Source organism: Somniosus microcephalus, chromosome 28 (genome assembly GCF_052327205.1).
Source record: "Somniosus microcephalus isolate GS21.2 chromosome 28, FLI_Smic_1.0, whole genome shotgun sequence".
Lineage (NCBI taxonomy): Eukaryota > Metazoa > Chordata > Chondrichthyes > Squaliformes > Somniosidae > Somniosus > Somniosus microcephalus.
The window spans coordinates 10,389,584-10,643,639 of NC_141014.1; the positions used below are offsets into that span (position 1 = coordinate 10,389,584).

Here is a 254,056-nt window from a genome sequence, read left to right on the forward strand (position 1 = left end):
GATGAACATAAGTATTGCCAGTATCGAGGGGGATTAGTAATAAGGAGAACACAGGATGAGGTGTATTTTAGTGTAGCACATAGAGTTACTAAGCTTGCCATTAATATGAGTACTTTTGAGATACAAAACAAACCTGGAACTCCCTGTGGGTAAAACAATTAGAGGATCCACAAAAAAAAAAATCTATCTTACAAAGATGTAAGAAACGGGGAGTATTGGTGTTAAGTCTGTGTGTTATAATGAGAATTATTACACAGACCACAAGAGTAAATTTTAACAGGTCTTTACTAGTCGAAGGTCAGGGCGGAACTGCCCAATAAATCCTTACACAGCACTTATATACCGGTGTGGTCACCGCCGGTATTACAGTATACAGCAGCCAAGATAAAGTAGTGCCACTCTTAAAATTGTTCTCTTAAAGGTGGAACGGTTACATACACTACAATCCTCCCTTTTTAGCTTAACAGTATATATTTCCCATTAAACATAACACCATAACATATATACACAACTTCATGTAAAAACAGTTCACAGATTCAGTCTCTGAGGAGGCCTCCTGACTCGGTCCGGATAACGCCTCGGTGGTGTAGTAGTTTTCGGTGGTGTAGTAGGTTCTCGTTGCTGGGGTGACTCATCTAATAGTCCTTCACTGGACTTAACCGCTTGAACTTTCGTAACTTCAGAACCAGCATTGCTGACTTCTAAAGGCTCGAGTACCTTGGGAAGTTTTTCTACTTCCAGACTGATTTGGCTCAGTTCGGAGGGACCACGTGCGTGACCTGGTAGGGGTGATAATGGTTCAGATGAGTCATCATCTTCTGCTTCCTCTCTATTGTCTTCTATTTCCTCCATCACTTCAGCTTTTGCCTCTGCCACCAATTCCTTGAGTGGCTTATTACTGCTGACACTGCTCACAAAAGGGTGCTCTTTCTTCTTAGCTTTCAACTGATCGATGAATTTGACATATTCCCTTTCTTGCTCAGCTTTGATTCGTTTGGCCTCATCGCGCAGACGGTTTGTGTGTTCCTGTTCCATTTTCTCAATCAGCTGCTTCTGCTGTCTTTCCAGATTCTCCCACTCTGTGTCAAAGAACTTTTTCTTTGCATTCATCTCTTGCTCAAAACGGCGAATCATTTGTTCTAATTGCTGTTGTAGTTTGAAATTGAGTTGAGTTTGAGCCCGGTGTTCCTCAGAAATGTGCATGTCTGTAGACTGGACAGACTCAGAATTCTCTGTCAAACGATGTTGTTGTTGTTCAGTGGAATTCTGTTCTGATACTTTGTTCTCTTCTGAAGCATTTATGCACTCCTTTGTTTTTCCATCATTAGTCTGCAAGTCCATTTTAGACTTGTCTTTTGCACATGGGCTGGTCTTACCATCATCAGTTCCAGAGTCTGAGCTGATTGTCTTCACCGAGTTCTCACTCTCTGCTTTGTCACTGTCACTGCTGCATATGCCCTCATCCAATATTCTGGACAATCGTGCAGGTTTGACATCTTTGTTTTTTCCGGAATCTACCGTTATTGCTTTTAGGGAGTGCCAGTCCATATTTATTTTCCTGATCCACTCTCGTCCCAGAAGTGGTGGACCTCCCTCAGGTAGTACATATATGTCCATTCCTTGGTGTTCTTTGCCCTTGTGTACCACCTTGACTTTTATCTTTCCGATGGGGTATACTCTTTGCCCCGTGTATGTCTTTAATACTATCTCCGTATCCCGTAGGGGAATATGTGTGAATAACCTTTTGTAATCTTGCTTATTCATGACCGTCAACGCCGATCCGGTGTCCAATTCCATCTTCACTTGGACTCCTGCTATCTGCAGTGTGACCCAGATAGTTTGTCGGCCAGCTTCCTTACTCACATTGTGAATTCTCAGACTACCCAGTTCCTTGCTGTTGGAGTCTGAATCCGAATTCTGTTCATCCGAACTCTTCTCAGCCACCTTATGTACCTTTCTGTACTTTTCCTGCGGTGACTTTTTGTTGCTGATCTTCTTTCCTGACCGGCATACTTTAGCTATGTGACCAAGCTTGCCACATTTTCTACATCCCTGGTTTTTAAACCAGCATTGGTTCTGATCGTGTGTTGTCTTTCCACAACGATAACATTTCGTTGTACCCAAAGCCATTTGATCTACGCTGAGTACCGCTGCCTTCAGCTGCATTTCCGCAGTGCCCCTCGCTGCGGCTTCGTGCGATGCTGCAATAGTGACAGCCTTATCAAGTGTAAGATCATTCTCTTCAAGCAACCGCTTTTGTGTTCCTTCTTTCGACAAACCACACACGAATTTGTCTCTCAGTGCCTCTGTCAGTCTTTCCCCAAACTGACAGTATTTCGCTAGCTTACGCAGTTCAATTAAATACTCCGCGTTGCTTTCCTCTTTCAGTTGCGTTCTCGCATAAAATTTAAATCGTTCCGCTAACATCAGTGGTGTGGGGTTCAAATGATTCTTCAGGACAGCAACAATATTAGCGAAAGTCTGATCCGCCGGTTTAGCTGGCGATAGAAGATGCTTCAATAGCCCGTATGTCTTCGCACCCATTGAGTTTAGTAAGGTTAGTGCTTTATCTTGATTTGATATTTTATTTGCCTTACGATAGATCTCTATGCGTTCTACATACGTGGCCCAATCTTCAACATCGGGATCGAAATCGTTGATGTTACCACGCTTAGGCATCCTCGCAATCTTCTTGAGAAACAAAAATAATTTTTTTTTTCTTTTACAAAATGGCGGTTTCCCGCGCTTGTCTTCTTCCCTGCTGGCTGTAATGGCGATTGCCGTATTGCTGCGTTCGCCCTCCCCAGCGGTTCTCGAATCGTGCCTCCCAGCCCCTCTTGCAGTCCGGTCCTCCCCCCCCGCCGGCTGCGGCTGAGTTCTCCGCGGTTTTTTAAATTTTCTCCCGCGCCTTACGCTGTCCCGGTCGCTGCGCCTCACGGCCTCGGTAGCTGCCCGGCCTTTTTCACCGGTCGCGGTCGAGCTCTCTCTCGACGCTGTTGCGTCTCCCAGCCCGCTATTTTCTCCCGCGCCTTACGCTGTCCCGGTCGCTGCGCCTCGCGGCCTCGGTAGCTGCCCGGCCTTTTTCACCGGTCGCGGTCGAGCTCTCTCTCGACGCTGTTGCGTCTCCCAGCCCGCTTGCAGCCCGGTCTTTCGCACCGGCTGCGTTTGCATTCACCGCGGCTCCCGTGCCTTACGCTGCCCCAGTCTCAGCGCCTCTGGCCCCGACTTCTGTCCGGCTCTTTTCCCCGGCCGTGGTCGAGTTCTCCGCCCTTATATCCTCCGTTTTTCCCTCCCCTACTTCACAGCCAACGTGGCCAACTTGCTGCTCGTCGCTGATCGGCTTACCCACCACCGTGATAGAAGGGATGATCACTGCCTGTTGCTGATGGAAGGCTTCGTGTCAGAATTCTTCCTTTGCTCTGCAGACCCGAGTCTTTTCTCAGCAGAATGATGAGGGCGGATGCCTCTTCTCGACGCCCGTTAAACTGCCTTGGATGTATCTCTGCCGCAGGGTAAGATCGTACTCGTCGCCACTGTTAAGTCTGTGTGTTATAATGAGAATTATTACACAGACCACAAGAGTAAATTTTAACAGGTCTTTACTAGTCGAAGGTCAGGGCGGAACTGCCCAATAAATCCTTACACAGCACTTATATACCGGTGTGGTCACCGCCGGTATTACAGTATACAGCAGCCAAGATAAAGTAGTGCCACTCTTAAAATAGTTCTCTTAAAGGTGGAACGGTTACATACACTACAATTGGAAATGACCGGAGCAGGGTATGCGGCCGGGTTAGCAACAGTTAATAGCTTGGACATAGAAGGAGTAAACGAAGGAGTAGAAGAATTACAAGCAAAAATAGAGAAGTTACTAAAACAAGCTACTGGAAATAGCCGGCAATTGACACTGGCAGGGAAACCAAACAATAATGCAATTGTCGGGGGTGGAAGAGATAGTAGCCCCCCATGCAGAAACAATCAATACAATTATTGATAGACTTAATAATGCTTCTCACCAAACCGATAAGGAACTAATATGTGCCACGTAGGGCTCATGGCTATTGTCGAATGCTCAGCATAACATGAGGCAAATAAATAATGAACAGATCCCTGATTGGATTACTAATAAGGATCTGGAACCTTGGATTGACACAAATAAAAGCCTATGCAAAGGATGTAAAATGGGTCAAGTATACCGGGCAGGCGATTGTCTGATCCCATGGACTAAGATGATTGGCTTTGTACTGGCCATCCCACAATTCCCAGAAGGGGGACAACCCCTATACGATGTGATTAATATAGGAGACGTACAAAGGGAAAGTGGGTTGAATATCATGATGTCCCTACCAAGGCGCTTTGGGAAAGGGATGAAGATAATAAACAGAAGAATGAAACCTAAAGGGGGGTGGTAATGGACGGGTGCCACCACAAGGGAAGGACATGGGTGTGCACTCACCCCCCCCCACCGAGGGAGACACATCCGAGTGCGGATTTGCGAAAATTACCAATTGCACCCTCGAGGTACACCCAAGGGGGGTACACCGGCCATGGGTAGCACCAAGGAACAATGGGACATGTTGTGTCACCACAATTGAACAGAAATATGAATATCAAGATATGGCTTGTACCATTCCCCAACCAAACCGTTGTTTTGGTCTAAAGATACCTATACAGATAGGAAAACCTGGTCATTTGATAATATGAGACTTACTAAAAAGGGTTGAAACTTATGTCATACCAGAGCCCAAGGCAATTCCTAAGTTAGAGGAAGCTTGCCAGAAGTTACGGCAGGAAACGAAGGAAATTTTAAAGTATTATCATAAAATAGAAGAAGACTTAAAGAAGACAACAGAAAGACATTAGTACAACATTAGAGGAAACTCACCCACTTCCTCATATTTTGATAATTGGGGATCAGGATGGTCGGGGACTTTGGGCGCCTCAGTGATACAAGGCATAATGATATTCCTCATGATTGTTATTACGATATATTGTGTATTTTTACTGCTCCAGTGCCTCTGTACCAGAATGAGTAAGGCCGATATTGGTGCAGTGAAAGAAGTCGAGCCTGAGGAGGGGCAGGTAGCGAAGTTAAGAATGGACAACTCCCCCGCCTCTCCAAGGCAAATGGTGTATGACGTGATAGGAAGCCCTGAAATTATGTGGGATTAATTGGGCATGGTAATTAAAGACCGGGCCGGCCAACCGTAAGATGGAGGTGGCAGAAGGAAGGTGGCAGAAGGAGGGTGGTGAATGAGGATTGGTGTGTGGTGACAGTCTCGAATTGGCACGTCACACATCCAACGTGGGAATGAGGGACAGGCTTGAGCAGGAAGCCTCAACCATTAGTGTAGGGTCTAAGGGGCCCCGGGAATGGTTACACCGGAAGGAGTGCATAAGGGAAAGACCACCCTAAAGGAAAGCCCACCGTAAAGGAAAGACCACCATACCACAGGGGGGGGGGGGGAAGTCAGCTTCCAAATTGATAGGATATATACATGTATAACCTAGACTGGTAGAAGGCCAGGGAGTGCACGCTTTGGCCGACACCAGGCAGTGGAAATACATGTTGACCTGTTTTGGCACCATTGTCCAAAAGGTCAAAAGGGGGGACTGAAGTAAGATTAAAAAATGAGCGTAACAGGACACGTTTAGTAGAACGCAATTGCGGCAGCAAAATGTGTAAAGATGAGATGTACTAATTATTCTATGTTTAATTGCAGAAATGACCATACCAGTTTAGAAAGATGAAACTTACAATAAAGAGACACTGACCTAACCCTTTTTCTGGAAAACGAAACTTAGTAGTGGCCAGGAGAAGAATGACTCATTTCTCAGAAATCACATGTCCTGGATGACTCATTTCCAAGAAATCAGAGGGTCTACAGGCCCCTTCAGTGAAAAGTGAAACTTATGTTATAGGCTACTTTGTATAAGTTAGACACACCTAGTTAGTGATTAATGTATAGACTTTTAAATCGATTGGAACTCTGGAGTAGGAGGTCTTGGAAAATGTGTATAACTGTGTGAATCTCAAGAGGTTCGGTGGAGTTGGAGCCTTGTGTTGGGACGCAAGAGCCATATCTCCCCAAGCCTGAATAAACCGTTTTGACTTCAATTATTGGGTCTGTCTTTCTTACAACAAGCCGGTGTCGTCGACCTTGTATATCACTTGGTCCGCACTTTGGGGGCTTACATCAGAGGAAAGAGAGGTAGCGAGGCGGAGAGGTTGAGGCAAGGAATTCAAGAACTTAGGGCCTAGGCAACAGAAGGCCCGGCCACCAAACAACAAAGTACATTTTAAAGTGTGGTCACTGTTGTAATGTGGGAAACGCGACAGCCAATTTGCGCACAGCAAGTTCCCACAAACAGCAATGCGACAATCTGTTCTTTTTTTTAAGTGATGCTGGTTGAGGGATGAATATTGGCCGGGACACCAGGGAGAACTCCCCTGTTCTTTTCGAAATAGTGGCCGTGGGATCTTTCACGTCCACCCGAGAGGATGGTTTAAGTGGGAACCTTCTGACTCAGTGGCTGGAAGCTCATTTGAATGTTACTGGAACGAGTGCGCACTGGTGTGTTCACTGTCTTCCCGGGAGGAATACACACAAAGTCAACTTATGGAGCTGAATGATAAAACCTACAGCAGGCCATTCGTCCCATCGTGCCTGCTGCTAGCTCTTCAACGGGAGCTAACTACTTTCCCCGGATTCCATAGGGTCCTAGTGCTGACTTTGTGAGGTGCCTCCGGCAGCGTTGAGCCTCATCGGGGCTGGGTGATTGGGCGGACACAAGCCGACAGCGTCCAATCCTGGGGCAAGGAAATCCGCAGCGAGAGGTCAGCGCAGGTCTGAGTTTGATACTATCATGGCCCAGTAATTTCGTTCCAAACGCATGAGTACGGTCGGGGTACTCACGCGTCTGGCCGGAGGAAATGCCGGTTTTCAGCATGCACAGCGCATGCGGGGAAAACCGGCATTTCCTGTCCTCTGAACGAAGGGGTTCAGAGGCACAGCGCGTGCGACTGCACAGGCAGCGCGTGCGCAGTGAACTTCGTCGATTTCATTCATGGATTCAGTGAGGTTAAGCCCTTACAACTTACACATGAAAAAAGCATGAGTAAAGTTGCTCCAGAGGCTGCGGAGGAAGATATATTTTATCGTGGAGCTTCTGAAAGGCAATATTTTTGTTTGGGAAAGGGAGGAAAGTTATTTTAAGAAATGATGAGGTAAGTTTTAAAGTTTAATTTTTTTTTTTAAACGGGTTTTCAGTACTGTAGGTAGAAGGAGCAATTGTGGCTGTGTGAATTGAATTTGCTGTGTTTATTCAATGTGAAAATGACTGTTCTAAAATGAATAATGTAACACTTCCAACATTTTTAAGAAAGAAACTTTTCATCAGTAAGTAATTATATATGTATGTCCGTATATATTCCTTTACGTATATGTATGTATGTATATATTCCTTTACTTATGTGTATGAATGTATGTATTTAATTATGACTTTGAGAGAAAGTAACTTATTGGAAAATCATCTCGGGCTGTGAAATTGATCAGGCGGGTATGATGTATTACCAAGACGATAACGCGTTTCTCCTGCCATAGGCCAGGGTGATTTTCTAGCCAGTCACTTCATTAAAATTACTTTAACAACTCTTTCCATTTCTTCCTTGCAAGGACGTCTGTGTAAGCAGGAGGCCTGTGAGCGAGAAAAATGCCTGGGAACTGCTAGTAGCCAACACCTTCACGAGCTAGTGGCGCCTTGTTCCTCCCCCTCCCCCCGCAAGGCAAAGAACGGAGCAGACACAATTTAAAGTGAAGCAGTGAACTTTTATTGCATCATAAAACAGTTTTCAGGGTCAGTTTTGATGTAGATAGTTTATAACTTTAAAATGTTAACTAGCTATTTCCTGCTTTTCAAACATTTGTAAACATGAATAGTTCAGAAAAAAATGTGTTAACATTTTAAAGTGACTTTTTCTGTTTTCTTAGTGCAATAAAGACATTCAAGGTGGAAACTAGCTATGTTCTAATTTTCAAACAGTTGTTGTAAAAATACTTTGGCTCCAATAAAAGTTGCTAATTTTTTTCAAACTGACTACAGGCTACACTGTTTAAAGGAAAAGGTTACATATCCTTTCAGTCACAAATAAACATTTCAATGAAAACAGCAAACACAACATTTTACATGTCAATAAAATGAAAAATTTAACAATTGCACGATTTGCCCCCTCGCATCTGCGACTGAGGGTCCAAGGAGGTGCATTGCGCAAGAGGTCATCGTCGTACGTATCCTCACACTGTTCCCTTTCGGGAACTGTATGAAGTGGTGGAAGGATTTCTGGCCACGTTAACGCTCCTTCCGTGACCATAACCATCTTCATACCAGCCATTAGGGTAGTTAGTCCTATGGCGCGAGGGTTTTACGGGCTCCCACAACCCATCTGAGGGGGGGGGCCACCCACACCCGCGGACGCAAGTATCCCGCTGGATGTCCACCCAGAATTTATAGTTGGAGCTCCGACTCCACTTGCCGGGACTGTCTGGAGCGGGGTTCGAAACCCTACTCCTTCTTGCCCAGCGGCGGGGATGCTTACCGCTACGCAAAAGGCCCACTCCGCGCAAAAGGTGACACCCATACGTTTCCTGCGCCTTTTCCCTCCCCGTGACTGGAGCCCTATGCTGCCACTTGAAAGACCAAGCTATCATCTGTCCTTTTTGCGGCGCCTTTGACTTCTCATTACCAATGATGAGCAGGCGCTGCGCCTCCACCTCGTTGAGGAGATTGCTGAGGTCATCATCAGTTCAATTGTGAGTTCTTTTAATGCCGTGAATTGTGCTCATTCCAACCATTTCACGTTGCTAATCGGAATGGGCCTTTGGCGTAGCGGTAGGATCCCCGCCGATGGGCCAGACAGGGTAGGGTTTCAAACCCCGCTCCAGACAGTCCTGGCAAGTGGAGTCGGAGCTCCGGCTCTAAATTCTGGGTTGACATCCAGTGGGATACTTGCGTCCATGGGTGTGGGTGGCCCCCCCCCCTCGTAAAGGTTGTGGGAGCCCGTAAAACCCTCCCGCCATAGGACTAACCACCCTAATGGCTGGTACAAAGATGGTTACGGTCACAGAACGAGCGTTAATCACGGCCATAAATCCTTCCACCACTTCATACAGTTCCCCAAAGGGAACAGTGTGAAGACACGTACGACGACGACGTTGCTAATTAAATAAATGGAATGAAAAAAATGCTTTCAGGGTTTTTAAAATTCTTTAAATTGCTTTAACTCTGTTTAAAACTACTTCAGATTCTTCAAAATAATGTAAACGTTTTTAAAAGTTTATAAAAGTTACCAAAAGCTTCATAAAAATACCAAAAACCTATTTAAAATGCTGCTCTACATGTAAAAATGCTTTGCAGCTTGTGAGAAACATTGGGGGCGTGTCCTATTAAACTGAGACCTCAAGGGGCGTGTCTCAGTTGCACAGCGCGCTCCAGGCTTCGCGTTGGCTGCACTCCTGGGCGGCGTGACGTCATACGCTGCCCGGGATTCTTCTCTTTCAAAAAGGAATTCCAGGCGTCCCTGGAGGTGAACGGCAGGCACGTCGGGTAAGTGCAGATCGGGGGCTTGCACGTGCGGCAAGCCCCCGATCCGAATTTCTGCCCCATTTATGGCAATCAAGCCCCACACCCAATGTCACGTCCTCCAGCGAGTGCCACGCCCAGCACTCACTCACCTGTACAAAACCTGCCTTATGTAGCTAAGGGCCGAAAATACAAAGACTTTGCTCCCGGGGCCGAGTCTCGCTTGACGGGAGCACAGATCGGCGAATCAGGCACTGAGGGGACCAGCGCACCTGACCTGTGGTGCTCCCGGCTATCTGGCCATTAAAATCAGGAGCACCGGGAATCCGCTGCAATGACCTCCGTCAGCAGGCGAGACGCAGATGTCACCAGGTGAGCCGCAATGTCACCAGGCGAGACGCAGATGTCACCAGGCGAGACGCAGAGCCAGGTTGGAGAGAGTCCCGATATCATGGCTCGCAACACACACGGGAACTCCGAGCGACGATGTCGTTTAGTTTTGGCTCGTTTCTTTAGCCGGTGTCATGGTAGATGCCGAAAGACACAATTCGGCCACTGATGCAGTCAGACTGACACCCAAATGAACGATGCTAACATAAAATGATTGATAATAATAGTTGATGATCAGGAAAACACACAGTCAGCTTATCTATAAAGGGTGTTTGTAATGTATGTACCTTTAAGGGGAGAACTACTGTTTACAGCTCCTGTATACTGTAGTACCGGCAGTGACCACACCTGTATATAAACCCTGAGTAGTGATCTGTACAGTTAGTTCTAGAGTAACTCTCATTCAGTAAACACCTGTTGAATCGTTCCTGCAGTCTGTTGTCTGATTATTGAAGGACACAACATTAAGCTACACGGATCTAACAGTGTTGGCGGAAAGTTAGATTGCAGTATAAAAACTGAGAAAAGCAGAAATTTGGCAAGGGAAGGCTTGCAGCCACTTTGGATACCCATTGAGAATAAACATATCAGATCTCCCCACACAGCCCACCAGCTCCTTGCAGATGTACATTAGGTTTTGAAGTACACGTGGTTCTTTGTGGACACGGCTTTCTGCTTCACCAAACTGAGGATAAGGAAGAATTCACTGAGACAGGTGGGTGAACATGTTGGTGGTTCAACAAACTGCTCCAAGGAGTGGTGGGCGGTGGGTTTGTGCCCACAGTGAGCCCTCACAATGTCCTCTGGGCTGTCGGGGGAGGGAGGGGATCAGGCAGGAGATAGAGCCCTCCCCACAGGGAGTGAAATGGGAGGGTGAGACAGCGCCAGGGTCACTGTAGAAAGGCCCTGCCCCAGACCAGGGAGCAGGTTTTGTCCACATATTCATCTCGGTTGGGGAATGGGATGGATTGTGCGCACGGATCTAAAGGGAAAAACACAAAGTAAGGAAGGAAAGGAAACTTAAAAGGGTTTCCTTAATGAACAAACCCTATTTGTAAAAGGGTTCTTCCAATAAAATCTTTTTATTCAAAAATTAATTTTCCATTAAGTGAGATTGGAGCTTGTTGCTGAGGATAATTCCGGCAGAAATTTCTCAAACAGAGAATTAGTTTACAAAATAGGGTAAAAAAAAACCATGACTCTCCGTTTGGGGTATTCGTGTCGTCTGTAGAACAGCTCCGGTTGTTTCCATGGTGATGGTTTACTCCTTCTGGCCGCTTTTGATCTGCCAATTCTTCTACTTCAGACTCGTTTGCAAACACAATACAAACAAATCCCTGACAATAATTTTATTCTGATGGTCCCTAATACATGTATTGCGCCAACAGCACACCCAGCCAAGCCCTCCTCACTAACATCTGGGGACTGGTGCCAACACTGGGAGTGCTGTCCTGGTACATGGGGAGAATGGTTGGAATTAAGTTGGGGAGCTCCTGCTCCATTTTGTCATGGGGTATGACGTAATAAAACTCACTACACACTTGGTTTGAGTATAAAGCAAGGCTTTAATCAACTTGTTTCAGAACATGGAGGTCTAGTTGTATTTCACTAGCTCCTTGTCTTACAAAATGTCCCTGGCAAGCTGGGGCCAACGCCCGAGTATTTATACTCCTTGGATGGCGCCACCAGCTGGCCGTCCAGTGTTATTTCATAGGTAGTTTCTCGATGATGAGATTTATGACAGGGTAATAAGTGGATTATCTGGTCTACTGTTTCCATTACTGCTGTGCTCAGCTTGGGCTCTTTCATGGGCAGCCATGAATTGAAAAGTAGATCGTTAGCCACAGAAATCTCATAGAAGAATATATTCTCCTTCAGTCTAGATTTCAGGGTTCCCCTCTGTGTTTGTCAGGTATTCTAGAATGCTCTCACTAAAAAGACCCAAGGCAACACAGAGAGCCCACTTCGTTGCCCCATCATTTAATTTACGAAGCATGGTTTTCAAGACAGGCTTTATTTAGCAGAAGTACCGTGCAATGTCCGTTTGCTCCACATAGCTTCGCCAGTGTCCATGGTTGGCACACTGACTGTATCTGCTTGAAAATGTCAATGGGAAACCTGGCACCCAGACTGACCAGGAGGCTATTTGTCACTTCCTGATGTTGAACCGTCACATGCTGCGATTTGGTCATGTCCGTCAAAGCCAAGTTGGTCAGTTTTTTAGCCAGCGGTTGGCATAAGTGTTCAATATTGTCCTTTATTATCAACTAGCTGAGGGGAGGGGAGGGGGGGAAAGGGGAGGGGAGGGGAGGGGGGAAAGGGGAGGGGAGGGGGAGAGGGAGGGGAGGGGGGGAAGGGGAGGGGAGAGGGAGGGGGGAAAGGGGGGGGAAGGGGAGGGGGGAAAGAGGAGGGGGGAAAGGGGAGGGGAGAGGGAGGGGAGGGGGAGAGGGAGGGGGGAGGGGGAGAGGGAGGGGCAGACCCTCTCCCTTCTGCCGGCGATGGCTCCGCTGAGCTCCGTGCCGTCCCACGCACTGACATGCCGAGCGCAGCGCCCCGGTCAGCCCGAGGCCGGGCCTGAGGCGGCTTGAGACGGCCGATTGCGGCTGGCCGGGCCCGGTTGCCTTGGTAACCCTCCTCCCCTCTCCGCCTCCCAATCTCCGGGACCGGGCCTGAGCGGCTTGAGACGGCCGATTGCGGTTGGCGAGCCCGGTTGCCGGGGTAACCCTCTCCGCTCCCCCTCCCCTCCCGAGCCCCGTCCCCCACCCCCCCCCCCGCTAACCTGCTCGCTTCCCTCTGGCCGCGCTCTGTGTGGAGGTGCGCGTGCGCCGTGCAGCGCGAGCGTGAATTTAGCGCGAGGAGGTTGCAGTGAGCCCAGCCAGCCTTTACCAAGATGGCTGGCCGCTGGTTCGGAATCGGGCCCAGCGGGGGGGGGGGGGTGAGGGGTGGGAGGAGCTTGCCACAAAACAATTGCCTAGGGTCCAGCATGGCTGGCAACAGATGCCCAGGCTTTGAGGCCTACCTGCAAAAACGGGGAAAGGTAGGAAAATTAATGAGATTAGATAAAAGATTTAGAAAGTAATTAACTTTTTTAAAAAACAATATGTGTTTTAAAAGCAACTTTTTTTTTAAAGACGCAGAAAGCGGGAAAAAGAAATGAAAAGTTTGGAATCAAGATGGCGGCGACTCACCTCGGTTCAGAATGATAAGGCCCGCCCACACACGCACCGATTGGTCAACCATCAAGTCACTGAGCTGCAGGATTGGTCAATCATCACGTCACTCAACTGTAGGATGGCCCGCCCGCACACACAATGAACCTGCCCCCACTCGATGCAAATGAGCGGATAATGAGAGGAATTTTGAAGGTTTTTTGGATACTGTCAGCACAATTTTTGTCCGACCGTCGGCACAATTTTTGTCCGAGCAAAAAGTAAATACGCGTACAAGAGTCCCCTAATGATGAGCTTTCTTTTGATATAACATATGTGTAGGTACGCTCTATAACTTTTGATTGTATAGCCGGCCAGAGAGACAGACAGAGAGACAGACAGAGAGACAGACAGACAGACATATCCTTTTATATATATAGATGTCATAGCCGTTAGTAAGGCAGAGCGTTGTACCGCCAGCAAGTTAGGAGTGTGATGGAATACTCTCCACTGGCCTGGGTGAGTGCAGCTCCAACACTCAAGAAGCTCGACACCATCCAGGACAAAGCAGCCCTCTTGATCGACACCCCATCCACCACCTTAAACATTCATTCCCTCCACCACCGGCATACTGTGGCTGTAGTGTGTACCATCTACAAGATGCACTGCAGCAACTCGCCAAGGCTTCTTCGGCAGCACCTCCCAAACCCGCGACCTCTACCACCTAGAAGGACAAGTGTTAAGCAACTAGTGGAAATTCTTGGAGCACATTTTTCACCAAAACCTCTGGTTATTGCTGAGAGATTTAGATTTCATAAACGGAATCAAGAGGAGGGGGAATCAGTGACGATGTTTATTGCTGCTTTAAAAAGGTTGTCGGAACACTGCCAGTTCAAGGAGGTGCTGAATGACACCATTAGAGACAGACTTGTGTGTGGTCTGCAAAATGCAGCCACACAGAAGCGCCTTCTTACTAAGGACAACCTTACTCTTGAAAAGGCCATTGAAGTTAGTGTCTCCATGGAGATGGCGGAAAAGGAGGCTCACCAGTTGAGTTCAACAGGGAGAGTTCACAAGGTGTCGTCTGAGCCTAAAGGTGCGCGGAACGGCACATGTTACCGTTGTGGGAAAACGGGCCATCACGCTAATGACTGCTGGTGTATGGAGCTGGAATGCCGAAATTGTGGCAAAAAGGGTCACATTGAACGCGCCTGTAGAGGTAAAAAAAGAACAGACAGAGCTGGGAAGCATGGAAGCAAAATGTCTGTATTTGGACAAGAGAGGAAAAAGAGTGTTCATTCAGTGCAGTATGATGGAACAAGCAAAACAGAGGGGAGCGACACCTCTGAGGAGGAAGAGGTGCACATACTGACGGTTGCAGGTGATTTAAATGGCTACTGGGTGTCACCACTGGTGGAGGGACAATCAGTGCGGATGGAGGTGCACACAGGCGCGGCTGTGTCCCTTGTTTCAGACACTGTCTACAACAAAATGCTAAAGCATCTTACCCTTCAGCCAACAAACATTGTGCTAAAGACGAATACCGGCGAACCTGTGGCCATGAGAGGCGTCATTGAGGTGACAGTTAAATTGAATGGACAGACTGCAAAACTGCCACTATATGTGGTAAAGGGAAATTACCCATCGCTACTGGGACGTGCGTGGCTAGAGAAAATCACGCTGGACTGGCCTGCAGTCCGCATGATGTCAAAAGGGGAGTCAGGTCTGACTGCAGTGTTAAACAAATATGCAGAACTCTTCAATGGGGAACTTGGGAGCATGAAAAAGATCAGCGTGAGACTGGACATTAAACCTGACAGCAAGCCGAAGTTTCACAAAGCCCGACCTGTACCCTATGCAATTAGGCCAAAAGTTGAGGCTAACTTGGGGGCCTTAGTCGAGAATGGAGTCCTGGAGCCTGTGAGCGTGAGCAAATGGGCCACACCCATTGTTCCTGTCCTGAAAAAGGATGGATCTGTTCGAATCTGCGGGGATTTTAAAGTGACTATTAACCCGGTGCTGTCTGCGGAACAGTACCCTCTTCCCCTCATTGATGATCTTTTTACGGGCCTGGCCGGAGGGCAAAAGTTCAGCAAATTAGACTTATGCCAGGCTTATCTACAAATGCATGTCGATGACAAATCAAAGGAGCTGCTGACAATTGTGACACACAAGGGGCTATACAGGTACTGCCGCCTTCCGTTTGGAATTACGTCGGCCCCTGCTCTATTCCAAAGGGCAATGGATCAGATTTTGAGTGGACTGCCAGGAGTCCAGTGCGACCTGGACGACATCCTTGTCACTGGGACAAATGAGGAGGATCATCTTCTGAACTTGGATGCGACACTACAACGACTGAAAGAGTACGGACTCAGAGTTCGTAAAGACAAATGTGAATTCTTTCAGTCTTCAGTTGAGTACCTGGGGCATGTGATTGACGCTACTGGCCTGCATAAGGCGCCGTCAAAGGTCAAGGCGATCGTGGAGGCCCCAGCACCCCAGAATGTGAGCCAGTTCCGTTCATTTCTGGGGCTACTTAACTACTATGAGAAGTTTATTCCAGACTTAGCAACATTGCTGAAGCCGTTACATCAGTTGCTATGTCAAGGCAAAATATGGAAATGGACTGAACTGTGCAACGAAGCTTTCGCCCAAGCAAAGAAAGCATTGCTGAAATCGGAGGTCCTGACACACTTCGACCCAAAGCTACCCGTGCAGCTAGCATGTGATGCATCACCATATGGTGTGGGAGCAGTCATATCCCACATCGTGCCTTCGGGTGAAGAGAAACCTATCACCTTCGCATCACGCACCTTGAACAAGGCCGAGAGTAACTATGCGCAGATCGAGCGCGAGGCCTTGGGAATCGTTTTTGGAATTCGGAAATTTCATCAGTACCTGTTTGGGAGAAGGTTCACACTCCTGATGGACCACCGTCCATTGACTTCAATCTTCGGGCCCCACACCGGAATTCCGTCTCTCGCTGCAAGCAGGATGCAAAGGTGGGCTGTACTGTTGTCAGGACACACATACGACATCAAATGTCGCAAAGCAAACTTGCACGGCAACGCAGACGGTCTCTCTCAAGGCTACCCTTGCCTGTTACTCCCCCAGAGCCTCATCAGATAGACATCTTCTACTTTAGACAAGTGGAGGGAGCACCTGTCACTGCAGTTCAGGTGCGAAGGTACACCCACAACGATCCAGTCCTGTCTGAGGTAATGGACGATGTCATTCGATAGAGAGCTATAGGAGATTCTCCTAGTTTGAAACCTTACGTTTCAAAAAGAAATGAGCCCTCCGTCCAGGCAGGTTGTCTTCTTTGGGGACGCCGTGTCATCATTCCGCCACCTCTGAGGGAACCTATACTGCAACAACTTCATACAGGCCACAGTGGGATGGTTCGGATGAAGGAAATGGCAAGAAGCTACTTCTGGTGGCCAGGTCTCGATGGGAATATTGAGGAGAAAGCCAAAACATGTTCCCCATGTCAAAGGGTCCGGAATGTTCCACAGCTGGCAACCCTACACCCCTGGGATTGGCCTGCAGAAGTGTGGCAGCGAGTACATGTGGACTTCGCCGGTCCTTTCGAAGAGAAGATGTTTATAGTGGTTGTGGACGCTCGTAGCAAGTGGCCGGAGGTCGCTGTGATGAGGTCTACCACGGCAGAGAAAACAATTGAGAAACTTGGTGAGATGTTCAGCCGTTATGGCTCACCGGAACAACTCGTAAGTGACAACGGTCCACAATTTGTATCACAGGAGTTTGCAACCTTCCTGCATGTGAATGGTGTCCAACACATCAGGTCTGCGCCCTATCATCCCTCTACTAACGGCCAGGCAGAAAGGTTTGTGCAAACTTTGAAGCACGCCTTGAAGGCATCGCAAGGTCAGGGCTCAATCCACCAACGTCTGAACAGCTTCCTGTTGTCCTACAGGAACGAGCCGCATGCCACAACCAAAACTTCCCCCGCTTCGCTCATGATGAAGAGGCAGTTGCGGACAAGTTTTGACTTACTCAAACCTCCAAGGGCAGAACAGGTTGTCCATCATCAACAACAAGCTCAAGTTGAACAGAGAGAGAAAAGAGCCAAGGAGAGACGGTTTCACCCTGGAGAGCACGTCCTAGCTCGAAACTACAACACTGGACCAAAATGGGTTCCTGCTACGGTGATTGCGCAGACGGGCCCTGTGTCTTACACGGTTGAGACTGCTGAGGACGTCGTCTGGAGAAGACACACAGATCAACTGTTGCTAGGAGCAGAGACAGCCACAGAGGCTCCAACGGCTGGTTGGCCTGAACTGTTTCCGGATGATACCGCAAACCAGCATCCTTTGCCACAGTGCTCTTCTCCAACACAGGAAGTCAAAGAGACTGTTCCACCTGTGCAAACTCCTGACTTTTGACTGACACAGGCACCGTCTCCATCTAGGCCTGTGTCAATGCCTACTGCTGTGGAAGCCAGCGATGACCGCCGGTATCCTGTCAGAGAGTGGCGGCCTCCAAGACGCTTGGATCTGTAGGCTTAGTGACTTACCCACAAGACTGGGGCAGAATAAACCCCAGGGTAAAGTCAGGGTTTGAGGCAGTCTACCTCTACCCTAGGTTCATTGAGTGCATTGAAAGTAACTTACCTGTTGAGGAGTAATGTGGACCTTCCATTTAAGAGGGGAGGAAATGTTATGTATTGTGTGTTCTCCTCCCACCTGTGGTGGCGCTGTCACAGGAGATAAATGGTTGGGTGTTCTCTGTTACGTTTAGCTCTCTTTGTTCGGAACTTGCCAGAACTTCCTTTCCTTCCAATAAAGCACTTCATGTTTGAATCTCTGAGTTCTGAGTCCTAAGTTGTGTCTAGGTAGACAGGTACCGACACAACAACAAGGACAGCAGGCGCATGGGAACTCCACCACCTCCAAGTTCCCCTCCAAGTCACACACCATCCTGACTTAGAAGTATATCGCCAATCTTTCATCGTCAATGGGTCAAAATCCTGGAACTCCCTCCCTAACAGCACTGTGGGACTACCTTCACCACACGGACTGCAGCAGTTCAAGAAGGCGGCTCACCACCACCTTCTCAAGGGCAATTAGGGATGGGCAATAAATGCTGGTCTTGCCAGCGACGCCCACATCCCATAAGTGAATTTACAAAAGAATAGTTTTTGGTAAGATACCTACGACAGGACGTAAGTACGATTCTGTGATTGATACTTCCTAGATTTTGCAGTGACTCGGATAATCTCATTTTAACAAATTTATCTTCAACAAAAAGCAAGTTCCTAATCATCCCCGTCGAACGATCCATTGTGCTAGTCACCATTTTACTGCAATTCAAACACTTCTCTTGTCCTCTGAGACAAAATGTGTTTATCAGAGTCTTCGGCTGCTTACGGGTAGATTTTTACTTGCGGTCTTGCTATCGGTTTATTTTCTCTATTTCTTCTCCCTCCTTACCAAAGTAATCTCCAAAAGTAGCCATTTAATTATCACTTCCTTTTGGAAATACAGAGTAGACTTGTTCTCGAATTCTTTATAAATTCAGCTCAGTGCGAATAAAATCTGTTTGAAACCAGTTGTTTCAGACAATGTGCCCTAGTGATAAACACACTGTGTGTTACAACATAGAGCTCTCTGCTTTCACTCACAGAGAATCACGAGTATTGCTGGTGTTATATTGTCGATTTATTCGAGGTTTATTTGTCTCCACCCTAACGCAGGCTCTTTCTCTCCTGTGAATGGAAGTTCTCACACACACAGCTGTCCATCCTACGCAGACTTTTCTTCGTGGATTCCTACTTTGATGGTCTTGAACTAGTTTAATGTTTTAAAGAGTTTGGTCCATTGTTTTGAAAAGGTTTCTTTTGAAAACTCGTTCCCTCATTCTCCTCGCAGTCAAACACAAAGCTTAACTGCTGGATGACAAGCAGCCAACAACTTTATTTGAAAAAGGCGATGTGTCATTATTTCCTGCTTTTGTGAAGTCCCGAACTTCATTGTGACGCCTTGTGGCTCGAGCTGTCACATGACCTGCCAGGTGATGACCTCACTGGTGAGGGTGACCTCACACTTGATCGAGTCCTGCATTTATGGGCTGATTGTTAAATTGCATTGAAAATAATTTCTCAGAAAGCTAATGATAAATAATACAGGTTTAAGGATCGATTCTATGAATTTGTGTTCCTGACCGGGTGCCCTGACCCTCTCATTATGAACACCCAATAGGCGAAGCTCAGCAATGGGAACCTGAGCTCGTAATATCTTCCCTTATACAGCATCATTACTGGGGTTCAGGTCCACTAATTAATCGTGGCCAGGTGTATCAGTTATACCAGGGCCTCATTTCTTTCTCGGAGTGACTATTACATCAGATATACGGCACAGAAACAGGCCATTCGGCCCAACCAGTCCATGCCGGCGTTTATGCTCCACTCGAGCCTCCTCCCGTCTTTCCTCATCTAACTCTATCAGCGTAACCCTCTATTCCCTTCTCCCTCATATGTTTATCTAGCCTCCCCTTAAATGTATCTATACTATTTGCTTCAACCACTCCCTGTGGTAGCGAGTTCCACATTCTCACCATTCTCTGGGTAAAGAAGTTTCTCCTGAATTCCCTATTGGATTTCTTGGTGACTATCTTATATTGATGGCCTCTAGTTATGCTCTTCCCACAAGTGGAAACATTCTCTCTGTATCCACTCTATCAAAACCTTTCATAATTTTAAAGACCTCTATTAGGTCACCCCTCTGCCTTCTTTTTTCAAGAGAAAAGAGACCCAGCCTGTTCATCCTTTCCTGATAGGTATACCCTCGCATTTCTGGTATCATCCTTGTAAATCTCTGCACCCTCTCCAGTGCCTCTATACCCTTTTTATAATATGGCCACCAGAACTGTACACAGTACTGTAAGTGTGGTCTAACCAAGGTTCGATACAGGTTTAGCATAACTTCCCTACTTTTCAATTCTATCCCTCTAGAAATAAACCCTAGTGCTTGGTTTGCTTTTTTTTATGGCCTTGCTAACCTGTGGGGCAACTTTTAGTGATTTGTGTATTTGTACTCCGAGATCCCTTTGTTCCTCTACCCCACCCAGACTCGCACCCTCCAAGTAATAAGTGACCTCCCTATTCTTCCTACCAAAATGTAATACCTCACTATAGGCAACATGGCCAAACTGCATCATCGGTGACGTCACAGTGATCATCGGTGACATTACAGTGATCATCGGTGACGTCACAGTGATCATCGGTGACATCACAGTGATCATCGGTGACGTCACAGTGATCATCGGTGACGTCACAATGAGCTCCGATGACGTCACAATGAGCTCCGATGACGCCACAATGAGCTCCGATGACGTCACAATGAGCCCCGATGACGCCACAATGAGCTTCAATGATGTCACAATGAGCGCCGATGATGTCATAATGACTATTGATAACGCAGCCAGTTCTGCAATGCGCTATTGACACCGCACCATTTGGGGTTAGGGTTAAGGGTTGGGGATAGTGTCAGATTTCTCCATTTCTTTTCTGAAGGCACTGGTCTCCTTGCTGGGAATTTGGTCATCCTCTGACACCAGGCCATTATTCAGATGTGAGATTTTGACAGTGACTGGCACTGGGCTATTTGACCATGGTGGCCGTCTCAGACAAGCCTGTTCCTGCACATATACCCCCAGCTGGAGTTGCAGGGCAGCTGCCAGGAGCAGAAACCCTGCCCGATCTCCTCCTCCCTAACCCAGAGAGGCTCTGTGGCCAATTGTAGCACCCAATAACGTCCCTGACACGTGAGCCATATCAGCAGAGGCCAGGGATCAAAGCTGGGGTGGTCCTATTCCTGGATGGCTCAGGGTCTCACTGGACAGATACAGCGAGTCATGGATGGAGCTGGTATCAGTATCATTTTGTATTAAGCTTGATTTGAAAAAACGAAATTCAGTGTAGTTGTTCAGAACAGTGGATCTCAGATTGGAGTAATGGGATTGAGAATGAAATGAGAGGGGTTACTTGTGATACCATCAGAAATAGAAACATAGACATAGAAACATAGAAGATAGGAGCAGGAGTAGGCCATTCAGCCCCTCGAGCCTGCTCCGCCATTCAATGCGATCATGGCTGATCATCCAAATTCAGTACCAGGTCCCTGCTTTCTCCCCATACCCCTTGATCCCTTTAGCCTTAAGAAATATATCCAACTCCTTCTTGAATATATTTAATGAATTGGCCTCAACTGCCTTCTGTGGTAGAGAATTCCACAGGTTCACCACTCTCTGGGTGAAGAAATTCCTCCTCATCTCTGTCCTAAATGGCTTACCCCTTATCCTTAGACTGTGACCCCTGGTTCTGGACTCCCCGACCATTGGGAACATCCTTCCTGCATCTAGTCTGTCCAGTCCTGTCAGAATTTTATAAGTTTCAATGAGATCCCCTCTCATTCTTCTAAACTCCAGCGAGTACAAGCCCAATCGACCCAATCTCTCCTCATACGTCATTCCTGCCATCCCAGGTATCAGCCTGGTGAATCTTCGCTGAACTCCTTCCATGGCAAGAACATCCTTCCTCAGATAAGGCGACCAAAACTGCACACAATACTCAAGATGTGGTCTCACCCAGGCCCTGTACAACTGCAGCAAGACATCCTTGTTCCTGTACTCAAACCCTCTCGCTATGAAGGCCAACATACCATTTGCCTTCTTAACCGCCTGCTGCACCTGCATGCTTACCTTCAGCGACTGGTGCACAAGGACACCCAGGTCTCGTTGCACTTCCCCTTCTCCCAATCTATTGCCATTCAGATAATAACCTGCCTTCCTGTTTTTGCCACCAAAGTGGATAACCTCACATTTATCCACGTTATATTGCATCTGCCATGCTTCTGCCCAATCACCCAACCTGTCCAAATCATCCTGCAGTTTCTCGGCATCCTCCTCACAACTGGTTGTGACACCATCGGAATGTACCAATAATCCAAGGCAGAGGTTCCCAAACTTTACTTATTGCGTACATCCCCCCTTCCAGACCCACCAGCTGCCCGTGTACCCCTCCAGTCCAAGTAAAGCCCATTTCGATGTACTTTTCCTCATATTTACGTCTCTTTGATATAGATCCTGTTTTGTACCCGGTGTCAACATTTCGCTTCATGGGCTGAGGTTCGCACGTTAAGTCAGTAGTCGTCGTCTGACCAGCGACTTCAAGTGCTGGCAAGACACACTTCATCACTTCACTTCCCATCACCGATACTTTGCTCTTCTCAACACTCCCTGTCTTTAGCTAGCCGTCCATTTTTCACTGTTACGTCCCGGCAAATATAGTGATAGTGCGACGTATACAACCGGAAAAAAAAACCCGTCTTAGTTCTGAGCTCAGTCAGGCTGGACAGTTGCTGGGCAACTGAAACCGCGTTGCAGCGTACGGTGATTGGAGGCGAGGGCTCTGTACGTCATTGGCTCTGTGTATCTGTGTTCTCATCGGTACATCTTGAAATAAATTAACTGCTTTTTTTTAACAAACGCCCGCAGAGCTTTAAGGCTTCGTCTGAGTAGCCTATGATAAAAATTCAATAAATAAATAAAATAATTAATAAATAAAATCCACCATTAGGCAATTTCTCCCGTGTACAGGAAACTCTCTTTTTACCGACACCTAAATAACCGGAAATCTCTCTTTACCGGCAAAATTCAGGAGTAGGTTCAGGTAAGTTTTACTATATATTAGTGGCCGTGTAACCGGGGTTCCTGGATCTGTGGCCGTGTAATGGGTTTCTGCACCTGTTGCCATGCAACAGGGACTCCTGGATCTGTGGCCGTGTAACCGGGGTTTCTGCACCTGTTGCCATGCAACAGGGACTCCTGGATCTGTGGCCGTGTAACCGGGGTTTCTGCACCTGTTGCCATGCAACAGGGACGCCTGGATCTGTGGCCGTGTAACGGGGTTTCTGCACCTGTTGCCATGCAACAGGGACTCCTGGATCTGTGGCCGTGTAACCGGGGTTTCTGCACCTGTTGCCATGCAACAGGGACGCCTGGATCTGTGGCCGTGTAACGGGGTTTCTGCACCTGTTGCCATGCAACAGGGACGCCTGGATCTGTGGCCGTGTATGGGGCTCTCGTACCTCGGTAAGTATACCTCTCTGTAATCCGGACTTTTTGATGAACCGGCACCACGCCGGTCCCGTCGGTGCCGGATAAAAAAGAGTTTCCTGTACTCCCCAGAGATGTCTCGCGTACCTCTGCGCACCACATCTTGGGAAGCCCTTGTCTAAGGGGGAGCTCCAGGGCTGCCAGAGCAATGTTTTTTAGCTGTGGCATAACTTCTGGTCTATAGTAAACACCCAGCAGCATAACCGCTCCTGTTCTGTTCCTTAACTCTACCCAAACAGATTCTGCCTTTGAACCCTCAAGCACATCATCCCTCACCAGGGCTGTAACAGTATCTTTGATCAATACTGCCCTCCCGCTCCTATTTTTCCTTCCCTATTTCTCCTGAATACATTGTAGCCTGGAATGTTAAGTTCCCATTCCTCCCTTTCTTTGAGCCAGGTCTCCGTAATTGCCGCTATATCATAGTCCCATGTGGCGACTTGTGCCTACAGCTCACCAACCTTATTGATCGCTCTCCGTGTAGTTACACTCACGCACTCCGCACCCATCTTAGTCTGCCTCGCATTTGCCCCCTGTCTGATCCCTTCTACTTCTGAACTATTCTTTACTCTAGGGCTATTTGCCTCTCCGTGTTCTCTGTGCGCCTGGTTTCTCCTCTCTAATGTTTCATCCTGGTTCCCCTCTACCTGCCAAATTAGTTTAAACCCTCTCCCACAGCACTAGTTAACCTCCCCGCGAGGACATTGGTCCCAGCTCTGTTGAGGTGCAACCCGTTCACCTTGAACAGGTCCCTCCTGCCCCAGAACTGTGCCTTCAGGCAAGGAACAACATTAGGATTGTACTGCCAGTATCCGTAAAATCAACACTATTTCCAGGCAATAGCAGGAAATGTGGTAGGAGTAAGTCAGTATGCAGTTTCCCACCACATAACCAAGATAGCCCATTTTGGCATGTATGGGGCTACATTGAATTCAGCACCAGGAAACAGTAGGAGACAAACATGCAGGGTTTTTAGAAAGATAATAATGGCATTCCCAGGGCACAGGATTACATTGACTATACCCAAACTGCCAATCAATGACCTTTGCAGTGTCCCATGGTGTTCATCAGTGAAAAAGGGACAATACTCTATGAACATACAAATGGTGCGAAACCACTGCCAAAGAAATTTACATATCAATGATGGTTTCAAGGGAATGCACACAACATAGGGGAATTGTGGGTTCCTCACTCATCCCATGATAAGCACAGTTTAAACCGTTGGCTCTGCAGAGATCCAGGCTACCCATTGAAACCTAACTCATGACACTGCTACACATCCGCATACCCTTCTGCAAAGAATCTACATTAAAGCATGCATGAGAGTCAAGAGCTTCATCAAGTAGATATTTGATATGCCGAAGGGCTGGTTTTGATGTCTGGCTGGCACTGGCACTGCTGTACAATATGCCCTGTAGAGAGTCAACACGATGGTAGTAGTGTTGCATGCTGTAAAGGGTGGTTCTCCTCCTTTGGCCTCACATCTGCACATCTTTATCTGTAAATTAGAGTTTCTGTCATCTGTGTTGTCCCTCCGCTTCTCCCAGAAATTATGCACTCCACAGCTATATTGGCCCATAGAGAAATATTCAAAAGGGTTCCAGTGGCTGTTTAACTAGCTACGCAGTTTTATAAAGGTGTTTTTGGATTTGACCACTCAGTTATTTGTTACTTTTAATGTACCGCAATGTACCTGAACTTCCAGATGGCACACAGAGTAAAGCTGCTCGTTCCTCTGTTTAAAAAAAGGTGGAAAATGTAGTTCCCATTTAATGCATTGTATGTACACTAAGAGGAATTTCACCGTGTGGAGTGTGTGTTTTTACATGGAGCAGCATTCTGAACAAAGAACCATTTGGCTGGTACTAATTTCTGAGCATGGTACAAATTTAGCTAATTATTAGTGATGGGCTGACAGAAATCTCTCTCTGTCACTTTCTCTCCCCATCCTTCTCTCCCCATCCTTCTCTCCCCACCATTCACAACAAATATAGGATGGAACTTTTGGAGGTCCCATGCCACTTGACATTAACAGGCAAAAAAAAAATCACAGGCAATGTTCCCAGGATTTTCCAATGAGCCGCCCACTGTGTGCAAGCGCCCGGTGGTTGCACAAGGCTTTAGAATGCTCCATCCATATTCCTAACAACTGTTATCAAAGAGTTTACTTTGAAACTAGATGTATTGAGAAAGAAAACTATATAATATAAGGAAAGATGATGTACAAAACAAAAACTTAGACAGATCTCCCGCCACTGAAGCTTACCTTTCGAGGTAAGGATATCCCGCTGAACAGAAGAAAGGAAACGTATAACTGTGATGGGTGGGGCGGGGGTTAGAGTACTTGGTCTTACTTTTTGGAAATACACCACTTGTACATTTAAAGAATTTGTGATCTGGACACATTGACAAACATGCTAGATTTAAAATTCTTACAGGGCTTGACAGAGTAGATGCAGGGAGGATGTTTCCCCTGGCTGGGGAGTCTAGAACCAGGGGTCACAGTCTCAGAATAAGGGGTCGGCCATTTAGGACTGAGATGAGGAGAAATTTCTTCACTCAGAGGGTGGTGAATCTTTGGAATTCTCTGTGGAGGCTCAGTCGTTGAGTATATTCAAGACAGAGATCGATAGATTTTTTAAGGGAATCAAGGGATATGGGGATAGTGCAGGAAAGTGGAGATGAGGTAGAAGATCAGCCATGATCTTATTGAATGGCGGAGCAGGCTCGAAGGGCCAAATGGCCTACTCCTGCTCCTATTTCTTATGTCCTTAACTGGTCCCAATGCCCCAGGAATCTGAAGCCCTCCCTCCTGCACCATTTCTCCAGCCATGCATTAACCTGTCTTATCCTACCATTCCTGTACTCAGTAGCGCGTGGCACTGGGAGTAATCCAGAGATTATTATCTTTGAGATCCTGCTCTATAGACTCCGCCCGAACTCTTGAAACTCTGACTGCAGAACCTCAACCCTTTTCCTTCCTATGTCATTGGTTCCCACATGGACCACGACTTCTGGCTGTTCCCCTTCCCCCGCAGAATGTTCTGCACCCTCTCAGTGATGTCCTCTACCCTGGCACCAGGGAGGCAGCACACCATGCGGGACTCACGTTGGCGGTTACAGAAACGACTGTCTATCCCCCTGACTATCGAAGCCCCTAGGACCACGGCATTTCTACACTTCGCCGTGTTCCTCTGTGCAGTCATTTGTCCCACGGTGCCATGGATTTGTTCTGGACCGCACTCCCAGCGCTGCCAACAGTCACTATTGCGGCCCTATATGAGTAATGGCTGCGGGCGAGATCCGAAGGCCCTGTGGGAAAGGTCCCAGCGACAAACCACTGGGAGGCGGGCGGAAAAATGGTCAAAAAATGGGACTTTCATGTCATTTGTGTTGATATATCTCACTGAAAATGAAACACATGCTTACGGGGTTGAAATTTGTCTAGCGCAAAATGGGCGGTTACGCATGGGCGGCGAGTTATACGCCCCGCCCGACATTCAGTTCCATTGAAGTCAGTAACAGGCGACCAATGCGCCACCGCCCAAGGTGAACTTCGACCCCTACATTTTTTTATACCGCGCCTTTCATGTCCTTGGGTTGTCTGGAAACACTTTACAGCCAATGGCATAGCTTTGAAGTGCAGTCACTGTAGCAATGTAGGCAAATGCAGCCGGCGATCTTGCGCACAGCAAGATCCCACAAACAGCAATGAGCAAAGGACCGGTTATTCTGTTTCCGGTGGTGTTGGTTGAGGGCTGACCATTGGTCAGAACATTAGAGGCCTCTCTGTTCTTTCAATGCTAGCACAGATCAGCCATGATTTAATTGGATGGCAGAACAGGCTCGAGGGACTGAGTGGCCTCCTCCTGTTCCTATGTCCACCTGAACAGGCAGATGGGGCTTCGGTTTAGTGTCTCATTCAAAAGACAGCATCTGAAACAATGCAGCACTCCTTCAGTACTACACTCATTTTCTCATCACAGCCCATCCCTTGAGTACTTCCTTTTTCCCATTGGAGCCCATTCTTCTAGAACCCTAAGTCTCCCATCGAAGCCCATCCCTCCAGTACCCTAACTCTCCCATCGAAGCCCATCTCTCTAGTACCCTAACTCTCCCATCGAAGCCCATCTCTCTAGTAGCCTAACTCTCCCATCGAAGCCCATCTCTCTAGTACACTAACTCTCCCATCGAAGCCCATCTCTCCAGTACCCTAACTCTCCCATCGAAGCCCATCCCTCTAGTACCCTAACTCTCCCATCGAAGCCCATCCCTCCAGTACCCTAACTCTCCCATCGAAGCCCATCCCTCTAGTACCCTAACTCTCCCATCGAAGCCCATCCCTCCAGTACCCTAACTCTCCCATCGAAGCCCATCCCTCCAGTACCCTAACTCTCCCATCGAAGCCCATCCCTCTAGTACCCTAACTCTCCCATCGAAGCCCATCCCTCCAGTACCCTAACTCTCCCATCGAAGCCCATCCCTCCAGTACCCTAACTCTCCCATCGAAGCCCATCCCTCTAGTACCCTAACTCTCCCATCGAAGCCCATCCCTCTAGTACACTAACTCTCCCATCGAAGCCCATCTCTCTAGTACCCTAACTCTCCCATCGAAGCCCATCCCTCTAGTACCCTAACTCTCCCATCGAAGCCCATCCCTCTAGTACACTAACTCTCCCATCGAAGCCCATCTCTCTAATACCCTAACTCTCCCATCGAAGCCCATCCCTCTAGTACACTAACTCTCCCATCGAAGCCCATCTCTCTAGTACCCTAACTCTCCCATCGAAGCCCATCCCTCCCGTACCCTAACTCTCCCATCAAAGCCCATCCCTCCAGTACCCTAACTCTCCCATCGAAGCCCATCCCTCCAGTACCCTATCTCTCCCATCGAAGCCCATCCCTCCAGTGCCCTAACTCTCCCATCGAAGCCCATCCCTCTAGTACCCTAAGTCTCCCATCGAAGCCCATCCCTCCAGTACCCTAAGTCTCCCATTGAAGCCCATCCCTCCAGTACCCTAACTCTCCCATCGAAGCCCATCTCTCCAGTACCCTAACTCTCCCAGCGAAGCCCATCCCTCCAGTACCCTAACTCTCCCATTGAAGCCCATTCCTGCAGTACCCTAACTCTCCCACCGAAGCCCATCTCTCCAGTACCCTAACTCTACAATCGAAGCCCATCCCTCCAGTACCCTAACTCTCCCATCGAAGCCCATCCCTCCAGTACCCTAACTCTCCCATCGAAGCCCATCCCTCCAGTGCGTTAACTCTCCCATCGAAGCCCATCCCTCTAATACCCTAACTCTCCCATTGAAACCCACCCCTCCAGTACCCTAACTCTCCCATCGAAGCCCATCCCTCCAGTACCCTAACTCTCCTATTGAAGCCCATCCCTCCAGTACCCTAATTCTCCCATTGAAGCCCATTCCTGCAGTACCCTAACTCTCCCATCAAAGCCCATCCCTCTAATACCCTAACTCTCCCATCGAAGCCCATCCCTCCAGTACCCTAACTCTCCCATTGAAGCCCATCCCTCCAGTACCCTAACTCTCCCATTGAAGCCCATTCCTGCAGTACCCTAACTCTCCCATCGAAGCCCATCCCTCCAGTACCCTAACTCTCTCACTGAAGCCAGACCTAGTATTATAGATCCCTCCCCCCACCCCTCCACCGAGACTAATATTATAAACCCTCTCCCCCTAGGCACCAGCTGTACCTTCTCTTCAATGGGACATCAGGTGCCGACGGACTCCACTGATGGCCGAGCGGGTAAAGGCACCCGTGACTCTCGGCACCTCGGCCCAAGTGGCCATTGCACTTTTGCCGTGAACGGCATCACATCCGAGGTCAATCCTGATATCCACCCACACACAATGTTCAAGACTTTGTTCAGGAGCAGGAAACCTGGCGGATTACTCCCCAACCGCCTCCCTACCCCACCCCCCCCCTCTTTCTATAGTCCAGTGGCACTGGGACCAGTTGTCACCCCATTACAGCACTGACTGAGACCAGCACAGACCAGGGATCAGGCGTGGGAGTCTGGGGTCTGTGCGGCTCGCTCCTGGGTTTACCCACTCAGTTCCTGGGATCTGACACTCTCATGTTTTTCCACCCATTCTTACAACTGTTAAAAGAAGTACAACAACACAGAACCTGAAATCAGTATAGATTTTAATACAAATGCATTAGTTTGGATTGCAATGGTTGGAAAACAATTTGTACAAATATATATATATACACACAGAGCAACAAAAATAGAAAGAACTTGCATTTATATAGCGCCTTTCAGGACCTCGGGACGTCCCAAAGTGCTTTACAGCCAATGAAATACTTTTGAAGTGCAGTCACTGTTGTAATGTAGGGAAATTTGCAGCCAATTTGTGCACAGCAAGCTCCCACATACAGCAATGTGATAATGACCAGATCATCTGGTTTTTTTTTAGTTAAAGAGCAGAAGAAGATAAGTTGACAAAAGTTTCATATACCTGATGTAAACAGTGGAATTCCAGCACTGGCGTTCTCAACTTGTAATTTATACAGCGCCTTTAACCTAGTAAGACGTCCCGAGGCGCTTCACAGGAGCAATTATCAGACAAAATGTGAGACCGGGCCTCATGAGACATTAGTGCAGGTGACCAAAAGCTTGGCCAAAGAGGTAGGTTTTAAGGAGCATCTGAAAAGGAGGAGAGGGGCGGAGGGGTTTCGGGAGGAAATTCCAGAGCTTAGTGCCCAGGTAGCTGAAGGCACGGCCGCCAATGGTGGAGCGATGAAAGTGGGGGATCTAACTCACTGCAGTACTGTAACATCGAATGCCCAGAATTTCGGGTCTCCACGGGTGAGTACGCACAGGGTACTCACCCGTAGGCCCAATGGAAGTGCCGGTTTTCTGCATGCACTGCGCATGTGCAGGAAACCGGCACTTCCGTTCCCCTGAAAGAAGGGGTTCAGAGTCCAAACGCGTGCGCGGGAGAGGTTGCGCGTGCGCATCGAACTTACGTTTTTTTTTTGCAGGTTTTCCCGGGAGGTTAAGTCTCCAGAGGTTAGACATGTAAAAAGCAGGCGTAAGGCCTGCTTTTTACAAGGTAAGTGGTGAATTAATTAAAATTAAAACATTTTTTCCACAGGTTTATTATTTTTAAATACTTTAAAGCAAGGTAAGTTTATTTTTAGCCCTGTTAGAAAATAAAATTATTTTTTCAAAAATTTAAATTATTGTTTAAAATAGTTATTTCATGTAATTAATAGTTTATTTTAAAAATGTGATTAAAAAAAAATTTTATTTGAAGGTTTAGTGATGTTTTGGGGCCGTAGTATTTATAAGTTTTGACAGCCCTTCCTGTCAAACTTATGAATGAAGCATTCCCTGCTCCGATTGGCTCGCCGTGGCCCACATGATCCCAGGGGACGCTTCGAACTAACTGCGCCCCTGGGATACGCAAGCACTGCGCGCCGGCAGTTGGAGCAGGCCCAGGATCGGAATTCCACGGGGGCCCCACAGCTCAATGGCCGGCGCGCAAGGTAAGTGCAGGTCGGGGGCTTAAACCTGCGGGAAGCCCCCGACCCGAATTTCTGGGCCAATAATTGAGATCGATAGATTTGTTAGGTAAGAGCAGTAAGGGATATGGAGCAATGGCAGGTAAATGGGGTTGAGGTACAGATCAGCCATGATCTGATTGAATGGTGGAACCGGCTCCAGGGGCTGAATGGCCTCCTCCTGTTCCTATGTTCCCTTCCCTGAGTTATTTTATCCAGTACCTGATACGCAGCACGGAGGTGAGACCAGTGTCACATCCTATGGCCAAAAACAGCGAGTGACAGCCCCCTGGACAGGAGCTGAGTGAGGGGCCACAATGCCACTAACCCCCCCCCCCCCCCACCAACGTTTGTCTTTCCCGTTTGTCCTGTTGTAAATCTGGCTGCTGGAGGCAGAGGGGACTTGAGCAGCTGGAGACTGGCCCTCTCCCCAGACCTGGAGCACGTTTCCCGCCCGGGATCGCTCAGGAACAGCCCACGTTGTGTGGGACCGAGCAGATCCCAGGGACGACAGGCAACTTTAAAGAAAAAAAAAAGACAGACTTGCATTTCTACAGCGCCTCTCGTTGGCCTCAGGACGTCTCAAAGCGCTTCACAGCCAATGAAGTGCAGCCGCCGTAGGAAACACGGCAGCCAATTTGCACACAGCAAGATCCCACAAAGCAGCAACATGATAATGGCCAGACAATCTGCTTTAGTGGTATTGGTTGAGGGATAGATATTGGCTGGGACACTGGGGAGAACTCCCCTGCTCTGCTTCGAAATAGTGCCGTGGGATCTTTTAAATTCTCCTGCGAGGGTAGACAGGGTACCGGTTAACATCTCATACGAACAACAGCACCAACGACAGTGCAGCACTCTCTCAGTACGGGACTGGATTATAGGCTCAAGGGAGACTTGAACCCACGACCTTCTGACTCAGAGGCGAGAATGCTGCCCACTGAGCCACAGCTGATATCTGATGAAATTTGGTTAGTGCTGCAGATGCAGAAATGTAGGCGAAGTGGTTGGGTTGCGACCCTGCGCTTGTCTCATTGTTCCGCATTCTCACAACAGATACCATCCAATAGCACAGAACGCTGCTGCTAAACCGAGGAGGAGAGCGAATCGCAGGGCTGGACTGGACGTCAGCGAATCATGGGGCTGCTTTGGCAGGTACTGATTGGTTCCTGCAGGTATTGATTGTCCTGTGAAGTAAACAGATAACTGTCATTGGTTGATCGGGGCCGGCCAATAGTTGTGACTGATCCATCTGCTGGTCGGTGTGTTTGTAGCGAGGCTCCGAGTGCCTCCTGTACATCCACACACTTATTCCTACGTTTGTCTAGCCACACTATCTAGTAACGCCCGCCCAGTCATGCCCTCCCAGTCACACTGTCCAGTCACACCGTCTAGTCACGCCCTCCCAATCACACTGTCTAGCCACACCGTCTAGTAAAGCCCGCCCAGTCATGCCCTTCCAGTCACACTGTCTAGTCATGCCCTCCCAGTCACGCCATCCCAATCACACCGTCTAGTCACACCGTCTAGTCATACTGTCTAGTCATACCATCTAGTCACACTGTCTAGTCACACCGTCTAGTAACGCCCTCCCAGTCATACTGTCTAGTCACACCATCTAGTCATGCCCTCGCAGTCACAGTGTCTAGTTACACTGTCTAGTAACGCCCTCCCAGTCACACCCTCCCAAGTCACACCGTCTAGTGTCAGCTGTGGCTCAGCGGGCAGCACACTCGCCCCTCAGTCAGAAGGTTGTGGGTTCAAATCTCACTCTAGAGATTTGAGCACATAAAGCTAGACTGACGCTCCAGTGCAGTACTGAGGGAATGCTGCACTGTCAGAGGTGCCGTCTTTCGGATGAGACGTTAAACCGAGGTCCTATCTGCTCTCTCAGGTGGATGTAAAAGATCCCATGGCACTATTTCGAAGGAGAGCAGGGGAGTTCTCCCCGGTGTCCTGGGGCCAATGTTTATTCCTCAATCAGCATCACTAAAAACAGATGATCTGCTCATTATCGCATTGCTGTTTGTGGGAGCTTGCTGCGCGCAAATTGGCTGCCACATTACAGCAGTGACTACACTTCAAAAGTATTTCATTGGCTGTAAAGCACTTTGGGACGTCTGGTGGCCATGAAAGGTACTATATAAATGCAAGTCTGTCTAGTCACACTGTCCAGTCACACCGTCTAGTCATGCCCTCCCAGTCACACTGTCTAGTCATGCCCGTCTAGTCACGCCCTCCCAGTCACACCTCCCTTACCCTGAACGATGGTGCGTTTTCGGGTCTCGGTGCCGCTCCCGTGCACCGCACCGTTTTCCTCCGGTCCTGATCCCAACTCTTGGAGTTCATTGAAAAGCTGCAGCGAGGAATGAAGAGAGAGTCTTTTATTCCGGAAAGTTCACTGTAACTGTGACCAGAGAGTGGGAGACAGCGAGTCGCCGAGTCAGTGGCTCCCTGTCCGTCAGTGTGAAACCGGGACACCCACAGTCCAAGAAGGCCCGGCCCGGATCCTCAGACCGTGCTGGGTTAGCCGGTCCCAGATCGGCAGCAGTGAAGGGGCTACCATTGGTCCCAGTGCCCCTGGGCTTGGGAGGGAAATATTCCCGCTCCTCAATGCTGGGAGGCCTGTTTGGGCTAGAAACAGAATCGGGCTTGGCCCTGTACCCCTTCCACAGTCGAATAGTCTGGGCTCATACACGGCCCACTTGGGCAAGGCACTGGTGGATACACTGATCTGCACCCCATCTCGAGGCAGTGTCAGCAGGAAAAGAGAGGAGATTGCGGGGGCGGCGGGGGTGAATCTAGAGCTATGGCTCAGGATTCCAGGCTAACGTCCAGGGGGATCGTGTGTCTGACGGATGCCATCCCCCCCACCCTCGTTGTATGGGTTGTGGGACCCCATAAAACCCTCCCGCTGTATGAGACTAACCGCCACCCCTGCCCCCCCCCCACCCGCTGTCGGCTGGGAGAGAGATGGTTCCAGCCATGGCAGGAGCCTGCATGTCATGGCCTGTTAATCAGCCCGCGAACCTTTCCCCTGCTTCCCACTGTTCTCCGACGGAAGAGCAAGGCAATACCAAAACAACAAGAACGCCACCCTGTCAGACAGTTAATCAGCCCGCAAATCTTTGGGTCGCCTCGCGCTGAGGAGGAGGGCGGACAGGGTAGCGACAGTAACCGTGGTTACTGGTTGTGCGCCAATCAGTGCCTCGCTCTTACCTCCACGTTGAGTTGGAAGGCCCGGTTCGCCTCTCGCAGGATCCTTCGCTGTGTCTCTCTATCGGCCTCCAGCGTGTTCATTCGCGAGCGGTACAACTGCTTGAACTTGGTGGCGTTGGTGACCCGGTCAAAGGTGAAGAATGCGACCCCTTCGCCCGTGCTCGGCAGCTGCAAGGCTTTCTGGGCCACCTTCTTCAGCACCTGCCCCCCCGACAGGTCGCCCAGGTACCTGATGTAGGCGTGGGCCACCAGAAGCTCGGGCTCCCTCTGCCCCACCTGCTGGATCCGTGACACGTATTCCCCCGTGGCCTTCGGACACTCGATGCGGTCCCTCCAGCCCGGCCCGTGGAAGTATTCCAGGTCCCTCTCCAAGGCTTCCTTCCGGTGGAGCTCCGAGGGGAAGTAGATGGGGGCGAAGGCCGGGTGGTCCTTGTTCCTCTCGATCTCCTCTTCCAGGGCCGTGTAGATGAAGTACAGAGAGTCCAGTAACAGCTGGAGGAGGGAGGAAAGGCAAGAGGACCGTGAGACAGGCCTGGCTCAGCTCACTCCCAGAATATATAACTGTCTTTCATTCTGCCAGCGCAATTTACACTCCATTTAGAGCCATCCTTTGTTTCTTAACCTGTCCCATTACCATCTCCTTTTGCCTTGAATATCTCTTAATGTCCCTTAACCTCTCCTGCCTTCTATCCTATCACAGACGTTCCCTTTTGTTCTTTCATTCCCTTCCCCCCTTTCCCAGCCCCTACACTTACTTAAAAATCTGTTCCATTTCCTGCTTTTTTCCAGTTCTGACGAAAGGTCATCGACCTGAACCGTTAACTCTGTTTCTCTCTTCACAGATGCCGCCTGACCTGCTGAGTGTCTCCAGCATTTCCTGTTTTTATTTTATATTATACTAGCTGGGGGAGCCCGGCGTTGCCAGGGCAGTTTAGAGGGCCGCGCGGATGACGGCCGGCCGCTGCCGCTCCCCCGCTCTGTGTCTCGGGCCGCGCGGTTGCCGGCCGGCCGCTGCCGCTCCCCCGCTCTGTGTCTCGGGCCGAGCGGGTGTGAGGCCCGGCCCGAGTGACCCCAACTCACCTCCCGCTCCGGTGAGCCGATGCAGCTGCCCCACTTGCTGTTGAGGAAAAGCAGGGGAAAAAATGGCGGCTACATTTCGGGAGGCTGCAGGATTAGGTCCTGCCCGTGATGCACCGATTGGTCAACCATCAGGTCACTGAACTGTAGGATTGGTCAACCATCACGTCACTCAACACTAATGAGCGGTAGGATTGGTCAACCACTAATGAGCGGATTTTTGAACGTTTTTTGTATATTGTCCGAACAATGTTTGACTGACCAAAAAGTAAATACACCTATGACACTCCCCTGATCATCAGCTTTCTTTTGATACAACATATGTGTAGGTACGCTCTATAACTTTTGAGTGTATAGCGGACAGACAGACAGACATACATACAGACAGACGGACAGACGGACAGACAGACAGACACCACTATCCTTTTATATATATAATAATAATAGAAGATAACTGACAGAACCAGTCCCCTCCGCTTTACCTTAAACTGAACTCGCGTGACCTGACCCTTCTGGAAGTTTCTCATGAACTCGGAGTTTTCGGCCAGTTCGTGCGAGTCCTTCGTGGCTAGCTTCAGAGCTTCTGATAGGTCGGCGGGCATGCTGGGACGGAGAGGTCAAAGGTCAGGGTTAGTTTGGCTCGATCGAGCCGCAGTGCAGCAGCCACTTACTCAAACAGCCCCTCCCTCCCAAAAAAACCACACGGAGACCCCCCTCCCTCAACGACCCAATCCGCCGAGCAAGAGTCTCGACAGTGAGTGCTGGCTCTTTGACTGTGGAGGGCGTCACACCGAGCCCGGTCCTGATGTTCACAGTGTCCAGGCGGAGCAGCCCAGGGCACTGAAGCCAATTAAAACCCCCCCTCACCTCCCCCCCACCCCAATCCATGTCTTTATGGCTCAGCCACAGGCTGCCTTTACCGCCTTGCCACCGTGAGGGGGAAGGGGAGGCGCGTGAGCATCTTAAAGGGGCCGTGCACATTCTAATCTCAGAGGGTCGCCGGTGCAGCTGACATTAATCTGACACCAACATTCTGCAGCCACGCTCTGCGGACTATCTCTGTGCCTTCGGACAGCGCGATCGGTGCAGCCTTTCTCCCGCGGGTTTCCCATAAGCTGCTCCTGTGTCCCTCCTAGTGACTGATTTGGAACCAGTGTGGAGGAGGATTCCCCCGCTCCTCCCCGCCCCCCCTGCCACCCACGCACATTTCCTCAGTGCAGTCGGGTTGTTGGCCTCACACTCCCATAGGGAAGGTCCCAGGGAGCGTCCAGTGCGGGCACTACGGCCAGTCCTGACTGCCCCATCCTCTCCCGAAGGCGCTGACTCTCAACGGGACGCAACAACAACAACAACTTGTATGTATATAGCGCCTTTAACGGAGTAAAACATCCCAAGGCGCCGCACAGGAGTATTTTAAGACAACAAATTTGACACTGATCCACATAAGGATAAATTAGGGCAGGTGACCAAAAGCTTGGTCAAAGAGGTAGGTTTTAAGGAGCGTCTTAAAGGAGGAAAGAGGCGGAGAGGTTTAAGCAGGGAATTCCAGAGCTTAGGACCCAGGCAACAGAAGGCACGGCCACCAAAGGTTGAGCGATTATAATCAGGGGTGCTCAAGAGGGCAGAATTAGAAGAGCGACCATATCTCGGGGGGGGGGGGGTGGGGGGTTGTGGTGCTGGAGGAGATTACAGAGGTGGGAAGGGGCGAGGACATGGAGGGATTTGAAAACAAGGATGAGAATTTTGAAATCGGGACGCAGTTCCATAGGGTCGCGCCGCCCTCCAGTATCCTGCTCAGATACTTACTAGCTCAGAGAGTAAATCCTCCCCCAGTGCCCCTGTGTTACTGACTGTATTGCTACAGCTGTTAATCCAGCTCGCTCACACTGTCACTCAGTAACCCCTCCCCAGTGCCCCTGTGTTACTGACTCTCTCCCCATCTGTGCACGTTCCAGCAGGGCAGGGAGGGTTTCTGAAGCTGGGGCTGAGGCACATTATTGGACAGTGTAGAGGGAGCTTTACTCGGCATCTAATCTGCCATGGATGCGCCTGTGGTACAAAGCTGCAGGCCTCGCAAGTATAGATTTCAAACCCTGACACCAAATTCCTACCTGTCACTCATGAGGTCACCGTTCCTCTGACTCTGAGCTCCCAGCTGCTGCAGCTCTTCAAAGACCTGCAGTGGAAATAAAACCATAAGCAGTTTGAGGACTAACGAAGAAGGAAGAAACCAGCTTTAGGACCAAGACTGGCCGAGCCGCAGGAGCAGGGCCGAAGCAGTCCTAGCAACAAGGCCGAAGAAGCCACAGGTGCAAGGCCAAAGCTTCCCTAGCAACAAGGCCGAAGAAGCCTCAGGACCAGGGCCAAAGCATCCCTAGCAACAAGGCTGAAGAAGCCTCAGGACCAGGGATAAGGCTACATTAGGACCAAGGCTGAAACAATCTCAGCAGCAAGGCCTTAGTACCCAGGCTGAGGGAGCATCAGAAACAAAGCCTTGTGAGATCTCATAATACAAAAACAATCAACACAAAATTGGACGAGCATCTTTCTCTTACCACCATGTTGAGCTGGAAGGCCCGGTTCGCCTCTCGCAGGATCCTTCGCTGTGTCTCTCTATCGGCGTCCAGCGTGTTCATTCGCGAGCGGTACAACTGCTTGAACTTGGTGGCGTTGGTGACCCGGTCAAAGGTGAAGAATGCGACCCCTTCGCCCGTGCTCGGCAGCTGCAAGGCTTTCTGGGCCACCTTCTTTAGCACCTGCCCCCCCGACAGGTCGCCCAGGTACCTGATGTAGGCGTGGGCCACCAGAAGCTCGGGCTCCCTCTGCCCCACCTGCTGGATCCGGGACACGTATTCCCCCGTGGCTTTCGGACACTCGATGCGGTCCCTCCAGCCTGGCCCGTGGAAGTATTCCAGGTCCCTCTCCAAGGCTTCCTTCCGGTGGAGCTCCGAGGGGAAGTAGATGGGGGTGAAGGCCGGGTGGTCCTTGTTCCTCTCGATCTCCTCTTCCAGGGCCGTGTAGATGAAGTACAAAGAGTCCAGTAACAGCTGGAGGAGGGAGGAAAGGCAAGAGGACCGTGAGACAGGCCTGGCTCAGCGCACCCCCAGAATATATAACTGTCTTTCATTCTGCCAGCGCAATTTACACTCCATCTAGAGCCATCCTTTGTTTCTTAACCTGTCCCATTACCATCTCCTTTTGCCTTGAATATCTCGTAATGTCCCTTACCCTGGCCTGCCTTCTATCCTATCACAGACGTTCCCTTTTGTTCTTTCATTCCCTTCCCCCCTTTCCCAGCCCCTACACTTGCGGAAAATCTGTTCCATTTCCTGCTTTTTTCCAGTTCTGATGAAAGGTCATCGACCTGAACCGTTAACTCTGTTTCTCTCTTCACAGATGCCGCCTGACCTGCTGAGTGTCTCCAGCATTTTCTGTTTTTATTTTATATTATACTAGCTTGGGGTGCCCTGCGGTGCCGAGGCTTTTTCGAGGGCATGTTGTTGTTGGAAGAGAGAGAGAGAGCGACTGGGGGGGGGGGGAAGAGAGAGAGCGACTGGGGAGAGGGGGGGAAAGAGAGAGAGCGACTGGGGGGGTAAGGGAGAGAGCGACTGGGGGGGGAAGAGAGAGAGCGACTGGGGGGGAAGAGAGAGAGCGACTGGGGGGAGAAGAGAGAGAGCGACTGGGGGGAAGAGAGAGAGCGACTGGGGGGGAAGAGAGAGAGCGACTGGGGGGGGAAGAGAGAGCGCGAGTGGGGGGGAGAGAGAGCGCGAGTGGGGGGGAAGAGAGAGAGGGAGTGGGGGGAAGAGAAAGAGGGAGTGGGGGGGAAGAGAGAGAGGGAGTGGGGGGGAAGAGAGAGAGGGAGTGGGGGGGAAGAGACAGACACTTGTCTTATGCAAAGCGAAACATTTTTCTCTGTACAGACAGCACCCCTGGGGGGGGGAAGAGAGCGCGACTGGGGGGGGAAGAGAGAGAGCGACGGGGGGGGGGAAGAGAGAGAGCGACTGGGGGGAAGAGAGAGAGTGACTGGGGGGAAGAGAGGGAGGGGAGGGGAGGTGGAGGGGGGAGGGGAGGGGGGAGGGGAGGGGGAGGGGAGGGGGGTGAGGGGAGGGGGGGAGGGGAGGGGGAGGGGGAGGGGGAGGGGAGGGCGAGGGGGGAGGGGGAGGGGAGGGTGGGGAAGGGAGGGCGGGGAAGGGAGGGGAGGGGGAGGGCGGGGGGGGAAGGGAGGGCGGGGGGAAGGGAGGGTGGGGGGGGAAGGGAGGGCGGGGGGAAGGGAGGGGGGAAGGGAGGGCGGGGGGACGGGAGGGGGGGAAAGGGGGGGAAGGGAGGGCGGGGGGGAGGGGGGGGCGGGGGGGAAGGGAGGACGGGGCGGGGGGGGAGGGAGGGCGGGGGCCCCCCCGAGGGTCGCGGCCCCCCCCCGAGGGTCGCAGCCCCCCGAGGGTTGCGCCCCCCCCCGAGGGTCGCGGCCCCCCCGAGGGTCGCGGCCCCCCCCGAGGGTTGCGCCCCCCCCGAGGTGAAGAGCGCCGATTGCGCGCGCAGCAGGAGCTGAGACGCGGCGTCTCTCTCTGGCTCGGCCGGCGGGCCCGGTTGCCAGGGTAACCGTGACGCTGACCAAGCCCCGCCCCCCGGCCGAGCCAGAGAGAGAGACGCCGCGTCTCAGCTGCTCCTGCTGCACGCGCGGCCCCCCCCGAGGGTCGCGGCCCCTCCCGAGGGTCGCGGCCCCCCCGAGGGTCGCGGCCCCCCCCCCGAGGTGAAGACCGCCGATTGCGGCTGTGCGAGACGGCCGGCGGGCCCGGTTGCCAGGGTAACGCTGGACGCTCAGCAAGCCCCGCCCCCCGGCCGAGCCAGAGAGAGACGCCGCGTCTCAGCTCCTGCTGCGCGCGCACCCTAGCGGCGCTGGGCTGAGGCTCGGCCCTCCAGCCTTCGAGTGGGGCCGGGAGGTGCCTAGCTCGGGCGTGGGTGCAGAGGAGACGCCGAGGCTTCTAGGCCTACCTGGAAAAACGGGGAAAGGTAGGAAAATTAATGAGATTAGATAAGTTAATTACTTTCTAAATCATTTTTTTTTAAAACAATATGGCCTAGAAATTGAGTTTTGGCTTAGCCAGGGCTTTAGCGCCGGAAGTTAGTGCCGGCGCTAAGTCCCCCTGCGCGCGCCAAAAATTCAGCAGGGCCGCGCCCAAACGGCTGCCGGCGCTACTGAAGGGTCTTTGCGGCGGTAAATCGGCGCTAACTGCCGTTTCGCGCCGCAATTCCGGCGCTGCGGCACCCGATGCGGTGCGGCAGGCTCGGGAAGTGCAGGCCTCCTCCTTCCCTTAAGGAGGAGCTGCCTGCACCCGATCGCGGCCCGCGAAAATCTTTTAAAAAATGAGCCCGGCACCTCGGACAAGTGCCGGGCTTGCTTCTGTTCCGGGGGGGGGGGGGGGGGGAAGTCCGGGGAGGGAGCTGCGGCCAGGCGGCCGGCGGGAAAGCGGCCGGCCGCCGCGGGGCCTTTAATGCGCCGGCGCAAAGACTCGTAAGACTCTGTTGCCAGAGTCTTAGTTGCGGCTGTCACGGGCGAGGCGGCCGCAACTGAATTTCGGCGCTGGGGCCCGTCGGCATGGCAACCGGGACGCTGCGCACACCGATGACGTCATCGGTGCCGGCGCAGCGCTACCGGTCTACCGCGGCGTAAGGGCCCCAGGCAATTTCGGCGCCGGCGCCAAATGCAGCGCTAGGCCCTCTAGCGCCGCAAAATCGGCGCTAAGGGCACTCAATTTCTAGGCCTATGTGTTTTAAAAGCAACGTTTTTTTTTTAAGACGCAGAAAGCGAGAAAAAGAAAGGAAAAGTTTGGAATCAAGGTGGCGGCGACTCACCTCGGTTCAGAAGGATAAGGCCCGGCCACACACGCACTGATTGGCCCGGCGGCACACGCCAGCAACCCGGCGTACGATTGGTCAAGCTCGAGGTCACTCTGTCACTAATGAGTGGATAATGAGATGCTAATGAGTGGAATGTTAAGGTTTTTGGGATACCGCGGGCGCGATTTTAGCCCGGCCGAAACGTAAATACACTTAAAACCGTTTCGGAAGCGTAAGCTTTCTTTGGAGGTAACGCACGCGTAGGTACGCCCTGTAACTTTCGAGCGCATACCCGACAGACGCACACGCGATGACAGACAGACAGAATGACAGACAGACAGACAGAAGTACCGATTTATATATATAGAGATAACGGACAGAACCGGTCCCCTCCGCTTTACCTTAAACTGAGCCCGCGTGACCTGACCCTTCTGGAAGTTTCTCATGAACTCGGAGTTTTCGGCCAGTTCGTGCGAGTCCTTCGTGGCCAGCTTCAGAGCTTCTGATAGGTCGGCGGGCATGCTGGGACGGAGAGGTCAAAGGTCAGAGTTAGTTTGGCTCGATCGAGCAGCAGTGCAGCAGCCACTTACTCAAACAGCCCCTCACCCCCCCCAAAAAACACACGGAGACCCCCCCCCTCAACGACCCAATCCGCCATGCAAGAGTCTTGACAGTGAGTGCCGGCAGGCTCTTTGACTGTGGAGGGCGTCACACCGAGCCCGGTCCTGATGTTCACAGTGTCCAGGAGGAGCAGCCCAGGGCACTGAAGCCAATTAAAACCCCCCCTCACCTCCCCCCCCCCACCCCAATCCATGTTTTTATGGCTCAGCCACAGGCTGTCTTTACCGCCTCGCCACCGTGAGGGGGAGGGGGAGGCGCGTGAGCGTCTTAAAGGGGCGGCGCACATTCTAACCTCAGGGGGTCGCCGGTGCAGCTGACGTCAGTCTGACACCACATTCTGCAGCCACGCTCTGCGGACTATCTCTGCGCCTTCGGACAGCGCGATCGGAGCAGCCTTTCTCCCGCGGGTTTCCCATAAGCTGCTCCTGTGTCCCTCCTAGTGACTGATTTGGAACCAGTGTTGAGGAGGTTTCCCCCACTCCTCCCCCCGCCCCTCCGCCCACGCACATTTCCTCAGTGCAGTCGGGTTGTTGGCCTCACACTCCCATAGGGAAGGTCCCAGGGAGCGTCCAGTGCGGGCACTACGGTCAGTCCTGACTGCCCCGTCCTCTCCCGAAGGCGCTGACTCTCAACGGGATGCAACAACAACAACTTTTATGTATATAGCGCCTTTAACGTAGTAAAACGTCCCAAGGCACCGCACAGGAGTATTTTAAGACAACAAATTTGACACCGAGCCACATAAGGATAAATTAGGGCAGGTGGCCAAAAGCTTGGTCAAAGAGGTAGATTTTAAGGAGCGTCTTAAAGGAGGAAAGAGAGGTAGCGAGGTGGACAGGTTTAGGGAGGGAATTCCAGAGCTTAGGGCTCAGACAACAAAGGCACGGCCACTAATGGTTGAGCGATTATAATCAGGGACGCTCAAGAGGGCAGAATTAGAGGAGCGCAGATATCTCGGGGTGGGGGGGGGGGGTGGTTGTGGGGCTGGAGGAAATTACAGAGGAAGGGGCGAGGACATGGAGGGATTTGAAAACAAGGATGAGAATTTTGAAATCGGGACACAGTTCCATAGGAGTGCGCCGCCCTCCAGTATCCTGCTCAGATACTTACTAGCTCAGAGAGTAAAGCCTTCCCCAGTGCCGCTCTGTTACTGACTGTATTGCTACTGCTGTCAATCCAGCTCGCTCGCACTGTCACTCAGTAACCCCTCCCCTGTGTTACTGACTCTCTCCCCATCTGTGCACTTTCCAGCAGGGCAGGGAGGGTTTCTGAAGCTGGGGCTGAGGCACATTATTGGACAGTGTAGAGGGAGCTTTACTTGACATCTAATCTACCATGGATGCGCCTGTGGTACAAAGCTGCAGGCCTGGCAAGTATAGATTTCAAACCCTGACACCAAATTCCTACCTGTCACTCATGAGGTCACCATTCCTCTGACTCGGAGCTCCCAGCTGCTGCAGCTCTTCAAAGACCTGCAGTGGAAATAAAACCATAAGCAGTTTGAGGACCAACGAAGAAGGAAGAAACCAGCTTTAGGACCAAGACTGGCCGAGCCGCAGGAGCAAGGCCGAAGCAGCCCTAGCAACAAGGCCGAAGAAGCCTCAGGCACAAGGCCAAAGCATCCCTAGCAACAAGGCCGAAGAAGCCTCAGGACCAGGGCCAAAATTTCCCTAGCAACAAGGCCGAAGAAGCCTCAGGACCAGGGCCAAAGCATCCCTAGCAACAAGGCCGAAGAAGCCTCAGGACCAGGGCCAAGGCATCCCTAGCAACAAGGCCGAAGAAGCCTCAGGACCAGGGCCAAAGCTTCCCTAGCAACAAGGCCGAAGAAGCCTCAGGACCAGGTCCAAAGCATCCTTAGCAACAAGGCTGAAGAAGCCTCAGGACCAGGGATAAGGCTACATTAGGACCAAGGCTGAAACAATCTCAGCAGCAAGGCCTCAGGATGAAGGCTGAGGCAGCCTTAGTACCCAGGCTGAGGGAGCATCAGAAACAAAGCCTTGTGAGATCTCATATAACAAAAACAAAAACAATCAACACAAAATTGGACGAGCATCTTTCTCTTACCGCCACGTTGAGCTGGAAGGCCCGGTTCGCCTCTCGCAGGATCCTTCGCTGTGTCTCTCTATCGGCATCCAGTGTGTTCATTCGCGAGCGGTACAACTGCTTGAACTTGGTGGCGTTGGTGACCCGGTCAAAGGTGAAGAATGCGACCCCTTCACCCGTGCTCGGCAGCTGCAAGGCTTTCTGGGCCACCTTCTTCAGCACCTGCCCCCCCGACAGGTCGCCCAGGTACCTGATGTAGGCGTGGGCCACCAGAAGCTCGGGCTCCCTCTGCCCCACCTGCTGGATCCGGGACACGTATTCCCCCGTGGCCTTCGGACACTCGATGCGGTCCCTCCAACCCGGCCCGTGGAAGTATTCCAGGTCCCTCTCCAAGGCTTCCTTCCGGTGGAGTTCCGAGGGGAAGTAGATGGGGGCGAAGGCCGGGTGGTCCTTGTTTCTCTCGATCTCCTCTTCCAGGGCCGTGTAGATGAAGTACAGAGAGTCCAATAACAACTGGAGGAGGGAGGAAAGGCAAGAGGACCGTGAGACAGGCCTGGCTCAGCTCACCGCCAGAGCGACAATACATTGAGGGCGAGGGCACTGCGCGTATGCCAGGTGATAGGTCCCACCTGCTCTCCAAACAGTACTGAGGGAGTGCTGCACTGTCGGAGGTGCCGTCGTTCAGATGAGATGTTAAACCGAAGCCCTATTTGCTCTCTCGGGTGGACATAAAAGCCCCCATGGCACTATTCGAAAAAGAACAGGGGAGTTCTTCCCGTTGTCCTGGTCAATATTTACTCCTCAGCAACATTACTGGTAGGAAGAAAAAAGTGTCTAAATGGGTAGAGGAGCAGGGGGATCTGGGGGTGGGGTACAGATACACCAATGGCTCAAAGTAGCGATGCCGGTTAATAAGGCCATAAAAAAAGCAAACAAAGCCCTGGGGGTTCATCTCTTGGGGATAGAATTGAAAAGCAGAGAAGTTATGTTAAACCTGTATAAACCCTGGGTTCGACCACACAAAGTACTTTGCGAAGTGTAGTCACTGTTGTAATGTAGGAAACACGGCAGCCAATTTGCGCACAGCAAGCTCCCACAACCAGCAATGTGATAATGACCAGACAATCCGTTTTAAGTGATGTTGATTGAGGGATAAATATTGGCCCCAGGACACCGGGGAGAACTCCAGGGGAGTAAATTCAAAACTGCTCCTCGGAAATATTTCAGTGAGCGAGTGGAACAGGCTCCCTAGGGAGACGGTGGAAGCATTTAGTATTGATTCATTCAAATTAGATAGATTTCTTTCCGAAAATAACATTCTGGGATATGAGTATCTGAGTAATTTGCGACGTGACGTGTGGTGAGTGCTCGGGAGGAACAGGTGACTTTGAACCTGTGGTTCCCAAAGCTCTCCACCACTGGGGGGTTTCCTCACTTCGTGCCTGGGTCTGTTGTAGACTAATCGAGAGAGATTGATTGCTGTGATTAGTCAACAACTCCATTATCGTTGTATCATGTGACGACCATAGAAGGCGGACTAGATGGACCCGGGTCCTTTATTGCCTCCCAGTTCCGATGTGATGGAAAGCAGTGTCTGTTAAACGGAGAAGCTGGGCTTGTTCTCCTGAGAGCAGAGAAGGTTAAGGGGAGATTTAATAGAGGCGTTCAAAATTATAGGAGGTTTGATCGAGAAACAGTTTCCAGTGGCAGGAGGTTCAGTAACCACAGGACACAGATTTAAGATAATTGGCAAAAGAACCAGAGGGAAGACAAGGAGACATTCTTTACTCAGCGAGTTGTTATGATCGGGAATGCGTTGCTTGAAAGGGCGGTGGAAGCAGATTCAATATTAAATTTGGATAAATATTTGAAGAGGAGAAAATTTGCAGGGCTATGGGGAAAGAGCAGGGAAGTGGGATTGATTGGAGAGCTCCACCAAAGAGCCGGCACAGACACGATGGGCCGAATGGCCTCCTTCAGTGCGGTATGATTCAATGATTGTATTACTGAGAGATCTTCTGACATACGAATACAAGATAGAAAGGTAGATATATAGGTAGATTTTAGGAGGTCCCCCGCCTTAGATCCCTCCTGCTCAAACCCTGCGTTTGTTCCACATGTATTTGGTTGGATAAAGTGCCAGAGGTGGAGCCTTACCTTAAACTGAGCCCGTGTGACCTGACCCTTCTGGAAGTTTCTCATGAACTCGGAGTTTTCGGCCAGTTCGTGCGAGTCCTTCGTGGCCAGCTTCAGAGCTTCTGATAGGTCGGCAGGCATGCTGGAACAGAGAGGTCAAAGGGCAGGGTTAGTTTGACTCGATCGAGCCGCCATGCAACAGCCATGGGCCGGGTCCCTTATTCAAACAGACTGCCGCCCACCCCCCACAAACACACATGGAGCTTCCGCCAGATACCCCCCTCAACGGCCCAATCCGACAGTGAGTGTTGTCAGGCTCTTCCATTGTGGAGGGCATCACACCGAGACAAACATAGGTCAGCCAGCCGGGGCTCTGGGAAATGTAGGGTGCAATTAGTTGCGGTGGAACCTGTGTAGACTGGCCACTTCCAGCCAACCTTTACTGGGGTACGGTTCCACAGGCACTCACTACGATCTCACCCATGTGGCCATTATTTCAGTGCGAGCCCAGACACTCAACTGTGGCGAGCATCACGATGGAGTCCAATCATCCCCTCAGCCCATGTCCACACAAAGCAAAGGGCAGCGATCAGGGCGGAGAACACTCGTCCATTTATGTCTACCGAACTCACGGGGTCATAGGCATCTCATGGGTTCATGGGCATCTCACGGGATCATGGGCATCTCACGGGATCATGGGCATCTCACGGGGTCATGGGCATCACACGGGGTCATGGGCATCTCACGGGATCATGGGCATCTCACGGGGTCATGGACATCTCACGGGATCATGGGCATCTCACGGGGTCATGGGCATCTCACGGGGTCATGGGCATCTCACGGGGTCAGGGGCATCTCACGGGGTCAGGGGCATCTCACGGGGTCAGGGGCATCTCACGGATTCATGGGCATCTCATGGGATCATGGGCATCTCACGGGGTCATGGGCAACTCACGGGGTCATGGGCAACTCACGGGGTCATGGGCATCTCACGGATTCATGGGCATCTCATGGATTCATGGGCATCTCACGGGATCATGGGCATCTCACGGATTCATGGGCATCTCACGGGGTCATGGGCATCTCACGGGGTCATGGGCATCTCACGGATTCATGGGCATCTCACGGGATCATGGGCATCTCACGGATTCATGGGCATCTCACGGGGTCATGGGCATCTCACGGGATCATGGGCATCTCACGGATTCATGGGCATCTCACGGATTCATGGGCATCTCACGGGATCATGGGCATCTCAAGGATTCATGGGCATCTCAAGGGATCATGGGCATCTCATGGATTCATGGGCATCTCATGGGGTCATGGGCATTTCACGGATTCATGGGCATCCCACGGGGTCATGGGCATCCTACGGGGTCATGGGCATCTCACGGATTCATGGGCATCCCACGGGATCATGGGCATCTCATGGGGTCATGGGCACCTCACGGATTCATGGGCATCCCACGGGATCATGGGCATCTCACGGGGTCATGGGCATCTCACGGGGTCATGGGCATCTCACGGGGGGATCAGAGACCGGTCTAACTCCAGGATCAGAGACCGGTCTAACTCCAGGATCAAGAGACCGGTCCAACTCCAGGATCAGAGACTGCACTAACTCCAGGGTCAGAGACCGGTCTAACTCCGGGATCAGAGACCGGTCTAACTCTGGGATCAGAGACCGGTCTAACTCTGGGATCAGAGACCGGTCTAACTCTGGGATCAGAGACCGGTCTAACTCGGGGATCAGAGACCGGTCTAACTCCGGGATCAGAGACCGGTCTAACTCGGGGATCAGAGGCCGGACTAACTCCAGGATCAGAGACCGGTCTAACTCCAGGATCAGAGACCGGACTAACTCCAGGATCAGAGACCGGCCTAACTCCAGGATCAGAGACTGGACTAACCGCTGTCCGCCCTTACCTGTCTGAATCCGTGTGGCTGATTGTTTCTGTTGTGGAATCCATGCTGTTTCAGTTTCCCCACTCCCGATTCTCCGACCGATTCCTAGCTGCTCGTTCACTCCTCTGATGGAAGTGGAGGATTCCGGACTCTTTTATTGCCCCTTCCTGAGAGCTGTCACGTGACGGTGCAACTCAGCCCTCTTGTTGGAGGACGTCAGTCCCTCCCAGCCGTGTAAAATCCTCTCGCATGATGTCTCAGCCAACAAAGAGCCCGCACAGAAAGGATGTTGACTTCATTTCCTCAGCATCTGCCAGCTGAATGAAAAAGAGGCCCCGGGCAACCTTTGACCTGCTCCGCCAGTGAGTGCCTGTTCTGGTTGTGCAACCGGCTTCTGCAGCAAGAGCTTAACCCCTCGGCTGCTGGCTCCAGAGATTCAGAACAGAGGGTGGGAGAAATCTCTTGGCTCAGGGAGTTGTGAGTCTGTGGCATTCACTTCCAGAAAGAAAGAACTTGCATTTCTGTCGTGCCTTTCACCACCTCAGGACGTCCCAAAGCACTTTACAGCCAATGAAGTACTTATTGATGTGTCGTTGTAATGTAGGAAACGCAGCAGTCAATTTGCGCACAGCAAGCTCCCACAAACAGCAATGAAATAAATGGCCAGATAATCTATTTTTTAGTGATGTTGATTGAGGGATATATGTAGGCCAGGACACCCTGCTCTTCTTCGAAATAGTGGCCGTGGGATCTTTTACGTCCACCCGAGAGGGCAGAGGGGGCCTCGGTTTAACGTCTCAATTGAAAGACGGCACCTCCGACAGTGCGGCACTCCCTCAGCACTGCACTGGGAGTGTCAGCCTGGATTATGGGCTCAAGTCCCTGGAGTGGGACTCGAACCCACAACCTTCTGACGCGTTGGAGAGAGAGAGAGAGAGAGAGCTACCCACAGAGCCACAGCTGATGACTGAAGCAGTAACTATATTGACGCACAAAATTAGATTGGGTGGGTGAATGAAGGGGAAGGGGTTGAAGGGAGCGACGAGAGCAGGTAAATCTGATGTTGGACTACAGTATTTGCTGTGTAAAGGGCAAACACCGACACGGACTGTTGGGCCGAATGGCCTGTTTCTGTGCTATAACTTCCACATTCTATTACACTGGGCAAGGAGCCGCACTCCGGGTTTTATTTATTTCCCGAACCTTTCCCCCTCCTCCCCTGAAGGTATTTGTACAGGGGCACAGTTCCACGGGCACTGGAACCTTCCGGCCCCTTGGGGTGAATTCCTGCACCCAAACAGGCCAGAGATTTGGGGTTACAATTTCATGACCCCCATCTCCGACCCCAGAGCCTTTGAGTGGGGGGTCAGGATCAGTGAATTTACCCTCCATATCCATATCCATATATATCTCCAGTGATTCCCGTCAGAAGGTACGTGGGAGTGGTGGTGGGGGAGAGTTGCCATGCCAACTGTTGGGCCTCACACAAGGGTTTCCGTTTGGGCAAGGGACCAGTAATGGGAAACAGTGTTTGTGGGGCTGTACCCCAGCAAGGACGGGCGCCTTCGGGAGGGGCGGAGCGGCTAATTCTGAGTTGTTGCAGCTCTTGTCGAAAGGTAGTCCGGAAAGTTCCAGAGAAGGCAGGAGAGTTCGATGGTCCCAACTCGTGCTGGTCACGGCTTCACTGACCGAAAGCAACCAGTAAAGGGAACCTCTCAGAACAGTGCTGACTCAGCACTGCCTCAGAGCAGGAGCATTTAACCCCTCCTTCTCCTTTCTCCCACCCTCCACCTCCCTCCCTTCCCTCCCATCCCTCTCCCTCCCCTCCCTCTCCCTCCCCTCCCTCCATTCCCACCCTCCACCTCCCTCCCTTCCCTCCCGTCCCTCTCCCTCCTCCCCCTCCCTCCATTCCCACCCTCCACCCCTCCCCATCTCTCTCCCATCCTCCCCTTCCCTCCCCCTCCCCCACTCGCCTACCTCCCCTCCCCCACCCTCCCTTCCCCCCACTCCCCCTCCCCGCACCTCCCATCACCTCTCCCTCCCCTTCCCCACCCTCCCCTCCACTTACTTCCCTACCATCCTCTCCTCTCCCCTCCCTTCCTCCACCAGCCCTTCCGCTCCCCTCCCCCAAACTCCTCTCCCCCTCCACCCGCCCCTCCGCTCCCCTCCCCCAGCCTCCACTCAGCCCACATTGCCACAGGGCAACATGAGGTAGCAGAGTCCTCAACCCCTCACCTCCCCCTCACCCCCTCACTCACCCCCTCACCTCCCCATAACCCTTATGAAACACGAGTTCGGCCACAGCTTCAGTGTTGTGTCCAATTCTGGGCCCCACACTTTAGGAAGCACATGAAGGCGTTGGAGAGGGTACAGAAGAGATTCACTAGAATGGTTCCAGGGATGAGGGATTACAGTTACGTGGATAGACTGGAGAAGCTGGGGTTGTTCTCCTTGGAGCAGAGAAGGCTAAGAGGAGAATTGATAGAGGTGTTTAAATCATGAAGGGTTTAGATCGAGTAAATAAAGAGAAACTATTTCCAATGGCTGAAGGGTCGATAACGAGAGGGCCCATATTGAAGGTGATTGACAAAAGAACCAGAGGCGACATGAGGAAAACCGTTTTTACGCAACGAGTGGCGAGGATTTGGAATGCACTGCCTGATTGGGCGGTGGATACAGGTTCAATCGTAGCCATCAAAAGGGAATTGGATAAATACTTGGAGAAAAAAAATTGCGGGTTACGGGGAAAGAGCGAGGGAGTGGGACTAACTGGATTGCTCTTCGAAAGAGCCGGCCCAGACTTGATGGGCTGAATGGCCTCCTTCTGTGCTGTACTGTGCTACGATTCTATGATTTCCCGACATGTACCCTGGTGATGTCGGCCCCACTCCAGGAGCTCACGGGAAGCTTGCCCCTCCCCCCGTATCCCAGCGAACCCCCCGCACCTTCAGGAGACGGAAACATTGGCAGAAAGAACAAAGCAAGGAAACCAGATCCCCGCCTTCCGTCTCCAGCCTGTTCATTCAGTCTCTTCTGCTCCATTGAAGGCCGAGGCCTCGGGTTACCCTCTGTTCAGTGTCTCGCTGGCCTTCTGTTCCTCACTGACCGAACCTTCAGTAGAGGCTGTTGTACAAGTCGCAGGTCCTTTGAAGCCCAGGCTGATTGGCGGTTCCTTCACTGGGCTCCGCTGGGCGGTGCTGTGTTGCTTCAAGGGGCGCAGTGGGCTGGCATCACTGACCTTTCACCTCTCGGGCCTAGCTTTGATGCAGCCCACACTGAGGGGATAAAAGCGCCCTGCCCCTGCTCCCCGCCCCCGGCCGGTGTCCTCCTGTTGACTGTAAGACTCCTGTACAAAATATGTTTGAGGCTGTCGGGGGAGGGGAGAGGCTCTCCTGGCACCATTTTAAATCGGAGAATTTGCCCATTTTCTGTGTAACGGGAGCAACTGGAAACCAAGATGGCGGGCGGGCATTGGTCACCCGCGGGGAGCTCCTGTGGGACGAATTTGTTCTCACACCGCCAGGGAGATAAAGGTAGGAACAGGAGGAGGCCGTTCAGCCCCTCGAAACTGTTCCACCATTCAGTTAGATCGTGGCTGACCTGTATCCTGACTCCATCTACCCGCTTGGGTTCCGTAAACCTTAATACCCGTACCCAACAAAAATCTATTAATCTCAATTTTGAATTTTTCAATTGACCTCCAGCCTCAACAGCTTTTTGGGGGAGAGAGTTCCAGATTTCCACCACCCTTTGTGTGAAGAAGTGCTTCCTGACATCACCCCTGAACGGCCTGGCTCTAATTTTAAGGTTCTGCCCCCTTGTTCTGGACTCTCCCCACCAGAGGAAATAGTTTCGCTCTATCTACCCTGTCAAATCCTTTCATCATCTTAAACACCCGTTAATCTTCTGAACTCAAGGGAGTCTGTGCAAACTGTCCTCATAATTTAACCCTTTAAACCCCTGCATTATTCTGGTGAATCTGCGCTGCACCCTCTCCAAGGCCAATCTATCCTTCCCGAGGTGCGGGGCCCAGAACTGAACACAGTGCTCCCGATGGGATCTGACCACTGCAGCATGTAAAAGCCTGGTGCAGCTGTGGAGGCCGAATCAGTGTCGTCAGGTCATCACAAGGCCCGTTTCAGCCTCCGGGCAGGTGTTGTCGGATGAGGTCATGCTCACCAGCGATTCCTTGTCTGGACAGCGAGGAACCAAGGACCAGGCCCACAGGCAGCCGACGGGAACTCCCACCCACTCCACCATCCAGAACCCAGAAAGGGATCCACAAAAGCTTGTATTTATCCGACCCCTTTAATGTAGTAATACGTCCCAAGGCACATCACAGGAGCGATTATCAAACAAAATTTGACACCGAGCCACATAAGGAGACATTAGAACAGGTGGCCAAAAGCTTGTTCAAAGAGGTAGGTTTTAAGAAAAAAAGACTTGCATTTCTATAGCGCCTTTCACAACTTCAGGATGTCCCAAAGCACTTTACAGCCAATGAAATGTTGTAATGTAGGAAACACAGCAGCCAATTTGCACACAGCAAGCTCCCACAAACAGCAATGTGATAATGACCAGATAACCTGTTTTTAGTGACGTTGGTTGAGGGATAAATATTGACCAGGACACCGGGGAGAACTCCCCTTTTCTTCTTCGAAATAGTGGCCATGTGATCTTTTACGTCCACCTGAGAGGACAGACGGGGCCTCGTTTTAACATCTCATCCGAAAGACAGCACCTCCGACAGTGCAGCACTCGCTCAGTACTGCAGTGGAGTGTCAGCCTAGATTTTTGTGCTCAAGTCCCTGAAGTGGGACTTGAACCCACAACCTTCTGGCTCCGAAGTGGGGGCGCTGCCCACTGAGCCACAGCTGACACTTGCATGTATGTGTATCTGTGTGTGTCTGTGCCTGCAGGTGTGTGTACGTGTATGTGCACACACGAACACACAAATGCACTCACACCCACACACGTACACAGGGGAGGGGAGAAAGCGGGACTACCATGAGGGGGGAGGGGAAAACAATCACTGTTGCCACTGACGACTATCCAGGGATTCCTGCTGGTTAGGATGTGTGTGGGTGGATGTCGGGTAAGGAAAGGATCAGGCATGGCTACGACGCCTTCTGCGGTTGAATAACCCAAGCTGCCAGTCGGGTCCTCACTGGACTGCTGAGAGCGTGGCCAGTGCCCATGGAACCGGCGAGAGGGAGGGACTGGTTTAAATAGTTCCAGCGTGTGCCCGGGGCATCTACGGAGGAGCCCGGTCCAATACGGCGGGTGCCGCACTTCCGGCACGTTACGAGCCTGCGCGCCCTGTCCGCCATATTGGATGCTTGGGTACCTGTTTTGTGCCTGAAAAACGGGCACGGCGCCATCAAATTTCTGGGCCAGCAACTCATCAGTTATCGCATTGATCTTTTTTGGGATCCTGCTGTGCACAAATTGTATGCCGAGTTTCCCTGCATGACACCAGCGGCCACGCTACCAAATCAGCTGTGAGCTGCTCCCGGACGACCCGAGGTCGCTGGGCTAGCAATCTCTGTAATGAGCGAGTCGACACTTTCTTGACCAAACCTGCTTCCAGTCCTCTTCTTCCCGCAATCACTTCTTGAAAGTGCTTGTTTCGGTTGTTGGTGTTGTTCCTCACCGACTCATCAAACCCTGGCTCAGTTCCCCTTCTGTTGGCGTCCAACAATTCCATTTCTACCCCCCCCCCCCACCCCCCGCCGTATATTTCAAGCTGGTTTTCTGTTTTTGATAAATGGTCACCTTTGATTTTACTAAAAACAGATTATCAGGTCATTTATCTCATTGCTGTTTGTGGGAGCTTGCTGTGCGCTATTTGGCTGCCACCTTTCCCACAATACCACAGTGACTACACTTCAAAAAAGTGCTTCATTGGCAGTAAAGCGCTTTGAGACGTCCTGAAGTTGTGAAAGGCGCTATAGAAATGCGAGCCTTTCTTCCTTTTCTTTCTTTATTTCACACACACATAAACTATCGGTGCTTGAGCCGGAGTGAGTGGCTGGAGCCGACAACTCTTGTCAGCTGAAGTCAGGCTCAAACTGTCCAAAGCTCTGGTCAGCCCACACCATGAGCACGGTGTCCATTCCTGGTCACCGAGACACAAGGAGACATACGAGCGCTGTGAGGAGCCTCGAGGGCCATCCCAGGGTCGATATCAGGAAAGACCGGAGGGATTTGGGCTTTTCAGCCGTGAAAGGAGGCGTCTGAGAGTGTGACCTTATAGATGTCTTCTCAAGGGCGATTAGGGATGGGCAATAAATGCTGTCTTTACCAGCGACTCCCACATCCCATAAATGAATAAAAAAAAATGTGGTGTGAGACTGTAAAAGTGGATTTGATGTAATAAAACTCACTACACACTTGGTTTGAGTATAAAGCAAGGCTTTAATCAACTTGTTTCAGAACATGGAGGTCTAGTTGTACTTCACTAGTTCCTTGTCTTACAAAATGTCCCTGGGCAAGCTGGGCCCACGCCCGAGTATTTATACTCCTTGGATGGCGCCACCAGCTGGCCGTCCAGCGTTATTTCATGAGTAGTTTCTTGATGAATGATGAGATTTATAACAGGATTGAAATCTGGAATGGTTTTAAATTAAAGCGTGGAACAAGGGGACCGAGATTCAAAGTAGTAAAAGGCACATTTAGGTCTAATTTCAGGAAATGTTTCTTTACCGTGTCAGCCGTGGCTCACTGGGTGGCACCCTCGCCTCTGAATCAGGGACGTGAGCACAAAAATCTAGGCCGACACTCCAGTGCAGTGCTGAGGGAGTGCTGCACTGTCGGAGGTGCCGTCTTTCAGATGAGGTGTTAAACCGAGGCCCCGCCTGCTCTCTCAGGCAGACGTAAAAGATCCTGTGACACTATTTCGAAGAAGAGCAGGGGGAGTTCTCCCCTGGGGCCAATATTTATCCCTCAACCAACATCACTAAAACAGATGATCTGGTTGTTATCACATTGCTGTTTGTGGGATCTTGCTGTGCACAAATTGGCTGCCGCATTTCCTACATTACAACATTAGAGCGCTTTGGGATGCCCTGAGATCGTGAAAGGCACGATTTGAGTACAAGCCTCTCTCACTCAAAAAGTGAGCGCCACATGGAATGGAGGTGTAGAAAGCCAGAAGTGTGGAATCATGGAAGAGACAACCGGATGGAGCAATGAGGGAGGGGAGGGAGTGGGGCGGGCTACGGTCGTACTGGATGGACGGCCTACGATGGTCTCCCTCATCTGGTGCCGAGTCCCTCGGACTGACGGCGCCGTCACCCGACCAGCTCTTTCAGGTGAACATTGCACCGGGCCAGTAGTGGCGAAGATTTGTTGACAGCGCAGGTTCGGTGATGGTGCCAGGTAGTACGTGAGCCGCAGGGCAAAGGGCTGGCTCAATCGATCGATTGATCAACGGTGTGTGGTGCTGAGAGGCACGTCAGCCAGCCTGAAGTCAACAAGGCAGATCAAGCTGGGCGAGAGGCCAAGAACAAATCCACCACGGCAGGAATATTTATTCACCTTTGAGCCTCGGAGTCAATAAAAGCCGCTCTCCTAATACAACAACGTCAGGCAGACACGGATTGTTGAAAGTGCTCACTATTAATTGAATATCAATTCTTATCCTTGTGTTCAAATCATTCCATGGACTCGCCCCTTCCCATCTCTGTAACCTCCTCCAGCCCTGCAAGTTAACCTGCCGAGATCTCTGTGCTCCTCCAATTCTGGTTCTTGCGCATCCCCGATTTTAATCACTCCACCATTGGCGGCCGTGCCTTCAGCTGCCAAGGCCCTAAGCTCTGGAATTCCCCCACTAAGCCTTTCCGCCTCTCTACCTCTCGCTCCTCCTTTAAGATGCTCCTTAAAACTTATCTCTTTAACCAAGCATTTAGTCACCACATCAGTGTCAAATTTTGTCTGATAATTCTCCTGTGAAGCGCCGTGGGACGTTTTACCACATTAAAGGTGTGGTATAAACACGGGTTGTGTTGTAGTGCAGTGGTGACAGGGTTAAGGGAGAGTTAGTGCTGCAACATGACCCAACAGGAACCTCTGTCGAAACTGGCCATTGGCCAGAAACAGCAGCAATAAAATCAGCCGAAACAGTGACTCAGCGCAAAGTCCAAGCCAAGGGTTAGTCAGCAGTTTCCTGTTGATGTGACCTTGGTCTACCGTGACTCAGCAAAGTTTGCACCACCATCATTGACTCAGCAAATGATCCAAACTGAGGTGAGGTCCAACAAAAAGTGAATCAGCAAAAAAGTCAAGCTGAGCAAAGGGCTTTACTCTGTCCGAGTAATCACTGCACATTGTGTCTGTGTGTGAGTGTGAGTGAGTGTGAGAGTGAGTGTGTCTGTGTGAGAGTGTGTGTGTGTGTGTGAGTGAGTGAGTGAGTGTGAGAGTGAGTGTGTCTGTGTGAGAGTGTATGTGTAAGTGAGTGAGTGAGAGTGAGTGTGTGTGTGTGTGTGAGAGTGAGTGTGTGTGTGAATGTGTGAGTGTGTGTGAGTGTGAGCGTGTGTGTGAGTGAGTGTGTGAATGTGTGTGAGTGTGTGTGAGACTGAGTGTGTGTCTGCCTGTGTCTATTTCTGTGTGTGTGCATGTCTGTGTTTTTCCAAGTACGTATGTGTGTCTGTGATTGTGGTTTCATGAGTATTTGTGTGTGGCTTTGTGTGTGAATGTGTGTGAGTGTGAGAGTGAGTGTGTGTGTGTGAGTGTGTGTGTGTGTGTGTGTGTGAGTGTGTGTGTGAGTGTGTGTGTGTGTGTGTGAGTGTGTGTGTGTGAGTGTGAGTGAGTGTGTGTGAGTGAATGTGAGTGAATGTGTGAGTGTGTGTGTGAGTGTGTATGTGAGTGTGCATGTGTGAGTGTGAGTGAGTGTGTGTGAGTAAGTGTGAGACTGAGTGTGTCTGTGTGTGAGAGTGAGTGTGTGTGTGAGTGAGTGTGAGAGTATGTGACTGTGTGAATGTCTGTGTCTATTTCTGTGTGTGTGCATGTCTGTGAGTGTGTCTGTGTTTCTCCAAGTATGTATGTGTGTCTGTGATTGTGGTTTCATGAGTGTTTGTCTGTGAGTGTGTGGCTTTGTGCGTGTGAGTGTGAACGTGTGTGAGAGTGTGTTTGTGTGTGTGTGTGAGTGTGTGTGTGAGAGTGTGTGTGTGTGAGAGTGAGAGTGAGCGTGTGTGAGAGTGTGAATGTGAGAGTGAGTGTGTGAGTGAGTGAGAGTGTGTGAGTGAGTGTGTGTGTGTAAGAGTGTGTGTGTGTGTGTGTGTCTGTGTGTGAGTGTGTGTGTGTGAGAGTGAGCGTGTGTGAGAGTGTGAGTGTGAGAGTGAGTGTGTGAGTGTGTGAATGTGTGAGTGAGTGTGTGAGTGAGTGTGTGTAAGAGTGAGTGTGTGTGTGTGTGAGTGAGTGTGAGAGTGTGTCTGTGTGTGAGTGAGTGAGTGTGTGAGTGAGTGTGAGAGTGTGTGTGTGACTGTGTGAATGTCTGTGTCTATTTCTGTGTGTGCATGTCTGTGAGTGTGTCGTTTTTCCAAGTATGTATGTGTGTCTGTGATTGTGGTTTCATGAGTGTTTGTCTGTGAGTGTGTGGCTTTGTGCATGTGTCTGTGTGTGAGTGTGAAAGTATGTGAGAGTGTGTGTGTGTGTGTGTGAGTGGGTGTGTGAGTGAGTGTGTGTGAGTGTGAGTGAGTGTGAGAGTGAGTTTGTCTGTGAGAGTGAGTGTGTGTGTGAGTGTGAGTGTGAATGTGTGAGTGTGAGTGTATGAGTGTGGGTGAGTGTGTGAGTGTGTGAATGTGAGAGTGAGCGTGTGTGTGAGAGTGAGTGTGTGTGAGTGTGAGTGAGTGTGTGAGTGTGTGTGAGTGTGTGTAAGAGTGAGTGTGAGTGAGTGTGTGTGTGTGTGAGTGAGTGTGAGAGTTAGTGTGTCCATGTGTGAGTGAGTGTGTGTGTGAGTGTGTGAGTGAGTGTGAGAGTGAGTGTGTTTGTGTGTGTGTGAGTGAGTGTGTGAGTGAGTGTGAGAGTGTGTGTGTGATTGTGTGTGACTGTGTGAATGTCTGTGTCTATTTCTGTGTGTGTGCATGTCTGTGAGTGTGTCTGTGTTTTTCCAAGTATGTATGTGTGTCTGTGATTGTGGTTTCATGAGTGTTTGTCTGTGAGTGTGTGGCTTTGTGCATGTGTTTGTGTGTGAAAGTGTGTGGGAGTGTGTGTGTGTATGTTTGAGTGTGTGTGTGTGTATGTGAGTGAGTGTGTGAGTGTGAGAGTAAGTGTGTGAGAGTGTGAGTGTGAATGTGTGAGTGTCTGAGTGAGTGTGTGTGAGAGTGAGAGTGAGAGTGTGAGTGTCAGTGAGTGTGTGAGAGTGAGTTTGTCTGTGAGAGTGAGTGTGTCTGTGTGTGAGTGAGTGTAAGTGTGAGAGTGAGTGTGTGTGAGTGAGTATGAGTGAGTGTGTGTGTGAGTGACTGTGAGAGTGTGTGTATGTGTGAGTGTGAGTGTGAGTGAGTGTGTGTTTGTGTGTGAGAGTGAGAGTGTGTGTCTGTGTGTGAGTGTGAGTGTGAATGTGTGTGAGTGTATGAGTGGGTGAGTGGGTGTTTTTGTGTGAGAGTGAGTGTGTGAGAGTGTGAGTGTGAATGTGTGTGAGTGTATGAGTGTGGGTGAGTGTGTGAGTAAGTGTGTGAGAGTGAGTGTCTGTGTGTGAGAGTGTGTGTGAGTGAGTGTGAGAGTGAGTGTGTGTGAGAGTGAGTGTGAGTGAGAGTGAGTGTGTGTGAGTGTGTGAGAGTGAGAGTGTGTGTCTGTGTGTGAGTGTGAGTGTGAATGTGTGTGAGTGTATGAGTGTGGGTGAGTGTGTGAGTAAGTGTGTGAGAGTGAGTGTCTGTGTGTGAGTGTGAGAGTGAGTGTGAGTCTGTGTGTGAGAGTGAGAGTGAGTGTGAGTGTGAGAGTGAGAGTGTGTGTGTGTGAGAGTGAGTGTGTGTGAGTGTGTGAGAGTGTGAGTGTGTGTGTGAGTGAGTGTGTTTGCCTGTGTGTGAGTGAGAGTGTGTGTGTGTGAGTGTGAGAGTGTGTGAGTGTGAGTGTGAGAGTGAGAGTGAGTGTGTGTGAGTGTGTGAGTGTGAGAGTGAGTGCTTCTTCCAAGTGGTGTTGAACACGGAGGAGCACTGATTCATCAGCTGAGGGAGGACGGTAGGTGGTAATCAGCAGGAGGTTTCCTTGCCCACGCTTGACCTGAAGCCATGAGACTTCATGGGGTCCAGAGTCAATGTTGAGGACTCCCAGGGCCACTCCTTCCCGACTCTATACCACTGTGCCACCACCCCTGGTGGGTCGGTCCTGCCGGTGGGACAGGACATACCCAGGAATAGTGATGGAGGAGTTTGGGACATTGTCTGAAAGGTATGATTCTGTGAGTATGACTATGTCAGACTGTTGCTTGACGAGTCTGTGGGACAGCGCTCCCAATTTTGGCACGAGTCCCAAGTGTGTGAGTGATTGAGTGTGCGTGAGTGTGTGTCTGTCTGTGTCTATTTCTCTGTGTGTGTGTCTGTGAGTGCGAGGCTTTGTGTGTGTCTGTGTGTGTGTGAGAGTGTATGTGTGAGTGAGTGTGTGTCTGTGAGTGTGTGTGTTTCTCCACGTATGTGTGTGTGTGTGTGTGTGTGTGTGTGTCAGGGTGGGGATGCAGGAAGCCTGTGACTGGGAGCAGTGGGGGATTCCTGAGGTCTGGGATAACTTGGGAGGGAGGTCCCAGGTCCAAGAGCATTGGGGAGGGGATCTTGGGGCTTGGAAGCATTAGTCAAGGTCTAGAGATGGATGCGTCCACACTGGGATGTGGTTCCTGGGTCTGATAGCAGTGGGGAGGGGAGGGGAGGGGAACTGTGCTGTGGTAGCAAATGGACAGGCTGTGATCCTGGGCTTTGGCAGTATTAGGTTGGGGTCCTGGAGGTGGATAGGAGTTGATAATAGTTTAAACCTATAATCCTCTCCATTACAAAGACCACCTACTTCCACCTCCATAACATCGCCCGCCCCTGCCTCAACCCATCTATACATAGAAATACAGAGAATTATAACACAGAAACAGGCCAATCTGCCCAACCAGTCCATGTCAGTGTTTCCCCTCCGCACGAGCAGATAGTTCTAATCACATACCACCCGCCCTGTTCCCATATCAGTGTCAGTGCTCTCACCTCACGAGTCAGAAGGTTGTGGGTTCAAATCCCACTCCAGAGACTTGAGCACAAAAATCTAGGCTGACACTCCAGTGCAGTGCTGAGGGAGTGCTGCACCGTCGGAGGTGCTGTCTTTCAGATGAGACGTTAAACCGAGGTCCCGTCTGCTCCCTCAGGTGGACGTAAAAGATCCCACGGCACTATTTTGAAGAAGAGCAGGAGAGTTATCCCCGGTGTCCTGGCCAATATTTATCTTTCACTCAACATAACAAAAACAGATGATCTGTTCATTATCACATTGCTGTTTGTGGGAGCTTGCTGTGCGCAGATTGGCTGTGGCGTTTCCTACATTACAGCAGTGACTCCACTTCAAAAAGTGCTTAATTGGCTGTAAACCGTTTTGGGATGCTCGGTGCTCGTGGAAGGCGCTGGAGAAATGCAAGTCTTTTTATTTCTTCAAACCCTTTTCCTCCGCCCATTCGGAGGTAATTCTGACTTTAGGGGCTATCGGATCAGCCCGTTATACATCTCTCCCGACGTTCAGTTTCTCATTGAAGTCACTTGACCCGTTTTAAATTATCGGCCAAAGTCAAAATCAACCCCCATCCAATCTAATCTTCAATGTTGCCACAGTTCCTGCCTCAACCACTAACCCTGGAAGTGAATTGCACAGCCTCACGGCTCGCTGTGTGAAGAAGTTTCTCCTCCCCTCTGATCTTAATAGAAACATAGAAAAATAGGAGCAGGAGTAGGCCATTCGGCCCGTCGAGCCTGCTCCGCCATTCAATATGATCATGGCTGATCCTCTATCTCAATACCATATTCCCACTCTCTCCCCATACCCCTTGATGCCTTTTGTGTCTAGAAATCTATCTATCTCCTTCTTAAATATATTCAGTGACTTGGCCTCCACAGCCATCTGTGGTAGCGAATTCCACAGGTTCACCACCCTCTGAGTGAAGAAATTTCTCCTCATCTCAGTCATAGAAATATAGAAACATAGAAACATAGAAGATAGGAGCAGGAGTAGGCCATTCGGCCCATCGAGCCTGTTCCGCCATTTAATGAGATCATGGCTGATCATCCAAATTCAGTACTCTGTCCCTGTTTTCTCCCCATGTCCCTTGATCCCTTTAGCCTTAAGAAATATATCTAACTCCTTCTTGAATATATTTAATAAGTTGGTCTCAACTGCCTTCTGTGGTAGAGAATTCCTCAGTCCTAAATGTCCTACCCCGTATCCTGAGACTGTGACCCCTCGTTCTAGACCCCCCAGCCAGGGGAAACATCCTCCCTGCACCCAGTCTGTCTAGCCCTGTCAGAATTTTATACGTTTCAATGAGATCCCCTCTCATTCTTCTAAACTCTAGTGAATACAGGCCTAGTCGACCCAGTCTCTTACATTTAATCTTGTATCTATAACCCCTCGTTCTAAACCCCTCAACTACTGGAAACAGTCTGCTTCTATCAACCCTCTCTCAACCTTTCACCATTTTAAACATTTCAATATAACGCCCTATAATCTGCATCGTTCAAACGGGAACGTTTTCAAGTCTTCCTTTGTACAGGTATTTGTATTTCCTCATAGCGGGCAGCATCCTCGCGAATCTGTTTTACCTTCTGTAAAGCCTCAATTTCCTTCCTATAATGTGGAGCCCAATATTGCACGCAGTACACTAACTGAGGTCTTATTGAGGTTCATCGTTACCTCTTGGCTTTTATATTCTGTACAAAGCTGATAAATCCCCCAGGGCCTGATAATCTGTATCTCAGAGTACTAAAAGAGGTAGCCATGGAAGTAATGGATGCATTGGTTGTCATCTTCCAAAATTCTATAGATTATGGAACAGTTCCTGCAGATTGGAGGGTGGCAAATGTAACCCCACTATTTAAAAAAGGGAGAGAGAAAACAGGGAACTACAGTTAGTCTAACATCAGTAGTAGGGAAAATGCTAGAGTCTATTATAAAGGATGTGATAACAGGACACTTAGAAAATATCAACGGGATTAGACAAAGTCAACATGGATTTACGAAGGGAAATCGTGTTTGACAAACCTACTGGAGTTTTTTGAGGATGTAACTGGTAGAATAGATAAGGGAGAAGCAGTGGATGTGGTGTATTTGGATTTTCAGAAGACCTTTGATAAAGTCCCACATAAAAGGCTAGTGTGCAAAATTAAAGCACATGGGATTGGGGATAATATACTGACATGGATTGAAAATTGGTTAAGAGACAGGAAACAGAGAGTAGGAATAAATTAGTCTTTTTCGGGGTGGCAGGCGGTGACTAGTGGGGTTCTGCAGGGATCAGTGCTTGGGCCCCAGCTATTCACAATATATATCAATAATTTGGATGAGGGAACCAAATGTAATATTTCCAAGTTTGCTGACGACACGAAACTAGGTGTTATTGTGAGTTGTGAGGAGGTTATACAGGGCCTTGGTGAGACTACACCTGGAGTACTGTGTGCAGTTTTGGTCTCCTTACCTAAGAAAGGATATACTTGCCATAGAGGGAGTGCAGCGAAGGTTAACCAGACTGATTCCTGGGATGGCAGGACTGTCGTATGAGGAGAGATTGGGTCGACTAGGCCTGTATTCACTAGAGTTTAGAAGAATGAGAGGGAATCTCATTGAAACGTATAAAATTCTGACAGGGTTAGACAGACTGGATGCAGGGAGGATCTTTCCCCTGGCTGGGGGGGTCTAGAACGAGGTGTCACAGCCTCAGGATACGGGGTAGGACATTTAGGACTGAGATGAGGAGAAATTTCTTCACTCAGAGGGTGGTGAACCTGTGGAATTCTCTACCACAGAAGGCTGCGGAGGCCAAGTCACTGAATATATTTAAGAAGGAGATAGATAGATTTCTAGACACAAAAGGCATCAAGGGGTATGGGGAGAGAGCGGGGATATGGTATTGAGGTAGAGGATCAGCCATGATCATATTGAATGCAGAGCAGGCTTGAAGGGCCGAATGGCCGACTCCTGCTCCTATTTTTCTATGTTTCTATGTTTTTGAAATATAACTGGCTGCTGAAACCCTCATCCATGCCTTTATCACCACCACAATCGCCTATCCCAACGCTCTGCCGGCTGGCTTACCATTAGAAGAATGAGAGGGGATCTCATCGAAACTTATAAAATTCTAACAGGACTAGACAGACTAGATGCTGGAAGGATGTTCCCGATGGTCGGGGAGTCCAGAACCAGGGGTCACAGTCTAAGGATAAGGGGTAAGCCATTTAGGACTGAGATGAGGAGGAATTTCTTCACCCAGAGAGTGGTGAACCTGTGGAATTCTCTACCACACAAGGCAGTTGAGGCCAATTCATTAAATATATTCAAGAAGGAGTTAGATATATTTCTTAAGGCTAAGGGGATCAAGGGATATGGGGAGAAAGCAGGGACAGGGTACTGAGTTTGGATGATCAGCCATGATCTCGTTGAATGGCGGAGCAGGCTCGAGGGGCCGAATGGCCTACTCCTGCTCCTATCTTCTATGTTTCTATGTTTCTATCCTCCACCCATCGCAAACTTCAGCTCAACCAAAACTCTGCTGCCTGTATCCTATCCCACACCAGGGTCCTGTTCACCCACCACCCCAGTGCTCGCTGACCTAGATTGGCTCCCAGTCTCCCCACGCCTCCATTTTAAAATTCTCAACCTTGAGTTCACGTCCCTCCATGGCCTGGCCCCCCTCTCCCTATCTCTGTGACCTCCTCCAGCCCTACAACACTCCGAAATCTCTGTGCTCCTCCAATTCTGGCCTGGTGCACCTCCCCAATTTTCATAACCATTGGCATCTGTGCTTTCACAGTGTCAGCTGTGGCTCAGTTGGTAGCACTGCCTCTGAGTCAGAAGGTTGTGGGTGCAAGTCCCACTCCAGGGACTTGAGCAGATAAAGCTAGGCTGACGCTCCAGTTTAGTGCTCAGGGAGCGCTGCACTGTCGGAGGTGCCGTCTTTTGGATGAGACGTTAAACCGAGGCCCCGTCTGCTCTCGCAGGTGGACGTAAAAGATCCCATGGCACTATTTCGAAGAAGAGCAGGGGAGTTCTCCCCAGTGTCCTGGGGCCAATATTTATCCCTCAACCAACATCACTAAAAACAGATTGTCTGGTCTTTATCACATTGCCGTTTGTGGGAGTTTGCTGTGCGTAAGTTGGCTGCTGGGTTTCCCAGATTACACCAGTGACTACACTTCAAATAGTACTTCATTGGCTGTAAAGCGCTTTGAGATGTCTGGTGGTCGTGAAAGGCGCTATAGAAATGCAAGTCTTTCTTTCAGCTGCCTAGACCGTAAGCTCTGGAATTCTCTCCCTAAACATCTCTGCCTCTCTCTCCTCCTTTAAATTGCTCCTTAAAACCTACCTCTTTGACCAAGTATTTGGTTACCTGTCCTAATATTTCTTCCTGTGGCTCGGTCTTGTAGTGTATGTACCTTTAAGGGGAGAACTACTTTTTACAGCTCCTGTATACTGTAGTACCGGCAGTGACCACACCTGTATATAACCCTGAGTAGGGATCTGTACAATTAGTTTTAGAGTAACCCTCATCCAGTAAACACCTGTTGATTGTTCTCTGCTGTCTCTTGTCTAGTTATTGAAGGACACACAACATCAAGATACACGGATTTAACATTGGCGACGAGCAGATTCGAACCTACCTGCAACTCTGCAGAAGAAGGCCGATTCCAGAAGCACGGGCGTCAACCATCCAACGGAGACTCCAGCGAAACGGGCTGGCAACAGGTACGGCGCAGACCCTTCCCGCACAGCGGCGGCTAGAGCCGACCGACGGCACAGGAAAAGGCCGAGCAGCATCAGCGGGGAAGAGAGAGGGTAGAGTGCACGGGGCGCAGCTGGTGTTCAGGACCGAGCGGCGTCGACGGGAAAAGAGAGAGGGTAGAGCGCACAGGGCGCAGCCGCTGTTCAGGACCGAGCGGCGTCGACGCGAGAAGAGAGAGGGTAGAGCGCACAGGGCGCAGCCGCTGATCAGGACTGAGCGGCATCAACGAGAGAGAGAGGCGGTGTTCAGAGAGAGGCGGTGTTCAAGGGGCGAGCAGCGTCATCGGGGAAGAAAGGAAAGCGCGGGAGATGCCATTTTGAGCTGCAGCGGAGAAGAAGGGAGAGCGCGGGAGATGCCATTTTGTTTGAGCCGCAGCGGAGAAGAAGGGAGAGTGCGGGAGACGCCATTTTGAGCCAGTCTACCCACACCCAGGGATGCCGAAGAGTGGCAGTGTCACAGCGTTCGACAATGAAGTCGAAGATTGGACGACATATGCCGAACGCATAGAAGTGTACTGCAAGGCGAATGAAGTGCCAGATGACAGGAAAGTGCTGGTATTGTTGAATTCAATGGGTGCAAAAACATATGGCTTACTGCGAAACCTAGTAACCCCAGAGAAGCCAGCGGAAAAGGATTTTGAAAACATAGTGTCAATACTACAGGACCACTTAGACCCCACACCGCTGCTGATAGCGGAAAGATTTAAGTTTCACAAAAGGAACCAGCATAAAGATGAAAGTAATGCTGAGTTTTTAACGGAACTGCGCAAGCTATCGAAACACTGCCAGTTTGGAACGGGACTAGCAGATACTTTAAGGGACAAGTTTGTGTGTGGGCTTCAAAGTGAAGGAACCCAGAAACGGCTTCTATCAGAAAAGGATCTTACGCTGGACAAGGCTTTCAGCATGGCAGTATCACATGAAGCAGCCGCACGGGGCGCGGCAGAGATACAACGGAGACCGCAAGAATATGGCACAAATGAAATGTCATACGGAACAGTGAAGTGCTATCACTGCGGCAGAACAACACACGACCATAAGGATTGCTGGTTCAAGGACCAAGTAATCATAATCAACTTTATTGTCATTGTTAGTGCACAAGTGCAGTACAACGAAATGTAGGCTTGCGGCTCCCGAGAGTGTACATTTAGATTAAGACATTTAAACATTCAACATACATTTGGCTTGTAATACATTAACATAAACATAACCATAATAAAGTGCATTGGCAGATGTGCAGGCTTTAGAGTTTATTTGTGGAGTTCAGTAGGATGACAGCCCTGGGAAAGAAGCTGTTCCTAAATCTGGTTGTACGGTAGGACACATAGCAAGAGTCTGCAGGTCGGAAAAGAAAAACCAGCAACAAGAAATCCCCACAGGAGAAGTACAAGAAGGTACATAAGGTGACGGAGAGTAGTTCAGACGAACTGAAGAGTGATACAGACTCCGGAAGCAAGGAGCTGGGTTGTCTGAAACTACATAATGTGATCAAAACGGAGGATCACCAAACTATCTGGGTCACGCTCAAGATAGCCGGAGTCCAAGTGAAAATGGAATTGGACACAGGATCAGCCCTAACAGTCATAAACCGAAGGGACTACAAGCGGCTATTCTCACATATACCCTTGAGAGATACGGAGATTGTCTTGAAGACGTACACGGGGCAAAAAGTCTACCCCAAAGGAAAAATAAAGGTGAACGTTATATATAACGGCAAGGAAACACCAAAAATGGACCTATATGTATTGCCAGATGGAGGACCACCACTACTAGGGCGTGAATGGATCCGGAAGATACAGCTAGATTGGCATTCCATACAAGCACTGACTGTAGATGCCAAAAAGGATGACGACGTCACACCTGGACGACTGTCAAAAATGCTAACTGACGCACAAGAAGTGTTCCAGGTGGGACTCGGAACACTAAAAGGCATAACAGCAACAATCAAAATAGAGAAAAATGCAAGCCCAAAGTTTTTTAAGGCCAGACCGGTCCCTCATGCAATCCACCCAGCCGTCGAAGCAGAGCTGGAAGGTTTGGAACGTTCAGGAGTACTGTCCAAAGTGGACTGGAGCGAGTGGGCTACACCCATCGTTCCTGTAATGAAGAGGTCGTTGAGTAATACGCCTGGGGAACAAAAGAAGGTTCGCATCTGTGGGGACTTTAAGGTGACAGTGAACCCAGTCCTTCACACTGTACAATATCCGCTTCTGCGGATTGAAGATATTTTCGCCTTGCTATCTGGAGGGAAAGGCTTCACTAAGATTGATTTGGCCCAGGCGTACCTGCAAATGGAGGTAGAAGAAGCCTCGAAACAGTACCTCACGATCAACACTCATAAAGGTCTCTACCAATACAACCGGCTGGTGTTCGGGGTAGCATCAGCTCCGGCTATTTGGCAAAGGGCAATGGATCACCTCGCCAACCTGGAGCAGGTGCTCACTAGATTGAAGGAATATGGGCTCCAAGCTAATCGCTACAAATGCTAGTTTTTCCAGAAGCAGATCTCGTATTGTGGCCACGTGATTGATGAAGAGGGGTTACATAAGTCCCCTGAAAAGATTGAGGCAGTAGTCAAGGCTCCAGCACCGGAAAATGTGTCACAACTGAGGTCGTTCCTCGGGCTGGTGAACTACTACCATAAGTTCTTGCCGAATTTGCCTACAGTACTACACCCACTGAACACCCTACTGCAAATGGGGGTACCATGGAAGTGGAATGACGAATGTAAACGAGCTTTCCAGAAGTGCAAAGAATTGATCACATCAAAAGAGGTGTTGGCTCATTTCAACCCAGCACTACCAATTCGGTTGGCGTGTGATGCATCACCCTATGGCATTGGAGCGGTGCTGTCGCACAAGTTCCCGGACGGCTCAGAGAGGCCGGTAGCCTTTGCGTCTCGGTCACTAACCTCAGCCGAGCGTAACTACACCCAGATTGACAGGGAGGCCCTCAGCCTAGTGTGGGGAGTGAAAAAATTCAACCACTATCTGCACGGGCAGAAGTTCACCTTGCTGACTGACCACCAACCACTTGTCTCCATCTTTAATCCAAAGAAGGGCATTCCGGTGATGAATGCGCAACGGCTACAAAGATGGTCCCTTTTTCTAGGGGCGAACCAATATGAAATCGAGTATAAGGGTACGAAACAGCTTGGAAACGCTGATGGGCTATCACGCTTGCCGCTGCCTACTGCGGAGGAAGCACCAGCAGTGGACCCTGTCGAAATATTTAATTCAACTATAATTGAACGCTTGCCAGTAACTAACGCTGATATAGAGAAGGAGACCCGAAATGACCCGACACTGCCTCAGGTATATGACTTGACGGTGAAGGGATGGCCAACACATGGCAACTCACTGTTGCCAGCATTCTCATCCAGAAGGGAACAGCTGTCAGTATGCCAGGGGACCTTGATGTGTGGATCCCGAGTGGTAATTCCACCCAAGTTAAGGGAGAGAGTGCTCAATGAGCTTCACGAAGGCCATCTGGGAGGGGTGAAAATGAAAAGCCTTGCTAGGGCTTATGTGTGGTGGCCGGGAATCGATCAGCAAATCGAGGACCTGACAAAGAGCTGCTCAGGATGCCAGAAGGTCCAAAATGCACCACCACATGCCCCTCTACACCCATGGGAGTGGCCCTCATCTCCATGGCAACGGGTGCATATTGATTTTGCTGGTCCATTCATGGACTCAATGTTTTTAATAGCCGTGGATGCGCACTCGAAATGGCCTGAGGTGATCAAAATGTCCTCCACCACCACGGAGAAAACTATTGCAGTCCTACGGACCATATTTGCCAGGAACGGCTTGCCAGAGCAGATTTGCTCTGATAACGGACCACAGTTTGTGTCCGAAGAGTTTCGAAGATTTATGAAAAGGAATGGGGTAAGGCATTACACATCCGCCCCGTATCATCCAGCCACAAATGGATTGGCTGAGAGGTTCGTACAAACCTTTAAAAAAGCAGTAAGGGCCATGTGTGATGATGACATTCCACTGCAGCATAAGGTGGACAATTTCCTGTTAGCCTACAGAAATGCGACACATGCGGTCACCAACCAGACCCCGGCCATGATGTTCTTTAACCGAAGGTTGAGATCTCGTCTGGATTTGCTCAGACCAAATGTACGAAGAGATGTTGAGAATAAACAATTCCAGCACATCAATGAGAAGCCGACAAGGAGCTTCAATGTAGGGCAACCAGTCTTGGCCCGCGACTACCGAACAGAGAAATGGCAACCAGGAATGATATGCACACGGCAGGGGCCACTAATGTACACAGTGGATGTTGGGGAGAACATTGTGAGACGCCATGTTGACCAGATCCTAGAGTCACAGGAATGAGTCAACCCCATGTCTCGCGTACCTGGTGATGAACCCGACATACAGGTAGCATCTACCCCAGAAACAGTAGCATCGGAAGCTGATGAACCAACCGACGACAGGGGGCCAGAATTGCCTCCGCACCAAGAGCAAGACATTCAGGAAAGGCGCTATCCAGAAAGGATCAGGAAGCCTCCCCAAAGACTGAATTTATAAATAGACTATTTTCTGTTATTGTTACATGTTAAAAGTATTAATTGTAATTAGTTGATATTTAATTGTTAAATGAATGTTATGGTACTGTTAATCTAAAAGGGGAGGAATTGTAGTGTATGTACCTTTAAGGGGAGAACTACTTTTTACAGCTCCTGTATACTGTAGTACCGGCAGTGACCACACCTGTATATAACCCTGAGTAGGGATCTGTACAATTAGTTTTAGAGTAACCCTCATCCAGTAAACACCTGTTGATTGTTCTCTGCAGTCTCTTGTCTAGTTATTGAAGGACATACAACATCAAGATACTCGGATTTAACAGGTCTCACATTTTGTCGGATAACGCTGCTGTGAAGCACCTTGGGAGGTTTTACTAAATTAAAAGCGCTATATAAATGCAAGTTGTTTAAGAAAAAAAATTGGAATTTTAATATAAACAAGAGAAGGTGCAGGTGTACAATCAGTGCATCTTCTCTCTCTTTCACAGACAGCCCTCACCGCTTGAAGTAAAACACATTTGACATTAGTTTTATGAAAATGTTTAAATGTTTAAAAAAAAACTTTTGAAAATTCCAGCTTTTCTTCAAATCCTTTGAAAAAGTAAATACATACGATTATAGGCTGAGAAGGAAGATGCTTGCAATTGTACTACAAGAACAATTTTCATTTATATAGCGCCTTTAACACCGTCAAATCTCCCAAGGTGCTTCACAAAGAGCGATTATCAAACAAAATTTGACACCGAGCCACATAAGGAGATGTGAGGACAGGTGAAAGAGGGAGTTTTTAAAGAGTGTCCTAAAGGAGGAGAGAGAGAAGAGAGTTAGAGAGGCGGCGAGGTATAGGGAGGGAATTCCAGAGCTTGGGGCCCAAAGGCACGGCCGCCAATGGTGGGGCGAAGGAAGTGAGGGATGGGCAACAGGGCAGAATTGGAGGGGCGCAGAGTTGGAATCCTATTGATGTGTCATTGAAAATTCTGCACGTTATACACACTCACAGGTTGTGGAATATAAGGCAATGCAAACGTAGAAATAGTTGGTCATTTCCTTCAGCTCAGCGGGACAATATCAGCTCCAAAGTTCCTCTCCCTTCTGCCCAGACCCATGTGACATGAAGTCTGGATTTCCGAGTTCATGTCTTATGTACAAGTGCAACATTCCCCAGGTGTAGGCCCACTGCTTGTCAGGGGCTAATGCCCCACTGTGTGTCAGCTGTGGCTCAGTTAGTAGCACCCTCGCTCTCTGAATCTGTAAGTTCTGGGTTCATGTCCCTCTCCAGAGACTTAAACACAAAGTCCAGGCTGACGCTCCAGTGCAGTACTGTCGGAGGTGCCGTCTTTTGGATGAGACGTTAAACTGAGGCCCCCCCCACCTGCCCCCTCAGGTAGATGTAAAAGATCCCACGGCACTATTCAAAGAGCAGGGGAGTTCTCCCCGGTGTCCTGGTCAATACTTATCCCTCAATCAGCATCACAAAGAAACAGATTATCTGGCCATTATCACAGTGCTGTTTGTGGGAGCTTGCTGTGCGCAAACTGGCTGCCACATTTCCTACATTACAACAGTGACTACACTTCAAAAGTACTTCATTGGCTGTAAAGCGTTTTGGGACGTCCTGAGGTCGTAAAAAGCGCTATAGAAATGTAAGAAGTCTATCTTTCTGTATCTAGTGCTTTATTTTTCTGAATGAAAATAATATTTTATTTCTCCTTTCTCTTCTAAGGTGTTTTTTATTCGTTCTTGGAATGTGGGCGTTGCTGGCAAGGCCAGCATTTATTGCCCATCCCTAATTGCCCTTGAGAAGGTGGTGGCGAGCTGCCTTCTTGAACCGCTGCAGTCCGTGTGGTGAAGGTGCTCCCACAGTGCTGTTAGGGAGGGAGTTCCAGGATTTTGACCCAGCGACGATGAAGGATCGGCCGATATATTTCCAAGTGAGGATGGTATGTGACTTGGGGGGGGGGGAACTTGGAGGTGGTGGTGTTCCCATACGCCTGCCGCCCTTGTCCTTCTAGGTGGAAGAGGTCGTGGGTTTGGGAGGTGCTGTCGAAGAAACCTTGGCGAGTTGCTGCAGTGCATCTTGTAGATGGTACACACTGCAGCCACGGTGCGCCGGTGGTGGAGGGAGTGAATGTTTAAGGTGGTGGATGGGGTGCCAATCAAGTGGACTGCTTTGTCCTGGATGGTGTTGAGTTTCTTGAGTGTTGTTGGAGCTGCACTCATCCAAGCAAGTGGAGAGTATTCCATCACACTCCTGACTTGTGCCTTGTAGATGGTGGAAAAACTTTGGGGAGTCAGGAGGTGAGACACTCGCCGCAGAATACCCAGCCTCTGAACTCCTCTTGTAGCCACAGTATTTATGTGGCTGGTCCAATTAAATTTCTGGTCAATGGTGACCCCCAGGATGTTGATGTTGGGGAATTCGGCGATGGTAATGCCATTGAATGTCAAGAGGAGGTGGTTAGACTCTCGCTTGTTGAAGATAGTCATTGCCTGGCACTTGTGCGGCGCAAAAGTTACTTGCCCGAATGTCGTCCAGGTTTTGCTGCATGCGGGCATGGACTGCTTCATTATCTGAGGAGTTGCGAATGAAACTGAACACTGTGCAATCATCAGCAAACATCCCCATTTCTGACCTTATGATGGAGGAAAGATCATTGATGAAGCAGCTGAAGATGGTTGGGCCTAGGACACTGCCCTGAGGAACTCCTGCAACGATGTCCTGGGGCTGAGATGATTGGCCGCCAACAACCACAACCATCTTCCTTTGTATGACTCCAGCCAGTGGAGAGTCTTTCCCTTGATTCCCATTGATTTTACTAGGGCTCCTTGATGCCACACTCAGTCAAATGTTGCCTTGCTGTCAAGGGCAGTCACTCTCACCTCACCTCTGGAATTCAGCTCTTTTGTCCATGTTTGGACCAAGGCTGCAATGAGGTCTGGAGCCGAGTGGTCTTGGCGGAACCCAAACTAAGCCTCAGTGAGCAGGTTATAAGTGAGTAAGTGGAGCTTGATAGCACTGTTGACAACACCTTCCCTGATGACTGAGAGTAGACTGATGGGCGGTAATTGGCTGGATTGGATTTGTCCTGTTTTTTGTGGACAGGAAATTTCTAGAGGTGGTCACCCCGCAGTTTAAGAGTGTGCAGGCAGAGAGGGAATGGGTGACTGCCAGACAGAAGAGGAGGACCAGGCAGGTAGTGCAGGAGTCCCCGGAGTGCATCGCGCTCTCCAACCAGTATTCTGTTCTGAGTACTGGTGAGGGTGATGGTTCCTCTGGGGAGAGCAGCCAGAGTCAAGTCCATGGCACCACGGGTGGCTCAGCTGCACAGGATGGGGGGAGGAAAAAGAGTGGAAGAGCAATAGTGGTAGGGGATTCGGTAGTTAGGGGAGCAGACAGGCGTTTCTGCAGCCGTAGACGTGACTCCAGCATGATATGTTGCCTCCCTGGTGCCAGGGTCAAGGATGTCACTGAGCGGCTACAGGACATTCGGAGGGGGGAGGGGGAAGAGCCAGAGGTCGTTGTCCATATCGGTACCAACGACATAGGCAGAAAGAGGGTTGAGGTCCTGCAGGCAGAGTTTAGGAAGCTAGGAGAGAGATTAAAAAGCAGGACCTCAAATGTAGTAATCTCCGGATTACTCCCGGTGCCACGTGCTAGTGAGTACAGGAATAGGAGGATAGAACAGATGAATGCGTGGCTGGAGAGATGGTGCAGGAGGGAGGGCTTTAGATTCCTGAGGCATTGGGACTGTTTCTGGGGAAGGTGGGACCTGTACAAGCCAGACAGGTTACACCTCAACAGAGCCAGGACCAATATCCTCATGGGGAGGTTTGCTAGTGCTGTTGGGGAGGGTTTAAACTAGCTTGGCAGGGGGATGGGCACCAGCATATAGGAGTAGAAAAGAGGAATAAGGTGCATAAAAGAGTGAGTGTGTTTGATAGTACTAGAGAAGAAAGTAGTACTAGAGGCGGTAGTACAGGTAGACTATCCTTTATCCGAAAACCTCGGGACCAGCCGTGTTTCGGTTTTCGGAAAATTTCGGATTTCAGAATGTATTTTATAAGACTGGGAAATTTGTCGGGGGTGGGAGTCGGGGGTGGGGGTCGGCGGGGGTCGGGGTCGGCGGTGGGGGTCGGCGGGGGTCGGGGTCGGCGGGGGTCGGGGTCGTGCGCACGACTTACGCTGACCCGCTGCTCAGCGTAAGTCGTGCGCCACTCTGGTCATGTTGTGCGGGGGTCGGCGGGGGGTGGGGGTCAGCGGGGGTCGGGGTCGGCGGTGGGGGTCGGCGGGGGGGTCGGCGGGGGTCGGGGTCGGCGGGGGGGGTCGGCGGGGGTATGCGGGGGGTCGCCGGCGGGGGTCGGGGTCGTGCGCACGACTTACGCTGACCCTCTGCTCAGCGTAAGTCATGCGCCACTCTGGTCATGTCGTGCGCACAACTTACGCTGAACGAAAAAACCTTCGGTTTTTAGAGGGTTTCGGTTTTCGGAAGTTCGGATAAAGGGTAGTGTACCTGTAGTACCATATTAGATAGGAGCAGACTAAGAAAGACTACGAAAAATTCAAAAATGGGCTTAGAATGCATGTACGTAAACACACAAAGTATGGTGAATAAGGTTGGTGAGCTACAAGCACAATTAGCTGTGTGGCAATATGGTGTTGTGGCAATAACGGAAACGTGGCTTAAAAACGGTGATGACTGGGCACTTAATATTCAACGGTACAGCATTGATCCACCTCAGAGGCTAAGCTCAGCCAAGGTGTTAGGCCTGAGCTAGCATTGATTCCCACCTCGATGAAGCCTTCGCCCGTCGCTGTCTGTCTTCTGCTCTCAGCCCTCTATATTTATAGTTATTTCGGTGGGCCGTGATTTATTTAATGTCAATCACCGTTACTAATCTTTATACCAAGTGTGATGCGGGAAAACATCTCTCACTGTCTCTTTCTACATGGCTGCTGAGCCCTTTCCTCTTATCTTTCTGAGGAATGTTTTGTCAAGTTTCTTCAAGGGCATTTTATGGCTTCGTGGCTCCTTATTATCTAGCATGTGCTATCCTCCCTGTTTCCTTGCATTTTACAACCTTCTTATCATTTCGGTGTTTGTTAATTGGCCTTGCTGGCCCTTGCCCCCATCTGTTCCTGACTGCAGTTTTAATTTCTGTTCTAAGAGTCAAACTTCATCTATGAATCTAATAAAACGGTGAGGACTGGGCACTTAATATTCAAGGGTACAAGGTGTTCAGAAAAGATAAGGAAGGAATAAAGGGAGGTGGGGTGGCAGTGCTGATTAAGGAAGACATTGTAGTGTTGGAAAGGGAGGATGTTCTTGAGGGGACAAGGACAGAATCCATTTGGTTAGAGTTGAGGAGCAAAAAGGATATGACCACGCTATTGGAGATATTCTGCAGGGAAATCGCAGAGATATGCAAGAGCTATAGAGTAGTGATATTGGGGGTCTTTAATTACCCAAATATCGATTGGGATAATGCTAGGGTAGAGGGAAAGGAGGGGAAAGAATTTCTAAAATGTGTTCTGGAGAATTTCCTTGACCAATATGTTCTTGGCCCAACTAGGAAGGAGGCATTACTGGATCTGGTGCTGGGGAATGAGGTGGGTCAGGTCGACCAAGTGTCTGTGGGAGAACACTTGGGTACGAGTGATCATCGAATCATAAGATTTAGATTAGCAATGGAGAGGAGCAAGGAACAATCTAGAGTGGAACTTCTAAACTGGAATAGGGCTAACTTCAGTGGGATGCGAAAGGATCTAGCCAGGGTAAAATGGAACCAAAGACTGACAGGAAAAACTGTAATGGAACAATGGGTAATCTTTAAGGAGGAGATGTTCCAAGTATAGGCTAGGTACATTCCAACAAAAGGGAAGGGTAAGGGAATCAAAGAAATGGCTCCTTGGATGACGAGAGAGATAGAGAAGATGATGAAACAAAAAAAGAGGGTGTATGATGCATGTCAGGTGAATTCTTCAAGGGAGAACCAGACCAAATACAATAAATTGAGAGGGGATGTGAAGATGAAAATCAGATTGGCAAAGAGAGAATATGAGAGTAGAATGGCGGTTAACATAAAAGGGAACCCAAAAATCTTCTACCAGCATGTAAACAGTAAGCGGGTAGTAAGAGGCGGGGTGGGGCCTATTAGAGACAAAGAAGGTGATATATGCTTAGAGGTGCAGGGCAAGGCTAGATTACTCAATGAGTACTTTGTATCAGTGTTTACTAAGGAGGTGGATGCTGACAAAATATCGGTAGAAGTGGAAAAGGTAGAAGGAATGGAAGGGGTGAAAATTGATAGACAGGATGTACTAGAAAGGCTGGGTATGCTTAGAGTGGACAAGTCGCCTGGTCCAGATGGCTTGCATCCCAGGTTGCCAAAGGAATTGGGGGAGGAGATAGCAGAAGGGCTTGCCATAAATTTCCAATCTTCCCTAGATGCGGGGGAGGTGCCCGAGGATTGGAAAGTGGCAAATGTGACACCATTGTTCAAGAAAGGGTGTAAGGACAATTCTGGTAACTATAGGCTGCTCAGTTTAACATCAGTGGTGGGTAAAGTTTTAGAAACAATAATCAAGGAAAAAATTAACAGGCACTTGGAGAGGTTTAAGCTAATTAATGAGAGCCAACACGGATTTGTAAAAGGCAGATCGTGTTTGACTAATCTAATTGAATTTTTTGATGAAGTAACAGGGAGGATCGATGAAGGGAATGCAATGGATGTTGTCTACATGGATTTTCGGAAGGGGTTTGACAAAGTACCACATAAAAGGCTGGTTAACAAAATTGAGGCTCATGGAATAGGTGGGTCAGTGGTAGCTTGGATAAGGAATTGGTTTAAGGACAGAAAACAGCGACTTGTGGTAAATGGCTGTTTTTCAGACTGGAGGATGGTAGACAGTGGTGTTCCCTAAGGGTCAGTGCTGGGGCCACTGCTTTTTTTGATATTTCTAAATAACCTGGATATTGGAATACAGAGTAGAATTTCTAAATTTGCCGATGACACCAAACTTGAGGGTCTGGCAAACAGTGATGATACCAATCGACTGCAACAGGACATAGAAAGGCTAGCAGAATGGGCAGACAAGTGGCGAATGGAATTTAATACAGAGACAGAGTGACCTGGGAGTTAATGTGCATAGGTCCCTGAAGGTGGCAGGACATATTGAGAAAGCGGTTAACAAAGCATATGGGATCTCGGGCTTCATAAATAGAGGTATTGAGTACAAAAGTAGAGAAGTTATGCTAAACCTTTATAAAGCGCTGGTTAGGCCACAACTGGAATATTTCATCCAGTTCTGGTCACCACACTTTAGGAAGGATGTGAAGGCCCTTGAGAGGGTGCAGAGGAGATTTACCAGAATGGTTCCGGGGATGGGGGATCTTAGCTACAAGGACAGGTTGGAGAAACTGGATTTGTTTTCATTAGAGCAAAGGAGGTTGAGGGGTGATTTGATAGAGGTGTACAAGATTATGACGGGTTTGGATAGGCTAGACGGGGAAAGGCTGTTCCCACTAGTTGATGGTACAAGGACTAGGGGACACAGGTTTAAGGTTTTGGGCAAGAGATACAGGGGGGACGTGAGGGAAAACTTTTTTACACACCGAGTGGTGATGACCTGGAATTCGCTACCGACTGACGTGGTGAAAGCGGAGACACTCAATGTTTTCAAGGGGAGACTGGATAGGCACTTGAGGGAAATAAACTTGCAGGGCTATGGGGATAGAGCGGGGGAATGGGACTGACTGGATTGCTCTGCAGAGAGCCGGCACGGACTCAATGGGCCAAATGGCCTCCTTCTGTGCCGTTTTGACTCTGACTCTATGACATACCTGGGCAGTTTCCCACATTGTCGGGTAGATGCCAGTGTTGTAGCTGTACTGGAACAGCTTGGCTAGAGGCGCGGCTAGTTCTGGAGCACAAGTCTTCACAGCAGCCAGGTTATTGTCAGGGCCCATAGCCTTTGCTGTGTCCAGTGCACTCAGCCGTTTCTTGATATCATGTGGAGTGAATTCAATTGGCTGAAGACTGGCTTCTGTGATGGTGAGGACCTCAGGAGGAGGCCAAGATGGATCATCCACTCGGCACTTCTGGCTGAAGATGGTTGCAAACACTTCAGCTTGTCTTTTGCACTCACGTGTTGGGCTCCGCCATCGTTGAGGATGAGGATGGGGATGTTCATGGAGCCTCCGCCTCCCATCAGTTGTTTAATGGTCTACCACTATTCACGACTGGATTGGTGAGAATGAGGTCAAGTAGGTTTTTCCCCTCGTGTTGGTTCTCTCACCACATGCTGCAGGCAACTATATCCTTCAGGACTCGGCCAGCTCGGTCAGTAATGGTGCTACCGAACTACTCTTGGTGATGGACATTGAAGTCCCCCACCCAGAGTACATTCTGTGCCCTTGCTACCCTCAGTGCTTCTTCCAAGTGATGTTCAACATGGAGGAATACTGATTCACCAGCTGAGGAAGGGCGGTAGGCAGTAATCAGCAGGAGGTTTCCTTGCCCATGCTTAACTTGAAGCCATGAGACTTCATGGGGTCCGGAGTCAATGTTGAGGGCCACACCCTCCCAACTGTATACCACTGGGCCACCACCTCTGGTGGGTCTGTCCTGCCAGTGGGACAGGACATAGAAACATAGAAACATAGAAGATAGGAGCAGGAGTAGGCCATTCGGCCCCTCGAGCCTGCTCTGCCATTCAATGAGATCATGGCTGATCATCCAAATTCAGTACCCCGTCCCTGCTTTCTCCCCATATCCCTTGATCCCTTTAGCCTTAAGAAATATATCCAACTCTTTCTTGAATATACTTAATGAACTGGCCTCCACCGCCCTCTGTGGCAGAGAATTCCACAGGTTCACCACCAGGGATGGTGATGGAGGAGTTTGGGACGTTGGCTGAAAGGTATGATTCTGTGAGTATGACTATGTCAGGCTGTTGCTTGACTAATCATGTCCACAGATGTTAGTAAGGAGGACGTTTCAGGGTCGACTGGGCTGGGTGTACCATTGTACGTGTCCAAAGTCGATGCTGGGTGGTCTGTCCAGTGGTCTGGACGGTTTTATTCTTATTATTGTTGTTTCTTGTAGATGGATTTTTACGACAATCCGATAGGTTCATGGTCACCATTACTGATACTGTTTATTTAATTAACTGAATTTAAATTCCACAGCTGCCGTGGTGGGATTTAAACTCACATCTCTCGATCATTAGTCCAGGCCCCTGAATTGCGAGTTGAGTAACGTAATCACTATGCTACCGTTCCCTTCCCCTAATTTCCCATTACCTTCTAATGGCAGGCTGCCAACAATATAGGGTTAACTTCTCTGGAAATAGGTTACTAAAAGTTCTTGCATATCTAACTATTGACTGACTCCAAAAGGACACAAATAAGCACAACTTCAATCAGATCAAGAGTCCGCTGGGGTCCTGGGCACTTTTCCAGCGTAACTCAATTCAATTCAATTTTATTTGCCATATGTACTAATACAATGGAATGCTTACTCCCCGTAGGGACACGTCAGCTATTTTTACAGCACAGCAACTGTCGGACTGGGGGCGGGGGGGGAGGGCAGGGCTGGAAAATGGGGGGGAACATTGGAATTCCAGCCAGCGGAGAGGAGGTTTCAAGCTCTGCTACAGTGAGGGCCTCAGTTTTCCCCAGACAATCATAGGGATCAATGGGGCAGGTTCAATCCCAATTACCTTCCTGTGACTCCTGCTGGACATTGGCTGAGTCTGGGTGATCCCGAGCTTCCGGTCACCCATCACTTTAATTCTCCGCTCCACTCCCACTCTGATCTCTCCGTCCTCGGCCTTGGCCTCTTACACTGTTCCAATGAAGCTCAACGGAAGCTCGAGGATCAGCACCTCATCTTTCGACCAGGCACTTTACAGCCTTCTGGACTCAACATCCTGATGTAAAAAGACTACTGATCACTTGGTTTGAGTATAAAACAAGGCTTTAATCAACTGTTTCACAACCATGAGATTCTAGTTACATCACTAGTTCCTGGTTACAAAGATGTCCTGAGCAAGCTGGGCCCACGCCCGAGTATTTATACTCCTTGGACGGCGCCACCAGCTGGCCACCCAGTGTTACTTCATGAGTCATTTCTTCATGAATGATAAGATTCATAACACATCGAGTTCAACAATTTCAGACCATAACCTCGGCCCCTGTTTTTTTTCTCTCTCTCACATGGCAGCTGTCTTTCACTCTGCCAGTGCCATTTACACTTCATCTAGAGCCATCTTTTGTTTCTTTACCTGTCCCATTACCATCTCCTTTCGCCTTGCACCATCATCCCTTTTGTCGTTTAATCTCTCCTGCCTTCCACCCTATCACAGACCTTCCCTTTTGTTCTTTCCTCCCCTCCCCCCCCTTTCCCTGCCCCTACACTTGCTTAAAAACCTGTTCCATCTCCAGCTTTTTTCAGTTCTGACGAAGGGTCATCGACCTGAAACGTTAACTCTGTTTCTCTCTCCACAGATGCTGCCTGACCTGCTGAGTATTTCCAGCATTTTCTGTTTTTATTTCAGATTTCCAGCATCCGCAGTATTTTGCTTTTGTATTATGGCTGAGATCAGCATCAGGCTCAGTTGTGATGCCCCCATAGTCGAACAGGCTGCCCCAGTGACCAACCAGCCTCAGGTGAGGGAGGTAGCTGAGGGCTCTCTGGGCCTGTGGAACTGCAGGGCCGCCTGAGCCATTACCTTCAGGAGGGTGGGGGCGGGGGGCAGGTGGGGGGGTGGGGGGCTGTGGGGGGAGAATTGGGGGGAATCAAAGAGGACTAAAGCTGTAGAAGGTGGAGGTCCCTCCATATTGTCATCAGGGTAAGATGTGCATGAGGTGTGATTGACAGACTGTGGGGCAATAATTAACAGACTGTGGGGGCAATAATTGACAGACTGTGTGGCAATAATTGACAGACTGTGGGGCAATGATTGACAGAATGTGGGGACAATGATTGACAGACTGTGGGGCAATGATTGACAGACTGTGGGGCAATGATTGACAGGCTGTGGGGCAATGATTGACAGGCTGTGGGGGCAATGATTGACAGACTGTGGGGCAATGATTGACAGACTGTGGGGCAATGATTGACAGACTGTTGGGCAATGATTGACAGACTGTGGGGGCAATGATTGACAGACTGTAGGGACAATGATTGACAGGCTGTGGGGGCAATAATTGACAGACTGTGGGGCAATAATTGACAGACTGTGTGGCAATAATTGACAGACTGTGGGGCAATGATTGACAGACTGTGGGAGCAATGATTGGCAGAATGTGGGGACAATGATTGACAGACTGTGGGGCAATGATTGACAGGCTGTGGGGCAATGATTGACAGACTGTGGGGGCAATAATTGACAGACTGTGGGAGCAATGATTGACAGACTGTGGGGACAATGATTGACAGACTGTGGGGCAATGATTGACAGACTGTGGGGACAATGATTGACAGACTGTGGGGGCAATAATTGACAGACTGTGGGGACAATGATTGACAGACTGTGGGGCAATGATTGACAGACTGTGGGGGCAATGATTGACAGGCTGTGGGGGCAATGATTGACAGACTGTGGGGCAATGATTGACAGGCTGCGGGGGCAATGATTGACAGACTGTGGGGCAATGATTGACAGGCTGTGGGGGCAATAATTGACAGACTGTGGGGCAATGATTGACAGGCTGTGAGGGCAATAATTGACAGACTGTGGAAGCAATGATTGACAGGCTGTGGGGGCAATAATTGACAGACTGTGGAGACAATGATTGACAGACTGTGGGGCAATGATTGACAGACTGTGGGGGCAATAATTGACAGGCTGTGGGGGCAATGATTGACAGACTGTGGGAGCAATGATTGACAGACTGTTGGGGCAATGATTGACAGACTGTTGGGCAATGATTGACAGACTGTGGGGGCAATGATTAACAGACTGTGGGGGCAATGATTGACAAGCTGTGGGGGCAATGATTGACAGACTGTGGGAGCAATGGTTGACAGACTGTGGGGGCAATGATTGCCAGACTGTGGGGGCAATAATTGACAGACTGTGGGGGCAATGATTGACAGGCTGTGGGGCAATGATTGACAGACTGTTGGGCAATGATTGACAGACTGTTGGGCAATAATTGACAGACTGTGGGACAATGATTGACAGACTGTGGGGGCAATGATTGACAGGCTGTGGGGCAATGATTGACAGACTGTTGGGCAATGATTGACAGACTGTTGGGCAATGATTGACAGACTGTGGGGCAATGATTGACAGACTGCAGGTCAATGATTGACAGACTGGGGGACAATGATTGACAGACTGTGGGGTCAATGATTGACAGACTGTGGGGGCAATGGTTGACAGACTGTTGGGCAATGATTGGCAGACTGTTGGGCAATGATTGGCAGACTGTTGGGCAATAATTGACAGACTGTGGGGCAATGATTGACAGACTGTGGGAGCAATGATTGACAGACTGTTGGGCAATGATTGACAGACTGTTGGGCAATGATTGGCAGACTGTTGGGCAATGATTGACAGACTGTGGGGGCAATGATTGGCAGACTGTTGGGCAATGATTGACAGACTGTGGGGGCAATGATTGACAGACTGTTGGGCAATGATTGGCAGACTGTTGGGCAATAATTGACAGACTGTGGGGCAATGATTGACAGACTGTGGGAGCAATGATTGACAGACTGTTGGGCAATGGTTGACAGACTGTGGGGCAATGATTGACAGACTGTGGGAGCAATGATTGACAGACTGTTGGGCAATGATTGACAGACTGTTGGGCAATGATTGACAGACTGTGGGGACAATGATTGACAGACGGCGGGGGGGGAAGGGAGGGCGGGGGGGGAAGGGAGGGAAGGGAGGGCGGGGGGGGAAGGGAGGGCGGGGGGGAGGGAGGAGGGAGGGCGGGCAGGGGGAGGAAAGGCAGGGAGGGGGAGGAGGGGGGAGGGAGGGCAGGGAGGGGGGAGGGAGGGCAGGGAGGGGGAGGGAGGGCGGGGGAGGGGGGAGGGAGAGAAGGGGGGAGCGGGGGAGAGAAGGGGCGTGAGAAGGGGAGAGAAGGGGGGAGCGTGGGAGAGAAGGGGGGGAGAGGGGGAGAGAGACAGAGGGAAGGAGAGAGAGAGGGCGAGTGGCCCACGGCCGCAAATGGAGCCAAGCCCCGAGAACAGGCGTGAGCCGGCTTGAGGCTGAGAGACGGCCACGGCCACGCCCGGTTGCCGGGGTAACCCTGCCGCGCCGTGCCGCGCCGCCCCGCACTCCTGAGAGCCCCGCTCTCCGGGCCCCGCTCTCCAAGCCCCAGCCGCCCCACCCCGCCCCGCCCCGCACTCCCGAGCCGAGAACAGGCGTGAGCCGTCTTGAGGCTGAGAGACGGCCACGGCCACACCCGGTTGCCGGGGTAACCCTGCCGCGCCGCCCCGCCCCGCACTCCCGAGTGCCCCGCTCTCCGAGCCCCAGCCGCCCAGCCCCGCCCCGCAGTCCCGAGAGCCCCGCCCCCCTGGCCGAGCCGGCTTGAAGTCCACCGATTGCGGCTGAGAGAGACGGCCGACGGGCCCGGTTGCCGGGGTAACCCGCGCAGTCTGTGAAACCAAGAGAAATTTTTTTTTTTTTTTTTTTAAAGCTGCCACGGAGAAGGAATGCGCAGTCTGTGAAAGCAACAGAAATTTTTAATTTTTTTTTTTAATAAACGGGTGTTAAGAAGATGGGAGGCCATCTTGAAAGTTTTTTAATGTTTTTAAAAAGCTGCCACGGAGAAGGAACGCGCATTCTTGCTGAAAACACCAAAAGTTATTTTTTTTTAAACGGCTGTTAAGAAGATGGGACACCATCTTCATTGTGTTTTAACGTTTTAGACATTGTGTTTTGACGTTTTACACATTAAAAAAAAATCGCTCCTAACAAATAAACACACAGAAGGTGAGAATAAAGATGGAGGCCACTCACCTCGGTTCAGAACGATAAGGCCCGCCCACACACGCACCGATTGGTCGACCGTCAGGTGACCAAAGCGTAGGATTGGTAAATCGTCCTGTCACTCGACCGTAGGAGGGCCCGGCCGCACGCGGCAGCAACCCGGTGTACGATTGGTCGACCTCGAGGTCACTCTGTCGCTAATGAGCGGATAATGGGATGCTAATGAGCGGAATGTTGAAGGTTTTTCGGATACCGCGGGCGCGATTTTAGCCCGGCCGAAATGTAAATACGCTTAAGACCGTTTTGGAAAGGTAAGCTTTCTTTCGACGTAACGCACGCGTAGGTACGCCCTGTAATTTTCGAGCGCATAGCCCGACAGACGCACACGTGAGCACAGACAGACAGACAGAAGGACAGACAGAAGGACAGACAGATCGACCGATTTATATATATAGATACAATGTATACAATATCTATGATATATACAATATTTACGATACTGCCTATTTTCTGTGTCTCCGACCAATAGGAACTTCACCCCCATTATTTGTCTTATGCGATCGGTGCGTGTGAAATAGTTCTGTCTATGTGGATGTCGTGTCGCATATTAGTTGTCAATGGAACACAACATGTGTCGGGTTGTAAAATGGCGGCCATTTTATATTTGCCCGATTTTCAATGACTTCAATGGAAAGTAAAGTCGGGCAGGGTGTGAAATCTATGGCCAACCCGATCCCATCAGTCTCCCACTGGGCGGAACGCATTGCCTGAGAAAATGGTGGGAGCAGATTCAATAGTAACTTTCAAAAGGGGAACTGGATATATACATAAAAAGGAAAAATTTGCAGGGCTGTGGGGAAAGAGTAGGGGAGTGGGACTAATTGGAGAGCTCTTGTGTCAGCTGTGTCTCAGTTGGTAGCACTCTCTCACCTCTGAGTCAGAAAGTTATGGGTTCAAGTCCCACTCCAGGGACTTGAGCACAAAAATCCAGGCTGACACTCCAGTGCAGTAGTGAGGGAGTGCTGCACTGTCGGAGGTGCCGTCTTTCAGATGAGATGTTAAAGCGAGGCCCTACCTGCCCTCTCAGATGGATGTAAGAGATTTCATGGCCACTATTCGATGAAGAGCGGGTCTTCCCGGTGTCCTGGTCAATATTTATCCCTCAACAAACATCACTAGAAACAGATTAACCAGTCATTATCTATCTCATTGCTGTTTGTGGGAGCTTGCTGTGTGCAAATTGGCTGCTGCGTTTCTCTACATTACAACAGTGACTGCACTTGAAAAGTCCTTCATTGGCTGTAAAGTGCTTTGGGACGTCCTGAGGTGGTGAAAGGCGCTATAGAAATGTAAGTTCTCTCTTTTCCTTCTGTGCTGTATTATTCGATGATGGGTTCGGTTAAAATTGCCCAATTTGTGGGTAAGGTCATGTTCCGGCTGATGGTGACAGAGGTCTGCCCTAGAGTAGTGGCGTCTTTTGCTGGGTATGAGGAAAGGTGAGAGTTCAAATCCTAACACTTAGAACCTTCTGGTGCAGCCCAGTACCGCGCCGGGTGTCCCTGGGCTGAATATTCTTAACGCTGTGGCTAGTTCCTCTCTTCCTTTGTATTTTGCCGAGTCAAAGCTTTAGAGGAACGTGCATTCATTCTGGCAGTGCTGCTTTTCCCTTTCGTGCTGACTCAGCCCTGGGAGGGCCCATCCTTTGCCTGGACACGTGGTCGATGCTGGTTTTGACATTCCACAGTTCTCGGCTGCAGTTCAGGGTCTGCTGAGTCACGGAGTGCTGCAAGGCGAGGCTGGGGAAACGCTGAGTAACGTTTCAGCTCTGCGGCTGTCCACCCTCTCTCTGCCTAAATCAGTGCAGGATTACAACACGGGACCTGCTGCGTGGCAGGGCAGTGTGTCCCTGGCACCGGCCCCAGCCTGCAGTCAGCAGCACCGGGTCCCTTTGTCCGAGTGTATAATGTGTACACTCGGAGAGGATCTTGCCTCACTGCTCTTTCAAAGGAAAAACAGTCCCAACAGTGGGAATTATTCTTTGTTTGATCCCAGTTCCTGCCGCCCCCCCATCCCCCGCCCCCACCTCCTGGTGTACGCAGTATCCACAGGTGTGGGCACTCTCTGTTCCTTCAAACTCATTTTAATAATTAGACACATTTCGACATGTTTAAATGGGTCTGGGATCAATCTCGGTGCAATCAGCTTTCTGTGTTTTTTTTGTACATTCTAGGGGGGAAAATTCGGTTGCTTTGCGCCTCCCTTTAGCGCCCTAAGATGGCGGTAACGGGGCGCAAAGCAGCTAGCGCCCAGGCGCGGCGATGTTAGCGCCGCTCGCGGAATTGACCAGTCGTTTTGCAGCGGCACTAAACACTACCGCCATAATCTCCTGCGTCCGCAGATCGTGACGTCAGTCGAGCGTGCAACGCCCCGGTAGCGCCCAGGACCGGATATTGAGTCACGCCCCCTGCCTTAGCGCCCGCCGCTAGGAACGACAGGTAGAGGGGAGCGTTTTCAAGTCGGGAAGGGGCTGGGGGAGCGCTATTTAAAGGCGGGCGCTTCCTGCCTTTTCTTGTCGGCAAAATTTTTGTTTTTAACACTGTCCTAAGGAGTTTTGGCCCTCAGCACCACTTTTGAGGTTCCTAAGTGCCGAGCTCTTTCCCTGGGCCTATCCATTAGTGCTTCCAACACAATTGCTTTCGAGGTCTCTCCAGGCCGAGATTCAAGGCTGCAATGAGCAGGGAGTGGCTGGCCAGCAAGATGGCCCCTCCCCTTTAAGAACTGGACGGCGCCAGTCTGTCTGGCTTCCATGGTAACGGACATCGCCTGAGCTTCGGTAGCGTTCTGAGGTAGCGCCTCGCTCCCTGACGTTAGCGCCTTAAGAGAGGTGTGTAGCGCCTGATTTAGCGTTCAAATCACCTCCAGGGGCGATAGAGGCGAATGTTGCAGTCGGAGGCAAAAATTATCGCCAGGCTCTAAACTTTGCGCCCGGCTGATATTAGCGCCCCAAAATGGGCGATACCGAATTTTCCCCCCATTGGCTTTATATAGAATGAGGCTGTTTCATTTACTAAAATACTTTGAAGTCAATGGAACTGAGTATCAGGCGGGACGTGTATCGGGCAGGGCGTAGAATCGAATCATTGCAATTTACAGCACCGAAGGAGGCCATTCGGCCCATCGTGTCTGTGCCGGCCAACAAAGAGCTATCCAGCCTAATCCCACTTTCCAGGCCTTGGTCCGTAGCCCTGCAGGTTACGGCACTTAAAGTGCATATCCAAGTACTTTTTAAATGCGATGAGGGTTTCTGCCTCTACCACCCTTTCAGGCAGTGAGTTCCAGACCCCCACCACCCTCTGGGTGAAAGAAGTTCTCCTCAACTCCCCTCTAATCCTTCTACCAATTACTTTAAATCTATGCCCCCTGGTTATTGACCCTTCTGCTAAGGGAAATAGGTCCTTCCTATCCACTCTATCTAGGCCCCTCATAATTTTATACACCTCAATCAAATCTCCCCTCAGCCTCCTCTGTTCCAAAGAAAACTGTTTACTACACTTCCAAGTTTCACGTCATCTGCAAATTTCAAAATTGTGTCCTGTACCCCCCAAGTCCAAGTCATTAATATAGTCCAAAAGTAAAATACTGCGGATGCTGGAAATCTGAAATAAAAGAAGAAAATGCTGAAAATACTCAGCAGGTCAGGCAGCATCTGTGGAGAGAGGAACAGAGTTAATGTTTCAGGTCGATGACCTTTTGCCAGTTCTGATTTTGCCAAAATGATAGAATTTGAGTTTGAAAGTGACATTCTTAAGTCCGTCACTAGAGTCTTACGTAGGTGTGAGGGGCGAGTTTGCCAAGGTAGATTGGAAAATTAGATTAAAAGGTATGACAGTAGATAAGCAGTGGCAAACATTTAAAGAAATATTCCAAAATTCTCAATGAATATACATTCCATTGAGAAATAAAAACTCCACAGGAAAAGTGGCTAACTAAAGAAGTTAAGGATAGTATTAGGTTAAAAGAAGAGGCTTATAATGTCGCGAAGAATAGTAGTAAGCCTGAAGATTTTGAGAGCTTTAGAAACCAGCAAAGGATGACCAAAAATTGATAAAAAGGGAGAAAATATTGTAAGAGCTTCTACAAGTATATAAAAAGGAAGAGAGTAGCAAAAGTAAACATAGGTCCCTTAGGGAGCCAGTTAGCCTGACATCAGTCATCGGGAAAATGCTGGAATCCATTGTTAAGGAAGTGGTATCAGGGCACTTAGAAAATCATAATATGATTAGGCAGAGTCAACATGCTTTTATGAAAGGGAAATGTTGCCGACAAGAAAAGGCAGGAAGCACCCACCTTTAAATAGCGCTCCACCAGCCCCTTCCCGACTTGAAAATGTTCCCCTCTACCTGTCGTTGCTAGTGGCAGGCGCTAAGGCAGGGGGCGCGACTCAATATCCGGTCCGGGGCGCTACCGGGGCATTGCACGCTTGACTGACGTCATGATCTGCGGGCGCAGGAGATCGTGGCGGTAGTGTTTAGGGCCGCTGCAAAACAACTGGTCAATTTCACGAGCGGCGCAAACATTGCCGCGCTCGGGCACTAGTTGCTTTGCGCCCCATTATAACGGGAGACGCTAATCAACCGAATTTTCCCCCCATAAGATTCTGAGGGGGATTGACAGGGTAGATGCTGAGAGGTTGTTTCCCCTGGCTGGAGAATCTAGAACTAGGGGGCATAGGGCGCGATCTTGCCAGCCCTGGGGAGGCGGGACTGCCGGGAAAATGACAGAATTTGGGGGCGGGGGCCCAACCCGCCTCCATGCCATCTTCCCAGGAGGTGAGAAGCCATCCCACACTGGGTCCCGTCTCCTTGGAGGAAAGAAGGGATTAAAGCCTATTAACTGCCTGTTAACAGGCAGAAAATAGGATTATGCCCTTTTTGCACTCACAAGTGCGGGCTTCCCGAAGGCTCCAAAACCCGCCAGCTCAGCGAGGCGAGTAGTGGATCTGCAGAGGTCGGGGGGTGGGGGGGTGCAAAAGTGTGCTGTGAAGGTAAGTGATGGGTGAAGTGTGGAGAGGTGAGTATCTGAGGTAAGTGCAAAGTGTTACTAAAGGTTGTTTCTTCCTGCAGGCTTCAATCGGTGGGTATGTGGAGAGTCTCGCACCTCCGTGTTGGGGATGACAGATGGCCGTTGCATTCTCCAATGCAACAACCATCTCATTTCTGCAAAAGAAAGATGTTTGATGAGGTCTTGAATTCAAGAACTCATCAAACTACAGAGAATGTCAGTGTTTGGCAGCTTCACAGAGCTGTCAAACGATGACAATTCATGAAACGTCATACGCTGACGTTCTCTGCAATCGGCTTTCCCTCAATTGGCCTGCTAAGCCAGCTGGGCGGGCTTAACAAGGTCAATCAAGGGAAAATAGCGTGGGTTGGCCAGAAGTTGTTGGAGGCGGGACTAAAACCCGACAAGTGGGAGTCCCGCCTCCAAAAGCTCCCCATTGGCAAAATCACCCCCATAGTCTCAGGATAAGGGGTCGGCCATTAAGGACTGAGATGAGGCGGAACTTCTTCACTCAGACGGTCCTAGTTCTTATATTCTTATGTTCTTATGTCCCTCCCACAAGTGGATCCCGCGTCCCTTATGATCAGGAGTTTACCTTTACTGTCCAATGTCTAGTCCTATAATAGTGTGACACAATATGTAACATTCAACCCCCTCTTACTCAATGAACTGGATGCTGTACTCCCACACTTGCCTCCACCTGTACGTTTCCAACCTTGCGAAAGGCAGACTGATTAACACTGTAGTGAGACGGGGCTGAATGTAAATCAACAAACTGGTTTACTTTATAATTAGTTAGTGAAATCCTTGCATCATTTTAAACCCCTCGATCAAATCACCCCTCAATCATCTTCCAAAATTCTATAGACTCTGGAACAGTCCCATGGATTGGAGGGTAGCTAATGTTACCCCACTATTCAAAAAAGGTGGTAGAGAGAAAACGGGGAATTATAGATCGGTAAGCCTGACATCGGTAGTGGGGAAAATGCTAGAGTCCATTATAAAAGATGTAATAGCAGAGCACTTGGAAAACGGTGACAGGATTGGACAAAGTCAACATGGATTTACAAAAGGTAAATCGTGCTTGACTAATCTACTGGAATTTTTTGAGGATGTAACTGGTAGAATAGGTAAGGGAGAATCAGTGGATGTGTATTTGGACTTTCAGAAGGCTTTCGATAAGGTCCCGCATAAGAGATTAGCGTGTAAAGTTAAGGCACATGGGATTGGGGGCAAGGTATTGACTTGGATAGAGAACTGGTTGGCAGACAGGAAGCAAAGAGTTGGAATAAACAGGCCTTTTTCCGAGTGGCAGGCAGTGACTAGTGGGGTACCGCAGGGATCAGTCCTAGGATCCCAGCTATTCACAAAATATATTAATGATCTAGACGAGGGAACTAGATGTAATATCTCCAAGTTTGCAGACGACACAAAGCTGGGTGGGCGTGTGTGCTGTGAGGAGGATGCCGAGAAACTCCAGCATGATTTGGACAGGTTGGGTGATTGGGCAGATGCATGGCAGATGCAGTATAATGTGGATAAATGCGAGGTTATCCACTTTGGTGGCAAAAACAGGAAGGCAGGTTATTATCTGAACGGCAATAGATTGGGAGAAGGGGAAGTGCAACAAGACCTGGGTGTCATTGTGCACCAGTCGCTGAAGGTAAGCATGCAGGTGCAGCAGGCGGTTAAGAAGGCAAATGGTATGTTGGCCTTCGTAGCGAGAGGGTTCGAGTACAGGAACAAGGATGTCTTGCTGCAGTTGTACAGGGCCTTGGTGAGACCACACCTTGAGTATTATGTGAGGTTTTGGTCACCCTATTTGAGGAAGGATGTTCTTGCCATGGAGGGAGTGCAGCGAAGATTCACCAGGCTGATACCTGGGATGGCAGGAATGACGTATGAGGAGCGATTGAGTCGATTGGGCTTATACTTGCTGGAGTTTAGAAGAATGAGAGGGGATCTCATTGAAACTTATAAAATTCTAACAGGACTAGACAGACTAGATGCAGGAAGGATGTTCCCGATGGCGGGGGAGTCCAGAACCAGGGGTCACAATCTAAGGATAAGGGGTAAGCCATTTAGGACAGAGATGAGGAGGAATTTCTTCACCCAGAGAGTGGTGAACCTGTGGAATTCTCTACCACAGTAGGCAGTTGAGGCCATTCATTAAATATATTCAAGACGGAGTTAGATATATTTCTTAAGGCTAACGGGATCAAGGGATATGGGGAGAAAGCAGGGACAGGGTACTAATTTGGATGATCAGCCATGATCTCATTAAATGGCGGAGCAGGCTCGAGGGGCCGAATGGCCTGCTCCTGCTCCTATCTTCTATGTTTCTATTGGTGACTCCAGCCCAACAATGGACTTAACTGCCCTCTGAAGTGGCCCTGAAGCCACTCAGTTGCAGTGATTCAGGAAGAAGGCCCACCACCACTAGGGCAACTAGGGATCAGCGCTAACTTTAGCGCCCCCGCGGCCGAAATTGAGTGGTAGCGCCCCAAGAGGGAAGCGGGGTGCTACTGGAAGCACCCCACCTCCCTCTTGGGGCGCTGCGAGGGAATATCGTGGCGCTACGTGCTGCGGTATTGCAGGCCTTCCTCCCCTTCTTAAAGGGGAGGGGCCTTGTGCAGCGCGACCCGGGGCCCAGCTGGACCCCCGGGATCGGAGTGCCAGCAAAACAGCCCAGCATTCAAGAGAAGTGCCGGGCTCATGGAGCGCAGCCGGCACTCCACGGTGGGGGGTGCCTCAGGAGGCCGGGGATGGCAGCGGAGACAGGTGGCCAGCAACAAAAATGGCCGCCCGGCACCTCGCCTTTTAAATAGTGCTGCCCCGGCCGCAGGTAGGCCCCCCTGACCCTGTCGGACAAGTTCTTTATTGCTTTCTCCATTCAATTTGGAATCTCCAGCACAGCTGAAGTGTATTATCACATCATGTGTTCATTGTTTGAGGTCAATGAGGCCGGTTAAGGCTAGATTCTGGTTTGTCTCTTAACCAAAAGGCTGATGCACTCAAATAGGGAAGGAAACACTGGTCACGCCACTTGATTCCTCCAATGTACATATGATCCGGCTGCAGAGATTGAAACTGATCGTATGCCTTGGGTTGCTATTTTGAGGGGACAATTTTAACGTGGTGGGTCTGCTGGTGTGGTGGCTCTGGTCCAAGACTAGTAGCCCAGAGGTGGGGAATTCATAATCTCACCATTGTTAAATGGAATACAATAACCTCACACCAGGAAAAACAACCACGAAACATGCCAGAATGTCAGAAACAGACCAACTGTTCACTCATGATCTACAGGGCAGGGACCCTTACCTGGTCTAAATAAACCCCGGCGTCTCTTCACTGCTAACCGTCTTCTTAAACCCCTCTCCCTGTCTCCTCCACCCTCACCTCTGACAATAAGTGCAAGGAGCTCATGGACTTCCTTGTCTCTAAGATTGAGACCATCCGTTCAGCTGCCTCTGCCACTTCCCTACCTTCCCCTAGCGCACTGGGCCAAACTTCCTCTAAGGTTCCCCCCTGCCCTAGCCCTGAACTCGCATCTTTCTCCAGTTTCTCTCCGATCTCCCCTCATGACCTCTCCGCGCTCATCTTGTCCAAGAGACCCACTTCCTGCTCCCTCGACCTTATTCCCACCAATCTGTTTGAATCCCTCCAATCAGGTTTCCGCCCCTGCCACAGTACCGAAACAGCTCTCATCAAAGTCACAAATGACATCCTTTGTAACGTGACAAAGGTAAACTATCCCTCCTCGTCTTTCTTGTCCTGTCTGCAGCCTTTAACATGGTTGACCACTCCATCCTTCTCCAGCACCTCTCCACCATCGTCCAGCTGGGTGGGACTGCACTCGCCTGGTTCCATTCTTAGCTATCTAATCGTAGCCAGAGAATCACCTGCAACGGCTTCTCTTCCCACTCCTGCACCGTTACCTCTGCTGTCCCCCAAGGATCGATCCTTGACCCCCTCCTATTTCTCATCTACATGCTGCCCCTTGGCGACATCATCCAAAAACACAGCATCAGTTTCCACATGTACGCTGACCACACCCAGCTCTACCTCACCACCACTTCTCTCGACCCCTCCACGGTCTCTAGATGTCTGACTGCTTGTCTGACATCCAGTTCTTGATGAGCAGAAATTTTCTCCAATAAACACTGGGAAGACCGAAGCCATTGTTTTCGGTCCCCGCCACAAACTCCGTTCCCTCTCCCGAACATCTGTCTGAGGCTGAACCACACTGTTCGCAACCTTGGTGTCATATTTGACCCTGAACTGAGCTTCCGACCACATATCCGCGGCATAACTCAGACCGCCTACTTGCACCTCCATAACATAGAGTCATACGGCACAGAAGGAGGCCATTCGGCCCACCGAGTCCGTGCCGGCTCTCTATAGAACAGAGAGACCTGGAGGTGTTTGTGCACAAATCTTTGAAGGTGCCAGGACAGGTTAATAAAACAGTTAATGAAGCAGATGGGATCCTGGGCTTTATAAATAGAGGCATAGAGTACAAAAGCCAGGAGGTTATGCTAAGCCTTTATATAACACTAGTTTGGCCCCAGCTGGAGTATTTAGGAAGCACATGAAGGCGTTGGAGAGGGTACAGAAGAGATTTACTAGAATGGTTCCAGGGATGAGGGATTACAGTTATGTGGACAGACTGGAGAAGCTGGGGTTGTTCTCCTTAGAGCAGAGAAGGCTAAGAGGAGAATTAATGGAGGTGTTTAAAATCATGAAGGGTTTAGATAGAGTAAATAAAGAGAAACATAGAAATATAGAAGATAGGAGCAGGAGTAGGCCATTCGGCCCCTAGAGTCTGTTCCACCATTTAATGAGATCATGGCTGGTCATCAAAATTCAATACCCTGTCCCTGCTTTCTCCCCATATCCCTTGATCCCTTTAGCCTTAAGAAATATATCTAACTCCTTCTGGAATATATTTAATATGTTGGCCTCAACTGCCTTCTGTGGTAGAGAATTCCACAGGTTCACCACTCTCTGGGTGAAGAAATTCCTCCTCGTCTCAGTCCTAAATGGCTTACCCCTTATCTTTAGACTGTGACCCCTGGTTCTGGACTCCCCCGCCATCGGGAACATCCTTCCTGCATCTAGTCTGTCTAGTCCTGTTCGAATTTTATAAGTTTCAATGAGATCCCCTCTCATTCTTCTAAACTCTAGGGAATATAACCCTAATCGACCCAATCTCTCCTCATACGTCATTCCTGCCATCCCAGGTATCAGTCTGGTGAATCTTCGCTGCACTCCCTCCATGGCAAGAACATCCTTCCTCAGATAAGGCGACCAAAACTGCACACAATACTCAAGGTGTGGTCTCACCAAGGCCCTGTACAACTGCAGCAAGACATCCTTGCTCCTGTACTCGAATCCTCTCGCTATGAAGGCCAACATACTATTTGCCTTCTTAACCGCCTGCTGCACCTGCATGCTTACCTTCAGCGACTGGTGCACAAGGACACCCAGGTCTCGTTGCACTTCCCCTTTTCCCAATCTATTGCCGTTCAGATAATAATCTGTCTTCCTGTTTTTGCCACCAAAGTGGATAACCTCGCATTTATCCACATTATACTGCATCTGCCATGCATCTGCCCAATCACCCAACCTGTCCAAATCATACTGGGGTTTCTCTGCATCCTCCTCACAGCACACACGCCCACCCAGCTTTGTGTTGTCTGCTGTTTCCAATGGCTGAAGGGTCGATAACCAGAGGGCACAGATTTAAGGTGATTGGCAAAAGAACCAGAGGCGACATGAGGAAAAACTTTTTTATGCAGTGAGTGGCTAGGATTTGGAATACACTGACTGATAGGCTGGTGGATACAGATTCAATAGCAGCCTTCAAAAGGGAATTAGATAAATACTTGAAGGAGAAAAAAATTGCAGGAATATGGGGAAAGAGCGGGGGAGTGGGATTAACTGGATTGCTCTTCGAAAGAGCCGGTGCAGGATCGATGGTCCGAATGGCCTCCTTCTTTGCTGTACAGTGCTACGATTCGATGATTCTGGGCCAGTCATGGGCTCTGCTGCAGCGTCACCAGCAGGCACCAGCTGGTACAGCGGCTTCATTCCATTTTTTTGACAATGCCTTTTACGAGCACCTAACTTCCACAAATATTTCGGAAATATAGGAAAATAAAATCTATTATTTTGGTAGAAAGAGCAAAATCAGTGCTGGGTTTAAATGCAGCTCAGACCGATGGGCTGAAAGTGACAACCCAGGGGCCAAAGTTGCTCATTATTGCTTTCACACAAAGGATTTGTATTCGCTTGAGTTTAGAAGGTTGAGGGGTGATCTGATCGAGGGGTTTAAAATGATAAAAGGATTTCACTAACTAATTATAAAGTAAACCAGTTTGTTGATTTACATTCAGCCCCGTCTCACTACAGTGTTAATCAGTCTGCCTTTCGCAAGGTTGGAAACGTACAGGTGGAGGCAAGTGTGGGAGTACAGCATCCAGTTCATCGAGCAAGAGGGGGTTGAATGTTACATATTGTGTCACACTATTATAGGACTAGACATTGGACAGTAAAGGTAAACTCCTGATCATAAGGGACGCGGGATCCACTTGTGGGAGAGACTACATTAATGACTTGTACTTGGGGGTATAGGGCACAATTTCGAAATTTGCAGATGACACGAAACTTGGAAGCATAGTAAACAGTGAGGAAGATAGTAATAGACTTCAAGAGGACACAGACAGGCTGGTGAAATGGGCAGACACATGGCAGATGAAATTCAATGCAGAGACATGTGAGGTGGTACATTTTGGCAGGAAGAACGAGGAGAGACTGTTCACACTAAATGGTACCATTTTAAAGGGGGTGCGAGAACAGAGAGACCCGGGGGTGTTTGTGCACTAATCTTTGAAGGTGGCAGGACAGGTTAACAAAGCAGTTAATGAAGCATATGGGATAGAGTCATTCGGTATAGCCGCGTTTGGGGCGCTAGTCCTGGCGATGCGCAAAGTTTAGCGCCAGGCACAATTTAGCGCCACCTAGCGCGATATTGGGTTGCAGCGCCCCTAAAGGTGATTGCGGCGCTATATCAGGCGCTGCACGCTACTCTTAAGGCACTAACCCGGCGGCGCAACCCAATTTCGCGGCGGCGGGGCGCAGTGAGGGTGCTGTCAATAATCACTTTCCCTGAGACACAGTGGCGCCAGCCAGCTCTTAAAGGGGCAGGTCAATTGGCATCACCAGACACACTCACTGCCTTGTAGGCCTTCAAAGCAGTGGGAGCCTACCTGTGGCGCACCAGCCTAGCAATACATGGAAAGGGTGAGGCAGAGGGCGGAACGCCTCACTGATGGGGCATTGGATGCTTTGGCTGGCGCAGTGGAATCAAGGCCAAGGAAGATGGTCGGAATGTGATTTATGTTTTGAACAGTCTCCCGGGTGTGAGAGGCAGTTATGTGTCAGTGTATTAGTTTTGCTTTCTGTTGCCATAGCTTTCTCATGTTTGAAGGATGAAACACTTTCTTCATTTACAATGGCCATGCCTGCTATTTACATGCACCTTGCCCTTTACAGGCTTGGGGGTATCAGACCGGTTCCATTCCTGTTCTTGGAATGGCAGCAAGCATTCCATGAGAGTGGCCTAGAAGCTACTTCTGATCAGCCTCTGACGCGCAGCCTGAGAAGAGCCGCTTGCGTAGAAGTTCAGGCCAGCAGCCATCTTCTCAGCCGCCGACAGAGACGTCCTGCACCTTATCTGAGGCTGCAGATCTGGCTGAAGCAGCTGGCACAGCTCAGTCACCACCTCCTTTCTAAATCACAGCCTTCTGACACACTGCTCCTCCGGCATGTTCATGTAGGAAAACTGCTGTCAGATAACCCTGCCAGCGTAAGGTCTGCTGTGGCGACGTCTGTTGGCCCTCCTCCGTCTGGCCATGCCCGCCCCCCTCTCCCTGCATCTCAGTGCCCTTTCCAGATGATTCAGCAGCAGGACGTTCCCCTCCAATGCAGCCCCCATAATAAGTGCCCACAGGAAGGTTCCCCGTTGTCAAGGCTCACCAACAGCAAGGTGATGGTCAGAAGGCTGAAGATCGTCTGCCTGCGCTGGCTCAGTGGTCAAATGGCTCTCAGTGTGCAGCTCAGCAACTCTTTGTAGCTCTCGAGGAAGTTGTGCTCCAAAAATGGCTGCCGCTTTTAAACCACACCAGTCCCCTTTAAATAACGCTCCTCCAGCCCGAGAGCGACTTGGTAAGGCCCAGGTAAGCTGTCACTATTAGTGCCAGGCGCTACGGAGGGGGGCGCCACTGAATTTCCGGTCCAGGGCACCCAAAAGGCATTGCAACCTCAAATGACGTCATAATCAGCCTGCGCCCATGAGCGGGCGCTAAGATTTAGCGCCGGTGCTAAATGCATGCTCAATATGGGGCGAGGCGCTAGGCGCCTTGCGCCCGCCCGGAAATTGGCTAGCGCCCCACTTCTCGGCCTCTTTAGGCGTTAATCGGTGGCGCTATCAACCGAATTTCTCCCCCATAGAGTCAAAAGCCAGGAAGTTATGCTAAACCCATATAAAACACTAGTTCGGCCCCAGCTGGAGTATTGAGTCCAATTCTGGCCACTACACTTTAGGAAGCACATGAAGGCGTTGGAGAGGGTGCAGAAGAGATTCACTAGAATGGTTTCAGGGGTGAGGGATTACAGTTACATGGATAGACTAGAGAGGGCCATAAATCTTTGGAATTCTCTTCCTCAGAGAGCTGTGGAGGCTGGGTCATTGAATATATTTAAGGTGGAGATAGATTTTTGAACGATAAGGGAGTCAAGGGTTATGGGGAGCGGGCAGGGAAGTGGAGTTGAGGCCAAGATCAGATCAGCCATGACCTTATTGAATGGCCAGAGCAGGCTCGAGGGGCTGAATGACCTACTCCTGCTCCTATGTCTTATGTTCCTATGTTCTTATGTAAGCTGGGATTGCTCTCCTTAGATCAAAGAAAGCTAAGAGGAGATTTAATCGAGGTGTTTAAAATCATGAAGGATTCAGATAGAGTAAATAAAGAGAAACTGTTTCCAGCCCTGAAGGGCCGATAACCAGAGGGCACAGATTTAAGGTGATTGGCAAAAGAGCCAGAGGCGACATGAGGAAAAACTTTTTTACGCAACGAGTGGTTAGGATTTGGAATGCACTGCCTGATAGGGTGATGGATACAGATTCAATAATAGCCTTCAAAAGGGAATTGGATAAATACTTGAAGCAGAAAAAATTGCAGGGACACGGGGAAAGAGCGAGGGAGTGGGACTAACTGGATTGCTCTTCGAAAGAGCCAGCGCAGACTCGATGGGCTGAATGGCCTCCTTCTGTGCTGTACTGTGCTACGATGATTCTATGATTACTGGGATAATATCTAGAGCAGCCCTTAAATTTGTGACAGCAGGTTTGAAGGAACCGATTTGTTTGGCTTAATCAGAATGAACTGTTTCTGAATGTGATGTTAACTGGTCCTTACCTTGATCATTTATTTAAGAAAGAAAGAACAAACTTACATTTCTACAGCGCCATTCACAACCTCAGGACATCCCAACGCACTTTACAGCCAATGAAGTACAGTCAGGGCTGTAATGTAGGAAACGTAATGTAGAAAATCCTCCTTGGGGGTAGTACCAGAGGACTGGAGAATTGCAAATGTTACACGCTTGTTCAAAAAAGGTTGTAAAGATAAACCCAGTAACTACAGGCCAGTCAGTTTAACCTTGGTAGTGGGGAAGCTTTTAGAAACAATAATCAGGGACAAAATTAACAGTCACTTGGACAAGTGTGGATTAATTAAGGAAAGCCAGCATGGATTTGTTAAAGGCAAATCATGTTTAAACAACTTGATCGAGTTTTTTGATGAGGTAACAGGTTGATGAGAGCAATGCGGTTGACGAGGTGTACATGGATTTCCAAAAGGCGTTCGACAAAGTGCCACATTATAGGCTTGCCAGCAAAGTTGAAGCCCATGGAATAAAAGGGACAGTGGCAGCATGGATACGGAATTGGCTCAGTGACAGGAAACAGAGAGTCACGGTGAACGGTTGTTTTTCGGATGGGAGGAAGGTACACAGTGGCATTCTCAGGGATCAGTTCTAGGACCACTGCTTTTCTTGATATATATTAATGACTTGGACATGGGTGTACAGGGCACAATTTCAAAAAGAGACCTGGAGGTATATGTGCACAAATCATTCAAGGTCGTAGGACAGGTTGAGAAAGCGGTTAAAAAAGCTTACGGGATCCCGGGCTTCATAAACAGAGGCATACAGTACAAAAGCAAGGAAGTTATGATGAACAACAACAGCAACAACTTGTATTTATATAGCTCCTTTAATGTAGTAAAACGTCTCAAGGCGCTTCACAGGAGTATTATAAGACAAAACATTTGACACCGAGCCACATAAGGAGAAATTAGGGCAGGTGACCAAAAGCTTGGTGAAAGAGGTCGGTTTTAAGAAGCGTCTTAAAGGAAGAAGGAGGAAACCTTTATAAAACACTGGTTCGACCTCAACTGCGGTATTGTGTCCAATTCTGGGCGCCGTACTTTAGGAAGGATGTGAAGGCCTTAGAGAGGGTGCAGAAAAGATTTACAAGAATGGTTCCAGGAATGAGGGACTTCAGTTACATGGATAGCCTGGAGAAGCTGGGGTTGTTCTCCTTGGAGCAGAGAAGGTTGAGAGGAGATTTGATAGAGGTGTTCAAAATCATGAGGGGTCTGGGCAGAGTAGATAGAGAGAAACTGTTCCCATTGGCGGAAGGGTCGAGAACCACAGGACACAGATTTAAGGTGATTGGCAGAAGAACCAAAGGCGACATATGAAAAAACTTTTTTACGCAGCGAGTGGTTAGGGTCTGGAATGCGCTGCCTGATAGGGTGTTGGAGGCAGATTCAGTCGTGGCTTTCAAAAGGGAATTGGATAAGAACCTGAAGGAAAAGAATTTGCAGGGCTACGGGGAAAGGGCGGGGGAGTGGGGTAGCTGAAGTGCTCTTGCAAAGAGCCGGCATGGGCTCGACGGGCCGAATGGCCTCCTTCTGTGCTGTAACCATTCTATGATTCTAATCTTTGATCCTATGCGGCAGCCAATTTGCGCACAGCAAGATCCCACAAATAGCAATGAGATAATGACCAGATAATCTGTTTTTAGGTGTCGGTTGAGGGGTAAATATTGACCAGGACACCGGGGAGAACTCCCCTGCTCTTCTTCGAAATAGCGCCATGGGATCTTTTACGTCCACCTGAGAGGGCAGTCGGGGCCTCGGTTTAAAGTCTCATCCAAAAGCGGGCACCTGTGACGGACTCCTCGGCGCTGCACTGGGAGTGTCAGCCTGGATTTTGTGCTGAAGTCTCTGGTGTGGGAAAGAGTGAAGTTTTGGAGGCTCATGAATCCATAACCCAGCACGAGTCAGTCCTGAGTCAGAAGGTTGTGGGTTCAAGTCCCACTCCAGAGACTTGAGCACATAAATCTAGTCTGACGCTCCAGTGCAGTACTGAGGGAGTGCTGCACTGTCGGATGAGACATTAAACCGAGGCCCCGTCTGCTCTCTCAGGTGGACGTGAAAGATCCCATGGCACTATTTCGAAGGAGAGCAGGGGAGTTATCCCCGGTGTCCTGGGGCCAATAGTTATCCCTCAACCAACATAACAAAAACAGATTATCTGCTCATTATCACATTGCTGTTTGTGGGAGCTTGCTGTGCGCAAATTGGCTGCCGCGTTTCCTACATTACAACAGTGACTACACTTCAGAATTGCTTCATTGGCTGTAAAGCGCTTTGAGACATCCAGTGGCCGTGAAAGGCGCTATATAAATGCAAGTCTTTCTTTTCTTTTTTATAAAGTGCAAAGTGCCTACTAGAATGAACAGGTGCTGTACCATGAGGTTGCATTGAGCTTTATTGAAAGCGTGCAGAAGGCCAGACAGAGGTCAGAGGGGGAGACCGAGCAAGAAATGAAGTGACAAACCACAGGGAGTTTGGGTTTGCACTTGCAGACTGGAAGTGTTGGAAGCAAATGTATCGCCCAAGCCCCCTGACAGCGTAAGTTTGGTTCTTTCCTAGAATCAGAGAATTTTGCAGCACAGAAGGAGGCCATTCGGCCCGTCGTGCCTGTGCCGGCTCTTTGAAAGAGCTCTCCAATTAGTCCCACTCCCCCTGCTCTTTCCCCACAGCCCTGCAATTTTCTCCCCTTCAAGTATTTATCCAATTCCCTTTTGAAAGTTATTATTGAATCTGCTTCCACCGCACTTTCGGGCAGCACGTTCCAGATCACAACAACTCGTCGCGAAGAAAAGATTCTCATCTCCCCTCTGACTCTTTTGCCAATTAACTTAAATCTGTGTCCTCTGGTTACTGACCCTTCTGCCACTGGAAACAGTTTCTCCTTATTGGCTCTATCAAAACCCTTCATGATTTTGAACACCTCTATTAAATCTCCCCTTAACCTTCTCTGCTCTAAGGCGAACAACTCCAGCTTCTCTCGTCTCTCCACATAACTGAAGTCCCTCATCCCTGGTACCATTCTAGTAAATTTTCTCTGCACCCTCCCCAAGGCCTTGACATCCATTCCTAAAGCGTGGTGCCCAGAATTGGACAAAATACTCCAGCTGAGACCTAACCAGAGATTTATAAAGGTTTACCATAACTTCCTTGATTTCCGAGCTCTTATTTATTTTTTGTGAGAAGTTAACACATGGGGAACACTAAATTTTCTGTTTGTAAATTATTTGTTGCATTCTCATGTGGGACTACTTGGATAGCTATTTCAAAGAGCCGGCACAGGCACGATGGGCCGAATGGCCTCTTTCTGTGCTCTATCAGCCTATGATTTAACTGTCAGCCATGGCTCAGTGGGTAGCAATCTTGCCTCTGAGTCCAGAAGGTTGTGGGTTCAAGTCCCACTCCAGAGACTTGAGCACAAAATTCTAGGCTGGCTCTTTAAATGCAGTGCTGAGGGAGTGCTGCACTGTCAGAGGTGCCGTTGTTCAGATGAGACGTCAAACCAAGTCTGCTCTCTCAGGTGTCAAGATGTCTGCTCTTTCAGGTGGATGTAAAAGATCCCTTGGCCACTATTTCGAAGAAGAGCATAGAAACATAGAAGGCAGGAGTAGGCCATTTGGCCCCTTGAGCCTGCTCCGCCATTCAATGTGATCATGGCTGATCATCCAATTTCAGTACCCGGTCCCTGCTTTCTCCCCTGATCCCTTTAGCCTTAAGAAATATATCCAACTCCTTCTTGAATATATTTAATGAATTGGCCTCTACTGCCTTCTGTGGTAGAGAATTCCACAGGTTCACCACTCTCTGGGTGAAGAAATTCCTCCTCATTTCTGTCCTAAATGGCCTATCCCTTATCCTTAGACTGTGACCCCTCGTTCTGGACTCCCCGACCATCGGGAACATCCTTCCTGCATCTAGTCTGTCCAGTCCTGTCAGAATTTTATAAGTTTCAATGAGATCCCCTCTCATTCTTCTAAACTCCAGCGAGTACAAGCCCAATCGTCCCAATCTCTCCTCAAACGTCATTCCTGCCATCCCAGGTATCAGCCTGGTGAATCTTCGCTGAACTCCTTCCACGGCAAGAACATCCTTCCTCAGATAAGGCGACCAAAACTGCACACAATACTCAAGATGTGGTCTCACCAAGGCCCTGTACAACTGCAGCAAGACATCCTTGTTCCTGTACTCAAACCCTCTCGCTACGAAGGCCAACATACCATTTGCCTTCTTAACCGCCTGCTGCACCTGCATGTTTACTTTCAGCGACTGGTGCACAAGAACACCCAGGTCTCTTTGCACTTCCCCTTCTCCCAATCTATTGCCATTTAGATAATAATCTGCCTTCCTGTTTTTGCCACCAAAGTGGATAAGAGTAGGAGAGTTCTCCCTGGTGTCCTGGGGCCAATAATGATCCCTCAACCAACATCACTAAAAACAGATTATCTGGTCTTTATCACATTGCTGTTTGTGGGAGCTTGCTGTGCGCAAATTGGCTGCTGCGTTTCCTACATCACAACAGTGCGTCATTGTAAAGCGCTTTGGGATGTCCTGATGTGGTAAAAGGCGCTATGTAAATGCAAGTCTGGCTGAACACTCCTGTGAAGCACCTTGGGACGTTTTATTACGTTGAAGGCGCCATATAAATATATAAGTTGTTGTTGTTGTTGTTGAAGCTGCGCCTGTCTCGCCAGTAATACCGTCGGCCGCCTCGGAGGGGCGCGCTCGATCCCTTGCCTGGTTTGACGCACGGTTGCGTGGCGGCGGCGAGCAGTGACGCAGGGTTACCATGGGTGACGGGCCGCAGCGAGTGGACTGAGAGCCGAGCGGCGGGTAGGTCAGTGGCCGGGGAGAGACCCTCCCCTCCCGGGCCCGTTTACATTCCCACTGCCTGCCGTTCCCCGCTTCCCTCACACGCACACACGGGGAGCCGGGCAGCGCAGTCAGCTTTACACTGGGGATTTAGGGCCTGAAAAAGGGAAGGGCGCAGTAATGGGACCGAACCCCCGGTGATCACCGTGTTACACTGACAGGACTCCAGCCCGGGGGGGGTGAGAGGCAGCTTCAGAGACAAAGCCCGGGATCAGGGGGCTCAACTCCGCCTGCCCCACCGCCCCCTCCTCTCCCTTTGATCCTTCCCTTCCCCACCCCTCTCCCCCGGGGTAGCACCTCAGTGTGTCCCACCCTCGCCTCTGAGTCAGAAGGTTGTGGGTTCAAGCCCCCACTCCACGGGACTTGAGCACAGAAAGCTAGGCTGACACTCCCAGTGCAGCGCTGAGGGAGTGCTGCACTGTCGGAGGAGCCGTCTTTCAGAAGAGACGTTAAACCGAGGTCCTATCTGCCCTCTCGGGTGGACGTAAAAGATCCCGCGGCACTATTTTGAAGAAGAGCAGGGGAGTTCTCCCCGGTGTCCTGGGGCCAATACTTATCCCTCAATCACAGCTTATCTGGTCATTATCCCGTTGCTGTTTGTGGGAGTTTGCTGCGCGCAAATTGGCTGCCGCATGTTTCCTACATCACAACAGTGACTACACTTCAAAAAGTACTTTGTTGGCTGTAAAGCGCTTTGGGACGTCTGGTGGTTGTGAAAGGCGCTATAGAAATGCGAGTCTTTCTTTATTATATAAGGTAGCACCCAGAAGGTCTGATTCTGAGTGTTGGCCACAGTGTTGTAGATTGGGGTGGGGGAAAAAAGCAATCAGGATTCCTACTCCTGACTGCCATCCAGCGCTGGAAAGTGGTGTTCAGAAGAGGAGAGAACTGGATTCATCAGTTCTACTCTGTGACGTTCATTGTCTACGTTCCCACATAAAGAATGGCGGTGTGAGTGAGGTACCTCGGAGGCTGTTGGTGCCCATGGAACCAACCCCCAGCACGGGTCAGGAGGGCTGAAAACGGGGCGAAGGGGGTGGAGAATAAACAGACATGTCGATTTGTACTTCATGCTGAAAGGTGATATTCCTCTGAGGGATTTTGTGGATAGCCCACACTCCTCCTCCCAGTATTGTTAGGATGTGATAGGAATTGCGAGACGAGAAAAGACTAAGGTCCATCTCCTTCGCCTTCTACCATCCTGGTAGTCACACGATACAGTGATAATTGATAATCATAGCAAGCAATCTCTATCGATAATTCTACAACAGACCCAGACACGAGGCGAGGAAAACCCCAGTAGTGGAGAGCTTTGGGAACCACAGGTCCAAATATGCTACACTCACCACACGTCACGTCTCAAATTAATCCGATACTGAATCCCAAAATGCGATGATGACTAATCTCGGGTTCTAATGCAGTGTTGTCACGAGCATTTTAGGGAAATATAGTGAGTTGGATGACATTTTTATAATTTACACTTGAGACGTTTAAAAAAAAAACCCGCAGCAGAAATTGATAACTTTTTTTATAACTAATTTATAACTTTTATAAGTGTCAGCCTTGGCTCACTCTCGCCTCTGAGTCAGGAGGTTATGGGTTCAAGTACCATTTCACGGTGAATGACGTGTCCTTGATCAATCGAGGCCCAGCTTAGCTGGATACAAAAGATCTCTGAATAGCAGGCCGTGGAATGTTTTACATCTTCCTGAGAGGGCAGACAGGGCCTCGGTATAACATCTCTCCCGAGAGACGGCTCCTCCGACAGTGCAGTACTCCCTCAGTACTGCCCTTCCGACAGTGCGGCGCTCCCTCAGTACTGCCCCTCCGACAGTGCAGCGCTCCCTCAGTACAGCCCCTCCGACAGTGCGGCTCTCCCTCAGTACTGCCCCTCCCGACAGTGCGGCGCTCCCTCAGTACTGCCTCTCCGACAGTGCAGCGCTCCCTCAGTACCGCTCCTCCGAAAGTGCAGTGCTCCCTCAGTACTGCCCCAACGACAGTGCGGCGCTCCCTCAGTACTGCCCCTCCGACACTGCGGCGCTCCCTCAGTACTGCCCCTCCGACAGTGCAGTGCTCTCTCAGTACTGCCCCCCCCGACAGTGCGGCGCTCCCTCAGTACTGCCCTCCGACAGTGCAGTGCTCCCTCAGTACTGCCCCTCCGACAGTGCGGCACTCAGTACTGCCCCTCCGACAGTGCGCCGCTCAGTACTGCCCCTCCGACAGTGCGGCGCTCAGTACTGCCCCTCCGACAGTGCAGCGCTCAGTACTGCCCCTCTGACAGTGCGGCGCTCAGTACTGCCCCTCCGACAGTGCGGTGCTCCCTCAGTACTGCCCCTCCGACAGTGCGGCGCTCCCTCAGTACTACCCCTGCAACAGTGCGGCGCTCCCTCAGTACTGCCCCTCCGACAGTGCGGCACTCCCTCAGTACTGCCCCTCCGACAGTGCAGCACTCCCTCAGAACTGCCCCTCCGACAGTGCAGCGCTCCCTCAGCACTGCCCCTCCGACAGTGCGGCACTCCCTCAGTACTGCCCCTCCGACAGTGCGGCACTCCCTCAGTACTGCCCCTCCGACAGTGTGGCACTCCCTCAGTACTGCCCCTCCGACAGTGCGTCGCTCGCTCAGTACTGCCCCTCCGACAGTGCGGCGCTCGCTCAGTACTGCCCCTCCGACAGTGCGTCGCTCGCTCAGTACTGCCCCTCCGACAGTGCGGCGCTCGCTCAGTACTGCCCCTCCGACAGTGCGGCGCTCGCTCAGTACTGCCCCTCCGACAGTGCGGCACTCCCTCAGTACTGCCCCTCCGACAGTGCGGCACTCCCTCAGTACTGCCCCTCCGACAGTGCGGCACTCCCTCAGTACTGCCCCTCCGACAGTGCGGCACTCCCTCAGTACTGCCCCTCCGACAGTGCGGCACTCCCTCAGTACTGCCCCTCCGACAGTGCGGCACTCCCTCAGTACTGCCCCTCCGACAGTGCGGCACTCCCTCAGTACTGCCACTCCGACAGTGCGGCACTCCCTCAGTACTGCCCCTCCGACAGTGCGGCACTCCCTCAGTACTGCCCCTCCGACAGTGCGGCACTCCCTCAGTACTGCCCCTCCGACAGTGCTGTGCTCCCTCAGTACTGCCCCTCCGACAGTGTGGCACTCAGTACTGCCCCTCCGACAGTGCGGCGCTCAGTACTGCCCCTCCGACAATGCAGCGCTCAGTACTGCCCCTCCGACAGTGCAGCGCTCAGTACTGCCCCTCCGACAGTGCGGTGCTCCCTCAGTACTGCCCCTGCGACAGTGCGGCGCTCCCTCAGTACTGCCCCTGCGACAGTGTGGCGCTCCCTCAGTACAGCCCCTCCGACAGTGCGGCACTCCCTCAGTACTGCCCCTCCGACAGTGCAGCACTCCCTCAGAACTGCACCTCCGACAGTGCAGCGCTCCCTCAGCACTGCCCCTCCAACAGTGCAGCACTCCCTCAGTACTGCCCCTCCGACAGTGCGGCACTCCCTCAGTACTGCCCCTCTGACAGTGCGGCACTCCCTCAGTACTGCCCCTCCGACAGTGCAGCACTCCCTCAGAACTGCCCCTCCGACAGTGCAGCGCTCCCTCTGCACTGCCCCTCCGACAGTGCGGCACTCCATCAGTACTGCCCCTCCGACCGTGCGGCGATCCCTCAGTACTGCCCTTCCGACAGTGCGGCACTCCCTCAGCACTGCCCCTCCGACAGTGCGGCACTCCCTCAGTGCTGCCCCTCCGACAGTGCGGCACTCCCTCAGTACTGCCCTTCCGACAGTGCGGCACTCCCTCAGTACTGCTCCTCCGACAGTGCGGCACTCCCTCAGTACTGCCCCTGCGACAGTGCGGCACTCCCTCAGTACTGACCCTCCGACAGTGCGGCACTCCTTCAGTACTGCCCTCCGACAGTGCAGCGCTCCCTCAATACTGCCCCTCCGACAGTGCGGCACTCCCTCAGTACTGCCCTCTGACAGTGCGGCACTCCCTCAGTACTGCCCCTCCGACAGTGCGGCACTCCCTCAGTACTGCCCCTCCGACAATGCGGCGCTCCCTCAGTACTGCCCCTCTGACAGTGCAGCGCTCCCTCAGTACTGCCCCTCCGACAGTGCGGCGCTCCCTCATTACTGCCCCTCTGACGGTGCGGCGCTCCCTCAGTACTGCCCCTCCGACAGTGCGGCGCTCCCTCAGTACTGCCCCTGCGACAGTGCGTCGCTCCCTCAGTACTGACCCTCCGACAGTGCGGCGCTTGCTCAGTACTGCCCCTGCGACAGTGCGGCACTCCCTCAGTACTGCCCCTGCGACAGTGCGGCACTCCCTCAGTACTGCCCCTCCGACAGTGCGGCGCTCCCTCAGTACTGCCCCTCCGACAGTGCGTCGCTCGCTCAGTACTGACCCTCCGACAGTGCGTCGCTCGCTCAGTACTGACCCTCCGACAGTGCGTCGCTCCCTCAGTACTGCCCCCCCGACAGTGCGGCGCTCCCTCAGTACTGCCCCTCCGACAGTGCGTCGCTCGCTCAGTACTGACCCTCCGACAGTGCGGCGCTCACTCAGTACTGACCCTGCGACAGTGCGGCGCTCCCTCAGTACTGCCCCTGCGACAGTGCGGCACTCCCTCAGTACTGCCCCTGCGACAGTGCGGCACTCCCTCAGTGCTGCCCCTGCGACAGTGCGGCACTCCCTCAGTACTGCCCCTCCGACAGTGCGGCGCTCCCTCAGTACTGCCCCTGCGACAGTGCGGCGCTCCCTCAGTACTGCCCCTGCGACAGTGCGGCGCTCCCTCAGTACTGCCCCTCCGACAGTGCGGCGCTCCCTCAGTACTGACCCTCCGACAATGCGGCACTCACTCAGTACTGCCCCTCCGACAGTGCGGCGCTCCCTCAGTACTGCCCCTCCGACAGTGCAATGCTCGCTCAGTACTGCCCCTGCGACAGTGCGGCACTCCCTCAGTACTGCCCCGCGACAGTGCGGCACTCCCTCAGTACTGACCCTCCGACAGTGCGGCGATCCCTCAGTACTGCCCCTGCGACAGTGCGGCACTCCCTCAGTACTGCCCCTGCGACAGTGCGGCGATCCCTCAGTACTGCCCCTCCGACAGTGCGGCGCTCCCTCAGTACTGCCCCTGCGACAGTGTGGCACTCCCTTAGTACTGCCCCGCCGACAGTGCGGTGCTCCCCCAGTACTGCCCCTGCGACAGTGCGGCACTCCCTTAGTACTGCCCCGCCGACAGTGCGGTGCTCCCTCAGTACTGCCCCTGCGACAGTGCGGCACTCCCTCAGTACTGCCCCTCCGACAGTGCGGCACTCCCTCAGTACTGCACTGGACGCGTCAGCCTGGAGTATGTCTCTGGAGTGGGACGTGAACCTATGAACTTGTGACTCAGAAGAGAGCACTGCTCACCGAGCCACAGCTGACACCACAGTGCCTCAAAGTGAATGTCTGTCTCTCTCATTTTCGGTTAGGCACCGGTGCCTTGGGAGCAACATGCCGACATCATGGACGGGTTGTACCCTCGCCATGCTGGTGGCAAGTGTCGCCTTTGCCTCTTCGTATGGAGCCATGCCGACAGACTACCTGCACCTCGACTACTGTGTGATCGGGGCAGGTCCCGGCGGCCTGCAGATCGCTTACTTTCTCCAGCAGTCCCAACGACACTACCTGGTCTTCGAGCGCACCAACCACTCCGGGAGCTTCTTTGCACGTTATCCCCGCCACCGGAAGCTCATTAGTATCAACAAGCGCTACACCGGGAAGCAGAACAAAGAGTTTAACCTCCGTCACGACTGGAACTCGCTGCTCAGCCATGATGACAATCTGCTCTACAAGCACTACTCCAAAGATTTCTTTCCCCATGCTGACACCATGGTGCACTACTTGAATGATTTTGCAAGAACATTTGGTCTGAAGGTTCGATACAACACAGAGATAAGGTGGATCAAAGCCGAGAGTGACCCCGGGGCGTGGAGCGGACACTACTTCTTCCTGACGGATCAGAATGACCACCATTACAGGTGCAGGTACGTCAGATCGCCTTACCCTGACGGCTTCAGCTGGTGCTAGCAGCAGTGGGTTTCTGCTACCTTGGCCCCTGAGCCAGCACATGCGGGTAGCCGAGGCTGCATATAGTGACACCACTATTCCCGGCCAGAAAGGAGATGATTGGGTAATTCCTCCCAGAGACCGCACTGCTGCAAGTGACTGGGGTTGATTTTACTGGAGAAATCACCCTGCTTTTATCGGGAGACGTTGCTGTAGTTTCGGTCATGAGTTCTGTTTGCTGTAGTTCGTAGAGACTCTTTGCTGTAGTGCGCTGTTTAAATAGACTCTGTAGACTGTTTGCTGTAGTACGCTGTTTAAATAGACACTGTAGACTGTTTGCTGTAGTGCGCTGTTTAAATAGACTCGACTGTTTGCTGTAGTGCGCTGTTTAAATAGACTCTAGACTGCTGTAGTGCGCTGTTTAAATAGACTCTAGACTGTTTGCTGTAGTGCGCTGTTTAAGTAGACTCTGTAGACTGTTTGCTGTAGTGCGCTGTTTAAATAGACTCTGTAGACTGCTGTAGTGCGCTGTTTAAATAGACTGTAGACTGTTTGCTGTAGTGCGCTGTTTAAATAGACTCTGTAGACTGTTTGCTGTAGTGCGCTGTTTAAATAAACTCTGTAGACTGTTTGCTGTAGTGCGCTGTTTAAATAGACTCTGTAGACTGCTGTAGTGCGCTGTTTAAATAGACTCTGTAGACTGTTTGCTGTAGTGCGCTGTTTAAGTGGATTCTGATGAATAAATAGACTTTCATAGACTCATAGAAACTTACAGCACAGAAGGAGCCCATTCGGCCAGTCATGTCTTTGCTGGCTCTTAGAAAGAGAAGTCGTGCTTAGTCCCGCACCCCCACATTTTGTCCGTAACCCTGTCAGTTCCTCATCCTCCATTACCTGTCCAACTCCCGTTTAAAATTATTGATGGAATCAGCTTCCACCACCTTTTCAGGTCAAGCGTCCCAGATCCCCACAACTCAGTGAAAACATTTCTCCTCGTCTCCCCTCGAGATCTTTTGCCAATGATTTTAAATCTATGACTTCTGGTTATCGACCCACTCGCCTCAGGGAATCGCTTTTCTCTCGCTACTCTATCAAAACCCCTCATCATCTTGAAAACCTCGATTAGGTCACCTCTTAACCTTCTCTGTTCCAAGGAGAACAGTCTGAACTTTCCCAACCTCTCCTCATAACTGAAGTCCCTCATCCCTGGTAACATCCTGGTGAACCTCCTCTGCACCCTTTCTAAGGCCTTTACATCTTTCCTGAAATGTGGGGCCCAGAATTGTCCAATTCTCCAGCTGAGGCCTAAGCAGTGATTTATAAAGTTCCAGCATGACCTCTTTGCTTTTATATTCTATTCCTCTATTTCCAAGTAATCCATTTAACCACCTTAGCAACTTACCTTTAAGGATTTGTGTATATGGACACCAAGGTCTCTCTGATTATCTACACTTTTCAGAATCGTGCCATTTATAGTTACTGTCTTTCCATATTAGTCATATCACTTCACACTTCTCCGCATTGAACTCCATCTGCCATTTTTCTGCCCATTTCACCCTCCTGTCTATGTCATCCTGAAGCCTATAACTATCCTCATCACTATCTACTACTTTACAAAGTTTCGCATCATCTGCAAACTTTATAATGCTGCTCCCTACACCCGAGTCTAGGCCGTTTATAAAAATTGAAGAGTAATGGACCCAAAACTGACCCTTGGGGAACACCACTGCAAACCACCTCCCAGTCTGAAACACATCCATCCACCACCATTTGCTTCCTGTCACTGAGCCAATTCCGTATCCATACCGCCACTTTCCCCTTAATTCCACCTTCTTAACAAGTCTCCTGTGTGGCACTTTGTCGAATGCCTTCCGAAAGTCCATATATACAACATCTACTGCACTACATGATCAACCTTCCCTGTTACCGCATCAAAGAATTTAATCAAGTTAGTCAGACATGATATGCCTTTAACAGATCCATGCTGGCTCTCCTTGATTAACCCATGCCTTTCCAAATGAAAAATTATTTTGTCCCTGATAATGGTTTCCAATAATTTCCCCACCACTGATCTTAGGCTGATTGGCCTGTAGTTTCCTGGTTTATTTCCCTCGCCCCTTTCTTGAATAGTGGTATAACATTAGCGACCCTCCAGTCCTCCGGCACTACTCCTGATCCAAAGAGGATTGAAAGATTGGGACCAATGCCTCCGCTATTTCTACCTTAGCTTCTTTCAGCAACCGAGGACACATTCTATCCGGACTAGGTGACTTACCGACTTTCAGTAATGCTAATCTTTTTAGTACATCTTCTCTATCTATTGCTATCCTGCCCATAACTTCCCTCTCCTCTTTTAGTGTCACTTTCACATCATCCGCTTCCTTTGTGAAGACAGATACAAATTACTCATTTAATACATTAGGCACGTCCTCTGCCTCCACAAGAAGATTTCACTTTGGTTCCTCAATAGGCCCAACTTTTGCCCTCGCTAACCGCTTACACGTTACATGTTTATAAAATGTTTTAGGGTTCAATTTAATGTTGCCTGCTAATCTGTTCTCGTAACCTCTCTTTGCCTCCCGCATTAACTTTTTCAATTCCGTCCTGTACTTTCCATAATCTTCCTGGTTATTAACTGAATCTTGCTCCTGACACTTGTCAGAAGCCTCCTTTTTCTGTTTCATTTTAACTTTTATTTCCCTTGTCATCCAGGACGCATTAGCTTTGGGTGCTACAGCTTTTCCCGTCAAAGGAATCTGCCTAGTCTGTACCTGAACTATCTCTTCCCTGAATGTCCTCCATTGCTCCCTTGTTGCAGGCAAAATAGACTGTTTGCTGTGAGTCCTGCCGTCAGTGCCGCCCCGCCTCCAACTCGTTGACTGACACAGCGGTGTAACTCGACACTCTGGGTAGGCAGTCTGCCCCAGCTCAGTGTCCTCATGCACAGTGTCGCTAATCAGGAGCGGGAGCCCTGAGCAATGATTCTATTACCTTCTCCTCAGCCGCTGTGGGGGGGAGGGGGAAGAACTTGCATTTATATAGCGCCCTCAGGACATCCCAAAGCACTTCACAGACTGAAGTACTTTTTGAAGTGTAGTCATCGTAACGTAGGAAACAGGGCAGCCAGTTTGCGCACAGCAAGCTCCCACAAACAGCGATGTGATAACGACCAGATAATCTGTTTTGAGGGATATAAATATTGTCCAGGACGCCGGGGAGGACTTCCCTGCTCCTCTTGGAAATAGTGAGATGGGATCTACCCGAGAGAGCAGAGGGGGGCCTCGGTTTAACGTCTCATCCGAAAGACGGCACCTCCGACAGCGCAGCACTCCCTCAGCACTGCACTGGGAGTGTCAGCCTGGATTATGGGCTCATGTTTCTGGAGTGGGACTTGAACCCACAACCTTCTGACTCAGAGGCGAGAGTGCTGCCCACTGAGCCACAGCTGACCCCTTTTAAATTGATAAAGGACGGCTCAGTTTTGAGGTCCTGCAAACGAATGCCTCGTGAGTAGAGGCTTCATTTCAGCATAAGTGAGGACAGAGGAGGAGGAGCCTGGATCTGGAGTTAGAGCAAGAGGACACAATTCAATGAAGCGCCGACCGGATTCATATCGAGCAAGGTTGCATCAGAGAGGTTAGAGAGGGATCAACAATCAGACGAGGTTTCTCTTTGTTATCCAGTCCAGGGTTGCGGGAGGCGTTGGCCCCAGCCCAGATAAAAATAAAACCCTTTCATTTACGTCGCGCACTGCTGAATCGAAACAGGTCAAAGTGTTCTACGAGTTGAATTGCACCGAGTGTAAGCGGCTGTCACAGCTGTGGTTCGTGCTGTCGGCCCCTGATGTGCAAGCCTCGAGCAGCAAGTGACTGCCCACCTGACCACACCGGGCGCTCTCCCCCTGGTGCTGACGAGGGCTGCGTGACACTGGACGCAATATTGAAGAGAATTGTCGCGTGGTGGACTAAAAACAGAAAATGCTGGAAACGCTCAGCAGGTCAGGCAGCATCTGTGGAGAGAGAAACAGAGTTAACTTTTCAGGTCGACGACCTTTCGTCAGAACTGGAAAAAGTTGGAGATGGAACAGGTTTTAAGCAAGTGCAGGGGCAGGAAAAGGGGGGAGGGGAGGAAAGAACAAAAGGGAAGGTCTGTGATTGGGTGGAGGCAGGAGAGATTAAATGACAAGATATGATAGCACTCTAGTAAATTTACTCTGCACCCTCCCTAAGGCCTTGACCTCCTTCCTAAGGAGTGGTGCCCAGAATTGGACACAATATTCCAGCTGAGGTCCAACCAGTGATTTATAAAGGTTTAGCATAAGCCATTACCATCTCCTTTTGCCTTGTACAATCATATCTTTTGTCATTTAATCTCTCCTGCCTATCACAGACCTTCCCTTTTGTTCTTCCTCCCCTTGCTTACTCTTAACTTTTTCCAGTTCTGACGAAAGGTCATCGACCTGAAACGTTAACTCTGTTTCTCTCTTCACAGATGCTGCCTGACCTGCTGAGTATTTTCTGTTTATTTCGGACTTCCAGCACCCGCGGTGTCTTGTCATTGTCGAGTTGTGGAGATTGGCCGGTGAGTGCGCACAGCCCCTTTGTGCTCTTAATGCCGTGCCTGTTAGTTGTCGTTTTGCTCTCTCCTTTCAGTGTCCTGTTGGTTGCGACCGGGATGTGGGTGCCCAACACGCCTGATTTTCCAGGATCCGAGCTCGTCGAGGGCTACGAGAAGGTCTCCGTCGACCCCGCCCACTTTGTCGGGCAGGCAGTCCTCATCCTGGGCCGGGGCAACGCGGCGTTCGAGACGGCAGACAACATCGTCGGAGTGACTAACTTTATCCACACGGTGAGCCGGTCCCGGGTGCGGCTCGCCTGGGCCACGCATTACGTCGGAGACATCCGGTAAGTCGAAGGCGGGCTTTCGCTCGGTCACTTGTGTCGGCTTCAACAGTGTCAGCTGATCTGATTTAAATCGGCAAGAATCGCTTTTCCAATTTCAACGCCGAGCGTGTTCATCAGCGGGGCTTCAACATTGACAGCGGGCAGCACGACTGAGACCGGCACCTTTAGCAAAAAGATAGATGATTGTAGGGACATGACTCTCTCAGTAACCTCCTCCAGCCCTACAACCCTCCGAGATCTCTGCGCTCCTCCAATTCTGGCCTCTTGCTCATCCCCGATTTTTATCACTCCAACATTGGTGGCCGTGCCTTCAGCTGCTTAGGCCCTGAGCTCTGGAATTCCCTCCCTAAACCTCTCCGTCTCGCTACCTCTCTCTCTCCTCCTTGAAGACCTGTCCTAATAGCTCTTAAGATGCAACCTGTCCTTTTACCTCCTCCCTTCCCACTGTCCAGGGCCCCAAACACTCCTTCCAAGTGAAACAACGATTTACTTGTACTTCCCACATTACAACAGTGACTACAGTCAAAAAAGTACTTCGTTGGCTGTCAAGCGCAATGGGACGTCCGGTGGTCGTGAAAGGCGCTATATAAATGCAAGTCTTTTTTCTTGCAATTTAGTATACTGTATTCGCTGCTCACAATGCGGTCTCCTCTATATTGAGGAGACCAAACGTAGATTGGGTGACTGCTCTGCGGAACACCTCCGTTCAGTCTGTAAGCATGACCCCGAGCTTCCGGTCGTCTGTCACTTTAATTCTCCGTTCCACTCTCACTCTGACCTCTCCGTCCTCAGCCTCTTGCGCTGTTCCAATGAAGCTGAGCCTAAGCTCGAGGAACAGCACCTCATCTTTACAATAAGTTGAGAGGGGAAGTGAAGATGAAAATAAGATTGGCAAAGAGAGAATATGAGAGTAGAATGGCGGTTAACATAAAAGGGAACCCAAAAATCTTCTACCGGCATGTAAACAGTAAGCAGGTAGTAAGAAGCAGGGTGGGGCCTATTAGGGACAAAGAAGGTGATATATGCTTAGAGGCGCAGGGCAAGGCTAGAATACTCAATGAGTACTTTGTATCAGTGTTTACTAAGGAGGTGGATGCTGACAAAATATCGGGAGTGGAAAAGGTAGAAGCAATGGAAGGGGTGAAAATTGATAGACAGGATGTACTAGAAAGGCTGGGTATGCTTAGAGTGGACAAGTCGCCTGGTCCAGATGGCTTACATCCCAGGTTGCTAAGGGAATTGGGGGAGGAGATAGCGGAAGGGCTTGCCATAAATTTCCAATCTTCCCTAGATGCGGAGGAGGTGCCTGAGGATTGGAAAGTGGCAAATGTGACACCATTGTTCAAGAAAGGGTGTAAGGACAATCCTAGTAACTACAGGCTGGTCAGTTTAACATCAGTGGTGGGTAAAGTTTTAGAAATTATAATCAAGGAAAAAATTAACAGGCACTTGGAGAGGTTTAAGCTAATTAAGGAGAGCCAACACGGATTTGTAAAAGGCAGATCGTGTTTGACTAATCTAATTGAATTTTTTGATGAAGTAACAGGGAGGATTGATGAAGGGAATGCAATGGATGTTGTCTACATGGATTTTAGGAAGGCGTTTGACAAAGTACCACATAGAAGGCTGGTTAACAAAATTGAGGCTCACGGAATAGGTGGGTCAGTGGTAGCTTGGATAAGGAATTGGCTTAAGGTCAGAAAACAGCGAGTTATGATAAATGGCTGTTTTTCAGACTGGGGGATGGTAGACAGTGGTGTACCCCAAGGGTCAGTGCTGGGACCACTGCTTTTATTGATATATATATAAATGACCTGGATATTGGAATACAAAGTAGAATTTCTAAATTTGCCAATGACACCAAACTTGGGGGTGTGGCAAACAGTGAGGATGATACCAATTGACTGCAAGAGGACATAGAAAGGCTAGCAGAATGGGCAGACAAGTGGCAGATGGAATTTAATACAGAGAAGTGTGAGGTGATGCATTTTGGCAGAAGGAACAGGGAGAGGCAATATACACTTAATGGCACAGTTTTATAGAGTGTGCAGGGACAGAGGGACCTGGGAGTTAATATGCATAGGTCCCTGAAGGTGGCAGGACATATTGAGAGAGTGGTTAGCAAAGCACATGGGATCTTGGGCTTCATAAATAGAGGTATTGAGTACAAAAGTAGAGAAGTTATGCTGAATCTTTATAAAGCGCTGGTTAGGCCACAACTGGATTATTGCATCCAGTTCTGGTCACCACACTTTAGGAGGGATGTGAAGGCCCTTGAGAGGGTGCAGAGGAGATTTACCAGAATGGTTCCGGGGATGGGGGATCTTAGCTACAAGGACAGGTTGGAGAAGCTGGATTTGTTTTCATTAGTGCAAAGGAGGTTGAGGGGTGATTTGATAGAGGTGTACAAGATTATGACGGGTTTGGATAGGCTAGACGGGGAAAGGCTGTTCCTACTAGTTGATGGTACAAGGACTGGGGGACACAGATTTAAGGTTTTGGGCAAGAGATACAGGGGGGACGTGAGGAAAAACTTTTTTACGCAGCGAGTGGCGAGGACCTGGAACTCGCTGCCGACAGAGGTGGTGGAAGCGGACACACTCAGTGTTTTCAAGGGGAGACTGGATAGGTACTTGAGGGAAATAAACTTGCAGGGCTACGGGGACAGAGCGGGGGAATGGGGCTGACTGGATTGCTCTACAGAGAGTCAGCATGGACTCGATGGGCTGAATGGCCTCCTTCTGTGCCGTTATGACTCGATGATGATTCTGCCATTCCCATTTAGAAACATAGAAGATAGGAGCAGGAGTAGGCCATTCGGCCCCTCAAGCCTGCTCCGCCATTCAATGAGATCATGGCTGATCATCCAAACTCAGTACCCTGTCCCTGCTTTCTCCCCATATCCCTTGATCCCTTTAGCCTTAAGAAATATATCTAACTCCTTCCTGAATATATTTAATGAATTGGCCTCAACTGCCTTCTGTGGTAGAGAATTCCACAGGTTCACCACTCTCTGGGTGAAGAAATTCCTCATCTCAGTCCTAAATGGCTTACCCCTTATCCTTAGACTGTGACCCCTGGTTCTGGACTCCCCCACCATCAGGAACATCCTTCCTGCATTTAGTCTGTCTAGTCCTGTTAGAATTTTACACCTTTTCTAAACCCATCTTTTGTTTCTTTACTTGTCCCATTACCATCTCCTTTTGCCTCGCACCATCATCCCTTTTGTCATTTAATCTCTCCTGCCTTCCATCCTATCACAGACCTTCCCTTTTGTTCTTTCCTCCCCTCCCCCCTTTCCTTGTCCCTGCACTTGCTTAAAATCTGTTACATCTCTAACTTTTTCCAGTTCTGGCAAAAGACCTGAAACGTTAACTCTGTTTCTCTCTCCACAAATGCTGCCTGACCTGCTGAGTATTTGCAGCATTTTCTGTTTTTATTACTAGAATGGTACGAGGGATGAGGGACTTCAGTTATGTGGAGAGACTGGCGAAGCTGGGATGGTTCCCCTTAGCACAGAGAAGGTTAAGAGGAGATTTAATAGAAGTGTTCAAAATCATGAAGTGTTTTGATAGAGTCAGTAAGGAGAAACTGTTTCCAGTGGCAGGAGGGTTGGGAACCAGAGGATGCAGAATTAAGATAATTGCCAAAAGAACCAGAAGGGAGCGGAGAATTTTTTTAGGCAGTGAATTGTTATGATCTAGATTCAGATTCAATTGTAACTTTCAAAAGGGAATTGGATAAATACTTGAAAAGGAAAAATTTGCAGGGCTGTGGGGAAAGGGCAGGGGAGTGGGACTAATGGCTCTTTCAAAGAGCAGGCACGATGGGCCGAATGGCCTCCTTCTGTGCAGTATGATTCTATGATTTTCAAATTAAGGAAAATTCCAGAAATTCCCCTATCCTTGCAACTATGTAAACCATAAAATGCAGAATATGTAGGAACAGGAGGAGGCCATTCAGCCCCTCGAGCCGTTTTTGCCATTTGATTAGATCAGGGCTGATCTGTATCTCAACTTTATTTACCCACCTTTGCTCTATAGCCCTCAAAACTCTTACCTAATAAAATCCATCAATCTCAGTCTTCAAATTTTAAATTGTCTCAGCATTCACAGTCTTTTGGGGCATGGAGTTCCAGATTTCCACGACCCTTTGTGTGAAGAAGTGCTTCCTGACATCACCCCTGAATGGCTTGGCTATAATTTTAAGATTGTGCCCCCTTGTTCTGGATTCTCCCACCAGAGGAAATAGTTTATTGAATCCTTTTTAACTGGAAGAGTGATCATAACATGATAGAATTTCACATTCAGTTTGAGGCTGAGAAACTTGGGTCTGAAACTAGTGTCTTAAACTTAAATAAAGGCAATTACAAGGGTATGAAGACAGAGTTGGCTAAAGTGGACTGGGAAAATAGATTAAAAGGTAAGATGGTAGATAAGCAGGGGGTGACTTTTAAGGAGCCATTTCAGAACTCTCAACAAAGATATATTCCAGTGAGAAAGACTCTACGAGAAGGATGAACCATCCATGGCTTACTAAGGAAGTTAAGGAGGATATCAAATTGAAAGAAAAGGCATACAATGTTGCGAAGATTAGTGGTAGACCAGATGATTGGGAAATTTTTAGAAACCAGCAAAGGATGACTAAAAAAAATAAAGAGGGAGAAAAAGATTGAGAATAAACTAGCAAAAAATATAAAAACAGACAGTAAGAGCTTCTACAAGTATATAAAAAGGAAGAGAGTAGCTAAAGTAAACGTTGGTCCCTTAGAGGATGAGACTGGGGAATTAATAATGGGAAACAAGGAAATGGCAGAGACTTTGAACAAATATGCTGTATCTGTCTTCACGGTAGAAGACACTAAAAGCATCCCAATAATAGTGGAAAATCAACGGGCAAAGGGGAGCGAGGAACTTAAAACAATCACTATCACTAGAGAAAAATTACTAGGCAAACTAATGAGACTAAACGCTGACAGGTCCCCTGAACCTGATGGCCTGCATCCTAGGGTCTTAAAAGAAGTGACTGCAGAGATAGTGGATACATTGGTTGTAATCTTCCAAAATTCCCTGGACTCTGGAAAGGTCCCAGCGGTTGAAAAACCGCAAATGTAACTCTCATATTCAAGAAAGGAGGGAGACAGAAAGCAGGAAACTCTAGGCAAGTAAGCCTAACATCTGTCATTGGGAAAATGCTGGAATCCATTATTAAGGGAGTAGTAGCAGGACATTTAGAAAATCATAATACAGTCTAGCAGAGTCAGCATGGTTTTATGAAAGGGAAATCGTGTTTGACAAATTTATTAGAGTTCTTTGAGGATGTAATGAGCAGGCTGGATAAAGGGAAACCAGTAGATGTAGTGTATTTGGATTTCCAAAAGGCATTCGATAAGGTGCCACATAAAAGGTTACTGCACAAGATAAGAGCTCCTGGTGGTGGGGTTAATATATTAACATGGATAGAGGATTGGCTAACTAACAGAAAACAGAGAGTTGGAATAAATGGGTCATTTTCAGGTTGGCAAACTGGAACATCCTCATAAATCTCCTCTGTACCCTCTCTAGTGCAATTACATCCTTCCTGTAATGTGGTGACCAGAACTGCACGCAGTACTCTAGCTGTGGCCTAACTAGTGTTTTATACAGTTCAAGCATAACCTCCCTGTTTTTATATTCTGTGCCTTAGTGATGCTGCCTGCCTGTACTGACCTGGCCCCGCTCTCCTGTGGTGCTGCCTCTTTCCATCCCTTGCTCCGCCTATTTGAACATCTCGGGCCTGCAGGTTTGTAAGTGTTAGGCGGTTAGCTGGTAGGCCAAAGGGACCTGCTGCTTTCGGTCCCTAACACCTCCTCACAGGAATCAGTGCTGGGGCCTCAACTATTTACAATCTACAGTACATTCATGATTTGGATGAAGGGACTGACCAAGTGTACTGTAGCCAAATTTGCTGACGATACAAAGATAGGTGGGTTAGCAAGTTGTGAGGAGGACACAGAGTCTGCAAAGGGATATAGAGAGGTTAAGTGAGTGGGCAAAAATTTGGCAGATGGAGTATAATGTGGGAAAATGTGAGGTTATCCACTTAGGTAGGAAGAGTAGAAAAGCAAAATATTATTTAAATGGAGAGAGACTGCAGAATGCTGCGGTAGAGAGGGATCTGGGGGTCCTCGTACATGAAACACAAAAAGTTAGCATGCAGGTACAGCAAGTAATTAGGAAGGCAAATGGAATGTTGGCCTTTATTGCAAGGGGGATGGAGTATAAAAGTAGGAAAGTCCTGTTACAACTGAACAGAGCGTTGGTGAGACCACACCTGGAGTACTGCGTACAGTTTTGGTCTCCTTATTTAACTGAGGGATATACTTGCATTGGAGGCAGTTCAGAGAAGGTTCACGAGGTTAATTCCTGGGATGAAGGGGTTGTCTTATGAAGAAAGGTTGAGCAGGTTGAGCCTATACTCATTGGAGTTTAGAAGAATGAGAGGGGATCTCATTGAAACATATAAGATTCTGAAGGGGCTCGACAGGGTAGATGCAGAGAGGATGTTTCCCCTCGTGGGGAAATCTAGAACTAGGGGGCATAATTTCAGAATAAGGGTTCGCCCATTTAAATCGGAGATGAGGAGGAATTTCTTCTCTCGGAGGGTCGTGAATCTTTGGAATTCCCTTCCCCAGAGAGCTGTGGAGGCGGAGTCACTGAATATATTGAAGGTGGAGATTGACAGACATTTGAACTACAGGAGAGTTAAGGGTTATGGGGAACAGACAGAAAGGTGGAGTTGAGGCCAAGATCAGACCAGCCATGATCTTACTGAATGGCGGAGCAGGCTCGAGGGGCCGAATGGCCTATTCCAGCTCCTATTCCTTACGTTCTTATGTTCTTAACATTTTAAAGCACCTCGATTAGATCACCCCTTGACCTTCTAAACTTAAGGGAATGCGGGCCAAGTTAATAAAACAAGCTGTACAGGAAACTTTGGTTTATCCGGAGGTTGTATGTCTGGAAACCTCAATCTACCGGCAGAAATCAGGAGCCGTTTTGTTAGTTTTTTTTTCTTCTCGTGGCTTTGTTTTCAACAGTCGGGCTCTGGAAAGTCTCTCTGAAGCTGTTGCTAAGCTACAGAGGCACTTCCAAGGTACAGGCCGACTGTTTACAAGCTGTTGCTAAGCAACAGTGTTTGTTGTCAGATACGGAGATGAAAACCTCCGTATGCTTCAACGTTAACTTTGTATGTCCGGCAGTTTTGATAGATCGGCAACAGCTCGGTCCCGTCGGTGCCGGATATAACAAAGTTTCCTGTATTACAAAATTTGTATTTATGTTTGAGTTTAAAGATAATTTTTCCTATTGGCTCAATATTTCTTAAGCACTTGGATGTTTACAAGCTGAGCAACCTCAGACATTTTACACAAGTTCTACCGCCCCCCCCCCGATCACAGAGGAACAGCACAGGTGAAAGCCGAGTTCTATTCCACAAGTCTTCATAGAATCAGAAACTTACAGCACAGAAGGAGGCCATTCAGCCCATCGTGTCTGTGTCGGCCGAAAAAGAGCTAGTCTAATCCCACTTTCCAGCTCTTGGTCCGTAGCCTTGTAGGCTACAGCGCTTCAAGTGCATGCCCAAGTACTTTTTAAATGTGATGAGGGTCTCTGCTTCTACCACCCTTTCAGGCAGTGAGTTCCAGACCCCCACCACCCTCTGGGTGAAAAAGTTCTCCTCAACTCCCCTCTAATCCTTCTACCAATTACTTTAAATCTCTGCCCCCTGGTTATTGACCTCTCTGCTAAGGGAAATAGGTTCTTCCTATCCACTCTATCTGGGCCCCTCATAATTTTACACACCTCAATTAAATCCTCCCTCAGCCTCCTCTGTTCCAAAGAAAACAACCCCAGCGTATCCAATCTTTCCTCTCAGCTAAAATTCTCCAGCCCAGGCAACATCCTCGTAAATCTCCTCTGTACCCTCTCTAGGGCAATCACATCCTTCCTGTAATGTGGTGACCAGAACTGCACGCAGTATTCTAGCTGTGGCCTAAGTAGTGTTTTATACAGTTCAAGCATAACCTCCCTGTTTTTATATTCTGTACCTTAGTGATGCTGCCCGCCTGTACTGACCTGGCCTCGCTCTCCCGTGGTGCTGCCTCTTTCCATCCCTTGCTCCGCCTATTTGAACTTCTCGGGCCTGCAGGTTTGTAAGTGTTAGGCGGTTAGCTGGTAGGCCAAGGGGACCTGCTGCTTTCGGTCCCTAACACCTCCTCACGGTTCTGTTCACTCTTGTGCACCTCAGGGCAGTGAATAACGCCATGCTGGACACCTACCAGCTGAAGTCACTGGACGGCTTGCTGGAGGGAGACCTGGACAACATTGTCATCATCCAAGACAAAAAGGGAAAGCTGCACCTAAGACTGAGAAACTACTTTGACAAGAACAGCGTCTCCCAAGACCCGTCGTATAACAGCAACGACCAGCGCCTCCTGGCTGAAGAAGGGGTTGATAACTTTGCAGTGCGTAAGCCTTACGACCGTGTCATCCGCTGCTTAGGGTGGAAGTTCGACTTTTCCATTTTCAACAAGTAAGTGCGCAGTAGCAGCGCCCTTTGAACTCTCGGGCAGTGCCGGGTGGCAGCGTTAGAGGTTCCCCCCTCCCCCCCGCGCCTCACCTCGCTTTTTCCTGTCGTTTATGCAGTGTTGAGGTACATTAGTCCATTCCTAAAATCCACCCTCTCCACCACACACCGCTCTCGACCTTTCTCTCCAGCAGTATCGTCTCACTTTATTTCCGAGCTGTCCCGGTCCTCCGTTCCATTTCAACCTTTGCCTCATCCAGCACCTTAACAACAAAAAACGTTTATTCCCTTTCTTTTAGGTGGCAAGAGCTGCAACCTTCAACAGCTCTTGGATGACAACCTTTCTCCTGATCCCATCTTTCTCTTCACTTGGTTCTAGACTCCCATTTCTCCTTCCAAACTCGCCCCTTGGCGTATTTTCGCTACCCCCGAAACCTCCCCCCGACCCCAAACGATCTGTCTGCAGCATCGTTTCCCCGATGCCCCCACTTCAACAATCCCGAGCCCCTCTTCTCTCACCATCACCTCCATGCTGCGAAGGTTCACCAGATTGATTCCTGGGATGAGAGGGCTGTCCTATGAGGAGAGATCGAGTAGAATGGGCCTATACTCTCTGGAGTTTAGAAGAATGAGAGGTGATCTCATTGAAACATATAAGATTCTGAAGCGACTGGCAGGATAGATGCGGAGATCCTTGATGTTGTTTCCCTGGCTGGAGAGTCTAGAACTAGGGGACATAGTTTCAGGATAAGGGGTCAGTCATTTAGGACCAAGATGAGGAATTTCTTCCCTCAGAGGGTTGTGAATCTTTGGAATTCTCCACCCCCAGAGGGCTGTGGATGCTGAATCATTGAGTATATTCAAGGCTGAGATCGATAGATTTTTGGACTCTTGGGGAATCAAGGGATATGGGGATCGGGCGGGAAAGTGGAGTTGAGGTCGAAGGTCAGCTATGATCTTATTGAATGGCGGAGTAGCCTCGAGGGGCCGACTCCTGCTCCTAATTCTTTAGTTCTTATGTCCTTCCCAACCCCAATTCTCCTCCACACCCCCCACACACACGTATCTGACCCTCCTGTCTTCTGCCTACTCAATCGACGTGGACCCCTTCCTCTGAGCTCCTAATCTCTCTTGATTTTTTTAATTTACTGAGAACTGCCGGTGTGATATTGGCTTTATCAGTTTCTTCGCTTCCCTCACTCACTCTAATTTATCTCCCTCTGAATTTGCAATGCTCCATTCTGTGGCGTCCAATCCCAACATTGTTATTAAAACCCGCTGACAGAGGGCGCTGTGGTTGTATGGCAGAAGGACCTCCTCTACCTTGCTCAGGCTGAATATCAACTCTCTTGACAACTCCTCCTATCTCCCCTGGACCAGGACCCCACTACTGAGCACCAAGACATCATTTCCCAGTTACTGACGTCAGCTTCTCTGGAGATCTTCCCTCATAGCCTCCAACCTTAAGGTATTAAGGGATATGGGGCAAAGGCAGGTATATGGAGTTAGGTCACAGATCAGCCGTGATCTCATTGAATGGTGGAACAGGCTCGAGGGGCGAAATGGCCTCCTCCTGTTCCTCCGTTCCTCCGGCCCTTTAGCTATTCACACACACTCTGTGCCTCTTACATATCTTTTATTTCTTCGATTTCTCTCATTATGCCTCCTATATCACTTCTGCATTTAACTATCTCCTGTTCTCCGCTTAAGAACTTGATAGGTCATTTTATTTATTTTCTGCTATGCTTTTCCCTCCCCCTCCCCCGCCCCTTCCCCTTGTCCTGTTCCTTTTTAAATGTTGTTCCTTTGTAATAAAAGTGTTTCTAACATTTTCTGTTTTAGTTTCAGGTATATTTACCCTTTGTTTCCTGGTGACCCAGTACCAGAATCGCTCTTGGTCCCAGTGTGAAAATGAGCCGTTGGGATCAGGAAGGCCCCGGGTTCGATTACCAGCCTGTGCTGAGTAAACTGATGGGCGGCTGGAGGTGCTGTGACTGGACCCAGCACCACTGAGCTGGGGGGGGGCGGGGTGGGGAAATCAGCCTGGGCTCCTACTCCTGGTCACTCTTCCGGCGAGCCTTGCTAGAAATGTGAACTTTGGGTAAGGGACGGGGTCTAACTTGGCTGTGATGCTGCCAACACACTCTCTCAAACAAGGGGCATGCTACCGGGAGGGCTGCTAATGCCCAAGGAGCCAAGCCCCCAGCAAGGGGGGGGTGGGGTCACCACCTTTAGGATAGACGGGGAGTAGATCATTGTCGAGAAGGAAAGTAAAAGCATGTCTTCATCCCTGCTCTTGTTTCTCTGACAGTCTTACCAAGCCTCAGAGTGGCCGAGGTCGCACGAATAAGTACCCGCTGGTCAAAGCCACCTACGAATCGGAAAGCCTGCCTGGAATGTTTATTATCGGGACTGCCAGTCATTCCATCGATTACAGGAAATCAGCTGGCGGGTTCGTCCATGGGTTCCGTTACACGAGTGAGCATCGAGACTAGTAGCATTCCCTAAAGCAAAAAAACACATCGAATGTACAGCACAGAAACAGGCCGTTCGGCCCAACCGGTCTATCCCGGTGTTTATGCGCCACACAAGCCTCCTCCCACCCCCTCTTCATCTCCCCCTATCAGCATGTCCTTCTATCCCTTTCTCCCTCATGTACTTATCTAACTTTCCCTTAAATGCATCTGTGCTACTCATCTATGGTCAGTAAGTTCGCAGACGACACGAAAATTGGTGGAGTGGTAAATAGCGAGGAGGGAAGCCTCAGGCTACAGGACGATATAGACGGGTTGGTCAGATGGGCAGAACAGTGGCAAATGGAATTTAACCCTGAAAAGTGTGAGGTGATGCATTTTGGACGGGCTAACAAGGCAAGGGAATAGGACCCCAGGAAGGACAGAGGATCAGAGGGACCTTGGTGTGCATGTACATAGATCCCTGAAGGCAGCAGAACAGGTAGATAAGGTGGCTAAAAAGGCATATGGGATACTTGCCTTCATTAGCCGAGGCATAGAATATAAGAGCAGGGAGGTTATGATGGAACTGTACAAAACGCTGGTACGGCCACAGCTGGAATACTGTGTGCAGTTCTGGTCGCCACACTATAGGAAGGATGTGATTACATTGGAGAGGGTGCAGAGGAGATTCACCAGGTTGTTACCTGGGCTGGAGCGCTTCAGCTATGAAGAAAGACTGGACAGGCTGGGGTTGTTTTCCTTGGAGCAGAGAAGGCTGAGGGGGGACCTGATTGAGGTGTACAAAATTATGAGGGGCATAGATAGGGTAGATAGAAAGGAACTTTTCCCCTTAGTAGAGGAGTCAATAACCAGGGGGCATAGTTTCAAGGTAAGGGGCAGGAGGTTTAGAGGGGATTTGAGGAGAAACTTTTTCACCCAGAGGGTGGTTGGAATCTGGAACTCACTGCCTGAAAGGGTGGTAGAGGCAGGAACCCTCACAACATTCAAGAAGCATTTAGATGAGCACGTGAAACACCATAGCATACAAGGCTACGGACCAAGTGCTGGAAAATGGGATTAGAATAGACAGGGCTTGATGGCTGGCGCGGACGCGATGGGCCGAAGGGCCTCTTTCTGTGCTGTATGACTCTATGACTCTACCTCTCCTTGTGGTATCAAGTTCCACATTCTCACCACTCTGTGGGTGAAAAGTTTCTCCTGAATTCCTTATTGGATTTATTTTAGTGACTATCTTGTATTTATATCCCCTAGTTTTGGACTCCCCCCGCAAGTGGAAACATCTTTACTACAGCTACCCTTTTTAAACTAATTGAGATTAAATGGAAGAGATTTAGGCCCGAGAGCCGCAGAAAAGGTTTTACGCAAAGAATTGTGAGGCTGTGGAATTCACGAGAGGAATTGGTGATTGAAGCAGTGACTGTCGGCGTTTAAGAATAGGTTCGATGGGTGATTGAAGGGAAGGGGGCGATGTGACCAGAACGGGCACATACTCTACACGGGATTAGGGCTGCTGCTCATGTGAAGGGTAAACACCAACACAGCCTGGTTCGGCCAAGTCAGCCTGATTTTGTGTTGTAATTTCTAAAGGAAGAAAGAACTTGCATTTCTGTAGCGCCTTTCACAACCTCAGGACGTCCCAAAGCGCTTTACAGCCAAAATTAACTTCTTTTGAAATGCAGTTGCTGCTGTTTGTAGGAAAAATGCGAATCCCCGCTCCAGGATTTGAACACTCAATCCAGACTGACACTCCGGGGCAGTACTGAGGGAGTGCAGCACTGTCGGCGGGGCCGTCCTTCCAATGAAACTCCATCCGCCTGTTCAGATAGATGTAAAAGGTCAAAATGTCGATTGACACCAATGCGTCAGCCAATGAGTTGTTAAAGGCGGGGGGGCGGGACATGTGGCAGGCCTCACAGCAAACAGTCTATTTAAACAGCGGACTACCCCTCGTCTTGCAAGGTTGTTAATGCAACAAAGGAATAGTACAGGTAGTAGGATTCAGGGCGGACGGCCTGCAGGGCCTCCATTTCAGCTTGGCTCAGATCAGACGTGTGCCCTTATGATCATGGTCCTTTTAAATATGATTAAAAGTGCTGCGGGGCCTGTCACAAAGGCTGGTGTCCTCCTGCCGACCTTTCCAACTGCAGTAAGTGTCAGTGCAGTTCAGCGATGGGTTTCTAATGTAGGTCAGTGGGATGCGGAGAAGCGGAGACAGATCGCCTGGCTAACTTACAGCTGACGTTTGATCCAAGCCAGCTGCCTTTGAACACTTGGCTGACGCCCAGTGTAAAGGAGACTAGGAACCTGACCCCGGCCTCCGATATTCCCCGCGTTCACAAGGGAGCTGCTTCTCTTGATTGGAGCTGTATCTGTGTGTCGACTGTGCTCCAGACCAGTACTAATGCTGCCTTATATTGCACAGTCACTTCCTGTAGCTGCCGCAGCTCTCGTTGCTCCAGAAACTACCCTGTTTATATTGCTCAAGTTTCTAGATAAAACCGAGTGCCCATGGAGTCGCCCTCCTGCGGCCTCCCACCTTGCACCCTCCGTAAACTTCAGCTCATCTATAACTCTGCTGCCCCGTGTCCGAACTCGCAGCGAGTCCCGTTCACCCATCACCCCCTGTGCTCGCTGACCTACATTGGCTCCCGGTCCGGCAACGTCTCGATTTAAAAATTCTTATCCTTGTTTACAAATCCCTCCGTGGCCTCGCCCCTCAATATCTCTGTAACCTCCTCCAGCCCCACAACCCTCCGAGATCTCTGCGCTCCTCCAATTCTGGCCCTTTGCGCATCCCCCATTTTAATCGCTCCACCGTTGACGGCCCTGCCTTCAGCTGCCTGGGCCCTCAGCTCTGGCATTCCCTCCCGAAACCTCTCCACCTCTCTCAAGACGCTCTTTAAAATCTACCTCTTTGACCAAGCATTTGGTCATTGTCCTAATGTCTCCTTATGTGGCTCGGTGTCAAACTTTGTTTTATAGTGCTCTTGTGAAGCACCTTGGGACATTTTACTAGGTGCTATATCAATGTAAGTTGTTGATGGTGCAATACACACCCTCTTGTTGCCTTCTCCACTTTTTTTCCCGTCTCCTCGCCTGAGGGCACTCCGCTGCGAAGTTTGCAGCTCACCCGTATCCTGCCCATGCGCGAGGGTTGCCAGGCTTTTGGGTCACAGGAGAAAGCGCAGTCCAACTTAATTCAGTTTTCTTCCAATATCCTCACACATGCACGTTCCAGGAGGAGTCACTGGATAGTGATAGGGAACCCTGTCTGATTTTTCTCTTTCTCTCCCTCCCCGCAACCCCCCCTCCCAAACCCAGATAAAGGATGGTGAGGTCAGTTGTATCCCCCCTACCACTGTCTCAGGTGAGATTGTCCAACTGCATAGATCAGGGATTGACCCTGGGACCTTTAAGATCTCTCAGTCTCGGTATCAGCCTGGTTCAGTGGTAGCACTCTCGCCTCGAACTCAAGGTTGTGGGCTCAAACCCACTTCAGGATTTGAGCACATAATCTGTGCTGACACTTCACTACCATACTGACGGGTTGTGGCACTGGCAGAGGGTGGTGCAGTATTTTGGATGTGACATTACACCAAGACCCTGTCTTTTTTGTTCCGGTGGTGCTATTCAAGATGAGCAGGTAAGTTCTCACGGGCCAACAGTGCTCCTTCAACCAGAATGAAAGACTTGCATTTATATAGTGCCTTTCACGATCACCGGACATCCATTACAGTCAGTAAAGTACTTTTTGAAGTGTAGTCGCTGTTGTAATGTAGGAAACGCAGCAGCCAATTGCGCACAGCAAGCTCCCTCAAACAGCAATGTGACAATGACCAGCTCATCTGTTTTTAGCGATGTTGATTGAGGGATAAATATTGGCCAGGGGAGAACTCCCCTGCATTCTTTGAAATAGTGCCATGGGATCTTTTACGTCTACCCGAGAGAGCAGACGGGGCCTCGGTTTAATGTTTCATCTGAAAGATGGCACCTCCGACAGTGCAGCACTCCCTCAGCACCGCACTGAAGTGTCAGCCTGGATTTTTGTGCTCAAGTCTCTGGAGTGGGACTTGAACCCACAACCTTCTGACTCAGAGGCGAGCGTGCCGCCCACTGAGCCACAGCTGACACTAACCAGCACCACCAAAACCCAGTTAACTGGTCATTTATCTCATTGCTGTTCGTGGGACCTTTCTGTGTGCAAATTAAGAACATAAGAAATAGGAGCAGGAGTTGGCCATACGGCCTCTCGAGCCTGCTCCGCCATTCAGTAAGATCATGGCTGATCATCTACCTCATCTTCACTTTCCTGCACTATACCCATACCCCTTGATTCCTTTAGTATCCAAAAATATTGATCTCAGCCTTGAATATACTCAACGACTGAGCATCCACAGCCCTCTGGGGCAGAGAATTGCAAAGATTCACAACCCTCTGAGTGAAGAAATTCCTCCTCATCTCAGTCCTAAATGGCCGACCCCTTATCCCGAGACTGTGCCCCCTAGTTCTAGACTCTTCTGCCAGGGGAAACAGCCACGTTTCATCAATGACTGCACTTCAAAAGTCATTCATTGGCTGTGAGCACCTTGGGACAAGCTGAGGATGTGAAAGGCGGTATATAAATGCAGATTCTTTTCTTTCTGTCACAGCCTCTGGTGCACTTCCATACTCGACGAGGACTGGGGTGAACGAGAGACCTCCTGGTCAAGATGGCTGCCTTCATCAACTAGTCATTTACGAGTAGATTTACCCCGGTAACTAATAGGGCCTTTCCCGCATGCAGCTGAAAGAACATTTTGTACCACAAGCTTGATCAAGGTCGCGGCCGTCACATTTCATTGCCGTGCATAGTCTGCAATGCTGCTGTTATAACCTGCGGTTTTTGGTTTGCTTCCACCAGCCCGTGCAGTTCACCACCTGCTGGAGCATCGGTACCACGGCGTCCACTGGCCGGCCACAGTCCTGCCCGTCTCCCAGTTGACCAAAGCCATAATCAAGCGCGTCAATGAGGCCTCTGGTCTTTATCAGATGTTCAGCGTCCTTGCTGACGTCGTGCTGCTACGGAAGTGAGTGATCTTCCACTTTAATACATCTAGTCTGGACTCTGCACACTATTCCTGACCTCTAACACAGCATGCTGGTTCCTTATCGCTCAGAAAAAGCTCCTGTCGCCATAGTTTGAATCACGCCACCCTGCATGACCTTAGCTTGTGATGTGATGCACTTGTTCTTGTTTGTTTGAGTTAAACCCAACCCCAAATCCAACCGTTCCCCATCCCATGTACTTTCCAACACGTTACTGGATACAAGATCCTGCAAATCCATTGGCAGGATAGGTGCACCAACGTCAGTGTTCTTGCTCAGGCCAACATCCCCAGCATTGAAGCTCTGACCACGCTCAATCAGCTCCGATGGACGGGTCACACCATCAGCATGCCCGATACGAGACTCCCAAAACAAGCGCTCTACTCGGAGCTCCGGCATGGCAAGAGAGCCCCAGGTGGGCAGAGGAAACACTTCAAGGACACCCTCAAAGCCTCCTTGAAAAAGTGTAACATCCCCACCGACACCTGGGAATCCCTGGCCCAAGACTGCACAAAGTGGAGGAGAAGCATCTGGGAAGGCGCTGAACACCTCCAGTCTCTTTGCCGGGAGCAAGCGGAAGCCAAGCGCAGGCAGTGCAAGGAGCGCACGTCAACCCAAGCACCCCACCCACCCGCCCCTTCAACCACTGTCTGCCCCACCTGTGACAGAGACTGTATGTCCCGCATTGGACTCATCAGTCACCTGAGAACTCATTTTTAATGTGGAAGCAAGTCATCCTCGGTTCCGAGGGACTGCCTAAGAAGAAGAGGAGAACTGGATAGTAATCAGAGAGGGAAACCAGGCTGACGTTAGCCTGAGGATGCTGCGACCCCTACTGCTACTAGCCTGAGCTCAGCTAACGCGGCATAGACAAGCAACCAATTCCGGGACCTCCTGGGTCTGTAGGGCTCAGTCACGGCTCAGCTCTCTGAGTCACAAGGTCGTGGGTTCAAGTCCCACTCCAGAGACTTGAGCGCAAAAATCCAGGCTGACACTCCAGTGCAGTGCTGAGGGAGTGCTGCACTGCCGTCTTTCAGATGAGACGTTAAACCGAGGCCCCGTCTGCTCTCTCAGGTGGACGTAAAAGATCCCACGGCACTATTTCGAAGAAGAGCAGGGGAGTTCTCCCCGGTGTCCTGGCCAATATTTATCCCTCAACCAACATCACTAAAACAGATTATCTGGTCATTATCACATTGCTGCTTGTGAGAGCTTGCTGTGCGCAAATTGGGTGTTGCGTTTTTTATATTACAACAGTGACAACACTTCAAAAATACTTCATTGGCTGTAAAGTGCTTTGGGGCATCCAGTGGTTGTGAAAGGCGCTCTAGAAATCCAAGTCTTTTATTGTCTTTCTCAGTTCTGTAATCCTGGGGCCTCCTGGGTCTGTAGGGCACAGCTTTAAAATAAGCACATTTACCGACTGAGCCACAGTGAAGCTGCAGTTCCTGATGTTTATATCCTCTTTGAGCTGGATTTATTGCTCCTGGGGCCATTGTACTAATGGGATTCACCCAAGTGTTGCAGTGTGAAGCTGGGCCGAGCGTTGCCGCAACTGGTGCGTGACTCGCACAGCCCCGGGAACACCCACCTAAATTTACCGGCTTTGCTAAGGCTGGCTCCTGGGCAGACCGGGCTTTCTGAGCGAGGCTGCCCTCGTCACTTTGGTGCGTGAAGCCTGTGAGTCAGTGGCTGGTGGCACGAACACAACAGGATGAAAGTAGCTGAAGGGCAGCTAATCAGTTGGAAACTCGCACCGAAGGTTAACGGCTTTAATGAGTAACCTTCAAAGCCCTGCTCTTGTCAGCTTATCATGAAGCACCATTCGGGGCGACCACAGGAGCAGGTTGCTCCCCAGTCGGCCCTCCTGGCAGCTGCAGTTGTTTTACTTTCTACTTCCTCTGCTGTAGGTGCTGAGTCCCACTGGGGTGCATTTCTATTGTCATTGTTCGCTCTCCGGCCCCTCGCTCCAAGTATCCCCAGAGGTGCATCAGTATCCTCTGAGGCATGAACATAGACAGGGAATGTCGCGGGCTAATGAGCCACAGAGGGCGTGACAGAAGGAGCTGATCTTGTAGGACCCCCGGCTGGAGAGTCCAGAACTAGGGAACAGTCTCAGGATAAAGGGACGGCCATTTAGGACAGAAATTTCTTCACTCAGGGTTGTGAATCTTTGCAATTCTCTACCCCAGAGGGCTGTGGATGCGCAGTCGATGAGATCGCTAGATTCTTGGGCACTAAGAGAATCAAGGGATATGGAGATCGGACGGGAAAGTGGAGTTGAGGCCAAAGATCAGCCAGGATCTTATTGAGTGGCAGGGCAGGCTCGAGGGGCCGTATGGCCTACTGCTGCACCTAGTTCTTATGACCCCATCTTGTTCTCGCCCTACGCACTGGGCGATGATCAGCAGTGGGAGAACTAGCTGATGTTCCCCCTCCCTCGCCCAGAGTGCTGAGGCTAATTCTGTTGGCCTAATCGCGCTGGCTGAGATGGGCAAACTCCGCCCTGTTTGGGAATTGAAACTGCGACACCGGTCTGAGTGGCTCGGTGTTGTGCGGGCTGTGCCGTTACTATACAGGTTGTTTAAATGGGGATGTGCAGTGTGCCGGTGTAGGACATTGGCTATAACCAGTGATTTCCCCCCCGTGCTCCACGCTATAATCTCAGCCATGCTGTCCAGCAGAGGCTCCACGGTAAAGTAGTGAGACACAAAGTGTGTATCCCGTACAGGGGAGAGGTTCCTGTGTCCCATGGCCGCTAACGTCAGTCCTGCTCTGTATTTGCAGAAATGCCACCGAGTTTGAATACTTGGAAGAGTATCCCATTGGAGCACTTCCACATCTTTGGGAAAACACCGGGAGAAGTGCAGCCAATGGGCTGTTTGTTATTAGCCTGGAATATGGGAGCAACTTCTCCAGCCCGGAGGCTGACGTTTTCCATCCCAGCCGTTCAGTGGGAGAGCCCAGGCACGCGTGGCTCTCGAACTTCCTCCACCCCGTCATCTACTTCTACAGACACCTGCCAACAGGTCAGTGCTTCGCTCTATCCCCCCCTCCCTCTCGCCACCTTCAAGCTCCCCGCACGCCAAGGTTCAGTTTGCTAACGGGCAGTTGATCCAACGGGCGTATCGATTGTAAACACGGAGCTACATCAGTCGTAACATATTATAGGAAACCGAATCTTTAGGGCAGTTTGCAAAGGATGCTGAGCCAAGCGTTCAAGGCCCCTGAAGAAACCCCATTGAGCTGAGCACAAAATAGTTGGCATTTCACAGAGGTAGGAGTTGTTTCCGTCTGTAGCTCAGTGTGTTCACCCACCAGCTGGTCGGGTTGATCATGTCCCTGGTTTTCATGGCCATGAGCTCGCCGACAGCAAGACCTGGACGACGTTCAGGCTTGGGCTGATAAGTGGCAGGTAACATTCGCGCCACACAAGTGCCAGGCGATGACTATCTCCAACTAGCGAGAGTCTAACCACCTCCCCGTGAAATTCAATGACATTACCATCGCCGAATTCCCCACCATCAATATCCTGGGGGTAACCATTGACCAGAAACTTAACTGGACCAACCACATAAATACTGCGGCAACAAGAGCAGGTCAGAGGCTGGGTATTCTGTGGTGAGTGTCTCACCTCCTGACTCCCCAAAGCTTTTCCACCATCTACAAGGCACAAGTAAGGAGTGTGATGGAATACTCTCCACTTGTCTGGATGAGTGCAGCTCCAACAACACTCAAGAAGCTCGACACCATCCAGGACAAAGCAGCCCGCTTGATTGGCACCCCATCCACCACCTTAAACATTCACTCCCTCCACCACCGGCGTACCGTGGCTGCAGTGTGTACCATCTACAAGATGCACTGCAGCAACTCGCCAAGGATTCTTCGGCAGCACCTCCCAAACCCGCGACCTCTTTCACCTAGAAGGACAAGGGCAGCAGGCGCATGGGAACACCACCACCTCCAAGTTCCCCTCCAAGTCACACACCAGCCTGACTTAGAAATGCATCACCGATCCTTCATCATTGTTGGGTCAAAATCCTGGAACACTGGCAGCTCAATATTCCGGGGTATAGAATCTTCAGGCGAGACAGAGGGGGGTGTAAAAGGGGAGGGGGTGTTGCAATATTAATTAAGGAGTCAATTACTGCTGTAAGGAGGGATGATATATTAGCGGGTTCCTCTAATGAGGCCATATGGGTAGAACTTAAAAACAAAAAGGGGGCAAGCACTTTGCTGGGAGTGTACTATAGGCCCCCAAACAGTCAGGGGGAGATAGAGGAACAGATATGTAGGCAAATCTCAGAAAAGTGCAAAAATAATAGGGTAATAATAGTGGGGGATTTCAACTTCCCCAATATAAATTGGGATAGTCAGAGTGTGAAAGGCTTAGAGGGTGCAGAATTCTTAAAGTGCATCCAGGAGAGCTTTTTGAGCCAACATGTAGAAAGTCCTACAAGAGAGGGGGCGATACTGGACCTAATTCTGGGGAATGTAGCCGGGCAAGTGGTGGAAGTGTCAGTAGGAGAGCATTTTGGCGATAGTGACCATAATTCGGTGAGATTTAAGGTGGTCATGGAAAAAGACAAAGACGGCCCGGAAATAAGGGTTCTAAATTGGGGGAAGGCCGATTTTAATATGATAAGGCAGGATCTGGCCAAAGTGGACTGGGAGCAGCTACTTATAGGAAAATCCACATCAAGACAGTGGGAGACTTTCAGAAGGGAAATAGAGAGAGTACAACGCCAACATGTTCCTGTAAAGGTCAAGGGTGGGACCAACAAGCAAAGGGAACCTTGGATGACAAGGGATATACAAAAATGCATTAGAAATAAAAGGGGGGCTTTTGGCAGTTACAAAAGACTAAAGACGGAAGAAGCCCTAGAGGAGTATAAAAAGTGCAGGGGCATACTTAAAAAAGAAATTAGGAGGGCGAGGAGGGGCCATGAAATAACACTGGCGAGCAAAATAAAGGAAAATCCTAAGATGTTTTATAAGTATATTAAGGGCAAGAGGATAACCAGGGAAAGGGTAGGGCCCATTAGGGACCAAAGTGGCAATCTGTGTGTAGAGCCAGATGATGTAGGCGGGGTTTTAAATGAATTTTTTGCATCTGTGTTCACTATGGAGAGAGACGATGCAGACATAGGAATCGGGCAAGGGGACTGTGACATACTTGAACATATTAGCATCGAGAGGGAGGAGGTGCTAGCGGTTTTAGCAGGCCAAAAAGTGGATAAATCCCCAGGCCCGGACGAGATGTATCCCAGGCTGCTGTGGGAGGCAAAGGAGGAGATTGCAGGGGCTCTGACACAAATTTTCAGAACCTCTCTGGCCACAGGGGATGTACCAGAGGACTGGAGAACAGCTAATGTAGTACCATTATACAAGAAGGGTAGCAGGGATAAACCAGGGAATTACAGGCCAGTGAGCCTAACATCTGTGGTAGGGAAATTATTGGAAAAAATTCTGAGGGACAAAATTAGTCTCCACTTGGAGAGGCAAGGATTAATCGGGGATAGTCAGCATGGCTTTGTCAAGGGTAAATCATGTCTGACAAATCTGATTGAATTTTTCGAGGGGGTGACTAGGGGGGTGGACGAGGGAAATGCTGTGGATGTGGTTTACATGGACTTCAGTAAAGCTTTTGACAAAATCCCGCATAGGAGACTGGTCAAGAAGGTAAGAGCCCATGGGATCCAGGGTGCCTTGGCGCGTTGGATCCTAAACTGGCTGAGTGGCAGGAGGCAGAGGGTGATGGTCGAAGGATGCTTTTGTGACTGGAAGCCTGTGTCCAGTGGGGTACCTCAGGGATCGGTGCTGGGTCCCTTGTTGTTTGTGATCTACATAAATGATTTGGTTGAGAATGTAAAAGGTATGATCAGTAAGTTCGCAGATGACACGAAAATTGGTGGGGTGGTAAATTGTGAGGAGGAAAGCCTCAGGCTACAGGACGATATAAACGGGTTGGTCAGATGGGCGGAAAAGTGGCAAATGGAATTTAACCCTGAAAAGTGCGAGGTGATGCATTTTGGACGGACAAATAAGGCAAGGGAATACACAATGAGTGGTAGGACCCTAGGAAGTACAGAGGGTCAGAGGGACCTTGGTGTACATGTACATAGATCTCTGAAGGCAGCGGAACAGGTAGATAAGGTGGTTAAAAAGGCATATGGGATACTTGCCTTCATTAGCCGAGGCATAGAATATAAGAGCAGGGAGGTTATGATGGAGCTGTACAAAACGCTGGTGAGGCCACAGCTGGAGTACTGTGTGCAGTTCTGGTCGCCTCACTATAGGAAGGATGTGATTGCTTTGGAGAGGGTGCAGAGGAGATTCACCAGGATGTTACCTGGGATGGAGCGCCTCAACTATGAAGAAAGACTAAACAGGCTGGGGTTGTTTTCCTTGGAGCAAAGAAGGCTGAGGGGGGACCCGATTGAGGTGTACAAAATGATGAGGGGCACAGATAGGGTAGATAAAGAGGAACTTTTCCCCTTAGTAGGGGGGTCAATAACAAGGGGGCATAGATTCAGGGTAAGGGGCAGGAGATTTAGAGGGGATTTGAGGAGGAACTTTTTCACCCAGAGGGTGGTTGGAATCTGGAACTCACTGCCTGAAAGGGTGGTAGAGGCAGGAACCCTCAACATTCAAGAAGCATTTGGATGAGCACTTGAAATGCCATTACATACAAGGCTATGGACCAAATGCTGGAAAATGGGATTAGACAGGACAGGGGTGGATGGGCGGCGCGGACACGATGGGCCGAAGGGCCTCTTTCTGTGCTGTAAAACTCTATGACTCTATGACCCTCCCTAACAGCACTGTGGGAGCACCTTCACCACACGGACTGCAGCAGTTCAAGAAGGCGGCTCACCACCACCTTCTCAAGGGCAACTAGGGATTGGCAATAAATGCTGGCCTTGCCAGCGACGCCCACGTCCCATGAACGAATAAAAAAAAAAGTGAGTTTACTCTGGGTTGGCCAGGTCTAAAAGAAAGACTGCATGTGGAGAGTAATGAGGGTCCTTGTACGGGGAATAGCAGGGAGCAGAACGCGGGTCCGTGTATGGGGAATAGCGGGGAGCAGAGCGAGGGTCTGTGTACGGGGAATAGCGGGGAGCAGAGCGCGGGTCTGTGTACGGGGAATAGCGGGGAGCAGAGCGAGGGTCTGTGTACGGGGAATAGCGGGGAGCAGAGCGAGGGTCTGTGTACGGGGAATAGCAGGGAGCAGAACGCGGGTCCGTGTATGGGGAATAGCGGGGAGCAGAGCGCGGGTCTGTGTACGGGGAATAGCGGGGAGCAGAGCGAGGGTCTGTGTACGGGGAATAGCGGGGAGCAGAGCGAGGGTCTGTGTACGGGGAATAGCGGGGAGCAGAGCGCGGGTCTGTGTACGGGGAATAGTGGGGAGCAGAGCGAGGGTCTGTGTACGGGGAATAGCGGGGAGCAGAGCGTGGGTCTGTGTACGGGGAATAGTGGGGAGCAGAGCGCGGGTCTGTGTACGGGGAATAGCGGGGAGCAGAGCGAGGGTCTGTGGACGGGGAATAGCGGGGAGCAGAGCGAGGGTCTGTGTACGGGGAATAGCGGGGAGCAGAGCGAGGGTCTGTGCACTGGAAATAGCGGGGAGCAGAGCGAGGGTCTGTGTACGGGGAACAGCGGGGAGCAGAGCGAGGGTCTGTGTACGGGGAATAGCGGGGAGCAGAGCGAGGGTCTGTGTACGGGGAATAGCGGGGAGCAGAGCGAGGGTCTGTGTACGGGGAATAGCGGGGAGCAGAGTGAGGGTCTGTGTACGGGGAATAGCGGGGAGCAGAGCGCGGGTCTGTGTACTGGGAATAGCGGGGAGCAGAGCGAGGGTCTGTGTACGGGGAATAGCGGGGAGCAGAGCGCGGGTCTGTGTATGGGGAATAGCGGGGAGCAGAGCGAGGGTCTGTGTACGGGGAATAGTGGGGAGCAGAGCGTGGGTCTGTGTACGGGGAATAGCGGGGAGCAGAGCGAGGGTCTGTGTACGGGGAATAGCGGGGAGCAGAGCGTGGGTCTGTGTATGGGGAATAGCGGGGAGCAGAGCGAGGGTCAGTGTACGGGGAATAGCGGGGAGCAGAGCGCGGGTCTGTGTATGGGGAATAGCGGGGAGCAGAGCGAGGGTCTGTGTACGGGGAATAGCGGGGAGCAGAGCGCGGGTCTGTGTACGGGGAATAGCGGGGAGCAGAGCGAGGGTCTGTGTACGGGGAATAGCGGGGAGCAGAGCGAGGGTCTGTGTACTGGGAATAGCGGGGAGCAGAGCGCGGGTCTGTGTATGGGGAATAGCGGGGAGCAGAGCGAGGGTCTGTGTACTGGGAATAGCGGGGAGCAGAGCGAGGGTCGGTGTACGGGGAATAGTGGGGAGCAGAGCGCGGGTCTGTGTACGGGGAATAGTGGGGAACAGAGCGAGGGTCTGTGTACGGGGAATAGCGGGGAGCAGAGCGCGGGTCTGTGTACGGGGAATAGCGGGGAGCAGAGCGCGGGTCTGTGTACGGGGAATAGCGGGGAGCAGAGCGAGGGTCTGTGTACGGGGAATAGTGGGGAGCAGAGCGAGGGTCTGTGTACTGGGAATAGCGGGGAGCAGAGCGTGGGTCTGTGTACGGGGAATAGCGGGGAGCAGAGCGCGGGTCTGTGTATGGGGAATAGCGGGGAGCAGAGCGCGGGTCTGTGTACGGGGAATAGCGGGGAGCAGAGCACGGGTCTGTGTACGGGGAATAGTGGGGAGCAGAGCGCGGGTCTGTGTACGGGGAATAGCGGGGAGCAGAGCGAGGGTCTGTGTACGGGGAATAGCGGGGAGCAGAGCGCGGGTCTGTGTACGGGGAATAGCGGGGAGCAGAGCGAGGGTCTGTGTATGGGGAATAGCGGGGAGCAGAGCGAGGGTCTGTGTATGGGGAATAGCGGGGAGCAGAGCGAGGGTCTGTGTACTGGGAATAGCGGGGAGCAGAGCGAGGGTCTGTGTACTGGGAATAGCGGGGAGCAGAGCGAGGGTCTGTGTACGGGGAATAGCGGGGAGCAGAGCGAGGGTCTGTGTACGGGGAATAGCGGGGAGCAGAGCGAGGGTCTGTGTACGGGGAATAGCGGGGAGCAGAGCGCGGGTCTGTGTACGGGGAATAGCGGGGAGCAGAGCGAGGGTCTGTGTACGGAGAATAGTGGGGAGCAGAGCGCGGGTCTGTGTATGGGGAATAGCGGGGAGCAGAGCGAGGGTCTGTGTAACGGGGAATAGCAGGGAGCAGAGCGCGGGTCTGTACGGGGAATAGCGGGGAGCAGAGCGAGGGTCTGTGTACGGGGAATAGCGGGGAGCAGAGCGAGGGTCTGTGTATGGGGAATAGCGGGGAGCAGAGCGAGGGTCTGTGTACGGGGAATAGCGGGGAGCAGAGCGCCGGTCTGTGTACGGGGAATAGCGGGGAGCAGAGCGCGGGTCTGTGTACGGGGAATAGCGGGGAGCAGAGCACGGGTCTGTGTACGGGGAATAGCGGGGAGCAGAGCGTGGGTCTGTGTACGGGGAATAGCCGGGAGCAGAGCGCGGGTCTGTGTACGGGGAATAGCGGGGAGCAGAGCGCAGGTCTGTGTACGGGGAATAGCGGGGAGCAGAGCACGGGTCTGTGTACGGGGAATAGCGGGGAGCAGAGCGTGGGTCTGTGTACGGGGAATAGCGGGGAGCAGAGCGCGGGTCTGTGTACGGGGAATAGCGGGGAGCAGAGCGAGGGTCTGTGTACGGGGAATAGCGGGGAGCAGAGCGAGGGTCTGTGTACGGGGAATAGCGGGGAGCAGAGCACGGGTCTGTGTACGGGGAATAGCGGGGAGCAGAGCGAGGGTCTGTGTACGGGGAATAGCGGGGAGCAGAGCGCGGGTCTGTGTATGGGGAATAGCGGGGAGCAGAGCGAGGGTCTGTGTACGGGGAATAGCGGGGAGCAGAGCGAGGGTCTGTGTACGGGGAATAGCGGGGAGCAGAGCGAGGGTCTGTGTACTGGGAATAGCGGGGAGCAGAGCGAGGGTCTGTGTACGGGGAATAGCGGGGAGCAGAGCGTGGGTCTGTGTACGGGGAATAGCGGGGAGCAGAGCGCGGGTCTGTGTACGGGGAATAGCGGGGAGCAGAGCGAGGGTCTGTGTACGGGGAATAGCGGGGAGCAGAGCGCGGGTCTGTGTACGGGGAATAGCGGGGAGCAGAGCGAGGGTCTGTGTATGGGGAATAGCGGGGAGCAGAGCGAGGGTCTGTGTACGGGGAATAGCGGGGAGCAGAGCGAGGGTCTGTGTACGGGGAATAGCGGGGAGCAGAGCGAGGGTCTGTGTACGGGGAATAGCGGGGAGCAGAGAGCGGGTCTGTGTACTGGGAATAGCGGGGAGCAGAGCGTGGGTCTGTGTACTGGGAATAGCGCGGAGCAGAGCGAGGGTCTGTGTACTGGGAATAGCGCGGAGCAGAGCGAGGGTCTGTGTACGGGGAATAGCGGGGAGCAGAGCGAGGGTCTGTGTACTGGGAATAGCGCGGAGCAGAGCGAGGGTCTGTGTACGGGGAATAGCGGGGAGCAGAGCGTGGGTCTGTGTACGGGGAATAGCGCGGAGCAGAGCGTGGGTCTGTGTACTGGGAATAGCGGGGAGCAGAGCGAGGGTCTGTGTACGGGGAATAGCGGGGAGCAGAGCGCGGGTCTGTGTACTGGGAATAGCGGGGAGCAGAGCGCGGGTCTGTGTACGGGGAATAGCGGGGAGCAGAGCGTGGGTCTGTGTACGGGGAATAGCGGGGAGCAGAGCACGGGTCTGTGTACGGGGAATAGCGGGGAGCAGAGCGTGGGTCTGTGTACGGGGAATAGCGGGGAGCAGAGCGAGGGTCTGTGTACGGGGAATAGCGGGGAGCAGAGCACGGGTCTGTGTACGGGGAATAGCGGGGAGCAGAGCGCGGGTCTGTGTACGGGGAATAGCGGGGAGCAGAGCACGGGTCTGTGTACGGGGAATAGCGGGGAGCAGAGCGAGGGTCTGTGTACGGGGAATAGCGGGGAGCAGAGCGAGGGTCTGTGTACGGGGAATAGCGGGGAGCAGAGCGAGGGTCTGTGTACGGGGAATAGCGGGGAGCAGAGCGAGGGTCTGTGTACGGGGAATAGCGGGGAGCAGAGCGAGGGTCTGTGTACTGGGAATAGCGGGGAGCAGAGCGAGGGTCTGTGTACGGGGAATAGCGGGGAGCAGAGCGAGGGTCTGTGTACGGGGAATAGCGGGGAGCAGAGCGCGGGTCTGTGTACGGGGAATAGCGGGGAGCAGAGCGCGGGTCTGTGTACGGGGAATAGCGGGGAGCAGAGCGAGGGTCTGTGTACGGGGAATAGTGGGGAGCAGAGCGAGGGTCTGTGTACTGGGAATAGCGGGGAGCAGAGCGTGGGTCTGTGTACGGGGAATAGCGGGGAGCAGAGCGCGGGTCTGTGTATGGGGAATAGCGGGGAGCAGAGCGCGGGTCTGTGTACGGGGAATAGCGGGGAGCAGAGCACGGGTCTGTGTACGGGGAATAGTGGGGAGCAGAGCGAGGGTCTGTGTACGGGGAATAGCGGGGAGCAGAGCGAGGGTCTGTGTACGGGGAATAGCGGGGAGCAGAGCGAGGGTCTGTGTACGGGGAATAGCGGGGAGCAGAGCGCGGGTCTGTGTACGGGGAATAGCGGGGAGCAGAGCGAGGGTCTGTGTACGGAGAATAGTGGGGAGCAGAGCGCGGGTCTGTGTATGGGGAATAGCGGGGAGCAGAGCGAGGGTCTGTGTAACGGGGAATAGCAGGGAGCAGAGCGCGGGTCTGTACGGGGAATAGCGGGGAGCAGAGCGAGGGTCTGTGTACGGGGAATAGCGGGGAGCAGAGCGAGGGTCTGTGTATGGGGAATAGCGGGGAGCAGAGCGAGGGTCTGTGTACGGGGAATAGCGGGGAGCAGAGCGCCAGTCTGTGTACGGGGAATAGCGGGGAGCAGAGCGCGGGTCTGTGTACGGGGAATAGCGGGGAGCAGAGCACGGGTCTGTGTACGGGGAATGGCGGGGAGCAGAGCGTGGGTCTGTGTACGGGGAATAGCCGGGAGCAGAGCGCGGGTCTGTGTACGGGGAATAGCGGGGAGCAGAGCGCAGGTCTGTGTCCGGGGAATAGCGGGGAGCAGAGCACGGGTCTGTGTACGGGGAATAGCGGGGAGCAGAGCGTGGGTCTGTGTACGGGGAATAGCGGGGAGCAGAGCGCGGGTCTGTGTACGGGGAATAGCGGGGAGCAGAGCGAGGGTCTGTGTACGGGGAATAGCGGGGAGCAGAGCGAGGGTCTGTGTACGGGGAATAGCGGGGAGCAGAGCACGGGTCTGTGTACGGGGAATAGCGGGGAGCAGAGCGAGGGTCTGTGTACGGGGAATAGCGGGGAGCAGAGCGCGGGTCTGTGTATGGGGAATAGCGGGGAGCAGAGCGAGGGTCTGTGTACGGGGAATAGCGGGGAGCAGAGCGAGGGTCTGTGTACGGGGAATAGCGGGGAGCAGAGCGAGGGTCTGTGTACTGGGAATAGCGGGGAGCAGAGCGAGGGTCTGTGTACGGGGAATAGCGGGGAGCAGAGCGTGGGTCTGTGTACGGGGAATAGCGGGGAGCAGAGCGCGGGTCTGTGTACGGGGAATAGCGGGGAGCAGAGCGAGGGTCTGTGTACGGGGAATAGCGGGGAGCAGAGCGCGGGTCTGTGTACGGGGAATAGCGGGGAGCAGAGCGAGGGTCTGTGTATGGGGAATAGCGGGGAGCAGAGCGAGGGTCTGTGTACGGGGAATAGCGGGGAGCAGAGCGAGGGTCTGTGTACGGGGAATAGCGGGGAGCAGAGCGAGGGTCTGTGTACGGGGAATAGCGGGGAGCAGAGAGCGGGTCTGTGTACTGGGAATAGCGGGGAGCAGAGCGTGGGTCTGTGTACTGGGAATAGCGCGGAGCAGAGCGAGGGTCTGTGTACTGGGAATAGCGCGGAGCAGAGCGAGGGTCTGTGTACGGGGAATAGCGGGGAGCAGAGCGAGGGTCTGTGTACTGGGAATAGCGCGGAGCAGAGCGAGGGTCTGTGTACGGGGAATAGCGGGGAGCAGAGCGTGGGTCTGTGTACGGGGAATAGCGCGGAGCAGAGCGTGGGTCTGTGTACTGGGAATAGCGGGGAGCAGAGCGAGGGTCTGTGTACGGGGAATAGCGGGGAGCAGAGCGCGGGTCTGTGTACTGGGAATAGCGGGGAGCAGAGCGCGGGTCTGTGTACGGGGAATAGCGGGGAGCAGAGCGTGGGTCTGTGTACGGGGAATAGCGGGGAGCAGAGCACGGGTCTGTGTACGGGGAATAGCGGGGAGCAGAGCGTGGGTCTGTGTACGGGGAATAGCGGGGAGCAGAGCGAGGGTCTGTGTACGGGGAATAGCGGGGAGCAGAGCACGGGTCTGTGTACGGGGAATAGCGGGGAGCAGAGCGCGGGTCTGTGTACGGGGAATAGCGGGGAGCAGAGCACGGGTCTGTGTACGGGGAATAGCGGGGAGCAGAGCGAGGGTCTGTGTACGGGGAATAGCGGGGAGCAGAGCGAGGGTCTGTGTACGGGGAATAGCGGGGAGCAGAGCGAGGGTCTGTGTACGGGGAATAGCGGGGAGCAGAGCGAGGGTCTGTGTACGGGGAATAGCGGGGAGCAGAGCGAGGGTCTGTGTACTGGGAATAGCGGGGAGCAGAGCGAGGGTCTGTGTACGGGGAATAGCGGGGAGCAGAGCGAGGGTCTGTGTATGGGGAATAGCGGGGAGCAGAGCGAGGGTCTGTGTACTGGGAATAGCGGGGAGCAGAGCGAGGGTCTGTGTATGGGGAATAGCGGGGAGCAGAGCGTGGGTCTGTGTACTGGGAATAGTGGGGAGCAGAGCGTGGGTCTGTGTACGGGGAATAGCGGGGAGCAGAGCGCGGGTCTGTGTACGGGGAATAGCGGGGAGCAGAGCGAGGGTCTGTGTACGGGGAATAGCGGGGAGCAGAGCGCGGGTCTGTGTACGGGGAATAGCGGGGAGCAGAGCGAGGGTCTGTGTATGGGGAATAGCGGGGAGCAGAGCGAGGGTCTGTGTACGGGGAATAGCGGGGAGCAGAGCGAGGGTCTGTGTACGGGGAATAGCGGGGAGCAGAGCGAGGGTCTGTGTACGGGGAATAGCGGGGAGCAGAGCGCGGGTCTGTGTACTGGGAATAGCGGGGAGCAGAGCGTGGGTCTGTGTACTGGGAATAGCGCGGAGCAGAGCGAGGGTCTGTGTACTGGGAATAGCGCGGAGCAGAGCGAGGGTCTGTGTACGGGGAATAGCGGGGAGCAGAGCGAGGGTCTGTGTACTGGGAATAGCGCGGAGCAGAGCGAGGGTCTGTGTACGGGGAATAGCGGGGAGCAGAGCGTGGGTCTGTGTACGGGGAATAGCGTGGAGCAGAGCGCGGGTCTGTGTACTGGGAATAGCGGGGAGCAGAGCGAGGGTCTGTGTACGGGGAATAGCGGGGAGCAGAGCGCGGGTCTGTGTACTGGGAATAGCGGGGAGCAGAGCGCGGGTCTGTGTACGGGGAATAGCGGGGAGCAGAGCGTGGGTCTGTGTACGGGGAATAGCGGGGAGCAGAGCACGGGTCTGTGTACGGGGAATAGCGGGGAGCAGAGCGTGGGTCTGTGTACGGGGAATAGCGGGGAGCAGAGCGAGGGTCTGTGTACGGGGAATAGCGGGGAGCAGAGCACGGGTCTGTGTACGGGGAATAGCGGGGAGCAGAGCGTGGGTCTGTGTACGGGGAATAGCGGGGAGCAGAGCACGGGTCTGTGTACGGGGAATAGCGGGGAGCAGAGCGAGGGTCTGTGTACGGGGAATAGCGGGGAGCAGAGCGAGGGTCTGTGTACGGGGAATAGCGGGGAGCAGAGCGAGGGTCTGTGTACGGGGAATAGCGGGGAGCAGAGCGAGGGTCTGTGTACTGGGAATAGCGGGGAGCAGAGCGAGGGTCTGTGTACGGGGAATAGCGGGGAGCAGAGCGAGGGTCTGTGTACGGGGAATAGCGGGGAGCAGAGCGAGGGTCTGTGTACTGGGAATAGCGGGGAGCAGAGCGAGGGTCTGTGTATGGGGAATAGCGGGGAGCAGAGCGTGGGTCTGTGTACTGGGAATAGTGGGGAGCAGAGCGCGGGTCTGTGTACGGGGAATAGCGGGGAGCAGATCGCGGGTCTGTGTACGGGGAATAGCGGGGAGGAGAGCGCAGGTCTGTGTACGGGGAATAGCGGGGAGCAGAGCGCGGGTCTGTGTCCGGGGAATAGCGGGGAGCAGAGCGAGGGTCTGTGTACGGGGAATAGTGGGGAGCAGAGCGCGGGTCTGTGTACTGGGAATAGTGTGGAGCAGAGCGCGGGTCAGTGTACTGGGAATAGTGGGGAGCAGAGCGCGGGTCTGTGTACTGGGAATAGCGGGGAGCAGAGCGTGGGTCTGTGTACTGGGAATAGTGGGGAGTAGAGCACGGGTCTGTGTACGGGGAATAGTGGGGAGCAGAGCGCGGGTCTGTGTACGGGGAATAGCGGGGAGCAGAGCGAGGGTCTGTGTACGGGGAATAGCGGGGAGCAGAGCGCGGGTCTGTGTACGGGGAATAGCGGGGAGCAGAGCAAGGGTCTGTGTATGGGGAATAGCGGGGAGCAGAGCGAGGGTCTGTGTATGGGGAATAGCGGGGAGCAGAGCGAGGGTCTGTGTACTGGGAATAGCGGGGAGCAGAGCGAGGGTCTGTGTACTGGGAATAGCGGGGAGCAGAGCGAGGGTCTGTGTACGGGGAATAGCGGGGAGCAGAGCGAGGGTCTGTGTACGGGGAATAGCGGGGAGCAGAGCGAGGGTCTGTGTACGGGGAATAGCGGGGAGCAGAGCGAGGGTCTGTGTATGGGGAATAGCGGGGAGCAGAGCGAGGGTCTGTGTACGGGGAATAGTGGGGAGCAGAGCGCGGGTCTGTGTATGGGGAATAGCGGGGAGCAGAGCGAGGGTCTGTGTAACGGGGAATAGCAGGGAGCAGAGCGCGGGTCTGTACGGGGAATAGCGGGGAGCAGAGCGAGGGTCTGTGTACGGGGAATAGCGGGGAGCAGAGCGAGGGTCTGTGTACGGGGAATAGCGGGGAGCAGAGCGCGAGTCTGTGTACGGGGAATAGCGGGGAGCAGAGCGCGGGTCTGTGTACGGGGAATAGCGGGCAGCAGAGCGCGGGTCTGTGTACTGGGAATAGCGGGGAGCAGAGCGCGGGTCTGTGTACGGGGAATAGCGGGGAGCAGAGCGTGGGTCTGTGTACGGGGAATAGCGGGGAGCAGAGCACGGGTCTGTGTACGGGGAATAGCGGGGAGCAGAGCGTGGGTCTGTGTACGGGGAATAGCGGGGAGCAGAGCGCGGGTCTGTGTACGGGGAATAGCGGGGAGCAGAGCGCAGGTCTGTGTACGGGAAATAGCGGGGAGCAGAGCACGGGTCTGTGTACGGGGAATAGCGGGGAGCAGAGCGTGGGTCTGTGTACGGGGAATAGCGGGGAGCAGAGCGCGGGTCTGTATACGGGGAATAGCGGGGAGCAGAGCGAGGGTCTGTGTACGGGGAATAGCGGGGAGCAGAGCGAGGGTCTGTGTACGGGGAATAGCGGGGAGCAGAGCACGGGTCTGTGTACGGGGAATAGCGGGGAGCAGAGCGAGGGTCTGTGTACGGGGAATAGCGGGGAGCAGAGCGCGGGTCTGTGTATGGGGAATAGCGGGGAGCAGAGCGAGGGTCTGTGTACGGGGAATAGCGGGGAGCAGAGCGTGGGTCTGTGTACGGGGAATAGCGGGGAGCAGAGCACGGGTCTGTGTACGGGGAATAGCGGGGAGCAGAGCGTGGGTCTGTGTACGGGGAATAGCGGGGAGCAGAGCGAGGGTCTGTGTACGGGGAATAGCGGGGAGCAGAGCACGGGTCTGTGTACGGGGAATAGCGGGGAGCAGAGCGCGGGTCTGTGTACGGGGAATAGCGGGGAGCAGAGCACGGGTCTGTGTACGGGGAATAGCGGGGAGCAGAGCGAGGGTCTGTGTACGGGGAATAGCGGGGAGCAGAGCGAGGGTCTGTGTACGGGGAATAGCGGGGAGCAGAGCGAGGGTCTGTGTACGGGGAATAGCGGGGAGCAGAGCGAGGGTCTGTGTACGGGGAATAGCGGGGAGCAGAGCGAGGGTCTGTGTACGGGGAATAGCGGGGAGCAGAGCGAGGGTCTGTGTACGGGGAATAGCGGGGAGCAGAGCGAGGGTCTGTGTACGGGGAATAGCGGGGAGCAGAGCGAGGGTCTGTGTACGGGGAATAGCGGGGAGCAGAGCGCGGGTCTGTGTACTGGGAATAGCGGGGAGCAGAGCGTGGGTCTGTGTACTGGGAATAGCGTGGAGCAGAGCGCGGGTCTGTGTACTGGGAATAGCGGGGAGCAGAGCGAGGGTCTGTGTACGGGGAATAGCGGGGAGCAGAGCGCGGGTCTGTGTACTGGGAATAGCGGGGAGCAGAGCGCGGGTCTGTGTACGGGGAATAGCGGGGAGCAGAGCGTGGGTCTGTGTACGGGGAATAGCGGGGAGCAGAGCACGGGTCTGTGTACGGGGAATAGCGGGGAGCAGAGCGTGGGTCTGTGTACGGGGAATAGCGGGGAGCAGAGCGAGGGTCTGTGTACGGGGAATAGCGGGGAGCAGAGCACGGGTCTGTGTACGGGGAATAGCGGGGAGCAGAGCGCGGGTCTGTGTACGGGGAATAGCGGGGAGCAGAGCGAGGGTCTGTGCACGGGGAATAGCGGGGAGCAGAGCGAGGGTCTGTGTCCTGGGAATAGCGGGGAGCAGAGCGAGGGTCTGTGTACGGGGAATAGCGGGGAGCAGAGCGAGGGTCTGTGTACGGGGAATAGCGGGGAGCAGAGCGAGGGTCTGTGTACTGGGAATAGCGGGGAGCAGAGCGAGGGTCTGTGTATGGGGAATAGCGGGGAGCAGAGCGTGGGTCTGTGTACTGGGAATAGTGGGGAGCAGAGCGCGGGTCTGTGTACGGGGAATAGCGGGGAGCAGATCGCGGGTCTGTGTACGGGGAATAGTGGGGAGCAGAGCGCGGGTCTGTGTACGGGGAATAGCGGGGAGCAGAGCATGGGTCTGTGTACGGGGAATAGCGGGGAGCAGAGCGCGGGTCTGTGTACGGGGAATAGCGGGGAGCAGAGCGCGGGTCTGTGTACGGGGAATAGCGGGGAGCAGAGCGAGGGTCTGTGTACGGGGAATAGCGGGGAGCAGAGCGAGGGTCTGTCTACGGGGAATAGCGGGGAGCAGAGCGAGGGTCTGTGTACGGGGAATAGCGGGGAGCAGAGCGAGGGTCTGTGTACGGGGAATAGCGGGGAGCAGAGCGAGGGTCTGTGTACTGGGAATAGCGGGGAGCAGAGCGAGGGTCTGTGTACGGGGAATAGCGGGGAGCAGAGCGAGGGTCTGTGTACGGGGAATAGCGGGGAGCAGAGCGAGGGTCTGTGTACTGGGAATAGCGGGGAGCAGAGCGAGGGTCTGTGTATGGGGAATAGCGGGGAGCAGAGCGTGGGTCTGTGTACTGGGAATAGTGGGGAGCAGAGCGTGGGTCTGTGTACGGGGAATAGCGGGGAGCAGAGCGCGGGTCTGTTTACGGGGAATAGTGGGGAGCAGAGCGAGGGTCTGTGTACGGGGAATAGCGGGGAGCAGAGCGCGTGTCTGTGTACGGGGAATAGCGGGGAGCAGAGCGAGGGACTGTGTATGGGGAATAGCGGGGAGCAGCGCGAGGGTCTGTGTACGGGGAATAGCGGGGAGCAGAGCGAGGGTCTGTGTACGGGGAATAGCGGGGAGCAGAGCGAGGGTCTGTGTACGGGGAATAGCGGGGAGCAGAGCGCGGGTCTGTGTACTGGGAATAGCGGGGAGCAGAGCGTGGGTCTGTGTACTGGGAATAGCGCGGAGCAGAGCGAGGGTCTGTGTACTGGGAATAGCGCGGAGCAGAGCGAGGGTCTGTGTACGGGGAATAGCGGGGAGCAGAGCGAGGGTCTGTGTACTGGGAATAGCGCGGAGCAGAGCGAGGGTCTGTGTACGGGGAATAGCGGGGAGCAGAGCGTGGGTCTGTGTACGGGGAATAGCGTGGAGCAGAGCGCGGGTCTGTGTACTGGGAATAGCGGGGAGCAGAGCGAGGGTCTGTGTACGGGGAATAGCGGGGAGCAGAGCGCGGGTCTGTGTACTGGGAATAGCGGGGAGCAGAGCGCGTGTCTGTGTACGGGGAATAGCGGGGAGCAGAGCGTGGGTCTGTGTACGGGGAATAGCGGGGAGCAGAGCACGGGTCTGTGTACGGGGAATAGCGGGGAGCAGAGCGTGGGTCTGTGTACGGGGAATAGCGGGGAGCAGAGCGAGGGTCTGTGTACGGGGAATAGCGGGGAGCAGAGCGCGGGTCTGTGTACGGGGAATAGCGGGGAGCAGAGCGAGGGTCTGTGTACGGGGAATAGCGGGGAGCAGAGCGAGGGTCTGTGTACGGGGAATAGCGGGGAGCAGAGCACGGGTCTGTGTACGGGGAATAGCGGGGAGCAGAGCGAGGGTCTGTGTACGGGGAATAGCGGGGAGCAGAGCGCGGGTCTGTGTATGGGGAATAGCGGGGAGCAGAGCGAGGGTCTGTGTACGGGGAATAGCGGGGAGCAGAGCGTGGGTCTGTGTACGGGGAATAGCGGGGAGCAGAGCGCGGGTCTGTGTACGGGGAATAGCGGGGAGCAGAGCGTGGGTCTGTGTACGGGGAATAGCGGGGAGCAGAGCGAGGGTCTGTGTACGGGGAATAGCGGGGAGCAGAGCACGGGTCTGTGTACGGGGAATAGCGGGGAGCAGAGCGCGGGTCTGTGTACGGGGAATAGCGGGGAGCAGAGCACGGGTCTGTGTACGGGGAATAGCGGGGAGCAGAGCGAGGGTCTGTGTACGGGGAATAGCGGGGAGCAGAGCGAGGGTCTGTGTACGGGGAATAGCGGGGAGCAGAGCGAGGGTCTGTGTACGGGGAATAGCGGGGAGCAGAGCGAGGGTCTGTGTACGGGGAATAGCGGGGAGCAGAGCGAGGGTCTGTGTATGGGGAATAGCGGGGAGCAGAGCGAGGGTCTGTGTACGGGGAATAGCGGGGAGCAGAGCGAGGGTCTGTGTACGGGGAATAGCGGGGAGCAGAGCGAGGGTCTGTGTACGGGGAATAGCGGGGAGCAGAGCGCGGGTCTGTGTACTGGGAATAGCGGGGAGCAGAGCGTGGGTCTGTGTACTGGGAATAGCGCGGAGCAGAGCGAGGGTCTGTGTACTGGGAATAGCGCGGAGCAGAGCGAGGGTCTGTGTACGGGGAATAGCGGGGAGCAGAGCGAGGGTCTGTGTACTGGGAATAGCGCGGAGCAGAGCGAGGGTCTGTGTACGGGGAATAGCGGGGAGCAGAGCGTGGGTCTGTGTACGGGGAATAGCGTGGAGCAGAGCGCGGGTCTGTGTACTGGGAATAGCGGGGAGCAGAGCGAGGGTCTGTGTACGGGGAATAGCGGGGAGCAGAGCGCGGGTCTGTGTACTGGGAATAGCGGGGAGCAGAGCGCGGGTCTGTGTACGGGGAATAGCGGGGAGCAGAGCGTGGGTCTGTGTACGGGGAATAGCGGGGAGCAGAGCACGGGTCTGTGTACGGGGAATAGCGGGGAGCAGAGCGTGGGTCTGTGTACGGGGAATAGCGGGGAGCAGAGCGAGGGTCTGTGTACGGGGAATAGCGGGGAGCAGAGCACGGGTCTGTGTACGGGGAATAGCGGGGAGCAGAGCGCGGGTCTGTGTACGGGGAATAGCGGGGAGCAGAGCACGGGTCTGTGTACGGGGAATAGCGGGGAGCAGAGCGAGGGTCTGTGTACGGGGAATAGCGGGGAGCAGAGCGAGGGTCTGTGTACGGGGAATAGCGGGGAGCAGAGCGAGGGTCTGTGTACGGGGAATAGCGGGGAGCAGAGCGAGGGTCTGTGTACGGGGAATAGCGGGGAGCAGAGCGAGGGTCTGTGTACTGGGAATAGCGGGGAGCAGAGCGAGGGTCTGTGTACGGGGAATAGCGGGGAGCAGAGCGAGGGTCTGTGTACGGGGAATAGCGGGGAGCAGAGCGAGGGTCTGTGTACTGGGAATAGCGGGGAGCAGAGCGAGGGTCTGTGTATGGGCAATAGCGGGGAGCAGAGCGTGGGTCTGTGTACTGGGAATAGTGGGGAGCAGAGCGCGGGTCTGTGTACGGGGAATAGCGGGGAGCAGATCGCGGGTCTGTGTACGGGGAATAGCGGGGAGCAGAGCGCAGGTCTGTGTACGGGGAATAGCGGGGAGCAGAGCGCGGGTCTGTGTACGGGGAATAGCGGGGAGCAGAGCGAGGGTCTGTACGGGGAATAGTGGGGAGCAGAGCGCGGGTCTGTGTACTGGGAATAGTGTGGAGCAGAGCGCGGGTCAGTGTACTGGGAATAGTGGGGAGCAGAGCGCGGGTCTGTGTACTGGGAATAGCGGGGAGCAGAGCGTGGGTCTGTGTACTGGGAATAGTGGGGAGTAGAGCACGGGTCTGTGTACGGGGAATAGTGGGGAGCAGAGCGCGGGTCTGTGTACGGGGAATAGCGGGGAGCAGAGCGAGGGTCTGTGTACGGGGAATAGCGGGGAGCAGAGCGCGGGTCTGTGTACGGGGAATAGCGGGGAGCAGAGCAAGGGTCTGTGTATGGGGAATAGCGGGGAGCAGAGCGAGGGTCTGTGTATGGGGAATAGCGGGGAGCAGAGCGAGGGTCTGTGTACTGGGAATAGCGGGGAGCAGAGCGAGGGTCTGTGTACTGGGAATAGCGGGGAGCAGAGCGAGGGTCTGTGTACGGGGAATAGCGGGGAGCAGAGCGAGGGTCTGTGTACGGGGAATAGCGGGGAGCAGAGCGAGGGTCTGTGTACGGGGAATAGGGGGGAGCAGAGCGAGGGTCTGTGTATGGGGAATAGCGGGGAGCAGAGCGAGGGTCTGTGTACGGGGAATAGTGGGGAGCAGAGCGCGGGTCTGTGTATGGGGAATAGCGGGGAGCAGAGCGAGGGTCTGTGTAACGGGGAATAGCAGGGAGCAGAGCGCGGGTCTGTACGGGGAATAGCGGGGAGCAGAGCGAGGGTCTGTGTACGGGGAATAGCGGGGAGCAGAGCGAGGGTCTGTGTATGGGGAATAGCGGGGAGCAGAGCGAGGGTCTGTGTACGGGGAATAGCGGGGAGCAGAGCGCGGGTCTGTGTACGGGGAATAGCGGGGAGCAGAGCGCGGGTCTGTGTACGGGGAATAGCGGGGAGCAGAGCGCAGGTCTGTGTACTGGGAATAGCGGGGAGCAGAGCGCGGGTCTGTGTACGGGGAATAGCGGGGAGCAGAGCGTGGGTCTGTGTACGGGGAATAGCGGGGAGCAGAGCACGGGTCTGTGTACGGGGAATAGCGGGGAGCAGAGCGTGGGTCTGTGTACGGGGAATAGCGGGGAGCAGAGCGCGGGTCTGTGTACGGGGAATAGCGGGGAGCAGAGCGCAGGTCTGTGTACGGGAAATAGCGGGGAGCAGAGCACGGGTCTGTGTACGGGGAATAGCGGGGAGCAGAGCGTGGGTCTGTGTACGGGGAATAGCGGGGAGCAGAGCGCGGGTCTGTGTACGGGGAATAGCGGGGAGCAGAGCGAGGGTCTGTGTACGGGGAATAGCGGGGAGCAGAACGAGGGTCTGTGTACGGGGAATAGCGGGGAGCAGAGCACGGGTCTGTGTACGGGGAATAGCGGGGAGCAGAGCGAGGGTCTGTGTACGGGGAATAGCGGGGAGCAGAGCGCGGGTCTGTGTATGGGGAATAGCGGGGAGCAGAGCGAGGGTCTGTGTACGGGGAATAGCGGGGAGCAGAGCGTGGGTCTGTGTACGGGGAATAGCGGGGAGCAGAGCACGGGTCTGTGTACGGGGAATAGCGGGGAGCAGAGCGAGGGTCTGTGTACGGGGAATAGCGGGGAGCAGAGCGAGGGTCTGTGTACGGGGAATAGGGGGGAGCAGAGCGAGGGTCTGTGTATGGGGAATAGCGGGGAGCAGAGCGAGGGTCTGTGTACGGGGAATAGTGGGGAGCAGAGCGCGGGTCTGTGTATGGGGAATAGCGGGGAGCAGAGCGAGGGTCTGTGTAACGGGGAATAGCAGGGAGCAGAGCGCGGGTCTGTACGGGGAATAGCGGGGAGCAGAGCGAGGGTCTGTGTACGGGGAATAGCGGGGAGCAGAGCGAGGGTCTGTGTATGGGGAATAGCGGGGAGCAGAGCGAGGGTCTGTGTACGGGGAATAGCGGGGAGCAGAGCGCGGGTCTGTGTACGGGGAATAGCGGGGAGCAGAGCGCGGGTCTGTGTACGGGGAATAGCGGGGAGCAGAGCGCAGGTCTGTGTACTGGGAATAGCGGGGAGCAGAGCGCGGGTCTGTGTACGGGGAATAGCGGGGAGCAGAGCGTGGGTCTGTGTACGGGGAATAGCGGGGAGCAGAGCACGGGTCTGTGTACGGGGAATAGCGGGGAGCAGAGCGTGGGTCTGTGTACGGGGAATAGCGGGGAGCAGAGCGCGGGTCTGTGTACGGGGAATAGCGGGGAGCAGAGCGCAGGTCTGTGTACGGGAAATAGCGGGGAGCAGAGCACGGGTCTGTGTACGGGGAATAGCGGGGAGCAGAGCGTGGGTCTGTGTACGGGGAATAGCGGGGAGCAGAGCGCGGGTCTGTGTACGGGGAATAGCGGGGAGCAGAGCGAGGGTCTGTGTACGGGGAATAGCGGGGAGCAGAGCGAGGGTCTGTGTACGGGGAATAGCGGGGAGCAGAGCACGGGTCTGTGTACGGGGAATAGCGGGGAGCAGAGCGAGGGTCTGTGTACGGGGAATAGCGGGGAGCAGAGCGCGGGTCTGTGTATGGGGAATAGCGGGGAGCAGAGCGAGGGTCTGTGTACGGGGAATAGCGGGGAGCAGAGCGTGGGTCTGTGTACGGGGAATAGCGGGGAGCAGAGCACGGGTCTGTGTACGGGGAATAGCGGGGAGCAGAGCGTGGGTCTGTGTACGGGGAATAGCGGGGAGCAGAGCGAGGGTCTGTGTACGGGGAATAGCGGGGAGCAGAGCACGGGTCTGTGTACGGGGAATAGCGGGGAGCAGAGCGCGGGTCTGTGTGCGGGGAATAGCGGGGAGCAGAGCACGGGTCTGTGTACGGGGAATAGCGGGGAGCAGAGCGAGGGTCTGTGTACGGGGAATAGCGGGGAGCAGAGCGAGGGTCTGTGTACGGGGAATAGCGGGGAGCAGAGCGAGGGTCTGTGTACGAGGAATAGCGGGGAGCAGAGCGAGGGTCTGTGTACGGGGAATAGCGGGGAGCAGAGCGATGGTCTGTGTACTGGGAATAGCGGGGAGCAGAGCGAGGGTCTGTGTACGGGGAATAGCGGGGAGCAGAGCGAGGGTCTGTGTACGGGGAATAGCGGGGAGCAGAGCGAGGGTCTGTGCACTGGGAATAGCGGGGAGCAGAGCGAGGGTCTGTGTATGGGGAATAGCGGGGAGCAGAGCGTGGGTCTGTGCACTGGGAATAGTGGGGAGCAGAGCGCGGGTCTGTGTACGGGGAATAGCGGGGAGCAGATCGCGGGTCTGTGTACGGGGAATAGCGGGGAGCAGAGCGCAGGTCTGTGTACGGGGAATAGCGGGGAGCAGAGCGCGGGTCTGTGTACGGGGAATAGCGGGGAGCAGAGCGAGGGTCTGTATACGGGGAATAGTGGGGAGCAGAGCGCGGGTCTGTGTACTGGGAATAGTGCGGAGCAGAGCGCCGGTCAGTGTACTGGGAATAGTGGGGAGCAGAGCGCGGGTCTGTGTACTGGGAATAGCGGCGAGCAGAGCGTGGGTCTGTGTACTGGGAATAGTGGGGAGTAGAGCACGGGTCTGTGTACGGGGAATAGTGGGGAGCAGAGCGCGGGTCTGTGTACGGGGAATAGCGGGGAGCAGAGCGAGGGTCTGTGTACGGGGAATAGCGGGGAGCAGAGCGCGGGTCTGTGTACGGGGAATAGCGGGGAGCAGAGCAAGGGTCTGTGTATGGGGAATAGCGGGGAGCAGAGCGAGGGTCTGTGTATGGGGAATAGCGGGGAGCAGAGCGAGGGTCTGTGTCCTGGGAATAGCGGGGAGCAGAGCGAGGGTCTGTGTACTGGGAATAGCGGGGAGCAGAGCGAGGGTCTGTGTACGGGGAATAGCGGGGAGCAGAGCGAGGGTCTGTGTACGGGGAATAGCGGGGAGCAGAGCGAGGGTCTGTGTACGGGGAATAGCGGGGAGCAGAGCGCGGGTCTGTGTACGGGGAATAGCGGGGAGCAGAGCGAGGGTCTGTGTACGGGGAATAGTGGGGAGCAGAGCGCGGGTCTGTGTATGGGGAATAGCGGGGAGCAGAGCGAGGGTCTGTGTAACGGGGAATAGCAGGGAGCAGAGCGCGGGTCTGTACGGGGAATAGCGGGGAGCAGAGCGAGGGTCTGTGTACGGGGAATAGCGGGGAGCAGAGCGAGGGTCTGTGTATGGGGAATAGCGGGGAGCAGAGCGAGGGTCTGTGTACGGGGAATGGCGGGGAGCAGAGCGCGGGTCTGTGTACGGGGAATAGCGGGGAGCAGAGCGCGGGTCTGTGTACGGGGAATAGCGGGGAGCAGAGCGCGTGTCTGTGTCCTGGGAATAGCGGGGAGCAGAGCGCGGGTCTGTGTACGGGGAATAGCGGGGAGCAGAGCGTGGGTCTGTGTACGGGGAATAGCGGGGAGCAGAGCACGGGTCTGTGTACGGGGAATAGCGGGGAGCAGAGCGTGGGTCTGTGTACGGGGAATAGCGGGGAGCAGAGCGCGGGTCTGTGTACGGGGAATAGCGGGGAGCAGAGCGCAGGTCTGTGTACGGGGAATAGCGGGGAGCAGAGCACGGGTCTGTGTACGGGGAATAGCGGGGAGCAGAGCGTGGGTCTGTGTACGGGGAATAGCGGGGAGCAGAGCGCGGGTCTGTGTACGGGGAATAGCGGGGAGCAGAGCGAGGGTCTGTGTACGGGGAATAGCGGGGAGCAGAGCGAGGGTCGGTGTACGGGGAATAGCGGGGAGCAGAGCACGGGTCTGTGTACGGGGAATAGCGGAGAGCAGAGCGAGGGTCTGTGTACGGGGAATAGCGGGGAGCAGAGCGCGGGTCTGTGTATGGGGAATAGCGGGGAGCAGAGCGAGGGTCTGTGTACGGGGAATAGCGGGGAGCAGAGCGAGGGTCTGTGTACGGGGAATAGCGGGGAGCAGAGCGAGGGTCTGTGTACTGGGAATAGCGGGGAGCAGAGCGAGGGTCTGTGTACGGGGAATAGCGGGGAGCAGAGCGCGGGTCTGTGTACGGGGAATAGCGGGGAGCAGAGCGCGGGTCTGTGTACGGGGAATAGCGAGGAGCAGAGCGAGGGTCTGTGTACGGGGAATAGCGGGGAGCAGAGCGCGGGTCTGTGTACGGGGAATAGCGGGGAGCAGAGCGAGGGTCTGTGTACGGGGAATAGCGGGGAGCAGAGCACGGGTCTGTGTACGGGGAATAGCGGGGAGCAGAGCGTGGGTCTGTGTACGGGGAATAGCGGGGAGCAGAGCACGGGTCTGTGTACGGGGAATAGCGGGGAGCAGAGCGCGGGTCTGTGTACGGGGAATAGCGGGGAGCAGAGCGCGGGTCTGTGTACGGGGAATAGCGGGGAGCAGAGCGCAGGTCTGTGTACGGGGAATAGCGGGGAGCAGAGCACGGGTCTGTGTACGGGGAATAGCGGGGAGCAGAGCGTGGGTCTGTGTACGGGGAATAGCGGGGAGCAGAGCGCGGGTCTGTGTACGGGGAATAGCGGGGAGCAGAGCGAGGGTCTGTGTACGGGGAATAGCGGGGAGCAGAGCGAGGGTCTGTGTACGGGGAATAGCGGGGAGCAGAGCACGGGTCTGTGTACGGGGAATAGCGGAGAGCAGAGCGAGGGTCTGTGTACGGGGAATAGCGGGTAGCAGAGCGCGGGTCTGTGTATGGGGAATAGCGGGGAGCAGAGCGAGGGTCTGTGTACGGGGAATAGCGGGGAGCAGAGCGAGGGTCTGTGTACGGGGAATAGCGGGGAGCAGAGCGAGGGTCTGTGTACTGGGAATAGCGGGGAGCAGAGCGAGGGTCTGTGTACGGGGAATAGCGGGGAGCAGAGCGCGGGTCTGTGTACGGGGAATAGCGGGGAGCAGAGCGCGGGTCTGTGTACGGGGAATAGCGAGGAGCAGAGCGAGGGTCTGTGTACGGGGAATAGCGGGGAGCAGAGCGCGGGTCTGTGTACGGGGAATAGCGGGGAGCAGAGCGAGGGTCTGTGTATGGGGAATAGCGGGGAGCAGAGCGAGGGTCTGTGTACGGGGAATAGCGGGGAGCAGAGCGAGGGTCTGTGTACGGGGAATAGCGGGGAGCAGAGCGAGGGTCTGTGTACGGGGAATAGCGGGGAGCAGAGCGCTGGTCTGTGTACTGGGAATAGCGGGGAGCAGAGCGTGGGTCTGTGTACTGGGAATAGCGCGGAGCAGAGCGAGGGTCTGTGTACTGGGAATAGCGCGGAGCAGAGCGAGGGTCTGTGTACGGGGAATAGCGGGGAGCAGAGCGAGGGTCTATGTACTGGGAATAGCGCGGAGCAGAGCGAGGGTCTGTGTACGGGGAATAGCGGGGAGCAGAGCGTGGGTCTGTGTACGGGGAATAGCGCGGAGCAGAGCGCGGGTCTGTGTACTGGGAATAGCGGGGAGCAGAGCGAGGGTCTGTGTACGGGGAATAGCGGGGAGCAGAGCGCGGGTCTGTGTACTGGGAATAGCGGGGAGCAGAGCGCGGGTCTGTGTACGGGGAATAGCGGGGAGCAGAGCGCGGGTCTGTGTACTGGGAATAGCGGGGAGCAGAGCGAGGGTCTGTGTACTGGGAATAGTGGGGAGCAGAGCGCGGGTCTGTGTACGGGGAATAGCGGGGAGCAGAGCGAGGGTCTGTGTATGGGGAATAGCGGGGAGCAGAGCACGGGTCTGTGTACGGGGAATAGCGGGGAGCAGAGCGAGGGTCTGTTTACGGGGAATAGCGGGGAGCAGAGCGAGGGTCTGTGTACGGGGAATAGCGGGGAGCAGAGCACGGGTCTGTGTACGGGGAATAGCGGGGAGCAGAGCGCGGGTCTGTGTACGGGGAATAGCGGGGAGCAGAGCACGGGTCTGTGTACGGGGAATAGCGGGGAGCAGAGCGAGGGTCTGTGTACGAGGAATAGCGGGGAGCAGAGCGTGGGTCTGTGTACGGGGAATAGCGGGGAGCAGAGCGAGGGTCTGTGTACGGGGAATAGCGGGGAGCAGAGCGAGGGTCTGTGTACGGGGAATAGCGGGGAGCAGAGCGAGGGTCTGTGTACGGGGAATAGCGGGGAGCAGAGCGAGGGTCTGTGTACTGGGAATAGCGGGGAGCAGAGCGAGGGTCTGTGTACGGGGAATAGCGGGGAGCAGAGCGAGGGTCTGTGTACGGGGAATAGCGGGGAGCAGAGCGAGGGTCTGTGTACTGGGAATAGCGGGGAGCAGAGCGAGGGTCTGTGTATGGGGAATAGCGGGGAGCAGAGCGTGGGTCTGTGTACTGGGAATAGCGGGGAGCAGAGCGCGGGTCTGTGTACGGGGAATAGCGGGGAGCAGATCGCGGGTCTGTGTACGGGGAATAGCGGGGAGCAGAGCTCAGGTCTGTGTACGGGGAATAGCGGGGAGCAGAGCGCGGGTCTGTGTACGGGGAATAGCGGGGAGCAGAGCGAGGGTCTGTGTACGGGGAATTGTGGGGAGCAGAGCGCGGGTCTGTGTACTGGGAATAGTGCGGAGCAGAGCGCGGGTCTGTGTACTGGGAATAGTGGGGAGCAGAGCGTGGGTCTGTGTACTGGGAATAGTGGGGAGTAGAGCGCGGGTCTGTGTACGGGGAATAGCGGGGAGCAGAGCGAGGGTCTGTGTACGGGGAATAGCGGGGAGCAGAGCGAGGGTCTGTGTACGGGGAATAGCGGGGAGCAGAGCGAGGGTCTGTGTACGGGGAATAGCGGGGAGCAGAGAGCGGGTCTGTGTACTGGGAATAGCGGGGAGCAGAGCGTGGGTCTGTGTACTGGGAATAGCGCGGAGCAGAGCGAGGGTCTGTGTACTGGGAATAGCGCGGAGCAGAGCGAGGGTCTGTGTACGGGGAATAGCGGGGAGCAGAGCGAGGGTCTGTGTACTGGGAATAGCGCGGAGCAGAGCGAGGGTCTGTGTACGGGGAATAGCGGGGAGCAGAGCGTGGGTCTGTGTACGGGGAATAGCGCGGAGCAGAGCGTGGGTCTGTGTACTGGGAATAGCGGGGAGCAGAGCGAGGGTCTGTGTACGGGGAATAGCGGGGAGCAGAGCGCGGGTCTGTGTACTGGGAATAGCGGGGAGCAGAGCGCGGGTCTGTGTACGGGGAATAGCGGGGAGCAGAGCGTGGGTCTGTGTACGGGGAATAGCGGGGAGCAGAGCACGGGTCTGTGTACGGGGAATAGCGGGGAGCAGAGCGTGGGTCTGTGTACGGGGAATAGCGGGGAGCAGAGCGAGGGTCTGTGTACGGGGAATAGCGGGGAGCAGAGCACGGGTCTGTGTACGGGGAATAGCGGGGAGCAGAGCGCGGGTCTGTGTACGGGGAATAGCGGGGAGCAGAGCACGGGTCTGTGTACGGGGAATAGCGGGGAGCAGAGCGAGGGTCTGTGTACGGGGAATAGCGGGGAGCAGAGCGAGGGTCTGTGTACGGGGAATAGCGGGGAGCAGAGCGAGGGTCTGTGTACGGGGAATAGCGGGGAGCAGAGCGAGGGTCTGTGTACGGGGAATAGCGGGGAGCAGAGCGAGGGTCTGTGTACTGGGAATAGCGGGGAGCAGAGCGAGGGTCTGTGTACGGGGAATAGCGGGGAGCAGAGCGAGGGTCTGTGTACGGGGAATAGCGGGGAGCAGAGCGCGGGTCTGTGTACGGGGAATAGCGGGGAGCAGAGCGCGGGTCTGTGTACGGGGAATAGCGGGGAGCAGAGCGAGGGTCTGTGTACGGGGAATAGTGGGGAGCAGAGCGAGGGTCTGTGTACTGGGAATAGCGGGGAGCAGAGCGTGGGTCTGTGTACGGGGAATAGCGGGGAGCAGAGCGCGGGTCTGTGTATGGGGAATAGCGGGGAGCAGAGCGCGGGTCTGTGTACGGGGAATAGCGGGGAGCAGAGCACGGGTCTGTGTACGGGGAATAGTGGGGAGCAGAGCGAGGGTCTGTGTACGGGGAATAGCGGGGAGCAGAGCGAGGGTCTGTGTACGGGGAATAGCGGGGAGCAGAGCGAGGGTCTGTGTACGGGGAATAGCGGGGAGCAGAGCGCGGGTCTGTGTACGGGGAATAGCGGGGAGCAGAGCGAGGGTCTGTGTACGGAGAATAGTGGGGAGCAGAGCGCGGGTCTGTGTATGGGGAATAGCGGGGAGCAGAGCGAGGGTCTGTGTAACGGGGAATAGCAGGGAGCAGAGCGCGGGTCTGTACGGGGAATAGCGGGGAGCAGAGCGAGGGTCTGTGTACGGGGAATAGCGGGGAGCAGAGCGAGGGTCTGTGTATGGGGAATAGCGGGGAGCAGAGCGAGGGTCTGTGTACGGGGAATAGCGGGGAGCAGAGCGCCAGTCTGTGTACGGGGAATAGCGGGGAGCAGAGCGCGGGTCTGTGTACGGGGAATAGCGGGGAGCAGAGCACGGGTCTGTGTACGGGGAATGGCGGGGAGCAGAGCGTGGGTCTGTGTACGGGGAATAGCCGGGAGCAGAGCGCGGGTCTGTGTACGGGGAATAGCGGGGAGCAGAGCGCAGGTCTGTGTACGGGGAATAGCGGGGAGCAGAGCACGGGTCTGTGTACGGGGAATAGCGGGGAGCAGAGCGTGGGTCTGTGTACGGGGAATAGCGGGGAGCAGAGCGCGGGTCTGTGTACGGGGAATAGCGGGGAGCAGAGCGAGGGTCTGTGTACGGGGAATAGCGGGGAGCAGAGCGAGGGTCTGTGTACGGGGAATAGCGGGGAGCAGAGCACGGGTCTGTGTACGGGGAATAGCGGGGAGCAGAGCGAGGGTCTGTGTACGGGGAATAGCGGGGAGCAGAGCGCGGGTCTGTGTATGGGGAATAGCGGGGAGCAGAGCGAGGGTCTGTGTACGGGGAATAGCGGGGAGCAGAGCGAGGGTCTGTGTACGGGGAATAGCGGGGAGCAGAGCGAGGGTCTGTGTACTGGGAATAGCGGGGAGCAGAGCGAGGGTCTGTGTACGGGGAATAGCGGGGAGCAGAGCGTGGGTCTGTGTACGGGGAATAGCGGGGAGCAGAGCGCGGGTCTGTGTACGGGGAATAGCGGGGAGCAGAGCGAGGGTCTGTGTACGGGGAATAGCGGGGAGCAGAGCGCGGGTCTGTGTACGGGGAATAGCGGGGAGCAGAGCGAGGGTCTGTGTATGGGGAATAGCGGGGAGCAGAGCGAGGGTCTGTGTACGGGGAATAGCGGGGAGCAGAGCGAGGGTCTGTGTACGGGGAATAGCGGGGAGCAGAGCGAGGGTCTGTGTACGGGGAATAGCGGGGAGCAGAGAGCGGGTCTGTGTACTGGGAATAGCGGGGAGCAGAGCGTGGGTCTGTGTACTGGGAATAGCGCGGAGCAGAGCGAGGGTCTGTGTACTGGGAATAGCGCGGAGCAGAGCGAGGGTCTGTGTACGGGGAATAGCGGGGAGCAGAGCGAGGGTCTGTGTACTGGGAATAGCGCGGAGCAGAGCGAGGGTCTGTGTACGGGGAATAGCGGGGAGCAGAGCGTGGGTCTGTGTACGGGGAATAGCGCGGAGCAGAGCGTGGGTCTGTGTACTGGGAATAGCGGGGAGCAGAGCGAGGGTCTGTGTACGGGGAATAGCGGGGAGCAGAGCGCGGGTCTGTGTACTGGGAATAGCGGGGAGCAGAGCGCGGGTCTGTGTACGGGGAATAGCGGGGAGCAGAGCGTGGGTCTGTGTACGGGGAATAGCGGGGAGCAGAGCACGGGTCTGTGTACGGGGAATAGCGGGGAGCAGAGCGTGGGTCTGTGTACGGGGAATAGCGGGGAGCAGAGCGAGGGTCTGTGTACGGGGAATAGCGGGGAGCAGAGCACGGGTCTGTGTACGGGGAATAGCGGGGAGCAGAGCGCGGGTCTGTGTACGGGGAATAGCGGGGAGCAGAGCACGGGTCTGTGTACGGGGAATAGCGGGGAGCAGAGCGAGGGTCTGTGTACGGGGAATAGCGGGGAGCAGAGCGAGGGTCTGTGTACGGGGAATAGCGGGGAGCAGAGCGAGGGTCTGTGTACGGGGAATAGCGGGGAGCAGAGCGAGGGTCTGTGTACGGGGAATAGCGGGGAGCAGAGCGAGGGTCTGTGTACTGGGAATAGCGGGGAGCAGAGCGAGGGTCTGTGTACGGGGAATAGCGGGGAGCAGAGCGAGGGTCTGTGTATGGGGAATAGCGGGGAGCAGAGCGAGGGTCTGTGTACTGGGAATAGCGGGGAGCAGAGCGAGGGTCTGTGTATGGGGAATAGCGGGGAGCAGAGCGTGGGTCTGTGTACTGGGAATAGTGGGGAGCAGAGCGTGGGTCTGTGTACGGGGAATAGCGGGGAGCAGAGCGCGGGTCTGTGTACGGGGAATAGCGGGGAGCAGAGCGAGGGTCTGTGTACGGGGAATAGCGGGGAGCAGAGCGCGGGTCTGTGTACGGGGAATAGCGGGGAGCAGAGCGAGGGTCTGTGTATGGGGAATAGCGGGGAGCAGAGCGAGGGTCTGTGTACGGGGAATAGCGGGGAGCAGAGCGAGGGTCTGTGTACGGGGAATAGCGGGGAGCAGAGCGAGGGTCTGTGTACGGGGAATAGCGGGGAGCAGAGCGCGGGTCTGTGTACTGGGAATAGCGGGGAGCAGAGCGTGGGTCTGTGTACTGGGAATAGCGCGGAGCAGAGCGAGGGTCTGTGTACTGGGAATAGCGCGGAGCAGAGCGAGGGTCTGTGTACGGGGAATAGCGGGGAGCAGAGCGAGGGTCTGTGTACTGGGAATAGCGCGGAGCAGAGCGAGGGTCTGTGTACGGGGAATAGCGGGGAGCAGAGCGTGGGTCTGTGTACGGGGAATAGCGTGGAGCAGAGCGCGGGTCTGTGTACTGGGAATAGCGGGGAGCAGAGCGAGGGTCTGTGTACGGGGAATAGCGGGGAGCAGAGCGCGGGTCTGTGTACTGGGAATAGCGGGGAGCAGAGCGCGGGTCTGTGTACGGGGAATAGCGGGGAGCAGAGCGTGGGTCTGTGTACGGGGAATAGCGGGGAGCAGAGCACGGGTCTGTGTACGGGGAATAGCGGGGAGCAGAGCGTGGGTCTGTGTACGGGGAATAGCGGGGAGCAGAGCGAGGGTCTGTGTACGGGGAATAGCGGGGAGCAGAGCACGGGTCTGTGTACGGGGAATAGCGGGGAGCAGAGCGTGGGTCTGTGTACGGGGAATAGCGGGGAGCAGAGCACGGGTCTGTGTACGGGGAATAGCGGGGAGCAGAGCGAGGGTCTGTGTACGGGGAATAGCGGGGAGCAGAGCGAGGGTCTGTGTACGGGGAATAGCGGGGAGCAGAGCGAGGGTCTGTGTACGGGGAATAGCGGGGAGCAGAGCGAGGGTCTGTGTACGGGGAATAGCGGGGAGCAGAGCGAGGGTCTGTGTACTGGGAATAGCGGGGAGCAGAGCGAGGGTCTGTGTACGGGGAATAGCGGGGAGCAGAGCGAGGGTCTGTGTACGGGGAATAGCGGGGAGCAGAGCGAGGGTCTGTGTACTGGGAATAGCGGGGAGCAGAGCGAGGGTCTGTGTATGGGGAATAGCGGGGAGCAGAGCGTGGGTCTGTGTACTGGGAATAGTGGGGAGCAGAGCGCGGGTCTGTGTACGGGGAATAGCGGGGAGCAGATCGCGGGTCTGTGTACGGGGAATAGCGGGGAGGAGAGCGCAGGTCTGTGTACGGGGAATAGCGGGGAGCAGAGCGCGGGTCTGTGTCCGGGGAATAGCGGGGAGCAGAGCGAGGGTCTGTGTACGGGGAATAGTGGGGAGCAGAGCGCGGGTCTGTGTACTGGGAATAGTGTGGAGCAGAGCGCGGGTCAGTGTACTGGGAATAGTGGGGAGCAGAGCGCGGGTCTGTGTACTGGGAATAGCGGGGAGCAGAGCGTGGGTCTGTGTACTGGGAATAGTGGGGAGTAGAGCACGGGTCTGTGTACGGGGAATAGTGGGGAGCAGAGCGCGGGTCTGTGTACGGGGAATAGCGGGGAGCAGAGCGAGGGTCTGTGTACGGGGAATAGCGGGGAGCAGAGCGCGGGTCTGTGTACGGGGAATAGCGGGGAGCAGAGCAAGGGTCTGTGTATGGGGAATAGCGGGGAGCAGAGCGAGGGTCTGTGTATGGGGAATAGCGGGGAGCAGAGCGAGGGTCTGTGTACTGGGAATAGCGGGGAGCAGAGCGAGGGTCTGTGTACTGGGAATAGCGGGGAGCAGAGCGAGGGTCTGTGTACGGGGAATAGCGGGGAGCAGAGCGAGGGTCTGTGTACGGGGAATAGCGGGGAGCAGAGCGAGGGTCTGTGTACGGGGAATAGCGGGGAGCAGAGCGAGGGTCTGTGTATGGGGAATAGCGGGGAGCAGAGCGAGGGTCTGTGTACGGGGAATAGTGGGGAGCAGAGCGCGGGTCTGTGTATGGGGAATAGCGGGGAGCAGAGCGAGGGTCTGTGTAACGGGGAATAGCAGGGAGCAGAGCGCGGGTCTGTACGGGGAATAGCGGGGAGCAGAGCGAGGGTCTGTGTACGGGGAATAGCGGGGAGCAGAGCGAGGGTCTGTGTATGGGGAATAGCGGGGAGCAGAGCGAGGGTCTGTGTACGGGGAATAGCGGGGAGCAGAGCGCGAGTCTGTGTACGGGGAATAGCGGGGAGCAGAGCGCGGGTCTGTGTACGGGGAATAGCGGGCAGCAGAGCGCGGGTCTGTGTACTGGGAATAGCGGGGAGCAGAGCGCGGGTCTGTGTACGGGGAATAGCGGGGAGCAGAGCGTGGGTCTGTGTACGGGGAATAGCGGGGAGCAGAGCACGGGTCTGTGTACGGGGAATAGCGGGGAGCAGAGCGTGGGTCTGTGTACGGGGAATAGCGGGGAGCAGAGCGCGGGTCTGTGTACGGGGAATAGCGGGGAGCAGAGCGCAGGTCTGTGTACGGGAAATAGCGGGGAGCAGAGCACGGGTCTGTGTACGGGGAATAGCGGGGAGCAGAGCGTGGGTCTGTGTACGGGGAATAGCGGGGAGCAGAGCGCGGGTCTGTATACGGGGAATAGCGGGGAGCAGAGCGAGGGTCTGTGTACGGGGAATAGCGGGGAGCAGAGCGAGGGTCTGTGTACGGGGAATAGCGGGGAGCAGAGCACGGGTCTGTGTACGGGGAATAGCGGGGAGCAGAGCGAGGGTCTGTGTACGGGGAATAGCGGGGAGCAGAGCGCGGGTCTGTGTATGGGGAATAGCGGGGAGCAGAGCGAGGGTCTGTGTACGGGGAATAGCGGGGAGCAGAGCGTGGGTCTGTGTACGGGGAATAGCGGGGAGCAGAGCACGGGTCTGTGTACGGGGAATAGCGGGGAGCAGAGCGTGGGTCTGTGTACGGGGAATAGCGGGGAGCAGAGCGAGGGTCTGTGTACGGGGAATAGCGGGGAGCAGAGCACGGGTCTGTGTACGGGGAATAGCGGGGAGCAGAGCGCGGGTCTGTGTACGGGGAATAGCGGGGAGCAGAGCACGGGTCTGTGTACGGGGAATAGCGGGGAGCAGAGCGAGGGTCTGTGTACGGGGAATAGCGGGGAGCAGAGCGAGGGTCTGTGTACGGGGAATAGCGGGGAGCAGAGCGAGGGTCTGTGTACGGGGAATAGCGGGGAGCAGAGCGAGGGTCTGTGTACGGGGAATAGCGGGGAGCAGAGCGAGGGTCTGTGTACGGGGAATAGCGGGGAGCAGAGCGAGGGTCTGTGTACGGGGAATAGCGGGGAGCAGAGCGAGGGTCTGTGTACGGGGAATAGCGGGGAGCAGAGCGAGGGTCTGTGTACGGGGAATAGCGGGGAGCAGAGCGCGGGTCTGTGTACTGGGAATAGCGGGGAGCAGAGCGTGGGTCTGTGTACTGGGAATAGCGTGGAGCAGAGCGCGGGTCTGTGTACTGGGAATAGCGGGGAGCAGAGCGAGGGTCTGTGTACGGGGAATAGCGGGGAGCAGAGCGCGGGTCTGTGTACTGGGAATAGCGGGGAGCAGAGCGCGGGTCTGTGTACGGGGAATAGCGGGGAGCAGAGCGTGGGTCTGTGTACGGGGAATAGCGGGGAGCAGAGCACGGGTCTGTGTACGGGGAATAGCGGGGAGCAGAGCGTGGGTCTGTGTACGGGGAATAGCGGGGAGCAGAGCGAGGGTCTGTGTACGGGGAATAGCGGGGAGCAGAGCACGGGTCTGTGTACGGGGAATAGCGGGGAGCAGAGCGCGGGTCTGTGTACGGGGAATAGCGGGGAGCAGAGCGAGGGTCTGTGCACGGGGAATAGCGGGGAGCAGAGCGAGGGTCTGTGTCCTGGGAATAGCGGGGAGCAGAGCGAGGGTCTGTGTACGGGGAATAGCGGGGAGCAGAGCGAGGGTCTGTGTACGGGGAATAGCGGGGAGCAGAGCGAGGGTCTGTGTACTGGGAATAGCGGGGAGCAGAGCGAGGGTCTGTGTATGGGGAATAGCGGGGAGCAGAGCGTGGGTCTGTGTACTGGGAATAGTGGGGAGCAGAGCGCGGGTCTGTGTACGGGGAATAGCGGGGAGCAGATCGCGGGTCTGTGTACGGGGAATAGTGGGGAGCAGAGCGCGGGTCTGTGTACGGGGAATAGCGGGGAGCAGAGCATGGGTCTGTGTACGGGGAATAGCGGGGAGCAGAGCGCGGGTCTGTGTACGGGGAATAGCGGGGAGCAGAGCGCGGGTCTGTGTACGGGGAATAGCGGGGAGCAGAGCGAGGGTCTGTGTACGGGGAATAGCGGGGAGCAGAGCGAGGGTCTGTCTACGGGGAATAGCGGGGAGCAGAGCGAGGGTCTGTGTACGGGGAATAGCGGGGAGCAGAGCGAGGGTCTGTGTACGGGGAATAGCGGGGAGCAGAGCGAGGGTCTGTGTACTGGGAATAGCGGGGAGCAGAGCGAGGGTCTGTGTACGGGGAATAGCGGGGAGCAGAGCGAGGGTCTGTGTACGGGGAATAGCGGGGAGCAGAGCGAGGGTCTGTGTACTGGGAATAGCGGGGAGCAGAGCGAGGGTCTGTGTATGGGGAATAGCGGGGAGCAGAGCGTGGGTCTGTGTACTGGGAATAGTGGGGAGCAGAGCGTGGGTCTGTGTACGGGGAATAGCGGGGAGCAGAGCGCGGGTCTGTTTACGGGGAATAGTGGGGAGCAGAGCGAGGGTCTGTGTACGGGGAATAGCGGGGAGCAGAGCGCGTGTCTGTGTACGGGGAATAGCGGGGAGCAGAGCGAGGGACTGTGTATGGGGAATAGCGGGGAGCAGCGCGAGGGTCTGTGTACGGGGAATAGCGGGGAGCAGAGCGAGGGTCTGTGTACGGGGAATAGCGGGGAGCAGAGCGAGGGTCTGTGTACGGGGAATAGCGGGGAGCAGAGCGCGGGTCTGTGTACTGGGAATAGCGGGGAGCAGAGCGTGGGTCTGTGTACTGGGAATAGCGCGGAGCAGAGCGAGGGTCTGTGTACTGGGAATAGCGCGGAGCAGAGCGAGGGTCTGTGTACGGGGAATAGCGGGGAGCAGAGCGAGGGTCTGTGTACTGGGAATAGCGCGGAGCAGAGCGAGGGTCTGTGTACGGGGAATAGCGGGGAGCAGAGCGTGGGTCTGTGTACGGGGAATAGCGTGGAGCAGAGCGCGGGTCTGTGTACTGGGAATAGCGGGGAGCAGAGCGCGGGTCTGTGTACTGGGAATAGCGGGGAGCAGAGCGAGGGTCTGTGTACGGGGAATAGCGGGGAGCAGAGCGCGGGTCTGTGTACTGGGAATAGCGGGGAGCAGAGCGCGTGTCTGTGTACGGGGAATAGCGGGGAGCAGAGCGTGGGTCTGTGTACGGGGAATAGCGGGGAGCAGAGCACGGGTCTGTGTACGGGGAATAGCGGGGAGCAGAGCGTGGGTCTGTGTACGGGGAATAGCGGGGAGCAGAGCGAGGGTCTGTGTACGGGGAATAGCGGGGAGCAGAGCGCGGGTCTGTGTACGGGGAATAGCGGGGAGCAGAGCGAGGGTCTGTGTACGGGGAATAGCGGGGAGCAGAGCGAGGGTCTGTGTACGGGGAATAGCGGGGAGCAGAGCACGGGTCTGTGTACGGGGAATAGCGGGGAGCAGAGCGAGGGTCTGTGTACGGGGAATAGCGGGGAGCAGAGCGCGGGTCTGTGTATGGGGAATAGCGGGGAGCAGAGCGAGGGTCTGTGTACGGGGAATAGCGGGGAGCAGAGCGTGGGTCTGTGTACGGGGAATAGCGGGGAGCAGAGCGCGGGTCTGTGTACGGGGAATAGCGGGGAGCAGAGCGTGGGTCTGTGTACGGGGAATAGCGGGGAGCAGAGCGAGGGTCTGTGTACGGGGAATAGCGGGGAGCAGAGCACGGGTCTGTGTACGGGGAATAGCGGGGAGCAGAGCGCGGGTCTGTGTACGGGGAATAGCGGGGAGCAGAGCACGGGTCTGTGTACGGGGAATAGCGGGGAGCAGAGCGAGGGTCTGTGTACGGGGAATAGCGGGGAGCAGAGCGAGGGTCTGTGTACGGGGAATAGCGGGGAGCAGAGCGAGGGTCTGTGTACGGGGAATAGCGGGGAGCAGAGCGAGGGTCTGTGTACGGGGAATAGCGGGGAGCAGAGCGAGGGTCTGTGTATGGGGAATAGCGGGGAGCAGAGCGAGGGTCTGTGTACGGGGAATAGCGGGGAGCAGAGCGAGGGTCTGTGTACGGGGAATAGCGGGGAGCAGAGCGAGGGTCTGTGTACGGGGAATAGCGGGGAGCAGAGCGCGGGTCTGTGTACTGGGAATAGCGGGGAGCAGAGCGTGGGTCTGTGTACTGGGAATAGCGCGGAGCAGAGCGAGGGTCTGTGTACTGGGAATAGCGCGGAGCAGAGCGAGGGTCTGTGTACGGGGAATAGCGGGGAGCAGAGCGAGGGTCTGTGTACTGGGAATAGCGCGGAGCAGAGCGAGGGTCTGTGTACGGGGAATAGCGGGGAGCAGAGCGTGGGTCTGTGTACGGGGAATAGCGTGGAGCAGAGCGCGGGTCTGTGTACTGGGAATAGCGGGGAGCAGAGCGAGGGTCTGTGTACGGGGAATAGCGGGGAGCAGAGCGCGGGTCTGTGTACTGGGAATAGCGGGGAGCAGAGCGCGGGTCTGTGTACGGGGAATAGCGGGGAGCAGAGCGTGGGTCTGTGTACGGGGAATAGCGGGGAGCAGAGCACGGGTCTGTGTACGGGGAATAGCGGGGAGCAGAGCGTGGGTCTGTGTACGGGGAATAGCGGGGAGCAGAGCGAGGGTCTGTGTACGGGGAATAGCGGGGAGCAGAGCACGGGTCTGTGTACGGGGAATAGCGGGGAGCAGAGCGCGGGTCTGTGTACGGGGAATAGCGGGGAGCAGAGCACGGGTCTGTGTACGGGGAATAGCGGGGAGCAGAGCGAGGGTCTGTGTACGGGGAATAGCGGGGAGCAGAGCGAGGGTCTGTGTACGGGGAATAGCGGGGAGCAGAGCGAGGGTCTGTGTACGGGGAATAGCGGGGAGCAGAGCGAGGGTCTGTGTACGGGGAATAGCGGGGAGCAGAGCGAGGGTCTGTGTACTGGGAATAGCGGGGAGCAGAGCGAGGGTCTGTGTACGGGGAATAGCGGGGAGCAGAGCGAGGGTCTGTGTACGGGGAATAGCGGGGAGCAGAGCGAGGGTCTGTGTACTGGGAATAGCGGGGAGCAGAGCGAGGGTCTGTGTATGGGCAATAGCGGGGAGCAGAGCGTGGGTCTGTGTACTGGGAATAGTGGGGAGCAGAGCGCGGGTCTGTGTACGGGGAATAGCGGGGAGCAGATCGCGGGTCTGTGTACGGGGAATAGCGGGGAGCAGAGCGCAGGTCTGTGTACGGGGAATAGCGGGGAGCAGAGCGCGGGTCTGTGTACGGGGAATAGCGGGGAGCAGAGCGAGGGTCTGTACGGGGAATAGTGGGGAGCAGAGCGCGGGTCTGTGTACTGGGAATAGTGTGGAGCAGAGCGCGGGTCAGTGTACTGGGAATAGTGGGGAGCAGAGCGCGGGTCTGTGTACTGGGAATAGCGGGGAGCAGAGCGTGGGTCTGTGTACTGGGAATAGTGGGGAGTAGAGCACGGGTCTGTGTACGGGGAATAGTGGGGAGCAGAGCGCGGGTCTGTGTACGGGGAATAGCGGGGAGCAGAGCGAGGGTCTGTGTACGGGGAATAGCGGGGAGCAGAGCGCGGGTCTGTGTACGGGGAATAGCGGGGAGCAGAGCAAGGGTCTGTGTATGGGGAATAGCGGGGAGCAGAGCGAGGGTCTGTGTATGGGGAATAGCGGGGAGCAGAGCGAGGGTCTGTGTACTGGGAATAGCGGGGAGCAGAGCGAGGGTCTGTGTACTGGGAATAGCGGGGAGCAGAGCGAGGGTCTGTGTACGGGGAATAGCGGGGAGCAGAGCGAGGGTCTGTGTACGGGGAATAGCGGGGAGCAGAGCGAGGGTCTGTGTACGGGGAATAGGGGGGAGCAGAGCGAGGGTCTGTGTATGGGGAATAGCGGGGAGCAGAGCGAGGGTCTGTGTACGGGGAATAGTGGGGAGCAGAGCGCGGGTCTGTGTATGGGGAATAGCGGGGAGCAGAGCGAGGGTCTGTGTAACGGGGAATAGCAGGGAGCAGAGCGCGGGTCTGTACGGGGAATAGCGGGGAGCAGAGCGAGGGTCTGTGTACGGGGAATAGCGGGGAGCAGAGCGAGGGTCTGTGTATGGGGAATAGCGGGGAGCAGAGCGAGGGTCTGTGTACGGGGAATAGCGGGGAGCAGAGCGCGGGTCTGTGTACGGGGAATAGCGGGGAGCAGAGCGCGGGTCTGTGTACGGGGAATAGCGGGGAGCAGAGCGCAGGTCTGTGTACTGGGAATAGCGGGGAGCAGAGCGCGGGTCTGTGTACGGGGAATAGCGGGGAGCAGAGCGTGGGTCTGTGTACGGGGAATAGCGGGGAGCAGAGCACGGGTCTGTGTACGGGGAATAGCGGGGAGCAGAGCGTGGGTCTGTGTACGGGGAATAGCGGGGAGCAGAGCGCGGGTCTGTGTACGGGGAATAGCGGGGAGCAGAGCGCAGGTCTGTGTACGGGAAATAGCGGGGAGCAGAGCACGGGTCTGTGTACGGGGAATAGCGGGGAGCAGAGCGTGGGTCTGTGTACGGGGAATAGCGGGGAGCAGAGCGCGGGTCTGTGTACGGGGAATAGCGGGGAGCAGAGCGAGGGTCTGTGTACGGGGAATAGCGGGGAGCAGAACGAGGGTCTGTGTACGGGGAATAGCGGGGAGCAGAGCACGGGTCTGTGTACGGGGAATAGCGGGGAGCAGAGCGAGGGTCTGTGTACGGGGAATAGCGGGGAGCAGAGCGCGGGTCTGTGTATGGGGAATAGCGGGGAGCAGAGCGAGGGTCTGTGTACGGGGAATAGCGGGGAGCAGAGCGTGGGTCTGTGTACGGGGAATAGCGGGGAGCAGAGCACGGGTCTGTGTACGGGGAATAGCGGGGAGCAGAGCGAGGGTCTGTGTACGGGGAATAGCGGGGAGCAGAGCGAGGGTCTGTGTACGGGGAATAGGGGGGAGCAGAGCGAGGGTCTGTGTATGGGGAATAGCGGGGAGCAGAGCGAGGGTCTGTGTACGGGGAATAGTGGGGAGCAGAGCGCGGGTCTGTGTATGGGGAATAGCGGGGAGCAGAGCGAGGGTCTGTGTAACGGGGAATAGCAGGGAGCAGAGCGCGGGTCTGTACGGGGAATAGCGGGGAGCAGAGCGAGGGTCTGTGTACGGGGAATAGCGGGGAGCAGAGCGAGGGTCTGTGTATGGGGAATAGCGGGGAGCAGAGCGAGGGTCTGTGTACGGGGAATAGCGGGGAGCAGAGCGCGGGTCTGTGTACGGGGAATAGCGGGGAGCAGAGCGCGGGTCTGTGTACGGGGAATAGCGGGGAGCAGAGCGCAGGTCTGTGTACTGGGAATAGCGGGGAGCAGAGCGCGGGTCTGTGTACGGGGAATAGCGGGGAGCAGAGCGTGGGTCTGTGTACGGGGAATAGCGGGGAGCAGAGCACGGGTCTGTGTACGGGGAATAGCGGGGAGCAGAGCGTGGGTCTGTGTACGGGGAATAGCGGGGAGCAGAGCGCGGGTCTGTGTACGGGGAATAGCGGGGAGCAGAGCGCAGGTCTGTGTACGGGAAATAGCGGGGAGCAGAGCACGGGTCTGTGTACGGGGAATAGCGGGGAGCAGAGCGTGGGTCTGTGTACGGGGAATAGCGGGGAGCAGAGCGCGGGTCTGTGTACGGGGAATAGCGGGGAGCAGAGCGAGGGTCTGTGTACGGGGAATAGCGGGGAGCAGAGCGAGGGTCTGTGTACGGGGAATAGCGGGGAGCAGAGCACGGGTCTGTGTACGGGGAATAGCGGGGAGCAGAGCGAGGGTCTGTGTACGGGGAATAGCGGGGAGCAGAGCGCGGGTCTGTGTATGGGGAATAGCGGGGAGCAGAGCGAGGGTCTGTGTACGGGGAATAGCGGGGAGCAGAGCGTGGGTCTGTGTACGGGGAATAGCGGGGAGCAGAGCACGGGTCTGTGTACGGGGAATAGCGGGGAGCAGAGCGTGGGTCTGTGTACGGGGAATAGCGGGGAGCAGAGCGAGGGTCTGTGTACGGGGAATAGCGGGGAGCAGAGCACGGGTCTGTGTACGGGGAATAGCGGGGAGCAGAGCGCGGGTCTGTGTGCGGGGAATAGCGGGGAGCAGAGCACGGGTCTGTGTACGGGGAATAGCGGGGAGCAGAGCGAGGGTCTGTGTACGGGGAATAGCGGGGAGCAGAGCGAGGGTCTGTGTACGGGGAATAGCGGGGAGCAGAGCGAGGGTCTGTGTACGAGGAATAGCGGGGAGCAGAGCGAGGGTCTGTGTACGGGGAATAGCGGGGAGCAGAGCGATGGTCTGTGTACTGGGAATAGCGGGGAGCAGAGCGAGGGTCTGTGTACGGGGAATAGCGGGGAGCAGAGCGAGGGTCTGTGTACGGGGAATAGCGGGGAGCAGAGCGAGGGTCTGTGCACTGGGAATAGCGGGGAGCAGAGCGAGGGTCTGTGTATGGGGAATAGCGGGGAGCAGAGCGTGGGTCTGTGCACTGGGAATAGTGGGGAGCAGAGCGCGGGTCTGTGTACGGGGAATAGCGGGGAGCAGATCGCGGGTCTGTGTACGGGGAATAGCGGGGAGCAGAGCGCAGGTCTGTGTACGGGGAATAGCGGGGAGCAGAGCGCGGGTCTGTGTACGGGGAATAGCGGGGAGCAGAGCGAGGGTCTGTATACGGGGAATAGTGGGGAGCAGAGCGCGGGTCTGTGTACTGGGAATAGTGCGGAGCAGAGCGCCGGTCAGTGTACTGGGAATAGTGGGGAGCAGAGCGCGGGTCTGTGTACTGGGAATAGCGGCGAGCAGAGCGTGGGTCTGTGTACTGGGAATAGTGGGGAGTAGAGCACGGGTCTGTGTACGGGGAATAGTGGGGAGCAGAGCGCGGGTCTGTGTACGGGGAATAGCGGGGAGCAGAGCGAGGGTCTGTGTACGGGGAATAGCGGGGAGCAGAGCGCGGGTCTGTGTACGGGGAATAGCGGGGAGCAGAGCAAGGGTCTGTGTATGGGGAATAGCGGGGAGCAGAGCGAGGGTCTGTGTATGGGGAATAGCGGGGAGCAGAGCGAGGGTCTGTGTCCTGGGAATAGCGGGGAGCAGAGCGAGGGTCTGTGTACTGGGAATAGCGGGGAGCAGAGCGAGGGTCTGTGTACGGGGAATAGCGGGGAGCAGAGCGAGGGTCTGTGTACGGGGAATAGCGGGGAGCAGAGCGAGGGTCTGTGTACGGGGAATAGCGGGGAGCAGAGCGCGGGTCTGTGTACGGGGAATAGCGGGGAGCAGAGCGAGGGTCTGTGTACGGGGAATAGTGGGGAGCAGAGCGCGGGTCTGTGTATGGGGAATAGCGGGGAGCAGAGCGAGGGTCTGTGTAACGGGGAATAGCAGGGAGCAGAGCGCGGGTCTGTACGGGGAATAGCGGGGAGCAGAGCGAGGGTCTGTGTACGGGGAATAGCGGGGAGCAGAGCGAGGGTCTGTGTATGGGGAATAGCGGGGAGCAGAGCGAGGGTCTGTGTACGGGGAATGGCGGGGAGCAGAGCGCGGGTCTGTGTACGGGGAATAGCGGGGAGCAGAGCGCGGGTCTGTGTACGGGGAATAGCGGGGAGCAGAGCGCGTGTCTGTGTCCTGGGAATAGCGGGGAGCAGAGCGCGGGTCTGTGTACGGGGAATAGCGGGGAGCAGAGCGTGGGTCTGTGTACGGGGAATAGCGGGGAGCAGAGCACGGGTCTGTGTACGGGGAATAGCGGGGAGCAGAGCGTGGGTCTGTGTACGGGGAATAGCGGGGAGCAGAGCGCGGGTCTGTGTACGGGGAATAGCGGGGAGCAGAGCGCAGGTCTGTGTACGGGGAATAGCGGGGAGCAGAGCACGGGTCTGTGTACGGGGAATAGCGGGGAGCAGAGCGTGGGTCTGTGTACGGGGAATAGCGGGGAGCAGAGCGCGGGTCTGTGTACGGGGAATAGCGGGGAGCAGAGCGAGGGTCTGTGTACGGGGAATAGCGGGGAGCAGAGCGAGGGTCGGTGTACGGGGAATAGCGGGGAGCAGAGCACGGGTCTGTGTACGGGGAATAGCGGAGAGCAGAGCGAGGGTCTGTGTACGGGGAATAGCGGGGAGCAGAGCGCGGGTCTGTGTATGGGGAATAGCGGGGAGCAGAGCGAGGGTCTGTGTACGGGGAATAGCGGGGAGCAGAGCGAGGGTCTGTGTACGGGGAATAGCGGGGAGCAGAGCGAGGGTCTGTGTACTGGGAATAGCGGGGAGCAGAGCGAGGGTCTGTGTACGGGGAATAGCGGGGAGCAGAGCGCGGGTCTGTGTACGGGGAATAGCGGGGAGCAGAGCGCGGGTCTGTGTACGGGGAATAGCGAGGAGCAGAGCGAGGGTCTGTGTACGGGGAATAGCGGGGAGCAGAGCGCGGGTCTGTGTACGGGGAATAGCGGGGAGCAGAGCGAGGGTCTGTGTACGGGGAATAGCGGGGAGCAGAGCACGGGTCTGTGTACGGGGAATAGCGGGGAGCAGAGCGTGGGTCTGTGTACGGGGAATAGCGGGGAGCAGAGCACGGGTCTGTGTACGGGGAATAGCGGGGAGCAGAGCGCGGGTCTGTGTACGGGGAATAGCGGGGAGCAGAGCGCGGGTCTGTGTACGGGGAATAGCGGGGAGCAGAGCGCAGGTCTGTGTACGGGGAATAGCGGGGAGCAGAGCACGGGTCTGTGTACGGGGAATAGCGGGGAGCAGAGCGTGGGTCTGTGTACGGGGAATAGCGGGGAGCAGAGCGCGGGTCTGTGTACGGGGAATAGCGGGGAGCAGAGCGAGGGTCTGTGTACGGGGAATAGCGGGGAGCAGAGCGAGGGTCTGTGTACGGGGAATAGCGGGGAGCAGAGCACGGGTCTGTGTACGGGGAATAGCGGAGAGCAGAGCGAGGGTCTGTGTACGGGGAATAGCGGGTAGCAGAGCGCGGGTCTGTGTATGGGGAATAGCGGGGAGCAGAGCGAGGGTCTGTGTACGGGGAATAGCGGGGAGCAGAGCGAGGGTCTGTGTACGGGGAATAGCGGGGAGCAGAGCGAGGGTCTGTGTACTGGGAATAGCGGGGAGCAGAGCGAGGGTCTGTGTACGGGGAATAGCGGGGAGCAGAGCGCGGGTCTGTGTACGGGGAATAGCGGGGAGCAGAGCGCGGGTCTGTGTACGGGGAATAGCGAGGAGCAGAGCGAGGGTCTGTGTACGGGGAATAGCGGGGAGCAGAGCGCGGGTCTGTGTACGGGGAATAGCGGGGAGCAGAGCGAGGGTCTGTGTATGGGGAATAGCGGGGAGCAGAGCGAGGGTCTGTGTACGGGGAATAGCGGGGAGCAGAGCGAGGGTCTGTGTACGGGGAATAGCGGGGAGCAGAGCGAGGGTCTGTGTACGGGGAATAGCGGGGAGCAGAGCGCTGGTCTGTGTACTGGGAATAGCGGGGAGCAGAGCGTGGGTCTGTGTACTGGGAATAGCGCGGAGCAGAGCGAGGGTCTGTGTACTGGGAATAGCGCGGAGCAGAGCGAGGGTCTGTGTACGGGGAATAGCGGGGAGCAGAGCGAGGGTCTATGTACTGGGAATAGCGCGGAGCAGAGCGAGGGTCTGTGTACGGGGAATAGCGGGGAGCAGAGCGTGGGTCTGTGTACGGGGAATAGCGCGGAGCAGAGCGCGGGTCTGTGTACTGGGAATAGCGGGGAGCAGAGCGAGGGTCTGTGTACGGGGAATAGCGGGGAGCAGAGCGCGGGTCTGTGTACTGGGAATAGCGGGGAGCAGAGCGCGGGTCTGTGTACGGGGAATAGCGGGGAGCAGAGCGCGGGTCTGTGTACTGGGAATAGCGGGGAGCAGAGCGAGGGTCTGTGTACTGGGAATAGTGGGGAGCAGAGCGCGGGTCTGTGTACGGGGAATAGCGGGGAGCAGAGCGAGGGTCTGTGTATGGGGAATAGCGGGGAGCAGAGCACGGGTCTGTGTACGGGGAATAGCGGGGAGCAGAGCGAGGGTCTGTTTACGGGGAATAGCGGGGAGCAGAGCGAGGGTCTGTGTACGGGGAATAGCGGGGAGCAGAGCACGGGTCTGTGTACGGGGAATAGCGGGGAGCAGAGCGCGGGTCTGTGTACGGGGAATAGCGGGGAGCAGAGCACGGGTCTGTGTACGGGGAATAGCGGGGAGCAGAGCGAGGGTCTGTGTACGAGGAATAGCGGGGAGCAGAGCGTGGGTCTGTGTACGGGGAATAGCGGGGAGCAGAGCGAGGGTCTGTGTACGGGGAATAGCGGGGAGCAGAGCGAGGGTCTGTGTACGGGGAATAGCGGGGAGCAGAGCGAGGGTCTGTGTACGGGGAATAGCGGGGAGCAGAGCGAGGGTCTGTGTACTGGGAATAGCGGGGAGCAGAGCGAGGGTCTGTGTACGGGGAATAGCGGGGAGCAGAGCGAGGGTCTGTGTACGGGGAATAGCGGGGAGCAGAGCGAGGGTCTGTGTACTGGGAATAGCGGGGAGCAGAGCGAGGGTCTGTGTATGGGGAATAGCGGGGAGCAGAGCGTGGGTCTGTGTACTGGGAATAGCGGGGAGCAGAGCGCGGGTCTGTGTACGGGGAATAGCGGGGAGCAGATCGCGGGTCTGTGTACGGGGAATAGCGGGGAGCAGAGCTCAGGTCTGTGTACGGGGAATAGCGGGGAGCAGAGCGCGGGTCTGTGTACGGGGAATAGCGGGGAGCAGAGCGAGGGTCTGTGTACGGGGAATTGTGGGGAGCAGAGCGCGGGTCTGTGTACTGGGAATAGTGCGGAGCAGAGCGCGGGTCTGTGTACTGGGAATAGTGGGGAGCAGAGCGTGGGTCTGTGTACTGGGAATAGTGGGGAGTAGAGCGCGGGTCTGTGTACGGGGAATAGCGGGGAGCAGATCGCGGGTCTGTGTACGGGGAATAGTGGGGAGCAGAGCGTGGGTCTGTGTACTGGGAATAGCGGGGAGCAGAGCGCGGGTCTGTGTACGGGGAATAGCGGGGAGCAGAGCGCGGGTCTGTGTACGGGGAATAGCGGGGAGCAGAGCGAGGGTCTGTGTACGGGGAATAGTGGGGAGCAGAGCGCGGGTCTGTGTACTGGGAATAGTGGGGAGCAGAGCTTGGGTCTGTGTACGGGGAATAGCGGGGAGCAGAGCGCGGGTCTGTGTACGGGGAATAGTGGGGAGCAGAGCGCGGGTCTGTGTACTGGGAATAGTGGGGAGCAGAGCGTGGGTCTGTGTACGGGGAATAGCGGGGAGCAGAGCGCGGGTCTGTGTACGGGGAATAGCGGGGAGCAGAGCGCGGGTCTGTGTACGGGGAATAGCGGGGAGCAGAGCGCGGGTCTGTGTACGGGGAATAGCGGGGCGCAGAGCGCGGGTCTGTGTATGGGGAATAGCGGGGAGCAGAGCACGGGTCTGTGTACGGGGAATAGCGGGGAGCAGAGCGCGGGTCTGTGTACGGGGAATAGCGGGGAGCAGAGCGAGGGTCTGTGTACGGGGAATAGCGGGGAGCAGAGCGAGGGTCTGTGTACGGGGAACAGCGGGGAGCAGAGCGAGGGTCTGTGTACGGGGAATAGCGGGAAGCAGAGCGAGGGTCTGTGTACGGGGAATAGCGGGGAGCAGAGCGCGGGTCTGTGTACGGGGAATAGCGGGGAGCAGAGCGCGGGTCTGTGTACGGGGAATAGCGGGGAGCAGAGCGCGGGTCTGTGTATGGGGAATAGCGGGGAGCAGAGCACGGGTCTGTGTACGGGGAATAGCGGGGAGCAGAGCGCGGGTCTGTGTACGTGGAATAGCGGGGAGCAGAGCGAGGGTCTGTGTACGGGGAATAGTGGGGAGCAGAGCGTGGGTCTGTGTACGGGGAATAGCGGGGAGCAGAGCGCGGGTCTGTGTATGGGGAATAGCGGGGAGCAGAGCGAGGGTCTGTGTACGGGGAATAGCGGGGAGCAGAGCGCGGGTCTGTGTACGGGGAATAGTGGGGAGCAGAGCGAGGGTCTGTGTACGGGGAATAGCGGGGAGCAGAGCGCGGGTCTGTGTACGGGGAATAGCGGGGAGCAGAGCGCGGGTCTGTGTATGGGGAATAGCGGGGAGCAGAGCCAGGGTCTGTGTATGGGGAATAGCGGGGAGCAGAGCGAGGGTCTGTGTATGGGGAATAGCGGGGAGCAGAGCGAGGGTCTGTGTACGGGGAATAGCGGGGAGCAGAGCGAGGGTCTGTGTACGGGGAATAGCGGGGAGCAGAGCGAGGGTCTGTGTACGGGGAATAGCGGGGAGCAGAGCGAGGGTCTGTGTACTGGGAATAGCGGGGAGCAGAGCGAGGGGCTGTGTACGGGGAATAGCGGGGAGCAGAGCGCGGGTCTGTGTACGGGGAATAGCGGGGAGCAGAGCGAGGGTCTGTGTACGGGGAATAGCGGGGAGCAGAGCGAGGGTCTGTGTACTGGGAATAGCGGGGAGCAGAGCGCGGGTCTGTGTACTGGGAATAGCGGGGAGCAGAGCGAGGGTCTGTGTCCGGGGAATAGCGGGGAGCAGAGCGCGGGTCTGTGTACGGGGAATAGCGGGGAGCAGAGCAAGGGTCTGTGTATGGGGAATAGCGGGGAGCAGAGCGAGGGTCTGTGTATGGGGAATAGCGGGGAGCAGAGCGAGGGTCTGTGTCCTGGGAATAGCGGGGAGCAGAGCGAGGGTCTGTGTACTGGGAATAGCGGGGAGCAGAGCGAGGGTCTGTGTACGGGGAATAGCGGGGAGCAGAGCGAGGGTCTGTGTACGGGGAATAGCGGGGAGCAGAGCGAGGGTCTGTGTACGGGGAATAGCGGGGAGCAGAGCGCGGGTCTGTGTACGGGGAATAGCGGGGAGCAGAGCGAGGGTCTGTGTACGGGGAATAGTGGGGAGCAGAGCGCGGGTCTGTGTATGGGGAATAGCGGGGAGCAGAGCGAGGGTCTGTGTAACGGGGAATAGCAGGGAGCAGAGCGCGGGTCTGTACGGGGAATAGCGGGGAGCAGAGCGAGGGTCTGTGTACGGGGAATAGCGGGGAGCAGAGCGAGGGTCTGTGTATGGGGAATAGCGGGGAGCAGAGCGAGGGTCTGTGTACGGGGAATGGCGGGGAGCAGAGCGCGGGTCTGTGTACGGGGAATAGCGGGGAGCAGAGCGCGGGTCTGTGTACGGGGAATAGCGGGGAGCAGAGCGCGTGTCTGTGTCCTGGGAATAGCGGGGAGCAGAGCGCGGGTCTGTGTACGGGGAATAGCGGGGAGCAGAGCGTGGGTCTGTGTACGGGGAATAGCGGGGAGCAGAGCACGGGTCTGTGTACGGGGAATAGCGGGGAGCAGAGCGTGGGTCTGTGTACGGGGAATAGCGGGGAGCAGAGCGCGGGTCTGTGTACGGGGAATAGCGGGGAGCAGAGCGCAGGTCTGTGTACGGGGAATAGCGGGGAGCAGAGCACGGGTCTGTGTACGGGGAATAGCGGGGAGCAGAGCGTGGGTCTGTGTACGGGGAATAGCGGGGAGCAGAGCGCGGGTCTGTGTACGGGGAATAGCGGGGAGCAGAGCGAGGGTCTGTGTACGGGGAATAGCGGGGAGCAGAGCGAGGGTCGGTGTACGGGGAATAGCGGGGAGCAGAGCACGGGTCTGTGTACGGGGAATAGCGGAGAGCAGAGCGAGGGTCTGTGTACGGGGAATAGCGGGGAGCAGAGCGCGGGTCTGTGTATGGGGAATAGCGGGGAGCAGAGCGAGGGTCTGTGTACGGGGAATAGCGGGGAGCAGAGCGAGGGTCTGTGTACGGGGAATAGCGGGGAGCAGAGCGAGGGTCTGTGTACTGGGAATAGCGGGGAGCAGAGCGAGGGTCTGTGTACGGGGAATAGCGGGGAGCAGAGCGCGGGTCTGTGTACGGGGAATAGCGGGGAGCAGAGCGCGGGTCTGTGTACGGGGAATAGCGAGGAGCAGAGCGAGGGTCTGTGTACGGGGAATAGCGGGGAGCAGAGCGCGGGTCTGTGTACGGGGAATAGCGGGGAGCAGAGCGAGGGTCTGTGTACGGGGAATAGCGGGGAGCAGAGCACGGGTCTGTGTACGGGGAATAGCGGGGAGCAGAGCGTGGGTCTGTGTACGGGGAATAGCGGGGAGCAGAGCACGGGTCTGTGTACGGGGAATAGCGGGGAGCAGAGCGCGGGTCTGTGTACGGGGAATAGCGGGGAGCAGAGCGCGGGTCTGTGTACGGGGAATAGCGGGGAGCAGAGCGCAGGTCTGTGTACGGGGAATAGCGGGGAGCAGAGCACGGGTCTGTGTACGGGGAATAGCGGGGAGCAGAGCGTGGGTCTGTGTACGGGGAATAGCGGGGAGCAGAGCGCGGGTCTGTGTACGGGGAATAGCGGGGAGCAGAGCGAGGGTCTGTGTACGGGGAATAGCGGGGAGCAGAGCGAGGGTCTGTGTACGGGGAATAGCGGGGAGCAGAGCACGGGTCTGTGTACGGGGAATAGCGGAGAGCAGAGCGAGGGTCTGTGTACGGGGAATAGCGGGTAGCAGAGCGCGGGTCTGTGTATGGGGAATAGCGGGGAGCAGAGCGAGGGTCTGTGTACGGGGAATAGCGGGGAGCAGAGCGAGGGTCTGTGTACGGGGAATAGCGGGGAGCAGAGCGAGGGTCTGTGTACTGGGAATAGCGGGGAGCAGAGCGAGGGTCTGTGTACGGGGAATAGCGGGGAGCAGAGCGCGGGTCTGTGTACGGGGAATAGCGGGGAGCAGAGCGCGGGTCTGTGTACGGGGAATAGCGAGGAGCAGAGCGAGGGTCTGTGTACGGGGAATAGCGGGGAGCAGAGCGCGGGTCTGTGTACGGGGAATAGCGGGGAGCAGAGCGAGGGTCTGTGTATGGGGAATAGCGGGGAGCAGAGCGAGGGTCTGTGTACGGGGAATAGCGGGGAGCAGAGCGAGGGTCTGTGTACGGGGAATAGCGGGGAGCAGAGCGAGGGTCTGTGTACGGGGAATAGCGGGGAGCAGAGCGCTGGTCTGTGTACTGGGAATAGCGGGGAGCAGAGCGTGGGTCTGTGTACTGGGAATAGCGCGGAGCAGAGCGAGGGTCTGTGTACTGGGAATAGCGCGGAGCAGAGCGAGGGTCTGTGTACGGGGAATAGCGGGGAGCAGAGCGAGGGTCTATGTACTGGGAATAGCGCGGAGCAGAGCGAGGGTCTGTGTACGGGGAATAGCGGGGAGCAGAGCGTGGGTCTGTGTACGGGGAATAGCGCGGAGCAGAGCGCGGGTCTGTGTACTGGGAATAGCGGGGAGCAGAGCGAGGGTCTGTGTACGGGGAATAGCGGGGAGCAGAGCGCGGGTCTGTGTACTGGGAATAGCGGGGAGCAGAGCGCGGGTCTGTGTACGGGGAATAGCGGGGAGCAGAGCGCGGGTCTGTGTACTGGGAATAGCGGGGAGCAGAGCGAGGGTCTGTGTACTGGGAATAGTGGGGAGCAGAGCGCGGGTCTGTGTACGGGGAATAGCGGGGAGCAGAGCGAGGGTCTGTGTATGGGGAATAGCGGGGAGCAGAGCACGGGTCTGTGTACGGGGAATAGCGGGGAGCAGAGCGAGGGTCTGTTTACGGGGAATAGCGGGGAGCAGAGCGAGGGTCTGTGTACGGGGAATAGCGGGGAGCAGAGCACGGGTCTGTGTACGGGGAATAGCGGGGAGCAGAGCGCGGGTCTGTGTACGGGGAATAGCGGGGAGCAGAGCACGGGTCTGTGTACGGGGAATAGCGGGGAGCAGAGCGAGGGTCTGTGTACGAGGAATAGCGGGGAGCAGAGCGTGGGTCTGTGTACGGGGAATAGCGGGGAGCAGAGCGAGGGTCTGTGTACGGGGAATAGCGGGGAGCAGAGCGAGGGTCTGTGTACGGGGAATAGCGGGGAGCAGAGCGAGGGTCTGTGTACGGGGAATAGCGGGGAGCAGAGCGAGGGTCTGTGTACTGGGAATAGCGGGGAGCAGAGCGAGGGTCTGTGTACGGGGAATAGCGGGGAGCAGAGCGAGGGTCTGTGTACGGGGAATAGCGGGGAGCAGAGCGAGGGTCTGTGTACTGGGAATAGCGGGGAGCAGAGCGAGGGTCTGTGTATGGGGAATAGCGGGGAGCAGAGCGTGGGTCTGTGTACTGGGAATAGCGGGGAGCAGAGCGCGGGTCTGTGTACGGGGAATAGCGGGGAGCAGATCGCGGGTCTGTGTACGGGGAATAGCGGGGAGCAGAGCTCAGGTCTGTGTACGGGGAATAGCGGGGAGCAGAGCGCGGGTCTGTGTACGGGGAATAGCGGGGAGCAGAGCGAGGGTCTGTGTACGGGGAATTGTGGGGAGCAGAGCGCGGGTCTGTGTACTGGGAATAGTGCGGAGCAGAGCGCGGGTCTGTGTACTGGGAATAGTGGGGAGCAGAGCGTGGGTCTGTGTACTGGGAATAGTGGGGAGTAGAGCGCGGGTCTGTGTACGGGGAATAGCGGGGAGCAGATCGCGGGTCTGTGTACGGGGAATAGTGGGGAGCAGAGCGTGGGTCTGTGTACTGGGAATAGCGGGGAGCAGAGCGCGGGTCTGTGTACGGGGAATAGCGGGGAGCAGAGCGCGGGTCTGTGTACGGGGAATAGCGGGGAGCAGAGCGAGGGTCTGTGTACGGGGAATAGTGGGGAGCAGAGCGCGGGTCTGTGTACTGGGAATAGTGGGGAGCAGAGCTTGGGTCTGTGTACGGGGAATAGCGGGGAGCAGAGCGCGGGTCTGTGTACGGGGAATAGTGGGGAGCAGAGCGCGGGTCTGTGTACTGGGAATAGTGGGGAGCAGAGCGTGGGTCTGTGTACGGGGAATAGCGGGGAGCAGAGCGCGGGTCTGTGTACGGGGAATAGCGGGGAGCAGAGCGCGGGTCTGTGTACGGGGAATAGCGGGGAGCAGAGCGCGGGTCTGTGTACGGGGAATAGCGGGGCGCAGAGCGCGGGTCTGTGTATGGGGAATAGCGGGGAGCAGAGCACGGGTCTGTGTACGGGGAATAGCGGGGAGCAGAGCGCGGGTCTGTGTACGGGGAATAGCGGGGAGCAGAGCGAGGGTCTGTGTACGGGGAATAGCGGGGAGCAGAGCGAGGGTCTGTGTACGGGGAACAGCGGGGAGCAGAGCGAGGGTCTGTGTACGGGGAATAGCGGGAAGCAGAGCGAGGGTCTGTGTACGGGGAATAGCGGGGAGCAGAGCGCGGGTCTGTGTACGGGGAATAGCGGGGAGCAGAGCGCGGGTCTGTGTACGGGGAATAGCGGGGAGCAGAGCGCGGGTCTGTGTATGGGGAATAGCGGGGAGCAGAGCACGGGTCTGTGTACGGGGAATAGCGGGGAGCAGAGCGCGGGTCTGTGTACGTGGAATAGCGGGGAGCAGAGCGAGGGTCTGTGTACGGGGAATAGTGGGGAGCAGAGCGTGGGTCTGTGTACGGGGAATAGCGGGGAGCAGAGCGCGGGTCTGTGTATGGGGAATAGCGGGGAGCAGAGCGAGGGTCTGTGTACGGGGAATAGCGGGGAGCAGAGCGCGGGTCTGTGTACGGGGAATAGTGGGGAGCAGAGCGAGGGTCTGTGTACGGGGAATAGCGGGGAGCAGAGCGCGGGTCTGTGTACGGGGAATAGCGGGGAGCAGAGCGCGGGTCTGTGTATGGGGAATAGCGGGGAGCAGAGCCAGGGTCTGTGTATGGGGAATAGCGGGGAGCAGAGCGAGGGTCTGTGTATGGGGAATAGCGGGGAGCAGAGCGAGGGTCTGTGTACGGGGAATAGCGGGGAGCAGAGCGAGGGTCTGTGTACGGGGAATAGCGGGGAGCAGAGCGAGGGTCTGTGTACGGGGAATAGCGGGGAGCAGAGCGAGGGTCTGTGTACTGGGAATAGCGGGGAGCAGAGCGAGGGGCTGTGTACGGGGAATAGCGGGGAGCAGAGCGCGGGTCTGTGTACGGGGAATAGCGGGGAGCAGAGCGAGGGTCTGTGTACGGGGAATAGCGGGGAGCAGAGCGAGGGTCTGTGTACTGGGAATAGCGGGGAGCAGAGCGCGGGTCTGTGTACTGGGAATAGCGGGGAGCAGAGCGAGGGTCTGTGTCCGGGGAATAGCGGGGAGCAGAGCGAGGGTCTGTGTACTGGGAATAGCGGGGAGCAGAGCGTGGGTCTGTGTACGGGGAGTAGCGGGGAGCAGAGCGAGGGTCTGTGTACGGGGAATAGCGTGGAGCAGAGCGAGGGTCTGTGTATGGGGAATAGCGGGGAGCAGAGCGAGGGTCTGTGTACGGGGAATAGCAGGGAGCAGAGCGCGGGTCTGTGTACGGGGAATAGCGGGGAGCAGAGCGCGGGTCTGTGTACGGGGAATAGCGGGGAGCAGAGCGAGGGTCTGTGTACGGGGAATAGCGGGGAGCAGAGCGTGGGTCTGTGTACGGGGAATAGCGGGGAGCAGAGCGAGGGTCTGTGTACGGCGAATAGCGGGGAGCAGAGCACGGGTCTGTGTACGGGGAATAGCGGGGAGCAGAGCGAGGGTCTGTGTACGGGGAATAGCGGGGAGCAGAGCTCGGGTCTGTGTATGGGGAATAGCGGGGAGCAGAGCACGGGTCTGTGTACGGGGAATAGCGGGGAGCAGGGCACGGGTCTGTGTACGGGGAATAGCGGGGAGCAGAGCGAGGGTCTGTGTACGGGGAATAGCGGGGAGCAGAGCGAGGGTCTGTGTACGGGGAATAGCGGGGAGCAGAGCGAGGGTCTGTGTACGGGGAATAGCGGGGAGCAGAGCGAGGGTCTGTGTACGGGGAATAGCGGGGAGCAGAGCGAGGGTCTGTGTACGGAGAATAGCGGGGAGCAGAGCGTGGGTCTGTGTACGGGGAATAGCGGGGAGCAGAGCGTGGGTCTGTGTACGGGGAATAGCGGGGAGCAGAGCGAGGGTCTGTGTATGGGGAATAGCGGGGAGCAGAGCGAGGGTCTGTGTACGGGGAATAGTGGGGAGCAGAGCGAGGGTCTGTGTACGGGGAATTGCGGGGAGCAGAGTGCGGGTCTGTGTACGGGGAATAGCGGGGAGCAGAGCGAGGGTCTGTACGGGGAATAGTGGGGAGCAGAGCGAGGGTCTGTGTACGGGGAATAGCGGGGAGCAGAGCGCGGGTCTGTGTACGGGGAATAGCGGGGAGCAGAGCGCGGGTCTGTCTACGGGGAATAGCGGGGAGCAGAGCGCAGGTCTGTGTACTGGGAATAGCGGGGAGCAGAGCGCGGGTCTGTGTACGGGGAATAGCGGGGAGCAGAGCGTGGGTCTGTGTACGGGGAATAGCGGGGAGCAGAGCACGGGTCTGTGTACGGGGAATAGCGGGGAGCAGAGCGTGGGTCTGTGTACGGGGAATAGCGGGGAGCAGAGCGCGGGTCTGTGTACGGGGAATAGCGGGGAGCAGAGCGCAGGTCTGTGTACGGGAAATAGCGGGGAGCAGAGCACGGGTCTGTGTACGGGGAATAGCGGGGAGCAGAGCGTGGGTCTGTGTACGGGGAATAGCGGGGAGCAGAGCGCGGGTCTGTGTACGGGGAATAGCGGGGAGCAGAGCGCAGGTCTGTGTACGGGGAATAGCGGGGAGCAGAGCACGGGTCTGTGTACGGGGAATAGCGGGGAGCAGAGCGTGGGTCTGTGTACGGGGAATAGCGGGGAGCAGAGCGCGGGTCTGTGTACGGGGAATAGCGGGGAGCAGAGCGAGGGTCTGTGTACGGGGAATAGCGGGGAGCAGAGCGAGGGTCTGTGTACGGGGAATAGCGGGGAGCAGAGCACGGGTCTGTGTACGGGGAATAGCGGAGAGCAGAGCGAGGGTCTGTGTACGGGGAATAGCGGGTAGCAGAGCGCGGGTCTGTGTATGGGGAATAGCGGGGAGCAGAGCGAGGGTCTGTGTACGGGGAATAGCGGGGAGCAGAGCGAGGGTCTGTGTACGGGGAATAGCGGGGAGCAGAGCGAGGGTCTGTGTACTGGGAATAGCGGGGAGCAGAGCGAGGGTCTGTGTACGGGGAATAGCGGGGAGCAGAGCGCGGGTCTGTGTACGGGGAATAGCGGGGAGCAGAGCGCGGGTCTGTGTACGGGGAATAGCGAGGAGCAGAGCGAGGGTCTGTGTACGGGGAATAGCGGGGAGCAGAGCGCGGGTCTGTGTACGGGGAATAGCGGGGAGCAGAGCGAGGGTCTGTGTATGGGGAATAGCGGGGAGCAGAGCGAGGGTCTGTGTACGGGGAATAGCGGGGAGCAGAGCGAGGGTCTGTGTACGGGGAATAGCGGGGAGCAGAGCGAGGGTCTGTGTACGGGGAATAGCGGGGAGCAGAGCGCTGGTCTGTGTACTGGGAATAGCGGGGAGCAGAGCGTGGGTCTGTGTACTGGGAATAGCGCGGAGCAGAGCGAGGGTCTGTGTACTGGGAATAGCGCGGAGCAGAGCGAGGGTCTGTGTACGGGGAATAGCGGGGAGCAGAGCGAGGGTCTATGTACTGGGAATAGCGCGGAGCAGAGCGAGGGTCTGTGTACGGGGAATAGCGGGGAGCAGAGCGTGGGTCTGTGTACGGGGAATAGCGCGGAGCAGAGCGCGGGTCTGTGTACTGGGAATAGCGGGGAGCAGAGCGAGGGTCTGTGTACGGGGAATAGCGGGGAGCAGAGCGCGGGTCTGTGTACTGGGAATAGCGGGGAGCAGAGCGCGGGTCTGTGTACGGGGAATAGCGGGGAGCAGAGCGCGGGTCTGTGTACTGGGAATAGCGGGGAGCAGAGCGAGGGTCTGTGTACTGGGAATAGTGGGGAGCAGAGCGCGGGTCTGTGTACGGGGAATAGCGGGGAGCAGAGCGAGGGTCTGTGTATGGGGAATAGCGGGGAGCAGAGCACGGGTCTGTGTACGGGGAATAGCGGGGAGCAGAGCGAGGGTCTGTTTACGGGGAATAGCGGGGAGCAGAGCGAGGGTCTGTGTACGGGGAATAGCGGGGAGCAGAGCACGGGTCTGTGTACGGGGAATAGCGGGGAGCAGAGCGCGGGTCTGTGTACGGGGAATAGCGGGGAGCAGAGCACGGGTCTGTGTACGGGGAATAGCGGGGAGCAGAGCGAGGGTCTGTGTACGAGGAATAGCGGGGAGCAGAGCGTGGGTCTGTGTACGGGGAATAGCGGGGAGCAGAGCGAGGGTCTGTGTACGGGGAATAGCGGGGAGCAGAGCGAGGGTCTGTGTACGGGGAATAGCGGGGAGCAGAGCGAGGGTCTGTGTACGGGGAATAGCGGGGAGCAGAGCGAGGGTCTGTGTACTGGGAATAGCGGGGAGCAGAGCGAGGGTCTGTGTACGGGGAATAGCGGGGAGCAGAGCGAGGGTCTGTGTACGGGGAATAGCGGGGAGCAGAGCGAGGGTCTGTGTACTGGGAATAGCGGGGAGCAGAGCGAGGGTCTGTGTATGGGGAATAGCGGGGAGCAGAGCGTGGGTCTGTGTACTGGGAATAGCGGGGAGCAGAGCGCGGGTCTGTGTACGGGGAATAGCGGGGAGCAGATCGCGGGTCTGTGTACGGGGAATAGCGGGGAGCAGAGCTCAGGTCTGTGTACGGGGAATAGCGGGGAGCAGAGCGCGGGTCTGTGTACGGGGAATAGCGGGGAGCAGAGCGAGGGTCTGTGTACGGGGAATTGTGGGGAGCAGAGCGCGGGTCTGTGTACTGGGAATAGTGCGGAGCAGAGCGCGGGTCTGTGTACTGGGAATAGTGGGGAGCAGAGCGTGGGTCTGTGTACTGGGAATAGTGGGGAGTAGAGCGCGGGTCTGTGTACGGGGAATAGCGGGGAGCAGATCGCGGGTCTGTGTACGGGGAATAGTGGGGAGCAGAGCGTGGGTCTGTGTACTGGGAATAGCGGGGAGCAGAGCGCGGGTCTGTGTACGGGGAATAGCGGGGAGCAGAGCGCGGGTCTGTGTACGGGGAATAGCGGGGAGCAGAGCGAGGGTCTGTGTACGGGGAATAGTGGGGAGCAGAGCGCGGGTCTGTGTACTGGGAATAGTGGGGAGCAGAGCTTGGGTCTGTGTACGGGGAATAGCGGGGAGCAGAGCGCGGGTCTGTGTACGGGGAATAGTGGGGAGCAGAGCGCGGGTCTGTGTACTGGGAATAGTGGGGAGCAGAGCGTGGGTCTGTGTACGGGGAATAGCGGGGAGCAGAGCGCGGGTCTGTGTACGGGGAATAGCGGGGAGCAGAGCGCGGGTCTGTGTACGGGGAATAGCGGGGAGCAGAGCGCGGGTCTGTGTACGGGGAATAGCGGGGCGCAGAGCGCGGGTCTGTGTATGGGGAATAGCGGGGAGCAGAGCACGGGTCTGTGTACGGGGAATAGCGTGGAGCAGAGCGCGGGTCTGTGTACGGGGAATAGCGGGGAGCAGAGCGAGGGTCTGTGTACGGGGAATAGCGGGGAGCAGAGCGAGGGTCTGTGTACGGGGAACAGCGGGGAGCAGAGCGAGGGTCTGTGTACGGGGAATAGCGGGAAGCAGAGCGAGGGTCTGTGTACGGGGAATAGCGGGGAGCAGAGCGCGGGTCTGTGTACGGGGAATAGCGGGGAGCAGAGCGCGGGTCTGTGTACGGGGAATAGCGGGGAGCAGAGCGCGGGTCTGTGTATGGGGAATAGCGGGGAGCAGAGCACGGGTCTGTGTACGGGGAATAGCGGGGAGCAGAGCGCGGGTCTGTGTACGTGGAATAGCGGGGAGCAGAGCGAGGGTCTGTGTACGGGGAATAGTGGGGAGCAGAGCGTGGGTCTGTGTACGGGGAATAGCGGGGAGCAGAGCGCGGGTCTGTGTATGGGGAATAGCGGGGAGCAGAGCGAGGGTCTGTGTACGGGGAATAGCGGGGAGCAGAGCGCGGGTCTGTGTACGGGGAATAGTGGGGAGCAGAGCGAGGGTCTGTGTACGGGGAATAGCGGGGAGCAGAGCGCGGGTCTGTGTACGGGGAATAGCGGGGAGCAGAGCGCGGGTCTGTGTATGGGGAATAGCGGGGAGCAGAGCCAGGGTCTGTGTATGGGGAATAGCGGGGAGCAGAGCGAGGGTCTGTGTATGGGGAATAGCGGGGAGCAGAGCGAGGGTCTGTGTACGGGGAATAGCGGGGAGCAGAGCGAGGGTCTGTGTACGGGGAATAGCGGGGAGCAGAGCGAGGGTCTGTGTACGGGGAATAGCGGGGAGCAGAGCGAGGGTCTGTGTACTGGGAATAGCGGGGAGCAGAGCGAGGGGCTGTGTACGGGGAATAGCGGGGAGCAGAGCGCGGGTCTGTGTACGGGGAATAGCGGGGAGCAGAGCGAGGGTCTGTGTACGGGGAATAGCGGGGAGCAGAGCGAGGGTCTGTGTACTGGGAATAGCGGGGAGCAGAGCGCGGGTCTGTGTACTGGGAATAGCGGGGAGCAGAGCGAGGGTCTGTGTCCGGGGAATAGCGGGGAGCAGAGCGAGGGTCTGTGTACTGTGAATAGCGGGGAGCAGAGCGTGGGTCTGTGTACGGGGAGTAGCGGGGAGCAGAGCGAGGGTCTGTGTACGGGGAATAGCGTGGAGCAGAGCGAGGGTCTGTGTATGGGGAATAGCGGGGAGCAGAGCGAGGGTCTGTGTACGGGGAATAGCAGGGAGCAGAGCGCGGGTCTGTGTACGGGGAATAGCGGGGAGCAGAGCGCGGGTCTGTGTACGGGGAATAGCGGGGAGCAGAGCGAGGGTCTGTGTACGGGGAATAGCGGGGAGCAGAGCGTGGGTCTGTGTACGGGGAATAGCGGGGAGCAGAGCGAGGGTCTGTGTACGGCGAATAGCGGGGAGCAGAGCACGGGTCTGTGTACGGGGAATAGCGGGGAGCAGAGCGAGGGTCTGTGTACGGGGAATAGCGGGGAGCAGAGCTCGGGTCTGTGTATGGGGAATAGCGGGGAGCAGAGCACGGGTCTGTGTACGGGGAATAGCGGGGAGCAGGGCACGGGTCTGTGTACGGGGAATAGCGGGGAGCAGAGCGAGGGTCTGTGTACGGGGAATAGCGGGGAGCAGAGCGAGGGTCTGTGTACGGGGAATAGCGGGGAGCAGAGCGAGGGTCTGTGTACGGGGAATAGCGGGGAGCAGAGCGAGGGTCTGTGTACGGGGAATAGCGGGGAGCAGAGCGAGGGTCTGTGTACGGAGAATAGCGGGGAGCAGAGCGTGGGTCTGTGTACGGGGAATAGCGGGGAGCAGAGCGTGGGTCTGTGTACGGGGAATAGCGGGGAGCAGAGCGAGGGTCTGTGTATGGGGAATAGCGGGGAGCAGAGCGAGGGTCTGTGTACGGGGAATAGTGGGGAGCAGAGCGAGGGTCTGTGTACGGGGAATTGCGGGGAGCAGAGTGCGGGTCTGTGTACGGGGAATAGCGGGGAGCAGAGCGAGGGTCTGTACGGGGAATAGTGGGGAGCAGAGCGAGGGTCTGTGTACGGGGAATAGCGTGGAGCAGAGCGCGGGTCTGTGTACGGGGAATAGCGGGGAGCAGAGCGCGGGTCTGTCTACGGGGAATAGCGGGGAGCAGAGCGCAGGTCTGTGTACTGGGAATAGCGGGGAGCAGAGCGCGGGTCTGTGTACGGGGAATAGCGGGGAGCAGAGCGTGGGTCTGTGTACGGGGAATAGCGGGGAGCAGAGCACGGGTCTGTGTACGGGGAATAGCGGGGAGCAGAGCGTGGGTCTGTGTACGGGGAATAGCGGGGAGCAGAGCGCGGGTCTGTGTACGGGGAATAGCGGGGAGCAGAGCGCAGGTCTGTGTACGGGAAATAGCGGGGAGCAGAGCACGGGTCTGTGTACGGGGAATAGCGGGGAGCAGAGCGTGGGTCTGTGTACGGGGAATAGCGGGGAGCAGAGCGCGGGTCTGTGTACGGGGAATAGCGGGGAGCAGAGCGAGGGTCTGTGTACGGGGAATAGCGGGGAGCAGAGCGAGGGTCTGTGTACGGGGAATAGCGGGGAGCAGAGCACGGGTCTGTGTACGGGGAATAGCGGGGAGCAGAGCGAGGGTCTGTGTACGGGGAATAGCGGGGAGCAGAGCGCGGGTCTGTGTATGGGGAATAGCGGGGAGCAGAGCGAGGTTCTGTGTACGGGGAATAGCGGGGAGCAGAGCGTGGGTCTGTGTACGGGGAATAGCGGGGAGCAGAGCACGGGTCTGTGTACGGGGAATAGCGGGGAGCAGAGCGAGGGTCTGTGTACGGGGAATAGCGGGGAGCAGAGCGAGGGTCTGTGTACGGGGAATAGGGGGGAGCAGAGCGAGGGTCTGTGTATGGGGAATAGCGGGGAGCAGAGCGAGGGTCTGTGTACGGGGAATAGTGGGGAGCAGAGCGCGGGTCTGTGTATGGGGAATAGCGGGGAGCAGAGCGAGGGTCTGTGTAACGGGGAATAGCAGGGAGCAGAGCGCGGGTCTGTACGGGGAATAGCGGGGAGCAGAGCGAGGGTCTGTGTACGGGGAATAGCGGGGAGCAGAGCGAGGGTCTGTGTATGGGGAATAGCGGGGAGCAGAGCGAGGGTCTGTGTACGGGGAATAGCGGGGAGCAGAGCGCGGGTCTGTGTACGGGGAATAGCGGGGAGCAGAGCGCGGGTCTGTGTACGGGGAATAGCGGGGAGCAGAGCGCAGGTCTGTGTACTGGGAATAGCGGGGAGCAGAGCGCGGGTCTGTGTACGGGGAATAGCGGGGAGCAGAGCGTGGGTCTGTGTACGGGGAATAGCGGGGAGCAGAGCACGGGTCTGTGTACGGGGAATAGCGGGGAGCAGAGCGTGGGTCTGTGTACGGGGAATAGCGGGGAGCAGAGCGAGGGTCTGTGTCCGGGGAATAGCGGGGAGCAGAGCGAGGGTCTGTGTACTGTGAATAGCGGGGAGCAGAGCGTGGGTCTGTGTACGGGGAGTAGCGGGGAGCAGAGCGAGGGTCTGTGTACGGGGAATAGCGTGGAGCAGAGCGAGGGTCTGTGTATGGGGAATAGCGGGGAGCAGAGCGAGGGTCTGTGTACGGGGAATAGCAGGGAGCAGAGCGCGGGTCTGTGTACGGGGAATAGCGGGGAGCAGAGCGCGGGTCTGTGTACGGGGAATAGCGGGGAGCAGAGCGAGGGTCTGTGTACGGGGAATAGCGGGGAGCAGAGCGTGGGTCTGTGTACGGGGAATAGCGGGGAGCAGAGCGAGGGTCTGTGTACGGCGAATAGCGGGGAGCAGAGCACGGGTCTGTGTACGGGGAATAGCGGGGAGCAGAGCGAGGGTCTGTGTACGGGGAATAGCGGGGAGCAGAGCTCGGGTCTGTGTATGGGGAATAGCGGGGAGCAGAGCACGGGTCTGTGTACGGGGAATAGCGGGGAGCAGGGCACGGGTCTGTGTACGGGGAATAGCGGGGAGCAGAGCGAGGGTCTGTGTACGGGGAATAGCGGGGAGCAGAGCGAGGGTCTGTGTACGGGGAATAGCGGGGAGCAGAGCGAGGGTCTGTGTACGGGGAATAGCGGGGAGCAGAGCGAGGGTCTGTGTACGGGGAATAGCGGGGAGCAGAGCGAGGGTCTGTGTACGGAGAATAGCGGGGAGCAGAGCGTGGGTCTGTGTACGGGGAATAGCGGGGAGCAGAGCGTGGGTCTGTGTACGGGGAATAGCGGGGAGCAGAGCGAGGGTCTGTGTATGGGGAATAGCGGGGAGCAGAGCGAGGGTCTGTGTACGGGGAATAGTGGGGAGCAGAGCGAGGGTCTGTGTACGGGGAATTGCGGGGAGCAGAGTGCGGGTCTGTGTACGGGGAATAGCGGGGAGCAGAGCGAGGGTCTGTACGGGGAATAGTGGGGAGCAGAGCGAGGGTCTGTGTACGGGGAATAGCGTGGAGCAGAGCGCGGGTCTGTGTACGGGGAATAGCGGGGAGCAGAGCGCGGGTCTGTCTACGGGGAATAGCGGGGAGCAGAGCGCAGGTCTGTGTACTGGGAATAGCGGGGAGCAGAGCGCGGGTCTGTGTACGGGGAATAGCGGGGAGCAGAGCGTGGGTCTGTGTACGGGGAATAGCGGGGAGCAGAGCACGGGTCTGTGTACGGGGAATAGCGGGGAGCAGAGCGTGGGTCTGTGTACGGGGAATAGCGGGGAGCAGAGCGCGGGTCTGTGTACGGGGAATAGCGGGGAGCAGAGCGCAGGTCTGTGTACGGGAAATAGCGGGGAGCAGAGCACGGGTCTGTGTACGGGGAATAGCGGGGAGCAGAGCGTGGGTCTGTGTACGGGGAATAGCGGGGAGCAGAGCGCGGGTCTGTGTACGGGGAATAGCGGGGAGCAGAGCGAGGGTCTGTGTACGGGGAATAGCGGGGAGCAGAGCGAGGGTCTGTGTACGGGGAATAGCGGGGAGCAGAGCACGGGTCTGTGTACGGGGAATAGCGGGGAGCAGAGCGAGGGTCTGTGTACGGGGAATAGCGGGGAGCAGAGCGCGGGTCTGTGTATGGGGAATAGCGGGGAGCAGAGCGAGGTTCTGTGTACGGGGAATAGCGGGGAGCAGAGCGTGGGTCTGTGTACGGGGAATAGCGGGGAGCAGAGCACGGGTCTGTGTACGGGGAATAGCGGGGAGCAGAGCGAGGGTCTGTGTACGGGGAATAGCGGGGAGCAGAGCGAGGGTCTGTGTACGGGGAATAGGGGGGAGCAGAGCGAGGGTCTGTGTATGGGGAATAGCGGGGAGCAGAGCGAGGGTCTGTGTACGGGGAATAGTGGGGAGCAGAGCGCGGGTCTGTGTATGGGGAATAGCGGGGAGCAGAGCGAGGGTCTGTGTAACGGGGAATAGCAGGGAGCAGAGCGCGGGTCTGTACGGGGAATAGCGGGGAGCAGAGCGAGGGTCTGTGTACGGGGAATAGCGGGGAGCAGAGCGAGGGTCTGTGTATGGGGAATAGCGGGGAGCAGAGCGAGGGTCTGTGTACGGGGAATAGCGGGGAGCAGAGCGCGGGTCTGTGTACGGGGAATAGCGGGGAGCAGAGCGCGGGTCTGTGTACGGGGAATAGCGGGGAGCAGAGCGCAGGTCTGTGTACTGGGAATAGCGGGGAGCAGAGCGCGGGTCTGTGTACGGGGAATAGCGGGGAGCAGAGCGTGGGTCTGTGTACGGGGAATAGCGGGGAGCAGAGCACGGGTCTGTGTACGGGGAATAGCGGGGAGCAGAGCGTGGGTCTGTGTACGGGGAATAGCGGGGAGCAGAGCGCGGGTCTGTGTACGGGGAATAGCGGGGAGCAGAGCGCAGGTCTGTGTACGGGAAATAGCGGGGAGCAGAGCACGGGTCTGTGTACGGGGAATAGCGGGGAGCAGAGCGTGGGTCTGTGTACGGGGAATAGCGGGGAGCAGAGCGCGGGTCTGTGTACGGGGAATAGCGGGGAGCAGAGCGAGGGTCTGTGTACGGGGAATAGCGGGGAGCAGAGCGAGGGTCTGTGTACGGGGAATAGCGGGGAGCAGAGCACGGGTCTGTGTACGGGGAATAGCGGGGAGCAGAGCGAGGGTCTGTGTACGGGGAATAGCGGGGAGCAGAGCGCGGGTCTGTGTATGGGGAATAGCGGGGAGCAGAGCGAGGGTCTGTGTACGGGGAATAGCGGGGAGCAGAGCGTGGGTCTGTGTACGGGGAATAGCGGGGAGCAGAGCACGGGTCTGTGTACGGGGAATAGCGGGGAGCAGAGCGTGGGTCTGTGTACGGGGAATAGCGGGGAGCAGAGCGAGGGTCTGTGTACGGGGAATAGCGGGGAGCAGAGCACGGGTCTGTGTACGGGGAATAGCGGGGAGCAGAGCGCGGGTCTGTGTACGGGGAATAGCGGGGAGCAGAGCACGGGTCTGTGTACGGGGAATAGCGGGGAGCAGAGCGAGGGTCTGTGTACGGGGAATAGCGGGGAGCAGAGCGAGGGTCTGTGTACGGGGAATAGCGGGGAGCAGAGCGAGGGTCTGTGTACGGGGAATAGCGGGGAGCAGAGCGAGGGTCTGTGTACGGGGAATAGCGGGGAGCAGAGCGATGGTCTGTGTACTGGGAATAGCGGGGAGCAGAGCGAGGGTCTGTGTACAGGGAATAGCGGGGAGCAGAGCGAGGGTCTGTGTACGGGGAATAGCGGGGAGCAGAGCGAGGGTCTGTGCACTGGGAATAGCGGGGAGCAGAGCGAGGGTCTGTGTATGGGGAATAGCGGGGAGCAGAGCGTGGGTCTGTGCACTGGGAATAGTGGGGAGCAGAGCGCGGGTCTGTGTACGGGGAATAGCGGGGAGCAGATCGCGGGTCTGTGTACGGGGAATAGCGGGGAGCAGAGCGCAGGTCTGTGTACGGGGAATAGCGGGGAGCAGAGCGCGGGTCTGTGTACGGGGAATAGCGGGGAGCAGAGCGAGGGTCTGTATACGGGGAATAGTGGGGAGCAGAGCGCGGGTCTGTGTACTGGGAATAGTGCGGAGCAGAGCGCCGGTCAGTGTACTGGGAATAGTGGGGAGCAGAGCGCGGGTCTGTGTACTGGGAATAGCGGCGAGCAGAGCGTGGGTCTGTGTACTGGGAATAGTGGGGAGTAGAGCACGGGTCTGTGTACGGGGAATAGTGGGGAGCAGAGCGCGGGTCTGTGTACGGGGAATAGCGGGGAGCAGAGCGAGGGTCTGTGTACGGGGAATAGCGGGGAGCAGAGCGCGGGTCTGTGTACGGGGAATAGCGGGGAGCAGAGCAAGTGTCTGTGTATGGGGAATAGCGGGGAGCAGAGCGAGGGTCTGTGTATGGGGAATAGCGGGGAGCAGAGCGAGGGTCTGTGTCCTGGGAATAGCGGGGAGCAGAGCGAGGGTCTGTGTACTGGGAATAGCGGGGAGCAGAGCGAGGGTCTGTGTACGGGGAATAGCGGGGAGCAGAGCGAGGGTCTGTGTACGGGGAATAGCGGGGAGCAGAGCGAGGGTCTATGTACGGGGAATAGCGGGGAGCAGAGCGCGGGTCTGTGTACGGGGAATAGCGGGGAGCAGAGCGAGGGTCTGTGTACGGGGAATAGTGGGGAGCAGAGCGCGGGTCTGTGTATGGGGAATAGCGGGGAGCAGAGCGAGGGTTTGTGTAACGGGGAATAGCAGGGAGCAGAGCGCGGGTCTGTACGGGGAATAGCGGGGAGCAGAGCGAGGGTCTGTGTACGGGGAATAGCGGGGAGCAGAGCGAGGGTCTGTGTATGGGGAATAGCGGGGAGCAGAGCGAGGGTCTGTGTACGGGGAATGGCGGGGAGCAGAGCGCGGGTCTGTGTACGGGGAATAGCGGGGAGCAGAGCGCGGGTCTGTGTACGGGGAATAGCGGGGAGCAGAGCGCGTGTCTGTGTCCTGGGAATAGCGGGGAGCAGAGCGCGGGTCTGTGTACGGGGAATAGCGGGGAGCAGAGCGTGGGTCTGTGTACGGGGAATAGCGGGGAGCAGAGCACGGGTCTGTGTACGGGGAATAGCGGGGAGCAGAGCGTGGGTCTGTGTACGGGGAATAGCGGGGAGCAGAGCGCGGGTCTGTGTACGGGGAATAGCGGGGAGCAGAGCGCAGGTCTGTGTACGGGGAATAGCGGGGAGCAGAGCACGGGTCTGTGTACGGGGAATAGCGGGGAGCAGAGCGTGGGTCTGTGTACGGGGAATAGCGGGGAGCAGAGCGCGGGTCTGTGTACGGGGAATAGCGGGGAGCAGAGCGAGGGTCTGTGTACGGGGAATAGCGGGGAGCAGAGCGAGGGTCGGTGTACGGGGAATAGCGGGGAGCAGAGCACGGGTCTGTGTACGGGGAATAGCGGAGAGCAGAGCGAGGGTCTGTGTACGGGGAATAGCGGGGAGCAGAGCGCGGGTCTGTGTATGGGGAATAGCGGGGAGCAGAGCGAGGGTCTGTGTACGGGGAATAGCGGGGAGCAGAGCGAGGGTCTGTGTACGGGGAATAGCGGGGAGCAGAGCGAGGGTCTGTGTACTGGGAATAGCGGGGAGCAGAGCGAGGGTCTGTGTACGGGGAATAGCGGGGAGCAGAGCGCGGGTCTGTGTACGGGGAATAGCGGGGAGCAGAGCGCGGGTCTGTGTACGGGGAATAGCGAGGAGCAGAGCGAGGGTCTGTGTACGGGGAATAGCGGGGAGCAGAGCGCGGGTCTGTGTACGGGGAATAGCGGGGAGCAGAGCGAGGGTCTGTGTACGGGGAATAGCGGGGAGCAGAGCACGGGTCTGTGTACGGGGAATAGCGGGGAGCAGAGCGTGGGTCTGTGTACGGGGAATAGCGGGGAGCAGAGCACGGGTCTGTGTACGGGGAATAGCGGGGAGCAGAGCGTGGGTCTGTGTACGGGGAATAGCGGGGAGCAGAGCGCGGGTCTGTGTACGGGGAATAGCGGGGAGCAGAGCGCAGGTCTGTGTACGGGGAATAGCGGGGAGCAGAGCACGGGTCTGTGTACGGGGAATAGCGGGGAGCAAAGCGTGGGTCTGTGTACGGGGAATAGCGGGGAGCAGAGCGCGGGTCTGTGTACGGGGAATAGCGGGGAGCAGAGCGAGGGTCTGTGTACGGGGAATAGCGGGGAGCAGAGCGAGGGTCTGTGTACGGGGAATAGCGGGGAGCAGAGCACGGGTCTGTGTACGGGGAATAGCGGAGAGCAGAGCGAGGGTCTGTGTACGGGGAATAGCGGGTAGCAGAGCGCGGGTCTGTGTATGGGGAATAGCGGGGAGCAGAGCGAGGGTCTGTGTACGGGGAATAGCGGGGAGCAGAGCGAGGGTCTGTGTACGGGGAATAGCGGGGAGCAGAGCGAGGGTCTGTGTACTGGGAATAGCGGGGAGCAGAGCGAGGGTCTGTGTACGGGGAATAGCGGGGAGCAGAGCGCGGGTCTGTGTACGGGGAATAGCGGGGAGCAGAGCGCGGGTCTGTGTACGGGGAATAGCGAGGAGCAGAGCGAGGGTCTGTGTACGGGGAATAGCGGGGAGCAGAGCGCGGGTCTGTGTACGGGGAATAGCGGGGAGCAGAGCGAGGGTCTGTGTATGGGGAATAGCGGGGAGCAGAGCGAGGGTCTGTGTACGGGGAATAGCGGGGAGCAGAGCGAGGGTCTGTGTACGGGGAATAGCGGGGAGCAGAGCGAGGGTCTGTGTACGGGGAATAGCGGGGAGCAGAGCGCTGGTCTGTGTACTGGGAATAGCGGGGAGCAGAGCGTGGGTCTGTGTACTGGGAATAGCGCGGAGCAGAGCGAGGGTCTGTGTACTGGGAATAGCGCGGAGCAGAGCGAGGGTCTGTGTACGGGGAATAGCGGGGAGCAGAGCGAGGGTCTGTGTACTGGGAATAGCGCGGAGCAGAGCGAGGGTCTGTGTACGGGGAATAGCGGGGAGCAGAGCGTGGGTCTGTGTACGGGGAATAGCGCGGAGCAGAGCGCGGGTCTGTGTACTGGGAATAGCGGGGAGCAGAGCGAGGGTCTGTGTACGGGGAATAGCGGGGAGCAGAGCGCGGGTCTGTGTACTGGGAATAGCGGGGAGCAGAGCGCGGGTCTGTGTACGGGGAATAGCGGGGAGCAGAGCGCGGGTCTGTGTACTGGGAATAGCGGGGAGCAGAGCGAGGGTCTGTGTACTGGGAATAGTGGGGAGCAGAGCGCGGGTCTGTGTACGGGGAATAGCGGGGAGCAGAGCGAGGGTCTGTGTATGGGGAATAGCGGGGAGCAGAGCACGGGTCTGTGTACGGGGAATAGCGGGGAGCAGAGCGAGGGTCTGTTTACGGGGAATAGCGGGGAGCAGAGCGAGGGTCTGTGTACGGGGAATAGCGGGGAGCAGAGCACGGGTCTGTGTACGGGGAATAGCGGGGAGCAGAGCGCGGGTCTGTGTACGGGGAATAGCGGGGAGCAGAGCACAGGTCTGTGTACGGGGAATAGCGGGGAGCAGAGCGAGGGTCTGTGTACGAGGAATAGCGGGGAGCAGAGCGTGGGTCTGTGTACGGGGAATAGCGGGGAGCAGAGCGAGGGTCTGTGTACGGGGAATAGCGGGGAGCAGAGCGAGGGTCTGTGTACGGGGAATAGCGGGGAGCAGAGCGAGGGTCTGTGTACGGGGAATAGCGGGGAGCAGAGCGAGGGTCTGTGTACTGGGAATAGCGGGGAGCAGAGCGAGGGTCTGTGTACGGGGAATAGCGGGGAGCAGAGCGAGGGTCTGTGTACGGGGAATAGCGGGGAGCAGAGCGAGGGTCTGTGTACTGGGAATAGCGGGGAGCAGAGCGAGGGTCTGTGTATGGGGAATAGCGGGGAGCAGAGCGTGGGTCTGTGTACTGGGAATAGCGGGGAGCAGAGCGCGGGTCTGTGTACGGGGAATAGCGGGGAGCAGATCGCGGGTCTGTGTACGGGGAATAGCGGGGAGCAGAGCTCAGGTCTGTGTACGGGGAATAGCGGGGAGCAGAGCGCGGGTCTGTGTACGGGGAATAGCGGGGAGCAGAGCGAGGGTCTGTGTACGGGGAATTGTGGGGAGCAGAGCGCGGGTCTGTGTACTGGGAATAGTGCGGAGCAGAGCGCGGGTCTGTGTACTGGGAATAGTGGGGAGCAGAGCGCGGGTCTGTGTACTGGGAATAGCGGGGAGCAGAGCGTGGGTCTGTGTACTGGGAATAGTGGGGAGTAGAGCGCGGGTCTGTGTACGGGGAATAGCGGGGAGCAGATCGCGGGTCTGTGTACGGGGAATAGTGGGCAGCAGAGCGTGGGTCTGTGTACTGGGAATAGCGGGGAGCAGAGCGCGGGTCTGTGTACGGGGAATAGCGGGGAGCAGAGCGCGGGTCTGTGTACGGGGAATAGCGGGGAGCAGAGCGAGGGTCTGTGTACGGGGAATAGTGGGGAGCAGAGCGCGGGTCTGTGTACTGGGAATAGTGGGGAGCAGAGCTTGGGTCTGTGTACGGGGAATAGCGGGGAGCAGAGCGCGGGTCTGTGTACGGGGAATAGTGGGGAGCAGAGCGCGGGTCTGTGTACTGGGAATAGTGGGGAGCAGAGCGTGGGTCTGTGTACGGGGAATAGCGGGGAGCAGAGCGCGGGTCTGTGTACGGGGAATAGCGGGGAGCAGAGCGCGGGTCTGTGTACGGGGAATAGCGGGGAGCAGAGCGCGGGTCTGTGTACGGGGAATAGCGGGGAGCAGAGCGAGGGTCTGTGTACGGGGAATAGCGGGGAGCAGAGCGAGGGTCTGTGTACGGGGAACAGCGGGGAGCAGAGCGAGGGTCTGTGTACGGGGAATAGCGGGAAGCAGAGCGAGGGTCTGTGTACGGGGAATAGCGGGGAGCAGAGCGCGGGTCTGTGTACGGGGAATAGCGGGGAGCAGAGCGCGGGTCTGTGTACGGGGAATAGCGGGGAGCAGAGCGCGGGTCTGTGTATGGGGAATAGCGGGGAGCAGAGCACGGGTCTGTGTACGGGGAATAGCGGGGAGCAGAGCGCGGGTCTGTGTACGTGGAATAGCGGGGAGCAGAGCGAGGGTCTGTGTACGGGGAATAGTGGGGAGCAGAGCGTGGGTCTGTGTACGGGGAATAGCGGGGAGCAGAGCGCGGGTCTGTGTATGGGGAATAGCGGGGAGCAGAGCGAGGGTCTGTGTACGGGGAATAGCGGGGAGCAGAGCGCGGGTCTGTGTACGGGGAATAGTGGGGAGCAGAGCGAGGGTCTGTGTACGGGGAATAGCGGGGAGCAGAGCGCGGGTCTGTGTACGGGGAATAGCGGGGAGCAGAGCGCGGGTCTGTGTATGGGGAATAGCGGGGAGCAGAGCCAGGGTCTGTGTATGGGGAATAGCGGGGAGCAGAGCGAGGGTCTGTGTATGGGGAATAGCGGGGAGCAGAGCGAGGGTCTGTGTACGGGGAATAGCGGGGAGCAGAGCGAGGGTCTGTGTACGGGGAATAGCGGGGAGCAGAGCGAGGGTCTGTGTACGGGGAATAGCGGGGAGCAGAGCGAGGGTCTGTGTACTGGGAATAGCGGGGAGCAGAGCGAGGGTCTGTGTACGGGGAATAGCGGGGAGCAGAGCGCGGGTCTGTGTACGGGGAATAGCGGGGAGCAGAGCGAGGGTCTGTGTACGGGGAATAGCGGGGAGCAGAGCGAGGGTCTGTGTACTGGGAATAGCGGGGAGCAGAGCGCGGGTCTGTGTACTGGGAATAGCGGGGAGCAGAGCGAGGGTCTGTGTCCGGGGAATAGCGGGGAGCAGAGCGAGGGTCTGTGTACTGGGAATAGCGGGGAGCAGAGCGTGGGTCTGTGTACGGGGAGTAGCGGGGAGCAGAGCGAGGGTCTGTGTACGGGGAATAGCGTGGAGCAGAGCGAGGGTCTGTGTATGGGGAATAGCGGGGAGCAGAGCGAGGGTCTGTGTACGGGGAATAGCAGGGAGCAGAGCGCGGGTCTGTGTACGGGGAATAGCGGGGAGCAGAGCGCGGGTCTGTGTACGGGGAATAGCGGGGAGCAGAGCGAGGGTCTGTGTACGGGGAATAGCGGGGAGCAGAGCGTGGGTCTGTGTACGGGGAATAGCGGGGAGCAGAGCGAGGGTCTGTGTACGGCGAATAGCGGGGAGCAGAGCACGGGTCTGTGTACGGGGAATAGCGGGGAGCAGAGCGAGGGTCTGTGTACGGGGAATAGCGGGGAGCAGAGCTCGGGTCTGTGTATGGGGAATAGCGGGGAGCAGAGCACGGGTCTGTGTACGGGGAATAGCGGGGAGCAGGGCACGGGTCTGTGTACGGGGAATAGCGGGGAGCAGAGCGAGGGTCTGTGTACGGGGAATAGCGGGGAGCAGAGCGAGGGTCTGTGTACGGGGAATAGCGGGGAGCAGAGCGAGGGTCTGTGTACGGGGAATAGCGGGGAGCAGAGCGAGGGTCTGTGTACGGGGAATAGCGGGGAGCAGAGCGAGGGTCTGTGTACGGAGAATAGCGGGGAGCAGAGCGTGGGTCTGTGTACGGGGAATAGCGGGGAGCAGAGCGTGGGTCTGTGTACGGGGAATAGCGGGGAGCAGAGCGAGGGTCTGTGTATGGGGAATAGCGGGGAGCAGAGCGAGGGTCTGTGTACGGGGAATAGTGGGGAGCAGAGCGAGGGTCTGTGTACGGGGGATTGCGGGGAGCAGAGTGCGGGTCTGTGTACGGGGAATAGCGGGGAGCAGAGCGAGGGTCTGTACGGGGAATAGTGGGGAGCAGAGCGAGGGTCTGTGTACGGGGAATAGCGGGGAGCAGAGCGCGGGTCTGTGTACGGGGAATAGCGGGGAGCAGAGCGAGGGTCTGTGTACGGGGAATAGTGGGGAGCAGAGCGCGGGTCTGTGTACGGGGAATAGCGGGGAGCAGAGCGCGGGTCTGTGTACGGGGAATAGTGGGGAGCAGAGCGCAGGTCTGTGTACGGGGAATAGCGGGGAGCAGAGCGCGGGTCTGTGTACGGGGAATAGCGGGGAGCAGAGCACGGGTCTGTGTACGGGGAATAGCGGGGAGCAGAGCGAGGGTCTGTGTACTGGGAATAGCGGGCAGCAGAGCGAGGGTCTGTGTACGGGGAATAGCGGGGAGCAGAGCGAGGGTCTGTGTACGAGGAATAGCGGGGAGCAGAGCGTGGGTCTGTGTACGGGGAATAGCGTGGAGCAGAGCGAGGGTCTGTGTGCGGGGAATAGCGGGGAGCAGAGCGCTGGTCTGTGGACGGGGAATAGCGGGGAGCAGAGCGAGGGTCTGTGTATGGGGAATAGCGGGGAGCAGAGCGAGGGTCTGTGTACGGGGAATAGCGGGGAGCAGAGCGAGGGTCTGTGTACGGGGAATAGCGGGGAGCAGAGCGAGGGTCTGTGTATGGGGAATAGTGGGGAGCAGAGCGAGGGTCTGTGTACGGGGAATAGCGGGGAGCGGAGCGAGGGTCTGTGTACGGGGAATAGCGGGCAGCAGAGCGAGGGTCTGTGTACGGGGAATAGCGGGGAGCAGAGCGCGGGTCTGTGTACTGGGAACAGCGGGGAGCAGAGCGAGAGTCTGTGTACGGGGAATAGCGGGGAGCAGAGCACGGGTCTGTGTACTGGGAATAGTGGGGAGCAGAGCGAGGGTCTGTGTACGGGGAATAGCGGGGAGCAGAGCGCGGGTCTGTGTACGGGGAATAGCGGGGAGCAGAGCGTGGGTCTGTGTACGGGGAATAGTGGGGAGCAGAGCGCGGGTCTGTGTACGGGGAATAGCGGGGAGCAGAGCGAGGGTCTGTGTACGGGGAATAGCGGGGAGCAGAGCGCGAGTCTGTGTACGGGGAATAGCGGGGAGCAGAGCGTGGGTCTGTGTACGGGGAATAGCGGGGAGCAGAGCGAGGGTCTGTGTACGGGGAATAGCGGGGAGCAGAGCGAGGGTCTGTGTACGGGGAATAGCGGGGAGCAGAGCGCGGGTCTGTGTACTGGGAATAGCGGGGAGCAGAGCGAGGGTCTGTGTACGGGGAATAGCGGGGAGCAGAGCGAGGGTCTGTGTACTGGGAATAGCGGGGAGCAGAGCGCGGGTCTGTGTATGGGGAATAGCGGGGAGCAGAGCGAGGGTCTGTGTACTGGGAATAGCGGGGAGCAGAGCGAGGGTCTGTGTACGGGGAATAGCGGGGAGCAGAGCGAGGGTCTGTGTACGGGGAATAGCGGGGAGCAGAGCGCGGGTCTGTGTACTGGGAATAGCGGGGAGCAGAGCGAGGGTCTGTGTACGGGGAATAGCGGGGAGCAGAGCGAGGGTCTGTGTACGGGGAGTAGCGGGGAGCAGAGCGAGGGTCTGTGTACGGGGAATAGCGGGGAGCAGAGCGCGGGTCTGTGTATGGGGAATAGCGGGGAGCAGAGCGAGGGTCTGTGTACGGGGAATAGCAGGGAGCAGAGCGCGGGTCTGTGTACGGGGAATAGCGGGGAGCAGAGCGCGGGTCTGTGTACGGGGAATAGCGGGGAGCAGAGCGAGGGTCTGTGTACGGGGAATAGCGGGGAGCAGAGCGTGGGTCTGTGTACGGGGAATAGCGGGGAGCAGAGCGAGGGTCTGTGTACGGGGAATAGCGGAGAGCAGAGCACGGGTCTGTGTACGGGGAATAGCGGGGAGCAGAGCGAGGGTCTGTGTACGGGGAATAGCGGGGAGCAGAGCTCGGGTCTGTGTATGGGGAATAGCGGGGAGCAGAGCACGGGCCTGTGTACGGGGAATAGCGGGGAGCAGGGCACGGGTCTGTGTACGGGGAATAGCGGGGAGCAGAGCGATTGTGTACGGGGAATAGCGGGGAGCAGAGCGAGGGTCTGTGTACGGGGAATAGCGGGGAGCAGAGCGAGGGTCTGTGTACGGGGAATAGCGGGGAGCAGAGCGCGGGTCTGTGTACGGGGAATAGCGGGGAGCAGAGCGAGGGTCTGTGTATGGGGAATAGCGGGGAGCAGAGCGAGGGTCTGTGTACGGGGAATAGCGGGGAGCAGAGCGAGGGTCTGTGTACGGGGAATAGCGGGGAGCAGAGCGAGGGTCTGTGTACGGGGAATAGCGGGGAGCAGAGCGCTGGTCTGTGTACTGGGAATAGCGGGGAGCAGAGCGTGGGTCTGTGTACTGGGAATAGCGCGGAGCAGAGCGAGGGTCTGTGTACTGGGAATAGCGCGGAGCAGAGCGAGGGTCTGTGTACGGGGAATAGCGGGGAGCAGAGCGAGGGTCTGTGTACTGGGAATAGCGCGGAGCAGAGCGAGGGTCTGTGTACGGGGAATAGCGGGGAGCAGAGCGTGGGTCTGTGTACGGGGAATAGCGCGGAGCAGAGCGCGGGTCTGTGTACTGGGAATAGCGGGGAGCAGAGCGAGGGTCTGTGTACGGGGAATAGCGGGGAGCAGAGCGCGGGTCTGTGTACTGGGAATAGCGGGGAGCAGAGCGCGGGTCTGTGTACGGGGAATAGCGGGGAGCAGAGCGCGGGTCTGTGTACTGGGAATAGCGGGGAGCAGAGCGAGGGTCTGTGTACTGGGAATAGTGGGGAGCAGAGCGCGGGTCTGTGTACGGGGAATAGCGGGGAGCAGAGCGAGGGTCTGTGTATGGGGAATAGCGGGGAGCAGAGCACGGGTCTGTGTACGGGGAATAGCGGGGAGCAGAGCGAGGGTCTGTTTACGGGGAATAGCGGGGAGCAGAGCGAGGGTCTGTGTACGGGGAATAGCGGGGAGCAGAGCGCGGGTCTGTGTACGGGGAATAGCGGGGAGCAGAGCGCGGGTCTGTGTACGGGGAATAGCGGGGAGCAGAGCACAGGTCTGTGTACGGGGAATAGCGGGGAGCAGAGCGAGGGTCTGTGTACGAGGAATAGCGGGGAGCAGAGCGTGGGTCTGTGTACGGGGAATAGCGGGGAGCAGAGCGAGGGTCTGTGTACGGGGAATAGCGGGGAGCAGAGCGAGGGTCTGTGTACGGGGAATAGCGGGGAGCAGAGCGAGGGTCTGTGTACGGGGAATAGCGGGGAGCAGAGCGAGGGTCTGTGTACTGGGAATAGCGGGGAGCAGAGCGAGGGTCTGTGTACGGGGAATAGCGGGGAGCAGAGCGAGGGTCTGTGTACGGGGAATAGCGGGGAGCAGAGCGAGGGTCTGTGTACTGGGAATAGCGGGGAGCAGAGCGAGGGTCTGTGTATGGGGAATAGCGGGGAGCAGAGCGTGGGTCTGTGTACTGGGAATAGCGGGGAGCAGAGCGCGGGTCTGTGTACGGGGAATAGCGGGGAGCAGATCGCGGGTCTGTGTACGGGGAATAGCGGGGAGCAGAGCTCAGGTCTGTGTACGGGGAATAGCGGGGAGCAGAGCGCGGGTCTGTGTACGGGGAATAGCGGGGAGCAGAGCGAGGGTCTGTGTACGGGGAATTGTGGGGAGCAGAGCGCGGGTCTGTGTACTGGGAATAGTGCGGAGCAGAGCGCGGGTCTGTGTACTGGGAATAGTGGGGAGCAGAGCGCGGGTCTGTGTACTGGGAATAGCGGGGAGCAGAGCGTGGGTCTGTGTACTGGGAATAGTGGGGAGTAGAGCGCGGGTCTGTGTACGGGGAATAGCGGGGAGCAGATCGCGGGTCTGTGTACGGGGAATAGTGGGCAGCAGAGCGTGGGTCTGTGTACTGGGAATAGCGGGGAGCAGAGCGCGGGTCTGTGTACGGGGAATAGCGGGGAGCAGAGCGCGGGTCTGTGTACGGGGAATAGCGGGGAGCAGAGCGAGGGTCTGTGTACGGGGAATAGTGGGGAGCAGAGCGCGGGTCTGTGTACTGGGAATAGTGGGGAGCAGAGCTTGGGTCTGTGTACGGGGAATAGCGGGGAGCAGAGCGCGGGTCTGTGTACGGGGAATAGTGGGGAGCAGAGCGCGGGTCTGTGTACTGGGAATAGTGGGGAGCAGAGCGTGGGTCTGTGTACGGGGAATAGCGGGGAGCAGAGCGCGGGTCTGTGTACGGGGAATAGCGGGGAGCAGAGCGCGGGTCTGTGTACGGGGAATAGCGGGGAGCAGAGCGCGGGTCTGTGTACGGGGAATAGCGGGGAGCAGAGCGAGGGTCTGTGTACGGGGAATAGCGGGGAGCAGAGCGAGGGTCTGTGTACGGGGAACAGCGGGGAGCAGAGCGAGGGTCTGTGTACGGGGAATAGCGGGAAGCAGAGCGAGGGTCTGTGTACGGGGAATAGCGGGGAGCAGAGCGCGGGTCTGTGTACGGGGAATAGCGGGGAGCAGAGCGCGGGTCTGTGTACGGGGAATAGCGGGGAGCAGAGCGCGGGTCTGTGTATGGGGAATAGCGGGGAGCAGAGCACGGGTCTGTGTACGGGGAATAGCGGGGAGCAGAGCGCGGGTCTGTGTACGTGGAATAGCGGGGAGCAGAGCGAGGGTCTGTGTACGGGGAATAGTGGGGAGCAGAGCGTGGGTCTGTGTACGGGGAATAGCGGGGAGCAGAGCGCGGGTCTGTGTATGGGGAATAGCGGGGAGCAGAGCGAGGGTCTGTGTACGGGGAATAGCGGGGAGCAGAGCGCGGGTCTGTGTACGGGGAATAGTGGGGAGCAGAGCGAGGGTCTGTGTACGGGGAATAGCGGGGAGCAGAGCGCGGGTCTGTGTACGGGGAATAGCGGGGAGCAGAGCGCGGGTCTGTGTATGGGGAATAGCGGGGAGCAGAGCCAGGGTCTGTGTATGGGGAATAGCGGGGAGCAGAGCGAGGGTCTGTGTATGGGGAATAGCGGGGAGCAGAGCGAGGGTCTGTGTACGGGGAATAGCGGGGAGCAGAGCGAGGGTCTGTGTACGGGGAATAGCGGGGAGCAGAGCGAGGGTCTGTGTACGGGGAATAGCGGGGAGCAGAGCGAGGGTCTGTGTACTGGGAATAGCGGGGAGCAGAGCGAGGGTCTGTGTACGGGGAATAGCGGGGAGCAGAGCGCGGGTCTGTGTACGGGGAATAGCGGGGAGCAGAGCGAGGGTCTGTGTACGGGGAATAGCGGGGAGCAGAGCGAGGGTCTGTGTACTGGGAATAGCGGGGAGCAGAGCGCGGGTCTGTGTACTGGGAATAGCGGGGAGCAGAGCGAGGGTCTGTGTCCGGGGAATAGCGGGGAGCAGAGCGAGGGTCTGTGTACTGGGAATAGCGGGGAGCAGAGCGTGGGTCTGTGTACGGGGAGTAGCGGGGAGCAGAGCGAGGGTCTGTGTACGGGGAATAGCGTGGAGCAGAGCGAGGGTCTGTGTATGGGGAATAGCGGGGAGCAGAGCGAGGGTCTGTGTACGGGGAATAGCAGGGAGCAGAGCGCGGGTCTGTGTACGGGGAATAGCGGGGAGCAGAGCGCGGGTCTGTGTACGGGGAATAGCGGGGAGCAGAGCGAGGGTCTGTGTACGGGGAATAGCGGGGAGCAGAGCGTGGGTCTGTGTACGGGGAATAGCGGGGAGCAGAGCGAGGGTCTGTGTACGGCGAATAGCGGGGAGCAGAGCACGGGTCTGTGTACGGGGAATAGCGGGGAGCAGAGCGAGGGTCTGTGTACGGGGAATAGCGGGGAGCAGAGCTCGGGTCTGTGTATGGGGAATAGCGGGGAGCAGAGCACGGGTCTGTGTACGGGGAATAGCGGGGAGCAGGGCACGGGTCTGTGTACGGGGAATAGCGGGGAGCAGAGCGAGGGTCTGTGTACGGGGAATAGCGGGGAGCAGAGCGAGGGTCTGTGTACGGGGAATAGCGGGGAGCAGAGCGAGGGTCTGTGTACGGGGAATAGCGGGGAGCAGAGCGAGGGTCTGTGTACGGGGAATAGCGGGGAGCAGAGCGAGGGTCTGTGTACGGAGAATAGCGGGGAGCAGAGCGTGGGTCTGTGTACGGGGAATAGCGGGGAGCAGAGCGTGGGTCTGTGTACGGGGAATAGCGGGGAGCAGAGCGAGGGTCTGTGTATGGGGAATAGCGGGGAGCAGAGCGAGGGTCTGTGTACGGGGAATAGTGGGGAGCAGAGCGAGGGTCTGTGTACGGGGGATTGCGGGGAGCAGAGTGCGGGTCTGTGTACGGGGAATAGCGGGGAGCAGAGCGAGGGTCTGTACGGGGAATAGTGGGGAGCAGAGCGAGGGTCTGTGTACGGGGAATAGCGGGGAGCAGAGCGCGGGTCTGTGTACGGGGAATAGCGGGGAGCAGAGCGAGGGTCTGTGTACGGGGAATAGTGGGGAGCAGAGCGCGGGTCTGTGTACGGGGAATAGCGGGGAGCAGAGCGCGGGTCTGTGTACGGGGAATAGTGGGGAGCAGAGCGCAGGTCTGTGTACGGGGAATAGCGGGGAGCAGAGCGCGGGTCTGTGTACGGGGAATAGCGGGGAGCAGAGCACGGGTCTGTGTACGGGGAATAGCGGGGAGCAGAGCGAGGGTCTGTGTACTGGGAATAGCGGGCAGCAGAGCGAGGGTCTGTGTACGGGGAATAGCGGGGAGCAGAGCGAGGGTCTGTGTACGAGGAATAGCGGGGAGCAGAGCGTGGGTCTGTGTACGGGGAATAGCGTGGAGCAGAGCGAGGGTCTGTGTGCGGGGAATAGCGGGGAGCAGAGCGCTGGTCTGTGGACGGGGAATAGCGGGGAGCAGAGCGAGGGTCTGTGTATGGGGAATAGCGGGGAGCAGAGCGAGGGTCTGTGTACGGGGAATAGCGGGGAGCAGAGCGAGGGTCTGTGTACGGGGAATAGCGGGGAGCAGAGCGAGGGTCTGTGTATGGGGAATAGTGGGGAGCAGAGCGAGGGTCTGTGTACGGGGAATAGCGGGGAGCGGAGCGAGGGTCTGTGTACGGGGAATAGCGGGCAGCAGAGCGAGGGTCTGTGTACGGGGAATAGCGGGGAGCAGAGCGCGGGTCTGTGTACTGGGAACAGCGGGGAGCAGAGCGAGAGTCTGTGTACGGGGAATAGCGGGGAGCAGAGCACGGGTCTGTGTACTGGGAATAGTGGGGAGCAGAGCGAGGGTCTGTGTACGGGGAATAGCGGGGAGCAGAGCGCGGGTCTGTGTACGGGGAATAGCGGGGAGCAGAGCGTGGGTCTGTGTACGGGGAATAGTGGGGAGCAGAGCGCGGGTCTGTGTACGGGGAATAGCGGGGAGCAGAGCGAGGGTCTGTGTACGGGGAATAGCGGGGAGCAGAGCGCGAGTCTGTGTACGGGGAATAGCGGGGAGCAGAGCGTGGGTCTGTGTACGGGGAATAGCGGGGAGCAGAGCGAGGGTCTGTGTACGGGGAATAGCGGGGAGCAGAGCGAGGGTCTGTGTACGGGGAATAGCGGGGAGCAGAGCGCGGGTCTGTGTACTGGGAATAGCGGGGAGCAGAGCGAGGGTCTGTGTACGGGGAATAGCGGGGAGCAGAGCGAGGGTCTGTGTACTGGGAATAGCGGGGAGCAGAGCGCGGGTCTGTGTATGGGGAATAGCGGGGAGCAGAGCGAGGGTCTGTGTACTGGGAATAGCGGGGAGCAGAGCGAGGGTCTGTGTCCGGGGAATAGCGGGGAGCAGAGCGAGGGTCTGTGTACGGGGAATAGCGGGGAGCAGAGCGCGGGTCTGTGTACTGGGAATAGCGGGGAGCAGAGCGAGGGTCTGTGTACGGGGAATAGCGGGGAGCAGAGCGAGGGTCTGTGTACGGGGAGTAGCGGGGAGCAGAGCGAGGGTCTGTGTACGGGGAATAGCGGGGAGCAGAGCGCGGGTCTGTGTATGGGGAATAGCGGGGAGCAGAGCGAGGGTCTGTGTACGGGGAATAGCAGGGAGCAGAGCGCGGGTCTGTGTACGGGGAATAGCGGGGAGCAGAGCGCGGGTCTGTGTACGGGGAATAGCGGGGAGCAGAGCGAGGGTCTGTGTACGGGGAATAGCGGGGAGCAGAGCGTGGGTCTGTGTACGGGGAATAGCGGGGAGCAGAGCGAGGGTCTGTGTACGGGGAATAGCGGAGAGCAGAGCACGGGTCTGTGTACGGGGAATAGCGGGGAGCAGAGCGAGGGTCTGTGTACGGGGAATAGCGGGGAGCAGAGCTCGGGTCTGTGTATGGGGAATAGCGGGGAGCAGAGCACGGGCCTGTGTACGGGGAATAGCGGGGAGCAGGGCACGGGTCTGTGTACGGGGAATAGCGGGGAGCAGAGCGATTGTGTACGGGGAATAGCGGGGAGCAGAGCGAGGGTCTGTGTACGGGGAATAGCGGGGAGCAGAGCGAGGGTCTGTGTACGGGGAATAGCGGGGAGCAGAGCGAGGGTCTGTGTACGGGGAATAGCGGGGAGCAGAGCGAGGGTCTGTGTACGGGGAATAGCGGGGAGCAGAGCGAGGGTCTGTGTACGGAGAATAGCGGGGAGCAGAGCGTGGGTCTGTGTACGGGGAATAGCGGGGAGCAGAGCGTGGGTCTGTGTACGGGGAATAGCGGGGAGCAGAGCGAGGGTCTGTGTATGGGGAATAGCGGGGAGCAGAGCGAGGGTCTGTGTACGGGGAATTGCGGGGAGCAGAGTGCGGGTCTGTGTACGGGGAATAGCGGGGAGCAGAGCGAGGGTCTGTACGGGGAATAGTGGGGAGCAGAGCGAGGGTCTGTGTACGGGGAATAGCGGGCAGCAGAGCGCGGGTCTGTGTACGGGGAATAGCGGGGAGCAGAGCGAGGGTCTGTGTACGGGGAATAGTGGGGAGCAGAGCGCGGGTCTGTGTACGGGGAATAGCGGGGAGCAGAGCGCGGGTCTGTGTACGGGGAATAGCGGGGAGCAGAGCGCGGGTCTGTGTACGGGCAATAGTGGGGAGCAGAGCGCAGGTCTGTGTACGGGGAATAGCGGGGAGCAGAGCGCGGGTCTGTGTACGGGGAATAGCGGGGAGCAGAGCGCGGGTCTGTGTACGGGGAATAGCGGGGAGCAGAGCGAGGGTCTGTGTACTGGGAATAGCGGGGAGCAGAGCGAGGGTCTGTGTACTGGGAATAGCGCGGAGCAGAGCGAGGGTCTGTGTACGGGGAATAGCGGGGAGCAGAGCGCGGGTCTGTGTACGGGGAATAGCGGGGAGCAGAGCGCGGGTCTGTGTACGGGGAATAGCGGGGAGCAGAGCGAGGGTCTGTGTACGGGGAATAGCGGGGAGCAGAGCGAGGGTCTGTGTACTGGGAATAGCGGGGAGCAGAGCGAGGGTCTGTGTATGGGGAATAGCGGGGAGCAGAGCGTGGGTCTGTGTACGGGGAATAGTGGGGAGCAGAGCGCGGGTCTGTGTACGGGGAATAGCGGGGAGCAGAGCGCGGGTCTGTGTACGGGGAATAGCGGGGAGCAGAGTGCGGGTCTGTGTACGGGGAATAGCGGGGAGCAGAGCGCGGGTCTGTGTACGGGGAATAGCGGGGAGCAGAGCGAGGGTCTGTGTACGGGGAATAGTGGGGTGCAGAGCGCGGGTCTGTGTACTGGGAATAGTGGGGAGCAGAGCGTGGGTCTGTGTACGGGGAATAGCGGGGAGCAGAGCGCGGGTCTGTGTACGGGGAATAGCGGGGAGCAGAGCGCGGGTCTGTGTACGGGGAATAGCGGGGAGCAGAGCGCGGGTCTGTGTACGGGGAATAGCGGGGAGCAGAACGCGGGTCTGTGTACGGGGAATAGCGGGGAGCAGAGCGCGGGTCTGTGTACTGGGAATAGTGGGGAGCAGAGCGAGGGTCTGTGTACGGGGAATAGCGGGGAGCAGAGCGCGGGTCTGTGTACGGGGAATAGCGGGGAGCAGAGCGTGGGTCTGTGTCCGGGGAATCGTGGGGAGCAGAGCGCGGGTCTGTGTACGGGGAATAGCGGGGAGCAGAGCGAGGGTCTGTGTACGGGGAATAGCGGGGAGCAGAGCGCGGGTCTGTGTACGTGGAATAGCGGGGAGCAGAGCGAGGGTCTGTGTACGGGGAATAGTGGGGAGCAGAGCGTGGGTCTGTGTACGGGGAATAGCGGGGAGCAGAGCGCGGGTCTGTGTATGGGGAATAGCGGTGAGCAGAGCGAGGGTCTGTGTACGGGGAATAGCGGGGAGCAGAGCGCGGGTCTGTGTACGGGGAATAGTGGGGAGCAGAGCGAGGGTCTGTGTACGGGGAATAGCGGGGAGCAGAGCGCGGGTCTGTGTACGGGGAATAGCGGGGAGCAGAGCGCGGGTCTGTGTATGGGGAATAGCGGGGAGCAGAGCCTGGGTCTGTGTATGGGGAATAGCGGGGAGCAGAGCGAGGGTCTGTGTATGGGGAATAGCGGGGAGCAGAGCGAGGGTCTGTGTACGGGGAATAGTGGGGAGCAGAGCGAGGGTCTGTGTACGGGGAATAGCGGGGAGCAGAGCGAGGGTCTGTGTACGGGGAATAGCGGGGAGCAGAGCGAGGGTCTGTGTACGGGGAATAGCGGGGAGCAGAGCGAGGGTCTGTGTACTGGGAATAGCGGGGAGCAGAGCGAGGGTCTGTGTACGGGGAATAGCGGGGAGCAGAGCACGGGTCTGTGTACGGGGAATAGCGGGGAGCAGAGCGAGGGTCTGTGTACGGGGAATAGTGGGGAGCAGAGCGAGGGTCTGTGTACTGGGAATAGCGGGGAGCAGAGCGAGGGTCTGTGTATGGGGAATAGCGGGGAGCAGAGCGCGGGTCTGTGTATGGGGAATAGCGGGGAGCAGAGCGAGGGTCTGTGTACGGGGAATAGCGGGGAGCAGAGCGAGGGTCTGTGTACGGGGAATAGCGGGGAGCAGACCGCGGGTCTGTGTACGGGGAATAGCGGGGAGCAGAGCGAGGGTCTGTGTACGGGGAATAGTGGGGAGCAGAACGAGGGTCTGTGTACGAGGAATAGCGGGGAGCAGAGCGTGGGTCTGTGTACGGGGAATAGCGTGGAGCAGAGCGAGGGTCTGTGTACGGGGAATAGCGGGGAGCAGAGCGCGGGTCTGTGTACGGGGAATAGTGGGGAGCAGAGCGCGGGTCTGTGTACGGGGAATAGCGGGGAGTAGAGCGCGGGTCTGTGTACGGGGAATAGCGGGGAGCAGAGCGAGGGTCTGTGTACGGGGAATAGCGGGGAGCAGAGCGAGGGTCTGTGTACGGGGAATAGCGGGGAGCAGAGCGAGGGTCTGTGTACGGGGAATAGCGGGGAGCAGAGCGCGGGTCTGTGTACTGGGAATAGCGGGGAGCAGAGCGAGGGTCTGTGTATGGGGAATAGCGGGGAGCAGAGCGCGGGTCTGTGTATTGGGAATAGCAGGGAGCAGAGCGAGGGTCTGTGTACGGGGAATAGCGGGAAGCAGAGCGCGGGTCTGTGTCCGGGGAATAGCGGGGAGCAGAGCGAGGGTCTGTGTACGGGGAATAGCGGGGATCAGAGCGCGGGTCTGTGTACGGGGAATAGCGGGGAGCAGAGCGAGGGTCTGTGTATGGGGAATAGCGGGGAGCAGAGCGAGGGTCTGTGTACGGGGAATAGCGGGGAGCAGAGCGAGGGTCTGTGTACGGGGAATAGCGGGGAGCAGAGCGAGGGTCTGTGTACTGGGAATAGCGGGGAGCAGAGCGTGGGTCTGTGTACTGGGAATAGCGGGGAGCAGAGCGAGGGTCTGTGTACGGGGAATAGCGGGGAGCGGAGCGAGGGTCTGTGTACGGGGAATAGCGGGGAGCAGAGCGAGGGTCTGTGTACGGGGAATAGCGGGGAGCAGAGCGCGGGTCTGTGTACTGGGAATAGCGGGGAGCAGAGCGAGAGTCTGTGTACGGGGAATAGCGGGGAGCAGAGCGCGGGTCTGTGTACTGGGAATAGTGGGGAGCAGAGCGAGGGTCTGTGTACGGGGAATAGCGGGGAGCAGAGCGCGGGTCTGTGTACGGGGAATAGCGGGGAGCAGAGCGTGGGTCTGTGTCCGGGGAATCGTGGGGAGCAGAGCGCGGGTCTGTGTACGGGGAATAGCGGGAAGCAGAGCGAGGGTCTGTGTACGGGGAATAGCGGGGAGCAGAGCGCGAGTCTGTGTATGGGGAATAGCGGGGAGCAGAGCGTGGGTCTGTGTACGGGGAATAGCGGGGAGCAGAGCGAGGGTCTGTGTACGGGGAATAGCGGGGAGCAGAGCGAGGGTCTGTGTACGGGGAATAGCGGGGAGCAGAGCGCGGGTCTGTGTACTGGGAATAGCGGGCAGCAGAGCGAGGGTCTGTGTACTGGGAATAGCGGGGAGCAGAGCGAGGGTCTGTGTACGGGGAATAGCGGGGAGCAGAGCGAGGGTCTGTGTACGGGGAATAGCGGGGAGCAGAGCGCGGGTCTGTGTACTGGGAATAGCGGGGAGCAGAGCGAGGGTCTGTGTCCGGGGAATAGCGGGGAGCAGAGCGAGGGTCTGTGTACTGGGAATAGCGGGGAGCAGAGCGTGGGTCTGTGTACGGGGAGTAGCGGGGAGCAGAGCGAGGGTCTGTGTACGGGGAATAGCGTGGAGCAGAGCGAGGGTCTGTGTATGGGGAATAGCGGGGAGCAGAGCGAGGGTCTGTGTACGGGGAATAGCAGGGAGCAGAGCGCGGGTCTGTGTACGGGGAATAGCGGGGAGCAGAGCGCGGGTCTGTGTACGGGGAATAGCGGGGAGCAGAGCGAGGGTCTGTGTACGGGGAATAGCGGGGAGCAGAGCGTGGGTCTGTGTACGGGGAATAGCGGGGAGCAGAGCGAGGGTCTGGGTACGGCGAATAGCGGGGAGCAGAGCACGGGTCTGTGTACGGGGAATAGCGGGGAGCAGAGCGAGGGTCTGTGTACGGGGAATAGCGGGGAGCAGAGCTCGGGTCTGTGTATGGGGAATAGCGGGGAGCAGAGCACGGGTCTGTGTACGGGGAATAGCGGGGAGCAGGGCACGGGTCTGTGTACGGGGAATAGCGGGGAGCAGAGCGAGGGTCTGTGTACGGGGAATAGCGGGGAGCAGAGCGAGGGTCTGTGTACGGGGAATAGCGGGGAGCAGAGCGAGGGTCTGTGTACGGGGAATAGCGGGGAGCAGAGCGAGGGTCTGTGTACGGGGAATAGCGGGGAGCAGAGCGAGGGTCTGTGTACGGAGAATAGCGGGGAGCAGAGCGTGGGTCTGTGTACGGGGAATAGCGGGGAGCAGAGCGTGGGTCTGTGTACGGGGAATAGCGGGGAGCAGAGCGAGGGTCTGTGTATGGGGAATAGCGGGGAGCAGAGCGAGGGTCTGTGTACGGGGAATAGTGGGGAGCAGAGCGAGGGTCTGTGTACGGGGAAATGCGGGGAGCAGAGTGCGGGTCTGTGTACGGGGAATAGCGGGGAGCAGAGCGAGGGTCTGTACGGGGAATAGTGGGGAGCAGAGCGAGGGTCTGTGTACGGGGAATAGCGGGGAGCAGAGCGCGGGTCTGTGTACGGGGAATAGCGGGGAGCAGAGCGAGGGTCTGTGTACGGGGAATAGTGGGGAGCAGAGCGCGGGTCTGTGTACGGGGAATAGCGGGGAGCAGAGCGCGGGTCTGTGTACGGGGAATAGTGGGGAGCAGAGCGCAGGTCTGTGTACGGGGAATAGCGGGGAGCAGAGCGCGGGTCTGTGTACGGGGAATAGCGGGGAGCAGAGCACGGGTCTGTGTACGGGGAATAGCGGGGAGCAGAGCGAGGGTCTGTGTACTGGGAATAGCGGGGAGCAGAGCGAGGGTCTGTGTACGGGGAATAGCGGGGAGCAGAGCGAGGGTCTGTGTACGAGGAATAGCGGGGAGCAGAGCGTGGGTCTGTGTACGGGGAATAGCGTGGAGCAGAGCGAGGGTCTGTGTGCGGGGAATAGCGGGGAGCAGAGCGCTGGTCTGTGGACGGGGAATAGCGGGGAGCAGAGCGAGGGTCTGTGTATGGGGAATAGCGGGGAGCAGAGCGAGGGTCTGTGTACGGGGAATAGCGGGGAGCAGAGCGAGGGTCTGTGTATGGGGAATAGTGGGGAGCAGAGCGAGGGTCTGTGTACGGGGAATAGCGGGGAGCAGAGCGAGGGTCTGTGTACTGGGAATAGCGGGGAGCAGAGCGTGGGTCTGTGTCCTGGGAATAGCGGGGAGCAGAGCGAGGGTCTGTGTACGGGGAATAGCGGGGAGCGGAGCGAGGGTCTGTGTACGGGGAATAGCGGGGAGCAGAGCGAGGGTCTGTGTACGGGGAATAGCGGGGAGCAGAGCGCGGGTCTGTGTACTGGGAACAGCGGGGAGCAGAGCGAGAGTCTGTGTACGGGGAATAGCGGGGAGCAGAGCGCGGGTCTGTGTACTGGGAATAGTGGGGAGCAGAGCGAGGGTCTGTGTACGGGGAATAGCGGGGAGCAGAGCGCGGGTCTGTGTACGGGGAATAGCGGGGAGCAGAGCGTGGGTCTGTGTACGGGGAATAGTGGGGAGCAGAGCGCGGGTCTGTGTACGGGGAATAGCGGGGAGCAGAGCGAGGGTCTGTGTACGGGGAATAGCGGGGAGCAGAGCGCGAGTCTGTGTACGGGGAATAGCGGGGAGCAGAGCGTGGGTCTGTGTACGGGGAATAGCGGGGAGCAGAGCGAGGGTCTGTGTACGGGGAATAGCGGGGAGCAGAGCGAGGGTCTGTGTACGGGGAATAGCGGGGAGCAGAGCGCGGGTCTGTGTACTGGGAATAGCGGGGAGCAGAGCGAGGGTCTGTGTACTGGGAATAGCGGGGAGCAGAGCGAGGGTCTGTGTACGGGGAATAGCGGGGAGCAGAGCGAGGGTCTGTGTACGGGGAATAGCGGGGAGCAGAGCGCGGGTCTGTGTACTGGGAATAGCGGGGAGCAGAGCGAGGGTCTGTGTACGGGGAATAGCGGGGAGCAGAGCGAGTGTCTGTGTACTGGGAATAGCGGGGAGCAGAGCGCGGGTCTGTGTATGGGGAATAGCGGGGAGCAGAGCGAGGGTCTGTGTACTGGGAATAGCGGGGAGCAGAGCGAGGGTCTGTGTACGGGGAATAGCGGGGAGCAGAGCGAGGGTCTGTGTACGGGGAATAGCGGGGAGCAGAGCGCGGGTCTGTGTACTGGGAATAGCGGGGAGCAGAGCGAGGGTCTGTGTACGGGGAATAGCGGGGAGCAGAGCGAGGGTCTGTGTACGGGGAGTAGCGGGGAGCAGAGCGAGGGTCTGTGTACGGGGAATAGCGGGGAGCAGAGCGCGGGTCTGTGTATGGGGAATAGCGGGGAGCAGAGCGAGGGTCTGTGTACGGGGAATAGCAGGGAGCAGAGCGCGGGTCTGTGTACGGGGAATAGCGGGGAGCAGAGCGCGGGTCTGTGTACGGGGAATAGCGGGGAGCAGAGCGAGGGTCTGTGTACGGGGAATAGCGGGGAGCAGAGCGTGGGTCTGTGTACGGGGAATAGCGGGGAGCAGAGCGAGGGTCTGTGTACGGGGAATAGCGGAGAGCAGAGCACGGGTCTGTGTACGGGGAATAGCGGGGAGCAGAGCGAGGGTCTGTGTACGGGGAATAGCGGGGAGCAGAGCTCGGGTCTGTGTATGGGGAATAGCGGGGAGCAGAGCACGGGCCTGTGTACGGGGAATAGCGGGGAGCAGGGCACGGGTCTGTGTACGGGGAATAGCGGGGAGCAGAGCGATTGTGTACGGGGAATAGCGGGGAGCAGAGCGAGGGTCTGTGTACGGGGAATAGCGGGGAGCAGAGCGAGGGTCTGTGTACGGGGAATAGCGGGGAGCAGAGCGAGGGTCTGTGTACGGGGAATAGCGGGGAGCAGAGCGAGGGTCTGTGTACGGGGAATAGCGGGGAGCAGAGCGAGGGTCTGTGTACGGAGAACAGCGGGGAGCAGAGCGTGGGTCTGTGTACGGGGAATAGCGGGGAGCAGAGCGAGGGTCTGTGTATGGGGAATAGCGGGGAGCAGAGCGAGGGTCTGTGTACGGGGAATTGCGGGGAGCAGAGTGCGGGTCTGTGTACGGGGAATAGCGGGGAGCAGAGCGAGGGTCTGTACGGGGAATAGTGGGGAGCAGAGCGAGGGTCTGTGTACGGGGAATAGCGGGCAGCAGAGCGCGGGTCTGTGTACGGGGAATAGCGGGGAGCAGAGCGAGGGTCTGTGTACGGGGAATAGTGGGGAGCAGAGCGCGGGTCTGTGTACGGGGAATAGCGGGGAGCAGAGCGCGGGTCTGTGTACGGGGAATAGCGGGGAGCAGAGCGCGGGTCTGTGTACGAGGAATAGTGGGGAGCAGAGCGCAGGTCTGTGTACGGGGAATAGCGGGGAGCAGAGCGCGGATCTGTGTAAGGGGAATAGCGGGGAGCAGAGCGCGGGTCTGTGTACGGGGAATAGCGGGGAGCAGAGCGAGGGTCTGTGTACTGGGAATAGCGGGGAGCAGAGCGAGGGTCTGTGTACTGGGAATAGCGCGGAGCAGAGCGAGGGTCTGTGTACGGGGAATAGCGGGGAGCAGAGCGCGGGTCTGTGTACGGGGAATAGCGGGGAGCAGAGCGCGGGTCTGTGTACGGGGAATAGCGGGGAGCAGAGCGAGGGTCTGTGTACGGGGAATAGCGGGGAGCAGAGCGAGGGTCTGTGTACTGGGAATAGCGGGGAGCAGAGCGAGGGTCTGTGTATGGGGAATAGCGGGGAGCAGAGCGTGGGTCTGTGTACGGGGAATAGTGGGGAGCAGAGCGCGGGTCTGTGTACGGGGAATAGCGGGGAGCAGAGCGCGGGTCTGTGTACGGGGAATAGCGGGGAGCAGAGTGCGGGTCTGTGTACGGGGAATAGCCGGGAGCAGAGCGCGGGTCTGTGTACGGGGAATAGCGGGGAGCAGAGCGAGGGTCTGTGTACGGGGAATAGTGGGGAGCAGAGCGCGGGTCTGTGTACTTGGAATAGTGGGGAGCAGAGCGAGGGTCTGTGTACGGGGAATAGCGGGGAGCAGAGCGAGTGTCTGTGTACGGGGAATAGTGGGGAGCAGAGCGAGGGTCTGTGTACGGGGAATAGCGGGGAGCAGAGCGCGGGTCTGTGTACGGGGAATAGCGGGGAGCAGAGCGCGGGTCTGTGTACGGGGAATAGTGGGGAGCAGAGCGAGGGTCTGTGTACGGGGAAATGCGGGGAGCAGAGTGCGGGTCTGTGTACGGGGAATAGCGGGGAGCAGAGCGAGGGTCTGTACGGGGAATAGTGGGGAGCACAGCGAGGGTCTGTGTACGGGGAATAGCGGGGAGCAGAGCGCGGGTCTGTGTACGGGGAATAGCGGGGAGCAGAGCGAGGGTCTGTGTACGGGGAATAGTGGGGAGCAGAGCGCGGGTCTGTGTACGGGGAATAGCGGGGAGCAGAGCGCGGGTCTGTGTACGGGAAATAGTGGGGAGCAGAGCGCAGGTCTGTGTACGGGGAATAGCGGGGAGCAGAGCGCGGGTCTGTGTACGGGGAATAGCGGGGAGCAGAGCACGGGTCTGTGTACGGGGAATAGCTGGGAGCAGAGCGAGGGTCTGTGTACTGGGAATAGCGGGGAGCAGAGCGAGGGTCTGTGTACGGGGAATAGCGGGGAGCAGAGCGAGGGTCTGTGTACGAGGAATAGCGGGGAGCAGAGCGTGGGTCTGTGTACGGGGAATAGCGTGGAGCAGAGCGAGGGTCTGTGTGCGGGGAATAGCGGGGAGCAGAGCGCTGGTCTGTGGACGGGGAATAGCGGGGAGCAGAGCGAGGGTCTGTGTATGGGGAATAGCGGGGAGCAGAGCGAGGGTCTGTGTACGGGGAATAGCGGGGAGCAGAGCGAGGGTCTGTGTACGGGGAATAGCGGGGAGCAGAGCGAGGGTCTGTGTATGGGGAATAGTGGGGAGCAGAGCGAGGGTCTGTGTACGGGGAATAGCGGGGAGCAGAGCGAGGGTCTGTGTACTGGGAATAGCGGGGAGCAGAGCGTGGGTCTGTGTCCTGGGAATAGCGGGGAGCAGAGCGAGGGTCTGTGTACGGGGAATAGCGGGGAGCGGAGCGAGGGTCTGTGTACGGGGAATAGCGGGGAGCAGAGCGAGGGTCTGTGTACGGGGAATAGCGGGGAGCAGAGCGCGGGTCTGTGTACTGGGAACAGCGGGGAGCAGAGCGAGAGTCTGTGTACGGGGAATAGCGGGGAGCAGAGCGCGGGTCTGTGTACTGGGAATAGTGGGGAGCAGAGCGAGGGTCTGTGTACGGGGAATAGCGGGGAGCAGAGCGCGGGTCTGTGTACGGGGAATAGCGGGGAGCAGAGCGTGGGTCTGTGTACGGGGAATAGTGGGGAGCAGAGCGCGGGTCTGTGTACGGGGAATAGCGGGGAGCAGAGCGAGGGTCTGTGTACGGGGAATAGCGGGGAGCAGAGCGCGAGTCTGTGTACGGGGAATAGCGGGCAGCAGAGCGTGGGTCTGTGTACGGGGAATAGCGGGGAGCAGAGCGAGGGTCTGTGTACGGGGAATAGCGGGGAGCAGAGCGAGGGTCTGTGTACGGGGAATAGCGGGGAGCAGAGCGCGGGTCTGTGTACTGGGAATAGCGGGGAGCAGAGCGAGGGTCTGTGTACTGGGAATAGCGGGGAGCAGAGCGAGGGTCTGTGTACGGGGAATAGCGGGGAGCAGAGCGAGGGTCTGTGTACGGGGAATAGCGGGGAGCAGAGCGCGGGTCTGTGTACTGGGAATAGCGGGGAGCAGAGCGAGGGTCTGTGTACGGGGAATAGCGGGGAGCAGAGCGAGGGTCTGTGTACTGGGACTGGCGGGGAGCAGAGCGCGGGTCTGTGTATGGGGAATAGCGGGGAGCAGAGCGAGGGTCTGTGTACTGGGAATAGCGGGGAGCAGAGCGAGGGTCTGTGCACGGGGAATAGCGGGGAGCAGAGCGAGGGTCTGTGTACGGGGAATAGCGGGGAGCAGAGCGCGGGTCTGTGTACTGGGAATAGCGGGGAGCAGAGCGAGGGTCTGTGTACGGGGAATAGCGGGGAGCAGAGCGAGGGTCTGTGTACGGGGAGTAGCGGGGAGCAGAGCGAGGGTCTGTGTACGGGGAATAGCGGGGAGCAGAGCGCGGGTCTGTGTATGGGGAATAGCGGGGAGCAGAGCGAGGGTCTGTGTACGGGGAATAGCAGGGAGCAGAGCGCGGGTCTGTGTACGGGGAATAGCGGGGAGCAGAGCGCGGGTCTGTGTACGGGGAATAGCGGGGAGCAGAGCGAGGGTCTGTGTACGGGGAATAGCGGGGAGCAGAGCGTGGGTCTGTGTACGGGGAATAGCGGGGAGCAGAGCGAGGGTCTGTGTACGGGGAATAGCGGAGAGCAGAGCACGGGTCTGTGTACGGGGAATAGCGGGGAGCAGAGCGAGGGTCTGTGTACGGGGAATAGCGGGGAGCAGAGCTCGGGTCTGTGTATGGGGAATAGCGGGGAGCAGAGCACGGACCTGTGTACGGGGAATAGCGGGGAGCAGGGCACGGGTCTGTGTACGGGGAATAGCGGGGAGCAGAGCGATTGTGTACGGGGAATAGCGGGGAGCAGAGCGAGGGTCTGTGTACGGGGAATAGCGGGGAGCAGAGCGAGGGTCTGTGTACGGGGAATAGCGGGGAGCAGAGCGAGGGTCTGTGTACGGGGAATAGCGGGGAGCAGAGCGAGGGTCTGTGTACGGGGAATAGCGGGGAGCAGAGCGAGGGTCTGTGTACGGAGAATAGCGGGGAGCAGAGCGTGGGTCTGTGTACGGGGAATAGCGGGGAGCAGAGCGAGGGTCTGTGTACGGGGAATTGCGGGGAGCAGAGTGCGGGTCTGTGTACGGGGAATAGCGGGGAGCAGAGCGAGGGTCTGTACGGGGAATAGTGGGGAGCAGAGCGAGGGTCTGTGTACGGGGAATAGCGGGCAGCAGAGCGCGGGTCTGTGTACGGGGAATAGCGGGGAGCAGAGCGAGGGTCTGTGTACGGGGAATAGCGGGGAGCAGAGCGCGGGTCTGTGTACGGGGAATAGCGGGGAGCAGAGCGCGGGTCTGTGTACGGGGAATAGCGGGGAGCAGAGCGCGGGTCTGTGTACGGGGAATAGTGGGGAGCAGAGCGCAGGTCTGTGTACGGGGAATAGCGGGGAGCAGAGCGCGGGTCTGTGTACGGGGAATAGCGGGGAGCAGAGCGCGGGTCTGTGTACGGGGAATAGCGGGGAGCAGAGCGAGGGTCTGTGTACTGGGAATAGCGGGGAGCAGAGCGAGGGTCTGTGTACTGGGAATAGCGCGGAGCAGAGCGAGGGTCTGTGTACGGGGAATAGCGGGGAGCAGAGCGAGGGTCTGTGTACGGGGAATAGCGGGGAGCAGAGCGTGGGTCTGTGTACGGGGAATAGCGGGGAGCAGAGCGAGGGTCTGTGTACGGGGAATAGCGGAGAGCAGAGCACGGGTCTGTGTACGGGGAATAGCGGGGAGCAGAGCGAGGGTCTGTGTACGGGGAATAGCGGGGAGCAGAGCTCGGGTCTGTGTATGGGGAATAGCGGGGAGCAGAGCACGGGCCTGTGTACGGGGAATAGCGGGGAGCAGGGCACGGGTCTGTGTACGGGGAATAGCGGGGAGCAGAGCGATTGTGTACGGGGAATAGCGGGGAGCAGAGCGAGGGTCTGTGTACGGGGAATAGCGGGGAGCAGAGCGAGGGTCTGTGTACGGGGAATAGCGGGGAGCAGAGCGAGGGTCTGTGTACGGGGAATAGCGGGGAGCAGAGCGAGGGTCTGTGTACGGGGAATAGCGGGGAGCAGAGCGAGGGTCTGTGTACGGAGAATAGCGGGGAGCAGAGCGTGGGTCTGTGTACGGGGAATAGCGGGGAGCAGAGCGAGGGTCTGTGTATGGGGAATAGCGGGGAGCAGAGCGAGGGTCTGTGTACGGGGAATTGCGGGGAGCAGAGTGCGGGTCTGTGTACGGGGAATAGCGGGGAGCAGAGCGAGGGTCTGTACGGGGAATAGTGGGGAGCAGAGCGAGGGTCTGTGTACGGGGAATAGCGGGCAGCAGAGCGCGGGTCTGTGTACGGGGAATAGCGGGGAGCAGAGCGAGGGTCTGTGTACGGGGAATAGTGGGGAGCAGAGCGCGGGTCTGTGTACGGGGAATAGCGGGGAGCAGAGCGCGGGTCTGTGTACGGGGAATAGCGGGGAGCAGAGCGCGGGTCTGTGTACGGGGAATAGTGGGGAGCAGAGCGCAGGTCTGTGTACGGGGAATAGCGGGGAGCAGAGCGCGGGTCTGTGTACGGGGAATAGCGGGGAGCAGAGCGCGGGTCTGTGTACGGGGAATAGCGGGGAGCAGAGCGAGGGTCTGTGTACTGGGAATAGCGGGGAGCAGAGCGAGGGTCTGTGTACTGGGAATAGCGCGGAGCAGAGCGAGGGTCTGTGTACGGGGAATAGCGGGGAGCAGAGCGCGGGTCTGTGTACGGGGAATAGCGGGGAGCAGAGCGCGGGTCTGTGTACGGGGAATAGCGGGGAGCAGAGCGAGGGTCTGTGTACGGGGAATAGCGGGGAGCAGAGCGAGGGTCTGTGTACTGGGAATAGCGGGGAGCAGAGCGAGGGTCTGTGTATGGGGAATAGCGGGGAGCAGAGCGTGGGTCTGTGTACGGGGAATAGCGGGGAGCAGAGCGCGGGTCTGTGTACGGGGAATAGCGGGGAGCAGAGTGCGGGTCTGTGTACGGGGAATAGCGGGGAGCAGAGCGCGGGTCTGTGTACGGGGAATAGCGGGGAGCAGAGCGAGGGTCTGTGTACGGGGAATAGTGGGGAGCAGAGCGCGGGTCTGTGTACTTGGAATAGTGGGGAGCAGAGCGAGGGTCTGTGTACGGGGAATAGCGGGGAGCAGAGCGAGTGTCTGTGTACCGGGAATAGTGGGGAGCAGAGCGAGGGTCTGTGTACGGGGAATAGCGGGGAGCAGAGCGCGGGTCTGTGTACGGGGAATAGCGGGGAGCAGAGCGCGGGTCTGTGTACGGGGAATAGCGGGGAGCAGAGCGCGGGTCTGTGTACGGGGAATAGCGGGGAGCAGAACGCGGGTCTGTGTACGGGGAATAGCGGGGAGCAGAGCGCGGGTCTGTGTACTGGGAATAGTGGGGAGCAGAGCGAGGGTCTGTGTACGGGGAATAGCGGGGAGCAGAGCGCGGGTCTGTGTACGGGGAATAGCGGGGAGCAGAGCGTGGGTCTGTGTCCGGGGAATCGTGGGGAGCAGAGCGCGGGTCTGTGTACGGGGAATAGCGGGGAGCAGAGCGAGGGTCTGTGTACGGGGAATAGCGGGGAGCAGAGCGCGGGTCTGTGTACGTGGAATAGCGGGGAGCAGAGCGAGGGTCTGTGTACGGGGAATAGTGGGGAGCAGAGCGTGGGTCTGTGTACGGGGAATAGCGGGGAGCAGAGCGCGGGTCTGTGTATGGGGAATAGCGGGGAGCAGAGCGAGGGTCTGTGTACGGGGAATAGCGGGGAGCAGAGCGCGGGTCTGTGTACGGGGAATAGTGGGGAGCAGAGCGAGGGTCTGTGTACGGGGAATAGCGGGGAGCAGAGCGCGGGTCTGTGTACGGGGAATAGCGGGGAGCAGAGCGCGGGTCTGTGTAAGGGGAATAGCGGGGAGCAGAGCCAGGGTCTGTGTATGGGGAATAGCGGGGAGCAGAGCGAGGGTCTGTGTATGGGGAATAGCGGGGAGCAGAGCGAGGGTCTGTGTACGGGGAATAGTGGGGAGCAGAGCGAGGGTCTGTGTACGGGGAATAGCGGGGAGCAGAGCGAGGGTCTGTGTACGGGGAATAGCGGGGAGCAGAGCGAGGGTCTGTGTACGGGGAATAGCGGGGAGCAGAGCGAGGATCTGTGTACTGGGAATAGCGGGGAGCAGAGCGAGGGTCTGTGTACGGGGAATAGCGGGGAGCAGAGCGCGGGTCTGTGTACGGGGAATAGCGGGGAGCAGAGCGAGGGTCTGTGTACGGGGAATAGTGGGGAGCAGAGCGAGGGTCTGTGTACTGGGAATAGCGGGGAGCAGAGCGAGGGTCTGTGTATGGGGAATAGCGGGGAGCAGAGCGCGGGTCTGTGTATGGGGAATAGCGGGGAGCAGAGCGAGGGTCTGTGTACGGGGAATAGCGGGGAGCAGAGCGAGGGTCTGTGTACGGGGAATAGCGGGGAGCAGAGCGCGGGTCTGTGTACGGGGAATAGCGGGGAGCAGAGCGAGGGTCTGTGTACGGGGAATAGTGGGGAGCAGAACGAGGGTCTATGTACGAGGAATAGCGGGGAGCAGAGCGTGGGTCTGTGTACGGGGAATAGCGTGGAGCAGAGCGAGGGTCTGTGTACGGGGAATAGCGGGGAGCAGAGCGCGGGTCTGTGTACGGGGAATAGTGGGGAGCAGAGCGCGGGTCTGTGTACGGGGAATAGCGGGGAGTAGAGCGCGGGTCTGTGTACGGGGAATAGCGGGGAGCAGAGCGAGGGTCTGTGTACGGGGAATAGCGGGGAGCAGAGCGAGGGTCTGTGTACGGGGAATAGCGGGGAGCAGAGCGAGGGTCTGTGTACGGGGAATAGCGGGGAGCAGAGCGCGGGTCTGTGTACTGGGAATAGCGGGGAGCAGAGCGAGGGTCTGTGTACGGGGAATAGCGGGGAGCAGAGCGCGGGTCTGTGTACTGGGAATAGCAGGGAGCAGAGCGAGGGTCTGTGTACGGGGAATAGCGGGAAGCAGAGCGCGGGTCTGTGTACGGGGAATAGCGGGGAGCAGAGCGAGGGTCTGTGTACGGGGAATAGCGGGGATCAGAGCGCGGGTCTGTGTACGGGGAATAGCGGGGAGCAGAGCGAGGGTCTGTGTATGGGGAATAGCGGGGAGCAGAGCGAGGGTCTGTGTACGGGGAATAGCGGGGAGCAGAGCGAGGGTCTGTGTACGGGGAATAGCGGGGAGCAGAGCGAGGGTCTGTGTACTGGGAATAGCGGGGAGCAGAGCGTGGGTCTGTGTACTGGGAATAGCGGGGAGCAGAGCGAGGGTCTGTGTACGGGGAATAGCGGGGAGCGGAGCGAGGGTCTGTGTACGGGGAATAGCGGGGAGCAGAGCGAGGGTCTGTGTACGGGGAATAGCGGGGAGCAGAGCGCGGGTCTGTGTACTGGGAATAGCGGGGAGCAGAGCGAGAGTCTGTGTACGGGGAATAGCGGGGAGCAGAGCGAGGGTCTGTGTACGGGGAATAGCGGGGAGCAGAGCGAGGGTCTGTGTACGGGGAATAGCGGGGAGCAGAGCGAGGGTCTGTGTACGGGGAATAGCGGGGAGCAGAGCGAGGGTCTGTGTACGGAGAATAGCGGGGAGCAGAGCGTGGGTCTGTGTACGGGGAATAGCGGGGAGCAGAGCGTGGGTCTGTGTACGGGGAATAGCGGGGAGCAGAGCGAGGGTCTGTGTATGGGGAATAGCGGGGAGCAGAGCGAGGGTCTGTGTACGGGGAATTGCGGGGAGCAGAGTGCGGGTCTGTGTACGGGGAATAGCGGGGAGCAGAGCGAGGGTCTGTACGGGGAATAGTGGGGAGCAGAGCGAGGGTCTGTGTACGGGGAATAGCGGGCAGCAGAGCGCGTGTCTGTGTACGGGGAATAGCGGGGAGCAGAGCGAGGGTCTGTGTACGGGGAATAGTGGGGAGCAGAGCGCGGGTCTGTGTACTGGGAATAGCGGGGAGCAGAGCGAGAGTCTGTGTACGGGGAATAGCGGGGAGCAGAGCGAGGGTCTGTGTACGGGGAATAGCGGGGAGCAGAGCGAGGGTCTGTGTACGGGGAATAGCGGGGAGCAGAGCGAGGGTCTCTGTACGGGGAATAGCGGGGAGCAGAGCGAGGGTCTGTGTACGGAGAATAGCGGGGAGCAGAGCGTGGGTCTGTGTACGGGGAATAGCGGGGAGCAGAGCGTGGGTCTGTGTACGGGGAATAGCGGGGAGCAGAGCGAGGGTCTGTGTATGGGGAATAGCGGGGAGCAGAGCGAGGGTCTGTGTACGGGGAATTGCGGGGAGCAGAGTGCGGGTCTGTGTACGGGGAATAGCGGGGAGCAGAGCGAGGGTCTGTACGGGGAATAGTGGGGAGCAGAGCGAGGGTCTGTGTACGGGGAATAGCGGGCAGCAGAGCGCGGGTCTGTGTACGGGGAATAGCGGGGAGCAGAGCGAGGGTCTGTGTACGGGGAATAGTGGGGAGCAGAGCGCGGGTCTGTGTACGGGGAATAGCGGGGAGCAGAGCGCGGGTCTGTGTACGGGGAATAGCGGGGAGCAGAGCGCGGGTCTGTGTACGGGGAATAGTGGGGAGCAGAGCGCAGGTCTGTGTACGGGGAATAGCGGGGAGCAGAGCGCGGGTCTGTGTACGGGGAATAGCGGGGAGCAGAGCGCGGGTCTGTGTACGGGGAATAGCGGGGAGCAGAGCGAGGGTCTGTGTACTGGGAATAGCGGGGAGCAGAGCGAGGGTCTGTGTACTGGGAATAGCGCGGAGCAGAGCGAGGGTCTGTGTACGGGGAATAGCGGGGAGCAGAGCGCGGGTCTGTGTACGGGGAATAGCGGGGAGCAGAGCGCGTGTCTGTGTACGGGGAATAGCGGGGAGCAGAGCGAGGGTCTGTGTACGGGGAATAGCGGGGAGCAGAGCGAGGGTCTGTGTACTGGGAATAGCGGGGAGCAGAGCGAGGGTCTGTGTATGGGGAATAGCGGGGAGCAGAGCGTGGGTCTGTGTACGGGGAATAGTGGGGAGCAGAGCGCGGGTCTGTGTACGGGGAATAGCGGGGAGCAGAGCGCGGGTCTGTGTACGGGGAATAGCGGGGAGCAGAGCGCGGGTCTGTGTACGGGGAATAGCGGGGAGCAGAGCGCGGGTCTGTGTACGGGGAATAGCGGGGAGCAGAGCGAGGGTCTGTGTACGGGGAATAGTGGGGAGCAGAGCGCGGGTCTGTGTACTGGGAATAGTGGGGAGCAGAGCGTGGGTCTGTGTACGGGGAATAGCGGGGAGCAGAGCGCGGGTCTGTGTACGGGGAATAGCGGGGAGCAGAGCGCGGGTCTGTGTACGGGGAATAGCGGGGAGCAGAGCGCGGGTCTGTGTACGGGGAATAGCGGGGAGCAGAACGCGGGTCTGTGTACGGGGAATAGCGGGGAGCAGAGCGCGGGTCTGTGTATGGGGAATAGCGGGGAGCAGAGCGCGGGTCTGTGTACGGGGAATAGCGGGGAGCAGAGCGCGGGTCTCTGTACGGGGAATAGCGGGGAGCAGAGCGAGGGTCTGTGTACGGGGAATAGCGGGGAGCAGAGCGAGGGTCTGTGTACGGGGAATAGCGGGGAGCAGAGCGAGGGTCTGTGTACGGGGAATAGCGGGGAGCAGAGCGAGGGTCTGTGTACGGGGAATAGCGGGGAGCAGAGCGCGGGTCTGTGTACGGGGAATAGCGGGGAGCAGAGCGCGGGTCTGTGTACGGGGAATAGCGGGGAGCAGAGCGCGGGTCTGTGTATGGGGAATAGCGGGGAGCAGAGCACGGGTCTGTGTACGGGGAATAGCGGGGAGCAGAGCGCGGGTCTGTGTACGGGGAATAGCGGGGAGCAGAGCGAGGGTCTGTGTACGGGGAATAGCGGGGAGCAGAGCGAGGGTCTGTGTACGGGGAATAGCGGGGAGCAGAGCGAGGGTCTGTGTACGGGGAATTGCGTGGAGCAGAGCGCGGGTCTGTGTACGGGGAATAGCGGGGAGCAGAGCGAGGGTCTGTACGGGGAATAGCGGGGAGCAGAGCGCGGGTCTTTGTACTGGGAATAGTGGGGAGCAGAGCGTGGGTCTGTGTACGGGGAATAGCGGGGAGCAGAGCGCGGGTCTGTGTACTGGGAATAGCGGGGAGCAGAGCGCGGGTCTGTGTACGGGGAATAGCGGGGAGCAGAGCGAGGGTCTGTGTACGGGGAATAGCGGGGAGCAGAGCGAGGGTCTGTGTACGGGGAATAGCGGGGAGCAGAGCGCGGGTCTGTGTACGGGGAATAGCGGGGAGCAGAGCGAGGGTCTGTGTACGGGGAATAGCGGGGAGCAGAGCGCGGGTCTGTGTACGGGGAATAGCGCGGAGCAGAGCGAGAGTCTGTGTACGGGGAATAGCGGGGAGCAGAGCGAGGGTCTGTGTATGGGGAATAGCGGGGAGCAGAGCGAGGGTCTGTGTACGGGGAATAGAGGGGAGCAGAGCGAGGGTCTGTGTACGGGGAATAGCGGGGAGCAGAGCGAGGGTCTGTGTACGGGGAATAGTGGGGAGCAGAGCGTGGGTCTGTGTACGGGGAATAGCGGGGAGCAGAGCGCGGGTCTGTGTACGGGGAATAGCGGGGAGCAGAGCGTGGGTTTGTGTACGGGGAATAGCGGGGAGCAGAGCGCGGGTCTGTGTACGGGGAATGGCGGGGAGCAGAGCGCGGATCTGTGTACTGGGAATAGCGGGGAGCAGAGCGCGGGTCTGTGTACTGGGAATTGCGGGGAGCAGAGCGTGGGTCTGTGTATGGGGAATAGTGGGGAGCAGAGCGCGGGTCTGTGTACGGGGAATAGCGGGGATCAGAGCGCGGGTCTGTGTACGGGGAATAGCGGGGAGCAGAGCGATGGTCTGTGTACGGGGAATAGCGGGGAGCAGAGCGCGGGTCTGTGTACGGGGAATAGCGGGGAGCAGAGCGAGGGTCTGTGTACGGGGAATAGCCGGGAGCAGGGCACGGGTCTGTGTTCGGGGAATAGTGGGGAGCAGAGCGTGGGTCTGTGTACGGGGAATAGTGGGGAGCAGAGCGCGGGTCTGTGTACGGGGAATAGTGGGGAGCAGAGCGCGGGTCTGTGTACGGGGAATAGCGGGGAGCAGAGCGAGGGTCTGTGTACGGGGAATAGCGGGGAGCAGAGCGAGGGTCTGTGTCCGGGGAATAGCGGGGAGCAGAGCGAGGGTCTGTGTACGGGGAATAGCGGGGAGCAGAGCATGGGTCTGTGTATGGGGAATAGCGGGGAGCAGAGCGCGGGTCTGTGTATGGGGAATAGCGGGGAGCAGAGCACGGGTCTGTGTACGGGGAATAGCGGGGAGCAGAGCGCGGGTCTGTGTACGGGGAATAGCGGGGAGCAGAGCGCGGGTCTGTGTACGGGGAATAGCGGGGAGCAGAGCGAGGGTCTGTGTACGGGGAATAGTGGGGAGCAGAGCGAGGGTCTGTGTACGGGGAATAGCGGGGAGCAGAGCGAGGGTCTGTGTCCTGGGAATAGCGGGGAGCAGAGCGAGGGTCTGTGTACGGGGAATAGCGGGGAGCAGAGCACGGGTCCATCTGAGGGGAGCAGAGCGCGCCAGTGTGCGGATTGTAACCTTCTGCTTGTTTTCAGAGACGGAGATGATGCAGAGACCGAAGCTCTGGCCCTTGCCTCGGCCGCACTACATCCATCACATTGTGGAAGACTTCCTGACCGACTGGACAGCTGCCAAAGCTCACATCCTGCCACTGCGTCGCTTCCTGGAGAACTGCCTGGGCACTGACCTCAGGAGCTTCTTCGCAGGTGTGACATCCTCTTGTCGTGAAGTCACTTCCTTTTTTAAAGGTTGCTTTATCTCCCGCTGTTCCCCCTGGGTTGGGGACCGTTCCTTTCTCCGTGACTTCTTGCTCAGGCTGACTCTGTAACAGTGGAGCAGCAGAGCAGAGCCCCTCACGTGCTGTGCCCCAGGGTGACATGTTTCCCCTCCACGTCTGGTAGTCTCCAAGTCCAGGGCTCCTGCGACTAATTGTAGCCTCTCCACCATCTCAGATGAGCTAATAGCACAGGAGCCAGGATCCTCCTGGGCCATGGAGCCCATTCCTGTGCTTCACACGGAGCTCGGGTCCCCGTGCCGTGGAGCCTGGAACCCCGCCACCCCATGCCGCAGTTCTCAGTTCCCCGTGCCGCGGAGCCCGGAACCCCGCCACCCCATGCCGCAGTTCTCAGTTCCCCGTGCCGCGGAGCCCGGACCACACAGTTACCCACTGCTGGAGGCATTTCTTTGGCTGATTTGCTGGGCCTATACCCTCTGGAGTTTAGAAGAATGAGAGGTGATCTCATTTGAAACATATATGATTCTGAGGGGGATTGACAGGGTAGATGCTGAGAGGTTGTTTCCCCTGGCTGAAGAGTCTAGAACTAGGGGCATAGTCTCAGGATAAGGGGTCGGCCATTTAAGACTGAGATGAGGAGGAATTTCTTCACTCAGAGGGTTGTGAATCTTTGGAATTCTCTACCCCAGAGGGCTGTAGATGCTCAGTCATTGAGTATATTCAAGGCTGAGATCGATAGATTTTTGGACTCTTGGGGAATCAAGGGATATGGAGACCGGGCAGGAAAATGGAGTTGAGGTCAAAGATCAGCCATGATCTTGTTGAATGGGGCGCAGGCTCCAGGGGCTGTTTGGCCTACTCCTGCTCCTAATTCTTATGTTCTTAGAACTGCTGGGGTACGGTTTCACCCTCCAGCACTTCCGCTCAATGCATGTTCTTCATTTACCAGCCTAGATGGTGTGTGTCTGCCAACTATTTGACCATGGAGGGCACCACTGTCTCATCCAGATCAGGAGCTGAAACCCTGTGAGATTTATGGCCTCTCCCCTCCCCACTGTCGGGCCCCCACCTCTGCCCCAGCTCGAGCACGGCTTAGAGAGCCAGCTGAAAAAGTTCCTGGCCTGTGTGGTGTGGTCACGCCAGGCCATGCATTCACCCGGGGAGGGGTGGGGGGGTGGGTGTGGACTGAGGGCAGTGTTAATCTCTGCTCTGATGCTCTCTGCAATAAAACAGCAACATCTTGTCTCGATCGCGAATAATAACCGTTCGGGTGAAGTGCTGGAAGGTGTCCCGTCTCAATGGGAGTCGGCACCTTCAGGAGAGATGGGGAGAAAGGTTTCATGGGGGCGTGAGGGAGGTGGCAGCAAAGACTGAGCCATTGGGGCATCTGTCCAGAGACTCTGCCTGACAACAAGGATCATAGAAACTTACAGCACAGAAGGAGGCCATTCGGCCCGTCGTGCCTGTGCCGGCTCATTGAAAGAGCGATCCAATTAGTCGCACACCGCCGCTTTTTGTCCGTAACCCTGTCAGTTCCTTCTGTACTCATTGTGACACCTGGAAGAAGAATGAAAGGTTATTAAAGCAGAGCTGTACGGCCAGATGAACAGTAGTTCAACGAGACCCTGAGTGAGTGCACCCGATGGGGCAAAGTCTGGATTAACCTAGAATTGGTTTCAATTTCTCAACGTTTTCCTGTCGACCTCACTTGCTTCTGAGCAGCTTGAAGGCTGACTGACTCTGTGCGCGTCTGTGTGTGTGTGCGCGTGTGCGTGTGTGTGTGCGTGTGTGTGTGTGCGTGTGTGTGCGTGTGCGTGCGTGTGTGTGCGTGCGTGTGTGTGCGTGTGTGTGTGTGCGCGTCTGTGTGTGCGCGTCTGTGTGTGCGCGCGTGTGCGCGCGTGTGCGCGCGTCTGTGTGCGCGCGTCTGTGTGTGCGCGTCTGTGTGTACACGTCTGTGTGTGCGTGTGTGTATGTGTGTGTGTATGTATGTGTGTGCGCGTCTGTGTGTACACGTCTGTGTGTGCGTGTGTGTATGTGTGTGTGTATGTATGTGTGTGCGCGTCTGTGTGTGCGCGTCTGTGTGTACACGTCTGTGTGTGCGTGTGTGTATGTGTGTGTGTATGTATGTGTGTGCGCACATGTCTGTCTACTCCTCCCCTGACAGCCACACGTGCACGATTGTCAGGAGGGTTGCTGCGTGGTGGTCAGCAGCAGAATCTCCTCCTTCCCATCAAAGAGCGTTTACACTAATTATACGTCCACAACTGCAGAACTGTTTGCGATCCGCCAGCTCAGCACAGACCAGGCATTGAACCTGAGGCCTTCTGGACTGCATAGCTCAGCTGTACATTAGTTTTGCTTGCTGTCAGCCGTGACTCAGCCGGTAGCACTCTCGCCTCTGAGTCAGAAGGTTTTGGGTTCAAGTCCCACCAGAGACTGGAGCATATAATCCAGGCTGACACTCCAGTGCAGTACTGAGGGAGTGCTGCACTGTCAGAGGTGCCGTCTTTCGGATGAGACATTAAACCGAGCTCTCTCTGCTAAATCTGCCCTCTCAAGTGGACGTAAAAGATCCCATGGCACTATTTTGAAGAAGAGCAGGGGAGTTATCCCCGGTGTCCTGGGGCCAATATTTATCCCTCAACCAACATCACTAAAACAGATGATCTGGTCATTATCACAGTGCTGTTTGTGGGAGCTTGCTGTGTGCAAATTGGCTGCTGCATTTCCTACATTACAACAGTAACTACACTTCAAAAAAGTACTTCATTGGCTGTAAAGTGCTTTGGGAGGTCCTGAGGTTGTGAAAGGCGCTATATAAATGCATGTCCTTTCTTAATTCATTGGGAAAGCTTGTATTTTGAGGAATGTGTTCTTGTAGGAATTGAATTTATGGAAAGGTTTCGTATTCTAATTTCTACTTTCCCCACAGAATCCTGCTTCAAGTTTGCTTTGACGAATCAGCACGTGCCGCCTTTCTGTGGCCATGGTTACTTAAACATGCAAGGGTTGCTGGGCAACGAGAACCTGCGGCACGGGGGCGCGGAGGTGAGCCACCCTTCGAGCGACACAGTCTCGTCCGAGGAGCGCTGATGGCAGCGCCTGTCCAGCGACCAGGGGGAGGGGCTGTTGGCCACGGCAACCACCTGAGCACCGAAAGGATTGAAGGTGGAACTGTTTAGTGACTGACTGCGGCCTGACTACCTGTGAACTTCAAGCAGGTGAGGCAGGAGTGCACAGAACTGAATGACTCCAGGACAGATACCGCGCTGCTACCATACTCAAGGAACTCGCTACGGTTTTATACAACTTCCGTGCAATGTATATTTATACAAAAACAAGCCAAAAATATCTATCCAGATAGCAGGGAGATTATTTTTGCAGCGTTAGATTTGATACTTGGGGCTGCCCCCGACACATTTTTAAATGCTTCTACCGCAGGTTTGACCGCCTGCCGTGGCGTTTGAAAGTCAGTGGCAATTCTTAAAGCTTCACCGCTGCCGATTCCTGGTCTTGCCGTACTCCTGCTTCACACAGCAGCAGACGAAAAAGCTTTGTGTGTACGAGACCCAGTCAAACCTCGCACTTGTATCAAAACAGAACATGCCGGGCACGTACAGCCGGTCAGTCAGCATCTCTGGAAAGACCGACTGAGATGTTTGGGGCTTGCACTCAACATCATTACAACAGATTGGTCATTTATCACGTTGCTGTTTGCGGGAGCTTGCTGTGCGCAAACTGGCTGCCGCGTTTCCTACGTTACTACACTTCAAAAAGTACTTCATTGGCTGTAAAGCACTTTGGGTCAGACCTGTGTAGGACCTCTGGTGCAGGTCAAACATGCTGCGCCCCAGTGTTGGGAGTCTCGCATTTTTCCAGCTGACAGCCGTTCTGTAAATTTATTGTACATTTTGAAATCACAGAATGATATAGCACAGAAGGGGGCCATTTGGCCCCTCGTGCCTGTGGCTTGTGCCAGCTCTTTGAAAGAGCTCTCCAGTTATCCTCACTCCCCCGTTCTTTCCCTATAGCCCTGAAAATGTTTCCTTTCCAAGTATTTAAATCTGGAACTCTCTTCCCCCAAATGACTGTGGGAGCTTCCAAGACTTAGATTAATAGATTTTTGTTGGGTAAAGGTATCAAGGGGATATGGAGCAACGGCAGGTAAATGGAGTTGAGGTGCAGATCCGCCATGATCTGATTGAGTGGCCAACTCCTGTTCCTATGTTAATGTGCATTTCACAAGCAACTGTAGTGCCATTCGGTTCCTGCAGGTGATGCTGCTGAGCTATTGATATTGGACAACTTGTGGCAAATGGCAGATAATCTTCCAGAGCAAGATATGAATCACCGGAGGTTTGGCAAAGGTACTAGGATGGCAGAAGCAACTTAATGTGAGTAAGTGAGGTAATACATTCATTCATAGACTCGTAGAATGATACAGCACAGAAGGAGGCCATTCAGCCCATCGTGCCTGTGAAAGACCTATCCAATTAGTCAGCCATTTTGGACCGAGATGAGAAATTTCTTCACTCGGAGGGTGGTGAATCTTTGGAATTCTCTACGCCAGAGGGCTCTGAAGGCTCAGTCGTTGAGTATATTCAAGATAGAGATCGATAGATTTTTGAATATTAAGGGAATCAAGGGATATGGGGATAGTGCAGGAAAGTGGAGATGAGGTCGATGATCAGCCATGATCTTATTGAATGGTGGAGCAGGCTCAAAGGGCCAAATGGCCGACTCCTGCTCCTATTTCTTATGTTCTTATGTAGGCGCTTTACAGCCTTCTGGCCTCAACATTGAGTTCAACAATTTCGGATCGTAACCTCTGCCCCCATTTTTTCGGACAGCAGGTGCTGATTCTGATATTCCCATTTGCACCTCCTCCAGACCCATTTTTTGTTTCTTTACTTGTCCCATTACCACCCCCTTTTGCCTTGCACCATCATCTTTTTTTGTCATTCAACTTCTTCTGCCTTCCACCCTATCACAGACCTTCCCTTTTGTTCTTTCCTCCCCTCCCTGCCTTTCCCAGCCGCTGTACTTTCTTAAAACCTGTAACATCTCTAACCTTTTCCAGTTCTGACAAAGAACATAAGAAGTAGGAGCAGGAGTAGGCCATACGGCCCCTCGGGCCTGCTCCGCCATTCAATAGGATCATGGCTGATCCGAATCTAGACTCACATCCACTTCCCTGCCCTCTCCTCGTAACCCCTAACTCCCTTATCTGCTAGGAAACTGTCTATCTCTGTTTTAAATGTATTTAATGTTGCAGCTTCCACAGCTCTCTGGGGTAGCAAATTCCATAGATTTACTACCCTCTGAGTGAAGAAGTGTCTCCTCATCTCAGTTTTAAAAGCGCAGCCCCTTATTCTAAGATTATGCCCCCTAGTTCTAGTCTCACCCATCAGTGGAAACATCCTAACTGCATCCACCCGATCAAAGCCCCTCACAATCTTATATGTTTCGATAAGATCACCTCTCATTCTTCTGAACTCCAATGAGTAGAGTCCCAACCTACTCAACCTTTCCTCATACGTCAACCCCCTCATCTCCGGAATCAACCGAGTGAACCGCCTCGAGAGCAAGTATATCTTTTCTTAAATATGGAAACCAAAACTGCACGCAGTATTCTAGCTGTGGCCTCACCAATACCCTGTATAACTGCAGCAAGACTTCCCTGTTTTTATACTCCATCCCCCTTGCAATAAAAGCCAAGATTCCATTGGCCTTCCTGATCACCTGCTGCACCTGCATACTAACTTTTTGTGTTTCATGCACCAGGACCCCCAGATCCCTTTGTACTGTAGCACTTTGCAGTTTCTCTCCATTTAGATAATAACTTGCTCTTTGATTTTTTCTGCCAAAATGCATAACCTCACACTTTACAATATTATATTTCATCTGCCCAATCTCTGCCCACTCACTTAGCCTGTCTATGTCCTTTTGCAGTTTTTTTATGTCCTCACTCACTGCTTTCCCTCCCATCTTTGTATCGTCGGCAAACTTGGATATGTTGCACTCGGTCCCTTCCTCCAAATCGTTAATATAGATTGTAAAGAGTTGGGGTCCCAGCACTGACCCCTGTGGAACACCACTAGTTACTGATTGCCAGCCTGAGAACGAACCATTTATCCCAACTCTTTGTTTTCTGTTAGATAGCCAATCTTCCACCCATGCCAGTATATTAACCCCAATCCTGTGATTTTTTTATCTTGATCAGTAATCTTTTGTGTGGAACTTTGTCAAATGCCTTTTGGAAGTCCAAATACACTACATCCACTGGTTCCCCTTTATCCACCCTGTATGTTACGTCCTCAAAGAATTCGAGCAAATTTGTCAAACATGACTTCCCCTTCATAAAACCATGCTGACTCTGTCCTATTAAATTATGTTTATCCAAATGCTCTGTTACTGTTTCCTTAATAATGGACTCCAACATTTTGCCAACCACAGATGTTAGGCTAACTGGTCTATAGTTTCCAGCTTTTTGTCTACTTCCCTTCTTAAATAAGGGTGTTACATTAGCAGTTTTCCAATCTGCCGGGACCTTTCCTGAGTCCAGGGAGTTTTGGAAAATAATCACCAATGCATCCACAATCCCTACCGCCACTTCCCTCAAGACCCTAGGATGTAGGCCATCCGGTCCGGGGGATTTATCCGCCTTAAGTCCCATTATTTTACCGAGAACCATCTCCTTAGTGATTTTAATCGTGTTTAGCTCCTCCCCCCCCCCCCCCCCCCCATTGCCCCCTGTTTGTCCAGTGTTGGGATATTTTTAGTGTCCTCTACTGTAAAGACTGATACAAAATATTTGTTCAGCGTCTTTGCCATCTCCATGTTCCCCACCACTAGTTTCCCGGTCCCATCCTCTAAGGGACCAACGTTCACTTTAGCCACCCTTTTTCTTTTTATATAGCTGTAGAAACTCTTGCTATCTGTTTTTATATTTTTTGCTAGTTTACTTTCATAATCTATCTTCCCTTTCTTAATTAATCTTTTAGTTATTGTTTGCTGGCTTTTAAATGCTTCATTGACCTGAACCGTTAACTCTGTTTCTCTCTCCACAGTTGCTGCCTGACCCGCTGAGTGTTTCCAGCATTTTCTGTTTTTAAGATTTCCAGCATCCGCTGTCTTTTGCTTTTGCTAAACTGAGGACTGGGAACTGGGTGCAGACTGTCCCAACTTCTTTTTTTAAAAACAATTTTCAGACCTAAATAGTATTTGTCTAACTGCGCTGAGTGCTAAACAGTACCCAGCGAGGTACTGAGCTGTACAGAGCATGCTTATTCCCAGCGTTTGCTACATTAACTTATCTCCGTGGGGAAATCCCTGCTGGGTGTGGCTGCGTGAACATTGTGAGGATAGGATCGAACGTGATGCCCCTGCAGTTGAATAGTCTGCTGGCACTCGCTGTCTAGACACACCAAAGAGAGGAATGGCATCTTGGACACAGCAATGGAGTTCTGCTGGTGGTGGTGGTGGTGGTGGTGGTGGTGGGGGAATGCTGTGAAACTCTACCCCAGCATGGGACACGGCCCTCGGGAGGAGTGAGAAAGGTTGGTGAGGAGTAAAGAGCAGGATCGGTAGTGTAGTGGTTATGTTATCTGGGCTAGTAATCCAGAGGCCTGGACTAATGATCCAGAGACATGAGTTCAAATCCCACCGCAGCAGCTGGGGAATTTAAATTCAGTTAATTAAATAAAAAATCTGGAATAAAAAGCTGTTATCAGTAATGGTGACCATGAAACTATCGGATTGTTGTAAAAAAAACATCTGGTTCACTAATGTCCTTTAGGGAAGGAAATCTGCCGTCCTTATCCGGTCTCTTATCCGGTCTGGCCTATATGTGACTCCAGACCCACAGCATTGACTCTCAACGGCCCTCTGAAATGGCCTAGTGAGACACTCGGTTTGAAGAAGGCGGCTCACCACCAACTGCTCGAGGGCAATTAGGGATGGGCAATAAATACTGCACTTGCCAGCAACGCCCACAACCTGTGAATTTATAAAAACAGGATGCTGTCTACCTCAGTCATGGACTGTTGTACAGGATGGCGTTAGTTATACACTGTTCCCTTGCCTTGCCAGTACTGTGCCCGGCTGTGTGTTGTTGGGGTTAATTAAAACCTGCAGTTATGTCCTGCCAGTGTCTTTTTTGGTAAAAAGGAATTCATATTGATGTATATTTTTGTTTTGATTTTGTCACGCTGTGTGTTTTAGGAGTAACTGCTGTAAATGGAGAGCCCACCTGATGGGATGCCTTCTGTTCACGGCCCGCCACCATTTTGTCCTTCGGGATTTGCTTTGCTCCAGGTGCCTCTTCAGTCAGATTCCTGATGGAAGCGATTCCCGCTTTGGAAATTCTAACCAGGCCCCTTCTCGTATTTCTGGTTATTTTCTCCACTTTCCCTCCCCCGCCTTTCCACCCCAAAACTCAAGCGGGAGGTCAGGTAAAAACCTGGGGATCCACCAATCCCACTGTGGAACCATCTGGGAGTGACTCCCCGGATCGGGATCTTGCTGTGTGGGGAGTCGTAGGCGTCAACCTCCGTTCGTTAACCTGCCACACCATCAGTCTCACCGTTTGGTTCTTTTCTCTGTCACAACAGCCTGCATTTATATAGCACCTTTAACGTAGGAAAGGAATAGAAGGTTATGCAGATTGGGTGAGATAAAGAGGAGTGGGAGGAGGCTCGTGTGGGGCATGGGTACAGACCAGTTGGGCCGAATGGCCTGTTTCTGTGCTGTACATTCTATGTAAAACGTCCCAAGGCACTTCACAGGAGCATTATCAAACAATCTGAGCCACATAGGAGATATTAGGACAGGTGACCAAATACTAGGTCAATGAGGTAGGTTTTAAGGAGCGTCTTAAAAGAAGTGAGAGAGGTTTAGGGAGGGAATCCCAGAGCTTAGGGCCCAGGCAGCTGAAGCCACGACCGCTAGTGGTGGGGCAAAGAAAATTGGGGATGGACAAGAGGCCAGAACTGGGGGAACGCTGAGCTTTTGGTGGGTTGTAGGCAATGTTCCCGCTTTTTGGGGGTTATGCGGCCCCTTTAACAGGCTGCGCGGCCCATTCAAAGTTTTTGCGCATGCGTGAAATTTCGCGTTGGAAAAGCCGGTCCCGGGCTGCACGGTCCGGCAGAGAACCGCGCAACCTCGCAACTCGGAACGTTGGTTGTAGGGCTGGAGGCGATTACAGAGATAGGGAGGGGCGAGACCATGGAGGGATTTGAATATGAGAATTTTAAATTTGGGGTTTTGCCGGACCGGGAGCCAATGTAGGTCAGCGAGCACAGGGGTGATGAGGAAACAGGATTTGGTGCAAGTTGTTGTTGTTGTTATTATTTTGCCTTTTGAGAATGAAGAGCCAGTCACCCACTGGATGGTGCTGTCCCCTCCTCCTCATGGCCAGCCTTCAGGGTTCAACCTGTCAAAACACACAAAGGAAAAGCAGAGCTTTTAAAATTCAAAGATACTGTTTGGTGTAAACGTGTTAACGTCGCTGAACCAGTGCTTCTAACATGTTTGCACAGGACACTGCCAAATCTTACATTTGCACGCACCTCCTGCCTGCAAACTTTACTTTCTCTGGTCGTGTTGCACACTTTGTGTCAACTTTTTCCATTACAGATTTCAGTGTTCTCTTTAATAATGGGATTTGTCTGTGTAAACCTGTCACGGTGTAATTACAACCTCCCACCAGTGGGGGAGCTGTGTTGCCTCTCCTAACTCCTCAGCCTGTACTGCAGACAAACTCCAGTCCTTCATAAGGTGTGGTGCCCAAAACTGCTGACAGAACGCCAGGTGTGATCTAACCTGGGCTCTGTATAGCTGTAGCATAACTTCTCGCTGGAGTTTAGAAGAATGAGAGGGGATCTCATTGAAACTTATAAAATTCTAACAGGACTAGACAGACTAGATGCAGGAAGGATGTTCCCGATGGCGGGGGAGTCCAGAACCAGGGGTCACAGTCTAAAGATAAGGGGTAAGCCATTTAGGACAGAGATGAGGAGGAATTTCTTCACCCAGAGAGTGGTGAACCTGTGGAATTCTCTACCACAGAAGGCAGTAGAGGCCAACTCATTAAATATATTCAAGAAGGAGCTAGATATATTTCTTAAGGCTAAAGGGATCAAGGGATATGGGGAGAAGGCAGGGACAGGGTACTGAATTTGGATGATCAGCCATGATCTCATTAAATGGCGGAGCAGGCTCGAGGGGCCGAATGGCCTACTCCTGCTCCTATCTTCTATGTTTCTACCCCCTTGTCTCCCACATTACAACAGTGACTCCACTTCAAAAGTACTTCATTGACTGTAAAGCACTTTGAGACATCCGGTGGTCATGACAGGTGCTATATAAATGCAAGTCTTTTTCTTTTTGTATTCTAGTCCTTTAAATATAAAGGCCAGGGTTCCATTAACCTTTTTGATTATTTTCTGTACCTGTCCATGACATTTTAATGATCAATGTACCTGGACCCCCAAGTCTATTTGGACCTCCACTGTCTCGAGCTTTTCACCATTTAGGTCCAAAGTAGATGACCTCACATTTGCATACATTGAAATCTATTTGCCACAGTTTTGCCCATTCGCTTAATCTATTAATATCCAGGACAGGTGACCAAAAGCTCAAAGCGGTTATAGAATAGTACAGCAAAGAAGGAGGCCATTCAGCCCATCGAGTCTGTGTTCCTGTTAGTCCCACTTCCTGGCTCTTTCTCCATAGCCCTGTAATTTTTTCTCCTTCAAGGTCAGTTTTAAGGGGGAATCTTAAAGGAGGAGAGAGCGGTTTAGGGAGGGAATTATAGAGCTTAGGGCCCAGACAGCTAAAGGCATGGCCGCCAATGGTGGGGCAGTAAAAATTGAGGATGCGCAAGAGGCCAGATTCAATCATAACTTTGGAAAGGGAATTGGATATATACTTGAAAAGGAAAACTTTGCATGACTATGGGGAAAGAACGGGGGAGTGGGACTAATTGGACAGTTCTTTCAAAGGGCCCAGGTACAAGGGGCCGAATGGTCTCCTGTGCTGTACGATTCTATCGAGGTGGGACTACTCCTGATCAGAGCTTTTATATAAGTAAAGATATTGAGGCAGAGTATTTGTAAGACTAAGAGGATGAAAGGAGGACCCAGAGATCCTGAGAGATAGAAGCAATGACGGTGGTTTCTGGTTTTCACCAGATTGGACAGAATTGTGGAATGTGATCCCCAAAACACCGGTTAAAAAAAAAAATCTCTTGTTCCCACATAATAAAACTGGAATTTGACGTATTCAATCGCAGTGAAGATCAGCTGTGATCTTCTTGAATGGCGGAGCAGGCTCGAAGGGCCTACTCCTGCTCCTATTTCCTATTGCTTAAAGCTGTGGCCCTGGATCTGTCATTAGGAATTTCTAGCTAGAGGCCTTGGATTTGTAAAAGGCCCCACAGGTTGTAACAGGAACACAACATGTCTGCTCAGATCACACTCAGTGTTTTTCTTCTGTGCCGATTCCTGCACAGGTTTATCTGGAAAGCTGTGGAGAATCCCATCATACACGGTCCATGTTTTCCAAGCCTTCAATGCTTAGGATGCCGGCTGTTTTGCCCGCGGAGTAACATTTCCCCAATACCTGCAACCTTGACACCTCCCCCTTATAACAAACCATTTCTCTCAAACACGGTAACTCATTGAACACGAACAACTCCCCCAGAATCTCCCCTCCTGCCCTGAAGGCGTTGACTCTCGCTGGGGCGCAGTTCCACGTCTGGCAAGGGCCCCTTCGGTACATCACCCAAGTAACTGTTCTTCCCGTGTGTGTCTGGAGGCTATTCCGCAGCGTCACACCCCCGACCCGCAATCCTGTTCTCGCTCAACATTCACTGCTATTTATCTCACTGGGTCTTGTAGGGACGCTGGTTTACGCTGTTTCTGCAATTCTGTACCCTAAATGAGGGAAAAAGTCTGGCTGAAAGTTACCCCTTCCTAATTCGGAGGGGGATGGGGAGTCGAGGAGGCCAATTATGGTAATCCCATCTGCTGTTTGCTAAATCCATTCAGAGACTGACCCTGATCTGTAGGTTCGACATATGTGGGCTGGGGGTCACAAGTTATTAGAATATTTAAACGCTAGTCAATCTCCTGTGATGCTTCACACGGGGAGTGCAGACAAAGGCGCGTTTTCGGGTGAAGCAGGGTAGAGGGTGGCGAATAATTGCACCAGCGTGAGCAGGTGTAATTCAGCCCCCGTTCTGAAGTCATACATTCTGTCCTTGCATTTCTGTTCCCATTATTTAGAATGGAAACTGTCTGTAAACGAGTCACGCTGTAATTACACCATCCTGCCCGTGGGGGAGCTGCAGCACCCCCACTGGCTGCAGCGCCCCACTGACGGGAGGATGTAACTACAGCGTGACCGTTTACATAGCCAGTTCCCATTCTAAATATGGTCACAGATATTTATAAAGCAAAAAGTTGACAAGGGAGTGCAAGGCATAAGATTTTTAGAATATTATATTGATATTGTCAGATGTACTGATAGTCTTACCATGTCGCACTGAACTCTACGTGGTGCAGTAATTTTTTCCTGCCAGTTTACTTCTATCCCTCTCCTGAATACATTGTTTCCTTGCTGGGGAATGCATAGTGCTGCTGCCCCAGCTGAATAGCCATCAGCAGTGCGACCCCTTGTGTAGGTTTTTTTTTAACGAGTTGAGCCAATAGGCGACCAGTGCAGGACAGAGGAAATAAGTTATCCACATGAAAGGGAAATGCCACAGAACAGCCTCTCTCCCCTGCATCGTGGGCATAGCGGGCAGAGATCTGCTCGCATGGGCACCACTGAACTCACAGCAACGTCCATCACACCGACCTTCATTGAATTCACCGTGGCTTCAATACCCGACTGTACACAGCCCCTCAATAAAAGACTTGCATTTATATAACACCTTTCATGACCTCAGGACGTCCCAAAGCGCTTTACAGCCAATGAAGTACTTTTTGAAGTGTAGTCACTGTTGTAATGTAGGAAACACGGCAGCCACTTTGCATTGTGATAATGACCAGATAATCTGTTTTAGTGATGTTGATTGAGGGATAAATATTGGTTAGGACACCTGGGAGAACTCCCCTGCTCTTACTTGAAATCGTGCCATGGATTTTTTATGTCCACCTAGGAGAGCAGACAGCTGAGAGGGGCCTCAGGTTAACGTCTCATCCGAAAGACGGCCATCTCCGACAGTGCAGCACTCCCTCAGTACTGCACTATTGTGTCAGCCGAGATGTTTGTGCTCAAGTCTCTGGAGTGGGACTTGAACCCACAACCTCTGACTCAGAGGCGAGAGTGCTACCCACTGAGCCACGGCTGACGCTGTATACACAAATGTAGGAAGTCACACAACACCAGGTTATAGTCCAACAGCTTTATTTGAAATCACAAGCTTTCGGAGCGCTGCTCCTTCGTCAGGTGAAGTGAAGAGATGCATATAGGCACAGCATATATAGCCAGGCAGTTTTCTCTGACTATATATGCTGTGCCTATATGCTTCTCTCCACTTCACCTGACGAAGGAGCAGCGCTCCGAAAGCTTGTGATTTCAAATAAAGCTGTTGGACTATAACCTGGTGTTGTGTGACTTCCTACATTTGTCCACCCCAGTCCAACACCGGCATCTCCACATCATGGCTGTATACACACACACACACACACACACACTCAATAGCTGACTGTACACGCACAGATCAAGTTACAACCTTTAGTTCTGCCTCTGGCCCTGGGGTGTTTGGTACGAGAAGAGAGAGCTGGATGGAGCTGTAATGGAGGCTGGCCTCCAGCTGCCTTGTGATCCGCAGCACGCTATCTGTGTGCTTAAACCCGTGCCTGAACTTGACGTGAAATGATGGTCTGATTACCAACCCTGGCAGCTGATGATCTAAGACACAGCACCTGCCATCGCCCACCTCTCTCAGTATTTAACACTTTACATCCTCATTATAACAGGCTTTGCAACTGCTCCCCCGCCCCCACCGATCAAACTCGGTTGCGATGCCCTCTGCAGTTGAATAGCAGTAGCATTCGCCGTCCAGGTGAGGAATAGGCAGTAAGAGTCAGGAGAAGGAGGGAGCAGATGGCCGGGGAAATGCAGCACGCGCCTTGACTCCATTTAAATTCAGGCGCTGGACCAAGTGTGTTGGCCAGAAACTGAGTGTTTCCTCCTCTTCTCCGGCCTTGCAAAGCAGTAAATCCCGCTCATTACAGTGGCGACACTGCGGCTGCTGTGTGGGCTTGTTTTCTTCTCCAGTTTTCTCCACTCCTTCCCCCGAGGCACCGAGTCCTGCTTGACGCACAGCTCCGCTGCTGAAGGGAGAGAAGGCCCCCTTCAACGCTCAGGGAGTGAGAGCCCGGACAGGTACAGGAGCTCTAGCTGATTCCTCCTGCACCTCCCGCAGCCCCCAACCAATTCCCACTCCCCTTACTGCTGCCGAGCTGAAATTGGCTAACTCGGCACAGGCCAGCGCACAGAAGCCTTGCGGTTACAGGTACTGGGATCGAGATTTCTAATGACACCATGATAACTTGTGAAACTGAATTCAATAAGTCTGGTTATTCATGGGCTGGCCCCAGAAATATAACCACGAAAGCTGCCGGATTGTCAGAAACTCATTATAAAATTCTAACGGGACTAGACAGACTAGATGCAGGAAGGATATTCCCGATGGCCGGGGAGTCCAGAACCAGGGGTCACAGTCTAAGGATAAGGGGTAAGCCATTTAGGACTGAGATGAGGAGGAATTTCTTCACCCAGAGAGTGGCGAACCTGTGGAATTCTCTACCACAGAAGGCAGTTGAGGCCAATTCATTAAATATATTCAAGAAGGAGTTAGATATATTTCTTAAGGCTAAAGGGATCAAGGGATATGGGGAGAAGGCAGGGACAGGGTACTGAATTTGGATGATCAGCCATGATCTCATTGAATGGCGGAGCAGGCTCGAGGGACCGAATGGCCTACTCCTGCTCCTATCTTCTATGTTTCTATGTCCTTAAGGGACGGAAACCTACCTGGTGTGGCCTACATGTGACTCCTGTCCCACACGATGTAGTTCACTCGTAACACCCTGGGGCAACTAGGGATGGGCAATAAACCGGCTTTGTTCGTGTTGCCCACACCATAAGAACAAATAATGCAAATTAAGTGGGATCCAGATCAAAGCTGGGACCTGCCGACCTCAGTGCTGCTCTAAGCATTGCCTTTCCTCACTAGACCATCACTGGCACTGCGCTTGTTGCCCTGTGGATCATGTTACGAGGTCTCCATTGGGTGCCATTCTCTAAGGACCCTACCAAATCTGTGCCAACCTCCCTTCTGCCTGTACCTTGCATGCCAGGGAGTGACGGCTCTGGATTGATCACACACCCTGCAATGATGGAGGTTGGGGAAAGCAAACCTTGTTGTCTTGACGAAGGGTTTCGACCTGAAACGTTGACTCTGTTTCTCTCTCCACGGATGTTGCCTGGCCTGCTGAGTTTTTCCAGCATTTTCTGTTGTCTGTCTCAGCGTGTTTATCGATGGAGAGGTCTGAGCTCTCCAAGTGTGTTTGTACGTCTCTCAAACCAGACAGGATCCTCGCTTCACACCCCTGGCCATGCTGACCCTGTGGGTGCGGGACACTGACTTCCCGATCACCCGTCCGACCCCTCCAATCACTGATTTGTGCTGAGCTCACTGCTCTCAGTCGGGACAATGCTGAAGCTTCAGAATCCCCAGAGCAACAGAGGTACGAATGGGCCAGAGTCCCTGCTCCTGCTCACCCGCTGACTCCTGCTGGAAAGTGCACATCTCAAGTAAGGACTGGATCACGCTTGAATGTGATGCCTCCATAGTCAAAGAGCCAACTGTCAGTTATCAAGGTTCACATGTAAAGTATAGCTGCTTGGCCGAGATCCTGGACCGCTGATGGCATCTGTGGAACTGTACCCCAGTGAGAGTCAATGCCTGTGGAACTGTACCCCAGTGAGAGTCAGTGTCTGTGGAACTGTACCCCAGTGAGAGTCAGTGTCTGTGGAACCCGTACCCAAGTCAGAGTCAGTGCCCGTGGAAATGTACCCCAGTGAGAGTCAGTGTCTGTGGAACCCGTACCCAAGTCAGAGTCAATGCCTGTGGAAATGTACCCCAGTGAGAGTCAGTGCCCGTGGAACTCTACCCCAGTGACAGTCTGCCCGTGGAACTGTACCCCAGTGAGAGTCAGTGTCCATGGAACTGTACCCCAGTGAGAGTCAGTGTCCATGGAACTGTACCCCAGTGAGAGTCAGTGTCTGTGGAACTGTACCCCAGTGAGAGTCAGTGTCTGTGGAACTGTACTCCAGTGAGAGTCAGTGTCTGTGGAACTGTACCCAGGTGAGAGTCAGTGTCTGTGGAACTGTACCTCAGTGAGTCAGTGTCTGTGGAACTGTACCCCAGTGAGAGTCAGTGTCTGTGGAACTGTACCCCAGTGAGAGTCAGTGCCTGTGGAACTGTACCCCAGTGAGAGTCAGTGTCTGTGGAACTGTACCCCAGTGAGAGTCAGTGTCTGTGGAACTGTACTCCAGTGAGAGTCAGCGCCTGTGGAACTGTACCCCAGTGAGAGTCAGTGACTGTGGAACTGTATCCCAGTGAGAGTCAGTGTCTGTGGAACTGTATCCCAGTGAGAGTCAGTGCCTGTGGAACTGTACCCCAGTGAGAGTCAGTGCCTGTGGAACTGTACCCCAGTGAGAGTCAGTGCCTGTGGAACTGTACCCCAGTGAGAGTCAGTGTCTGTGGAACTGTACCCCCAGTGAGAGTCAGCGCCTGTGGAACTGTACCCCAGTGCGAGTCAGTGTCTGTGGAACTGTACCCCAGTGAGAGTCAGTGTCTGTGGAACTGTACCCCAGTGAGAGTCAGTGACTGTGGAACTGGACCCCAGTGAGAGTCAGTGCCTGTGGAACTGTACCCCAGTGAGAGTCAGTGTCTGTGGAACTGTACCCCAGTGAGAGTCAGTGTCTGTGAAACTGTATCCCAGTGAGAGTCAGTGTCTGTGAAACTGTACTCCAGTGTGGTTGAGTGCCCATAGAGCTGCCCTCATGTGAGGAGGGAAATACTAAGAAAATCTATTTGTATCCATGTTTATGAATGATAAAAATCTATCCTCAGCTCATGGCTATAAGATCGCCTGTTTATTGCAGAAACTAAGAGTGGCGTCAGTGTTTGCTGGGAACACAGTGGGGCTGAGGAAATATCTCAGACAGTAAAGAGTTATATAAAAATCACTGGTAACATATCTGCCTCCGGACTACAGAGAATAAAGCTCCATTGATGGTGCAGTGTCTGCACTTCACAACAGCATACGGCCTGAAACAAGGAAACTGCATTGGACTCGAGCCTGCTACATCTGCAGGCTGTGTGCAGCGGCCCTGCGACAGACTGCCCCATCGCTCAATCTACTGCTGCAGATAAGAAGCCACAGATAGCGATGGAGAGGATGAAGAGAGGCGAGGAGAAGGGTATGGAGCAGGGGAAGAGAGAGGAGAGGAGAAGGGTATGGAGTAGGGGAGGAGAGGAGAAGGGTATGGAGTAGGGGAAGAGAGAGGAGAGGAGAAGGGTATGGAGTAGGGGAAGAGAGGAGAGAAGGGTATGGAGTAGGGGAAGAGAGGAGAGGAGAAGGGTATGGAGTAGGGGAAGAGAGGAGAGGAGAAGGGTATGGAGTAGGGGAAGAGAGGGGAGAGGGGTATGGAGTAGGGGAAGAGAGGAGAGGAGCGGTGGAAGAGAGAGGAGAGGAGCAGGGTATGGAGTAGGGGAAGAGTGGAGGATAATTTGTGAAGACAGACAATGGGCAGGTTGGATAGATTGTGCGGGGACATGTAGAGACTGCAGTTGAGTCATTTATTGCATCACTGTATAAAGCCCCTCCTCACACATGGAATAAACTATCAGTTTACTGTCGTGAGCTCTCGCTATACAAACAGAACGGGATTTCAGCTTGAATCTCTGTCGTGACTCCCGCCAACAGATATAACCTCGCCGCCATCTTGGAAATCCCTTTATCAGGATTGCCCGTGGTACAATGGATAAACGCACTGAGCGGTTTGGCACTGAACCCCACAGTGCAGGAAGGGGCCGGGTTCAAGTTCCTGGTCTGGGCGGAGTGTCTGACCTCAGGACGGGCACTACAATTGACCTCTGCCCCCCAAGCTAAGCCGGACTCAGCTTTTTTTTGACCCCCAGGCTGGGAAGTGTCCGTGTGCTGAGATGGGACGAAGGACAGGATCAGGGTCAGCTGTGATGCCTACCGTAGGTGAATAGTCCACCAGCACTCACGTGGTTATCTATGGCTACTTGGATGAGATTGCAGAGGATGTCCACGGAACTGACCCTAAGCATGCAATATTTGAGGGAAATCATTAAACGAAGGACACATGGCCCTTCTGCTCGGATTCAGTACAAAGCTCTTCAGACCCGAGAGCCAGGTCCCGGTCACGCTGTTGCTGCTCCACCGGGTGAGTTGATGCCCCACACGGACCCAAGAACATTAGTATATTTTGCACAGGAGGAACCTTGTCCTGCACCCAGCTTCCGTCGACACCCGTTCCTCTGCCCTGCACAAGGCTGAACTTTGTCTTATCAGAAAGAAGCAGTTTCAAAGGCTCCATTGTTTATCCTGCTGCAGAAATTATGCAAACATTTATTTCCTGCACCAATTTAGCGATAAGGATTGGGACCTGTGCTGGGAGCCAGCTGTGGGAGGAACATCAGTGGCTCCCTCTGACTGATAGAGGTCACAGGTTGGGAGCAGGTCGCCAACAACCCCGCAGCCAGGCGCCGACACACAGGAACCCATCGGTGTGTCCAGGAGTCACTGAAGCAAACAACTGAGAGATCAGTCAGCCCAGTAACACACCCCACTGCCTCACAGCCAGATAACAAGTCGAGCCCAGGCTCAGGGAGCTCGAAGTACAGGCAAGCCTGGCACTAAGCCAACCTGCCGTGGCAGACTCAGTGATTGATTTTCTGAGCCAGATGGATCCTTAATACACTGGGGCAGTGTTAATTGACCAGCCAGCCCGCCTCACTAATTAGGTCGGGAGGAGTCGAGCTGTCGATAGGGGCTGGTGTACTTCCCAGGTGACTCCAGATAACTGTGACTTGGCTCAGTGGTAGCACACTCGTCTCTGAGTCAGAAAGACAGGAGGAGGCCATTCAGCCCCTCGAGCCTGTTCCGCCATTCAGTGAGATCATGGCTGATCTGTATCTTCCCTCCATCTACCCACCTTGGTTCCGTAACCCTTGATACCCTTGCCCAACAAAAATCTATCAATCTCAATTTTTAAATTTTCATTTGACCTCCAGCCTCACCAGCTTTTTGTGACGGGGGGAAGAGTTCCAGATTTCCACTACCCTTTGTGTGAAGAAGTGTTTCCTGACATCACCCCAGAACGGCCTGGCTCTAATTTTAAGATTACACCCCCTTTGTTCTGGACTCACCCCAGCAGAGGAAATAGTTTCTCTCTCTCCCCTTTCAACCTTAATCATCTTAAACATCTCAATTAGATCACCCCTTAATCTTCTGTACTCAAGGGAATACAAGCCTAGTGTTCTAAATCTCATCATCATAAAGAAACTACTCATGAAGTAACGATGGACGGCCAGCTGGTAGCGTCGTCCAAGGAGTATAAATACTTGGGCGTGGGCCCAGCTTGCCCAGTGACATTTTGTAAGACAGGAACTGGTGAAGTACAACTAGACCTCCATGTTCTGAAACAAATTGATTAAAGCCTTGCTTTATACTCAAACCAAGTGTGAAGTGAGTTTTATTACGTCACCTAGTCCATGCAACCTGTCCTCATACTTCAACCCTTAGCGCTCAGTATCACTCTGGTAAATCTGAGCTGCACCCCCTCTAAGGCCTTAGTGGCATCAGCAAACCTGGATACACGGCTCCCTATTCCTTTGTCTAAGTTATTTATAAATATAGTGAAAAGCTATAGAAGTAGGTCATGGGTTCAAGCCCCATTCCAGAGACTTGAGTACATAATTTAAGTTGACACTCCCAGTGCAATACTAAGGGAGCGCTGACCTGTCGGAGGGGCAGTACTGAGGGAGCGCCGCACTGTCGAAGGGGCAGTATTGAGGGAGCGCCGCACTGTCGGAGGAGCAGTACTGAGAGCGGCACTGTCGGAGGGGCAGTACTGAGGGAGCGCCGCACTGTCGGAGGAGCAGTACTGAAGGAGTACAGAACTGTCGGAGGGGCAGTATTGAGGGAGCGCCGCACTGTCGGAGGAGCAGTACTGAGGGAGTGCCGCACTGTCGGAGCAGTACTGAGAGCGGCACTGTCGGAGGGGCAATACTGAGGGAGCGCTGACTTGTCGGAGGGGCAGTACTGAGGGAGTACTGAACTGTCGGAGGGGCAGTACTGAGGGAACGCCGCACTGTCGGAGGAGCAGTACTGAAGGAGTACTGAACTGTCGGAGAGACAGTATTGAGGGAGTGCCGCACTGTCGGAGGGGCCGTACTGAGGGAGAGCGGCACTGTCAAAGGGGCCGTACTGAGGGAGCGCCGCACTGTCGGAGGAGCAGTACTGAGAGCGGCACTGTCGGAGGGGCAATACTGAGGGAACGCTGACCTGTCGGAGGGGCAGTACTGAAGGAGTACTGAACTGTCGGAGGGGCAGTATTGAGGGAGTGCCGCACTGTCGGAGGGGCAGTATTGAGGGAGCGCCGCACTGTCGGAGGGGCAGTACTGAGGGAGTGCCGCACTGTCGGAGGGGCAGTATTGAGGGAGCGCCGCACTGTCGGAGGGGCAGTACTGAGGGAGCGCCGCACTTTCGGAGGGGCAGTACTGAGGGAGCTGCATTGTCGGGGGGGACAGTACTGAGGGAGTGCTGCATTGTCGGGGGGGACAGTACTGAGGGAGTGCTGCATTGTTGGAGGGGCAGTACTGAGAGAGGGCGGCACTGTCATGGGGGGAATACTGAGGGAGAGCGGCACTGTTGGAACGGCAGTACTGAGGGAGAGTTGCATTGTCAGATGGGCAGTACTGAGGGGGGGGGCAGTACTGAGGGAGCGCTGCATTGTTGGAGGGGCAGTACTGAGAGCGGCACTGTCAGAGGGGCAGTACTGAGGGAGTGCTGCACTGTCGGAGGGGCAGTACTGAAGGAGCACTGACCTGTCGGAGGGGCAGTACTGAAGGAGCACTGAACTGTCGGAGGGGCAGTATTGAGGGAGTGCGGAACTGTCGGAAGGGCAGTACTGAGGGAGCGCCGCACTGTCAGAGGGGCAGTACTGAGGGAGCGCTGCACTGTCGAAGGGGCAGTCTTTTGGATGAGATGTTAACCCAATTCCCAGACCACCCTCTCAGGTAGATGCAAAAGATCCGAGGACAGTAATGAAAGACCAGGGGCGTGCAAATCATCTGCTACTTTCCCTACATAACAGCAGTTGCACTTCAAAAGTATTTCATTTGTTGTGAAGACTTTCAGGGGTCCTGACGCACTATGTAATTGAAAGTTCTTTATTTGTTATTTGTCAGAGTCCAACATTTGCTCACCAGCTGATCACGTGAACCTCTTTGGCAAACAATCGGTCCAGACCGATCCCCCTCTCCAGGATAGTGACCGGTGGGTCCAGACCAATCCCTCTCTCCAGGACAGTGACCGGTGGGTCCAGACCGATCCCTCTCTCCAGGACAGTGACCGGTGGGTCCAGACCGATCCCTCTCTTCAGGGTCACAGTGACCGGTGTGTCCAGACCGATCCCTCTCTCCAGGACAGTGACCGGTTAGTCCAGACCGATCCCTCTCTCCAGGACAATGACCGGTTAGTCCAGACCGATCCCTCTCTCCAGGACAATGACCGGTGGGTCCAGACCGATCGCACTCTCCAGGGTCACAGTGACCGGTGGGTCCAGACCGATCGCACTCTCCAGGGTCACAGTGACCGGTGGATCCAGACCGATCCCTCTCTCCAGGACAGTGACCGGTGGATCCAGACCGATCCCTCTCTCCAGGACAGTGACCAGTGGGTCCAGACCGATCCCTCTCTCCAGGACAGTAACCGGTGGGTCCAGACCAATCGCTCTTTCCAGGACAGTGACCGGTGGGTCCAGACCTATCCCTCTCTCCGGGGTCACAGTGACCGGTGGGTCCAGACCGACCCCTCTCTCCAGGACAGTGACCAGTGGGTCCAGACCGATCCCTCTTCCAGGGTCACAGTGACCGGTGGGTCCAGACCGATCCCTCTCCCGGACAGTGACCGGTGGGTCCAGACCGATCCCTTTCTCCAGGGTCAGTGACCGGTGGGTCCAGACCGATCGCTCTCTCCAGGACAGTGACCGGTGAGTCCAGACCGATCCCTCTCTCCGGGGTCACAGTGACCGGTGAGTCCAGACCGCGCTCTCTGTCCAGGTGGGACCGAGGAAGCTGCTCCGTGCCGAGGAGTTCTGAAGCGTCTGGACTCGTCTCACGCACAAGCTTAACGCGCAGCCGGGGTTTGTGAAACATCGAAAACACTAACAGTGGGGGTGTTGGGGGGCGGGGTGGTACGGTTAGTGTCCCCATCCAGCCGCCCTACACATCCCTCACTCCTGTGATTACTCCGTGGGTCCTCAAAGTGCTGCGAAATCCCGCAGCAGCAGTATCTCCCTGCCTCTGCACTCGCTTAAAAACGGTTATATCTCGAACTTCCGCCAGTTCTGATGAGAGCTCAGTGACCCGAGACGTCAGCCATGTTTCTCTGCCCACAGATGCTGCCTGACCTGCTGAGTATTTCCAGCGTTCTGTTTTTATTACTATTTTCCAGGTGAGGCAGTGCCAAGTCTACTTCCATCAAACTCAAGGCTTTCAACCTTTGAAGCACACTCCACTGGCTTATCCCAGCCTCCACATCACCCCTCAGCTGGGTATGCTGTGAGGGAGGGGAATACTATTGCACTGGAAAACCATTGAGCTCACAGGAAGAAATGACGTTCGTCAAACATGAGTAAATCACTTGACAACTCAAGTCACAACCGTCACACAGGAGGGGCCATTAATCCCGCTGAGCATCAGCTGCAAGTGTTGAGCCCCAACAGTTGAATAGCTTAATAGTCAAACCTGATTTCCCCACCTCCCCTTTGGAATTCCCTCCCCAAGCATCTCCGTCTCTCTGTCCCCTGAGGGAGTGCTGCACTGTTAGAGGTGCCGTCTTTCAGATGAGACGTTAAACCGAAGCCCCGTCTGTTCTCAGGTGAATGTAAAAGATCCTACGGCCCTGTTCGAAGAGGAGCAGGAGAGTTCTCCCCGGAGTCCTGATCACATTGCTGTTTGTGGGACCTTGTTGTGCGCAAACTGGCTGCCACATTTCCTACATTACAACAGTGACTACACTTCAAAAAGTACTTCATTGGCTGTAAAGCATTTTGGGATGTCCTGAGGTCGTGCAAGGTG

At 55.0% G+C, this 254,056-nt stretch overlaps 2 protein-coding genes across 2 annotated transcripts; one reads left to right on the forward strand and one right to left on the reverse strand.

Annotated features, from left to right (window-relative positions):
* Window positions 1-29,408: 29,408 nt before the first annotated feature.
* Window positions 29,409-48,340, reverse strand: LOC147098778 (uncharacterized). The gene is made up of 11 exons (XM_085969458.1): window positions 47,646-48,340; window positions 45,741-45,861; window positions 43,605-44,096; window positions 42,948-43,012; window positions 41,321-41,441; window positions 37,640-38,131; window positions 37,196-37,260; window positions 35,567-35,687; window positions 34,008-34,499; window positions 33,048-33,144; window positions 29,409-31,975 (listed from the first exon to the last, which is right to left on the reverse strand). The coding sequence occupies exons 1-11, from the start codon at window positions 47,687-47,689 to the stop codon at window positions 31,836-31,838; spliced, it is 2,250 nt and encodes a 749-aa protein (XP_085825584.1). The 5' UTR covers window positions 47,690-48,340; the 3' UTR covers window positions 29,409-31,835.
* A 54,053-nt stretch (window positions 48,341-102,393) lies between these two features.
* On the forward strand, window positions 102,394-241,929 carry foxred2 (FAD-dependent oxidoreductase domain containing 2). Its single transcript, XM_085969459.1, has 9 exons — window positions 102,394-102,459; window positions 107,959-108,513; window positions 113,188-113,439; window positions 121,726-122,010; window positions 124,316-124,482; window positions 129,382-129,547; window positions 132,354-132,595; window positions 230,438-230,608; window positions 233,570-241,929. Exons 2-9 carry the CDS (start codon window positions 107,981-107,983, stop codon window positions 233,728-233,730), a joined length of 1,977 nt encoding a protein of 658 aa, XP_085825585.1. The 5' UTR covers window positions 102,394-102,459; window positions 107,959-107,980; the 3' UTR covers window positions 233,731-241,929.
* Window positions 241,930-254,056: the final 12,127 nt, after the last annotated feature.

What these genes read in the sequence shown, in the direction of transcription:
- LOC147098778 (XM_085969458.1), bottom strand. Translation starts at nt 47,689, where the DNA reads ATGGATTCCACAACAGAAACAATCAGCCACACGGATTCAGACAG. An exon ending in TCACACGGGCTCAGTTTAAG is followed by an intron (nt 44,097 to 45,740) that starts GTAAGGCTCCAC and finishes TCCCTCCTCCAG; the next exon opens with TTGTTATTGGACTCTCTGTA. An exon ending in CCTTCCAGCTCAACATGGTG is followed by an intron (nt 37,261 to 37,639) that starts GTAAGAGAAAGA and finishes TTTCCACTGCAG; the next exon opens with GTCTTTGAAGAGCTGCAGCA.
- foxred2 (XM_085969459.1), top strand. Translation starts at nt 107,981, where the DNA reads ATGCCGACATCATGGACGGGTTGTACCCTCGCCATGCTGGTGGCAAGT. An exon ending in GACTTTTCCATTTTCAACAA is followed by an intron (nt 122,011 to 124,315) that starts GTAAGTGCGCAG and finishes TTTCTCTGACAG; the next exon opens with TCTTACCAAGCCTCAGAGTG. An exon ending in CCATGGGTTCCGTTACACGA is followed by an intron (nt 124,483 to 129,381) that starts GTGAGCATCGAG and finishes TGCTTCCACCAG; the next exon opens with CCCGTGCAGTTCACCACCTG.